At 35.9% G+C, this 206241-nt stretch overlaps 4 protein-coding genes across 38 annotated transcripts; all 4 read right to left on the reverse strand.

Annotated features, from left to right (window-relative positions):
- Positions 1–4905: 4905 nt before the first annotated feature.
- Positions 4906–29666, reverse strand: LOC135849109 (zinc finger protein 134-like). Of its 4 annotated transcripts, XM_065369356.1 has the most exons (9): positions 29455–29666; positions 29250–29378; positions 29063–29164; positions 28760–28974; positions 28370–28507; positions 28144–28275; positions 27922–28050; positions 27457–27686; positions 4906–9155 (listed from the first exon to the last, which is right to left on the reverse strand). In XM_065369356.1, exons 1-9 carry the CDS (start codon positions 29490–29492, stop codon positions 8382–8384), a joined length of 1887 nt encoding a protein of 628 aa, XP_065225428.1. In that variant the 5' UTR covers positions 29493–29666; the 3' UTR covers positions 4906–8381. The 4 variants fall into 4 exon arrangements, with proteins under 4 accessions (XP_065225428.1, XP_065225426.1, XP_065225430.1 ...); XM_065369354.1 differs by having other exon boundaries at positions 4908–9155; positions 29250–29661; XM_065369358.1 differs by lacking the exon at positions 4906–9155 and adding an exon at positions 19064–19757 and having other exon boundaries at positions 29250–29642.
- On the reverse strand, positions 11710–195183 carry LOC135849104 (zinc finger protein 34-like). Of its 18 annotated transcripts, none has more exons than XM_065369337.1 (10): positions 194871–195178; positions 194645–194746; positions 194255–194556; positions 193914–194168; positions 193660–193794; positions 193214–193345; positions 190508–190639; positions 190329–190415; positions 188650–188876; positions 11710–12375 (listed from the first exon to the last, which is right to left on the reverse strand). In XM_065369337.1, the coding sequence occupies exons 1-10, from the start codon at positions 195011–195013 to the stop codon at positions 11770–11772; spliced, it is 2121 nt and encodes a 706-aa protein (XP_065225409.1). In that variant the 5' UTR covers positions 195014–195178; the 3' UTR covers positions 11710–11769. The 18 variants fall into 18 exon arrangements, with proteins under 18 accessions (XP_065225409.1, XP_065225402.1, XP_065225401.1 ...); XM_065369330.1 differs by lacking the exon at positions 11710–12375 and adding an exon at positions 94408–95137 and having other exon boundaries at positions 194871–195180; XM_065369329.1 differs by lacking the exon at positions 11710–12375 and adding an exon at positions 99423–100262 and having other exon boundaries at positions 194871–195180.
- Positions 35829–59507, reverse strand: LOC135849110 (zinc finger protein 391-like). 6 transcript variants are annotated; one of them, XM_065369365.1, is made up of 7 exons: positions 59164–59505; positions 59018–59079; positions 58631–58768; positions 58400–58552; positions 56666–56794; positions 56201–56430; positions 35829–36565 (listed from the first exon to the last, which is right to left on the reverse strand). In XM_065369365.1, exons 1-7 carry the CDS (start codon positions 59376–59378, stop codon positions 36047–36049), a joined length of 1446 nt encoding a protein of 481 aa, XP_065225437.1. In that variant the 5' UTR covers positions 59379–59505; the 3' UTR covers positions 35829–36046. The 6 variants fall into 6 exon arrangements, with proteins under 6 accessions (XP_065225437.1, XP_065225436.1, XP_065225435.1 ...); XM_065369364.1 differs by lacking the exon at positions 35829–36565 and adding an exon at positions 40663–41484 and having other exon boundaries at positions 59164–59506; XM_065369363.1 differs by lacking the exon at positions 35829–36565 and adding an exon at positions 44986–45768.
- Positions 62138–90845, reverse strand: LOC135849103 (zinc finger protein 37-like). 10 transcript variants are annotated; one of them, XM_065369322.1, is made up of 11 exons: positions 90446–90818; positions 90223–90345; positions 89832–90133; positions 89498–89752; positions 89241–89375; positions 88809–88940; positions 85474–85605; positions 85251–85379; positions 84779–85005; positions 83745–83907; positions 83456–83654 (listed from the first exon to the last, which is right to left on the reverse strand). In XM_065369322.1, the coding sequence occupies exons 1-11, from the start codon at positions 90712–90714 to the stop codon at positions 83602–83604; spliced, it is 1920 nt and encodes a 639-aa protein (XP_065225394.1). In that variant the 5' UTR covers positions 90715–90818; the 3' UTR covers positions 83456–83601. The 10 variants fall into 10 exon arrangements, with proteins under 10 accessions (XP_065225388.1, XP_065225391.1, XP_065225390.1 ...); XM_065369316.1 differs by lacking the exons at positions 83456–83654; positions 83745–83907 and adding an exon at positions 62138–62980 and having other exon boundaries at positions 90446–90838; XM_065369319.1 differs by lacking the exons at positions 83456–83654; positions 83745–83907 and adding an exon at positions 69752–70459 and having other exon boundaries at positions 90446–90843.
- Positions 195184–206241: the final 11058 nt, after the last annotated feature.

Here is a 206241-nt window from a genome sequence, read left to right on the forward strand (position 1 = left end):
TGAAAAATCGCTCTGGAGGCTCCTGAATGGCTGGAAATGGCGAAATTCGTCCTCGTAGGGTTAGTTCATGAGAAAATACTGCGATCTGCGCAAATTTCAAAAATTTTCTCGCAAGCGGGAATTTTTTGATTTTTGAATATTTTTATTTTGAAAAACAGCTGGTCAAAAAACCACTCTTGAGGTGTCTCCTCCAGAATCGGCTCAAATGTAGTTAAATTCGTTAAACAGGTAGAGTATAACACACAACTTGATTTTAAGCTGCCCAACTTCATGTTAACGTCTTCTGGAGCAAATTAGAAATTCAGGAGAAATTGAAAAATCGCGCTGGAGTCTCCAGAATGGCTGGAGATGGCGAAATTTCGATTTGGGGAATTAATATCAGTTTTAGAATTTATTTTGATCAGTTTTACTGATCAATTAAAAAATAAAGTAGACTATAAATCACCAAAAACAGTCAATTTTGAATTTTCAAACATTCGCCAAATATCGAGATATGAATTGGTCTTTCAAGAAATCGCGATCCCGTTCAAATCGGAAGCGGACACCTCAAGAGGTTCCCTTGTGAGAGAAAAAAATTCTAATCAATAAAAACCTACTTATTGAAGTATCGAAAACGAAAAGAAACTTGAGAACTTGAAATAAAATATTAAAAATATGCTTTCACTTGTCTACTCATCTACTGGCAAGTGGCAACTCCTAAAAACGGTTTGAAACCGTTTTCAATCGATTTGGCAAGTCGAAAATAAGATATATCCCAAATTTCAGCTTTGTAGGTCAATTTTATAAAATTTTGATTTTCCTCTCATTTTTGGCTTACCTACGTAAATCGGATTTCAAAAATTCATCAAAAATCCAAAAATGAACCTAACCATTTGCAATTTTGGCTGGTAATAGAATTTGTGCATGCTTTTACCTTTTACGATCTAGCTGACTTGTGGCTTGTCTAGTTCAAAAAATTTTGTGCGAGTACTACATATCGCACCTCGGGAGTAATAAGGTCACATCTCAAAAAAAATTGATTTTGATGTTTTTGCATTTTTGGGGTTTGTATGACCCCCCCTCAACCAATAATTACACTTTGAGTTGGGTACATTATCTAGATCTTGTAAAAAACGCAAATGGCCTAACTCAAAATCTCAACAACATTGCAAGTTGTTTGGAGTTATAAGGGTACATCTCAAAAAACTCCACCTTTTTTGAGCAAATTTCGTACATACAAAGTGTTAACAAATAGTTATGATTGTTTTGAATGTTTGTCAGTTAGAAATAGTCACAAGGAGTGCAGTTTTTATTGGTTTGTACCAAATGGAAAAATTTTTCTAAATTGATCACTTTTCAGAAAAGTGAATTTGCACATATCATGAAATTTTAGTTTTTTGAGAAAAACTCAAAAACTAAGCACTCTAGAAAAAAACTAACGACATTTTGTCGATTGGAAATTTGATTCTCTACAACTTAGTCATCATGAAATTTTTTTTGGACGCTTCCTTTCGCCTCCACATCAACTATAATGAAAGGTTATAACTCAAAATGTTTTCCAAACATTGAAATACTTCCTCTTTAAGATTTTATTTTTCAAAGTGTTCTTATGCTAAATGAAGGTAGGATACCATATCTTTAAAATGAGGTGCTATTCATTCCTCACAATTAATTATAAGTTGATAAAAATAATGAATCAAGTTTTTAAAAAAAAGAAAATCACTCTCCTGTAAAATTTCACTTTTTTGAGATGTGACCTTATTACTCCCGAGGTGCGATATGTTGGAAAGACATGTCAATCAAAGTGGGCTCCATTTGATTAGTAGGGTCGGTTTTTTTTTTGGCAAGTTCGTTCAAGAAAAATTTGAAAAAAAAATCTACTATCGAATTGAGAGATTCTGTAATTCACTCTGATTTGCTTTTGGTAACTTCATTAATCGATACACTTCGAAAAAGAAAAGAAAAACACAAACACAAACTACATGTATGTACCATCATGTATTTTTTCCCACATGTAAGTTGAAGTACAAATACAAGTTGAGTGTCAGTAAGGAATTTAGGCACCAATCTCTAAGAATAAACTTGATCAAAGAAATCGCTCAAGTATCGAGTCAAATTTTTTCACGTTGATAAAAAAAAACAAAAAATACAAAGAAAAAACAAATTTGAATCTGTGCACATTCAGTTAGGTATTCAATTGAGTTAATGAAATTTAAGTACACATTCATATGACATGTGATTGGCAAAGGTGCGCTTATCTAGGAATTTGTTGCCGCAATGGGCACACTCAAAACGAGGGCCCTACACATGGATACGTTCGTTGCCTTACTACCTTGATGACTGAATTGTTGGTTGCATATGCGGCATTTGAAGGGTTTCTCATTACATATGTACTATGGATCCGTCGTTGGTGGTCAGTAAAATGGTGTTTTTGAGTAAACCTTCTGCTACACGTTTGACAAAGAAACGGTTTCACACCAAAATGTACGAGTTTCATGTGTCTAATGAGATTGAGTCTAGAGGAAACCTTTTTTCCGCAATCAGGGCACTCGAAAAGAGCTCCTCTCGCATGCATGCGTTCGTGCTCCAATCTACTGGAATTGTGCTTGAATCGTGCGTCACAAATGCGGCATTTGTAGTCTTTCTTTTCATCATGAGTCAATCCATGTGAAATTAAAGAGCTTTTATGAGCAAACTGTTTGTCACAGACTTGGCAGTGAAACGGCTTCGAATGTTCTCGCTGATGTCTTGACCAATCACGTTCACAGGAAAACAGTGTACCACAAATATCGCAGCAGTAGGGGAATGAATTCCGTATCAGTACCTTTACCTACAGGATAAAAGATCATATCGCTAATAACACGTCGTCTTCTTTTGAATAATTGTGTTTTTTGGAGGTACTCTGTATTTTTGGGTACCCTGTATGCTGTATTTTGGTATTTGTGGGGCATAACTAATACCCAATACTACAACGCATACAGGGTGCCCATGAAATACGAGGTACCCCCTAAAAAGTCTTATGTTTAATATCACCTACGCCCGCAGAGGAACAGGCTCAAAGAAGAATAGTTTTCAAGAAAATGGCGGATTTTTCGCTTTAGTCCCTATTTGACTAGTAGGTATCAAGAAAAATGGTCCAGTTCCAAAATGCAGCATTTGAAATTCTGCGTCGACCTAAGCCAACTTCACTAAAATCCAAGACTGTTTATATGTACCTACGAGTAGGTACCTAGTTCATCATAATTATGCTAAAAGGTATAGAATAGGTGCATCTCCCCTCCCTCGCCGATCCACTGGGACAACTTTTTTCTGAAAGGGGACATATCTATTAATAAGCATTCAAGTTTCAAAAATGTACTGCAGTTTCCAAGAATTTTCAATAAGCCCTGGAATGCTGCATGCTCCAAAATGACCTAAAATCACCAACAGTCGACGCAATGGCGTGTTTAAGTTGGAATGCAGCGTGAATTTCGTATTTCCAACCTCATTTGATGAAATTCTGTGGAAATTTCAAATTACAAAAACCTACTGCAGGCACAAGAACTGCTCAAAACGGTTGGAAACTGTTTCCTCTTGATTTGGTAGTCGAAAATAGGGTACAGGTATCTCAAATTTCAGCTTTCAAGGTCAATTTGTTGGGACTTTGATTTTTCTCCCTCCTTTTTGGTTTAAATTTGGTTTTCAAGAGAGCTTAAATCTCATCAAATGAAGTTGGAAAGCAGAAATTTATTCTGTATACTACGTAATTTCAATACACTATGAAGTCGATTGCACGTTCTGGAAATTACCTACTGGAGCCTTCAGCAGATTTTTAACGCTCGAAATTTCCATAACATTCCACCAAAAGAGCTGGAAATCCATAATTCACTCTGCACTTCAACTTTATCAATCATCATACACGCTTTTGGTTTTAAAATGTGATAAATTATTACTGTTTCGCCTCCGCTTGGGGTAAGACAACGAAATTTAGTTTACACCCTATCGTATTGCAGACATATCTGTTCCGTTTTAGAGCCTCCAACAGCTTTTCAGAATTTCCTGTTTTTCAAAAAATTCCATAAAACTTGTCCGAATTAACTTCGTTACATACTGTACGTAATTAGTCGTTGGATTGGGGTAATGACATTTCACCAATCGTATTTTTTGCCAAAAAAAAAAATTATTTGGGCTACTTGATTCATTTTCTGCGCATCCTGTAGACCATGGAATATCCTATTTAACGAGGAAGAAGCAATTCCTACACACTCGAAAAATGTTTGCTTCATCAAAAAATGAATGGTGAGCAAGTTGGCTCGACCATCGAGTCCGAGTGGCCCCCCAACATGTTTGTTTACTTTTCACTGTGTTAACTACCTTGACTGATACAGTTATGTGACAATTCCGAAGAGCCATTCACAGCAGTGCTAATCAACTGCCTAGGAAGCATGCTTCGTTTGTAGAGCTATACTTAATACACAGAACGTATCGCACCTCGGCAGTAATAAGGTTACATCTAAAAAAAAATGATTTTGACGTTTTTGCATTTTTGGGGTTTGTATGAGCCCAGCCCCCTCAACCAAAAATTACACTTTGAGTTGGGTACATTATCTAGATCTTGTAAAAAACGCAAATGGCCTAACTCAAAATCCCATTAGGAGTTATAAGGGTACATCTCAAAAAATGCCACCTTTTTTTTTTAGAAAATTTTGTACATACAAAGTGTTAACAAACAGTTTTGATTGTTTTGAATGTTTGTCAGTTAGAAATAGTCACAAGGAGTGCATTTTTTATTGGTTTGTACCAAATGGAAAAATTTTTTTAAATTGATCACTTTTCAGAAAAATGAATTTGCATATAAGTATACTTGATGAAATTTTAGTTTTTTGAGAAAAACTCAAAAACTAAGCACTCTAGCAAAAAACTAACGTCATTAAGTCGATTAAAAATTTAATTCTCTACACATCTGTTGTCTTGAAATTTTTTTTGGACGCTTCCTTTCGCCTCCACATCAACTTTAATGAAAGGTTATAAGTTATAACTCAAAATGTTTTCCAAACATTGAAAATTTCCTCTTTAAGATTTTATTTTTCAAAGTGTTCTTATGCTAAATGAAGGTAGGATACCAGATCTTTAAAATGAGGTGCTATTCATTCCTCACAATTAAATATAGGTAAGTTGATAAAAATAATGAATCAATTTTTTAAAAAAAAGAAAACAAGGCCATGCACTACAAAGTTTTTTTGTCAAAAAGAGATATTTTGTCAACAGAAATAAACTTTCAAAAAATATTAAAATGATACCAAAAAACGAAGTAGGTATGGTAAAAATTGCTGTTTATAGAAGTAATGTTTTGTGGACTTTGTTGGCCGATCCCTCTTCCTCATTTGACCTCAGGGACGAAAGGAAAGAGACCCAAGGGGTGACAGTTTGCCACTTCTGGTCCCGCGAAAGTAGGAGAAACTTGGGAAATTGTGAGAAATTCAAAAAAAATGGGAAAATACAAAAATTCCAACAACATTTTAGTTTTTACAATCATGTATTTAATTATTGCACATTTGCCGACAAAATTGCCGATCTATCCTCAAAATTCTCATTTTTTCCCAAGCTTTTGCCCTCCCTTCGCTTAGGCTAATTTGGTTCTCTTCTACTGAATTACAAATTTCACTCAAATTTTTTTGAAAGAGGCGATCCCACGCACAACCAGCTAACAGCTATGTACAGTGCCATTGTGAAACAAAATAAACTTCAACAAAAACAGTTGGAAGAACAGCAGAGGCAAATCAACCACTTACGGGAAGTAGTAGCTCACTATCAAGCTAAGTTGAAAGAGGATGAAAAGCATCTCAGCGAACAAGCATCATTAACAGATGAGTCAGAGGAAAATCATAGCAATATGACAATAGACAGCATTAAATCTATCCTGTCAAAAGAAACGCACAGTGAAAAACTCAAAAAGAAACGTATTCCACCTATTTACATTAGTGGAATTGAAAATATTACTGAATTTACTGCAATGTTGGAAAGCATGGAAGAGTGTGAAACCCCTATAATGCAAACCCTCTCTAATGGAGATGTTAAAACTGCATGCTCAAATGAGCAAAGCTTTAGAGCAGTGTATAGGGCACTGGAGGCTATAAGGAAGAATCCTAGTCACAAAATGTATGGAATTGGGCACCATACATATCAGTTGAAACAAGATAAACCCTATCAGGTAGTTATAAGAGGGCTACACCCCTCCACTTCACCCGAGGATATCAAATTAGAATTGATTAAAACCGGACATGATGCCATCAATGTCACCAATGTAATTATCAAAAAAACAGAGGTGAAAAAGGATGTATCTGGAGAAATTGCGAGTAAGAAATCATATAAGGTGGCATTACCACTCTTTTATGTACATATATCTTAGCCCAAAAGAAAACAACAAGACCATTTATGAAATGGGGTTCTTGTTGCACACTAAAGTGAAGGTAGAACCTCCAGCAAAAAAGAGGGAGCTACCTCGATGTAAAAACTGCCAGCAGGTTGGTCATACCAAAACATACTGTGCAAGGAAACCCAAATGCATTAAGTGTGGATTCGGGCCATGCGCAGGTGTGGCGCACTAGTGTGCTTCTACTGATAAGAAGCAGCAAGCAGTATACCGCTTGAATTTTAACATTGCTTCTTATGGAACATTATCGTTTCTGTTCGATTTTTAATAAAATGCTGAAGAATATTAGTTTTTCAGCCAATTTGAGTAGAAGTTTTGTATTCCTAGTGAAATTTACTACCAGCATATGTAAGTACTTACTTCTTTGCTTTGTTTGTTATGTGATGCATAATCGTTAATTATCGCTCGTGATTTGTGATATTATTAGACTTTTATCACCATTTTTTCATCACATTTATGATCAAAGAAACATTCAGAGCCCATTAAATTACAATTACAATACGTCATTTTAAAGGTAATTTCACGAGGAAAACAAAAATTCAGATGATTTTCTTCCAAAAATCAACACTTTTGAAGATTTTATCGAAAAATGTATGAAAACTAAGCTCCTTCCATAAGAGACAATGTTAAATTTTCAGCATCTATACCGCTTGTTGTAGTTCTCATCATTTCCACTACGTGGTGACTCTTGTCATGCATGGTCCGAATTAGACCATGAAACAAAGCAATGTAGGAAGAAGAAAGAAGACCCAGCCAAGTGTGCCAATTGTGATGGTGATCATAAAACCAACTGGAGAGGGTGTCCAGTATATCAAGCAAAAATTGCTGCTATATCTAAACCAAAGATGACAGTAATTGATTGTGTCAAGCAAAGGACCACTCAAAGCCAGGAGCAGATAACAACTTAGAAACCTGAACAAGCCAAAATTGTCAAAAGAAACCTTCCAAAGAATAACACGGATGAATCGGATGAACCAGAGGAACTAGAAGAGCAAGCAGGCGAGCTTAAAAGACATTTGGGAACTGCTTAAAAGATGGATAAAAGAATTTCTCAAGTTGAAAACTCACAAAACAAGATCAAAGCAAAGAAACATCCATCAGTTAAAACCTCACAACTTAGTCATAGATAATTTGTTAAGGAGGTTATCACTTTTAGTGTTTTGCATAATGACGAAATAAAGATCACTTTGAAGTATTCAAACATATCCAAAACAATTACAATGTTCTCAACGAAGTAGTAAAAGCTCCAACCAGCATCCAACGTAACCTACTGCACAGCTTTCCACCTACACAAACGAATGTACCTACCCCCCTCCCTAAATCCTAAGCACTACGCGTAACTTTTAAGCTCTCAACGAATATTATGTAATAATTTATCAGTCTGTTCTCATGCCTTGAAGATGGTACGTGTCGTACCGAAACGGCCGTCGCAGTTCTCATAATAAATATAGTGTTTTTATAGTAAAAGTGATCTTTATTTCGTCATTAGTCATAGATATTATAAAAAATAAATAGAGTACTCTCACCGGAGAGATACATCGTAAAATAGCAGAGTATACTCTCACTGCAGAGAACCCTGCACATGTCATGTAACTAACTTGTTTAAAGTCAGAAATATTACTTATTTAAGGTCTCCTTAAGATTGTAATAAAACTTGTTAAATATATATTATTATATATATAAAAAAAAGAAAACCTCAGTAGATCATTTGTCAAAATTTGTACAAAATATAAATAATATAATTGTAATTGAACTGATAATGTTCTGCCATGAATACTGCTCATCTCGTAATAAAATCGTAGTCATTCATAAATATTTTATTGTCAGGCGCCATCTGACTTGGAACTTCATCATTTTTTGTTGTTCATTCATCTTTTATGAACAAAAAAATGGTTGTCGTGATGATGCCCTTTTTCGTCATGCAAAAAATATTTCCCCAAACTTTTGCCACACATTTGGCAAGAAAATGGTTTCACGCCGAAATGTATTCTCAGGTGTGTAATGAGAGACACTTAGTAGGATAACTTTTTCCACATTCAGCGCACTCAAAACAAGCTTCATCCACGTGCACCCATTTATCAGCATGCGTCCCAAGGTGCCGAATCAGATGGATTTTCTGAGTAAAACTTTTGCTACACGTTTGGCAAAAAAACGGTTTCACACCAGAATGTATTCTCAGGTGTGTAGCGAGATGATGTTTATAGGAAAACTTTTTTCCGCAAACAGCGCACTCAAAACCACCTCCTTCCTCATGCACGCGTTCGTGCTTCCGTTTATAATAATTATGCTTGAATTGTTGTTTGCAATGGCGGCATTTGAAGGGTTTGTCTTCACTATGCGACCGTTGGTGCCTGCTAAGATGATGTTTTAGAGAAAAACTTTTGCCACACGTTTGACAAGAAAATGGTTTCACCCCGGAATGTACTCTCATGTGTGTAGTGAGATAACAATTATGAAGAAACTTTTTTCCGCATTCATCGCACTCAAAGCAAGCTCCTTCCACATGTATGCGTTCGTGCGCCACTTTATGGTGATAGTGCTTGAATCGTGCATCACAAGTGCGGCATTTGAAGGGTTTCTCTTCACTATGTTTCAATCCATGTCTAAGAAGGTGGTATTTATAAGCAAACTGTTTGTCACAGACTTGGCAATGGAATGGTTTCGTGTGTTGATGCTGGTGTCTTGTCCAATCACGTTTGCAGGAAAATGTTGTACCACAAATATCGCAGGGAAAGGGGGATAGATTCCGCAACCGTGCCGCTACCTACAGGAAAACAAGATCATATTGCAAATGATAAGTTCTTTTCTTTTGAATAATTGTGTTGCCAACATAGTCATGGTGTATAAATATCAAAATGAAGCATAACTATACCTGTTACGGAAAAAAAAGTTCATTTCATCAAAAAATAAATTATTGTACGCGGTGGCGCAATATTGGCCCTTTTTGTACCTACAAGTACTTCTGTATATACCGATAATACCATTTAGGTACAGAAGTTAAATGATCAATGGTGTAGGCCGAGTTATTCGGTAGTACATACCTACCGAAACTACCAGAGAAACAGACTACCAACCTGTCATACTATTATCATGGATTTTTACCAAAAATGAACGCAAAAAGTGTCTAAATTCTTAGAAGAAATGGACCAAGATTGATATAACTGGCTAATTAGTTCCTCTGCTAGTTTTTCAAAATCTCCAGTAGTTGTTTTCAGGGGTTTTCCTTCGGAGGAAAAAACTAGGAACCTGAAAGTGAAATCCACACCACGATGAATATTATATAGCACCTATTTAACTTGTTTTGAGAAAAATGGCCAGTTCCAAAATATAGCATTTGAGATTCTGGGTTGATCTAAGCCAACCTCACTAAAATCCAAGACCATCTTATAGTTCTTCATATCGCACCTCAGGAGTGATAAGGTGACATCTCAAAAAAAATTGATTTTGATGTTTTTGCATTTTTGGGGCTTGTATGACCCCCCTAAACCAAAAATAACACTTTGAGTTGGGTACATTATCTAGATCATGTAAAAAACCCAAATGGCCTAACTCGAAATCTCAACAACATTGCAAGTTGTTTGGAGTTATAAGGTGACATCTCAAAAAACTCCACATTTTTTGAGCAAATTTCGTACATACGAAGTGTTAACAAACAGTTTTGATTGTTTTGAATGTTTGTCAGTTAGAAATAGTCACAAGGAGTGCATTTTTTATTGGTTTGTACCAAATGGAAAAATTTTTTTAAATTGATCACTTTTCAGAAAAATGAATTTGCACATATCATGAAATTTTAGTTTTTTGAGAAAAACTCAAAAACTAAGCACTCTAGAAAAAAACTAACGACATTATGTCGATTGGAAATTTAATTCTCTACAACTTTGTTAATACGAAAATTTTTTTGGACGCTTCCTTTCGCCTCCACATCAATTTTAATGAAAGGTTCTAACTCAAAATGTTTTCCAAACATTGAAATATTTCCTCTTTAAGATTTTATTTTTCAAAGTGTTCTTATGCTAAATGAAGGTAGAATACCAGATCTTTAAAATGAGGTGCTATTCCTCACAATTAATTATAAGTTGATAAAAATAATGAATCAAGTTTTTAAAAAAAAGAGAATCACTCTCCTGTAAAATTTCACTTTTTTGAGATGTCACCTTATTACTCCCGAGGTGCGATATGCCAATAGGAATAGAAGTAGGTATCCCCAGTTGCCATCACAGATTCCCTGGGACAACTTCTTTCTTAAAAGGGACATCTTAAACAACATGTTAAAGTAAACTTGCCAAAAAAAAGTTGGCCTCACTAACAAAATGACAACCACTGTGATTGACAGATTGACAGGTCAGCCCAGATCGCAGATGTTGTTCGAAAAAACGTTATAATCACGTTTTCACGATTTCAACGAAGTAAAATCTCAGAATTTGGCTCAAAAAAGTTGAACTATGGAAGTTACAGGAAAAATCAATGAAAAATTATCGGACACTACCTAATGTGTGTCAAATGTAAATTCCCCAAGTTATTTGAAAAAATATGCATAAACGCCTTTGGTAGAGGTGTCCAAAGTAGGGGGCTCCAAAAAGAGGGTTCAAAATTACAAATGGAACGAATCGCAGGTCTCTGGTTTTTCAGGGGTTCAAAAAATGCGATAAAATCTGTCCAATTAACTTTGTCACGAATTGTGCAGAGTGAATTTCAAATTTCCAACTTCACACGCAGAAATTTCAAGGAAATTTTCAAATCTTGAAAATCTACTGGAGGCTTCAGAATTGCTTAAAAACGGTTTGAAACCATTTCCAATCGATTTGTCGGATAGAGAATAAGGAATATCCCAAATTTCAGCTTTCAAGGTCAATTTGGTAACTTTTTTTTTCATTTTTGGCTAAAACTTGATTCTCAAGAAATTCATCGAAAATCGATAAACAAAATTAGCGCTTGAAATTTTGGCTGGTGATAAATTTTTCCATACTCTTACTATTTAGCTTTGTCCAGGGAGGAACAAAAATTGCCCAAAAAATAAGTAGAAAGCTCGAGGAAAATTTGGGTGAAATTGGCATTTTGCCCCTGTAATCTTTGAAAACTTGACTGATTCGTCCAGAAAATCGCAAAAATTCGAAAAAAAACGAATTGACTATCAAATAGAGAGATTCTGTAATTCACTCTGATTTGATTTTGGTAATTTCATTATTCGATTGACATTGAAAAAGGAAAAAAACGCCAAACAAAAACCAATCTCTAAGAATAAACCGAATTTAAGAAATCGGTCAAGTATCAAGTCAAGTTCTTTTTAAAATAATAAAATAAAATAAAAAAAAAACAAAAAGAAGAAAAAACAGATTTGATTCAAAACATAAGATACTTAGGTAGTCAATTATTGAAATTTAAGTACATTTAGATAATATATGCTTGGCTAGGTGGTACTTATCGCGGACTTTTTTGCCGCACTGGGCACACTCAAAACGATGGCACTCCACATGGGCTCTTTCGTGCCTTGCCCAATTGCGATTATGCTTGAATTGTTGGTTGCATATGCGGCATTTGAAGGGTTTCTCTTCAGTATGCGTTCGTTGGTGCTGAGTAAGATGATGTTTGTGAGTAAAACTTTTGCTACACGTATGACAAGAAAACGGTTTCACACCGGAATGTACTCTCAAATGATCACTGAGAGAATGTTTATAGGCAAACTTTTTTCCGCAAATGGTGCACTCAAAACAAGCTCCTTTCAAATGCACCCGTTCGTGCCTCTCTTTAGTGTCATTGCGGTCGAATCGTGCATCACAAGTGCTGCATTGGTAGCGTTTCTTTTCACCATGTGTCAATCCATGTGCAATTAAAGTTTTTTTATGAGCAAACTGTTTGTTACAGACTTGGCACTGAAACGGCTTCGAATGTTCTTGCTGATGTGTTGACCAATCACGTTGACAGGAAACCATTGCACCACAAATATCGCAACAGTAGGGGAATGAATCCTGCGTCTGTACCTTTACCTACAGGATAAAAGATCACATCGCAAATGTCACATCTTCTTCTGAATAGGTAATTGTATTGCCAACAAGTCATGCAATATAAATACAAAAATGAAACCCATAAAAAGTTTCATGTTTAATATTATGCCCCCCGAAAAGTAGGCACAAAGAAGAACCAATTTCAAAAAAATTGTGGATTTTTCGCTTTAGCCACTACTCGACTTGTTTTGAGAAAATTAGTCCCCTTCTAAAATGTAGCATTTGAAATTCTGCGTCGATCGAAGCACGCCCCACTAAAATTCAAGGCCAATTACAGTTCGTCATATCGCACCTTGGGAGTGATAAGGTTACATCTCAAAAAAGTGAAATTTTACAGGAGAGTGATTTTCTTTTTTTAAAAAACTTGATGCATCATTTTTATCAACTTATAATTAATTGTGAGGAATGAATAGCACCTCATTTTAAAGATCTGGTATCCTACCTTCATTTAGCATAAGAACATTTTGAAAAATAAAATCTTAAAGAGGAAGTATTTCAATGTTTGGAAAACATTTTGAGTTATAACCTTTCATTAAAATTGATCTGGAGGCAAAAGGAAGCGTCCAAAAAAAATTTCTTGTAAACGAAGTTGTAGAGAATTAAATTTCCAATCGACTTAATGTCGTTAGTTTTTTTCTAGAGTGCTTAGTTTTTGAGTTTTTCTCAAAAAACTAAAATTTCATTAAGTATATATGCAAATTCATTTTTCTGAAAGGTGATCAATTTAAATTTTTTTTTTCCATTTGGTACAAACCAATAAAAAATGCACTCATTGTGACTATTTCTAATTGACAAACATTCAAAACAATCAGAACTGTTTGTTAACACTTTGTATGTACGAAATTTGCTCAAAAAAGGTCTAGTTTTTTGAGATGTTACCCTTATAACTCCAAACAACTTGCAATGTTGTTGGGATTTCGAGTTGAGTCATTTGCGTTTTTTACAAGATCTAGATAATGTACCCAACCCAAAGTGTTATTTTTGGTTGAGGGGGGGGGGGGGTCATACAAACCCCAAAAATGCAAAAACGTCAAAATCAATTTTTTTTTTTAGATGTAACCTTATTACTCCCGAGGTGCGATATGCATCCCCCCTCCCTCGCCAAATCCACAGTGCAACTTTTTTCTTAAAGGGGACATCTCAAGCAACATTTTAAATAAAAGCAAACTTGCCAAAAAAAAAAGTTGGTTCTACTAACGAAATGACCGGCATTTGAATGAATTTCTGTATAAATTAAATTTCAAGTTTCGAAAATCTACTGGAGCTGCAATAATATTTCAAATAGTTTCTGAAGGCTCCAAGATGACCCAAATACATCAGCAGTCGACGCAATAGCGGGTTTAAGTTTGGAGTGCAGCGCAAATTTCGAATTTCCAACTTCATTTGATGAAATTTTGTTTGAATTTCCAGTTATAAAAATCTACTGCTAGCTCGAGAACTGCTCAAAACTGTTTCAAACTCTTTCCAATCGATTTGACAGCTCGAAAAATAGAGAATATCCCAAATTTCAGCTTTTTAGATCGGTTTTGTAAATTTTGTAATATTTCGGTTTTTTCCCTCATTTTTGGCTTAAATTTGATTGCCCCTCACTCCTACGATCCATTGAAACAATTTTTTATTGAAGGGGACATCCTAAGAAATAATAACAAAAAAAAAAAAAAGTTGGCCCTAATACTAACAAAACTGCAACCATTTTGATCAACAGGTCTACCGAAATCGCAGATATTGCTTTCCAACATAAGATTCACACAAAATTCTATAAACTGGACAGAGTTAATACTATCAAGAGCATGCAAAAATTCATCAACCGACGAAATAAGTGCTGAAGTGAATTTTTGAAAATCAAATTTTAGCTAAAAATGAGGCAAAAATCAAAATTCAACCAAAATGAACCAGAACGCTGAAATTTGGAATAGGTACCTATAGCCCGTTTTGAGCAGTTCTGGAGCCTGCAGAAAATTTCATTGGGGTAATGTACCAGGGAACACCACATAATTCACTGTGAAACGCAATAACTTTTTCACCAACATTTTTTTGGAAGCTCCTGATTAACAATTCGAAACTATTGCTTATCGATTCCAGACTTCGAAAACACTATTTGAGGCTTTTAAATCTCAATTTCATCAAATTTTGAGTTTTTCATAAAAAAGTGGGTCAAATTTGAATTTTTGAAAGTTCAATAAAGTCAAAAAATGAAACTAATTTGTGCTGGTGGTAAATGTTCTGAAGCAATGTGTACCTATTTCCATTTTTTGATGCTTTACTTCGTGGTATAGCTGAAAAAAGTAGTAAAAAATGCAAAAAAATTGGTGTTCTGTAGTACATTAGGTCACTTTGTTCCAAGGTACAAGACCCCATGAAAATTTGGAAAAAAAATTATTTTGAAAAAAATTGATGTTTTCAAGCTTATCCAAGAACGCTAATTGGTAGCTGGTATAATGTACTAACTTGCAACAGTGAAACAATTTTGAAATATTTCAATCTCTTATTGTCAGTAGGTTTAACAAAACCATTAAAATAATTACTTTTACATGCATAAAATACATTTTATCAATTTTTGTCACAAAGATGGCCACTCACTACTTCACACGTGTGTTACACGTCAAATCGCCGCTAGGAGCGCTATGCGCTTCGCACCAGCAAAGTGTTCCCTGGTACATTATGGTCGGGGTACAACAGTCTCCCCTACATTTTGCCACTGAACACTTGTCCTTCAGTTTGTATGGTAAAAATACACAATGGTGTTTTATGTTACCTAAATTCAAATTCTTTATTTGAGATACATGCGGCAGCATTGCTGCCATCGTATCAAGTTAAGCATGTAAGTACATAGAATACAAATTTCAGCTTTAAAATATAGGGTAAAAAACTTGATTAAAACATAAAAGATGAAGATTTAAAATTATGGGTACATAAAATCTACTCCAGGTTATTTCAAAAAATTTGAACTCTTATTGATCCGGGGAGCTGAGATATTCTTCCAGGGTATAATAAGCCCTAGTTATCAGCCATTCTTTCAGGACATTTTTGAATTTTTTTGCAGTTGGCTGGTTTTTTACACTCCCTGGAATCCGATTATATACTTTTGCAGCAGATGATACAGTGCTACTCTGGAGAAGTTTTGTGCGGTGGTGGGGAGTTCTGAGGTTACCTCGTGATCTGGATGTCCAGAATATATTGTGATATTGTAGTGAGAATTTTATTATCAACAAAGGTGGGTCTGCATGTTTGTCTTAGAGGTAGTTTATAAATTGTTCTTATCGCACGTTTTTGTAGTGTGAGTATTTGCTTGACATAAGATGCATTACCACCCCAAAAAACTACCCCATAGGCCATTGTGGAGTGGAATAGTCCAAAATATGCAAGTCTGAGAGTTTTTTGATTTGTGATTTGGCATAGCTGAAAGAGTAAAAAGTTTATAGATGACAAACGACTGGTTAATTTAGTGATGTATACATCCCATTTTAAATTGCATCGAACATCAACCCCTAAGAACTTTGCAGCACGAGAGACATTAGGTAGAGTTGAGAGAGTTTCTGCTACCAGGTCTGCCTCCTTGGGGGTTACATTGAAAGGCACTGTTACTGTTTTTTCCAAGTTTAAGCTCATGTAATTTGCATTAAACCAGCAGATTAAGTTTTTGAGAACATGATCTGTTTTTTTAAGCAGTGTGTCCCAGCTACCACCTTTTAAAAACATAGTTGTATCATCTGCAAACTGGGTTAGAAGTGCATTAATGTAAGATGACAAATCGTTAACATAGAGAATAAATAATAAAGGTCCAAGTATGGAACCTTGGGGGACTCCTTTGTCTATTATTTTCTCTTCAGAAAAGGTGTAAGTCTCGCCATTTTGGATTTTGACTATTTGTACCCTATTTTCAAGGAAGGATTTCAGCCAACTGTGGATTGGACCCATTATTCCATATTTTTCCAACTTTCCCAGTAGAATTCTGTGGTTCATGGTATCAAAAGCTTTTGATAAATCACAGAATATTGCCAATGAATTTTCACCCTCTTAGCCAGCTTGGAGAATTTTGTTCAATAAATTAAATATTGCTTTGGTAGTGTTTTTTCCACAACGGAAGCCAAATTGTGTTTCACTTAGAATGCTGTTAGCTGAAGCTTCCTTTATAGTGATGATAAGCTGGCAATAGAAAATTTCTACAGAAAATCGTGGAATTTTTTCAAACTCAATTTTAAGCACTTTTGAACCTCTAAACTTGTAAAATAATAACATTTCTTATAAATTCTGATGATTATTCACTTTACTAAAAAGTTTTGAATCTTCATCTCATTCATCACTTTTCTATGGAAAAGTTGAAAAATTTTGACTTTTCCATAGAAAATTGATAAAATTCCACAGCCAGTATAAATGCTTCCATTTGAATGTACACATTTGTCTTTTCTGTAGAAAAATTCCACGGCCACTATAAAGGAAGCTTGATAGGAATCGTATCAGTTGATTATACAACAGATGGCCAAAAATCTTTGAGAATACTGGTGTTACAGAGATGGGCCTATAGTTGTTTAAATTTGATTTTTCTCCTTTTTTATGTACAGGGGTTACAATACTTGATTTCAAGCTTTCTGGAAATTTTCCCTGATCTATGGAGTCATTAAAAAGTTCAGCAAGTATATGTGACCCGCTCTGACAAAATCGACCATTTGGACAAAATTTCAAAAAATGTTTTTTTCTCAAAAATCTGATCTTTCAACCCATAAAACTCATTTTAAACGTCATTATTCTGGACACTTTTTTTGTCGAAATGGTCGATTTTGTCAGAGCGGGTCACATATGAGATATGTAGCGATCAGCTTGTTTGATAAGACCTACATCTAAACCATAACTATCCCTGGAGTTGAAATTTTCGAGACCTTGTATGACATTAGAGACTTCAGCTGCAGTAGCTGGTAACACAAATATTGAGGAATCATTAGCTACAATAAGGGATAATGGGTCCAATGTTTGAGAAGAATTAACTACGTTATTCGCAACAGTTGCAAAATGTTGGCTGAATAACCTAGCCATATCAGCTGAGTTGGTATATTTGGTATCTTGGAATGTAATATGATCAATGGTTTGCTGGTGCTTTTTTTTTCAAATTCCTTCGATTAATGAAGTTATCAAAATCTCATCAGAGTTAATTAAAGAACCTATCAACTCCATAGTCGATTTATTTTTTTGAATGTTCGCGCCTTTCACGAAATTTTTAAAACTGGGCAAAGTTAGATCGAAGGAACTGGCGTGAAAAAATTTGTTACCAACCGAAATTCCAAGTAAAAAGTTTGTTTTTATAATTTTTGGTAAAATTCTGAAAATCAAGCCAAAAATGATAAAAAAAAAATCAAAATTTTACCAAATTGGCCTGGAAAGCTGAAATTTTGGATATATCCTATTTCTGTCCTGCCAAATTGATAAAAAGAACTGTTTCCCAACCATTTTGATCAGTTCTTGAACCTACGGTAAACTTCCACAAAATTTCATCAAATGAAGTTGAAAATCTAAAAATCTATTCTGTAAACTAATTTCAATACGCCATGAAGTCCGCTGCAGCAAGTGGATTTTAAGTCATTTTGAAGCCTCCGGCGACCTTTTCGAAATTCTTGTAGCCTCCATCAGCCGTATTTGAAACTTGAATTTTCCACATCATTTCATCAAGAAGTGCTGTCTCCTAGAGCCTCCAGAACATTTTTGAAACTTCAAATTTCTAGAAAATTTCATCAAATGGAGTTAAATTGCCGAAATTCTTCCTGAACATTGAGTTCAATACGCTATGAAGTCGACTGCAGGTGGTTTCAAGTAGTTTTGAAGCTTCCAGGTACTTTTTGGACCTTTGTGGCCGATAAAGTTACCCGTTATTTTTTTCAAAATCAACATATTCCAGTCTGAAACATTGTATTTTTGTCCATCACTTTCGAACTTCTTTGAAAATTTGAAAAAATTGCTCTTCCACCTCGGTTAGAGGTACATAGAAAATTGAAATTCAGTTTTTACCCTATTAATTTTGACAATGATGAGAGCTTGTGGAACTTTCCAGTTTAAAAAAATTTTCTGCAGGCTCCAGAACTGCTCAAAACGGGCTATATTTAGCGTTCTGGTTCATTTTGGTTGAATTTTGATTTTTGCCTCATTTTTAGCTAAAATTTGATTTTCAAAAATTCACTTCAGCACTTATTTCGTCGGTTGATGAATTTTTGCATGCTCTTGATAGTATTAACTCTGTCCAGTTTATAGAATTTTGTGTGAATCTTATGTTGGAAAGCAATATCTGCGATTTCGGTAGACCTGTTGATCAAAATGGTTGCAGTTTTGTTAGTATTAGGGCCAACTTTTTTTTTTTTTTGTTATTATTTCTTAGGATGTCCCCTTCAATAAAAAAATTGTTTCAATGGATCGCAGGAGTGAGGGGCAATCAAATTTAAGCCAAAAATGAGGGGAAAAAATCGAAATATTACAAAATTTACAAAACCGATCTAAAAAGCTGAAATTTGGGATATTCTCTATTTTTCGAGCTGTCAAATCGATTGGAAAGAGTTTGAAACGGTTTTGAGCAGTTCTCGAGCTAGCAGTAGATTTTTATCATACCAAATGTCAAAGCTTTATCATAATTTGCCGCTTACTTACAGTTTGCCACTGAACTAAAACTGAATTTAAGAAATCGGTCAAGTATCGAGTCAAGTTTTTACTTTTTTTCACATTGAAAAACAAAACAAAACAAAGAAATACAAATTAGATAGATACTCAATTATTTATATTTATGTACATTTAGATGATAAGTGATTGGCTAGGTCGCGCTTATCGCGGTATTTGTTGCCGCAATGGGCGCACTCAAAACGAGGGCCCTCTACATGGAAACGTTCATGCTGCGCCCTATTGCTTTTACACTTGAATTGTCGGCTGCATATGCTGCATTTAAAGGGCTTCTCTTCAGTATGCGTCCGTTGGTGATCAGTAAGATGATCTGTTCGAGTAAAACGTTTGTAACACGTTTGGCAAGAAAACGGTTTTACGCCGGAATGTATTCTCTGGTGTCTAATGAGACTACCTTTATAGGAAAACTGTGTTCCGCAATCAGGGCACTCAAAACAAGCTCCTTTCGCATGCACACGTTCGTGCTCCAATCTATTGCGATTGTACTTGAATGGTGCGTCACAAACGCGGCATTTGTAGTCTTTCTTTTCATTATGTGTCAATCCGTGTGCAAATAAATATCTTTTAGCAGTAAACTGTTTGTCACAGACTTGGCAGTGAAACGGCTTCGTATGTTCATGGTGATGTCTTGTCCAGTCATGTTTATAGGAAAACTTCGTACTACAAATATCGCAGCAGTAAGGCAATGAGTCCTGCATCTGTTCCTCTTCCTACAAGAAAAAAAGATCATATCGCAAATGAAACGTTCTTTTCTTCTAAATAATTGAGTTTCCAACTAGTTATGCTCCATAAACACAAAAATAAAACATACACTGAGTGCCCATTAATACCGAGTACTCCCAAAAAAGTTTCATGTTTAATTTAGTTTGGTAACACGGTCACTACTTCACTAGTGAATAACCATCGATATGAATAACAGTAGTAATTGCTCACTATTGGTTGTTGGATTAGGGTGATGATAATGCATATATTTCACGTTGCCAACATGTAAGTATTTTTGACAAAAAGAAAAAGATGACCCTGCAGACCATGGAATATCTATCCTACTTTTAAGAGGGAAACACATAATTATCCTACACACTCGAAAAAATGTTCATTTCATCAAAAAGTAAGTTGTGTGGTGGCGCCATATTGGCTCTTTTTCTACCTATTTTTGTATTTATCTATTATCTACATCATCTTAAGAAACATTTTAAAGAAAACTTGCCAAAAAAAACAAATTTTGTAACACTAACAAAATGACGGCCATTTTGATCCACAGGTCGACCAAAATCGCAAAATTCTAATTTCCAAATTCCAAAATAAGATTCCCACAAAATTTGTGGAACTAGACAAAGCTCCAGAATTATGGGATGATGATTACGATGACATTTTGTACCTCTACCAAGAACAGGAAGATGTATTCATTCAATGCTTCGCGGATGATACATTTCTAATGGTCTTTGCCGATACAGTCCAATTCCTACTACAGAGAGTTCAACAAGTCACACAAAACGCTCGAGAATGGTTGGATTCACGAGGGTTGATACTCAGTGTTGGGAAAACACAATGTATGGTAGTGGATTCAAGAAGCAACCTTCAAAAACAGATTGACCAATTATCCGATCACCTAGTTATTGACAATGAAGAGGTTCCAATAACAGGAAACATCAAATACCTTGGTGTAATAATAAACAGCACGCTCACATGGGAGGATCATATCAATTACACCATTGAACGATCAACAAGGTATCTCCCTCTGATGGAAACTATTTGCCGAAATCTATACGGATACTCCTCATGGGCCAGGAGAATCATGTACTACTGTACTGTAGTCACAACACTGTTGTATTGTTCAAGCCTGTTTTACCAGGAACTACGTGACACACAACATATCAGATCACTGCAAAAAATAAGAAGAAGAATTGCTACCAACATTGGCAGGTTGTATTGCACAACTGGAGTTGAATCTGCTGGTGTGATATCAGGATTCCCTCCTATAGATCTTATAATAATCAAATGCAGCATTCTGTGGCTTATCAAAAAGCAGCTACCAGTACCAGATTACTATGGATACCCGCACCAAGTTGAGTTTGAGGGCAACAGCTTAGAACTTAGAACAAGTTACAGAGCTCACTCCCTGAATATCTGGCAAGCCTGCTGGAGATCTTACCAACATGGGAATTGGACCAAGAGGCTCATTCCATCAGTACACAGGCTTCTCCCAATAGAGGAACTGGACTTCTGGCTTGAACAAGCTGTGACAGGCCATGGCTGCTTTCGCAAATATCTACATACCATGAAGAAATGTAACTCCCCAACATGCTCCTGCGGCAAGGCACCAGAGAGCGTTGACCACGTAATACTTGCTTGTCACCGTAGTCAGGCAGCAAGACCATCAAACATCACGCCAACGAATCTACCAGATGTTCATGACCCCATTCATCAAAAGTACCTAGGACAAACAGTGAGGGAACTGTGGGCAGCCGAACAAGCTCGACAAATAAAACCTCCTCAATGCCGACTTTGAAAGGAGGCACTGGAAGCATAATCCTCCAGCAAGCCTCATTGGTCCCAGACAGGGGTGCCATGACAGGGAATGGCTCAAATTCAGTTGTCGTAGTGAAGCAAATATACTTATAAGCCTAAGGCATAGTGCATTGGCTTAAACACATTACAAGTAGACAACCAACAAACCCCCTCCCAAAAAAAAAAAGAAAAAAAAGATAGCAAGAGCATTGAAAAATTCATCATCAGCCAAAATTTCAAGTGTTAAATCAAAGGTTTTTTCTTCGATTTTTGGTGAATTTTTAAAAATCAAATTCGAGCCAAAAATGAGAAAAAAATTTCACCTACCTAATTGAGTTGGAAAGTTCAAAGGGATATGTACATCCCATTTTCGACCTATGTAATCGGTTGAAAACGGTTTCAAACCGTGTTGAGCAGTTCTGGAGCCTCCAGCAGATTTTTGAAACTTGAAAGGGTTGATATTCCCGGGTAAAATACAAGGTGAAACGCCCATGAGCTCGGATTTTTGAAATTTTGATGAAACATTGTTGGGTGCCTTTGAAAAAAAACGCTTTCTTTGTGGAAAATAATCATATACTCAACAAGTTTTGAATAAAAATTTCTGAATTCACTCAAAATATATGGAGGAGACATGAGTGTATCAACGTGAAGTTTTTCAAAATTTTTCGGCCTCTCAGGAGAAGAGATATTGACAAAAGAAAATTTGAAACCGCTGTATCTTCAAGCCTATAATTCGCGGTGCACAATTTTTTTTATTCTTTGGAATATATATCCGCATGAGTATACCATGATTGGTACTTTTTTTTAAATTTTTTCTCCAGGTAGGTAATCTTCAAAAACTTGAAAAACATTCAAAAAAAGTGTTTTTTGTGTCACGGTACCGCCAAAAAAAGCGATACTGCCAGTGATATAATTCTGAAATTTTGCATGCGGGCCGGCGGGCCTCTAAAAACAATAGAAAGCCAACCAACTTCTTGAAACTCCAATTTTGGGGCCATAGGCACCCCCTCCCCCTCAATTTAGGGGCAAAAGAAGATTGACAATATAGATATCGTTATCATATGAATTGTACTCGCTGAACACGAATTTCAAGTTGAATTTGCAGTTGGACCCTCCTGAGAGTCACATTAGGGGAGGGGTTACCCTAAAATTTGGGTGACTTGGTGTTTTGAAAATATTTTCTTCGCAAATGTTTCGCATAAATATCTAGTCTAGATATTATAATGACGAGAAAATATTGAAAAATATCATATCTGAAACTGAAGAAATATTTTGGAACGCAGTGGTAAGGTACCATATTTTAAAGTTCAAAAAAATCGAGAAAAATCACCAAAAATTTAGGAAATTTTTTTGTTTCCTTGATGTTAAAATTCAAAAAATATCAAATTCAAAATTTTTTCTGTTTTCAGAAATTAATATTAATGGCCAAAACTTGGCATATTCGGTATGTTGGCTAACTAATGTCAAATGTAAAATATTTCATGCTCCTTCAATCGAACTCTGGACTTTTCAATAAAAAAAAAAAAATCGCGAAGTCTGCAGAAATTCAAAACAATAAATCGACTATACAGTTGAGAGTTTCTTTAATTCACTCTGATTTTGATTCAATACTCGTATAACTTCATTAATCGAAGGAATTTGAAAAATATTTCAATTTTACACATTTAAATAAGCTCTTAACTATTGATATTCAAGTACATTTCGATGATATGTGCTTGGCTAGGGCGCTCTTACGGCGGAATTTGTGGCCGCAATGGGCACACTCAAAACGAGGGCCCTCCACATGGAAACGTTCGTGTTTTGTTTTCTCCCCTTGGTGACGGAATTTTTGGTTGCATATGCGGCATTTGAAGGGTTTCTCTTTTGAATGCGTCCGTTGGTGCTGAGTAAGATTGCCTTTGTCGGCAAATCTTTTGCCGCACGTTTGACAAGAAAACGGTTTCTCACCGGAATGTACTCTTCGGTGTCTGGTGAGAGAATTTTCATAGGAAAACTTTTTTCCGCAATCAGCGCACTCGAAATAAGCTCCTTTATGATGCGTGAGTTCGTGCCTCACTTTATGGCGATTGTGCTTGTACCGTGCGTCACAATAGCGGCATTTGTAGCATTTCTCTTCACTATGCATCCGTTGGTGCTGTCTAAGATGATCTTTTCGAGCAAAACTTTTGCTACACAATTGGCAAGAGAATGGCGAGGAATGTAGTCTCAGGTGTGTATAGAGAGACTCTCTATAAGAGTACTTTTTTCCGCAAATAGCGCACTCAAAAATATCTTCTTCCTTATGCAAGCGTTCATGCCTCAATTTATTGAAATTGTGCTTGAATTGTGCGTCACAAATTCGGCATTTGAAGGGTTTCTCTTCACCATGGGTCAATCCATCCCGCATCTGTATCTTTACCTACAGGAAAAAAAGATCATATCGAAAATGACACGTCCTTTTCTTTTGAATCATAAGCGTGTGCATCTATTTCATATCGCACCTTGGGAGCAATAAAGATATACAATATACATCTAAAGAATAATTGATTTTGACATTTTTGCATTTTTGGGGTTTGTATGACCCCCCTCCCTCTCAACCAAAAATAACACTTTGAGTTGGCTACATTATCTAGATCTTATAAAAATGCAAATGACTTAACTCAAAATCCCAACAACATTGCAAGTTGTTTTGAGTTATAAGGGTAAGTAAGTACATCTCAAAAAACTCCACATTTTTTGGGCAAATTTCATACATACAAAGTGTTAACAAACAGTTTTGATTGTTTTGAATGTTTGTCAGATGGAAATAGTCACAAGAGGTGCATTTTTTATTGGTTTGTACCAAATGGGATAATTTTTTTTAAATTGATCACTTTTCAGAAAAATGAATTTGCACATAATGAAATTTTAGTTTTTTGAGAAAAACTCAAAAACTAAGCACTCTAGAAAAAAACTAACGACAGTATGTCGATTGGAAATTTAATTCTCTACAACTTCATACAGATGAATTTTTTTTTGGACGCTTCCTTTCACCCCCAGATCAATTTTAATGAAAGGTTATAACTCAAAACGTTTTCCAAATATTGAAATATTTCCTCTTCAAGTTTTATTTTTCAAAGCGTTCTTATGCTGAATGAAGGTACGATATCAGAACTTTAAAAATAAGGTGCTATTCATTCCTCTCAATTAATTATAACTTGATGAAAATAATGAATCAAGTTTTAAAAAAAAACGAAAATCGCTCTCCTGTAAAATATAACTTTTTTGAGAGGTACAGAACCTTATTACTCCCAAGGTGGGATATAGTGCGGTTATAAAATATTTTGTGTGAGTCCAGACATGTTGGGAAGCAAAATCTGCTATTTCAGCAACTTTTGTTCTTTGCAGTGTTGCAAGAGTGGAGTAAGAGTAGGAGTAAGGAGTGCAAGGAGTGAGATTTTTAGAGGAGTATATGCTTGGAGTAAGAGCAATCTATGCTGTAATGTGGAGCCACACTCCTATGATGGAGTGCTCCCACTGTTTCAAAAAGGAGTAGGAGTGGAGTTGGAGTGTTGCCAAATCAAAACTCCTTACTCAGGGTGTCCACTCATTTCTGGAAATGATTTTCCCTGATTTATCAGGTTTTCCAGACCAATTTTTCCATTTTTCCAGACCATTTTTTAAAACTTTCTATGCTTACCCCACACTTAAATTGAAGATGATGGGGGCGGGGGTGATTTCATTTCATAAGCCTTTCTTCGAACTGGATAGGCCTACATCTTTGGATATAAAAAACAGTTTAACTTCGATTAATAACTTTTTAAATTAAAAATAAATAAATAAATAAAACATGCATCAATTTTGGCCAATTGATACAATATTCATAAGACTTATGAAAATTTTTCTTCTGTTTTTTGGATTTTTGGAGGCCTGAAAATGTGAAATTTGTTTTTTTTCAAAACGACTTTTGAAAATTTTCATTTTGAGATGCCTAAAAACGAGGTTTTTTAAAAGCAAAGAGTTTATTCTTTGGTTTCTTAAATTTTAATATTGGAATGATGTTTTTTTGAAAGAAGTTACTTTTGAAAAAAAAGAGAACAGGCTCGAGCGAAAGCTTCTGAAAATTTGCATTTTGAGAGGCATAAAAACGAGGTTTTTTCGTGTAAGGACAAGTAGTTTTTTTGGCTTTTAAAATTTTAGAATTTGAATGATATTTTTTTTGGAGGAAGTTGATTTTGACAAAAAAAAATAGAACAGGCCGAAGCAAGGACGAAAGCTCTTGTAAATTTAAAGCGGAATTAAGCTAAAAATCCCCTTATTTTGCCCCTATTTTCGGTTTTTTCCATCTTAAAAGGAGTGGGGATGACCTAGGAATCTAAAATTTGGATATGTTAATCACAGATAGGGTACTGTCCGATGGTATGATTTTGGACCCTTTTCATCCATTTGGGGTCATGTTATGCCCCTCCAAAAAAATGGCCTTTCTGTAATTTTCAACTTTGACCCTCCCCACTCTGGAGGTCAACTCTAGCTCTCAAAAGAATCTCATTCCCCAAGTTTGACTTCATTTTATCAATTAGAACAGGTTACAAGTCCCAAATCATAAAATGTAAAATTATTGAAATCAGATCACTTTGAGGGGTCGTAGCGCCACCGCCTTGAGGCTAGGGAGTTGGTCGATAGCTCATTTGATAGGTATTGGGGAGGAGATGAAATGATCACTGAGCTCATTTTACTCAAAATTCAATATTTCAGGAGTTATTGATGAAAAACTAATTTTGGGGGGCTTTGATCCACTGAGGCGGGGACTTTTAGTATGTTGTTCAGCACACCACCCTAGACAATATTCACCAAAAAAACCTTTGTTTGTAATTATGTTTGGGTCAAATTGCATATTGACTGCGCTAATAAATAATCAATCACTCAATATCTGTAGAGTCAAAATTCCTGAAAAATAAGGCAAATGACGAAAAATTATAGGAGTAAGGAGTGGAGTAGGAGTGGAGTAAGAGTGTTGACAGTTCCTTTGGAGTGAGTAAATTTCAAAACTAAGAGTGGAGAGTGGAGTTTGGAGTAGGTATGATGAAAATTCTTGGAGTAAAAAAAACTCCTTTGGAGTGCTGAAACCAGCACTCTTGCATCACAGTTTTTTTTTTTTTGCAATTTTGCAATTTTGCATTAAATTGTTCCTTAGGATGTCCCCTTCAAGAAAACTGTTGTTCCAATGGATCAGTCGGGGGGGGGGGGGTTGCAATTTTTTAATTTTTTGCTATGTATAGGGTTCTACTAAGCAGCTGAAAATTAGAGTCGTCTATTCTCCAATAAATTGGTGGCGTTTCTCAATGTTTTTTTCTCAATGTTTCGCAAGAATAAGTACAGATACCTACCACTGCTGAAACATCGAAATAATTATACCTACCTAATTATCGACTTATCACATTCAAAATTTGTTGGTTTCCACTTTTCAGAAATTATATACAAGCAATAATGGCCAAAAATTGGCATCACTGCGTTCCGAAATATCAACTTTGGTAGCTTGAAAATTGATATTCGGTGTTTTGGCTTAACTACGAATGTGAAAAATTTTCAAATCACGAATTCACTCGAAAATATGAGATTTGTAACTTCCATTATTACAATCACCCATTACAACCCTAAAAGTGGCGGAATCTTATAAATAATACATAAGTAATCTATTTTTACACTTTTAAAACTGGGCCATTCTTCTTTTAAAAAAAGGTTGGTAGGAACTAGAGCGAAAAAAATCGTGGAAACGTCCATTTTTTCGAGGATCCATATCTTTCCACCAAGAGCACCTCCAGTGCTAAAATTTTTTCCGAGCAACTTTCAACTTCAAATACACGTCTTTTTAAATTTTGATCGAAATCCTCTGACAATTTTTTTTCCACCATCTACCCTAATAAAGTATATTGACGTACTAACCGTGTTGGAAACATTGCTGGATTTTCGCGTTGGCTTTTTTACGCTTGGGAGAGGGTTTTTCTGTTTTGCAGACGGAGTAATCCGACCTTGACCGGAGTTTTCTTGATTTTTTGAGCATCCTGCTCGCGCCTCTGCTTTATTACGACTCTCATGCGACTTTTCTGAGGAAGGAATGGTAGAATTTGGAGATTGACTATCTTCGTCAGAATATTCCGGTTTCGGAAGTGTTACTGAAAAATAAAAATTGGAATTAAAACGGAGGTAGGTAACTAAATGGTAAGTATATTTTTGAAGAAATAAAAAAATAATTTATGTTTTATAGAATTCTGTTTACCTCTCAATTTAAAAATATTTGTATTCTTATACTCAGCAGGTGAGTAGTCAAATTCAAAAAATAAAAAAGGTACCGAAAAATTAAATTTAAAAAAAATGAAATCACCTGATGTACTCTTACTTCACACTCACCTTCTTCAAAATGTTGCTCAAGTGGATCCTCTGAACTGCAAAATTCGCTATTCGAATTTTCTAAAGAAAACGTAGTCAAACGGTGAAGATTATTTCCAGTTACAATTCTGGAAGTTTCTGCGTTCACAACTGAAAAAAAAATACACGTGTAAGCCCAACAGCGTGTTTCTTCTCATGACAGACAGCATAATAATCCTAAAATACGTATGATTTCTTACTCACCTCTCATGGGAACTTGTTTAAGGTTCGCCTTCGCATAATGAAGAAGGTCGATAGATATTTCTCGGGGAGAAATAGTCGAATCTACGAAGTGAATATCTTCGGCAACCTTTTCGGCAGCTTCATCGAGCATAACTGAAAATCCAGAAATACTTTTAGTTGGCAATTTTGCTTTAAAATATCCCGTAGGATGTCCCCACATTTTCCACAAACTAACATAATTACTGACCTTCTTCGGTAAATGGTTCTGATTTTACTTCTAACTTAATCTGAGGGTTGTTGATCGATATTTCTACGGAAGGCATACTCGAATCTGTAGTGTAAACATCGTCGGCCTTAACGTGTTCGGCAGATTGTAGGAGCTCATCTGAAAAACATAGTTTACAGTTGTTTACTTTTTCCAATCCCAACAATTAATTAATTATTATGTAAGTAAATAAAAAAATTTTAAAAAATAAAAACTTCAGGATTATCAGATTATGTTGAACACTACAAAAGTTGAGTATGAAAATGTTAGAAAACTACATGAACTCCATAAATTGCTAGTTTTTTGAACAAAACTTATTAAGTAGTGATATGTTCTGAATTAATATTAAATATCTATGTACATTGCAGTGACCTTTTACAGAACGTTGATCAGTTCGTGCCTCCCTTTTCACTTTCAGATCTAACGTTGGAACACATGTCGGCATCAATACTCTACGTTGCATCGAGATCTGGTAGTCTTCGGGTTTAAAATGCCCATCACAAAGGCGAAAATGTGGTTTTATTTCATCTAAATTTATATCACAAAACTTCGCCCACTGCTGTCGAATATCAGCATCGATCGGGAAACTAGAATTTAGAAATTGAAGCTAATTAGAATGACGAATCAATAGTTACATGTGCACTGTAGATAAGTAAGCAACTATTGTTTACTTACCTAAAAAATTCGTAGGCTGAGACATGTCCACATGCGACGCATAGGTCTTCATTTTTCGTAAATGGCTCTTCAGTATTGCTTTGAATTTCGTAAGGCTCGTTGCTATTAAAATAAAAGATGTATTGTTTCAACAACAAATTAGAGAAAAATGTAGAAAGGCGATGGTTTTTTAAACGAGTTGACTTACTTTTCTTGATCAGACGGATAATCATCATTTTCGAACTTACACAAGATATTATTTTGGAACTGGTTTGAGGTAACAATATGATCACTGGAAGTTCCAAGCATGCTCTGCTCGAAGTTCTCTTCAGAAAAACTATCAAATAAATCCATATTGTTGACACGTGTGTTAGTAACATTATTTAAGGAGGTTTCATCACAAATGTCATTACTTTGTCGCGACATTTCTTTCTAAATTACGATACACCATTCATCGGATTCTTCGTTTAAAAAGTACCAGTTGCATGAAAAATACTAAACTTTGAAGTTAGCTGGGTTAGTTTAGTTTTTAGTTTATGGACAAAAATTTATCATCATTATCAATAAAAAATTGTTATCACCAGTCCATTGTTGTTGTTATGAAAATTACGTTTTTAGCGTGTTACAGTTGGCAACATTGCAATAGATGTGTTACGGTTACGGTTACAGTTACGGCTTTCCACAAGAAATGGCTGCGGCCCAATAGAGAAAAACAAAATCAAAATGAAAAGAAAAACCGAAAAACGAAAAACGTGAAAACACTGAAAACATGAACTGAAAAAAAATTTAATTAAAAAATAAAAATCTATTAAAATATTGAAAAGAAACTTGTTAGTTGAGAGCAGTGATGCATGGAAACTTACCGCGGTAACTTACCCGAGAACTTACCGGTAAGTTACTGGTAAGTTACCATGACATAAATTACCATAAGTTACCGTGGTAATTTATAAATTTTCAACAGAAATGTTGACATGGGTAATTTTTGATGTTTGCATGTACTGCTGTAGCTGTCTAGATACAACAAATTACAATTTGTACTCTCTAAATTTAAAAGAGTCAAATTTTACTGTATAGCACTCAACAGTGGGGTATGACAACATTCTGGCTTCTTAAAAACTATAGTTTTTGACTGGATTTTCATTTTTCAGTAAATAATTTTCTGATCTGATCAGTCAAATCAAAATTCAAAAGTGAATTATTTACTGAACTGATCAGTCAAAAATGAATTATTATTTATTTAGGTAGGTACTGTGTTGATCAGTCAAAAACTACTGTGATCAGCATGGTCAGCAGTAAAAATTTTAAATAACTGACTTTTGCAGTACTTTTTCACTGTTTATTTCAGTGATGACATTGACATTTTGGATTTTGCCTTCTTAACAGTGTTTGACTGTTTCAAATTTAGAGAGTAGGTACATACCTACTTCTTGTGAGATGACCTATAAATGATAAATTGTAAAATCAAAAAAAAAAAAAAATGAATCGTGAGGTAAAATAAAGCTATAAATTTTAATTTTGTTGCACCTCTTGATACAAAGCACACTATTACTTGACTACTTCAATACCTAGATAGGTACCTATTACAAATCTTCAAAAGTGTTCGTTTTTTTTTTGTTTGATTTGAATGCTTTTATAGTTTGAACTTGAACTTGAGAAATGATTGGTGTTGAGATTGAGAAAACTTTTTTTTTTGCCTTAATTGGCTTAATTTCATTCTTGCAACTGGTTAATGCAGTTCTCTTCTCAGTTCTCTTTTTGTAATAGAAAATGCTGTTGCACTCTGACTCTGATTGGGAATTTTTTGGTAATTGAAAGCAAGGAACAGCAATTTTTGCATTGCCCAAGCCCAAACCCCAAAGGCGCATAAATGGGACATCTACACAAGTCCCTACCCATTTCTGTCAGTTGTTGGATGTTATGGATGATTTCAAGGTAACCTTCATCTCAATTCTGATGTTCAGAACCATTTCAGTGAAAATTTATAAGTTACTTAAATTACCGGTAACTTACCGGTAAGTTACTGGTAAGTTACCCAATTATAAATTACCGGTAACTAACCATCACTGGTTGAGAGACTGAGAGTTGAGAACTTGAAATCAAAAATAAAATGCTTTCACTTTCAAAGTGTGGGAGAGATTTTTAGGTTTATGTAAAGCAGCTTCATCGATATTACACTAAATGGATACCCAGCAAGTCCATTTACCCCGCGTCAATGAACAACGACGAAGCTTATGGGCTTATTTGGTTATTGATGCGACTTTTTTCTGCGCATGGTATCTGATTGGTTAATTTTGATTTTGAATTCAAATTTGGTGGCCGCGTAGATCTGCGTAAATTTGAAGTTGATCGCCTCTTCCCCCTTGCAAAACGTTTCGATGGGCATCACTTGCGCCGAACGGATGCGCCTCAATAACCTCACCTTTCCCCTGTGAACTTCTTGAGCACTGCATTTCCCACCCGCCTCTCTATACGCTGTGTATCCATTTAGTGTAATATCGATGAGCAGCTTATAGAGCGGGAAAATAACGTGAACAAGCAGGGGCAATTTTTTGCATACAACCCCTGAAAGCCCCTCTGTGCCCCAAAATGGGGGTCAAAATTTTGAAAAATCGTGAAAAATCGAGTGATATATCGAATGGTACGTTTTCCAAGTCGCGCTGAGCACGAATATGGCCTTGTTTTTTGGGCCCAACCCCGCACAGCTCCCAACTGCCCCAAAAAAGGTCAAAATTTTGAAAAAATGTGAAAAGTCGAGTAACATATTGAATGGTATGTTTTCGAAATCGCTGAGTACGAATATGAATTTATTTTTTGCATACAACCCCTCAAAGCCCCTCTATGCCCCAAAATGAGGGTCTGAAGTTGGTAATAATCATTCATTGAAACTTTGATGTGGAGAGAACTGAGAAGGAGAGAGGGATTCCAACCAGCAGGAAAATTTTTGAACAAAACTACGTGAACTAAAACTAAAGAGCATGCAAAAATACCCAACAGCAAAATTTCAATTCTAGGCATTTCAAGTCCATTTTTTGATTTTTGGTAAACTTTTTAAACCGTTGCAAAAAAATTATTTAAAAAAAATTAAAATTTCTCGTAACTAAGCAGACGTCTTAGAGTTATTTTGAGCACTTCTAGAGTCTCGTGCAGATTTCTAAAAGTTGAAATTTTCACAAAATGCTACCAAAAATTTTCAAAAATCTGCTGGAAGCTCTAGAACGACTCGAAATGGCTTGAAAGTGTTTCCAGTCGATTTAGGGAATCGAAAATAGAATGCATACCAAAACAGCTTTCTAGCTTTATTAAGTAATAATGTTATCCTATTTGGTGGGCGTAAGGGGATTTTGAGGAATCGTAAGCAGAGCAGGAAAAAAGTGCATATTCCAGTTCAGTGTCTCAAAAACATACAAGTCGATATATCACTCGACTTTTCACAATTTTTCAAAATTTGGACCCTCATTTTGGGGCACAGAGCGGCTTTGAGTGGTTGTAGGCAAAAAAAAAGTTCATATTCGTACTCAGCGATTTCGAAAACATACCATTCAATATGTCACTCGACTTTTCACATTTTTTCAAAATTTTGGCCTTTTTTTGGGGCAGTTGGGAGCTGTGAGGGATTGGGCCCAAAAAATATGGCCATATTCGTGCTCAGCGACTTTGAAAACATTCAAGTCGATATATCACTCGACTTTTCACGATTTTTCAAAATTTTCACCCTCATTTTGGAGCACAGAGAGACATTGGGGGGTGGGACCCAAAAAATAAGTTCATATTCGCACTCGGCGACCCCGAAAACGTACCATTCGATATATCACTCGATTTTTCACGATTTTTCAAAATTTTGACCCCCATTTTGGGGCACAGAGGGGCTTTCAGGGGTTGCATGCAAAAAATAAGTTCATATTCGAATTCAGCGACCTCGAAAAATACTATTCGATATATCGCACGTCCGGATTTGTTTTTCAAATGTATGATTCAGTAGTGTGTTACTTGAAAAATCAAGCAACCCTCACGAACCCCCGAGGAGGGTTGAAGACAAACCAATGGTAGTTTGATTAGTAGTTGGGTGAGTAGACTTTGTAAAAAAAATTTGAGCGAAAACGAATGATTTTAAGTGGTAATTTTGATCAATTTATTGGACTGACCTTTTTGAAACACCTACTCTTTCCACCCCTTTTTTTGGACACCCCCCTTGAGAAATGGGTATCGAGGGGAACATTATTTTTTTGTCGTGGTAGTTTTTCTCAAAAACCTAATATTTACGGAGTAAAACGCAAAAAACGTGAATTGGAACCGGTTTCAGCCCCCTAAAAAAATTTCCTCCAGGGGTAGGAGAGTCGGCTTTTTTTTGGTGGTTCAGAGGGTCCATCCGAACACATTCCCGAAGAAAAAATTTATGTGCCAATTTTTTCCTTTTTAAAACCGCTATTTGCCCGCTCTATTAGTAGTACTACGATTTGTAAAAAAGCTTAAAATTCTGTACCACGTATGTACTTACAATCGGAGCAATTTGCTACTGAAATTTTGCCATTTTCGGTCATTTCGGGAAGATCATTGAAGCCCCGCAGCTCCGTCAAAAAAAACGAAAAAATGTCCGGTTTGCGTCATTTGTCATAGTTTGATAACCTCCTCACATGATCTGGTTTTTTAAAAAAAAAATCGAAGACCTCCTCGTGCAAAAATCCGGCAAATTAGCATGGAATTACCCCATAAAATTTCACTGTACCTGGCCCTTTATTAGTTTATTTTATTACCTATATTTTTTCGATCCTGGTTACATGTCGGTGCTCACTAAAAGTCAGACAAATTATGACTTTCGAAGGAAGAGGAGAAGAAGAAAGGCGAGGTTTACGCCATGTCTCAAAAAATATTTTCCTCGTTATTTGTGAAGGTAGGCTTAAATAAGGAGGATAGAAATTAACGCGTAAACTTCGGAAAATTTGGGTAAAATTGGCATTTTGCATGAAGCCATTTTCGAAAACTTTCAACTATTTTGTCTAGAAGATGGCCAAAATTCAAAAAAACAAGTCGACTGTCAAGTTGAGAGATTCTGTAATTCACTCTGGTCTCTGATTTGAATGTGATAACTTCATTAAATTGATAGAATTTGAAAAAAATTAAACGTTATAGTCGGGGAGCTGGTGACAGTTTAATCAAACGGACAACATATAAAGCTAAATGAACCATTTTAAACGTTCGAAATATTGTCGGGGATGATAATTTTATGAACCTGCCGCTCTCCACCCTGTCTGGTTGGGGGTTACAGAATCACAAAATTGGGGAAAATTTTGAAAAAACGAACTGACAGATATATGCGGCAGACGTGTTCCAAACTTTTTGTATTGCTTAATAGGTCATAAAAATACTTACCTGTCACTCTGCAACTTGACGGTTCATGTAGTAGGGGGGGGGGGGGGGTTCAAAATTTCCGAAAAAAATTAATTTTTGAACCTGAAGAGCTTTTGGGTTGATATTCACCTGGTAGACGCGTACTATCGAGAAACTTCAGCGTGGAGAGTTTCAGACCCCCAGACCACCTCCTTTTTGAGAATCCCCCCTTTTTTGGAATTACAATAAAAATTATTTTCTCAGTCCCATGAGAACCGATTTTTTTTTAATTTTTGGTATGTTGTGAACATTCATGAGAGGTATCCCCACAAAAATTTTCAACCTCCTCCTCTCATATTTACCCCTTAAATGGCGTTTTCCAACTTTTTTAAATGCTTTTTAACAATGCAAATTGGGAGGTACCTACAATTTTAGAAACACGTTTTTTGGATGTGTTTTTTTGATTCCTAAACATTATGAATTTTTTTTGAAATTTTTGCGTTGGTGCGCTGGGGTGAAAAATTTGAAAAATGTGTTCTAGAGGGGCCCAGAGGGGGTAAAATGGAAATTTTGGGAGAACTAACTATTAACGAGTAAGGTGTCGTTTCCGCATGATTCGATGCCGCTGAGCACGAATATGACGTCAGATTTTCTGCTACACTCATCTACCCCCCCCCCATCCAGAGCCTTCAGTCCCCCATATCAATTTTTACCATTTTCGAAATAAAGTTACTTTTATGATATTGGTGTCATTTTCAAATGATTCGAACCTCCTGAAACCCGAATGTTAAGTCCGATTTTGTGCTACTTTCATCTAGCCCCTTCAAGTAGATCCATTCCCCCCTGTCTCAATTTCTACTATTTCTAGCAAATATTTTGCCGCCTCATTTTTTTGGGGTGTGGTGATTATACTTAATATGAAAATGAAGGTAAAATTACTGCTGGAGCAAAGCGAGAGCGAAACTTTTTAGAAAAAATGGGTCCGAACAACAAAAAAAAACGTTCACTTTTGCATGTTTTATTTCAAATTTTCGTTCGCAAAGGAGGACAATGGCCCCTTCACTCACTGGCCACGTCACTGAATAAATATGTCATTTATTTATTTAATTTTTAAAAGGGAGGGACCTCAGTGACTGAAATTTGCCTGCAAAGTATTATTCAAAGTAAATTGTGTACGAATATACCTATAATGTGGGCTTGAGAAGAAAAAAAGGCTTCTTCTTCTCAAAAAAGATGAAAAAAAAATGAACATCGGTTTGTAACCAGCATCCATCTCAGTGAAACAAGAGCGCAAAAATGCTTGGAAAATTCCCACTTCATAGCATCAAAATTTTTTTCCAAAAAAACTGGCCTCTTGGGGGGGGGATTATCACTCGAATCCTCCCCCTTAAAACCGGCACTGAGGAGATCCCAATACCCTACACATTAATCGATACACTTTGAAAAAGAAAAAAACGCCAAACATAAAAATATCATCATGTATTTTTTTACCATTATGTCAAGTAGGTATCAAGTCAAGTTTTTTCAAATTGAAAAAAAAAAAAAAAAAACAAAGACAGCACACAATATTGAACACATATTTTAGATAGATAGTCAATTATTGAAATTCAAGTACATTTAGATGATATGTGATTGGCTAAGTTGAGCTTACTGACGAATTTTTTGCCGCAATGGGCACACTCAAAACGAGGGCCCTCCACATGGATACCTACTGCGACTATGTTTGAATTGTTTGTTGCATATGCGGCATTTGAAGGGGTTTTCTTCACTATGCGACCGTTGGTGCCGAATAAGATAGCCTTTTTGAGCAAAACTTTTGCTACATGTTTGGCAAGAAAACTGTTTCACACCGGAATGTAGTTTCAGGTGTCTAATGAGATTACGTTTATGGGAAAACTTTTTTCCGCAATCAGCGCACTCAAAACAAGCTCCTTCCATATGCACGCGTTCGTGCGCTACTTTACTGTCATTGTACTTGAATTGTGCGTCACAAATGCTGCATTTGTAGCGTTTCTTTTCACTATGTGTCAATCCATGTCTAATAAGACGGAACTTATAAGCAAACCGTTTGTCACAGACTTGGCAGTGAAAGGGCTTCGAATGTTCTCGCTGATGTCTTGACCAATCACGTTTGCTGGAAAACTTCTTACTACAAATATCGCAGCAGTAAGGCAATGAATCCTGCGTCTGCACCTTTGCCTACAGGAAAAAAAGATCATAATATTATGAACGACAGGCTCTTTTCTTTTGAATAATGTGTTACCAAGTAGTTATGCCCCATAAATACCAAAACGAAGCATATATATATATATATACATACAAGATGCGTAAAAATACCGAGTACCGTACCCCAAAAAAGTTTCATGTTTAATATCATGTCCATAGAAGAGGAGGCTCAAAGAAGAATCATTTACATGAGTAGTTTTGAGAAAAATGGCCCAGTTCCAATAATAGGAATAAATGCAACCCTCCTCCCACGTCATCTCCGATCCTCTGGGACAACTTTTGTCTTGAAAAGGACATCGCGTTAATTAATGTTTTAAAGCAAACTTGCCGAAAAAAATTGTCCTAACTCACAAAATGACGACCACTTTGATTGACAGGTGAAGCAACGTCGCAGATTCTGCTTTCCGACATAAGATTCACACGAAATTTTCGGAACTGGAAACATCTAAATCTGAAGAGCATGCTAAAATTGGTCACATGCCAACATTTCATGCGCAAAATTGTGTACCTATTTTTTGTTTTCTGGTGGATTTTTAAAAATCAAGATTAGGCTTGAAATGAGAAAAAAAATTGAAATTTTACCCAAATGACCTGCCCTATTTTCGACTTGCCAAATCGATTGGAAATGGTATCAGATTTCAGCAGTTTTGGAGCTACCAGCAGATTTTTGAATTTTAAAATTTCCTCAAAATCGTACATTGGATGAAATTTTGTAGAAATTTCAAGTTTCAAAAATCTGCTGGAGGCTCCAGAACAGCTTAAAGTTTGCTTTAGCCACTACGTAACTAGTTTTGAGAAAAATGGCCAGCTTCAAAATGTAGCATTTGAGATTCTGCTTCGATTTCAGCGAACCCTAATGAAATCCAAGACCACTTACAGTTCACCATATGCCAATAAGAATAGATGCATCTCCCCCTCGCCGATCCGCTGGGACAACTTTTTTCTTAAAGGGGACATGTTAAGCAACATTTTAAGGCAAACTTGCCAAAAGAAAAGTTGATTCTACTTACAAAATGTCCGGCATTTGGATTAATTGACAGTGCAGCCGAAATCACAGATTTTGTTTTTCAACATAGGATTAGCAAGAAATTTTTAGAACTAGATAAAGCTTGAGGGCCATTCCATGCCAACTCAGATGAGAGTCACCTGTACTTGTACGATCCCGATTTGCCAACGATTGTGATGGCTGATGCGAGCCCAGTAGGCCTCGGTGCGGTGTTGTTGCAGAAAAAGGGGCGAAGAAACGCGAGTGATTTGTTACGTCAGTCCTTCCCTTACAGATGTCGAGCGAAGGTATTCCCAAACTGAGAAGGAAGCGCTAGCCTTAGTTTATGCTGTCGAGAGGCTAAAGTATTATCTCATTGGTCGTAAGTTAAGTTTGAGTTGATAACAGACCATAAGCCGTTGGAAGTCATTTTCAGTTCCAGATTGAAGCCATGTGCATGAATCGAGAGGTGGGTACTCCTGTTACAGGCGTTTGATTATGTTGTCAAGTACGTGCCACGCAAAAATAACATTGCCGACCCCCTTTCTCGCTTACTTCAAGTCGAACCTCCAGCGAGCAGTGTTAATCAGATGTAGGAGAAGAATCTGATTGGTTTTGTGGAGCATCTTGTTCCAAGAGCAGTGACGTTGCGTGATATTCACGAAGCAACGAAGAAAGATCCGGAGCTGTCGAGCATTTGCAATGATCTACTGTTGGGTCGAGAGCTGAAGGTCAAACCGTATTCAGCGATTGCTACAGAGCTCTGTGTTGTAAGAGGAGTTCTTCTATGTGGGAATCAAATCGTTGTCCCTTCTACTATTTGCAAACAAATTTTGAGTAACGCACATGAGGGTCATCCCGGTATTAGCAAGACGAAGGAGCGTTTACGAACCAAGGTCTGGTGTCCAGGAATCGATGCGTCAGCAGAAAAATATGTACGGAGTTGTGATTCGTGCCAGAAAGTTGATAAATCATTTACGATCGAGCAGATGGCAAGAAGAAAGCTGCCGGATGGGCCATGGCAAGATTTGGCTATCGATTTCAAGTAGTTACCTGCGTCGAAGCAACACTTGTGTGTTGTAGTTGATTATTTTAGCCGTTATGTCGAGGCTATAATCATGAACGAGATTTCTGCTGAGTCAACTGTCGAGTTTATCACCAATATTTTTACGAGACATGGAGTTCCCTATTTGATAACGTCCGATAACAGGGCTCAGTTTACGTCGGCTGTCTTCAAGAATTTCTGCTTGTCTTATGGTATTGTGTCTTATACCTCGCCTCCCTATTGGCCGCAAGCAAATGGTGAAATTGAAAGGCAGAATTGTTCCCTACAGAAGGTCCTGAAAATTGCGCAGTTGAAGAACAAGAGTATTAAAAGTGCTCTAGTTGATTATTTGTTGATGTACCGTTCCACGCCGCATTCAGTGACTGGTAAAAGCCCCGCCAAGTTGTTGTTCGGGAGAAAAATGCGCGATAAGTTGCTAATGGAGGGGAAGCACCACCATCGCCAATTTTGGGTGAAACTTTCAAAAGTAAATCTGGGGCATGTGATGTACATATTGAATTCTATGGTGTTGGTGACGTCATATTCGTGTTCAGCGTCACCAAAAACATACTATGCCATGGGTCGAACGAACAAATCACTTTTTCGAACTTTTACACCCTTTGGGGAGGTGCTGGAGGCCATGGATGGAGTCCTATCAAAAATCTAACGTCATATTCGTGTTCAGCGTCACCAACACCATAGAATTCGATACATCACATGCCCCAGATTTACTTTTGTAAGTTTCACCCAAAATTGGGGATGGGGGTGCTTCCCCACCATCAAGAGATCCCACCTCGAAACTTGAATATTTCGAAAAAACATCAAAAGGTACATCTAAGGAAATTTTATCAAAATTTTAAATGGTAGCTCCCACTTACAGCGCCATTTTGAAATTTGAACTTTCAATTTGAAAGTTCAACTTTCAACTTTTGAAAATTTCAAAATGCTTAAAAAGTTCTGAATGCAATGCTCTTTCGAACTGTGGAATCAGTTTTGATCAAAGTATCATCGTTTTGGAGGAATGGGCTGCTGAAGTTGAGTATCTCAAGACAAGTGAAAATAATGGAAGCCCCCCCCCGCTCCCTGAGGGGACTGGGACCAAACTAATTGCGGGGTTCTTACTTACTGGATGGGTACATACATTGTAAAAAAAAATTGAGCAAAATTGAAAGACATGACTTTCAAAATCGCCTTTATTTTTTGGTAGAGTTGACATGGAACCACCATTGATCTAATAAGCATGGAAAAATTTATCACCAGTCAAAATTTTAAGTATGTACCTACATACAAAATAGTGTAGTTATTATTCGTTTTCTGGTGAATTTTCGAAAATCAAATTAGGACAAAAAATGAGAAATAAAATAAAAAATTTACCAAATTGATCTAGAAAGCTGAAATTAAGAATATGTCCCATTTTCGAGCTGCCAAATCGATTGAAAATTGTAACAAAGCGTTTTGGGCAGTTTTCAAGACTTCAGCAGATTTTTGAAACTTGAAATTTACACAAAATCTCATCATATGAAGTTGGAAATCTGAAATTCATTCTGTAAACTTATTTCAATACGCTATGAAGTTGACTACAGGTAGATTTGAAGTAGTATTGGAGCCTCCCGCAAATTTTTGGAAATTACTAGGCCCTTCAGCAATTTTTCCAATGTTCGAAATTTCCAAAAAAAAATTACCAAAAGTGCTAAAAATAAATAATTCTTTCTGCACTCCAATGAAATTTCAAGTTTCAAAAATCTTCTGGAGGCTCCAGAACTGCTCAAAATGGTTGGAAATCGTTTTCCATCGATTTGGCGGATCGGAAATTGGACAAATCCCAAATTTCAGCTTTCCAGGTCAATTTGGTAAAATTTTGATTCTATGCTCCTTCGACCTATAGCTCTGTACAATTCAAAAAATATTGTACGGTTTACAAAAATTCAAAAAAACAGATCGACTACAGAGTTGAGAGATTCCTTGATCAACTCTGATTGGATTTTGATGATTTCATTAATCGATTTTTAGATTTTGAAAAAAGAAAAAAAACGCCAAACATAAAATACCATCGTGTATTTTTACCCATAAATGTCAGTTGTAACACAAGTCGGATGTCAATAAGGCATTTACGCGCCTATCTCTAAGAATAAACATAAATTTAAGAAATCGGTCAAGTTACAAGTCAAGTTTATTCCTCATTGAAAAAAAAAACATAACAAAGAAAAAACTTTGAATCTGTATTACACATTTGGATAGGTAGTCAATTACTGAAATTCAAGTACATTTAGATGATATGTGTTTGGCTAGGTCGCGCTTATAGCGGTATTTCTTGCCGCAATGGGCACACTCAAAACGAGGGCCCTCCACATGGAAACGTTCGTGCATATTCTTATATTCTTGCTGACGGAATTGTTGGTTGCATATGCGGCATTTGAAGGGTTTCTCTTCACTATGCGTCCATTGGTGCCTAATAAGATGATCTTTTCGAGTAAAACTTTTGCTACAAGTTTGGCAAGAAAATGGTTTCACACCGGAATGTACTCTCAGGTGTGTAATGAGAGCATGTTTATAGGAAAACATTTTTCCACAAACAGTGCACTCAAAACAAGCTCCTTCCTTATGCACCCGTTCGTGCTTCACTTTATGCGTATTTTGCTTGAATTGTGCGTCACAAATGCTGCATTTAAAACGTTTCTTTTCACTATGTGTCAATCCATGTGTAATAAGACGGAACTTATAAGCGAACCGTTTGTCACAGACTTGGCAGTGAAAGGGCTTCGTATGTTGACGCTGGTGTCTCGTCCAATCACGTTTGCTGGAAAACTTCTTACTACAAATATCGCAGCAGTAAGGTAATGAATCTCGCATCTGTACCTTCACCTACAGGAAAAAAAGATCATATCGCAAATGAGACGTTCTTTTCTTCTAAATAATTGAGTTGCCAACTAGTTATGCCCTATAAATACCCAAATTAAAACATACAAAATGCCCATTAATACAGAGTATGTACACCCAAAAAAGTGTTATGTTTAATATTTAGTTTGATAACACAGTCACCAGTGAATAACAGTAATGCTAGCTCATAATTGGTTGTTGGATTAGGGTGATGACAATTTACGAGGGAAAAACATATTTTACACACTCGAAAAAATGTTCATTTCATGAAAAAGTAAATTGTGTGGTAGCGTCATATTGGTTATTTTTCTACCTATTTCTGTATATCTACATCATCTTAGGAAACCTTTTGAAGCAAAATTGCAAAAAAAAAAATTTGGCCTCACTACCAAAATGACGGTCATTTCGATTCACAGGTCAACCAAAACCCAGATTTTGCTTTCCAAATTCCAAAATAAGATTCCCACAACATTTTTTGAACTGGACAAAGCTATAGATAGAAAGAGCATTGAAAAATTTATCATCAGAAAAACTTCAAGTGTTCAATCAATTGCTTTTCTCGATTTGTTGGCGAATTTAAAAAAATCAAATTTAAGCCAAAAATGAGAAAAAAATCATATTGACCTAGAAAGTTGAAATTTGGGATACATCCCATTTTCGACCAGTCTAATCGGTTGAAAACGGTTTGAAACCACCCTGTTGGGCAATTCTGGAGTCTCCAGCAGATTTTTGAAACTTGATATTTCGACAAAATCTCATCAAATGAAGTTGTAAAACAGAAATTCATTCTGTAAACTAATTTCAACACGATATGAAGTCGACTGCAGGTAGATTACAAGTCATTTTGAAGCCTCCAGTGAATTATTGGAAACGACTAGAGGCTTGAGCAGATTTTTAAATGCTCGAAATTTCCAGAAAATTTCGTCAAAACAGCTGGAAATCCATAATTCAATCTGCACTTCAATAAATTACCCTTCCGCCTCCGTTTGAGGTAGAAAGATGAAATTCAGTTTCCAGCCTATTTTTTACATTAATTTTGAGATGTATTGCAGGCAGTTTCAATCCGTTTTGTAGCCGCCAAAGGCTTTTAGTATCTTCTGTTTTTCAAAAAATACCACAAAATCTGCCCGAATTAACTTTATAGCACGCAATGTGCAGAGTAAATTTCGGCTTTCCAACTCTATTTTGCACCTTGGGAGTAATAAGGTTACCTACATCTCGAAAAAAAAATGATTTTTATGTTTTTGCATTTTTGGGGCTTGTATGACCCCCCTCAACCAAAAATAACACTTTGAGTTGGGTACATTATCTAGATCTTGTAAAAAACGCAAATGGCCTAACTCAAAATCCCAACAACATTGCAAGTTGTTTGGAGTTATAAGGGTACATCTCAAAAAACTCCACCTTTTTTGAGCAAATTTCGTACATGCAAAGTGTTAACAAACAGTTTTGATTGTTTTGAATGTTTGTCAGTTAGAAATAGTCACAACGAGAGCATTTTTTATTGGTTTGTACCAAATGGAAAATTTTTTTTAAATTGATCACTTTTCAGAAAAATGAATTTGCACAATATAATGAAATTTTAGTTTTTTGAGAAAAACTCAAAAACTGAGCACTATAGAAAAAAACTAACGACATACGCCGATTGGAAATTTAATTCTCTACAACTTTGTTGGCATGAAATTTTTTTTGGACGCTTCCTTTCGCCTCCAAATCAACTTTAATTAAAGGTTATAACTCAAAATGTTTTCCAAACATTGAAATACAGTATTTCCTCTTTAAGATTTTATTTTTCAAAGTGTTCTTATGCTAAATGATGGTACGATACCAGATCATTAAAATGAGGTGCTATTCATTCCTTTAAAAAAAGAAAATCAGTCTTCTGTAAAATGTCACTTTTTTGAGAAGTAACCTTATTACTCCCAAGGTGCGAAATAATGCAGACAGAAAGATCCAAAATTAGGATTTCTAGGCAATTTTTGAAATCATAAATGTTTGTAGTCCAATTAAGTATGTACAGTGATGTAAATTAGAGTGATATTTCGAAATATAATGTCATTTATCAAAAAAAATAATAATAATAATTTTTGACCTCCTTTTTCTTAATTTGAAAATTTCTTTCCCCCATAACCCCCCCCCCTAAAATGGGCGCCATTCTGTTATTAGGAAAACTTTTTTGGGGGGAGGGGGGCAAGTTCGCTTTAAAACTTCCCTACAATGCCCCTTTGAAGAAAGTACTTTTCCCAGAAAAACAGAGTGGTAGGGGCTTGGATGAAATTATTCCTATTGTCATGGGCTTGACTAAGAAAAAGAGCATTTTACAATCACCTATAATTAAATTTAATACCACTCTATAACTTGTATTTTTCGATGTTATTAATAAATGTCGCTGCTTACTAAAAAAGTCAGACAAATTATGAAACCCGATATTTTATGCGAAGATTGCAAAAATTCAAACTAATCAATCGCATTCAGAAATTCTGTAATTCACTCTGATTTGCATTGGGTAACTTCATTAATCGATACACTTTGAAAAAGGGGAAAAAACAGCTAACATGGAGTACCATCATGGGTCATTCCACGTCAATTGGACCAAGAAGGTGGTAGATGGGTTCGGCGATTTTTTTGAAATTTTTCCTGTGGAAAGACCTTCCGAAGGGATGACCAATGGCGCAAATCGCAGCCCTCTAGCCCATTTTTAATGGCAGCCAGGGGGTGTCAAACTGTCAAAGTTTTCAGCGAACCTCATCCATTTCTGCAGTGGGTTACTCGATAACCGCGATACGTACCAAAATGGAACTTTTTCCCACAGTTAGGGGTTTTGAAAAGCTTTTTGGGGATATCATAAAAATCAGTGTTGCCACTTTTTTTCGTACAAAAAATTAGCTCAAAAAGTTTCAAAACGTGGTTTTCATATCGTTTCGACTCTCAAAAATTCTGAAAAAAATATATTATGGACAACTGTTCATGCTGAACAACATATTAAAAAATTGGAATGGTAACTTGTCTCAAAGTCAATTTTAAAAAATTTAAAGTTTGCGAAAAAATGCGATTTTCTAAATTTAAAACATGAAAAAAAGTTCTGATTGGTAAAGTTGACCAATTTCAATTTGACCCCTATTTTTACGTATCTGTTGAAAAAGTTGAAAACCCCCTTTCACTCGATAAAATGAACTCATCACAAGATAATCAAAATTCGAAAAAATTCTATTTTCAATTCCAAACATCAAAAAAAGTTTAAATCTATTCAGTTGTTTTATTTTAACCTCTTTCTGACGTATTTCATGAAAAAATTGATAAAAATCACTTACAGCAAAAAAATTAAAATTTGTTTATTTTTTGAATTTTTTGTGACGAGTTAATTTTTCATCGAGTGAAGGGAAATCAATCGACTATCGAATTGAGAGATTCTGTAACTCATTCTGATTTGCTATTGGTAACTTCATTAATCGATACACTTTGAAAAAGAAAAAAAAACAGCAAACATAAACAACTACCATCGTGTATTTTTTCCTATAAATGTAAGTTAGGCATTTACGCGCCAATCTCTACGAATACATTGAATTTAAGAAATCGCTCATCAAGTCAAGTTTTTTTCACGTTGATAAAAAAAACACAAATTTGAATGTGTACACACTCAGATACGCAGTCAATCATTGAAATTTAAGAACATTTGGATGATATGTGATTGGCTAAGGCGATCTTACTGCGGAATTTGTTGCCGCAATGGGCACACTCAAAACGAGGGCCCTCTACATGGAAACGTTCGTGCTGTGCCCTATTCCCTTTCTGAGTGAATCGTTGGTTGCATATGCGGCATTGGAAGGGTTTCTCTTTGCTATGCGTGCGTTGGTGATCTGTAAGATGATGATGTTGAGTAAAACGTTTGCCACAAGTTTTACAAGAAAATGGTTTTACACCGGAATGTAGTCTCTGGTGTGTCATGACAGATTGTTTATGGGAAAACTTTTTTCCGCAATCAGGGCACTCGAAACAATCTCGTTTTGCATGCACGCGTTCGTGCTCCAATCTACTACGATTGTCCATGAATCGTGCGTCACAACTGCGGCATTTGTAGTCTTGCTCTTCATCATGTGCCAATCCATGTGCAAATAAATCTTCCTCATAAACAAACGGTTTGTCACAAACTTGGCAGTGAAACGGCTTCATATGTTCTTCCTGATGTCTTGCCCAATCACGTTTATAGGAAAACTTTGTACCACAAATATCGCAACAGTAAGGCAATGAATCCCGCATTTGTACCTTTACCTAAAGGAAAAGAAAATCATATAGCAAACGACACGTGCTTTTCTTATGGATAAGTGTGTTACCCTACTGAAACGTATGTATTATGTATATAAAAACTGACACACCGGGAATCTTGAGCTCAAAACGTCGAGAAGTAAGTATCAAAATTTTTGACCCTAGACCTTTCTTTCCAAAGTCGGGCCTATCGCAATAGCCATCATTTTTTACAAAAATCTGCCTAAAAAAATGCCAGTCCAATTTTTTGGTACCTAACTACATATGTTAATTTACATAATAAAGGAGTAAAACTGAGAATTTTTCAGAATTTTTACTGGCGGAAATCGTGGTTATATTTTTAAATCAGTTTTTTAGGTCATTGAAAGTGGAAACACTGATTTTGACATCTTTCGTCAATTATCCTCTCAAAGTACATACTTTTTTTTTTTTTTTTTTTTTTGGTTTGTTGGTTGTCTACTTGTAATGTGTTTAAGCCAATACACTATGCCTTAGGCTTTTAAGTATATTTGCTTCACTACGACAACTGAATTTGAGCCATTCCCTGTCATGGCACCCCTGTCTGGGACCATTGAGGCCTGCTGGAGGAAAACTATAAAGAGTGTTTCGCGATTATGCTTCCAGTGCCTCCTTTCAAAGTCGGCATTGAGGAGGTTTCATTTGTCGAGCTTGTTCGGCTGCCCACAGTTCCCTCACTGTTTGTCGTAGGTACTTTCGATGAATGGGGTCATGAACATCTGGTAGATTCGTTGGCGTGATGTTTGATGGTCTTGCTGCCTGACTACGGTGACAAGCTAGTATTACGTGGTCAACGCTCTCTGGTGCCTTGCCGCAGGAGCATGTTGGGGAGTCACATTTCTTCATGGTATGCAGATATTTGCGAAAGCAGCCATGGCCTGTCAAAGCTTGTCCGAGCCAGAAGTCCAGTTCCTGTATTGGGAGAAGCCTGTGTACTGATGGAATGAGCCTCTTAGTCCAATTCCCATGTTGGTAAGATCTCCAGCGGGCTTGCCAGATATTCAGGGAGTGAGCTCTGTAACTTGTTCTAAGTTCTAAGCTGTTGCCCTCAAACTCAACTTGGTGAGGGTATCCATAGTAATCTGGTACTGGTAGCTGCTTTTTGATAAGCCACAGAATGCTGCGTTCGATTATAATAAGATCTATAGGAGGGAATCCTGATATCACACCAGCAGATTCTACTCCAGTTGTACGGTACAACCTGCCAATGTTGGTAGCAATTCTTCTTCTTATTTTTTGCAGTGATCTGATATGTTGTGTGTCTCGTAGTTCCTGGTAAAACAGGCTTGAACAATACAACAGTGTTGTGACTACAGTACAGTAGTACATGATTCTCCTGGCCCATGAGGAGTATCCATATAGATTTCGGCAAATAGTTTCCATCAGAGGGAGATACCTTGTTGATCGTTCAATGGTGTAATTGATATGATCCTCCCATGTGAGCGTGCTGTTTATTATTACACCAAGGTATTTGATGTTTCCTGTTATTGGAACCTGTTCATTGTCAATAACTAGGTGATCAGATAATTGGTCAATCTGTTTTTGAAGGTTGCTTCTTGAATCCACTACCATACATTGTGTTTTCCCAACACTGAGTATCAACCCTCGTGAATCCAACCATTCTCGAGCGTTTTGTGTGACTTGTTGAACTCTCTGTAGTAGGAATTGGACTGTATTGGCAAAGACCATTAGAAATGTATCATCCGCGAAGCATTGAATGAATACATCTTCCTGTTCTTGGTAGAGGTACAAAATGTCATCGTAATCATCATCCCATAATTCTGGGCCTATGGAAGAACCCTGACGGCAACCTCGAGTGATCTTCTTACGTGTTGCCTCATATTCTACCCATCGTTCGTCAAAATATGACTTCAGGATTCTGATTATGTACGCAGGAACATTTCTTCAGTCAAGAACTTGGAGAATGTCCCGCCATCTGGCATGATCAAAAGCTCCTTTAATATCTAAGGATATCATGGCTATTAGTGAATTGCCAGTAGGGGGATTCCTTGCAGCATCCATTACTGAGTGGATGGCTTCCTCAGCTGATTTACCTTTACGAAAGCCAAATTGGAGAGGATGTAGTGGAGAGTATTCTTCCATGTATTGTTGCAGCTGTTTTTTAATACAACGTTCAAATACTTTGCCCATTGTTGGCAGTAAAGTCAGTGGTCTATATCCATCAAATGTGTCAAGATCTTTGCCAGGTTTTGGGATGAAAACTACTTTGCCAATTTTCCAAAAGGCTGGGAAGTAGCTGGACTGTAGGCAACTGTTGAATAGCTGTATCATGGAGTTTGGATGGGTCCTGTTGAATGCTTTCAGTGTTTTATATCCAACTTTGTCTGGACCTGGTGCACTTTTGTTGCTAGTGGATTTCAGAACATTGGCGACTTCAGAAGCACTGATTGGAGGAATAGGGCATTCGTTGAAGAATTGAAGGTGTAAGTCCTGCAATGGATCTGGCAGCAGATCATCTGGAAACTTGCTTGTTAATAGTTCTTCTCGTCTTTCATAGATGGACTCAGGCATTGCTAATCTGGACTTTTTATTTTTAACCAACAGGTTGTATGTTCTACCCCATAACTTCTCATTTGAGCAGAAGAATCTCCATGCTCGCTCTTTTTCCACTGCTATGGAGTTACGATAGATTCTTCTAATCGATTTTCTTAGTTCATTAGCCACTACTGCCTCCAATGGGGTCAGATTGCTTCTTCTGGCATAGTTAGAAGCCTTGTTATAAGCCTTTTTGAGTTTTTCAAGTTCAGTGGTCCACCAATTGATGACACATCTGTCTTGTATTGGAGTGGAGACTCTCATATGTACAATCATACAGGAATTCTGATAATAATCTGCAGTGTTGATCTATTTCTTCTATAGTGGGATTCTCAGGAAGGTCTGGTGGTTTGCTGTTCCTTAAGATGTTGAGTAGAGCTTTGTGATCTATCTTGTAACGGATAGGCTTTTGTGGGATAGGGTTGATGGTGGTGATATTGTACGTGATTAACCGGTGGTCTGAGAGGAAGTCTTCCAGTTGTACTTCCCAGTTTTCTACTTGGTTGTCTGTTGAAATTGAATAATCCAATATTGTGTAAAAGTATGTCCCTTGTATTTGACATATTCTTGTTGGGGTTTCTGAATTATGAATGGTGAGAAGGTTATCATCCACAAATTGTTCAAGAATACGTCCTCTTGGGTTGGTAATCTGGCCCTGTATACTTGCTGTGCGGGCATTCAGGTCACCAGCTATAACAGCTGGTAAGTTGTTGGCAGCTATAACCAGTGAAGTTGCTTCAAGACAACCTTCTAGATCACCTTTTGGAGGACTATATATACTAACAATGAGTTGGTTGTTTGTTTTTACTGCAACAGTCTCTGAGTGTGCTATAGGGACTTCATTGTAACGTAAACCATGTCGTAATAGTATACTAGTTCTACCTTTGTCTCAAAGTACATATGTACTATAATTTGAAAAAAAAGTTCAAAATTCTATACTACATACCTACAACAGGAGCAATTTGCAACTGAAAATTTTCAATTTCGACCATTTTGGAGAACTTTAAAATCCCACAGATCCGCCAAAAAAAATGAAAAAATGTCCGGTTTGCGTCATTCGTCATCATTTGATGACCTCTAGCTTACATATCGCACCTCGGGAGTAATAAGGTTACATCTAAAAAAAATTGATTTTGAGGTTTTTCGCATTTTTGGGGTTTGTATGACCCCCCCCCCCCTCAACCAAAAATAACACTTTGAGTTGGGTACATTATCTAGATCTTGTAAAAACCCCAAATGGCCTAACTCAAAATCCCAACAACATTGCAAGTTGTTTGGAGTTATAAAGGTACATCTCAAAAAATTCCACATTTTTAGCAAATTTCGTACATACAAAGTGTTAACAAACAGTAATGATTGTTTTGAATGTTTGTCAGTTTGAAATAGTCACAAGGAGTGCATTTTTTATTGGTTTGTACCAAATGGAAATTTTTTTAAAAAATTGATCACTTTTCAGAAAAATGAATTTGTACATATCTGTTGAAAAAATGAAAGTTTCACTTTTATTTTTGAGCAAAATTTAGTTAAAATTTGTTTTGTGTAAGAAGAAATTAATGGCTGCGCCAATTCGACAGGCGTTATAAGAATGAAATAGAAAATAGTTGGCTATTAATTTTTTGATATTTTTAAACGTTTTTCCAGTAGTTTTGTTTTGTTTTTGCGTTCATTCGCGTCATTAATCGTAATACGAGTACGTAGTTAAGAGCTTTACGCTCTCCGTTTTTATTTACAAAATAGTTCGTTGACCTCTTCGGTCGACATTTTTGTTTTTCAAGAATAAAGTTATTTAATTCTTCGATGTTCGTATTTTTGGAGTAAGCGATTCTCCGGTTTGTTTGGAGATTTCCTACAATATCATGAAATTTTAGTTTTTTGAGAAAAACTCAAAAACTAAGCACTCTAGAAAAAAACTAACGACATTACGTCGATTGTAAATTTAATTCTCTACAACTTTGTTATCATGAAATTTTTTTTGGACGCTTTCTTTCGCCTCCACATCAACTTTAATGAAAGGGTATAACTCAAAATGTTTTCCAAACATTGAAATATTTTCTCTTTAAGATTTTATTTTTCAAAGTGTTCTTATGCTAAATGAAGGTAGGATACCAGATCTTTAAAATGAGGTGCTATTCATTCCTCACAATTAATTATAAGTTGATAAAAATAATTAATCAAGTTTAAAAAAAAAAAGAAAATCCCTCTCCTGTAAAATTTCACTTTTTTGAGATGAAACCTTATTACTCCCGAGGTGCGAAATGATCTGATTTTGAAAAAAAATCGAAGACTCCTGTGCAAAAACAAAAATCTGCCGATTCGGCATGGAATGACGAAATTCCACCACACGCGACGTACGCATTCATTTCATATTGTCCAGTCCTATGTTGAAAAGCAAATGCATTAAAGGAGGAGTATCGATAAGGCCATGTACTCAAAAATTCAATTTTTCTATTTTTCGTAATTCGGATATTTTGGGAACCCCTGGGAAACTGGGAACCTGCGATTTGCGCCAAACGTACCGTTTTGAGGCATATATTCAATTATCTACGTGAAAAAGTTCAGTTAAGCTCCCTGTATATTCGTTTTTGAACCTTTTTTTTAGAGCCCCCCACTTTGGAAATTTTTTTTCCAATTTTTCGTAATTTCCATATCTTGGGAACCCCTGGAAAACTAGAAACCTGCGATTCGCTCCCTTCATAATTTTGAAGCCTCTTTTTAGAACCTACCCCCACTTTGGACATCCCTACCAAAGGCGTTTATGCATTATTTTTTCAAATAAATTGAAGAATTTACATTTGAAACACCCTAGCAAGTGTTCAATTATTTTTCATTTGATTTTTCCGGTAACTTCCAAAATGGAGCTACTTTGGGTCAAATTCTGAGATTTTACTATCCGGAAAAACGTTAAAATCACGTTTTCACGATTTCAACGAAGTAAAAATGCCAGAATTTGACCCAAAATAGCTCAATTTTGAAAGTTACCGGAAAAATCAAATGAAAAATTATCGAACACTTGCTAGGGTGTTTGAAATGTAAATTCTTCAATTTATTTGAAAAAATATGCATAAACGCCTTTTTCAGGTGTGCCCAAAGTGGGGGGGCCCTAAAAAAAGGGTTCAAAATTACGAATAGACAGGGAGCTTAAATTGAACTTTTTCATCTAGATAATTGAATATATGCCTCAAAACGGTACGTTTGGCGCAAATCGCAGGTTCCCAGTTTCCCAGGGGTTCCCAAAATATCCGAATTACGAAAAATAGAAAAATTGAATTTTTGAGTACCAGCGCAAAATTTTATTGAGCTCAAAATTTAGTAGGATGGAGGTCTTTCAGATACTAATAAACAGTAAAAAGCTTTTTAGCGGGGTTAAAAGGATTAAGTTCAAAATGGTGGTTCCAAAATTTTCCAAAAATCAAAACCCCCTCAGTTTTGCCCCCGAGGGTCGAAAATATAAAAATTGTCTCGTATAATGTTTAACGGGTTCAAACAGATATTTTACGCTAAAAAAGTTTTTGAAAATAATACTCAGTGGTTCGAAAAGTTATTTTTTTATTCGCAACTTTGGGGACCCCTGGAGCCCAAAAATTGGCCATTTTGGGTTAACTAACCACGGATTTGTATTTTGGGCATTTGTTACAACATTTTAAGAGTGGTTCAGTCGATAACTGTCTGGGGCCAAAAAATGGCCTTATATAGATACTCCTCCTTTGTTCCTTAGGATAATCGCTTTCAAGAAAAAAGTTGTTGCAATGGATCAATGGAGGGGAGGGGGTTTGCAATTTTTCCTATTGTCATACGCGGGATTGCTATTTCGAAACACAGTGGAGCCAATTTTTTTGGCAAATATTACCAATTTTAAAAATTAATACTTATCAAATTAAAAATTTTTCTGTTTTCAGAAATTAGCATAAATGGCCAAAAATTGGCATATTCGGTAATTCGGTATGTTGGCTCTTGACTGATGTGAAATATTTCATGCTCCCACAGTCAAACTCTGCACTTTTCAAAAAAAAAAATCGTGAAGTTTGCGAAAATTCAAAACAATAAATCGACTATAGAGTTGAGAGTTTCTTTAATTCACTCTGATTTTATTTTAATGAGTAATGACTTCATTAATCGAAAGAATTTGAAAAAAAACAACCATAAAATACCATTGTGTATTTTTTTCCATACGAAAATTGAAGCACAAGTCGGATATCAATAAGTGAGACATTTACACGCCAATCTCTAAGAATAAACTGAATTTAAGAAATCGGTCAAGTATCAAGTCAAGTTTTTGTCACATAGAAAAAAAAACAAATTTCAATTTTACACATTGAGATAAGCACTCAATTATTGATATTCAAGTACATTTTGATGATATGTGGTTGGCTAGGGACTTCTTATAGCAGAATTTGCGGCCACAATGGGCACACTCAAAACGATGAAAACGTTCATGTCTTGCTTTCTCCCCTTGGTGACTGAATTTTTGGTTGCATATGCGGCATTTGAGGGGTTTCTCTTTGGTATGTGTCCGTTGGTGCTGAGTAAGACTGCCTTTTCGTGTAAATTTTTTACCGCACTTTTGGCAAGAAAACGGCTTGACACCGAAATGTACTTTTACATGTTTAGTGAGATTATCTTTACAGGAAAACTTTTTTCCGCAATCAGCGCACTCGAAACAAGGTCCATCATGCGTGCGTTCGTGCCTCACTTTATGGCGATTGTGCTTGTATCGTGCGTCACAAATGCCGCATTTGTAGCATTTCTCTTCACTATGCATCCGTTGGTGCTGTCTAAGATGATCTTTTCGAGCAAAACTTTTGCTACATATTTGACAAGAAAATGGCGTGGAATGTAGTTTCAGGTGTGTAAAGAGGGACTCTTTATAAGAGTACTTTTTTCCGCAAACAGCGCATTCAAAACAAGCTTTTTCCACATGCATGCGTTGTTCGTGACTCAATTTATTCTGGTAGTTCTTGAATCGTGTGCCGCAAGTTCTGCATTTGTAGGGTTTCTCTTCACTATGTACCAATCCATGTGCACTTAAAGATCTTTTATAAGCAAACTGTTTGTTACACACTTGGCAGTGGAATGGTTTCGATGAATCCCGCATCTCTACAGTCACCTACAGGAAAAAAAGATCATATCGAAAATGACACGTCCTATTCTTTTGAATCATTGTGTTGCCACTAATTATGCCACATAAATACTTAACCCTTAAACACCCAAGCAAATCCTGAGATGTTATGAAAAAATGGTTTCAATTTCCTGAATAAGATCATCACAAGTATCACTTTTACTCACAGTTCACCCCTCAGCCCCTTGAAGCCACCTCGATAATGATAGACTTATTTATTTGATTATTGTCAAAAATCGAGGAAGCAAAAACCTGATTGGTTGGGATAAAATACAGGGACCCATGTCCCATTTTTGGATGAGCATATTGATGGTAGAGCTTTCACAAAATGAAATCATGAAAGGTGTGTGCAGGGTGGACCAGAGCGATTTTTTGAAAATTTGATACACTTGTCTCGATAAAAACCCAAAAAAACAGAGCATGCATACGCAGAGTACATAATATGAAGAGTCCAGGGAAAGAACCAGGTAAGTCACTTTTTCAAACTTCTGAGTTACGGCGTTTTGAAGTATCAGAAGGCTCCAATTTTGTAGCGAATTTGAATTTCATCAAGGTAATGACTTTAAATACATCACACAACATCCCACAAACACAACTTGAGGCATTGTAGGAAAAAAATGAAGAGATGAGCCAGTCACGACTTGAAAAGTCACTGTTTTCGTGAAAAACTCAAGCAAAAAATCGAAAAATCAGTGTTTCGCAACAACTTGAATTCGATGAAAATCGATTATTATGATGACATAATGAAAAATTTTTGTGTTCTAAATAGTTGACGATGTTGAAATTTTCTTCCTGTCGCCTCACATTTCGTCTCGGCTCATTTTTCTCTTCTCCTCTTTTTTTTAAAGGCCATTTTAACCACGAAAAATCGACTTTTTTCAAAATGTAAATGGACTACATTTTTCTACTCCTCAGTGTGAATTTAATTCAACCCTAAACTCATTTTTGAAAAAAAGTGACTTACCTGGTTCTTTCCCTGGACTCTTCATATGGGAAATATTCTCAAGTAGGCTTGAAATGACAGAAACAAGAATTGAAAGGAACACAAATGCTCTTAATGGCACATAAGTTCAGAAAATCTACAATCCACCCTTCAAATCTGTTTATCACTCCGTGGATATTCTTTCTCGATATTTGTCACCAAATAGTTACATCCTACAAAGGTTAGCAGTACGATTGTTTTTCTGCAGAAATATCGAAATAGGTCTATCTACCACTTTGAAAAGCTTTACACAGTCAAATTGCAGCACTCCCTGGCATTTCATAATGTTCAAGCATTCATGAAGAGGTCACTATCCCTCCTCGATCATAGATATTGTAGTTCTACATCATGAAAATTGCATGAGCAGAAGTCGTCGTTCACAATCATGAGATTGTGTCTAGCTTATGACTACTGGATTCAGGGGATTTGAGATCCAGTAAAAAGCTTTCAACTGCTGTTCAACCACAACTCTGAGCTTTTGAAAGTTTTGAGAAATTTCTGCTGAAGTTGATATTCTTTCTTGATATTTGTCAACAAATAGTTACATCCCGCAAAGGTTAGTGGTACAATTGTTTTTCTGCAGAAATATCGAAATAGGCTTATCTACCACTTTGAAAAGCTTTACACTGTCAAATTGCAGCTGTCTCTGGCATTTCATAATGTTGAAGCATTCATGAAGACGTCACTATCCCTCCTCGATCATAGATAGTGTAGTCCAACATCATGAAATATGATGATTGGAAACAACAACTTCTGCTCATGCAATTTTCATGATGTAGAACTACACTATCTATAATCGAGGAGGGATAGTGAAGGAGATACCAGTAAAAAAATGGTTCATCTTCCCGGGATACCAATACCATGTACCAAGTTCTATAATGAGGGTACCAATACCAATACCAATCCCAAATACCACAATTCAACAATACCAATACCATATACTGATCCCAATACCACAATTAAATTTTACCTATACCATGTACCAATTCCAGTACCACAATTTTTTTTTGGTATACCAGGTTACTGCGGTACATACTGTGGTACAGTATAACAACCCTGGGGGAGGGGTTTCATTTTTTTTTTGCTAGATACAGGGTTCTACTGAGCAGCTGAAAATTAGAAAGTAGTCTATTCTCCAATAGATAGAATAAGTACCTAACACTGCTAATACCCAACTAACTATCGACTTCTCACATTCAAAATTTTTTTGGTTTTCAGAAATTATATGTATACAAATATACAAGCAACAATGACCAAAAATTGGCATCACTGCGTTTCGAAATATTGACTTACTTGTTAGGTAGCTTGAAAATGACTCAACTATAATGTGAAATATTTTAAAAGAAAAAATTTTCAAAACAGGAACAGGAACTCATTCAAAATACAAGATTTGTGAATTTCCAATTCCAATCCCTCATTAGGACTCTAAAAGTGGTCTGGAATATTTAATGGGAATGGCTTATAATATGTAGATTTATGCGGAATCTTGACTAATACAAAACTAAGCCATCTTTAGGTATAGGTACTTTTGTAACTGGGCCGTTTTTCTAAAAAAGATTGGTAGGAGCTACAGCGAAAAAAATCGAGGTCACGTCCCCTTTTCGAGAATCCATACATCTCTCCTTTAGGAACACCTTCAGAACTAAATTTTTTTCGAGCAACTTTCAACTTCAAATACACGCCTTTCCTAATTTTGATCGAAATCCTCTTACATATTTTTTTCAGCATCTACCCTAATAATATGGTAAGTATATAAATGTACCAACCTTGTTTGAACCATTGCCGGAGTTTCGCGTTGGCCTTTTTACAGTTGAGAGATGTTTTTTCTGTTTTGCAGATCGAGTAATCCGACCTTGATCGGCGTTTTCTTGATCTTTTGAGTATCCTGGTTGCGCCTCTGCGTTATAACGACTCTCTAACGACTTTTTTGAGGAAGGAATGGTAGAATTCGGAGATTGACTATCTTCGTCAGAATATTCCCGTTTCAAAGGTGTAACTGAAAAATAAAAAATGGAATTAAAAATTGGGAAGGTAACTAATGGTACATCTTCTTTGGAGAAATGAAAAAAATCATTCATTTTTTATAGAATTTTTTTTACCTCTCAATCTAAAAATATTCGTACTCTCATACACAGCAGGTGAGTAGTCAAATTCAAAAAATAAAAAAGGTACCGAAAAATTAAATTTAAAAAAAAATGAAATCACCCGATGTACTCTTACTTTACACTCACCTTCTTCAAAATGTTGCTCAAGTGGATCCTCTGTACTGCAACGTCTGCTATTCGAATTTTCTGCAGAAGACGTAGTCAAAGAGTAACGATTATTTTTAGTCACATTTCTGCAAGTGTCTGCGTCCACTACTGAAAAAAATTCACGTATAAGCCCAACAGTGTTTCTTCTCATGACAGACAGCATAATAATTCTAAAATACATAAGGTGCACCGGGGGAAGTTGGAATTCGGGGTAAGTTAGAAAACTCGCTCTAGCGCCTAGAGGTTTATATCTGGCGAAGTGCCACTAAAGGTGACTTGAGGGTACTACCCCTACTTCATCACGGCATAAAAATTTTCGCGATTCAGTTTCATTTTAGATGTCTTTGGTTCAATTGTATTTTGTTGTTGTTTTGAACTTGTTTTGAATTTGTTCTAAAATACAGACTTTCTATTTCTTAGTTTTTCGCATATAGTGGACGAACCGTGCGTCCTAGTGAAAATCTGATGAGAGTGATCTCAAAGAGAATTAAATTCTCTACAATTTTGGTGTTATGCAATTTTTCTAGGACGCTCCATTTGTGATCTACACCTCTGCAAAGTTTAGCCCCTTCTGACTTCCCCCAATTGGGGTAAGTCAATACCACCTATAGTAAAAGGCCTGAGCGCTGAATCGTTATCACCTTCTGACGTCACCACTAGTAGATGGCTCGATTGTGTTTACCATTTGAATTTTAACGTACATTTAAATGGCGAGTTCGTGAAATAGAGTAAAACTTTCGTTAAAAACGTTATTAAAATGATGACATTTTAATTAATATTCGTTCTAAAATGTGGTGTAGTGATGAGATATTGTTGTTTTCAACTACTGGTGGTGTTGGATTACTTTATTTTTGTACAAAAGTGAATTTTTCGCGATCTGTTTGTGTTGTGACATTGTGTGATTCGGATGTGTAGATATCTTGTGAAGTGAATAAAAATGAAAACTGATGTGTACTAGTGCCTGTGTTTTACTGGAATAACATCGCAGTGAAATGAATAGTGAACCATATAATCTAAAATGCGTTTTAAATCTGCATTGTGAATACAACCATCCAACTACAATGGATGGATAAGGTTATCTAATCAAGAATCAAGAAACCATCAACATCTCAAACCAATTAGATGATTTTAGTGGGATTTTGACAAGATTCGACGATTATTTAATTATATTTCACCAGTGAGTGTTGTATTATCCGCCAAAAGGTATAATTTTGTCAAGTTTATGTATAACTTTCATCTTTAATGTTGAAAAACAGTGTTGTTTATAACCTAATTTCTTCATTATTTTTCATTAAAATCATTCCTACATGATCATAAATTCATTATTCATGTAGATAAAATATGAAAAATAAAATTTTCGCAGGATTTAATTCGTTTGAGTGCATTTTTCATTCAATTCTATAGTGTATTATGATATGTTAGATACGTAAGTACTACCAAGTAGCGATGACGTCACAAAACAGCGCTCAGGCCTTTTACTATAGGTGGTATTGGGTAAGTCAGAACAGTTTACATTTTATTCCACTGACCGAAATCTACTGCGTCAATCACGCTCAAATTTTCACCATAGGTTAAGAACCCTTATGGAAACCTACATAATAAATTTGATCCATATTGGTTCATTAGAAGGGGAGTAACAGCTGGTCAAAGTTGAAATTGCGAAAAATCGTTCTGACTTGCCCCGGTGCACCTTACATATGATTTCTTACTCACCTCTTATGGAAAATTGTTTAAGGTTTGCCTTCGCACTATGAAGAAGGTCGGTAGATATTTCTTGGGGAGAAATTGTCGAATTTACAAAGTGATTATCTTCGGCAATCATTTCGGCTGGTTCATCGAGCATAACTGAAAATCCAGAAATACATACTTTTAGTTGGCAATTTTGCTTTAAAGTATCCCTTAGGATGTCCCTCACATTTTCCACAAACTAACGTAATTACCAACCTTCTTCGGTAAATGGTTCTGATTTTACTTCTATCTTAATCTCAGGGTTGTCGATCGATATTTCTACGGAAGGCATACTCGAATCCGTAGTGTAAACATCTTCGGCTTTAACGTGTTCGGCAGATTGTAGGAGCTCATCTGAAAAACATAGTTTACAGTTGTTTACTTCTCCAATCCCAACAATTAATGATTATGTAAGTAAATAAAAAAATTTAAAAAAAAAACTTCAGGATTATTAGATTATGTTCGGCACTACAAAAGTTGAATATGAAAATGGTAGAAAACTACAATAACATGAACCCCATAAATTGCCAGTTTTTGGAACAAAACTCATTCTAAGTACCTAGTGATATGTTCTGAACTAATACTAAATATCTATGTACTGACCTTTTACAAAACGTTGATCAGTTCGTGCCTCCTGTTTCACTTTTAGTTCTAACGTTGGAACACTATTGAAATAAAAGATATATTGTTTCAACAACAAATTAGAGAAAAATGTAGAAAGACGATGGTTCTTAAACGAGCTGACTTACTTTTCTTGATCAGACGGATAAGAATCATTTTCGATCTTACACAAGATATTATTTTGGAACTGGTTTGAGGTAACATGATCACTGGAAGTTCCAAGCATGCTCTGCTCGGATTTCTCTTCAGAAAAACCATCAAATAAATCCATATTGTTCACACGTGCGTTAGTAAAATTATTTAAGGAGGTTTCATTACAAACGTCGTTACTTTGTCGCGACATTTCTTTCTAAATTACAATACACCATTCATCGGATTCTTCGTTTAAAAAGTACCTGTTGCATGAAAAATACTAAACTTTGAAGTTAGCTGGGTTTTAGTTTATGGATAAATTTTTATCAGTACTTATCAGTAAATTTGTTATCAGTCGATTGTTGTTGTTAAGAAAATGAAAATTATCATGTTTTGGCGTGTTACAGTTGGCAACATTGCAATCGATGTGTTATGGTTACGGTTACACTTACAGGTACGGTTCTGCACAAGAAATGGCTACGGGCATGGAATAAAGAAAAACAAAAATTTAAATTTAATTACATAATTACCTAAAAAACAAAATCGAATGAATAGAGAAACTAAAAACGTGAAAACACTGAAAACATGAACTGAGAAAAAAAATTAATTAAAAAATAAAAATGAAAATCTATTGAAATAGTAAAAAGAAACTTGAGAGTTGAGATTGAGAACTTGAAATTGAAAATGAAATGCAATCACTTGTGAGTGTGACTTGTGGGAGAGATTTTTAGGTTTACGATTTGAACGGAACCGCGATTTTTGGAAAGAGGATACTTAGTCTAAAACCCCTAAAACCAAATTTTCAGCTGCCCAAGTTCATTTTTCAATTTTTGGCGAATTTTTGAAAATTCAACATTGACTGTTTTTGCCTTTTGGTGATTTATGCTTTTTTTTTGAAAAGTACGCACTTGATCTATAAAAATGGTCAAAATAACTCTCAAAAGTAAAACTAATATTAATTACCTAAATCCAAATTTCACCATTCCCAGCCATTCTGGAGCCTCCAGCGCAATTTTTCAATTTCTCCAGAAGGCGTGAATATGAAGTTGGGCAGCTAAAAATCGAGTTTTGTATCATACTCGACCTGTTTAGCGAGTGTATCTACATTTGAGCCGATTTTGGAAGTGACATCTCAGCTTTTTTCAAAATTAAAAAATCCAAAAAATCAAAAGATAACCGTTTGTGAGGAAATTTTTGAAATTTGCGCGAATCGAAGTATTTTTTCAAGAACTAACCCCCGGAGTGCAAATCCTAACATTTCCAGCCGTTTTGGAGTGAGAGTGACACCTCAAAAAACCACTCTTGAGATGTCACTCTCAAAATCGGCTCAAATGTGGATAAACTCGTTGAACAGGTCGAGTATAATACACAACACGATTTTTAGCTGCCCAACTGCATATTCAAGCCTTCTGGAGCAAATTCGAAATTCTGGAGAAATTGAAAAATCGTGCTGGAGGCTCCAGAATGGCTGGAAATCGTAAAATTCTGATTTGGGGGATTAGTTTCGAACAATACAGCGATTCGCGTGAATTTCAAAAATTTCCTCACAAACAGTTAGGTATCTTTTGATTTTTTTGGCTTTTTTAATTTTGAAAAAAGCTGGTCATTGGTCAAATAAACCACTCTTGAGGTGTCACTCCCAAAATCGGTTCAAATGTAGATAAATTCGTTAAACCGGTCGAGTGTGCAAATTCAAAATTCTGGAGAAATTGAAAAATCGCGCTGGAGGCTCCAGATTTGCTGGAATTTGTGAAATTTGGATTTAGGGGGTTAGTTACGGACAAAATACAGCGATTCGCGTGAATTTCAAAAATTTCCTCACAAACGGTTATCTTTTGATTTTTTGGATTTTTTTTTTTGAAAAAAGCTGGTCAAAAAACCACTTTTGAGGTGTCACTCAAAATCGGCTCAAATGTGGATAAACTCGTTAAACAGGTCGAGTAGAATACACAACTCGATTTTTAGCTGCCCAACTGCATATTAACGCCTTCTGGAGCAAATTCAAAATTCTGGAGAAATTGAAAAATCGCGCTGGAGGCTCCAGAATGGCTGGAAACGGTAAAATTTGGATTTGGGTAATTAATATGAGTTTTGGGACTCATTTTGACCATTTTTACTGATTAAGTACGTATGTACTTTTAAAACAAAAAGCATAAATCGCCAAAAACAGTCAATTTTGAATTTTCAAAAATTCGCCAAAAATCGAAAAATGAACTTGGGCAGCTGAAAATTTGGTTTTGGGGGTTTTAGACTATGCTCTTTCCAAAAATCGCGGTCCCGTTCAAATCGGAGTGTGATACCTCAAGAGGTTCATTTGTTAGTACTATAGTACAATTTGAAAAAAAGTTTAAAATTCTGTACCACGTACTTACAACCGGGGCAATTTGCGACTGACATTTAAATTTTACATTTTCGGCCATTTTGGAAATCATTGAAGCCCCACAGCTCCGTCAAAAAAAAATCGAAAAAATGTCCGGTTTGCATCAATTGTCATAGTTTGATGACCTCTGCACATGATCTGATTTTGAAAAAAAATCAAAGACCACCCTCGTGCAAAAATCCGCCAAATTAGCATGGAATGACCCCATAAAATTTCACTAGATATACCTGACCCTTTATTACCTATATTTTTTCGATCCTGGTTACATGTCGGTGCTCACTAAAAGTCAAACAAACTATGACTTTTGAAGGAAGAGGTGAAGAAGAAAGGCGAGGGTTACGCCATGTCGCAAAAAATATTTTCCTCGTTATTTGTGGAGGTAGGCTTTAAGGGGGGATAGAAATTAACGCGTAAACTTCGAAAAATTTGGGTAAAATTGGCATTTTGCATTTCAACTATTTTGTCCAGAAGATGGCAAAAATCCAAAAAAACGAGTCGACTATCAAGTTGTGAGATTCTGTAATTCACTCTAATTTGAATGCGATAAATTCATTACATTGATAGAATTTGAAAAAAATTAAACGTTAAACATACCATACTGTATTTTTTCATATTCCCATATAAATTGTAGCACAAGACGTCTGGTATCAATAAGTAAAGTATTTACACGCCAATCTCTAAGAATAAACTGAAGTTAGAAGTCAATAATGTTTGAAGTCAAGTTTTTTCAAATTGAAAAAAAAACACAAAACAAATATAGGTAAAACTTTGAATCTGTAGGTACACATTTAGATAGGTAGTAGCCAGTACAATTATTGAAATTTAAGTACACATATATATGATATGTGATCCGCTAGAGTGCTCTTACAGGTGAATTTCTTGCCGCAATGGGCACACTCAAAACGAGGACCTTCAGCATGGATACGTTCGTGCTTTGACCAACTTTGACTATACTTGAACTGTTGGTTGCATATGCGGCATTTGAAGGGTTTATCTTCACTATGCGTCTTTTGGTGCTGAGTTAGCTGATCTTTTTTAGCAAAACTTTTGCTACATATTTGACAAGAAAACGGTTTCTCACCGGAATGTAGTTTCAGGTGCGTAAAGAGATTACTTTTAGAGGATAGCTTTTTCCTGCATATGGAACACTCAAAATAAACTTTTTCCATATGCATGCGTTCGTGCGCCAATTTACCGTGATTGTGCTTGAATCGTACGTCGCAAATTCGGCATTTGTAACGTTTCTTTTTACTATATTTCAATTCATGTCTAATAAGATCACTTTTATAGGCGAACTGTTTGTCACAGACTCGGCAGTGAAACGGCTTCGTATGTTCTCGCTGCTGGTGTCTTGTCCAATCACGTTTGTTGATAAACATTGTACCACAAATATTGCAGCGGTAGGAGAACGAATTCCGAATCTGTACCTTTACCTACAGGAAAACAAGATCATATCGCAAAATTACAATTCGTTTTCTATTGAATAATTGTGTTGTCAACTAGTTATGCACCATAAATACCAAAATTTAGCATACACAGAGTGCGTAAAAATACTGAGACACCCCCCTTCCCCCCCCCAAAAGTTACATGTATAGTACAGTACATATTTCGATTATTCGCATTGAGCGATTGGTCGGTGCCTTGGTGTATTGAGATGATAACATGTCACCAATAGTATTCATCTATTTCACGTTTCCGACCGTAAGTATTGACTTTTTTGAGTTATCTAAATTAAAAAGTTGTAATAGATAGATTATAAATGACCGCCAATATGTAATAGGTAGATGGGACTACTAGGATAGTGAATCCTTAACTAACTACCTTACTGGGGGAAATCACACACATACTATACTAGCCCTGTGGGTATGAGTGTGAATCATTTAGTGAGTCTATCGAACACAGAAATACACAATAAACGACATATAACATTTTACTGTGTACAAAACTTTATTCAAATGTAACCTTTCTCGTCCTATTTACATTTATCTTAACATATCGATCATATGTTACGATTATTATAAATATAGTATGGTTACACTGATTATAATTAACACCAATAAGAATTACTATTAATTACAGAAGATCATGACAATGACATATGGCATTGAAACCAGGAGTATACCTATTTTCGCTAGGTATGCTCCAGAAGATAGGAATTACATTGGTAGATTACATGCTTATGTATGCAATCTACGACAAAAGGCATCATCAGTAAATTAAGGTGTAATAATAATTTACTTAATGGAGGCACCACCATGTAAGTCTTTACTTACCGACTGCTGACCGTCTCACCATGTCTTCCCTAAAAGCCGACCCCAATAATAGTGGCTATACCATGGCTGCTGAACTAAACGAGGCTACCGATCATTGCGGCTATTACACTGAATTGTCAACCGAACCAGTTAGTGATACACACGATGCGGATCATCATCCCTTGCATTGCGAGGATTGGAACAGATTAAACCCAAAGTGTAATTGGGCAGAGTTGCATAAAAAACGTTTTTTTTTTTAAAAAAAAAACAAAAAAAACGTTTTTTTTTGTTTTAAACAAATGTTAAAAACGGTTCTATCGATTCGTTGTTTAAAACAGTGTTTAAAACATGTTTAAAACACGTTTTAAACAAAATTTTGAATTAATAAGCAAAATGAGTAGGTAGTTAGTGTTGGCCTGAGAATATTCTCAATGCGCATAATCTGAGAATATTCGCGAATATTCTCAAATGCTTGGAGAATATTCTCTCAAAAAAATAAAAATCATGACTTTTTTCAAAAAATTTAAAGATTTTTCTTCAATTTCCACAATTTACGAGTTTTACCACTACTTTTCTTTACAAATTACCAATTTTCCTTGATAATTTGAAACCTTTTCATGGAAAGTTTCCTATTATCTCTAAACTAAGCAAAATGTCCTAATTTTTTGAAAAGAATCTGCGGAATATGCGCATATTCTTGCGCATAATCCGCAGATTCTTTTCAAAAAATTAGAAAATTATTGCTTAGTTCAGAGATAATAGGGAAAAGGTTTTGGTAACTTTCAAATTATTAAGGAAAATTGGAAATTTATAAAGAAAAGTAGTTGTAAAACTTGTAAATTGTGGAAAATTGTAGAAAAATCTTCAAATTTTTTGAAAAAAGTCCTGATTTTTATTTTTTTGAGAGAATATTCTCCAAGCGTTTGAGAATATTCGCGAATATTCGCGAATATTCTCAGATTATGCGCATTGAGAATATTCTCAGGCCAACACTAGGGGTAAAACGACAAATACAAATTACACCTTTTTTTTTTTTTTGGTTTGTTGGTTGTCTACTTTTAATGTGTTTAAGCCAATACACTATGCCTTAGGCTTTTAAGTATATTTGCTTCAGTACGACAACTGAATTTGAGCCATTCCCTGTCATGGCACCCCTGTCTGGGACCATTGAGGCCTGCTGGAGGAAAACTATAAAGAGTGTTTCGCGATTATGCTTCCAGTGCCTCCTTTCAAAGTCTGCATTGAGGAGGTTTTATTTGTACAGCTTGTTCGGCTGCCCACAGTTCCCTCACTGTTTGTTGTAGGTACTTTCGAGTTTCGATGAATGGGGTCATGAACATCTGGTAGATTCGTTGGTGTGATGTTTGATGGTCTTGCTGCCTGACTACGGTGACAAACAAGTATTATGTGGTCAACGCTCTCTGGTGCCTTGCTGCAGGAGCATGTTGGGGAGTCACATTTCTTCATGGTATGTAGATATTTGCGAAAGCAGCCATGGCCTGTCACAGCCTGTCCGAGCCAGAAGTCCAGTTCCTGTATTGGGAGAAGCCTGTGTACTGATGGAATGAGCCTCTTAGTCCAATTCCCATGTTGGTAAGATCTCCAGCGGGCTTGCCAGATATTCAGGGAGTGAGCTCTGTAACTTGTTCTAAGTTCTAAGCTGTTGCCCTCAAACTCGACTTGGTGCGGGTAGCTGCTTTTTGATAAGCCACAGAATGCTGCGTTCGATTAGGAATAAGATCTATAGGAGGGAATCCTGATATCACACCAGCAGATTCAACTCCAGTTGTGCGATACAACCTGCCAATGTTGGTAGCAATTCTTCTTCTTATTTTTTGCAGTGATCTGATATGTTGTGTGTCTCGTAGTTCCTGGTAAAACAGGCTTGAACAATACAACAGTGTTGTGACTACAGTACAGTAGTACATGATTCTCCTGGCCCATGAGGAGTATCCGTATAGATTTCGGCAAATAGTTACTACATCGAATTGACGAGACTCCTGCTACGGCCACTAACACGAATCAAGTGAAGCTGGGTTCTCGAGGATGTTAGCGCATAGCCACCATCCTCCAGCGACCTTCAAGAGTGACTTTCTCCTACTCCTACTCCCTAACAGACTAATTTACCACGTTACTGCGCACCTTTACGTCATGTGCTATTAATATCACAACGTAAAGGATCACTATTGGAATGACCACCTAAATGGTGAAGGCATATTGCACCATATCAAAGTCACACAGAAAATTTTTTGGCTTCAAAAGTGCTGTCCCTGGAAAGGAAGACTCAAAAAGAACCATTTTTGAAAAATTGTGGTTTTCTCGCTATAGCCCCCCATTCAACTTGTTTTGAGAAAAGTGGTCCAGTTCCAAAATGTAGCATTTGAGATTCTGCATCGATCCAAGCCAACCTCATTAAAATCTGAGACCACTTATAGTTTGTCATATGCCAATAGGAATGGCGATGTAAGTATCCCCAGTTGCCGTCGCAGATTACCTTAACAACTTTTTTCTTAAAGGGGACATCTTAAGCAACATTTTAAAGTAAACTTGCCAAAAAATGGCCTTATCGGGACTCATCCTTTCAACAAAATTTCATTAAAATGAAGTAGGTAGGTATGAAATTTGAAATTCATATTCTGTGAACTAATTTCAATACGCTATGAAGTACATACATAGATCGCACGTAGATTTAAAGTATGTAGTTTTAGAGCCTCCGACGAATTTTTGGAAATTACTGAAGCCTTAAGAAGAGATTCCAAAGCTCGAATTTTTCAAAAAAAAAAAAAAATATCAAAGTGCTAAAAATCAATCATTATTTCTGCACTCTAATTTCATCATATCTTTGAATATTCGATATAATACCCTTCCTCCTCCATTTGTGGTAGAAAGATGAAATTCAGACAGTTTCAATATACGTTTTGGAGCCTGCAATGGCTTTTTATAAACTCTTGTTTTTCAAAAAATGCCATAAAATCTGTCCGAATTGACTTTGTCACGCATTGTGCAGAATGAATTACGAATTTCCAACTTCATTTGCTGAAATTTTGAAGAAATTTTCAAGTCTTGAAAATCTGCTGAAGGCTTCAAAATTGCTTAAGACGGATTGAAACCTTTTCCAATCGATTTATCAGCTCGAAAATAGGGAATACTCCAAATTTCAGCTTTCAAGGTCAATTTGGTGGAGTTTTTTTCCATTTTTGGCTGAAATTTGATTCTTAAAAATTTATCGAAAATCAAAATTAGCACTTGAAATTTTGGCTGGTGATAAATTTTTCCATACTCTATCTATCTAGCTTTGTCCAGAGAGAAACAAAAATTGTCCAAAAAATAATGAGTAAGCTCCAGAAAATTTGGGTGAAATTGGCATTTCGCCACTGTAATCTTTGAAAACTCAACTGATTCGTCCAGAAAATCGCAAAAATTCAAAAAAACGAATCGATTTGATTGAGAGATTTTGTAATTCACTCCGATTTGATTTTGGTAATTTCATTAATCGATTGACATTGAAAAAGAAAAAAACGCCAAACAAAAAATACCATCCTGTATTTTTTCCCATAGTAGAAGTACAAGTCGAATGTTGGACATTTAATACGCGCCAATATCTAAGAAAAAAAACAACGAAAATACAATTTAGATTTTAAACACATTTAGTTAGGTCATCAATTATTGAAATTTAAGTACACTTAGATGATATGTGCATGGCTAGGCAGTACTTATCGCGGAATTTGTTGCCGCAATGGGCACACTCAAAACGATGGCCCTCCACATGGGCTCTTTCGTGCCTCGTCCAATTGCAATTATGCTTGAATTTTTGGTTGCATATGCGGCATTTGAAGGGTTTCTCTTGACTATGCGTTTGTTGGTGCTGAGTAAGATAATGTTTGTGAGTAAAACTTTTGCTACACAATTTGCAAGAAAACGGTTTCACACCGAGTATACCTTTACCTACAGGATAAAAGATCATATCGCAAATGTCACGTCTTCTTTTGAATAATTGTGTTGTCAACTAGTTAGTAGTTATGCCCCATAAATACCAAAATGCAATGAAGTCCATAAAAAGTTTCATGTTTAATATTATGAACTCCGAAGAGGAGGCTCAAAGAAGAACCATTTTCAAAGAAATGACGGATTTTTCGCTTTATCCACTACTCAACTTGTTTTGAGAAAATTGGTCCCGTTTCAAAATTTAGCATTTGAGATTCTGCGTCGATCGAAGACAATTCCACTAAAATCAGTGGCGTAGCCAGGATTTTCTCAAGGAGGGGGCAAAACCAGATTTTTAGGCATGAAAAATCGAAATGAGGGATAATTTTCTGGAAATCTATTGTGATGTGTGGTGATTTTATGAAAATGAAGGCAAAATTACTGCTCGAGCGAAGTGAGAGCGAAATTTTTTAGAAAAAATGGGTCCGAACAACGAAAAACCGTCCATTTTTGCATGTTTTCTTTCAAATTTTTGCTCGCAAGGGGGGCATGGCCCCCTTCGCCCCCCCCTTGGCTACGCCATTGACTAAAATCCAAGGCCACTATAGTTCTTCATGCCAATAGGAATAGATGCATCCATCCTCCCACGCCATTATCGATGCTCTGAGACAACTTTTCTCTGAAAGTGTACATCTTATCTTAATTAATGGCCTGGCCTCGCTAACAAAATGATCGGTATTTTGATTGGCAGGTCAGCCGAAGTCACAGATTTTGCTTTCCAATATTACATTCACACAAAATTTTTGGAACTGGAAAAATCTAAATCTGAAGAGCATGCTAAAATTGGCCACCTGCCAACATTTCAATTGCAAAATTGTGTATAGGTACCTATTTTTCGTTTTCTGTTGGATTTTTGAACAACATAATTGGGTTAGAAATGATAAAAAAAATCAAAATGTTGCCAAATTGACCTGTCCCATTTTTGACTTGCCAAATGGAGCTTCCAGAAGATTTTCAAACATTAAAATTTTCACGAAATTGTACATTTGGTAAAATTTTGTAGAAATTGCAAGTTTCAAAAACGTACTGAAGTCACCAAGAATTTTCAAAACGTCGCTGGAGGCTTCAAAATGACTTAAACTCGCCAGCAGTTGACTTAATAACGTGTTTAAATTGGAGTGAATGGTGAATTTCCAATGTCCAACTTCATTTGATGAAATTTTGTGAAAATTTCAAGTTTCAAAAATCTACTAGAGGCTCCAAAACTGCTGAAAACAGTTGAACACCATTTCTAATCGATTTGATCGGTCGAAAATAGGATTTATTCAAAATTTCAGCTTTCTAGGTCAATGTGGCCGTGGTAAAATTTTATTTTTTTTTAAATTTTTGGCTAAAATTTGATTCTCAAAAATTAATCGGAAATTGAAAAATGAAAATAATTTTCCTAGGATGCCCTTTCTTACTTTTCTCAGGATAAACGGAGTGGTAGGGGGTTGGATGCAATTATTTCTATTGTCATTGGCTTGACAAAGAAAGAGCATTTTACAATCACCTATAATTAAATTTAATACTATCCTATACCTTGTATTTTTCGATTTCAGTAAATGTCGCTGCTCACCAATAGTCCGACCAATTATGAAACTTCATACTTTTGAAGGAAGAGTAGTAGGGGTAAGTGGAGATTTGCGTCAGCGTCACGTCACATTATATATGTATGTAGATTGAACTTATTAGCGGAGATGCCAATGAAGGGACAAAAGTCGTTCAAAAACTAATGCGTATTGCGCGAGGATTGCAAAAATTCAAACAAATCAATCGACTATCGAATTGAGAGATTCTGTCATTCACTCTGATTTGCTTATGGTAACTTCATTAATCGATACACTTTGAAAAAGGAAAAAAGAAGCAAACATAAACTGACATACTGTATTTATTCCCCTATGTAAGTTAAAGTACATACAAGTTGGGTGTCAATGAGGCATTTAAGCGCCAATCTCCAAACATGAGTTGAATATTATAAGAAATCGCTCAAGTAACAAGTCACGTTTTTTTTCACGTTGATAAAAAAAACAAAGAAAAAACAAATTTGAATCAGTACACATTCAGATGAGTATTCAATTATTGAAATTTGAGTACACATTTAGATGCTATGTGATTGGCTAAGGTGGGCTTGGTGAGGAATTTGAGGCCGCAATGGGCACACTCAAAACGAAGGCCCTCCACATGGATACGTTCGTGCGATACCCTATAGCGATTTTGCTTGAATTGTTTGTTGCATATGCGGCATTTGAAGCGTTTATCTTCACTATGCGTCCATTGGTGATCAGTGAGATGATGTTTATGAGTAAAACTTCGGCTACACGTTTGACAAGAAAATGGTTTCACACCGGAATGTAGTTTCAGGTGTGAAATGAGAGAACATCTATAAGAAAACTTTTTTCCGCAATCAGCGCACTCGAAACAAGCTCTTTTCGCATGCACGCGTTCGTGCTCCAATCTACTGAGATTGTCCATGAATTGTGCGTCACAACTGCGGCATTTGTAGTCTTTCTTTTCACTATGTGTCAATCCATGTGCAATAAAATCGTTTTTATAGGCGAACTGTTTGTCACAGACTCGGCAGTGCAACAGCTTCGAATGTTCTTCCTGATGACTTGCCCAATCACGTTTATAGGAAAACTTTGTACCACAAATATCGCAACAGTAAGGCAATGAATCCCGAATTTGTACCTTTACCTACAGGAAAAAAGATTATACATCGCAAATGTTACGTGCTTTTCTTTGGAATAATTTGTGTTGTCGACTGTAGTTATTGCCTCATAAATACTAAAATGAAACATTTGCAATATGCATGGTGCGCAAAAATACTGAGTATACCACCATAAAAAGTTTCATGTTTAATATTATGCCCCTAGAAGAGAATGCTCAAAGAAGACTTATTTTCGAAAAAATTTGGCGGATTTTTCGCTTTAGCCGCTACACAACTAGTTTTGAGAAAAATGGTCAGTTCCAAAATGTATGTAGCATTTGAGATTCTGCTTCGATTTCAGCGAAGCCCACTAAAATCCAAGACCACTTATAGTTCGCCATATGTTGATAAGAATAGATGCATCTCCCCCTCGCTGGTCCTCCGAACAACTTTTCTCTCAAAGGGTACATCAGACGGACATCTAGAGCAACATTTTAAAGCAAATTATCAAAAAAAGTTCGTGACAATTCAGCCGAAATTGTCACATATGTACGGTGCAGGGTGAATTTCGGATATCCAACTGCATTACGATGAAATTCCGAATAAATTAAACTTCAAGATTCGAAAATCTACTGAAGGCTCCAAGAATTTTCAAAAAGTTACAGGAGGCTCCAAAATGAATTGAAATCCACTTGCAGCCAATTTCATGGCGTATTGAAATCAGTTTACAGAATGGATTTTAGATTTTCAACTTCATTTGATCAAATTTTGTGGAAATTTCTAGTTTCAAAAATCTGCTACAGGCTCCAAAACTGCTCAAAATGGTTGGAAACCGTTTTCTATCCATTTGGCGGCAGGTCGTAAATTGGACCTATCCTAAATTTCAGCTTTCCAGGTCAATTTGGTAAGATTTTAATTTTTCTCTTATTTTTCGATTGATTTTCAAAAATTTACCAGAACTCAAAAAATGCACTTTGTGACTTGGAATTTTGGCTAGTGACAAATTTTTGCATGCTCCTTCGATCCAGCTCTGGACAGTTCAAAAAATACTGTGTGGTTTGACTTGTAAAACTCAGAAAAATAGATCGACTACACAGTTGAGAGATTCTTTAATCAACTCTGATTAGATTTTGATAACTCCATTAATCGATACTTAAGCTAAAAAGAAAAAGAAAAAAATCCAACATAAAATACCATCGTGTATTTTTTCCCACATGTAAGTTGTAACACAAGTCGGATATCAATAAGGCATTTACGCACCAATCTCGAAGAATAAATTGAATTTGAAAATCGCTCAAGTATCAAGTCAAGTTTTCTTCACGTTGATGAAAAAAAAAAAAAAACAAATAAAAAACAAATTTGAATCTGTACACATTCAGATAGCTATTCAATTATTGAAATTTATGTACACATTTAGATGCTATGTGATTGGCCAAGGCGATCTTTCTGCTGAATTTGTTGCCGCAATGGGCGCACTCAAATTGAAAGCCATCCACATGGATACGTTCGTGCGATGCCCTATAGCGATCTCCCTTGAATTGTTGGTTGCATATGCGGCATTTGAAGGGTTTCTCTTTACTATGCGTCCGTTGATGTTCAGTAAGATTTACTTTTTGAGCAAAACTTTTGCTACACGTTTGGCAAGAAAATGGTTTCACACCAGAATGTGCTGTCCGGTGTCTAATGAGATGATGTTTATAGGAAAACTTTTTCCCGCAAACATCGCATTCAAAACGAGCTCCTTCCACATGTACGCGTTCGTGCGCCAATTTATGTTTATTGTGCATGAATCGTGCATCACAAATGCGGCATTTGTGGAGTTTATTTTCACTATGAGTCAATCCATGTGCAATTAGATCGCTCTCATATGCAAACTGTTTGTCACAGGCTTGGCTGTGAAACGGCTTCGAATGTTCTCGCTGCTGATGTCTTGCCCAATCATGTGTGTAGGAAAACTTTGTACCACAAATACCGCAGCAGTAAGGGAATGAATCCTGCATCTGTTCCTCTGCCTACAAGAAAAAAAGATCATATCGCAAATCACACATGCCTTTCTTTTGTGTACATATTTGTGTTGCCAACTAGTTAGGCCCAATAAAATAAATAGGCTATTAAATACCAAAATGAATCGTATGTAAGATGCGCAAAAATACGGTGTAGGTACCCCAAAGAAGTGTTAAATTTAATAGCCGGTCATATGACAATAGGAATAATTTCTCGTTCCCTCCTGCAATCTATATGGAACAACTTTTTTCTCAAACGGGGCATCTTAAGGAATAACTTGATGCAAATTTTCCCCCACCGCCCACAAAAAAATTGGCTCTACTAACAAAACTGCAGCCATTTTGATTAACAGGTCAGCCGAAATTGGATTCACAGATAATTTTTTGAACTGGACTGAGTTAGATCAAAAGAGCATGCAAAAATTTATCACCGGACCATATTTCAAGTCCTAATGCGCGTTTTTCGATTTTTGATGAATTTTTGAGAATAACAACTCGCACCTCGGGAGTAGGTAATAAGGTTACATCTCAAAAAAATTGATTTTGACATTTTTGCATTTTTGGGGTTTGTATGACCCCACTCAACTAAAACTAACACTGAGTTGGGTACATTATCTAGATCTTGTAAAAAACGCAAATGGCCTAACTCAAAATCCCAACAACATTGCAAGTTGTTTGGAGTTATAAGGGTACATCTCAAAAAACTCCACCTTTTTTGAGCGAATTTCGCACATACAAAGTGTTGACAAACAGTTTTGATTCTTTTGAATGTTTGTCAGATAGAAATAGTCACAAGAAGTGTATTTTTTATTGGTTTGTACCAAATGGAAAAATTTTTTGAGTTGATCACTTTTCAGAAAAATGAATTTGCACATATGTATAATAAAATTTTAGTTTTTTGAAAAAAAACTCAAAAACTAAGCACTCTAGAATAAAACTAACGACATTACGTCGATTGGAAATTTAATTCTCTACAACTATGATAACATGAAATTTTTTTTGGACGCTTCCATTCGCCTCCACATCAACTTTAATGAACATTGAAATGTTTCCTCTTTAAGATTTTATTTTTCAAAGTGTTTTTATGCTAAACAATGGTAGGATACCAGATCTTTAAAATGAGGTGCTATTCATTACGACCTTCGTACCTTTCCGAAGGAGGAGACCAGATCTGGTTTCAACCTGTAATGGGATGGCTCGTTTTGGTGTGCCTTGTTTGGTGTGCGTTGAGCTGGACCATTGGTGTGTCTACATTCCTTCCTTTTATTCCTTTCCCCCTCCGGGCAACAGGCCCATTCCCTTTGGCTTCTGGTCGTTTGGGGTTACACATCGTCAAACCAATGTGTCAGTTGACGGGTACGTATCACCTTGAAAAAGCGTTCACCCCCGTCTTCGGGTTTCGCATTGTTTGCCGTTCGCGTCCTGATCTGGCATGCGGGTGCGTAACAGAGGTCACTGCGGATTGGGACTCGTCGCTGTCCAAGGCTACTAGGCGGCCATTGCGGGGTTTAGGGAAGTCTCTCGTTCTTGAAGCCTCTCGTTGTTTCAGGTGAAGCCTCTCTGCCTCTCTTTGTTTTTGAAGTCTCTAGTTGTCTTTGAAGTTTGTTGTTGTTTTCGAAGTGTCTCGTTGTTTTTGTAAATAAGTTTATACCTTATGTTTATGTGTTATTTACTTAATTATATGTTATCTGCTGTTGAACTGTTCCAGGTAGAACCACACTCTGCTGCAAACCTTGCTGTCTGGAGGCAAGACACCGTTCGTCAGTGGCCACCGAGTTTGGCCCGCTGCTGGGTGCCTCTACCAAGGGGCAGAAGTGAAATAAACCAAAAATAAATAAATTCAAATTCTCGGCATCTTCTCCCGGGGCCGAGGATCCCTTGTGTGAGTTGTCCCCGCGTGAGTTGTGGGTTTCAGGTTTTTGGGCTTGGGACTTTTCGGCCATGTCGGGTGAAGTAAGCGCAAGGTGGTCTGAGCGGCTGGTGAGGTTGGTGTTTAGGAGAAACGAGCAGTTTCGGAGTGCGGTATGATGGGAAAATTCAAAAAAAAAAAAAAAAAAAGTGCTATTCATTCCTCACAATTAATTATAATTTATGTTGATGAAAATAATGAATCAACGTTTTTTAAAAAAAAGAAAATCATTCTCCTGTAAAATTTAACTTTTTTGAGATGTAACCTTATTACTCCCAAGGTGCGAATTAAGCCAAAAATGAGAAAAAAAAATCAAAATTTCACTAAATTGACCTAGAAAAACTGAAATTTGGGATGTTCCTTATTTTCGAGTTGTCAAATCGATTGGAAATGATTTTAAATCGTTTTGAGCAGTTCTGGAGCCTGCAGCGGGTTTCTTAAATTTAAAATTTACACAGTAGCTCATCAAATGAAGTTGGCAACATCCGAAATTCACGCTGCACTCCAACTATGTATATATCAGACTAAGAAAAAAAAAAAATTCCAATCTAGATGCTGACTAAAAGTAAGACAAATTTTGGAATCTAGTACCCTTAAAGGAAGAGGAGGAGAGAGGAGGGGATATTTGCGCCATAATTATAACGTGCCTCAGAAAATCTTTTCACCATTATTTGCGGATACATGGTAGGTTGAAAGGGGGCAAAAATTGTCAATAAAATAATGTGTAAACTCCAGAAAATTTGGGTAAAACTGGAATTTTGCGCGAAGTCATGGTTGAAAAACTAAATAATTTGTCTAGAATATCGTAAAAACCCAAAAAAATTAATCGACTATCAAATTGAGAGATTCAGTAATTCACTCTGATTTGGTTTTGGTAACTTCATTAATCGATAAGGGGCTATATATTGAAAAACAAAAAAAAAAAAACACAAGCATAAACTGCCATCATGTATTTTTTCCCATTTATGTAAGTTGAAGTACAAGTTGGGTGTCAATAAGGCATTTACGCGCCAATCTCTAAGAATAAACTGAATTCAAGAAATTGCTCAAGTATCAAGTGAAGTTTTTTTCACGTGGATAAGAAAAAACAAATTTGAATCTGTACACATTCAGATAACTATTCAATTATTGAAATTTATGTACACATTTAGATGCTATGTGATTGGCCAAGGTGATCTTTCTGCTGAATTTGTTGCCGCAATGGGCACACTCCAAACGAGGGCCCTCCACATGGAAACGTTCGTGCATATTCTTTTTCCCTAGCTGACTGAATTGTTGGTTGCATATGCGGCATTTGAAGGGTTTCTCTCCAGTATGTGTCCGTTGGTGATGAGTGAGAACGCATTTTTGAGTAAAACTTTTGCCACACGTTTGGCAAGAAAACGGTTTCACGCCGGAATGTAGTTTCTGGTGTGTAAAGAGATTACTTTTAGAGGAAAACATTTTTCCGCAATCAGTGCACTCAAAACAAGCTCCTTTTGCATGCACGCGTTCGTGCCTCAATTTATGATGATCGTGCATGAATCGTGCGTCACAAGTGCTGCATTTGTAGGATTTCTTTTTACTATGTGTTAATCCATGTTCAATTAAGGATCTTTTATAAGCAAACTGTTTGTCACAGACTTGGCAGTGAAACGGCTTCGAATGTTCTTGCTGCTGGTGCATTCTCCAATCACGTTCGTAGGAAAACTTTGTACCACAAATATCGCAGCAGTAAGGCAATAAATCCCGCATTTGTACCTTCACCTACAGGAAAAAAGATCATATCACAAATGACAGGTGTGTTTCTTTTGAATAATTTGTGTTGCCAACTAGTTATGCACCATAAATACCAAAATGAAACATATGCAGGGTGCGCAAAAATACCGAGTAGGTAGAGGTACCCTCAAAACAGGAATAATTTCCCTTCCTTTCTGCGATCCATCGGAACAACTTTTTTCTTAAGGGAGGCATCTTAAGGAATAATTTAATGATTAATGACAATGTGTCCACAAAAAAAATTGGCACCACTAACAAAACTGCAGCCATTTTGATCAACAGGTCAGCCGAAATTGTAGAGTTTGCTGTCCAACATAGGATTCATAGAGAAATTTTTTGAACTGCACAGAGTTACATCAGAAGAGCATGCACAAATTTATCACCATTCACCAGACAAAATTTCAAATGCTAATGCGCATTTTTCGATTTTCAATGAACTTTTGAGATTTAAGACAAAAATGAGAAAAAAATCAAAATTTCAGTAAATTGGCATAAAGAGCTGAAATTCGGAATATTCCCTACGAGTATTTTCGATTTATCAAATCGATTGGAAACGGTTTAAAATCATTTTGAGCAGTTCTGGAGCCGGGAGCAGATTTTTGAAACTTAAAATTTACACAAAATCTCAACAAATGGACTTGACGAAATTCGAAATTCACGCTGCTCTTTGTCATTTTGGAGCCTCCAGCGACTTTTTGAAAATACTTGGAACCTGAAAGTTCCACAAAATTTTGTCAAATGGAGTTAATTCATTGTCAAAAATAGGGTGTAAACTGAATTTCATTTTTCTATAGTACCTCAAACCGAGGCGAAAGGGCCTATTTTCACATTATTTTTCAAAGAAGTATGAAACCGATAGCCAAAAATAGGTTTCAGACTGGGATATGCTGATTTTGAAAAAAAATAACGGGTATCTTATTGACCACAAAGGTCCCAAAAGTACCTGGAAACTTCAAAACTACTTGAAACCAACTGCAGTCGACTTCATATCAGATTTCAGGAAGAATTTCGACAGTTCAACTCCTTTGATGAAATTTTGTGGAACTTCAAAGCTTCGAATATTTTCTAGAGGCTCTAGGAGTTTTCAAAAAGCCGCTTGAGACAGCACTTGATGAAATTTTATGGAAAATTCAAGTTTCAAATACCTACTGGAGGGTCCAAGGATTTTCAAAACGGTCGCCGGAGACTCCAAAATGACTTAAACGACACCTGCAGCCGACTTCATGGTATTGAAATTAGTTTACAGAATCGACTTTACATTTTCAACTTCATTTTGATGAAATTTTGTGGAAATTTCGAGTTTCAAAAATCTGCTGTAGGTTCAAGAACTGCTCAAAATGGTTGGGAAACTTAATTAACTCTGCATAGATTTTGATAACTTCATTAATCGATTGGATTTGAAAAAAAAACAACACACCAAGTATAAAATACCATTGTATATTAATTTTTTCTCATAGGTATAAACTAGTAAGGCATTTACGCGCCTATCTATGAAAATAAACTGAATTCAAGAAATCAGTCAAGTCACAAGTCAAGTTTTTTTCACATTGAAAAAATAGGTACTAAATTATTGAAATTCAAGTACATTCAGATGATGTGTGATTGGCCAAGGTGCGCTTACTGGGGAATTTCTTGCCGCAATGGGCACACTCAAAACGAGGGCATTCCTCATGGATACTTTCGTGCAGTGCCCTACTGCGGGTATACTTGAATTGTTTGTTGCATATGCGGCATTGGAAGGGTTTCTCTTTGCTATGCGTCCGTTCGTGATCAGTAAGATTGTGTTTTAGAGCAAAACTTTTGCTACAGATTTGGCATGAAAACGGTTTCACACCGGAATGTAGTCTCTGGTGTGAAATGAGATGATGTTTATAGAAACACTTTTTTCCGCAATCAGCGCACTCGAAACGAGGTTCTTCCACGTGCAGGCGTTCGTGCGCCAATTTACTGCTATTGTGCTTGAATCGTGCGTCACAACTGCGGCATTTGTAGTTTTTCTTTTCACTATGTATCGATCCATGAGCAATTAAATTGCTTTTATAGGCGAACTGTTTGTCACAGAATTGGCAGTGAAACAGCTTCGTATGTTCATGCTGATGTTTTGTCCAATCACTTTTATAGGAAAACTTTGTACCACAAGTACCGCAGCAGTACGGCAATGAATCCAGCATCTCTGCAGTCACCTACAGGAAAAAATATATGTACATAATATATCGAAAATAACACATCGTTTTCTTTTGAATAATTGTGTTGCCAACTAGTTATGCTTCATAAACATACCAAAATTAAGTACATATATACACAGAGTGCGCAAAAATACTGGGTGTAAGTATTACATACTCCTTTTTAAAGTTTCATGTTCAATATGTATTTCGGTTGGTCACAGTGAATAACAATGGGCCATTCCACGCCAAATCGGCGGATTTTTGCACGAGGGGTCTTAGATTTTTTTAAAAATCAGATCATGTTTAGAGGTCACCGAACGATGACGAATGACGCAAACCGGACATATTTTCGATTTTTTTTGGCGGAGCTGTGGGACTTCAAAGTTCTCCAAAATGGTCGAAAATGAAAAATTTCAGTTGCAAATTGCTCCGGTTGTATGTAGAATAGAATTTTGAACTTTTTTTCCAAATTGTAGTACATTGAGACGGTATAATTGTCAAAATCAGTGTTGCCACTTTCGAAAACCTAAAAAAATCTAATTAAAAACTTATTATTTAAATATAACCACGATGTAGTACAGTCATTTTAGATGAAATGAGAGGATTTATTCGGACTAATTCCTACAAAAGGTTTTTTTAAGGGATACTGTAGTGGAAGGGGTCCTATTCAACATACTAAAAGTCCCACCCCGTACCCCGCGTGCGTCGCGTGCTAGAGCGTGAAAAGTGTCCCGCCGCGGCGTTTTTTGCGATTTTCTCGCGAGGAGTTGATTTTACGTCGAAAATAGTTTTATTTTTGTGTTCTACGTCAAATTTCCGATCTAGTGATATATCAACTGTCCTTCTTCCCCCAAGGGGGGTGGAGCTAGAACTATTCAAAAAAGGGGGGTTTCCTGAAAAATACATAAAGGTTATAGGCGCCTAAGAGGGGTGAAATGGTCCCCGAAAGCGTTCGAGTTGATATTAGCATGGAAGATGGGTACCATTGAGAAACTTCCGCGTGAAAAATTTCAGATCCACATCCCCTCCCCTTTTTGAGGAACCCCCTTTTCTGAAATTTCAATACCACTTTTCTCAGCCCCATTTTAACCGATTTTGAAAATTTTTCAGTATGTTATGTATATCCCTAGTAGGTATCCCCACAAAAATTTTCAACACCCTCCCCTCATATTTACCCCTCAAAATGGTGTAAAAATGTGTCTGAGGGAGGGTTGGGGTAAAATGGGAATTTTGGGGAAAATAACTAAATATTAATGAACAGGGTGTCGTTTTCTTATGATTCGATACCGCTGAGCACGAATATGACATCAGATTTTTTGCTACACTCATCTAGACCTCTCCAGAGCACTTGGCCCTCTCAAGTTTTACTATTGTTGAAAAGCATAGAATAAGTTGAAAAACGCTATTTTGAGGGGTAAATATGAGGGGAGGGGGTTGAAAATTTTTGTGGAGATACCTACTAGGGATATACATAACATACTGAAAAATTTTCAAAATCGGTTAAAATGGGGCTGAGAAAAGTGGTATTGAAATTTCAGAAAAGGGGGTTCCTCAAAAAGGGGAGGGGATGTGGATCTGAAATTTTTCACGCGGAAGTTTCTCAATGGTACCCATCTTCCATGCTAATATCAACTCGAACGCTTTCGGGGACCATTTCACCCCTCTTAGGCGCCTATAACCTTTATGTATTTTTCAGGAAACCCCCCTTTTTTGAATAGTTCTAGCTCCACCCCCCTTGGGGGAAGAAGGACAGTTGATATATCACTAGATCGGAAATTTGACGTAGAACACAAAAATAAAACTATTTTCGACGTAAAATCAACTCCTCGCGAGAAAATCGCAAAAAACGCCGCGGCGGGACACTTTTCACGCTCTAGCACGCGACGCACGCGGGGTACGGGGTGGGACTTTTAGTATGTTGAATAGGACCCCTTCCACTACAGTATCCCGCAAAAAAACCTTTTGTAGGAATTAGTCCGAATAAAAAACTTAAAATGACTGGACTAATGTCCGCCAGTAAAAATTCAGAAAAAAGTCTCAGTTTTAGTCCTTTTCATGTAGAATAACGTTATCAAAAAATTGGGCTGGCATTTTTTTCATTTTTGAGAAAAAAATTACAAGTTCGTCACTTATTGCAAAAATACCATCAGAAACCTAAAAAAGTCGTAGCAGTCTGCCGCTACGTAAGAGCCAAATTTTTGTGCCAGAAACATTGAGGGCTCTTGAATTACTCGCACCCTCGCTTCGCTCCTGTGCTTCGCCTGCATTTGGGGTGGACTTTGTCCCCCCTGAACCCCCTTGAGCTTCGCCCAACTTTCTCTTTCCGCGGTTTCCTTCTTGTATTCGCAAGAGGACTCCGTCCCCCCTGCACCCCCCTCGGGCTTCACCCAACTTTCTTCTTCTTCCTACAAAAAGTATGGTAACAAACCTGTCTTGACCCTGAAACAGGTTAAATGGGGTTGGAAGGTTGAAACCGGCAAAAGGGCCTTCGGGTACATCCTCCCGTTGTACTGTGAAAATTTGAACCCTCTAGCCTCTAGGTCAATTTGAAGGTGCTGTAGACTTTCTTAAACATTGAAAAACACATTTGACCCTGGAAATGGGTCAAATAGGGTTGGAAGGTTGAAACATGCAAAAGTTACTTCGGGTACATCCTCCCAATGTACTGTGAAAATTTGGACCCTCTAGGTCAATTTGAAGGAACTACAGGCTGTCTGAAAAATTGGAAAACACGTAAAATAGCAAAAAAAATCCACTCTTTTGACCCGGGAGAAAGGTAAAATAAGGTTCACCCGGTTGGAAGGTTGAAACCAGCAAAAGGCACTTGGGATACATCCTCCCAATGTACTGTGAAAATTTGGACCCTTTAGGTTAATTTGGAGGGGCTACAGGCTGTCTGAAAAATTGAAAAACACATTAATTAGCAAAAAAATCCACTTTTTGACCCTAGAGAGAGGTCAAATAGGGTTGGAAGGTTGAAACCTGCAATAATCACTCATGGGGCACCCTCCCATTGTATGCTGAAAATTTGGACCTTTTAGATCAATTTTGGGGGTGAGGGGGTCGAAAATTGGGGTCAAATGTGGTTTTTCCCACCTTAATCGGGGTGGGGATGACCAAGGAAGCTGAAATTTGGATATGTTGATCACAATGAGGGTGCTGATCAGTGGTATGATTTTGGACCCTTTTCATTCATTTGGGTCATATTAGGCCCCTTGAAAAAAATGACCTTTCTGTAAAAATGGTGTTGGAAGGTTGAAACATGCAAAAGGCACTTCAGGTACATCCTCCCATTGTACTGTGAGAATTTGGACCCTCTAGGTCAATTTGGAAGGGCTGTAGGCTGTCTGAAAAATTGAAAAACATGTAAAATAGACCAAAAATCCACCTTTTGACCCTGGAGAGAGGTCAAATAGAGTTGGAAGGTTGAAACCGGCAATAATCATTAATCACTCATGGGGCACCCTCCCATTGTATGCTGAAAATTTGGACCTTCTAGATCAATTTTAGGGGTGAGGGGGTCAAAAATTGGGGTCAAATGTGGTTTTTCCCACCTTAAACGGGGTGGGGGTGACCTAGGAAGCTGAAATTCGGATATGCTGATCACAATGGGAGTACTGACCAATGGTATGATTTTGGACTTTTTTCATCTATTTGGGGTCATATTATGCCCCTCCAAAAAAATGACCTTTCTGTAATTTTCAACTTTGACCCGTCAAACTGCGGGGGTCAATTTTAGGTCCTAAAAGAACCCTTTTCCCTAAGTTTGAGTTGATTTGATCAATTAATTACCAATTTCAAAAAATATCAAATTCAAAATTTTTCCTGTTTTCAGAAATTAGCAATAATGGCCAAAAATTGGCACATTCGGTATGTTGGCTCTTGACTGATATGAAATATTTCATGCTCCTTCAATCGAACTCTGTACTTTTCAGAACAAAAAATCGTGAAGTTTGCAAAAATTCAAAACAATGAATCGACTATAGAGTTGAGAGTTTTTTAAATTCACTCTTGTTTTTTTTAATTACTTCATTAATCGAAGGAATTTGAAGAAGAAAAAAAAACAAACATAAAATACCATTGTGTATTTTTTTCCATATAAAAATTGAAACACAAGTCGGATATCAACAAGTGAGGCATTTACACGTCAATCTCTAAGAATAAACTGAATTTAAAAAATCGCTCAAGTATCAAGTAAACTTTTTGTCACATTAAAAAAACACAGATTTCAATTTTACACATTTAGATGGCACTCAATTATTGATATTCAAGTGAAGCATGTGTTTCCAAAATGCACTAGTTTCAAAAAAATATTGATAAGAAATTCATGGTACTTAGTACTCATACAATTTGGAAACGTAGAAATGGCCCAAATTGTCTGATTTTTTGATATGTTGTAGCCAAGACCCTTGGGCACAACATATCAAAAAATCAGCCATTTTGGGGCGCAACTTTATGCTAGATGGCATTGCAACCTAATAATCTTTGAAAATGGACTTGGTGCGTTTTGGAAACACATGCTTCAAGTACATTTCGATGATATGTGCTTGGCTAGGTTTCGCTTAGCGCGGAATTTGCGGCCGCAATGAGCACACTCAAAACGAGGTCCCTCCACATGGATACTTTCGTGCACTGCCCTATTGCGATGATGCTTGAATCGTTGGTCGCATATGCGGCATTTGAAGGGCTTCTTTTTGCTATGCGTCCGTTGGTGATCAGTAAGATCGCCTTTTCGAGCAAAACTTTTGCTACACGTTCGGCAAGAAAACGGTTTCACACCAGAATGTATTCTCAGGTGCTCAACAAGACGCTGTCTACGGGCCAACTTTTTTCCGCAATCAGCGCACTCAAAATGAACTCTTTCCCGAGAAGACAACGGTTTCACACCGGAATGTACTCTTAGGTGTTTAGTGAGATCATCTTTATAGGGAAACTGTTTTCCGCAATCAGGGCACTCGAAAAAACCTCCATCATGCGTGCGTTCGTGCCTCACTTTATGGCGATAGTGCTTGTATCGTGCGTCACAAATGCCGCATTTGTAGCTTTTCTCTTCACTATGCATTCGTTCGTGCTGTCTAAGATGATCTTTTCGAGCAAAACTTTTGCCACATATTTGGCAAGCAAATGGCGTGGAATGTAGTTTCAGGTGTGTAAAGAGAGACTCTTTATAAGAGTACTTTTTTCCGCAAACAGCGCATTCAAAACAAGCTCTTTCCACATGCCCGCGTTGTTCGTGAATCCATTTACTCTGGTAGCTCTTGAATCGTGTGCCACAAGTTCTGCATTTGTAGGGTTTCTCTTCACTGTGTATCAATTCATGTGCTTTGAAAGATCTTCTATAAGTAAACTGTTTGTTACACACTTGGCAGTGAAACGGCTTCGATGAATCCCGCATCTCTACAGTCACCTACAGGAAAAAAAGATCATATCGAAAATGACACGTGCTTTTCTTTTGAATCATTGTATTGCCAACTAGTTATGCCACATAAATACTTACCAAAATAAAACATCATGCAGGGTGCGCAAAAATACCGAGTAAGTACCCCTTCAACAAGTTTCATATTTAATATGTATTTCAGTTGATCACGGTGAATAACAATAAAGATAGCCCATGATTGAACGTTTGATTGGGGTAAAAACATTCCACCAATCGTCTGCATCTATATTTCATATACACATAGTCCGGTTCAAAAAAATCTCGTGCGAGTCTTATGTTGGGAAACAGAATCTGCGATTTCAGCAACTTTTGTTTTTTTTGCAATTTTGCATTAAATTGTTCCTTAGGATGTCACCTTCAAGAAAAAAGTTGTTCCAATGTATCAAGTGAGGGGAGAAGGGGTTGCAATTCTTTTTGCTAGGTATAGGGTTCTACTGAGCAGCTGAAAATTAGAAAGTAGTCTATTCTCCGATAAATAGAATAAGTACCTACGACTCCTATAACTATGGACTTATCACATTCAATTTTTTTTTCGGTTTTCAGAAATTGTATACTTACAAGCAATAATGGTCAAAAATTGGCATCACTGCGTTCCGAAATATTGACTTAGGTAGCTTGAAAATTGATATTCGGTGTTTTGACTTGACTATACGTAATGTGAAATAATTATTTTGAAATAAAAAATTTTCAAAAACAAGAATTCATTCGAAATACAAGATTTGTAAATTTCCAATTCCAAAATCCCTCATTAGGACTCTAAAAGTGGTCTGGAATATTCAATGGGAATGGCTTATATGTAGATTTATGCGGAATCTTAACTAATACACAACTAAGCTATCTTTACACTTTTGTAACTGGGCCATTTCTCTTTTTTAAAAAAAGGTTGGTAGGAGCTAGAGCGAAAAAAATCGAGGTCACGTCCCCTTTTTGAGAATCCATATCTTTCCTTTAGGATGTGCAACTCCAGAGCTGAAACTTTTTTCGAGCAACTTTCAACTTCGAATACACGTCTTTACTGATTTTGATCGAAATCCTCTCACATATTTTTTTCACCACCTACCCTAATAATATGGTAGGTATATAAATGTACCAACCTTGTTTGAACCATTGCCGGAGTTTCGCGTTGGCTTTTTTACGCTTGGGAGATGTTTGTTCTGTTTTGCAGATCGAGTAATCCGACCTTGATCGGAGTTTTCTTGATCTTTTGAGCATCCTGGTTGCGCCTCTGCTTTACGACGACTCTTTAACGACTTTTCTGAGGAAGGAATGGTAGACTTAGGAGATTTACTACCTTCGTCAGAATATTCCGGTTCCGGAGGTGCTACAGAAAAATAAAAATTGGAATTGAAACGGAGGTAGGTAACTAAATGGTAGGTACATCTTTGAAGAAATGAAGAAATAATTTATTTTTTATAGAATTTTGATTACCTCTCAATTTAAAAATATTCTTACTCTTATACTCAGGCAGGTGAGTAGTCAAATTCAAAAAATAAAAAAGGTAAGTACCGAAAAATTGAATTAAAAAAAAAAATGAAATCACCCGATGTACTCTTACTTCACACTCACCTTCTTCGAAATGTTGCTCAAGTGGATCCTCTGTACTGCAACGTCTGGTATTCGAATTTTCCGCAGAAGACGTAGTCAAAGGGTAACGATTATTTTCAGTCACATTTCTGGAAGTTTCTGCGTCCACTACTGAAAAAAAATACACGTATAAGCCCAACAGCATTTTTCTTCTCGTGACAGATAGCATAATAATATTCTAAAATACGTATGATTTCTTACTCACCTCTTATGGAAAATTGTTTAAGGTTTGCCTTCGCATTATGAAGAAGCTCGGTAGATATTTCTCGGGGAGAAATAGTCGAATTTACAAAGTGATTCTCTTCGGCAACCATTTCGGCAGGTTCATCGAGCATAACTAAAAGTACAGAAATACTGACATTTATCAACTGAGAGTTGTTTATTCTTCTCTTATAGTACGGCATATGCCAATAGAGATAATTACTCCTCGCCTTTCAGTTCTCTGAGACAACTTTTCTCTTGAAAGGGGACCATCCTAAAGAACATTTTAAAGCATACTTATGTACTCGCAAAACAAAAAAGTTGACCGATTGACAGGTAAGCCGAAAGCGGGGATTTTACTTCCAAATACTTAAAAGACTCGCAAGAGAGCCACCTGCCAAACTTTCAAGTGGTGCAACACATTTTTCGATTCTTGATGAATTTTTAAAGATCAATTTAAGCCAGAAATGAAGAAAAAAATCAAAAATTTTACCAAATTGATCTAGAGAGCTGAAATTTGAGATATAGGTACTCTATTTTAGACCTGTCAAATCGATTGGAAACTGTTTCAACCCGTTTTGAGCAGTTTTGGAGCCTTCCAGCAGATTTCTCAAACTTTTAAATTTCGACAAAATTTCATTAAATGATATTTGAATTCTGAAATTCACGCACTCTAACTTAAACACGCTATCAAGTCGACTGCTGGTGAGTTTGAGTCAATTTTTTGCCTCCAGCGGTTTTTTAAAATTTTATGGAGCCTCCTGCAGATTTTTGAGACTTGGAATTTCCACAAAAGGAGGAGTATTAATAAGGCCATTTTTTGGCCCCAGACAGTTATCGATTAAACCACTCTTAAATTGTTGTAATAAATGCCCCAAATACGAATCCGTGGTTAGTTGACCCAAAATGACCATTTTTTGGGCTCCGGGGGTTCCCAAAGTTGCGAATAAAAAAAAATTTTGGAACCACTGAGCATTATTTTAGAAAACTTTTTTAGCGTAAAATATCTGCTTGAACCCGTTAAACATGATACGGGGTATTTTTCCATTTTCGACCCTCGGGGGAGAAATTGGGGGGGGGTTGATTTTTGGAAAATTTTGGAACCACCATTTTGAACCCACACCTTTGAACCCCGCTAAAAAGCTTTTTACAGTTCATTAGTATTTGAAAGACCTCCATCCTACCAAGTTTTCAGCTCAATAAAAATTTTCGCTGGAACTCAAAAATCCAATTTTCCAATTTTTCGTAATTTGGATTTTTTGGGAACCCCTGGATAGCTAGAAACCTGCGATTTGCGCCAAACGTAACGTTTTGAGGCATATATTCAATTAGCTAGGTGAAAAAGTGTAATTAAGCTCCCTGTATATTCGTAATTTTGAACCCTTTTTTAGAGCCCCTCACTTTGGGCACCCCTGAAAAAGACGATTATGCATATTTTTTTTAATAAATTGAAGAATTTACATTTGGAACACACTAGCAAGAGCTCGATAATTTTTCACTCGATTTTACCAGTAACTTTCAAAATTGAGCTTTTTTGGACCAAATTCTGAGATTTTACTTTGTCGAAATCATGAAAACGTGATTATAACGTTTTTTCGAAGAGTAAAATCTCAGAATTTGGCCCAAAAAAGCTCAATTTTGAAAGTTACTGGTAAAATCGAGTGAAAAATTATCGAGCTCTTGCTGGTGTGTTCCAAATGTAAATTCTTCAATTTATTTGAAAACATATGCATAATCGCCTTTTTCAGGGGTTCCTTAAATGGGGAGCTCTGAAAACAGGGTTCAAAATTACAAATGTACAAGGAGCTTAATTAAACTTTTTCATCTGGTTAATTGAATATATAGCTCAAACATTACGTTTGGCGCAAATCGCAAGTTTCTAGTTTTACAGGGGTTCCCAAAATATCGAAATTACAAAAAATTGGAAAACTGGATTTTTGAGTACCAGCGAAAATTTTTATTGAGCTGAAAATTTGGTAGGATGGAGGTCTTTCAAATACTAATGAACTGTAAAAAGCTTTTTAGCGGGGTTCAAAGGGGTGGGTTCAAAATGGTGGTTCCAAAATTTTCCAAAAATTAAAACCCTCCCAATTTCTGCCTCCGAGGGTCGAAAATGGAAAAATACCCCGTATCATGTTTAACGGGTTCAAGCAGATATTTTACGCTAAAAAAGTTTTCTAAAATAATGCTCAGTGGTTCCAAAAATTTTTTTTTATTCGCAACTTTGGGAACCCCTGGAGCCCAAAAAATGGTCATTTTGGGTCAACTAACCACGGATTCGTATTTGGGACATTTATTACAACAATTTAAGAGTGGTTTAGTCGATAACTGTCTGGGGCCAAAAAATGGCCTTATCGATACTCCTCCTTATTTCATCAAAATGCAGTTTGAAAGCTGAAACTTTTTTGAATTTCCAACTCCATTTGATAAAAATTCTATAGAAATTTCCGGTTTCAAAAATGTACTGGAGGCTCCAGTAGTTTTCGAAAAGTCACCGGAGGCTCCAAAACGACTTGAAATCCACCTGCAGTCAACTTCATAGTATACTAAAAAAAGTTTACAGAATGAATTTCTTTTTTCCAACTGCTTGTAACAAAATTTTATGAACATTGCAATTTTCAAAATTCCGCTGGAGGCTCCAGAACTACTAAAAAATAATTTAAACCCGTTTCCAATCGATTCGGCAGGTCAGAAATAGGATTTCCAGCTCTTTTTAATAAAATTTTATGGAAATTTTGAGCATAGAAAAATCTGCTAGAGGCACTAGTAATTTCCAAAAAGTCGCTGGAGGCGCCAAAACCACTCAAAATATACCTGTAGTCGACTCCATAGTGTATTGAAATTAGTTTATTACAGAGAGAATTTCAGCCTTCCGACCGCTTGTGATAGATAAACATTTTGTAGAAATTTCAAGTTTGAAAAATCCGCTGGAGACTCCAGAACTGTTCAAAATAGTTGGAAATCGTTTTTAATCGATTCAACAGGACGAAAATAGAGTATTTGACAAATTTTAACTTTCTAGGTCAATTTGGTAAAATTTTAATTTTTTTCTCTCATTTTTGGCTTTTTGATTTTTTTAAATTCACCAAAAATCGAACTTTAGCACATGAAATTTTAGCTGGTGATGAATTTTTGCATGCTCTTTCAATTTATATTTATCCAGCTCAAAAAATTTCGTGCGAGTCCTATGTTGACAAAAAATCTGCAATTTCGGCTGATTTATTAATCAAAATGGCCATGATTTTGTTAATAAGGCCAACGTTTTTCTGGAAGTTTTACTTTAAAATATCCCTTAGGATGTGCCCACATTTTTCACAAACTAACGTAATGACTACTAACCTTCTTCGGTAAATAGTTCTTGTTTTACTTCTACTTTCTGAGGATGGCCGATCGATATTTTTAAGGAAGACATGTTTGAATCTGTAGTGTAACCATTTTCGGTAACCTGTTCGGCAGATCCTACGAGCGTTTCTGAAAAACAGAGTTCAATGTTATTTATTTTTCGAATAAGAAAGTATTTATTGATCCTAATTTTCCCAGTCAGTTAAAAATGATTGAATCAAATAGCGAATGAGCTATCTCTTTTCGCTTTTCATTTTCCAACAATTAGGTAATTGAAAAAAAATGTCTGATTATAAGATTACGTTGAACACTACAAGTGGAAGACTACAATAACATGCACCCCATAAATTCATAGTTTTGGGAAAAAAACTTATTTTAAGTACTACATGATATGCTCTGAACTAATACTAATTGTAAATATCTACTGACCTCTCACGGAACGTTGATCTGTTCGTGCCTCCGTATTACAAAGATTGTGCCTCGAAATTTCTGAGGAAGCGTTAATCGATGAAGTCAAGTTTTGAATATCTCTCGTAACATTTCCGGAAGTATTTGCTCGTGTAACTGAAAAATGAACAAAGAAACAGAAAATTGAGGTAAAAATAATCGAATATTTTTTTTACTGAAAATAACGAGACATTTTAAAGATAAATATATGCAATAAGAACTACGACGATGGTACTAACCTAAACACTCTTCAACCTGTTGCTTGATTTTATTTTCAAAGTTGGCAACAGTATCTTCGAGACGAGAACATCGTATTTTCAATCTGAAAATTTCTGATCGTAAATTTTTCTCTAATAGGTGACATTTTTCGTGTTTCAAGTTTTTCTTCGTTGTCGATTTCGCTGTCTTTGGAGGAATGGTGTCCTGATTATTCGTAATATCTTTAAAATTCCCGCACAATCGTTTATTAGGAGCATCTGCGACGGTAGTGTTTTCTAAACCAAAACCAAAATTTTCAAATTATATCGTGGTTATCGAAGACGACCAATATGATAATAAATTAATGTATTTTACTTTCAAAGTCCAAGCTGCTGATCGTATCTTGCGATGTGTTTATATTCGACTTTGGCATTGAAAAACTAATTACATTTGCACCGAATTGAAAGCTCTGACTAATCGAAGGCGTGAAGTTGTGTTTCACTTTTGGTCGTAACGTTGGAACACTTGTCGCCATCAATACTCTACGTTGCATCGAGATTTGGTAGTCTTCGGGTTTAAAATGTGCATCACAAAGGCGAAAATGTGGTTTTATTTTATCTAAATTTATATCACAAAACTTTGCCCACTGCTGTCGAATATCAACATTAATCGGGAAACTGTAATTTAAAAATTGAAGCTAATTAGAATGACGAATCAATAGTTACATGTGCACTGTACATGGGTATGCAAATTACTATTTACTTACCTAAAAAATTCGTACGCTGAGACATGTCCACATGCGACACACAGATCTTCATTTTTCGTAAGCTGCTCATCAGTTTCATCTTGAATTTCGTAAGGCTCGTTGCTATTAAAATAAAAGATGTACCTATTGTTTCAACAACAAATCAGAAACACATGTTGAAAGGCGATGGTTTTTTAAACGAGTTGACTGTAGACACTGGGTTTAGTGTCTAAGAGTGACTTACTTTTCTTGATCAGAAGGATAAGCATCATTTTCGATCTTACACGAGATATTATTTTGGAACTGGTTTGAGCTAAGAGGATCACTGGAAGTTTCAAGCATGCCCTGCTCGGATTTTTTTTCAGATAAACTATCAAATAAATCCATATTGTTCACACGTGCGTCAGTAAAATTATTTAAGGAGTTTTCATCACAAACAGTCGCGACATTTCTTTCTAATAACAATTCACCATTTAAGTGTCGAATTCCTCGTTTAAAAAGTACCTGTTGCATGAATAATACAGAACTTTGTAGTTATGCCGGGTTGGTATGGTAAACAAAATTGTTATCATTAAATTGTTATCATCAGTGTTGAATGTTGCGAACATAAAACGAATGGTGTTTTTTGTGTGACATAGTTGGCAACATTGCAATCGATGTGGTATGGTTACGGTTACTGTTACGGCTTTCTCGCTTTCTACAAACTCAAGGAAAAACAAAAAATGAATACGAAAAGAAAGAAACACTAAACAGGAACATGAACTGAAAAAAAATTTAATTAAAAAGTTGAAAACCAAAAACCTATTGAAATTTCAATTTGAAATGAAAAATTGAACTTGCATTGAAAAGTCTCAATAACACTTGAGAACTTGAAAATGAAAATAATATGCTTTCAAGTTTCACTTGTCTAGAGATTTTTATAGTCTCTAAATCTAAAATGAATTAGGCTGAAATTTTGGATACATATGCACTATTTTCGACTTGCGAAATCGATTGGAAATGGTATCAAACCGTTTTCAGCAGTTTTGGCTTTTGGCGCATACAGCAGATTTTTGAAACCAATTTCATCACATGAAATTGGAAATCCGAAATTCACGCTGCACTCCAATCCAACTTAAGCACGCTATCAAGTCGACTGGTGGCGAGTTTTAAGCCATTTTGGAGCCTCTAGCGATTTTTTGAAAATTCTTGAGGTCTCCACTTCTCCAGTATAATAGAAATAGACTTTTGAAACTGGAAATTTCCACAAAACGAGGAGTCCCGATAAGGCCACTTTTTGGCCCCAGGCCAGTTATCGACTCGACCACTCTTAAAATGTTGTAATAAATGTCCCAAATACAAATCCTTGGTTAGTTAACCCAAAATCACCATTTTTTGGGCTCCAGCGGTTCCCAAAGTTGTGATTACACAAATAATTTTAGGAACCCCCCGAGTATTATTTTCAAAAACTTTTTTAGCGTAAAATATCTGTTTGAACTCGATAATCGTTATGCGAGGTAATTTTCCTATTTTCGACCCTCGGGGGAGAAATGGGGGGGGGGGGTCGATTTTTGGAAAATTTTTGAACCACCATTCTGAACCTACCCTTTTGAGCCCCGCTAAAAAGCTTTTAACAGTTCATTAGTATCTGAAAGACCACCTTCATCCTAACAAATTTTGAGCTCAATAAAATTTTCCGCTGGTACTCAAAAATCCAGTTTTCCATTTTTTCGCAATTTCGAAATTTTGGGAACCCCTGGAAAACTAGAAACCTACGATTTGCGCCAAACGTAACGTTTTGAGGTTGTATATTCAATTATCTTGATGAAAAAGTGTAATTAAGCTCCCTGTATATTCGTAATTTTGAGCCTTTTTTTTAGAACCCCCCACTTTGGACACCCCTGAAAAAAAATGATTATGCATATTTTCTCAAATAAATTGAAGAATTTACATTTGGAACACACTAGCAAGAGCTCGATAATTTTTCACTCGATTTCACCAGTAACTTTCAAAATTGAGCTTTTTTGGGCCAAATTCTGAGATTTTACTCTTCGAAAAAAATAAATGTTAAAATCACGTTTTCATGATTTCAAATTTGAGAAAATATGCATAATCGCCTTTTTCAGGGGTGTCCAAAGTGGGGGGTTCTAAAAAAAAGGCTCAAAATTACGAATATACAGGGAGCTTAATTACACTTTTTCATCAAGATAATTGAATATACATATACCTCAAAGCGTTACGTTTGGCACAAATCGTAGGTTTCCAGTTTTCCAGGGGTTTCCAAAATTTCGAAATTGCAAAAAAATGGAAAACTGGATTTTTGAGTACCAGCGGAAAATTTTATTGAGCTCAAAATTTGGTAGGATGAATCAGATACTAATAAACTGTAAAAAGCTTTTTAGCGGGGCTCAAAGGGGTAGGTTCAGAATGGTGGTTCAAAAATTTTCCAAAAATCACCCCCCCCCCATTTCTGCCCTCGAGGGTCTAAAATAGGAAAATTACCTCGCATAACGTTTATCGATTTTACGCTAAAAAAGTTTTTGAAAATAATACTCAGTGGTTCCAAACATTATTTTTTTATTCACAACTTTGGGAACCCCTGGAGCCCAAAAAATGGCCATTTTGGGTTAACTAACCACGGATTTGTATTTGGGTCATTTATTACAACATTTTAAGAGTGGTCGAGTCGATAACTGGCCTGGGGCCAAAAAGTGGCCTTATTGGGACTCCTCCTTTCATAAAATGCTGTTGGAAAGACAAACTTCATTCTGTGAACTAATTTCAATACACTAATGAAGTCAACTACAGGTAGATTAAAAGTCGTTTCGGAGCCACCGACGACTTTTCAAGAATTACTTGACCCTCCAGCAGATTTTTCAATGTCTGAAAGTTTCGTAAAATTTTACAAACACAGCTGGAAATCCAAAATTCACTCTACACTCCAATTTCAACTCGCTATCAAGTCGACTGCGGATGGGTTCAAGGTCATTTTGGAGCATCCAGTAAATGTTTTAAAATTTGAAATTTCTAACTTTACTCTCTAAATTTAAAGCAGTCAAATTTCACTGCTTAGCAGTCACGACATTTTGCCTTTTTAAAGCAGTAGTTTTTTCACTGTTTTGCAGTAAAAAAACTACTGCTTTAAAAAAGCAAAATGTCGTGACTGCTAAGCAGTGAAATTGACTGTTTCAAATTTAGAGAGTACTTTATGAAATTTTATAGACATTTCAAGCTTTAAATATCTGCTAGAGGATTTAAGAATTTTCAAAAAGTCGCTTGAAGATCAAGAATGACATAAACTCGCCAGCAGTCGACTTAATAGCTTGTTTAAGTTGGAGTGCAACGTAAAAATTCAAAAAAACGAGTCGACTATCATGTTGTGAGATTTTGTAATTGAATCGGTCAGTGCAGAAAGGTAACAAGTCACATTTTTGAAAAAAATTTTTTTTGCGGAAATGGGGGTTTCAAAGTATGGCGGATCGACTGGTGATGTCAGATTTCCGCAAAACTGCCGGGAAAGTGGTATTTGGGCGCAGAAAAAGGGCGGATCCGCATTTATGACTTTTTTGTAAAATGTTTTAAATTCCTTGAAAAATAACTAACATTTTTGAGAAGACCATTTTTTGAAATTTAAGTTAATCTCTGAACTGAAAAATGATGAAAAAATTAACAACTTCGGCAAAAAGTCTTAGAACTCAAGGGGTTTTTGGTCAATTTATACGAGATAGCAGTCTAAATGATGTACTTAGATGTAGAATCAAGCCCCATTCGTGCCCGAGAAATTTCAAAAGAAATTTTGTCGATTGAGTGCAGAAAGGGTCTAAGTCCCATTTGTTTAGGCAGCAACAGCACCGGCGCACGTGAATATTTTTTTTTTGGAAACTGCGCTAAAAGTTGTGTCTTGGGGTCCTCGGGTCCTCTTTCAATGACCTTAAGCATGTTTACTAAAATTTTTTGATTTTTGAATGAATCAGTTTTTTGTTATTCCTGAAAAACGCAAAAATGGACTTATCCCCTTTCCGTACTGACCGATTCAATTCATTCTGATTTGAATGTGATAACTTCCTTAAATTGATAGAATTTGAAAAAAATTAAACGCCAAACATGAAATACCATACTGTATTTTTTCCCATATACATACGTAAATTGTAGCACAAGTCGGGTATCAAATAAGTAAAGTATTTGCACGCCAATCTCTAAGAGTGAACTGAATTACCAAGAAATCAATAAAGTTTGAAGCTGAGTCTTTTCAAATTGAAAAAAATGTATACATAAAACTTTGAATCTGTACAATCATATACATTTAGATAGGTGTAGGTAGCTAGGAACCCAGTCAATAATTGAAATTTACGTAGGTACATTTATATGATATATGATAGAGTAAGGTGCTCTTTTCGAGGAATTTGTTGCCGCAATGGGCACACTCAAAACGAGGACCCTCCACATGGATACGTTCGTGCCTTGCCTTATGCCCTTGATGAATGAACTGTTTGCTGCACATGCGGCATTTGAAGAGTTTCTCTTTAGTATGCGTTCGTTGGTGCTTAGTAAGATATTTTTTTACAGCAAAACTTTTTCTACACGTTTGGCAAGAAAACGGTTTCACACCAGAATGTATTCTCAGGTGCTCAATGAGAGATGCTTTACAGGAAAACTTTTTTCTGCAAACAGCGCACTCAAAAGAAGCTCCTTCCACATGCAAACGTTCGTGCCTCAATTTATGGTGATTTTGCTTGAATCGTGTGTCACAAAGGCGGCATTTGTAGGGTTTCTTTTCACTATGTGTCGATGCATGTCTAATGAAATTGCTTTTGAAATCAAACTGTTTGTCACAGACTTGGCAGTGAAACGGTTTTGAATGTTCTTTCTGATGTCTTGTCCAATCACGTTTGTAGGAAAACTTTTTACCACAAATATCGCAGCAGTAAGGATATGAATCCCACTTCTGTACCTTTACCTACAGGAAAACAAAATTAGGTACTTATACAAAAGTTGACTGATACGGTTAGTAAATAAGGAGCTAAACCTAATACACAATAATATCATCTGCGTATAACCTTGATATTAGGGTAAATCTTGAAAAAAATCAAGAGGATTTTACATTGACTTTCAAGTTACCTAAATTGAAAATTACTCAGAAATTTGTGTACGTCTGAGAGTGCCAGTAGATTTTTTTCCCTTCATTTTTGGCGTGAATTTGATTTGCAAAAAGTCACCAAAAATCAAAAAATGCTCATTAGCACTCGAAATTTTGATCGTGTGGTGTCTTTAGAGAATAAAATTTGGATAAAATTTTGGGACAAGGAATAATGATTTCACACAGGAAAGATAATGAGTGGATTTAACGAATATGTAAAATAAGTATAGAAGATAGGTAGATGAAATAGGAAGAGACTAGGGAGATAGGAAACGTACAGTAGGAAACAAAACCTTTAAGACATCACATACCTATACGACTAATTATATCAGAAGTCATCTAAATAAAAAATCTTCTACACATAAAAGAAAAGAGAATTTGGTGGGTATATAACCAAGAAGGTACGAGTTAAACTCGTAAGCAATTTAGAATCTCGAAAATATCATACAACGTATAATTCATTACAATTCTCATGTAGTTCCAAATGGGTGTCTAGAGATCTCATAATTGAGATATATCATTCAAATTTAGAAGGTAGGTAAACCTACCTGAGATTTGTAATCAACTCATATTGAGAAAAATATTCAAAATTAAGTCATAAATTAGACTATCTCATTATTTACATAAATAGGTATATCTTGTCGCATATTAATAAATGCATATCTAACCTAGTGAAGGGATTTGGGTTCTCAACTACATATCGAATACCATTGGCACCTCTGTGCTAGGCTTCAGACGACCATCATGACTATAGACACTGGACCTGCGTATAAGACAACCAACTGGCAGCCATCTTGGCAAAATATCCTGTGTAACGCCAATTTATCCCGCTGGGTGCTCTTTGCAGCGTTGTAGTCAATTTTGCAGGCAACAGGGAAAATGGAGGGTTGTGTAGTCCGCGAGGAACTGCTGGCTGCGCGCGCAGTCAGGAGTTCCTCGCAAACTACACAACCCTCCCTTTTCCCTGTTGCCTGCAAAATCGACTACAACGCTGCAAAGAGCACCCAGCGGGATAAATTGGCGTTACACAAGTTTTCTTTACCGTTTCCGTTCCCCTCGGCCTGCAGTTGGTTGTCTTATACGCAGGTCCAGTGTCTATAATCATGACATTCATATCGAAGATGAATAATTTCCACAAATCACTTCGCGGTATATGGAGGAAATAATGAGTTAATTCAGTTTAAATCATTGTAATATTTCATTTCACTTTACAATGAACATAATTAATAAATCAAACATAATAAAGAAAATTAGTACGCGAAAAAGGAACGCACATACACACGTTATATCTATTCAACGAAAAATCATAAGTTAGTTGATCCGTTCTATGACGTAGAGGAAATTCAAAATTTATTCAAACAGAATCAACTAACGAACTCTAGTATCATTTTTCTTTACCTACTTTTTTTGCGTCCAGGTTTCAATACTCAGCTAAACACTTTTAGTAATAAATTTCACTTTGTCAAAAAACTAAGTACATTTTTTCTTTTTAGCCTCATACTCCTGTGTTTCGGCACCGAACATGTCCAGGGAGTGCAAAACATTTGTTACAGTGTAAGCAAGTAAACGAAACCTTAAAACAGCCGTTAGAACTTTTGTGGTGGGAACAGTGAGAGGTAAATAAGCATTTCCCGAATAGCCCCTAGATTCCCGAATAGCCCCCGTTTACGGTACTTAGTATGTTAACTATAGGCAGAACGAATTTCTATCACTTACACGACTGAAAATACTGCATGATCTGTCTCTACAACTTAAAATTTTAACAAAATGATATTAAATGAAGCATGAAATCCAAAATTCACCCTGCACTCTAACAAAAACACGCTAATTCTTGACTGCTATAGTTAAGGCACTAAAGCTATGGTGCCTTACTATAGAGAGTGTAAGTCATTTTGGAGACCCCCAGCAACGAATTTCATCAAATTGAGTTAGAAAGCAGAAATTCATTCTGTAAGCTAATTTCACTATGATGTGAAGTCGATTGCAGGTAGATTACAAGTCGTTTTGGAATCTTCAGTCACTTTTTGGAAATAACAGAATGCAACTACTTGCAATCCATCTCAGAATTAATGTAAAAAAAAGAGTGTAGGGGAGAGGGAGGATGTTTTGGATTTTTTTCTTTGATTTGAAATTGCGAGCAATAGGAAACACCTAGAAAGATGGAGTTGGTCTTATTTGAAAGAGGACCTCAATGCGCACATTTTCACCTACTTGAAATATTTTTAAGTTGCAAATTGAACAAACCATTGGACTTTGAAAAAACACCATTTTGGCTGGATGTGTTGGACAGTAGTGGGATGTTTTGGACACGACAGGTGGATGTTTTGGACATGCTGAGAAATTACATTTTTTTTAATGCTTATTTTTGGAAATCCCAAATTTCAATCCATTAGGAATCGATTGTCAGTACCTATCTGTCCACAATTTCAGCTGACTAGGATTGTTTTTAATATTAGTGAGGCAATATTGAAGAGTCGACTTTTTTATGCCATATTTTTCAGCCAGTAGGTACTGGCCTGCTCGAATTGACATATTTTTAGGAGGCAACTTTAAACGTTCTTGATTAGCATTTATTATTCCAGACTCATTAAAAGTCTTTTCTGGATTTTTCTGATAAAACTGAAGCATTCTTACACCAAAACATAACAATGAACACGAATTTATCACATTTTTAATTTCAAATATCAAAAAAAGTTTAAATTTATTCAGTTGTCTTATTTTGACCTCTTTCTGACATGTTTCATGAAAAAGTTGATAAAAATTACACTCACTAGAAGAAAATAAAAATTTGTTCACTTTTTGAATCTTTTCAAATTTTGATTTTTTTGTGAGGAGTTCATTTCATCAAGTAAAAGGGTTTTTTCAACTTTTTCAACAGATACGTAAAAATAGGGGTCGAATGGGTCAACTTCACCCATAAAAACTTTTTTTCATGTTTTAAATAAAAAAATCGTATTTTTTTTTGCAAACTTTAAATTTTTTAAATCAACTATGCAACATGTTACCATCCCAATTTTTTGATACGTTGTTCAGCATGAAAAGTTGTCCATAATATATTTTTTTCAGAATTTTTGAGAGTCGGAACGATATGAAAACTACGTTTTGAAACTTTTTGAGCTAATTTTTTGTACGAAAAAAAGTGGCAACACTGATTTTCATGATATCACCAAAAAGCCTTTCAAAATCCCTAACTATGAGAAAAGGTTCCATTTTGGTAGGTATCGCGATTATCGAGTAATTCACTGCTGAAATGGATGATGTTTTAGGTTCACTGAAAACTTTGACATCCCTTGGCTGCTGTTAACAATGGGCTAGAGGGCTGCGATTTGCGCCATTGATCATCGCTTCGGAAAGTTTTTCCACAGGAAAGATTTCAAAAAAATCGCCGAACCCAACTACCACTTCTTGGTCCAATTGACGTGGAATGACCCTACAGGTTTTTATGTTTATATGGACGATGGACTATAAGCTCATTTCGAAGAAATAAGGGGCGTCGTGAAAAAGGGGCCTTAGTCAATTTTTTTTCATTCATTTTTACAAGTAGTTCAAATAGACTTGAAATTTTTTTCTACAAGCAAACATTTTCCAATTTGTTTTTTTTTTCATGGGAGAACACTTCAATATCACTGAATATGGTGAAATTAATTTTAAAAAATGTTTTAATACAGGCATTCAAAATTGTAAAAGAAAAACAAAACAAAAAATGACTAAGGCCCCTTTTCCATGGAACCCCTCAAATATGAATATCCAGTCACAGAAGTAAGACAAATTATGAAATCTAATACATGCTTACTTTTGAAAGAAGAGGAGAGAATGCGAGGCGAGGTTTACGCCCTGTCTCAAAAAATATTTTCCTCTTCATTTGTGGAGGCTTAAAAGGGGACAGAAATTAACGCGTCAACTTCAGAAAATTTGGGTGAAATTGGCATTTTGCACGAAGTCATTTTCGAAGATTTCAACCAATTTGTCCAGAAGATGGAAAAAATTCAAAAAAACGAGTCAAACTATCAAGTTATTGGGAGATTCTGTAATTCACTCTGATTTGAATGTGATGATAACTTCATTAAATTCATAGAATTTGAAAAAAATTAAACCGTTAAACATACCATTGTGTATTTTTTCACGTTCCCATTTATAAATTGTAGTACAAGTCTGGTATCAATAAGTAAAGTATTTACACGTCTGTCTCTAAGAATAAACTGAAGTTAAGAAGTCAATAATGTTTGAAGTCAAGTTTTTTCAAATTGAAAAAAAAACAACAAAACAAAAAATACATATAAACTTTTGAATTTTTGTAGGTACACATTCAGATAGGTACCTAGTCAATTATTGAAATTGAAGTAGGTACACATTTAGATAGATGATTGGTTAGGGTGCTCTTATAACGGTGCTTGTTGCCGCAATGGGCACACTCAAAACGAGGGCCCTCCACATGAAAACGTTCGTGTTGTGCCATATTCCCTTTTCGATTGAATCGTTGGTTGCATATGCTGCATTTAAAGGGCTTCTCTTCAGTATGCGTCCGTAGGTGAGCAATAAGATAAGGTTTTCGAGCAAAACTTTTGCCACACGTTTGACAAGAAAACGGTTTCACACCGGAATGCAGTCTCTGGTGTGAAATAAGATGCTGTTTATATGAAAACTTTTTTCCGCAATCAGCGCACTCGAAACAAGCTCCTTTATCATGCACGCGTTCGTGCACCAGTTTACTGTCATTACGCGTGAATTGTGCGTCACAAATGCTGCATTTGTAGTGTTTCTTTTCACTATGTGTCAATCCATGTCTATTAAGACGGAATTTATAAGCAAACCGTTTGTCACAGACTTGGCAGTGAAACGGCTTCGAATGTTCTTGCTGATGTCTTGTCCAATCACGTTTGTTGGGAAACTTTTTACCACAAATATCGCAGCAGTAAGGAAATGAATCTCGCTTCTGTACCTTTACCTACAGGAAAACAAAATCATATTGCAAATGAAACTTCCTTTTCTTTTAAATAATTGGGTTGACAACTACAGTCATGCCTCAATTGCCCCATAAGTACGAAGCATTATACATATATAAGCAATGAAATATACCCACTATTCTTATGAGGAAAAAACATTTTCTACACATTAAAAAAAAATTCATTTCATCAAAAAATAAATTGTAGAGTACATACTTATGGTAGCGCAGTATTAGCCATTTTGTATCTACATATTTCTGAATACCTATCTACTTACACTGCAATTAGGTACAGAAAAGTTGAATGATATTTATTTTGTAAAAATTCCGAGGAGTCATTCACAACAGCGTTAATTTACTGTTTATGAAACGTGTTTCCTTTGAGGAGCCCGAGCCCAACCCAAAACACTTAGGTCGGAACTCAAAAGAAAAAAACAATTCCAGAGGATTTTATTAAGGTAAGTATTGACAAGAGTTATCTAAACTGAAAAGTTACTCTGAAAGTTTTTTAGCTTAGCCATTGTACGAGTAAGTCTAGAAATGCCTTGTATATTTGCCAGGCTAGACTTATGACATGGGTAATTCAATGATCATTCAAGGTTAAAGTCGGGAGTGTGGGAAAAATGATAGGGTTCAATATGTATCTACTTATTGTATTCGAATAGAGAGTAAGTTGATGATTTGAGTTCAATTCAATTCAATTCAATTTATTTGGTACGTTTATGCCTTTTGGCTTTGTACAAGTTATACTTATAATATAGGTAGATAGGTATTGTAGATATTATAGGTATAGTATAAATAAACTTAGAATTGGTTACAAAGTTGGGGGGTTTAGAAGTTCCTGCACTGTGTAGAAAGCCTTTACCTCTAACCATCTTTTTAAATATTTTTTAAAGGTTTTTACTGAAGTTATGTTTTTTAGATCTGGGGATAAAGCATTGTAGATTTTTACTGCCATAGTATCGATATTGGATTGTAAAGTTGTTGTTTTAAAGTAGTTTACTGCAAGGTTGTTTCTATTTCGTGTGGGGTACTGATGGCTTATTGTGGATGTTTTTATTGTTTTTTTCTTCACCATAACTCCAATTTCAAGAATGTATAACGAAGGAAGGGTTAATATTTTCTCTGACACAAATAGATCTTTACATGATTCGGTACAAGTTAGGCCATAAATTTTACGCAGAATTCTTTTTTGTATTAGGAAAATCCTGTTTAACAGAGTTGGGTTACCCCCCCAAAAAGCTAAATTATAAGTTACAATGGATTGGAATAGTCCAAAATAAGCAATTTTCCTTGTCTGAGTTGAAGTGATATGGCGTAGTTGTGTCATGATATACACTGTTGTAGAGAGTCGACTTGCAAGTTTGTCAGTTTGTACTGTCCACTTTAGGTTATTGGAAACCACAGTGCCGAGGAATGTGGTATTTTCACAAGTTTGGGCAAGACCAAGAGAAGAAATTAAAGATGAGGGATGGGTGGTAGATATACAAAATGGCATAATTGTTGTTTTATCAAGGTTTAGTTCCATGCCATTCACTATGAACCAAGTCTGCATTTGTAGGAGGGTTTTTTCAGTTTCCTCAACTGCTAGGGTCCAGTTGAATCCTTTTGTAATTGCTGTGGTGTCATCTGCAAATTGTATAGTTTTATTTTTGGTGCAGTGGGGAAAATCATTTACATACATAAGAAAAAAGTATGGCCCTAGGTTTGAACCTTGTGGTACTCCCATGGTAATGTCTTCTGGGTCGGATATAGCAATCCCTTTTTTAGAAACTAGTTTTACTCTTTGTGTCCTATTGGTTAGATAGGATTTTATAAGTTTTTTTGCGATACCTCTAATGCCATAATGTTCTAATTTAGCCACAAGGATATTATGCTTTATTCTGTCAAAAGCTTTAGAGAGGTCACAAAATATACCAATAGGTTTTTCATTGTTTTGTAGCATATCAGAGATTGTATTGACTAGTTCATAAGAGTTGTGTGCGTTCGCGTTTATTAATCTTGTTTATTTTTTCTGGTAATTTTTCGAATGTGTTTTTCGAATAAAACATGACTTACATTTCGAGTAAATTGAATTTTTATTTCGATCATGATTTCGCATTTTTATTCGAATGAATCGAGTGTAATTCTCATGGAATAATAAACCTAATTCAAGTATGCCCGAATTGGCCAGGGAGAATCATGTATGTACTTCTGTACAGTAGTTACAACACTACTGTATTGTTCCAGCCTGTTTTACCAGTGTTGGTACATGTCGCTGCTCATTAAAAGTTCGACTAATTATGGAATCTGGTAATTCTGAAGGAAGAGGAGGGTAGGAAAACGGAGATTTTCGCCATAATTATATTGAGGGCCATTCCACGTCAATTGGACCAAGAAGTGGTAGGGGGGTTCGGCGATTTTTTTGAAATTTTTCCTGTAGAAAGACCTTCCGAAGGGATGACCTAAAACATCATCCATTTCAGCAGTGGATTACTCGATAATCGCAATACCTACCAAAATGGAACATTTTCCCATAGTTATGGGTTTTGAAAGGCTTTTTGGTGATATTAAAGAGCTTTAAATGATATCATAAAAACCAGTGTTGTCACTTTTTCTCATACAAAAAATTAGCTCAAAAAGTTTCAAAACGTAGTTTTCATATCGTTCCGACTCTCAGAAATTCTGAAAAAAATATATTATGGACAACTTTTCATGCTGAACAACGTATTAAACAATTGGGATGGTAACATGTTGCAAACGTGATTTTAAAAAATTTTAAGTTTGCAAAAAAATGTGGTTTTTTGATTTAAAACATAAAACTAGACAGCTAAGCACAGCTTAGCTGCAAAGTGTGCGTAGCTGTATACAGTTGTACAGTTTTAACTGATAGTTTACAAAAAATAATCATATAGGTACTTGTAAATACTGAATAAGATGTGAAAATTGACTTTAATTTTGCCTCCACATTGCCACTACTTATTGGCTTCAATTAGGTATGCCACTACTTGTTGGCTTCATTTGTCCCTATGTATTGACTTTAATTTTGCCTCAACATTGCCACTACTTATTGGCTTCAATTAGGTATGCCACTACTTGTTGGCTTCATTTGTCCCTATGTATTGACTTTAATTTTGCCTCAACATTGCCACTACTTATTGGCTTCAATTAGGTATGCCACTACTTGTTGGCTTCATTTGTCCCTATGTATTGACTTTAATTTTGCCTCAACATTGCCACTACTTATTGGCTTCAATTAGGTATGCCACTACTTGTTGGCTTCATTTGTCCCTATGTATTGACTTTAATTTTGCCTCAACATTGCCACTACTTATTGGCTTCAATTAGGTATGCCACTACTTGTTGGCTTCATTTGTCCCTATGTATTGACTTTAATTTTGCCTCAACATTGCCACTACTTATTGGCTTCAATTAGGTATGCCACTACTTGTTGGCTTCATTTGTCCCTATGTATTGACTTTAATTTTGCCTCAACATTGTCACTACTTATTGGCTTCAATTAGGTATGCCACTACTTGTTGGCTTCATTTGTCCCTATGTATTGACTTTAATTTTGCCTCAACATTGCCACTACTTATTGGCTTCAATTAGGTATGCCACTACTTGTTGGCTTCATTTGTCCCTATGTATTAAAAAAAAGCACCAGATTAGAAACTCAATTTGAACTAGTCTAAAAAAAAAACAAAAACAAAAATTAAAAAAAAATAAATAAATAATAACACCAGATTAGATTAGAAACTCAATTTAAACTAGCCTGAAAAAAACAAAAATTAAAATTTCAAAAAAAAAAAATTATAGATTTGAATTAAAAAAGCACCAGATTAGAAACTCAATTTGAACTAGTCTGAAAAAAAACAAAAATTGAAATTTCAAAAAAAAAATAATAGATTTGAATTTAAAAAGCACCAAATTAGAAAGTCAATTTGAACTAGTCTAAACAAAAACAAAAACAAAAAAATTACAAAAAAAAATAAATAATAACACCAGATTAGATTAGAAACTTAATTTACTTAACCCATCTGGTACCTTCTCGATTCATTTTTTTTTGCCTTAAATACCGCATGAATTTTCTGTTGATTGAATATTTTATGGAGGTTTTGGAAAAAAATTCATAAATAACCATTGGCTCATTCAAAATTGATGATTTTATACTTTTTGAAAAACCGAAAGTTCAAAGAATTCAAAAATTGAGGTACATTGAAGAATAACCGAAGCTATCAACCCTTTTTGGGGCCTTGAAAGGGGGGTTGGAAAAAATGGAAATTCTAGTCGAAACTTTCGGGGCGAATAGCAGGTTTTTGAGAACATACGTATTTTTGTTTTCTTACAGATTCCGAATCTCCACTCTCTCCCCTGTCTAACAATGCCTCACACTTTATGTCCCGGGGTGTTTGAAGCTCCAAAATATCAATTTTGGAAAATTCAATAGGTAGGTAGCATGCCAATAATTTCGAAATATTTCCCTTTGGTACTTATTTATGGTAATCTTCGCCGTTATGAAACTTGGCTCGAAACTAATTTCACAGTTTGAAAGGGCATCCAAAGCTGATTCAAAAACGTTCATAAAATTTTTCAAAAGTCCAAAGTTGAACTTTCATTGAAAGTTCAAATTTCAAAATGGCGTCGAAGGTGCGAGCTATGATTCAAAATTGCGCAAAAAATCACCACAGATGTAACTTTTTATGCTGTTTCGGAATATATTGTTTTCAAAATGGGCACTTTCAACTGGGGGGAAAATTGCTCCCCTCAAATTTGGGTCCAAAATTCAAAAAAAAAGTATGGGCGTGTACTATATCAACTGTTATGTTTTCGGAGGTGCTAAACACGAATATGACCTTGGTTTTTCGATTGCGCTTCATCTGAAGCCCCCGCACCCCCTCCCCCTGAAAGGGTCAAATTCCAAAAAAATGGTTTGTGTAATGCGATACATGAAATGGCACGTTTTTGGAGGTGCTGAACACGAATATGACCTTGGTTTTTCGATTGCGCTTCATCTGAAGCCCCCGCACCCCCTCCCCCTGAAAGGGTCAAATTCCAAAAAAATGGTTTGGGTAACGCGATATATGAAATGGCACGTTTTTGGAGGTGCTGAACACGAATATCAGATTTGTTTTTAGATTGAACGTCATCTAAAGCCCCCAAGTGTCCCATTTTATTTTTATTCAAAATTTGACTCAAGGGGTGGGGGGAGCATGGGACCTCAAATGAGTCCTAATCAAAAAACGAAGGTCATATTCGTGTTCAGCACTTCCAAAAACGTAATATTTCATGTGCGTAACACAGCCCATTTTTTTGGAATTTGACCCTTACGAGGGGAGGGGGCGCTGGGGGCTTCAAATGAAGCTCAATCGAAAAACCAAGGTCATATTCGTGTTCAACACTTCTGAAAACATGACAGTTGATATACTACACGATCATACTTTCTTTGAATTTTGGACCCAAATTTGAGGGGGGCAATCCCCCCCAGTTGAAAGTGCCCATTTTGAAAACAATATATTCCGAAACATCACAAAAAGTTACATCTATGGTGATTTTTTGAGTAACTTTGAATCATAGCTCGCACTTACGGCGCCATTTTGAAATTTGAACTTTCACTGAAAGTTCAACTTTGAACTTTTATAAAAATTTTATGAACTTTTACATGAACGTTTTTGAATCAAATTTGGATGTCATTTTGAACTGTGAAATTATTTTCGAGTCAATAAGTTTTCTAGCGGAAAAGTTATGAGCCCTCGAAGTGGAATACTTCGGGAAATTGCTAAAGCAAAATAAAACCTCCCCACTGGGCCCTCGAGAGGGCTTGGGGGATTATTGGCGTTTTTTTTTTCAAGTAGTTGGGTGGGTAGGTTATGTGAAAAAAATTTGAACAAAATCGAAAGACATGGGGTCAAAATATGGGTCAAATTGAAATGGAATAGCCCCTGGACGAGTATACTCGTCATTGGTACAAAGGGCCATGTACTAGTTGGACGAGTATACTCGTCTGTGGTACCGAATGGGTTAAACTAGCCTGAAAAAAACAAAAATTAAAATTTCAAAAAAAAAATTATAGATTTAAAATAGAAAAGCACCAGATTAGAAACTCAATTTAAACTAGTCTGAAAAAAACAAAAATTGAAATTAAAAAAAAAATAATAGATTTGAATTAAAAAAGCACCAAATTAGAAAGTCAATTTGAACTAGTCTAAACAAAAACAAAAACAAAAAAATTACAAAAAAAAAATAAATAATAACACCAGATTAGATTAGAAACTTAATTTAAACTAGCCTGAAAAAAACAAAAATTAAAATTTCAAAAAAAAAATTATAGATTCACCAAATTAGAAAGTCAATTTGAACTAGTCTAAACAAAAACAAAAACAAAAAAATTACAAAAAAAAAATAATAGATTTGAATTAAAAAAGCACCAAATTAGAAAGTCAATTTGAACTAGTCTAAACAAAAACAAAAACAAAAAAATTACAAAAAAAAATAAATAATAACACCAGATTAGATTAGAAACTTAATTTAAACTAGCCTGAAAAAAAAATTGAAATTTCAAAAAAAAAATTATAGATTTAAAATAGAAAAGCACCAGATTAGAAACTCAATTTAAACTAGTCTGAAAAAAACAAAAATTGAAATTTAATAAAAAAATAATAGATTTGAATTTAAAAAACACCAAATTAGAAACTCAACTTAAACTAGTCTAAAAAAAACAAAAATCAAAAATTTCAAAAAAAAAAAAATAATAACACCAGATTAGGAATTTGAACTAGCCTAAAAAAACAGAAATTAAAAAAATGATAATAATAAAAACAATAATGATGATGTAATAATTACCTGTTTATTTTAACTGCAAAGCTGCAACCATTAAATCAACACAAGAACAATATAGGTAACACTATTCTTAACAGAAGCAAACCATAAACTAGAATGATGTATACTTCACAAGAGTTTCACATAAAATGAACTGCCAATTTGTTTTACTGCCAGAGGTAACCAAATACATTGGAGGGAAACGCCCCACCAAGCCACTCCCACTTGAAATACACAGCTGGCAGACTGGGGGTGTAACAGGGTACAATGCAACGCAGCTGTTTATAAAGTGATGATGGCTGGGGGTATAGCAGGGTACAATGAGCGGCAGGTGGTTTATAAGTCCCCTTTACCATTTTTTAGGAATTTATGCATTAAAATAATGAACTAAAATTGCAATTACTCAGCAATTACCCATCCGAATTGAATGAAAATACATCTATACCCTCCGTCTTAATGATTCTCAAATGGTGTCCAATAGGTACAAAAAATGGTTGGATAGCTTAAGAGAACATTCAGTTACAATGAAATTTCATTTCTCAAAGCGAAACCAATAGTGTGCTACGCACACTAAAAAGTTTTTTAGGTGAAGTTGACCCATTTGACCCCTATTTTTACATCTGTTGAAAAAATTGAAAAAACCCTTTTACTCAATTAAATGAACTCCTCACAAAAAAAATCAAAATTAGGAAAAATTCAATTTTCAAATCCAAACATCAAAAAAAAGTTTAAATTTATTCAGTTGCCTTATTTTGACCTCCTTCTGACGTATTTAATAAAAAAGTTGATAAAAATCACACCCGTTGTCGTTTCCTTATAAGCGGTAGGCCTATTGGCCTGTCTGCTGTGGTGTGGAACCTGTTGAGGATGAGCCTGAGGTATCAGTGAGTTTCCTCCTTGGTCTCCCTCTGCTTCTTTTCCCCGTTGGTGTATATTGGAGGACCTGTTTTGGTGATCTTGTTTCCTCCAACCTTTTGACGTGATTTCTCCAATCTTTCCTATACTTTTTTATCTTTTTCATGACTGGCATCACTCCGAGATCTGCTGTTATTTTCTCAGATGGGACTCTGTCTCTGAGAGTCACCCCTGCCGTTCTCCTCATGAACTTCATCTCAGCTGCCGTTATTCTTCTTTTATCAAATTTCTTCAGTGCCCAAACCTCGCTTCCATAAGTCATCATTGGTACTGCTAGGGTATTGTACACCTTCAATCTTGTTTCTTTTCGCACCTTACTGCTTCTCAGGGTCCTATTTATCAGTCCTGTGACTCTCAGGAACTTTGCAATCATTCCACCAACATCTACTTCTCCCTGGTATGATATCGTGTTTCCCAGGTATTTGAAATTATTGACCTGTTCAATGATTTTCCCGTTTATTACAATCTTGCTTCTTACTGGTTCCTTTCCTTTGAAGGCCATTGTTTTTGTTTTCTCTGATGATATTCTCATATCGCACTTTGGGAGTAATAAGGTCACATCTCAAAACAGTGAAATACAGGAGAGTGATTTTCTTTTTTTTAAAACTTGATTCATTATTTTTATCAACTTATAATTAATTGTGAGGAATGAATAGCACCTCATTTTAAAGATCTGGTATCCTACCTTCATTTAGCATAAGAACACTTTGAAAAATAAAATCTTAAGGAGGAAATATTTCAATGTTTGGAAAACATTTTGAGTTATAACCTTTCATTAAAGTTGATGTGGAGGCGAAAGGAATCGTCCAAAAAAATTTCATGTTAGCAAAGTTGTAGAGAATTAAATTTCCAATCGACACAATGTCGTTAGTTTTTTTCTAGAGTGCTTAGTTTTTGAGTTTTTCTCAAAAAACTAAAATTTCATGATTTATGTGCAAATTCATTTTTCTGAAAAGTGATCAATTTAAAAATTTTTTTCCATTTGGTACAAACCAATAAAAAATGCACTCCTTGTGACTATTTCTAACAGACAAACATTCAAAACAATCAAAACTATTTGTTAACACTTTGTATGTACGAAATTTGCTCAAAAAAGGTGGAGTTTTTTGAGATGTACCCTTATAACTCCAAACAACTTGCAATGTTGTTGAGATTTTGAGTTGGGCCATTTGCGTTTTTTACAAGATCTAGATAATGTACCCAACTCAAAGTGTAATTTTTGGTTGAGGAGGGTCATACAAACCCCAAAAATGCAAAAACATCAAAATCAATTTTTTTGAGATGTGACCTTATTACTCCCGAGGTGCGATATCATACTTTTCTGATGTCTTTGTTAGATTGTACATTGATCTCTGTAGGTCATCTTCTGTTTCGGCTAGTACTGCTTGATCATCTGCGAAAAGTACTGTTGATATTTCCTGCCTTCTGTCTGTCTTGATTCCTTTTGGCTTCATTTTCTGCCATTCTTTCACCATGTGATCCATGTACATGTTGAATAAAACACAAGACAGTGGGCATCCCTGGCAAACTCCCCTCCCCTGTTTATTTCTGCTTGTTCTGAGAGTTTATTTCCAATTCGTACTCTTATTCTGGTGTTCTTATTTGTATATGTAAATGCTGTTTATTACCTTTTGCATTTTATATGTTATCTCTTCATCGTTTAGCACTTCAAACAGTTTTTTTCTATTGACCCTATCATATGCTTTTTCCAGGTCTATAAAGCACATGTGTGTTTCTAGGTTGTATTTGATCCTTTTTTCCATCAGTAGTTTTACTGTAAAACTTGCATCAGTGCATGATCTTCTTTTTCTGAATCCGTTTTGACTTTCTGACATCTTTTCTTCTGCATGGTCTGCCAGTTGTTTTGCCAGTATTTTTGCATATTTATCTTGTAGCAGGTGTTGAGTAGACTTATTCCTCGGTAGTTTTTCAGGTTTGACATATCACCTTTCTTGAACAGTGATATTACAATTGCTGTTTTGAATTCTTCAGGTACCTTTTCTTCTTGGTACAACCTATTTAGGAATTCCAGCAGTCTTCTTTTGAATTCACCACTTGCGTATTTGTACAATTCTGTTGGTATGCCATCTTCTCCTGGAGCTTTTGCATTTTTTGCTGTTTTCAAAGCTTCTTGTAGCTCTTTAAATGAAATTTGGTCTTCTGGTTCTCCAATTTCCTCTTCTATCTTTATGTCTTGTGCGTTTTCATCACTCCAGAGTTCTTCAAAATATTTCTTTGCATCATTGATTTTTATTTTTGGCAAACCCACTCTTTCATTAAAATTTGTGTCAATTCTCCTTATGATCTTATACACCTTTGGCTGTAACTTGTATGTGTCATGCTCCAGGAATGTGATGAAATTTTCCCAGCTCTCTCTCTGTAATTTCCTGGACTTTCTCTTGACTTTTGCCGACTGTTTTCGATATTCTTCACCATCAACCTCACTTTTTGACCTCATGAATTTTCTAAATGCCTGCCTTTTCTTTTGAATGAGTTCTTGGACTTTGTTGTCCCAATTCTTTATTCGCTTTGCCCCAATTCTGCATGGAACCATTCCTAAGCTTTCCTTTGCCGCTTTTGTAACAATGGATTTGATGTTTTTCCATTCTTCTTCTATGTCCTGGCTTTTTGGTATTTCATCACTTATGATGTTCATCTGTCTTTGGTACAGCCATTGGTTGGTTGGGTCATCCAGGGCTCTTGTGTTGATTTTCTTTTCATTTTTCTTGGCTGGTATTCTTGTTGTTTCCATTCTCATTACTCCTTGAACAAAATGATGGTCAGTGCCTATTTCTAGACCCCTATATGTTCTTACATCCATGAATTTCTTTGCGGCGTTTTCGTTGGCTATAAAATGGTGGATCATTGAGCTTTGTCCTCTTGTATTGCTCCATGTCATCTTGTGATCTTTAAAATCACACCCATTGCAAACAAATAAAAATTTGTTTATTTTTTGAATCTTTTCGAATTTTGATTTTTTTTGTGATGAGTTCATTTTATTGAGGGAAAGGGTTTTTTCAACTTTTTCAACAGATACGTAAAAATAGGGGTCGAATGGGTCAAATTCGCCTATAAAAACTTTTTTTTCATGTTTTAAATCAAAAAATCGCATTTTTTCGCAAACTTTAAATTTTTTTAAATCAACTTTGCAACATGTTACCATCCCAATTTTTTAATACGTTGTTCAGAATGAAAAGTTGTCCATAGTATATTTTTTTCAGAATTTTTGAGAGTCGGAACAATACAAAAACTACGTTTTGAAACTTTTCGAGCTAATTTTTTGTACGAAAAAAAGTGGCAACACTGATTTTCATGATATCACCAAAAAGTCTTTCAAAATCCCCAACTATGAGAAAAGGTTCCATTTTGGTAGGTATCGCGATTATCGAGTAATCCACTGCTGAAATGGATGATATTTCAAGTTCACTGAAAATTTTGACACCTCCTGGCTGCCATTAAAAATGGGCTAAAGGGCTGCGATTCGCGCTATTGGTCATCCCTTCGGAAGGTCTTTCCACAGGAAAAATTTCAAAAAAATCGGCAAACCCCCAACCACTTCTTGGTCCAATTGACATGGAATGACCCTTGATTGAAATTGTCTCAGAAAAAAATCTTTTCCGCATTACCTATTTGCGGATACATAGTAGGTTAATAGAGGGACAAAAATAGCCCAAAAAATAATGCGCAAACTCCAGAAAATTTGAGTGAAATTGGAATTTCGCGCGAATTAATTTTTGAAAACGTAATTAATTTTTCAAGAAAATTGCAAAAATTCAAAAAAATTAATGGACTATTGAATCGAAAGATTCTGTAATTCATTAGCTCTATTTTGATTTTGGTAACTTCATTAATTGATAGACTTTGAAAACGAAAAAAAAAACACGCCAAATCAGAAAATACATTGTATATTTTTTCCCATGTTATGTAAGTTGAAGCACAAGCCAGGTGTCAATAAGGCATTCAGACGCCAATATCTAAGAATAAATAAATATTGAGAAATTGGTCCCGTTTTTTAGGTCAAGTTTTTCTCACGTTGAAAAGAAAAACGAAACAAAAACAAATTTGAATCTGTACACTTTTATATAGGTAGGCCTAGTCAATTATTGAAATTCGAATAAGTATTTAGATGATATGTGATTTGCTAAGGTGCGCTTGCGTTTGTTTGTGCCGAATAAAATGGTGTTTTTGACTGAAACGTTTCCTACAAGTCTGGCAAGAAAACGGTTTCACTCCAGAATGTACGAGTTTCTTGTGTCTATTGAGATTATCTTTATAGGAAAACATTTTTCCGCAAACAGCGCACTCGAAACCAGCTCCTTTCGCATGCGCGCGTTCGTGCCTACATTTATGGGTTAGGCTGTTGAATCGTGCGTCACAAGTGCGGCATTTGTAGCATTTCTTTGAATGTTCTCGCTGCTGGTGCATTGTCCAATCACGCTTGAAGGAAAACATTGTACCACAAATATCGCAGCTGTAGGGGAATGAACTCCGTATCTGTACTATCACCTACAGAAAAAAAGATCATATCGCAAATGAAACGTATGTACCAAAATGAAGCATATACAGGATGCGCAAAAATACCAAGCACCCCTAAAAAAGTTTTATGTTTAATGTGATGCCCCTAGAGGAAGAGGCTTGAAGAAGAATCATTTTCGAAAAAATCTTGGGTTTTTCGCTCTAGCCACTACATGACTTGTTTTGAAAAAAATGGTCCAGTTCCAATAATTATGTTTTTTCTTTTTTCCTATTTACTTTTGTAAGGGCTGGCCATATATAGACACTTTCTGGCCCACTGCATGTTTATGTGCTCTGTATACTATAGGGTTTCACCTCAAATAGTATGTATACGATTGTAATTAGATATATGCTTTCCATTTCCTTTCTATCTATTCTATAACATGCTACATTCAATGATGTTGTAAAAACAGCCAATCTACTCGAGTCAGCTCAACTAAAATGCTTATCAATCATCACCTCATCAGCTGAAACAGAAACATCAACTCTACACAAAGTACTCCCCTCCATACAGAACGATGCAGTGATAATAATTGACGCTTCAAAATACATGTAGGTACTGTATTAATTGTGGTTGTGAATGTCACAAATTCGATGTAAAATGCCCAGCTGCCCAAAACACATGTCAATGCTGTGGCAAAAATTGTCATTATAAGCAGTGCTGCCTGAGCTCAGATAAAGTTAAACTCAAAAACTTCAAATCAAAACGGTCCACTACAGAGTCAAAACTGCATCGATAAACACGTTACCAGTGGCAGAGGACAGTGACAATGATGACACGGAGTATGCTACACTTAAGACGTGAAGATGTCCTCGACAATTTTTTTAAATTGTTTTTTTGGGGGAATATAATATATTGGCACAACAGAAAAAGTGATTCAAATGACAGGACATTTGAAGGACGACAACATAGGCTATTTCAACGACAATTGTTAACGACGGTTCAACACCACAATTTAGGTAATAAATGAATGACAATTTGATTTCATACAAAGGACAAAAGAAATGCAATCCACATCCAAATAAACCATTCCCTGTCAAAAGAAGTGGTTGCCCAGAAAAATTAATTGTCCCCAGGCCAAGTAAACTTTTTCAAAAAATTTACTCTTTTGAAAAGAAAAAAAAGTAAGTTGAAAAAATTCCCAAAATATTCATTTTTGTTCGAAAATGGAAAGTTGATTTTTATTTACATTTTTAATTATCGGTCTTAGAAATACCTAAACCTGAATATAAATTTTAAAAGTTGAAAGAGTTGAATTCCAAAATGATTCAATTTCTAAACATTTTTTTCATGATTTTTTTGTGTTTCAAGATCACATTTCTGAAAATTTCAAAAAAATACACGGACAATCAAATTGAGAGATTCTCAAATTTCCAACTTCATTTTGTTAGAATAATTTGTGGAAATTTCAACTTACAAAAATCTGCTGCAGACTCAACAACTGCTCAAAACGGATTGAAATCGTTTTTAATCTATTTGACAACATCAAAATAGGGAATATCCCCAATTTCTGCATTCAAGGTCAATTTGGTAATGTTTTGAATTTTTTCTCATTTCTCATTGAAAAAAAAAACATAAAGAAAAAACAAATTTGAATCTGTATTACACATTTAGATAGGTAGTCAATTACTGAACTTTAAGTACATCTAGCTAATATGTGATAGGCTAGGTCCCGCTTATAGCGGTATTTGTTGCCGCAATGGGCACATTCAAAACGAGAGCTCTCCAAATGGGAACGTTCATGTACTGTCTTCCTCCCTTGGTGATTGAATTGCCGGTTGCATATGCGGCATTTGAAGGACCTCTCTTCACTATGCGTCCGTTGGTGCCTAGTAAGAGTATGTTTTCGAGCAAAATTTTTGCCACACGTTTGGCAAGAAAATGGTTTCACACCGGAATGTACTTTCAGGTGTCTAATGAGATAACGTTTATGGGAAAACTTTTTTCCGCAATCAGCGCACTCAAAAGAAGCTCCTTCCACATGCACACGTTCGTGCGCCAATCTACTGTGATAGTTCTGGAATTGTGCGTCACAAGTGCTGCATTTGTGGGGTTTCTTTTCACCATGTGTCCGTTGGTGCTGAGTAAGATGCTGTTTTAGAGCAAAACTTTTGCCACAAGTTTGGCAAGAAAACAGTTTCACACCGGAATGAACTCTCAGGTGACGAATGAGATTATATTTATAGAAAAACGTTTTCTCGCAATCAGCGCACTGAAAACCAGCTCCTTCCACGTGGGCGCTTTCGTGCGCCAATTTACTGTAATAGTTCTTGAATCGTGCATCACAAGTACTGCATTTGTAGCGTTTCTTTTCACTATGTGTCACTCCGTGTTCAATTACAGATCTTCTAGAAGCAAACTGTTTGTCACAGACTTGGCAGTGAAACGGCTTCGTATCTTGATGCTTGTGCCTTGTCCAATCTTTTTTGTGGGAAAACTTTGCACCACAAATATCGCAGCGGTAAGGAAATGAATCCCACGTCTGTACCTTCACCTACAGGAAAAAAGATCATATCGCAAATGACTCATTATTTTCTTTTGCATAATTGTGTTGTCAACTAGTCATTCCCAATAAATATCAAAATGAAGCAGAAGGTATGCATAACAAGATGCGCAAAAATACCAAGCACACTAAAAAAAAGTTTCATGTTTGATATTATGTCCCTGGAAGGGAATGGCTCGAAGAAGAATCATTTTCGAAAAAATGGCGCATTTTTTGCTCAAGTCACTAATGACTTTTTTGAGAAAAATGGTCCAGTTCCGAAATGTAGCATTTGACATTCTGTGTCAATCCAACCAACCTCACTAAAATCCAAGACCACTTACAGTTCATTATATGCCACTGGGAATAGATGCATCCTCCTCATCTCACCGATTCTCCGGGACAACCTTCTTCTTGTTGGGGACATCCCCTAAGGAACAATTTAATGCAAAATTGACCAAAAAAAGTTTGGCCCTACCAACAAATATGTAATTCCTGCCATTTTTGATTGGTCGATCAGCTGAAGTTGCAGGTTTTGCCTTCCAATGCAGGACTCAAACAAAATTCTTGGAACTGGACAAAGCTAGATCAAAAAAGCGGGCAAAAATTCATCACCAGCCAAAATTTCAAGTGTACAATTGTGTATTTTCCGTTTTCTGGTGAATTTTTGAAAATCAAGTCGGGGCTAAAAATGTGAAAAATAAATAAAAATTTCTCCAGATTTACTCAATAATCAGCTAAAATTTAGGATATGTCCCATTTTTGACCCCCTGTGTAGGGACGGGCTAAGAATGTCCATATGGTACCCTCTGCCTGTTGTAAAAGGAGACTAAAAGAGGACCAGGCAAGCATGGAGGCCTAGATAGCAGCCCTATCACCACGTGACATATCTGACATGGCTGGTAACCAAGTCAGATGGGAATCAACCTCACTCAAAATCCGCAAACAACAGGAAACAGATGGAACTATGGTATCCCTGGTGGAGGTGAACCCCTGGTTAAAATGAAAACACACGCAAACAACAGAAAACCTACAGAGACCAATGTACGATCCTAACAAAGACATCGGAAAAGTATGATATTATGAGAATATCATCAGAGAAAACATAAACAATGGCTTTCAAAGGAAAAGAACCAGTAAGAAGCAAGATTGTAATAAATGGAAAAATCATTGAACAAGTCAATAATTTCAAATGAGAGAAGCAGATGTTGGTGGAAGATTGCAAAGTTCCTGAGAGTCACGGGACTGATAAATAGGACCCTGAGAAGCAGTAAGGTGCGAAAAGAAACAAGATTGAAGGTGTATAATACCCTCGCAATACAGATGATGACTTATGGAAGGGAGGTATGGGCACTGAAGAAATCTGATAAAAGAAGAATAACGGCAGTGCATGATGAAATTCATGAGGAGAACGGCAGGGATGACTCTCAGAGATGAGTCCCATCTGAGAAAATAACAGCAGATCTCGGAGTGCAGCCAGTCATGGAGAAGATAAAAAAGTATAGGAAAGATTGGAGAAAGCATGTCGGCAGGATGGGTGAAAGGAGATCGCCAAAACAGGTCCTCCAATATACACCGAAGGGGAAAAAATGCAGAGGGAGACCAAGGAGAAAACTCACCTATACCTCAGACTTATCCTCAAGAAGTTCCACACCATAGCAGACAGGCCAACAGGCCTGCCGCTTATAAGGAAACGACGACGACCCATTTTTGACTTGCCAAATTGATTGGAAATGGTATAAAACCGTATTCAGCAGTTTTGGAGCCTCTAGCAGATTTTTGAAACTTGCAATTTCGACAAAATCTCATCAAATGAAGTTGGAAAGCAGAAATTCATTCTGTGAACTAATTTCAATGCGCTATGAAGTCGACTGCAGGTAGATTTCAAGTAGTTTTGGAACCTCCGGTTAATTTTTGGAAAGTATGGCAGCATTCAGCAGATTTTGCAATCCAACATAAGATTCACACAACATTTTTGGAACTGGAAACAGCTATATCGGATGAGCATGCAAAAATTCATCACCAGCCAACATTTCAAGCGCCAAATTGTAACCTTTTTGTTTTCTGGGGAATTTTCGAAAATGAGACTTGGGCAAAAATGAAAAAAATCAAAACTTTACCAAATTGAGCTAGAAAGTTTAAAATAGGATATCCCATTTTCGACCTGCCAAATCGATTGAAAATCGTTTTAAAGCGTTGTGGCCAGTTTTGGAGCCTTCAGCAGATTTTTGAAACTTTAAATTTCCACAAAATCTCATCAAATGAAGTTGGAAATCCAAAATGTATTCTGTAAACTCATTTCAATACGCTATGAATTGACTTCAGGTAGATTTCAAGTAATATTACTGGAGCCTTCTACAGATTTTCCAATGCTCGAAATTTCCAAAAAAAAATTACCGAAAGTGCTAAAAATCAATACCTAATTCTTTCTGCACTCCAATTTCATCGTATGAATTAAATTTCAAGTTTCAAAAGTCTACCGAAGGCTCCAAGAATTTTCAAAAAGTTGCTGGGGGCCCCAAAATGACCTAAACTCACCAGCAGTCGATGCAATAGCGGGTTTAAGTAAGAGTGCAGCGGGAATTTCGAATTTCCAACTTCATTTGATGAAATTTTGTTTAAATTTCGAGTTATGAAAATCTGCTGTACGCTCAAGAACTGCTCAAAACAGTTTGAAATCGTTTTCAATCTATTTGACAACTCCAAAATAGGGAATATCGCAAATTTCACCTTTCAAGGACAATTTGGTAATATTTTGAATTTTGAAAATTAACAAAAAATTGAAAAATACACTTCAGCGCTTGAAATTTTGACTGGTGATGAATTTTCTCATGCTCTTTCGATCTAGCTTTGTCCAGTTCAAATAATTTCGTTCGAAAACTTGAATAATTTGTCCAGAAAATCGCAAAAAATTCAAAAAATGAATCGACTAACTATCGAAGTGAGAGATTCTGTAATTCACTGTGACTTGCTTATGGTAATTTCAATAATACACAGACGTTGAAAAAAGAAAAAAACGCCAAGTTTCCAGTCAAGTTTTTTTCTCATTGAAAAATAAAACATAACAAAGAAAAAACAAATTTGAATCTGTATTACACATTTAGATAGGTAGGCAATTCCTGAAATTTAAGTACATCTAGCTAATATGTGATAGGCTAGGTCGCGTTTATAGCGGTATTTAATGCCGCAATGGGCACACTCAAAACGAGGGCCCTCCACATGGGAACGTTCGTGTTTTGCCTTATTCCCTTTCGTACTGAATCGTTGGTTGCATATGCGGCATTTGAAGGGTTTCTCTTTACTATGCGTCCGTTGGTGCCGAGATAGATCGATTTTTTGTGTGAAACTTTTGCTACACGTTTGGCAAGGAAACGGTTTCACACCGGAATGTAGACTCTGGTGTACAGTGAGAGAATTTTTGTAGGAAAACTTTTTCCCACATTCAGCGCACTCGAAACAAGCTCCTTCCACGTGCACGCGCTCGTGTCTCATTTTACTGTAATAGTGATTGAATCGTGCGTCACAAATGCAGCATTTGTAGCGTTTCTTTTCATTATGTGTCAATCCATGTGCAATCAAATCGCTTTTAGAAGCAAATTGTTTTTCACAGGCTTGGCAGTAAAACGACTTCGAATGCTTCCGCTGATGTCTTTTCCAGTCACGTTGACAGGAAAACATTGTACCACAAATATCGCAGCGATAAGGGAAAGAATTCCGCATCCGTACCTCCACCTACAGGAAAACAAGATCGTATTGCAAATGACAGGTCTTTTTTTTAAATAATTGTGTTGGCAACAAAGTCATGCCACATAAATACAAATCAAAATGAAGCATATTATACTATGTACAAGGAAAAAAACATTTCCAACACACTCAAAAAAAAGTTCATTTCATCAAAAAATGAATTGTATATTGGCCCATTCGTACCTACGAGTATTTCTGTATATTTTCAGAGGATTTTATATGACTAATGAACATTTTACTTTGCTTTTTTGGATTATTGGTGGCCTTAAATGTGAAATATGTTCATTTTAAAAAGAGAAACAAATTAGCCCAAGCGAAGCGAGGGATTTTAAAAATTCTTATTTCGAGTTGCCTGAAAACAAGGTTTTTACAATACGAGTTTATTTTTTGGTTTTTCATGTTTTTTTGAAGGAATTTAATTTTGAAAAAGAAAAAAGAACAGGTTCCAGAGAAACGAGTACTAAAGCTTCGTATTCTGAGAGGCATAAAAACGAGGTTTTTTTAAATGCAAGGACGAGTAGGTTATTTTTGGGCTTTTGAAATTTTAGAATATTTGAAAGATGTTTTTTTAAAAAGAAAGTTGAACAGAACAAACCCTAGCGAGGGTGAAAGCTCTTGTCAAAGTTTTTTTTTGTGAGGAGTTCATTTTTTGGCTTCAAAACTTGATTTTTATCATCTAGAAATTTCATCTTGCTCGCGAAAAAGAAAAAAAATGCAAAAGCTTTCGAAAAATTGTGTTTCCAGAAGTAAAAAATAATGTTTTCCTTTCATCTCAGGCCCTTATCTGAAATTTGCAATTGATCGTTTTTTTTTAAAATTCGAGGGATTTTGCGTAAAAATTACGAAACACTGACCAAATTCCCTAACTTTTCCTGGAGAATGGACAACCTGTAGAAGTTTTCAAGAAGCCGCTTGAGACTGCAGTCGATGAAACATTATGGAAAATTCAAGTTTCAAAAATCTACTGGAGGCGCCAAGAATTATCAAAGAGTCGCTGGAGGCTCCAAAATAACTTGAATTGCCCTTGCAGCCGACTTCATGGCGTATTGAAACTAGTTTACGGAATAGATTTTGAATTTTCAACTTCATATTTTGATGAGAGGTTTTGTGGAAATTTCAAGTTTCAAAAATCTTTTAGAGGCTCCAGAATTGCTCAAAATGGTTGCAAATCGTTTTCCATCGATTTGGCGGATCGGAAATTGGACAAAACCCAAATTTCAGATTTCCAGGTCAATTTGGTAAAATTTTGATTTTTTTTCTCATTTTTGGTTTGATTTTCAAAAGTTTACCGCCAAACATGAAAAACTACACTTAATCACTTATAATTTATTTTGGCTGGTTATAAATTTTTGCATGCTCCTTCGACCTAGTTCTGCGCAACTCAAAAAATATTGTACGGTTTACAAAAATTTAAAAAAAAAATAGATCGACTACAAAGTTGAGAGATTCCTTGATCAACTCTGATTAGATTTTGATGATTTCATTAATCGATTTTTAGATTTCGAAAAAAGAGAAAAAAAACGCAAAACGTAAAATACCATCGTGTATTTTTACCCATAAGTATGTAAGTTGTAACACAAGTCTGGTGGCAATAAGGCATTTACGTGCCAATCACTAAGAATAAACTGAACATGGGAAATTGGTCAAGTTCTAAGTCAAGTTTTTTTCACATTGAAAAAAAGAACAAAACAAAGAAATAACAAATTCGAACTGTACACATTCAGATAGCTATTCAATTATTGAAATTCATGTACACATTAAGATGCTATGTGACGGGCTAAGCTGCGCTTGCTGGTGAATTTGTTGCCGCAATGGGCACACTCAAAACGAGAGCCCTCCACATGGATACGTTCGTGCCTTGTCTTACTACTATGCTGACTGAATTGTTGGTTGCATATGCGGCATTTGAAGGGTTTCTCTTTACTATGCGTCCGTTGGTGCTTAGTAAGATCGCTTTTAGCAGTGAAACTTCGGCTACACTTTTGGCAAGGAAATGGTTTCACAGCTGAATGTTGTTTCAGGTGTCTAATGAGATGATGTTTATAGGAAAACTTTTTTCCGCAAACAGTGCACTCAAGACAAGCTCCTTCCTTATGCACGCGTTCGTGCTTCAGTTTATAGTGATAGTGCTTGAATCGTGCGTCACAAATGCGGCATTTGTAGAGTTTTTCTTCACTATGTGCCAACCCATGTGTAATAAGTTGGCATTTATAAGCAAACTGCTTGTCACAGACTTTGCAGCAAAACGGCTTCGACTTCGAGTGTTCTTTCTGATGTCTTGCCCAATCACGTTTGTAGGAAAACTTTGTACCACAAATATCGCAGCTGTAAGGTAATGAATCTCGCATCTGTACCTTTACCTACAGGAAAAAAAGATCATATCGCAAATGAGACGTTTTTTTCTTCTAAATAATTGAGTTGCCAACTAGTTATGCCCTATAAATACCAAAATGAAACATATACAGAGTGCCCATTAATACAGAGTACTCCCAAAAAAGCGTCATGTTTAATATTTAGTTTGGTAACACAGTCACCAGTGAATAACAGTAATGCTAGCTCACAATTGGTCGTTGGATTAGGGTGATGACAATTTACAAGGGAAAAACATATTTTGACACACTCGAAAAAATGTTCATTTCATGAAAAAGTAAATTGTGTGGTGGCGTCATATTGGTCCTTTTTCTACCTATTTCTGTATATCTACAGGGTGCCCGAAATATCGAGCACCCCTAAAAAAGTTTTCTACCAAAATACTTTGGTTGGTCACAATGAATGATAATAATGATATGCATCTATTTCACGTTGCCAACCTACTTATATTTTTAATGAAAAACTTTGTTTGGGGTGCTCGATATTTTTGGGCACCCTGTACAAATCATCTTACAAGGGAACCCTCCCACGTGATAATCTCCGATTTCAATGAAACTTGGACTGCTGGAAAGAGGACCTCAAAAAACCCCCATCCCCCAATTTTCAGCTGCTGAAGTTGATTTTTCGATTTTTGACGAGCGTTTGAAGTTTTGAGTACACAGGTAAAGTTGTTCTGTAAATTTGAAAAATGGTCGTTTCTCCTCACCACATGAACTTCAGCAGCTGAAATTTTGGCCAAAGGGTCTATGCTTGATACCTAATCGACTAAAACTACCGCCGGCCGGATCTGGAATTATCATCAGAAATCGAATTTTTTGTTCATCTGGTGGTCAAACAGTCTGTGCCGAATACCAAATCGACTCATACCATCATTGGCCGGATCCGGCCGTCCGTCCAGAAAACAGGATTTTTTACAGTTTTTTTCTCATTATGTGTGAATTTAAAAAATGACCGTTTCTCCCCACCACATGAACTTCAGCAGCTGAAATTTTGGCCAAAGGGTCTATGCTTGATTCCTAATCGATAAGTACTACCGTCAGTCAAATCTGGAATTATCATCAGAAATCAAATTTTTTGACATGACTTGAGAAAAAGTATAAAAAATGCACAAAATTTCAAACGCTCGCCAAAAATCGAAAAATCAACTTCAGCAGTTAAAAATTGGGGGATGGGGGTTTTTTGAGGTTCTCTTTCCAGCAGTCCAAGTTTCATTCAAATCGGAGATTATCACGTGGGAGGGTTCCCTTGTTAGGAAACATTTTAAAGCGTACCTACTTGCCAAAAAAAAAAGTTGGCTTCACTACCAAAATGATGGCCATCTTGATTCACAGGTCAACCGAAACCCAGTTTTTGCTTTCCAAATTCCAAAATAAGATTCCCACAACATTTTTTGAACTGGACAAAGCTAGATAGAAGAGCATTGAAAAATTTATCATCAGCCAAAACTTCAAGTGTTAAATCAATGGCTTTTCTCGATTTGTTGGTGAATTTAAAAAAATCAAATTTAAGCCACAAAAGAGAAAAACTCATATTGACCTAGAAATTTGAAATTTGGGATACCTACATCCCATTTTCGACCAGTCTAATCAGTTGGAAACGGTTTGAAACCACCTTGTTGGGCAGTTCTGGAGCCTCCAGCTGATTTTTGAAACTTGAAATTTCGTTTCGACAAAAATTCAAATCAAATCAAATAATTTATCGCTGTGAGGGACCGCAAGCGGCATTTCACGAGAAATTGAATAGTGCAATCAGATTTCGCCTATCTCATTAACTTCTCGTTTTAAAAATTACTTGAACATGAATACTCAAAAACTCATATTTTTGGGAAATCGAAAAACAAAGTTTTTTTTGTTTTTGATTTAAAAAAAAAAAAAAAGGTCGACCGAGAAAAATTATTTTATTGTTGTTACCAGAGCTCGAACCAGGATGGAGTAGTACCCGGGTATACTTACTCATATTCATATTCGGTTGAAGCGAATACTGAGTACTCCCAGGTACCTGGTTGGATAAAGACGAACCCGGGACTGGGACTAACCTGTCCCGGGTTGGCCTTTGACGACGCACGCATCAGCTATGACTCATTTCAATTTAGAATCGAATGATGAGAATTTGTATACGTGTGTGTGTTGTGTAAGTGTTAGTGTGATGTACATGATAAGAAATGAATGAATTAATGCATTGAGTGACGTAATACACTAGCGAGTTGACACTTGACAATAACCCAGTACCCGGGACTACTCGGTTACTGACTGTATCTGTCAGCAAAAATCAAACCGAATACAAGTATAGTATTGTACTCAGTTAAAGCGAATACCCGGGTAGTACTCAGTCCGGATTTTGCCTGACCCAGGACCGGGTATATTTGGTATTTGGACCGGTTCGAGCTCTGGTTGTTACCTATGTAAAATTTCATGGTGAATCCGAATTTCTCGGTATTTTTTTGCAGGGTAGTCTGTAAAGTTGTATAAATTTAGCTGTTCACCACAAGGTCCCTTTTCTAAATCACGGATATCAGGCGATGATGAACGAATTTCGTCAAAATTTCCCATCCAACCAATGCACAAGACAACACTGCACCCGAAAATCGAAAAAAATTTAATTGAAAAAATTGAAGCGTTTTGATGGTTTTTCTCTCCTGAAAAATTGAAATATCACCACAAGTGCCCTTATCGCAAAACCCCTCTCATATAAATAATTAAATAGGGTTAGAGTTTAGGAACTCATCTACATCATAAAACGCCCATTTTAGTAGCCATTTATGAAGAGCTTTTTTAAATAGCTTAGCGTTATGAACATCTCTGATTTGTGGAGGGAGACACTATTAAAGATTTTGACTGCCATAGTATCTATTCCTTCCCTGTCCACTTTAGTACTCATTTGATCAGCAAAGATTGAGTTTACCCCTCTATGTAGTATTATAAGTATGGGTCAGTACTGAAGGCTGAATAATATTCTTTTTTATCATTATTGATACCTGTAGTACATATAATATTATATAGGGATGGTGTTGTAACAATTTTTTCATCAATGAAGGTTTGTCTACAGGATTGGGTAGGGGCTAAATTAAACATTGTCCTAATAATTCTTTTTTGGATAAGGAACATCCTATCTAGAAGGGGTTTGTTTCCTCCCCAGAATGCAAGTCTATATGCCATATTAGAGTAAAACAATCCATAGTAGGCTACTTTTAGTGTGGAAATGGATGCTGATTTCTTCAATTGATATAGATGGTAGTTGTAAGATGATAGTTTGTTTGAAAGCTTATTTACATGGTTAGTCCACTTCAAGTTAGTTTCTACAGTAATGCCCAAAAAATTTTGCAGTTTCCCTGAATTCTGGTAAAAAGGAATAATTTCTAGAATTGTCCAATGTGTGCTGTATGCCAGAGGTGAAGGGGACTACTACAGTTTTCTTTAGGTTCAAGGCCATTTTATTCATTTCAAACCATGAGGTGAGATCAGTTAGTGCCTCTTTAAGGATAGACATTTGGTTATTTTTATCTACTTTCAGGAGAACAGTGGAATCATCTGCAAATAACGTTGAAGGGTAAGAGATACAATTGGGTAGATCATTTATGTATGTTATGAAAAAAAATGGACCTAATATCATTCCTTGGGGAATACCCTGCTTTGTTTCCAACTCATCTGAATAAATAACTCCATTATCATCATTAATTTCAACTATTTGTAACCTATTAGCCAAGAAAGATTCTATCCATGAGAGTGCTACTCCTCCTCCGCCTCCGTTTGAGGTAGAAAGATGAAATTCAGTTTACACCCAACTTTTGACACTAATTCCGAAATGGATTCAAAGACAGTTTCAATATACGTTTTGGAGCCTCAAATGGATTTTTAGAAACTCCTGTTTTTCAAAAAATGCCGTAAAATCTGTCAAATTAACTTTATCACGAATTGTGCAGAGTGAATTTCAAATTTCCAACTCCATTTGCTGACATTTTGAGGAAATTTTCAAGTCTTGAAAATCTGCTGGAGGCTTCAGAATTGTTTAAAACGTTTTGAAACCGTTTCCAATCGATTTGTCTGCTCAACAACGGAGAATATCCCAAATGTCAGCTTTCAAGATCAATTTGGTAATTTTTTTTTTCATTTTTGGCTAAAATTTGATTTTTAAAAATTCATCGAGAAATCAAAATTAGCACTCGAAGTTTTGGCTGGTGATAAATATTTCCATACTCTGTCCAAGGAGGAACAAAAATTGTCCAAAAAATAATGAGTAAACTGCAGAAAATTTGGGTGAAATTGGCATTTTGCCCCAGTATTTTTTGAAAACTCAACTGATTCGTCCAAAAAATCGCAAAAATTCAAAATAATGAATCGACTATGGAATTAAGAGATTCTATAATTCACTTCGATTTGATTTTGGTAATTTCATTAATCGACTGACATTGAAAAAGGAATAAAACGCCAAACAAAAAATACCATTCTGTATTTTTTCCCATTTAAGTAAAGTACAGTCAAGTCAAATGTTGATACATTTAGATAATACGTGCCTGGCTAGGGAGTACTTATCCCGTAATTTGATACCGCAATGAGCACACTCAAAACGATTGCCCTCTGCATGGGCTCTTTCGTGTCTGACACGATTTCGATTATGCTTGAATTGTTGGTTACATATGCGGCATTTGAAGGACCTCTCTTCACTATGCGTTCGTTTGTGGAGAGTAAGATTATGTTTGTGAGTAAAACTTTTGCCACACATATGGCAAGAAAACGGTTTCACACCGGAATGTGTTTTCAGGTGCTCAGTGAAAGAGAATCTATGGGATAACTTTTTTCCGCACACAGCGCACTCAAAATAAACTCTGTCCTCTTTCCTACGTCCGTGCATAATATGCGTCCGTTGGTGATTAGTTAGATAATCTTTTCGAGTAAAACTTTCGCTACACGTATGGCAAGAAAACGGTTTCACATCGGTATGTATTCTCAGGTGCTGAATTAAAGAGCGTCTATAAGATAACTTTTTTCCGCAAACAGCGCACTCAAAATAAACTTCTTCCACGTGCCTGCGTTCATGCTCCCATTTATTGCGATTGCACTTGAATCGTGCGTCACAAATGCCGCATTTGTAGCTTTTCTTTTCACATTTTGTCAATCCGTGTGCAATTAAATCGCTTTTGGAAGCAAACTGTTTGTCACAGCTTTGGCAGTGAAACGGCTTTGAATGTTCTTGCTGCTGGTGCCTTCTCCAATCACGTTTGTAGGAAAACAATGCACCACAAATATCGCAACAATAGGGAAATAAATTCCGAATCTGCACCTTTACCTACAGGAAAACAAGATCATATCGCAAATGTCACGTCTTCTTTTGAATAATTGTGTTGCCAACAAGTTATGCCACATAAATACAAAAATGAGGTCCATGAAAAGTTTCATGTGTAATATTAGGTATGTCCCCCGAAGAGGAGGCTCAAAGAAGAACCATTTTCAAAAAATGGTGGATTTTTCGCTTTAGCCACTACTCAATGTATTTTGAGAAAATTGGTCCCATTCCAAAATGTAGCATTTCAGATTCTGCATCTATCGAAGCCAGCTCCACAAAAATCCCAGACCACTTATAGTTCATCATGTGCCACTGGGAATAGATGCAGCCCCTCCTCTCACGCCATCCCATCATCGATGCTCTGGGACAATTTTTTTCTTAAAGAGTACATACGTCTTTTAATCAATCAATCAATCAATAATTAACATCTTTAGCCAACTTGCCAAAAAAAAAAGTTGGCCTCACTAACAAAGTGATAGTCATTTTGATTGGTGGGCCATTCCACGTCAATTGGACCAAGAAGTGGTGGAGGGGGGGGGGGGTTCGTCGATTTTTTTTGAAATTTTTCCTGTTGATAGACCTTACGAAAGGATCACCAATGGCGCAAATCGCAGCCCTCTAGCCCATTTTTAAAGGCAGCCATGGGGTGTCAAAGTTTTCAGTGAACCTAAAATATCATCCATTTCAGCAGTGGGTTACTCGATAACCGCAGTATCTACCATAATGGAACATTTTCCCATAGTTAGGAATTTTGAAAGGCTTTTTGGTGATATCATAAAAATCAGTGTTGCCACTTTTTTTCGTACAAAAAATTAGCTCAAAAAGTTTCGGAATGTAGTTTTCATATCGTTCCGACTCTCAAAAATTCTGAAAAAAATATATTATGGACAACTTTTCATGCTGAACAACATATTAAAAAATTGGGATGATAACATGTTGCAAAGTTGATTTTAAAAAATTTAAAGTTTGCGAAAAAAATGCGATTTTTTGATTTAAAACCTGAAAAAAAGTGTTGATAGGTGAAGTTGACCCCTTTGACCCCTATTTGTACGTAGGTATATGTTGAAAAATTTGAAAAAACCCTTCCATTTGGTGAAATGAACTCCACACAAGAAAATCAAAACTCGAAAAAATTCAATTTTCAATTTCAAACACCAAAAAAAGTTTAAATTTATTCAGTTGTCTTATTTTGACCTCTTTCTGACGTAATTCATGAAAAAGTTGATAAAAATTACCACCACAACAAAAAAATAAAAATTCATTTATTTTTTTAATCTTTTCGAATTTTGATTTTTTTGCGAGGTGTTCATTTCATCGAGTAAAAGGGGTTTTTCAACTTTCTCAACAGATATATAAAAATAGGGGCCAAAGGGGTCAACTTCACCTAACAACACCTTTTTTCAGGTTTTAAATCAAAAAATCGAATTTTTTCGCAAACTTTAAATTTTTTAAAATCAACTTTGCAACATGGTACCATCTCAACTTTTTAATATGTTGTTTAGCATGAAAAGTTGTCCATAATATATTTTTATCACCAGAATTTTGAAAAAAATCATTTAATAACCAAGTTTTAGTATTTACAGAAGAGTATAAAAAAACAAAAAATTACACATTATAACTTGATTTGATAAGTTTTATTTTACGTTAGAATGCACGAGAACACAACGTTTCGGCACACAGTGCCTTCATCGGGTGTATGAATAAAGCTGGCTACGAGTGAAATTACGAGTACGTAGAATGGCAAGAACGCGATAACAATTTTTAACCTATTAATGATTTGTACATATCGAAACCAGCAACATCCGTCTTTTTATTGATGCAGTTTCAATTACCTATAATGTGCAGAACTTCGGTGGTTTTTCTTTTTTGTAGATTATTACAGCCTTTATTGATAATTTTTACATTTTCAAAATTGAACTTATGGTTGTATTTAATAGAGTGTTCCAATAGGGCAGTACAAGTGCTACCATTTCTAACATCTAGATTATGCCTATACATTCTGTCTTTGAGGTGTTGTTTAGTTTCCCCCTATATACTCAACATTACAATTCATACATTTTACCTTATAAACGACATTACTTTGATATTTTTTTGGTCTAATATCAGAATTGGAAAGGTCAGATTACCCTTTTAATATGATAACATCCCAAATTAAACTTTTCTTTAACCGAAACAACTCTTCTACTGACCTTTCCAATTCTGATATTAGACCAAAAAAATTCCATTGTATCAATTATGTAGGTAAAGCTTCAAAAAGAATCCAAAAACTTTGTCAGCAAGAGGATTCGGCCATCACTTTTGCTTATAAAAATCCGAGTAATCTTTTCAAAAAAAATTTTCTTCAATACGAAAAATAAGATCTCTACTATGTATCAAAGTAATGTCGTTTATAAGGTAAAATGTATGAATTGTAATGTTGAGTATACAGGGTGTCTACCAAAATTTAATTTTCAAAAATAGCGACTTTTCGCGACCTATAGCGACTTTTCGCGACTTTTTTTCAGTACCCCCCCCCATTTTCTAACGAAAAAAATTGGGTTCCAATAAAATTTGCACTTATTGGGTGGTGGGAGGGAATAGTTTCCATGTGACATAAATAGTCATCCAAATTTTCGAGCTTTTCTTTTTCCTTTTCCATCTACTTAACTTTCTTCAGTTCTAAAATTTCAATTTCTTCGATTGTTCTTTTTCTAGTCATTTCAACCACTAATTATTTTTCTTTTTGTTTAAGCGAGAAGTTCATTCTTTCACTTTAAAACTTTGAAAGTTGAATGATATTTTTTCAGAAATTTCAATGTGTAGAAAGGAAAGAAAACAAGCTCGAGCGAAGCGAGGGCAAAAGCTTTTGAAAATTTGACTTTTGAAAAGTAAAAAAACACGTTTTTCTTCCATCACGGGCCCTTTCTTTATTGTCGGACCCTCCAGAATGAGCGAGTCCTAGGTAAACTCTCCTCTTTTCCCCCTCTCGACGGTCCTGCTCCTCCAGCAATCTAACAATAATTTCCAAAATATTACAATAGGTATTTCTAAAAATACACCTACATGGCCCGTACGAACTGAGCCAACTGAGGGCAAAAACACTGGTAACACGAAAATTCACAATTCTCCAGAAGTGAAAAAATATCATTTTTAATGTGAGAAGTCAATTTTTCTATCATCAAGACTTAACGTTTGGCTAAAGAAAACGAAATAATATGCCCGAGCGAAACGAGGGCAAAAGCTTTTGAAATTTTGAATTTTTATGATTATTTAAAATGCTAATTTGGCAGTAGCATTAACATTGAATAATAATACGAAAAGTTTTTAAAATTTGAAGTTTGGACAATTTATAGTGACTTTTTGGTATTTTTGGCGAAAATCGCGACCTTTTCGCGACTTTAGCGACCTATTTTCAAAATCGCGACTTTTCGCGACTTTTAGCGCTATAGCGACCTGGTAGACACCCTGATCGAAAACTACGTTTCGAAACTTTTTGAGCTAATTTTTTGTACGAAAGAAAGTGGCAACACTGATTTTGATGACATCACCAAAAAGCTTTTCAAAACACCCAACTATGGGAAAATGGTGCATTTTGGTAGGTATCGCGGTTATCGAGTAATCCACTGCTGAAATGGATGATATTTTAGGTTCACTGAAAACTTTGACACCCCCTGGCTGCCTTTAAAAATCGGCTAAAGGGCTGCAATTTGCGCCATTGTTCATCCCTTCAAAAGGCCTTTCCACAGGAAAAATGTCAAAAAAATCGCCGCACACCCCACTCCTCCCCCCACCACTTCTTGGTCCAATTAACGTGAAATGATCCTTTGGTAAAGTTTTTTTATTTTCATTTTTGGCTAAAATTTGATTCTCAAAAATTCATCGGAAAACGAAAAATTAAAATTAGCACTCGAAGTTTTGGCTGGTGATAAATATTTCCATACTCTTTCTATTTAGCTTTGTCCAGGGAGGAACAAAAATTGTCCAAAAAATGGATGAAATTGGCATTTTGTCTCTGTTATCTTTGAAAACTAAACTGATTTGTCTAGAAAATCGCAAAGATTCAAAATAATGAATCGACTACGGAATTGAGAGATTCTGTAATTCACTCCGATTTGATTTTGGTAATATCATTAATCGATTGACATTGAAAAAGGAATAAAACGCCAAACAAAAAATACCATTCTGTATTTTTTCCCATTAAGTATAGTACAAATTAAATGGTAATACATTTAGATAATATGTGCTTGGCTAGGGAGTACTTATCGCGTAATTTGATGCCGCAATGGGCACACTCAAAGCGATTGCCCTCCACATGGGCTCTTTCGTGCCTGACACGATTTCGATTATGCTTGAATTGTTGGTTACATATGCGGCATTTGAAGGACCTCTCTTCACTATGCGTTCGTTGGTGGTGAGTAAGATTATGTTTGTGAGTAAAACTTTTGCTACACATATGGCAAGAAAACGGTTTCACTCCGGAATGTGTTCTCAGGTGCTCAGTGAAAGAGCGTCTATGGGATAACTTTTTTCCGCAAGCGGCGCACTCAAAATAAGCTCTGTCCTCTTTCCTACGTCCGTGCATAATATGCGTCCGTTGGTGCCGAGTAAGACTGAGCTTTTGAGCAAAACTTTTGCTACACGTTTGGCAAGAAAACTGTTTCACATCGGAATGTATTCTCAGGTGATCAATGAAAGAGCGTCTATAGCCTAACTTTTTTCCGCAAATAGCGCACTCAAAATAAACTTCTTCCACGTGCCTGCGTTCGTGCTCCAATTTATAGCGTTTGCACTTAAATCGTGCGTCACAAATGCCGCATTTGTAGTTTTTCTTTTCACATTTTGTCAATCCATGTGCAATTAAATCGCTTTTGGAAGCAAATTGTTTGCCACAGTTTTGGCAGCGAAACGGCTTCGAATGTTCTTGCTGATGTCTTGACCAATCACGTTGACAGGAAATCATTTTACCACAAGTATCGCAACAGTAGGGGAATGAATCCTTCGTCTGTACCTTTACCTACAGGATAAAATATCATATCGCAAATGTCACGTCTTCTTTTGAATAATTGTGTTGCCAACAAGTTATGCCACATACAAATAAATACAAAAATGAAGTCCATAAAAAGTATCATGTACAATATTATGCCCCCCGAAGGGTGGCTCAAAGAAGAATCATTTTCAAAAAAAGGCGAATTTTCCGCTTTAGCCACTACTCGACTTGTTTTGAGAAAATTGTTCCTGTTCCAAAATGTAGCATTTAAGATTCTGCGTCGATCGAAGCCAACTCCACAAAAATCCCAGACCACTTATAGTTCCTCATATGCCCCTGCGAATAGATGCACCCCTCCTCCCACACCATCATCGATGCTCTGGGACAACTTTTTTCTTAAAGGGTACATCATAATTAATATTTTTAAGCTAACTTGCCAAAAAAAAAAAAAAAAAAAGGTGGCCTCACTAACAAAATGACAGCCATTTTGATTGGTAGGTCAGCCGAAGTCGCAGTTTTATTTGCTTTCCACCACATAACATTCACACAAAATTTTTGCAACTGAAAAAATCCAGATCGGAAGAGCATGCTAAAATTTATCACCTGCCAACATGTCAAGTGCAAAATTGTGTACCTATTTTTCATTTTTTGGTGGATCTGTGAAAATCAAAATTGGGCTAGAAATGAGAAAAAAATCAGAATTTTACCCAATTGTGACCTGCCCTATTTTTGACTCTTGTCAAATTGATTAGAAATGGTATCAAACAGTTTTCACCAGTTTAAGAGCTTTCAGCGATTTTTAGTTTTAAAAACGTGCTAGAGGCTCCAGAACAGCTCAAAACGGTTGGAAACCGTTTCTAATCGATTTGATCAGTCGAAAATATGTAGGATTCATCCAAAATTTCAGCTTTCTAGATTAATTTGGCAACATTTTAATTATTTTTTTTTCATTTTTGGGTATTTGATTCTCAAAAATTTATTGAAAAATAAAAAATGAGAAAAACTTTCCTAGGATGCCCCTTTTAAGGAAGTACTTTTCCGAGAGCAACTGAGTGATAGGGTGGTTCAGGGCTGTACGGCGGTACAATATGGTAAATTATGGTATTTTACCATATTTTACCAATTTGGATATGAAGAATTATTTGTAGTTTGACTTCTAAGTTCTGAACTTCTGACCTGCCCCTGAAGTGAATTTTCATCAGTTCCCCTACAACAATGAACATGCTAATTTTGATGTGAATGTTGACCCATCCACATACGCCACTTTTGGATGACACATGTCGATGTGAATTTCGACCCTGTGTCGAGCTAATTGTCGATGTAATTGTTGACTGATGTTGATCTGCATTTGTGTCGACAATTGCAGAGTCGAAATTCACATCGACATGGGGCATCCAAAAATGACGGATGTGGATGGATCAACATTCACATCAAAATTTATGTCGACCTCCTGCTTCAATAAGTTATAAAATTTTAGTTTAAGAATTTTAAATTTTTTTTCCAAAAAATGTTTTTTTTTCTGATGTGGCTATTGCTCATGCTGAAAACAGCATCGATGCAAAGTCCACTTCCAAAGAATTACAGACGGAAAGTCTGTATAATCAAAAAGTCAAACAGAAATTCCTTATATCAAAATGGTGCATACTTTATCTAAGAGTACTAAACTAATCCATTTTCGTGTCGACATGTCGATGTTAATGTTGATGTGAAATTCGACATCAACAAATACATCCACAATATCAACATCATATCATCTACAACTCCAAACGGTGGAAAAGTGAATAATTTCATCAATGCCCTAAAAAATTTGTTTTCCTCATTGAACAAGATCATATTTTTGAATGTTAACTGAACTTATAAACACTAAAACAGAAATTTTAATTCTGAAAAATTGGTCGACATAGTTGTGGAGGTAAATTTCAAGCATCAAATTTTACATCTACATGTCGATCTGGCATGTCAAGGTATCAGAAATAATGAGAAAATTTTGAAAATTTTCATTTACCTGGCTTTTGTACAGCCAGAAGATTCCTACTAAATCATTAATTGATCACTTTCCCATCATTATGCTGGAAAAAAACGTAGTCGATGTAAATGTCAAAGTCGACAATTGTTGTGCGGGTTTAAATTGTGAAATTCAGTTTTGGTCCATAATTGGTTTGATCCGTAATTGGTAGATGATTTTTTTTTTTTTTTTCAATAAATTTTTCAATTTCAAAAGGGTTTCAGGTACCAACTGCGGATCGTTCCACAATTGGTAGTTTTTCAACTTCAATAGGTATTTGTGAACTTTGATGATGAAAATTTTCTAATGCGGTTCTCAGGGTACTATAACTGGTCTCAGAGTGCAAAAAAATTAAACACTTCCGTTCATACTTGCATGATCCGTAATTGGTACTTCTTCCAAAACTGCCTTTTTTTAGACCTTAATATTATTTCAAATAGGAATTAGGGAAATTAAAATTATTTTTTTTCAAAATTGAACACTTTGAAGTGAAAGAGGAAGCTTCAAGGATTATTTTTAAAAAAAATCAAAATTGGGTCATAAATGATGTCTTGGCGATTAATTGTAAGAAAACGGTTCATAACTGGTAGTTTACCTTACACTTTTTGGGACATTGGCAGTCATTTCGCATTGGACATTCGGATACAGTTTTTACCCTCTGTGGTTCTATTGTATTCTACTACTTGGTACATTCGGTTATGCAGCCTTTTGCGTGACGATTGCAAAAATTCAAACAAATCAATCGACTATCGAATTTATAGACTCTGTTATTCACTATGATTTTTTTTTTAGTAACTTCATTTTTATCGATACACTTTGAAAAAGGAAAAAAAACAGCAAACATGAACTACCTTCGTGTATTTTTTCCCATATTAATGTAAGTTGAAGTACAAGTTGGGTGTCAATAAGGCATTTACGCGCCAATCTCCAAGAATAAAAATCGCTCAAGTATCAAGTCAGGGTTTCTTCACGTCGCGTCGATAAAAAAAAACAAAACATAGAAAAAACAAGATAGCTATTCAATAATTGAAATTAAAGCACATTTAGATGATATGTGATTAGCTAGTACGTCCTTACGGGGGAATTTGTTGCCACAATGGGCACACTCGAAACGAAGACCCTCTGCATGGATACGTTCGTGCCTTGCCTTACTACCTGGGTGACTGAATTGTTTGTTGCATATGCGGCATTTGAAGGGTTTCACTTTACTATGCGTCCGTTGGTGCGAAATAAGATTTTGTTTGCGAGCAAAACTTTGGCTACACGTTTGACAAGAAAACGGTTTCACACCAGAATGCACTCTCAGGTGTCTAATGAGATTAGATTTATAGGTAAACTTTTTCCCGCAAACACCACACTCCGAACAAGCTCCTTCTATGTGCACGCGTTCGTGCTCCAATTTACTGCCGTTGTACTTGAATTGTGCGTCACAAATGCGGCATTTGTAGCGTTTCTTTTCACTATGTGTCAATCCATGTGCAAATAAATCTTCCTCAGAAGCAAACTGCTCGTCACAGACTTGGCAGTGAAATGGTTTCGAATATTCTCGCTGATGTACCGCCCAATCACGTATATAGGAAAACTTTGTACCACAAATATCGCTGCAGTAAGGAAATGAATCCTGCATCTGTTCCTCTGCCTACAGGAAAACAAGATCATATCTCAAATGACAGGTGCTTTTCTTTTGAATAATTTGTGTTGCCAACTAGTTATGGTATGGCCCATAAATACCAAAATGAAACACATGCAATATGCATGGTGGGCAAAAATACTGAGTCAGTACCACCATACAAAGTTCCATGTTTAATATGTATTATGCCCCTAGAAGGGGAGGCTCAAAGAAGACTCATTTTAGAAAACAATTGGCGGATTTTTCACTTTAGCCACTACACGACTTTATTTGGGAAAAAAGGCCCAGTTCCAAAATGTAGCATTTGAGACTCTGCATTGATCTAAGCAAACCTCACTAAAATCCAAGACAACTTACAGTTCGTCATATACCAATAGGAATATATGCACCCCCTCCCTCATCGATCCACTGGGACAAAGGGGACATCTTAGGCAACATTTTAAAGCAAACTTGCCAAAAAAAAAATGGTTTTACCAGCGAAATGGCCGGCATTTGGATTAATTGACAGTTCGGCCGAAATTGTCACATACTGTGCAGGGTGAATTTCGGCTTTCCAACTACATTTTGCACCTCGGGAGTAATAAGGTTACATGTAAAAAAAAAATGATTTTGACGTTTTTGCATTTTTGGGGGTTGTATGACCCCCCCCACCCCCCCCCCCCCCCCCATCAACCAAAAATTACACTTTGAGTTGGATACATTATCTAGATCTTGTAAAAAACGCAAATGGCCTAACTCAAAATCCCAACAACATTGCAAGTTGTTTGGAGTTATAAGGGTACATCTCAAAAACCTCCACCTTTTTTGAGCAAATTTCGTGCATACAAAGTGTTAACAAACAGTTTTGATTGTTTGTCAGTTAGAAATAGTCACAAGGAGTGCATTTTTTATTGGTTTGTACCAAATGGAAAAAAATGTTAAATTGATCATTTTTCAGAAAAATGAATTTGCACATAATGAAATTTTAGTTTTTTGAGAAAAACTCAAAAACTAAGCACTCTACAAAAAAACTAAAGGCATTATGTCGATTGGAAATTTAATTCTCTACAACTTTGCTCACATGAAATTTTTTTGGAGGCTTCCTTTCGCCTCCACATCAACTTTAATGAAAGGTTATAACTCAAAATGTTTTCCAAACATTGAAATATTTCCTCTTTAAGATTTTATTTTTCAAAGTGTTCTTATGCTAAATGTAGTTAGGACCCTTAAAGGCCCAGACCAAACTGGAAGTGATTCAAAAAAATGGTTTTGATTTATTGAATAGGACTTACATGAATATCACTTTAATGTGTAGTATGCCCCCCTGCCCCTCAAAACTATTTCGTAAATGAGGGGTCAATTTTTTCATTTTTTTGTAAATTACGAAAAAGCAAAATACTCAATTGGCCCAAATTTGAGATAATCTTATATAATCGCATTCCACACACCTGATTATTGAAAGCAAATCCTTGATGAGTCCCATCCCATTTTTAGTGGGGCATAAATAGGAAAAAGTTGAGGTAAAATACGCCCCAATATGCTCCATTTTCAATTTTAAGAATTTGTTAATATACTTTCATAAAATAAAATCACAAAGGGTATACGCAGGGGGGTACAGAGCGATTTTTTCATTTTTTGATTAACTGGTTTCGTCCAAGTGGCTAAAACATGAGACATGAGTACATCAAGTACCACATATGAGAATACGCTGTACTTGAAGTAAAAAGTATGAAAATTATAAAATGTGTATACAAGCATGCCTCAGATTTTTCAGGACTTTTTACTTTCAGTTGCACAAATATCTAAAGCTCATCAGAATAAATTTCACACATCATTCGTAATTTGGGTGAAGTGAAATTTTTGTACGATGATGCAGGTTACTCGACTGGAATCATGATGAGTTACGAAAAATAATAACTATATATACAAGAATGCCTGAGCTTTTTCAGAACTTTAAGCTGTCAGCTTCTCATACCTCTAAAGTACAAATGAATAAATTTCACACTTCATTCGTAATTGATTTGGCTAGCGACTAGCGTGTAATTTTAAAGTTCTGAAGAAACTCAGGCATTCTTGTATATACAGTTATTATTTTTCGTAACTAATCATGATTCCCTTAGGATTGGCCCAATGTCTTCATCGAGAAAATGGCATCATTACACCAAAATTACACGCTAGTCGCTAGCCAAATCAATTACGAATGAAGTGTGAAATTTATTCATTTGTACTTTAGAGGTATGAGAAGCTGACAGCTTAAAGTTCTGAAAAAGCTCAGGCATTCTTGTATATATAGTTATTATTTTTTGTAACTCATCATGATTCCAGTCGAGTAACCTGCATCATCGTACAAAAATTTCACTTCACCCAAATTACGAATGATGTGTGAAATTTATTCTGATGAGCTTTAGATATTTGTGCAACTGAAAGTAAAAAGTCCTGAAAAATCTGAGGCATGCTTGTATACACATTTTATAATTTTCGTACTTTTTACTTCAAGTACAGCGTATTCTCATATGTGGTACTTGATGTACTCATGTCTCATGTTTTAGCCACTTGGACGAAACCAGTTAATCAAAAAATGAAAAAATCGCTCTGTACCCCCCTGCGTATACCCTTTGTGATTTTATTTTATGAAAGTATATTAACAAATTCTTAAAATTGAAAATGGAGCATATTGGGGCGTATTTTACCTCAACTTTTTCCTATTTATGCCCCACTAAAAATGGGATGGGACTCATCAAGGATTTGCTTTCAATAATCAGGTGTGTGGAATGCGATTATATAAGATTACCTCAAATTTGGGCCAATTGAGTATTTTGCTTTTTCGTAATTTACAAAAAAATGAAAAAATTGACCCCTCATTTACGAAATAGTTTTGAGGGGCAGGGGGGCATACTACACATTAAAGTGATATTCATGTAAGTCCTATTCAATAAATCAAAAGCATTTTTTTGAATCACTTCCAGTTTGGTCTGGGCCTTTAAGGGTTAGGATACCAGATCTTTAATATGAGGTGCTATTCATTCCTCACAATTAATTATAAGTTGATAAAAATAATGAATCATGTTTTAAAAAAATAGGAAATCACTCTCCTGTAAAATTTCACTTTTTTGAGATGTAACCTTACTCCCGAGGTGCAATTTGATGAAACTCCGAATAAGTTTTAAAAATATACTGGAGGCTCCAAAATGACTTGATATCCACCTGCAGCCGACTTTATGACTTATTGACATTAGTTAACAGAATGGATTTCGGATTTTCAACTTCATTTGATGAAATTTTCTGGAAATATCAAGTTTCAAAAATCTGCAGCAGGCTCCAGAACTGCTCAGAATGGTTGGAAACCGTTTTCTATCGATTTGTCAGATCGGAAATGGAACTTATTCCAAATTTCAGCTTTCCAGGTGAATCTGGTAAAATTTTGACTTTTTTAAAATCATTTTTGGCTTGATTTTCACTAATTTACCAAAAATCAAAAAACACACTTTATCACTTGAAATTTTAGCTGGTAATAAATTTTTGCATTCTATTTCGATCCAACTCTGTACAGTTCACAGTTCAAAAAATATCGTGTGGTTTGCAAAACTTCAAAAAAATAAACCGACTACCGAACTGAGAGATTCCGTAATTCACTCTGATGTGATTTTGATAACGTCATCAGATAATCAACAGACTTTGAAAAAAGAAAAAAACGCCAAAACATGAAATACCATCGTGTATTTTTCCCATACAAGTAAAAGAACAAGTCGGATGTCAATTGTACATTTAATAAGTGCAAATCTCTGAGAATAAACTGAATTTGAAAAATCGGTCAAGTTTTAAAACCAGGTTTTTCTCACGTTGAAATAAACAACAAAACAAATTTGAATCTGTACACATTTAGATAGGTAGTCATCTATTCAATCATTGAAATTCAAGTACATTTAGATGATACGAGTTTGTGCCTGGCTAGGTTGTACTTATCGCGGAATTTTTTGCTGCAATGGGCACACTTGAAACGATGGCCCTCCAGATGGAAACTCTCGTGCCTCGCTTTACTACCTACCTGACTGAATCGTTCGTTGCACATGCGGCATTTGAAGGGTTTCTCTTTAGTATGCGTCCGTATGTGCCGAGTAAGATGGTATTTTTCAGCAAAACTTTTGCTACACGTTTGGCAAGAAAATGGTTTCACACCGGAATGTACAACTTTCAGGTGCCTGATGAGAGACTCTTTATAGGAAAACTTTCTCCCGCAAATACCGCACTGGAAACAATCTCCTTCCACATGCACGTGTTCGTGCTTCAATTTACTGTTACAGTTCATGAATCGTGCGTCACAATAACGGCATTTGTAGCGTTTCTTTTCACTATGTGACAGTTCATGTGCAATCAAACGGCATTTATAAGCAAACTGTTTGTTACAGACTTGGCAGTGAAACGGCTTCGAATGTTCTTGCTGATGTCTTGTCCAATCACGTTTGTTGGAAAACTTTGTACCACAAATATCGCAGCAGTAAGGCAATGAACCCTGCATCTGTTCCTCTGCCTATGGGAAAAAAGATCATATCGCAAATGACACGTCGTTTTCTTTGGAATAATATGAGTTATTGCCAACTAGTTATGCTTATAAAATACTAACACGAAACATGAATGCATGCATGATGCGCTAAGTTACTGAGTAATTATGTACCACACCATAAAAAGTTTTATGCTTAAAATGATGCCCCTATAAGGGGAGGCTCAAAGACCAATAATTTTTGAAAAAAATTGGCGGATTTTTCGCTTTAGCCACTACACCACTTGTTTTGAGAAAAATGGCCTGTTCAAAAATGTAGCATTTGAGATTGTGCGTCGATCCAAGCCAACCCCACTTAAATCCAAGTCCACTTATGGTTCGTCATATTATCACCAGTCAAAAATTTCAAATGCAAAAAAGTGTGGTTATTTTTCGTTTTCTGGCGAATTTTTATAAATCAAATTTGGGCAAATATCGCACCTCGGGAGTAATAAGGTTACCAACATCTCAAAAAAATTGATTTTGGCATTTTTGTATTTTTTGGGTTTGTATGACACCCCCTCAACCAAAAATTACACTTTGAGTTGGGTTCATTATCTAGATCTTGTAAAAACCGCAAATGGCCTAACTCAAAATCCCAACAACATTGCATGTTGTTTGGAGTTATAAGGGGGTCATTCCACGTCAATGGGACCAAGAAGTGATAGGTGGGTTCGCCGATTTTTTTGAAATTGTTCCTGTGGAAAGACCTTCCGAAAGGACCAATGGCGCAAATCGCAGCCCTCTAGCCCATTTTTAAGGGCAGCCAGGGGGTGTCAAAGTTTTCAGTGAACCTAAAATACCATCCATTTCAGCAGTGGATTACTCAATAACCGCGGTACCTACCAAAATGGAACATTTTCCAATAGTTTGGGATTTTGAAAGGCTTTTTGGTGATATCATAAAAATCAGTGTTGCCACTTTTTTTCGTACAAAAAATTAGCTCAAAAAGTTTCAAAACGTAGTTTTCATATCGTTCCGATTCTAAAAAATTCTGAAAAAAATATATTATGGACAACTTATCATGCTGAACAACATAGTAAAAAATTGGAATGGTAACTTGGCGCAAAGTCGATTTAATGAAATTTAAAGTTTGCGAAAAAATGCGATTTTTTGAGTTAAAACATGAAAACAAGTTTCGATAGGTAAAGTTGACCCATTTGACCCCTATTTTTACGTATCTGTTGAAAAAGTTGAAAAACCCCTTTCACTCGATAAAATAAACTCTTCACAAAAAAATCAAATTTTGAAAAAATTCAATTTTCAATTTCAAGCAACATAAAAAGTTTGAATTTATTCAGTTCTGTTATTTTGACCTTTTTCTGACGTATTTCATGAAAAAGTTGATGAAAATTACACTCACAACAAAAAAATAAAAATTCGTACATTTTTTAAATCTTTTATTCGAATTTTGATTTTTTTTGTGAGGAGTTCATTTCATCAAGTGGAAGAGGTTTTTCAACTTTTTCAACAGATACGTAAAAATAGGGGTTAAATGGGTCAACTTTACCTATCAAAACTTGTTTTCATGTTTTAAATCAAAAAATCGCATTTTTTCGCGCACTTTAAATTTTATTAAATCGACTTTGCACCAAGTTACCATCCGAATTTTTTAATATGTTGTTCAGCATGAAAAGTTGTCCATAATATATTTTTTTCAGAATTTTTGAGAGTCGGAACGATATGAAAACTACGTTTTGCAACTTTTTGAGCTAATTTTTTGTACGAAAAAAAGTGGCAACACTGATTTTTATGATATCACCAAAAAGCCTTTCAAAATCCCAAACTATTGGAAAATGTTCCATTTTGGTAGGTACCGCGGTTATTGAGTAATCCACTGCTGAAATGGATGGTATTTTAGGTTCACTGAAAACTTTGACACCCCCTGGCTGCCCTTAAAAATGGGCTAGAGGGCTGCGATTGCGCCATTGGTCAATTGGTCATCCCTTCGAAGTTCGGAAGGTCTTTCCACAGGAAAAATTTCAACAAAATCGGCGAACCCACCTACCACTTCTTGGTCCGATTGACGTGGAATGACCCAAGGGTACATCTCAAAAAACTCCACCTTTTTTGAGCAAATTTCGTACATACAAAGTGTTAACAAACAGTTTTTATTGTTTTGAATGTTTGTCAGTTGGAAATAGTCACAAGGAGTTCATTTTTTATTGGTTTGTACCAAATGGAAAACAATTTTTAAATTGATCACTTTTCAGAAAAATGAATTTGCACATAATGAAATTTTAGTTTTTTGACAAAAACCCAAAAACTAAGCACTCTAGAAAAAAACTAATAACATTACGTGGATTGGAAATTTAATTCTCTACAACTTTGTTAACATGACATTTTTTTTGGACGCTTCCTTTCGCCTCCACATCAACTTTAATGAAAGGTTATAACTCAAAATGTTTTCCAAACATTGAAATATTTCCTCTTTAAGATTTTATTTTTCAAAGTGTTCTAATGCTAAATGTAGGTAGGATACCAGATCTTTAAAATGAGGTGCTATTCATTGCTCACAATTAATTATAAGTTGATAAAAATAATGAATCAAGTTTTTAAAATTTTGGTACCTTCATTGGTAGACCTTGAAAAATAGAAAAAACACCAAACGTAAAATAGGTATGTACCATCATGTATTTTTTCCCTTATAAATGGGAACACTAATCGTGTGCAAATGGCATTTACACGCCAATCTGTAGGATTATAAACTGAATTTAAGAAATTGACCACGTTTCAAGTCCAGTTTTTTTTATTCGTTGAAAAAAAAGAAACATAACACAGAAAAAACAAATTTGAATCTGTACACATTTAGATAGGTAGTCAATTACTGAAATTTAAGTACATTTAGATATGTGATTGGCTAGGTCGCTCTTATGGCGGTATTTGTTTCCGCAATGGGCACACTCAAATCGAACACCCTCCACATGGATACGTTCGTGCCTTGCCCTATGGCGATTATGCTTGAATTGCTGGTTGCATATGCGGCATTTGAAGGGTTTCTCTTCACTATGCGTCTGTTGGTGCTGAGTAAGATAGCTTTTTCGAGTAAAACTTTTGCTACACGTTTGGCATGAAAATGGTCTCACACCGGAATGTACTCTCAGGTGTGTAATGAGAGACTCTTTATAGGAAAACTTTTTTCCGCAAACAGCACACTCAAAAGAAGCTCCTTCCACATGGACGCGTTCGTGCACCAGTCTATTGTCATTGCGCTTGAATCGCGCATCACAAATGCGGCATTTGAAGGGTTTCTCTTTACTATGCGTCCGCTGGTGCTGAGTAAGATCGCCTTTGTGAACAAACTGTTTGCTACACGTTTGACAACAAAACGGTTTCACACCGGAATGTACTTTCAGGTGTCTTCTGAGAGTTTGTTTATAGGAAAACTTTTTCCCGCAATCAGGGCACTCAAAACAAGCTCCTTCCATATGCACACGTTCGTGCCTCCATTTACCATGATAGTTCTTGAATCGTGCGTCACAACTGCGGCATTTGTAGTTTTTCTTTTCACTGTGTGTCATTCGATGTTGAATTAGGTATCTTTTATAAGCAAACTGTTTGTCACAGACTTGGCAGTGAAACGGCTTCGAATGTTCTCGCTGCTGATGTCTTGTCCAATCACGTTTGTTGGAAAACTTTGTACCACAAATATCGCAGCAGTGAAGGAATGATTCCTGCATCTGTACCTCTGCCTATAGGGAAAAAAAGATCATTATCACAAATGAGCCGTTCTTTTCTTCTAAATAATTGAGTTGCACACTAGTTAAGCCCTATAAATACCACAATAAAACATATACAGAGTGTCCATTAATACAGAGTACCCCCAAAAAAGTTTCATGTTCAATGTTTAGTTTGATAACGCATTCACTACCTACTTTACTAACTAGTGAATAACAGTAATGATAGCTCACGATAGAGCTGGAAATCTATAATTCACTCTGCACTCTAATAAATTACACTTCCGCCTCCGTTTTCGGTAGAAAGATGAAATACAGTTTCCACCCCATTTCTGACATTAATTTCGAGATGTAATTGCAGGCAGTTTCAAACCGTTTTGTTGCCTCCAACTGCTTCCTAGAATCTTCTGTTTTTCAAAAAATACCTGATAATCTGCTCGGATTTACTTTAACACGTAATGTGCAAAGCGAATTTCGGTTTTCCAACTCAATTTGATGAAATTTTATGTAAATTTCAAGTTATAAAAATCTGTTGCAGTCTCGAGAACTGCTCAAATCGGTTCGAAACAGTTTCCAATCGATTTGACAGCTCGAAAATAGCGAATATCCCAAACTTCAGCTTAAAAGGTCAATTTGGTAAAATTTTGATTTTTTTTCTCATTTTTGGCTTGATTTTCAAAATTTTACCAAAAATTGAAAAAAAACAAGCTTTGTGACATGAAATTTTGGTTGATGATGAATTTTTGCACGCAAACTCCTTCGATCTAACTAATTGTGCTTGAGTCACAATCACGGCACTTGTAGAGCTTTTTTTCATTATGGTTCAATCCATGGGTAGTAAAAACGTTTTTATTGATGAACTGTTTTGTCACAGACATGGCAGTAAAACGGCTTCGAATGTTCTTGCTGCTAGTGTCTTGTCCAATCACGTTAGTAGGAAAACTTTGTACCACAACTATCGCAGCAGTAAGAGAATGAACCCTGCATCTCCACCAAAGAAAAAAACATCATTAATTATCGTAAATGCCAAACTTTTCTCCTTTTGAATAATTGTGTTGCCAACTGGCTAGACGTGCTCCATAAATACCCAAATGAACCAAATGTGTAGGGGATGGAAATACAATATGTGTATTTAAGCTGTTTAGGTCCATTTAAGTAGTGAAATTTTGATTTTTTCCCCTCATTTTTGGCGTGTAAGTAAATTTGATTTTTATAAATATCGCAAAAATGCAAACAAATAAATAGACTATTGAATTGGAAGATTCTGTAATTAACCCTTTGGAGGTTCTCTAGGTTTTTGGGTTAGAAAATTGAAGTGCCTTAATGAGTGTGATAGGGTACCTCGCCCAATTGGCCAAACCACAAAAAAGTCGAGCTTTTGATGAAAAGTTTTATAGGAAAATGAAAGTTTCCAAAAAACACAAATGTGACATTTCCTAAAAAAAAATTGAATGTATGCAGAATTTTTTTTGAAAAAATGAACCAAAAACATGTGTCAAAAACATTGAACAAAAGCACTCTTTCAAAAAATGAAATAAAAATTGAATTGGAAAAAAATAAAAAAACAAGGTTGAAAAAAAGTCATCTGGCAGTTCACAAATTCAGCGAGAATCAAATCTTGTTGGCAAAAATGCCTTTGTTTAAAGCATGAAGAGAAGAAAAATCTATGTCGCTAAGAGAGGATTTTTTATCAAGTCATAAAATCTTTTAGGAAATCGAGCCGAAATATGGGACAAAATTTAGCGAAATTGCGAGCTTTCTGGCAGGAGGTAACTAATTATAAAAACATTTTCGCCTTTATTCACGAGATGTAGCATAGAATTTTCTTTCATTTTGGGAAAAAATGAGTATTTTATCACTTATTGGAGTATAGGAATATGAAGATAAAGATGAAAAGAAATAGTGAACAAAAACACAAATCCACAGCGTAAACGAAATGAAAGACTGAACTCGTAGATGAATTTGGATTTTTATTTACTATTTTTACTATTTCTCTTCATCTTCATCTTCATATTCCTATACTCCAATAAGTGATAAAATACTCATTTTTTCCCAAAATGAAAGAAAATTCTATGCTACATCTCGTGAATAAAGGCGAAAATGTTTTTATAATTAGTTACCTCCTGCCAGAAAGCTCGCAATTTCGCTAAATTTTGTCCCATATTTCGGCTCGATTTCCTAAAAGATTTTATGACTTGATAAAAAATCCTCTCTTAGCGACATAGATTTTTCTTCTCTTCATGCTTTAAACAAAGGCATTTTTGCCAACAAGATTTGATTCTCGCTGAATTTGTGAACTGCCAGATGACTTTTTTTCAACCTTGTTTTTTTATTTTTTTCCAATTCAATTTTTATTTCATTTTTTGAAAGAGTGCTTTTGTTCAATGTTTTTGACACATGTTTTTGGTTCATTTTTTCAAAAAAAATTCTGCATACATTCAATTTTTTTTTAGGAAATGTCACATTTGTGTTTTTTGGAAACTTTCATTTTCCTATAAAACTTTTCATCAAAAGCTCGACTTTTTTGTGGTTTGGCCAATTGGGCGAGGTACCCTATCACACTCATTAAGGCACTTCAATTTTCTAACCCGAAAACCTAGAGAACCTCCAAAGGGTAACACTGATTTGCATTTGGTAACTTCATTAATTGGTAGACCTTGCAATAGAGAAAAAACGCCAAACATAAAATATGTATCATCTTGTATTTTTTCCCATATAACAAATGGAAACACTAGTTGGGTGTGAATAGTATTTACACTCCAATCTGTAGGATTATAAACTGAATTTAAGAGGTTGGTCAAGTTTTAAGTCCAGTTCAAAGAAAAAACAAATTTGAATCTGTACACATTTAGATAGGCAGCCAATTACCGAAATTTAAGTACATTTAGATGATATGTGATTGGCTAGGGTGCTCTTATAGCGGAATTTGTGGCCGCAATGGGCACACTCAAAACGAGGGCCCTCCAAATGGATACGTTCGTGCTTTGGTATATACCTTTTGTGACTGAATTGTTTGTTGCATATGCGGCATTTGAAGGGTTTCTCTTTAGTATGCGTCCGTTGGTGATCAGTAAGATGATGTTTTAGAGTAAAACTTTTGCTACACGTTTGACAAGAAAACGGTTTCACACCAGAATGTATTTTCAGGTGTGAATTGAGATTACTTTTAGAGGAAAACTTTTTCCCGCAATCAGTGCACTCAAAAACAGGTCTTTCCACATGCAAGCTTTCAAGGTTCCATCTACTGTTACAGTTCTTGAATTGTTCGTCACAAAAGCGGTATTTGCAGCGTTTCTTTTCACTATGAGCCAATCCATGTTCAATGAATGAACTTTTACAATCAAACTGTTTGTCGCAGACTTGGCAGTGAAACGGCTTCGAATGTTCTTGGTGCTGATGTCTTGTCCAATCACGTTCGTAGGAAAACTTTGCACCACAAATAGCGCAGCAGTAAGGGAATGAATCCTGCATCTGTTCCTCTGCCTACAGGACAAAAGATCATATTGCAAATGAGACGTGCTATTCTTCCAAATAATTGAGTTGCCAACTAGTTATGCCCCATAAATACCAAAATAAAACATACACCGAGTACTCCCAAAAAAGGTTCATGTTTAATATTTAGTTTGGTGACATAGTCACTAGTAAATAACAGTAATGATAGCTCACGACTGGTCATTGGATTAGGGTGATGGCAATGCATATATTTCACGTTGCCAACATGTATTTTTGACCAAAAAAAAAACGATGGCCCAAGTCCTGCCTATTTTTACAAGAAAAAAAAACATATCCTACACACTCAAAAAAATGTTAATTTCATCAAAAAGTAAATTGTGTGGTGGCGCCATATTGGCCCGTTTTTCTACCTATTTCTGTATATCTACCTACACCATCTTTAAAAACATTTCAAAGCAAACTTGCCCAAAAAAAAATCGAAATCGCAGATTTTGCTTTCCAAATTCCAAAATAAGATTCCCACAATATTTTTTGAACTGGACAAAGCTAGATAGAAAGAGCATTGAAAAGTTTATCATCAACCAAAATTTCAAGTGTTAAAGTAATGGCTTTTCTCGATTTGTTGGTGAATTTAAAAAAAATCAAATTTAAATGAGAAAAAAATCAAATTGACCTAGAAAGTTGAAATTTGGGATATATTCCATTTTCGACCAGTCTAATCGGTTGAAAACGGTTTGAAACCACCCTGTTGGGCAACTTGAAATTTCGACAAAATCTCATCAAATAAAGTTGGAAAGCAGACATTCATTCTGTAAACTAATTTCAACACGCTATGAAGTCGACTGCAGGTAGATTTCAGGTCATTTTGAAGCCTCCGGTGAATTTTTGGAAATTACTAGAACCTCGAGCAGACTTTTAAATGCTCGAAATTTCCATAAAATTTTATCGAAAGAGCTGGAAATCCATAATTCACTCTGTACTCCAATAAATTACCTTTCCGCCTCCGTTCGAGGCAGAAAGATGAAATTCACTTTCGGAAATTTCAAGTTACAAAAATCTGTTGCAGGCTCAAGAACTGCTCAAATCGGTTCGAAACAGGTACATTATTTCTATTGTCATATATCATTATCGTACTGTGCTATAGACGAGCCTGAATAGAAATAGTTAGGCAAAACTTGGTACATAAATTCAATGAGCCCAACTCAAGGTTAAAATCTATGGTGGGAAACTCGAGTGATTATGACAATAGGTAATACCTACCTATTCTTCAGTATGTTTTTTCCACTCGATTAAGAACGTGCGTTCGTATTTTTTCTGTAATTTTTTATCTTTAAATTTACCAGTCATTATATGGCTGAATTCGAGTATTTTGTTTAAAATTGAACTTATTAAAATGATATAATTTCTCCGGTAACGCGAGTGTTATTTTGTGTTGCTATGAATTTATTTCACTAATTAATTGGACATCAATTCTAATGGAGTAAGTTTCCTGGTCGAGTTACCGGCAGGGCTGAGGGAAATCCTCTAGCCAATATGTTGGTCAGCATTTAGGTTCTTATTTCAAAGTATAGGGCTACGATATAATCTATGAATAGATTCAGTCCAACTACGATTGATATGGTCAAGGTAATGATTAGGTTAATGGTAAAGTAGTTAGAATTCATCTGAATAATCTAGGTAAGGATTTAAAACAGTGATTCAATCTGAATAATCTAGGTATAGATTTAGTAGATTTCCAACTATTTCGACTTGCTTGCAATGTCTAGAAATGTATGTAAATTCAATTTACTTTTCGAGTTTATTTTCACACTGGGATACGTTCCAACTAAGATTGTGTATGATGTAGGTTCTACCTACCTTGTAAATAAAATCCCTGTCTTTCGATTGAGTATTGGTTGAAACATATCTTCGTGTATTTGAATTAAAATAGAGCATTTTTGTATTATGTGGTTAGGTAGGTTTGTCTTATCCTAATCCAAACCCATCCCAATATTTCATAATCGTAAAATTTCCTAATACCTATCTTCTCATTATTTGTTCCTAGTTCTAAAATTCTCTCTTATTCCTAATTCCTACACCACAGTACTAAGAAAACACACTTTGCATTCATCTCGCTGCTGACCAGAAGTGAGACAAATTTTGAAATCTGGTACTTTTAACGGAAGAGGAGGATAGGAGAAGGGTTATTCGCGCCATAATTATCTATAACGATTGAAACTGTCTCAGAGAATCTTTTCCCCATTATTCGTCGGGATTTGATAGGTTGAAAGAAGGACAAAAATTGTACAAAAAATAATGCGTAAACTTCAGAAAAGGGTAAAATTTTAATTTTTTGAAAACCTAAATAATTTGTCTAGAAAATCGCAAAAATTAAAAAAAAATTAATCGACTATCGAATTGAGAGATTCTGTAATTTACTCTGATTTGCTTTTGGTAACCTAATTAATCGATACACTTCGAAAAGGAAAAAACAACACAAACATAAACTACCATCGTGGATTTCTTCCCACATGTAAGTTGAAGTACGAGTTGGGTGTCAACAAGGCATTTATGCGCCAATCTCTAAGAATAAACTGAATTAAATAAATCGTTCAAGTATCAAGTCAAATTTTTTTCACATTGATAAAAAAAAAGCAAAACAAAGAAAAAACAAACTTGAATCTGTACACATTTAGATACCTACGTAGTCAATTACTGAAATTCAGATATACATTTAGATGATATGTGTTTGGCTAGTTCGGGCTTCTGGCGGTATTTGTTGCCGCAAAGGGCACACTCAAAACGAGGACCCTCCACATGGATACGTTCGTGCCTTGCCCTACTACCTTGTTCACTGAATTGTCGGTTGCATATGCGGCATTTGAAGGGTTTCTCTTTAGTATGCGTCCGATAGTGCTTAGTAAGACTGTCTTTTACAGCAAAACTTTTGCCACACATTTGGCAAGAAAATGGTTTCACACCGGAATGTAGTCTCAGGTGTCTAATCAGATTACTTTTAGAGGAAAACTTTTTTCCGCAAACACCGCACTCGGAACAAGTTCCTTCCAAGTGCACACGTTCGTGCCTCAATTGAGTTTGTTTGTGCTTGAATCGTGCGTCACAAATGCGGCATTTGTAGTCTTTCTTTTCACTATGTGTCAATCCATGTACAATAAAATCGCTTTCATAGGCGAACTGTTTGTCACAAACTTTGCAGTGAAACGGCTTCGAATGTTCTCCCTGGTGTCTTGTCCAATCAATTTTATAAGAAAACTTTGTACCGCAAACATCGCTGCAGTAAGGCAATGAATCCTGCATCTGTTCCTCTGCCTACATAAAAAACAAAAAAGGTCATATCACAAATGACACGTGCGTTTCTTTTAAATAATTTGTGTTGCCAACTAATTATGCGCCGTAAATACCAAAATGATACATAAATACAGGGCGCGCAAAAATACCGAGTAGGTAGTAGGTACCCCCAAAAAAGTTTTAAAATTTAATAGCCGGGCATATGACTATAGGAATGATTTCCCCTTCCCTCCTGAGATCCATTGGAATAACTTTTTTCTCAAAGGGGACATCTTGAAGAATACTGCAGCTATTTTGACTAACAGTCAGCTGAAATCGCAGATTTTACATTCCAACATACAAATAGGATTCACAGAAAATTTTTTGAACGGGACAGAGTTAGATCAAAAGAGCATGCACAAATTTATTACCAGACAAAATTTCAAGTGCTAATGCGCATTTTTCGATTTGCAATGAATTTTTGAGAATTAAATTTAAGCCAAAAATGTGAAAAAAAATCAAAATTTCACTAAATTATCCTAGAAATCTGAAATTTAGGATATTCCCTACTTTCGAGTGGTCATTTCGATTGGAAACGGTTTCAAACCGTTTTGAACAGTTTTACACAAAATTTCATGAAGTGAAGTTGGCGAAATCCGAAATTTATGCTGCACTCCAACATAAACACTATAATATTAAGTCGACTGCTGGCGAGTTTGTCATTTTGGAGCATCCAGACATTTTTGAAAATTCTTGGAACCTGAAAGTTCCACAAAATTTTGTCAAATGGAGTTGAAATTAATGTCAAAAACAGGGTGTGAACTAAATTTCATTTTCAACGTACCTCAAACCGAGGCGGAAGGGAAATTTTTCAAATTTTCAAAGTAGTCTGATACCAATAGACAAAAATATGTTTCTGACTGGGATATGCTGATTTTGAAAAAAAAAATAACGGGTATCTTATCCACCACAAACGAAGGTTCCAAAAGTAGATACCAGAAAGCTTCAAAAGTAATTGAAACCACCTGCAGTATAGACTTCATAGCAGTTTTCAAGAATAATTTCGGCAGTTTAACTCCATTTGATGAAATTTTATAGAAATTTAAAGTTTTGAAAATGTTCTGGAGGCCCTAGGAGTTTTCAAAAGCCCGCTTGAGACAACACTTGATGTAATTAATGTGGAAAATTCAAGTTTCAAATACCTCCTGGAGGCTCCAAGAATTTCTAAAAAGTCGCTAGAGCCTCCCAAATGACTGAAAATCCACCTGCTGCCGACTTCATGGCGTATTGAAATTAGTTTACAGAATAGATTTTAGATTTTCAACTTCATTTGATGAAATTTTGTAAAAAGTTGAAGATTCAAAAATCTGCTGTAGGCTCCAAAACTGCTCAATATAAAATGGTTGGAAACAGTTTTTTTTTTTTAAATCGATTTGGCAGGTCGGAAATGGGACATATCCCAAATTTCAGCTTTCCAGGTAACTTTGGTAAAATTTTGATTTTTTTTCTCGTTTTTAGCTTGATTTTCAAAATTTTACCAAAAATCATAAAAACAAACTACTTTATCATTTGGAATTTTGGTTGATGATGAATTATTGCACACTAGCTCCTTCGTTCTAAAAATTTCGTGCAAGGTGCAAACATTCCATAAAAATAAATCGACTATGGAGTTGATAGATTCTTTAATTAACTCAGATTAGATTTTGATAACTTCATTAATCGAAGCAATTTGGAAAAAAAATCAAACATAAATTACCATTGTGTATTTCTCCCATTCAAACTGGACGACAAGTTGGGTGTCAGTAAGGCATTTACACGCCTAATCGCTAAAAATAATCTGAATTTAAGAAATCAGTCAAGCATCAAGTCAAGTTTTCTCACATTGAAAAGAAAAAACAAAACAAATGAAAACAAATTAGGTACCTACATACCAAAGATAGATACTCAATTTTATTAGTGATACATTTAAGAACATTTAGATAAAATGTGTATGGTCAGGGTGGTCTTATGGCGGAATTTTTTGCCACAATGGGCACACTCAAATTGAGGGCCCTCCACATGGATACGTTCGTGCTTTGCCTTATTCCCTTGCTGACTGAATTGTCGGTTGCATATGCTGCATTTAAAGGGTTTATCTTCACTATGCGTCCGTTGGTGGTTTTTAAGATCGCCTTTTCGAGCAAAACTTTTGCTACACATTTGACAAGAAAACGGTTTCAAACCAGAATGTACTCTCTGGTGTGTAATGAGATGATGTTTATAGGAAAACTTTTTTCCGCAATCGGGGCACTTGAAACAAGCTCCTCGCACATGCACGCGTTCGTGCCTCAATCTATGGTGATGGTGCTTGAATCGTGCGTCACAAATGCGGCATTTGTAGCGTTTCTCTTCACTATGTGTCAATCCATGTTCAATTAAAGAGCTTTTATAAGCAAACTGTCTGTCACAGGCTTGGCACTGAAACGGCTTCAAATGTTTCCGCTGCTGGTGTCTTGTCCAATCACGTTTGTAGGAAAACTTTGTACCACAAATATCGCAGCAGTAAGGGAATGAATCCTGCATCTGCACCTTTGCCTACAAGACAAAAACATCATTTATCGTAAATGCCACATCATCTTCTTTTGAATAATTGTGTTGCCAACTGCTTACACGTGATACATAAATATCCAAATGAACCAAATTTGTAGACGATGGAAATATATACATGTATTTCAAATTTCATCTGTCTAGGTCCATTCAAGTGGTGAAATTTTGATTTTTCCCCCTCATTTTTGGTGCTTAGGTAAATTTAATTTTTATAAATATCGCAAAAATGCAAACAAATAAAATAGACTATCGATTTGGAAGATTCTGTAATTCACACTGATTTGCTTTTGGTACCTGGGTCATTCCACGTCAATTGGACCAAGAAGTGGTAGGTGGGTTCGGCGATTTTTTTGAAATTTTTCCTGTGGAAAGACCTTCCGAAGGGATGACCAATGGCGTAAATCGCAGCCCTCTAGCCCATTTTCAACGGCAGCCAGGGTGTGTCAATGTTTTCAGTGAACCTAAAATATCATCCATTTCAGCAGTGGATTACTCGATAACCACGATACCTACCAAAATGGAACTTCTTCCCCTTAGTTGGGGGGTTTAAAAAGCTTTTGGTGATATCATAAAAATCAGTGTTGCCACTTTTTTTCGTACAAAAAATTAGCTCAAAAAGTTTCGAAACGTAGTTTTCATATCGTTCCGACTCTCAAAAATTCTGAAAAAATATATTATGGACAACTGTTCATACTGAACAACATATTAAAAAATTGGGATGGTGACTTGTCGCAAAGTCGATTTAAAAAAATTTTAATTTTGCAAAAAAATGAGATTTTTTGATTTAAAACACGAAACGAAGATTTGATTGGTAAAGTTGACCCATTTGACCCATATTTTTACATATCCGTTGAAAAAGCTGAAAAAACACTTCACTCGGTAAAATTAAGTAACTCATCACAAAAAAATCAAAAGTCGAAAAAATCAAAAAATAAACAAATTTCAAGTTTTTTGCTGTGAGTGTGATTTTTATAAGCTTTTTCATGAAATTCCTCAGAAAGAGGTCAAAATAAGACAAATGCATAAATTTAAACTTTTTTAGATGTTCGGAATTAAAAATTGAATTTTTTTGAATTTTGATTTTTTTTGTGATGAGTTAATTTTATTGAATGAAAGAGGGTTTTAAACTTTTTCAACAGATACGTAAGAATAGGGGTCAAATGGGTCAACTTTACCAATCAAAACTTTTTTTCATGTTTTAAATCAAAAAATCGCATTTTTTCGCAAACTTAAATTTTTTAAAAATCGACTTTGCGACAAGTTACCATCCCAATTTTTCAATGTGTTGTTCAGCATGAACAGTTGTCCATAATATATTTTTTTCAGAATTTTTGAGAGTCGGAACGATATGAAAACTTCGTTTTGAAACTTTTTTAGCTAATTTTTTGTACGAAAAAAAGTGGCAACACTGATTTTTATGATATCATCAAAAAGCTTTTTAAACCCCCTAACTAAGGGGAAGAAGTTCCATTTTGGTAGGTATCGCGGTTATCGAGTAATCCACTGCTGAAATGGATGATATTTTAGGTTCACTGAAAGTCATTGGTCATCCCTTCGGAAGGTCTTTCCACAGGAAAAATTTCAAAAAAATCGCCGAACCCACCTACCACTTCTTGGTCCAATTGACGTGGAATGACCCACCTTCCTTAATTGGTAGACCTTGTAAAATAGAAAAAACACCAAACATAAAATGAGGAGCTTGGAATCAAAACTCCCTTTTGCCACCAAAAATCGATATGCGTTTTTTTGCGGATTCTGATACTTCTTCAATTTCTCTATCACCCTACAGAATCCATTTTTCCGAATTTGGCCCCAGTTCTTCACAATTTCGTGTTAAAAAGTGCCCTTGGAGTCAAAACTGGCAAAAGTGAGTTTTGACTCCAAGCTATAAAAAAAAAACTGTATTTTCAAGGTCGCATGGCAGTCTACAAAGCCAAAATAATTCAATTGCAACTTCGGAAGCATTTTCTGATAGTGAAAATACCGAAAATGGTAGTTTTGAATTTGGAAGTGATGCAACTGAGGAGGTAAAAAATTGGATGTATTGAGTGCTCAAAACTTTTAAAGCTCTCTGGAGGTGGAACAAAATACTGTACAGAAAAATGAAGTCGAAGAAAATTGTAGAAAATTAAATTTCCAATCGACATAATGTCGTTAGTTTTTTTCTAGAGTGCTTAGTTTTCGATATATTTGCAAAAGAAAGTATAATTTTTGGAAAAATTCAGCGCTCAAAACTTTTAAAGCTGTCTGGAGACGGAACGAAGCATTCTACGGAAAAATCAGATCGAGGAGAATTGTAGAGAATTAAATTTCCAATCCACCTAATGTCGTTAGTTTTCTTCTAGGAGGCTTATTTTTCGATATATTCGCAAAAGAAAGTAAAATTACCCCACCTTGGAATCAAAACTCACTTTTGCCAAACTTGATAGCCACACTGCAACGATATGGCAACTTGAAAAAAAAAAATTTCTCATGGAATCCTATTTAGTAGTCTTACTCAAGAGTTTGACACATTTTGCGGCGTTTTTTTTCATCAACGCACTAGGCGAAATCAGTTATTGTCGATTTTCTCGAAACTTTGTCTGATGGCAAAAGTGAGTTTTGATTCCAAGCTCCTCAAATATGCATCATCGTGTATTTTTTCACTTATGAATAGAAACACTAGTCGGGTGTGAATGGCATTTACACGCCAACCTGTAGGATTATAAAGTGAATTTAAGAAATTGGTCAAGTTTCAAGTCCAGTTATTTTTTTCGTTGAAAAAAACACATAACAAAGAAGAAACAAATTTCAATCTGTACACATTTAGATAGGTAGTCAATTACTGAAATTTAAGTATGTAGATTTAGATATATGTGATTGGCTAGGTCGCTCTTATAGCGGTATTTATTGCCGCAATGGGCGCACTCAAAACGAGCACCCTCCACATGGATACGTTCGTGCGTCGTCTTATGACGATTATGCTTGAATTGTCGGTTGCATATGCGGCATTTGAAGGGTTTCTCTTCACTATGCGTCTGTTGGTGCTGAGTAAGACCACTTTTTTGAGCAAAACTTTTTCCACACGTTTGGTATGAAAACGGTTTCACACCGGAATGTAGTCTCTGGTGTAGAGTGAGAGAATATTTGTAGGAAAAGTTTTTTCCGCAAACAGCGCACTCAAAGGAAGCTCCTTCCGCATGCACGCGTTCATGCCTCCATCTACTGTGATTGATCTTGAATCGTGCATCGCAAATGCGGCATTTGTAGCGTTTCTTTTCACTATGTGTCAATCCATGTGCAATAAAATCGCTTTCATTGACGAACTGTTTGTCACAGACTTTGCAGTGAAACGGCTTCGAATGTTCTTGCTGATGTCTTGCCCAATCATGTTTATAGGAAAACTTTGCACCACAAATATCGCAGCAGTAAGGTAATGAATCCTGCATCTGTTCCTCTGCCTACAGGAAAAAAAGACCATATCACAAATTTAGACGTTCTTTTCTTTTAAATAATCGAGTCACCTACTACTTATGCCCTATAAATACCACGATAAAACATATACAGAGTGCCCATTAATACAGAGTACTCCCAAAAAAGTTACATGTTTAATATTTAGTTTGGTTATTATACAGTAACTAAGTAGTGAATAACAGTGATGATAGCTCACGATTGGTCGTTGGATTACGGGGGATGTCAATGCTAGTACAGATTCACGTTGCCAACATGTATTTTTGGCAAAAAAAAAGTATGACCCTGTAGATCGACCATGGAATACCTGTCCTACTTTCAAGAGTAAAACACGTATCCTACACACTCGAAAAAATGTTCATTTCATCAAAAAGTAAATTGTGTGGTGGCCCCATATTGGTCCTTTTTCTACCGATTTCTGTATATCTCCACATGCAGTCGACTTCATAGCAGTTTTCAAGAAGAATTGCGGCAGTTGAACTCCATTTGATGAAATTCAAAGTTTCAAAAATGTTCTGGAGGCTTATAGGAGTTTTCAAAAAGCCGCTGGAGACTGCACTTGATGAAATTTTGTGAAAAAGTCAACTTCCAAAAATTTACTGGAGACTCAAAGAATTCTCAAAAAGTCGCTGGAGGCTCCAAAATGACTTGAAACACACCTGCAATCGACCACATGACGTATTGAAATTAGTTTACAGAATGGATTTCGAATTTTCAACTTCATTCGATGAAATTTCAAGTTTCAAAAATCTTCTGTATATGCTCCAGAACTGCTCAAAATGGTCGGAAACAGTGTTTTATCGATTTAGCAGGTCGCGAATAGGACATATGCAAAATTTCAGCATTCCAGGTCAATTTGGTAAAATTTTGATTTTTTCCTCATTTTTGGCTTGATTTTCAAAAATTCACCAAAAAACAAAAAATACAGCTTCTACATAACTTGGTATTTCGGCTGGTGATGAATTTTTGAATGCTACTTCGATCTAACTCTGTCCAGTTCTGAAAGTTTCGTGCAAAGCGAAAACATTCGAAAAAATGAATCGACTATGGAATTAAATTGACAGATTCTTTAATTAACTCTGATTAGGGGGGAAAACATTGTATAACGTAAAATACCATCGTGTATTTTTCCCCATATAAACTGAAGGAAAAGTTGGGTGTCAGTAAGGCATTTACGCGCCTATCTCTAAAAATAAAATGAATTTATGAAATCGGTCAAGTGTCAAGTCAAGTTTTTTTTCACATTGCAAACAAAACCAAAAAAATTTGAATGTTTACACATTTAGATGGTAGGTACTAGGTGCTAAATTATTGATATTTTAGTACATTTAGATATGTGCTTTGCTAGGACGTCCTTACGGCGGAATTTATTGCCACAATGGGCACACTCAAAACGAAAGCCCTCCACATGGATACGTTCGTGCACTGCCCTATTTTGATCATACTTGAATTGTTGGTTGCATATGCGGCATTTGAAGGGTTTCTCTTCAGTATGCGTCCGTTGATGATCAGTAAGATAGTGTTTTAGAGCAAAACTTTTATCACACATTTGACAAGAATACGGTTTCACATCGGAATGTAGTCTCCGGTGCTGAGTGAGAGATTTTTTACCGGAAAACTTTTTTCCGCAATCAGGGCACTCGAAACTATCTCGTTTTGTATGCATTCGTTCGTGCTTCAATTTACTGCTTGCGTAGTTGAATCGTGTGTCACAAGTGCTGCATTTGTAGCGTTTCTTTTCGCCATGTGTGAATCCATGTCCAATTAAAGATTTTTTATGAGCAAACTGTTTGTTACAGACTTGGCAGTGAAATGGCTTCGAATGTTCTCGCTGCTGATGTCTTGTCCAATCACGTTTGTAGGAAAACTTTGCACCACAAATAGCGCAGCAGTAAGGGAATGAATCCTGCATCTGTACCTCTGCCTACAGGACAAAAGATCATATCGCAAATGAGACGTTCTCTTCTTCTAAATAATTGAGATGCCAACTAGTTATGCGCTACAAATACCGAAATAAAAGATAAAACATTTATACAGAGTGAAAATTGGGGGATGGGGGTTTTTTGAGATCCTCTTTCCAACAGTCCAAGTTTCATTCAAATCGGAGATTATCATGTGGTTGGGGGGGGGGCTTCCCTTGTCAGTTGCATAACTTCTAAATTCAAAACTACAATTTTTGCTATTTTCACTATCAAAAAATGCTTCCGAAGTTGCAATTGAATTATTTTGGCTTTGTAGACTGCCATGCGACCTTGAAAAATACAGTTTTTTTATAGCTTGGAGTCAAAACTCACTTCTGCCACTGTGAAAAGTGAGTTTTGATTCCAAGGGCACTTTTTAACACGAAATTGTGAAGAACTGGGGCCGAATTCGGAAAAATGGATTCTGTAGGTGTAAGAGTAGGAAGTATATGTCTTTAAGCCACTGCCAATATTCGTCAATATAAGTATACTTGTATGTCAACCCTTTACCAATCTGGTAACAATAGGCGTGGTCAAGGTGCTATTAGCTACCTAAACTCGTCGCAGTTGTACAACGACAAGAGTCGCAAAATTGACAAGTTAATATTCCCTTAGAATACAGGAGAGCTCAGGCCCTCGGTTAAAGGTTTTGTACAGTTATTTAAGTTTATTATTTCGATTAAGTTTTTAGTTGTTTCAAGTCTTTTTCCATTTGTAATACTCGTGATTGCAATTGTATTTATTTGTGTAATACAAGTTCGAGTAATAATCGCGTATTTATTCCTTGCACTTATTCATGATAAATAATTGTGGTAAAATCTCTATTCGCGCACCTAGCTGGGGTAAGTATTGTTAATCTAGCAGTGGCTGATAGCATTATGTGTTTAGGGAACACATTAAGTACATAACTCTCTGTGTCAATCCCAATTGTTGTGTACTTAGTGTGGCTAGCTAGCATCACACCAGTCTGAATACTTAGTCTATTCACATATGTACAACTAAAAAGAGTATTTAGACTCTATATTATTTATCATAGGGTGATAGAGAAATTGAAGAAGTATCCGAATCCGCAAAAAAGCGCATATCGATTTTTGGTGTCAAAAGTGAGTTTTGATTCCAAGCTCCTCAGTATCGACATTGGTGTCGATAAATGTTGTGTCGAGAACTGACGGATTAAGTAGAGATCTCATCTTTTTCATCTACTTTGGCATCGCTTGTGCTACGCTGGTAGGTACAACTCTTCCCACTGAAAAAAATTGTGTATCTGACTTGCTGGGCACCCCTCGTCAAAATTCTGAGAAACTGTTCTCTGCAGTGTTGATCAACTGCCAATGAAACGTGCTTCATTTTTGAAGCTTAACCCAATACACATATTGACATGAATTATACGTAGGTTCATTCGAGCGCTTTCAATTTTCGGCAAAACTGAAATTTTGCTGATCGTGAGTATTTTCAGTGAATGGTGCCTACAGACAGTAGAGTGCAGAGGTATTTGTTTAGAAATTCACCAATTGACAGCCATTAAATAATGTTACCAGCGCAAAGCTTGTTTGCAGGCGTAAAGACATTTTTGAAAACTTGTCTGATTCGTCTGGAAAATCGCTAAAATTAAAAAAAATGAACCGACTTCATTAGTCGACAGACTTTGAAAAAGGAAATAAAAGCCGAACATGAAATACCATAGTGTATTTTTCCCCATATAAGTAGAAGCACAAAGTGGATGTTAATTAGACATTTAATATGTACTCAGGTACGCGGCAATCTCTAAGAATAAAATGAATTTACGAAATTGGTCAAGTATCAAATCAAGTTTGTATCAAATTGAAAAAAAAAATGAAAAAAAAAAAGGAGAAAAACAATTAGAATCTTTACACATTGAGAAAGGTAGGTACTCAAGTATTGCTATTTATGCACATTTAAATGATATGTGTTCAAGTAGGGTGCTCTTATGGCGGAATTTGTGGCCACAATGAGCACACTCAAAACGAGGGCCCTTCGCATGGGAACGTTCCTGCTTTGTCTTACTCCCTTGCTGACTGAATTGTTACTTGCATATGCGGAATTTGAAGGGGTTCTCTTTACTATGCGTCTGTTGGTCATCAGTAAGATCGCCTTTTAGAGCAAAACTAAGAAAACGGTCTCACACCGGAATGTACTAGTCTCAGGTGTCTAATGCGAGAATCTTTATAGGAAAACTTTTTTCCGCAACCAGCGCACTCAAAACAAGCTCCTTCCACATGCCTGCGTTCGTGGCGCCATCTACCGTGATAGTGCTTGAATGGTGCGTCACAAATGCGGCATTTGTAGCGTTTCTCTTGACTATGCGTCTGTTGGTGATTAGTAAAATGATCTTTTCGAGTAAAACTTATGCTACATGTTTGACAAGAAAACGGTTTCACATCAGAATGTAGTTCCAGGTGTCTAATGAGAGATTGTTTATATGAAAACATTTTTCCGCAAACAGGGCACTTGAAAGAAGCTCCTTCCACATGCACACGTTCGTGCTCCAATTTACTGAGATTTTGCTTAAATCGTACATCACAAATGCGACATTTGTAGCGTTTCTTTTCATTATGAGTCGATCCATGTGCAATTAAACTTCTTTTATAAGCAAACTGTTTGTCGCAGACTTGGCAGTGAAACGGCTTCGAATGTTCTCGCTGCTGATGGCTTGTCCAATCACGTTTACAGGAAAACTTTGTACCACAAATATCGCAGCAGTAAGGCGATGAATCCTGCATCTGTACCTCCGCCTACAGGACAAAAGATCATATCGCAAATGAGACGTCCTCTTCTTCTAAATAATTGAGAAGCCAACTAGTTATGCGCTACAAATACCGAAATAAAAGATGAAACATTTAAACAGAGTTGTCATTAATATAGAGTACTCTCAAAAAAGGTTCATGTTTGTGTACTTAGCCAGTCACAAGTGAATAACAGTAATGATAGCTCCACGATTGGTCGTTGGATTAGGGTGATGACAATGCATATATTTCACGTTGCCAACATATTGTATTTTTGACAAAAAAAAAACTATGACTAGTGTTATCACGCCTATTTTTACGAGGAAAAAATAATATACAATATATATCCTACACACACGAAAAAATGTTCATTTCATCAAAAAGTAAATTGTGTGGTGTCGCCATATTGGTCCTTTTTCTACCTATTTCTGTATATCTACATCATCTTAAGGAACATTTTAAAGCAAACTTGCGAACAAAAAAAAAAGTTGGCCTCACTCACAAGATGACAGCCATTTTGATTCACAGGTCAACCGAAATTGCAGATTTTGCTTTCCAAATTCCAAAATAATATTCCCATAAAATTTTTGAAACTGGACACAGCTAGATAGAAAGAGCATTGAAAAATTTACCATCAACCAAAATTTCAAGTGTTACATCAATGGTTTATATCGATTTTTGGTGAATTTTTAAAAATGAGAAAAAAATCAAAATTTTACCGAATTGACCTAGAAAGTTGAAATTTGGGATATCTCCCATTTTCGACCTGTGTAATCGGGGGGGAAACGGTTTCAAACCTCGTTGGGCAGAACTGGAGCCTCCAGCAGATTTTTGAAACTTGAAATACATAGTTCAGTGGCAAAATGTATTTTTTGGGCAATAAGCGGCAAATTATGATGAAGCTTTGAAATTTGGTATGATGAACAAGGACACCAAAAGAAAATTTTTAAGCCCGGGAGGCAATCGCCAAGTCCCATAGGAGGTGATTGGGGGGGGGGGTGATTTGGGGGGGAGGGTTCAACCCCCCATTTTTCCAAATGGGCCTAACGGGGCGATATTGGTGTCAATTCTACATGATTAAACCCCACTGAGTTCGTAAATACCATTAGGTACTTTCAAAATCTGAGGAAGAAGCATGCCTCAAATTTGAGATTTTCTGAGTGAAGTTTTTGAAAAAACAATTTTAGAGGATTTTACATCGAATCTTGAAGTACCTAAATTGAAAGTTGATAGAGTGAGAATAAGCATAACTGGGATAGAGGGAAATTATCATACTTCCTATTTATGTAGTTGAGTCAATACATATTCCTTAGAGAAGGAATATTTACCTTGCCATGGATAGCTCAGTTCATAGGAGAGGTTCCAATCAATACTAGTTCACCCTTCACATTAATCATTCGAATTACCAAATCGATACACACATTTGACACAGAGATGTTACAATGTGATTTATTGATAAAAAGAATAATATGTAAGTACACTTGAAGGGTTATAGATAATATGAAATACCTATGAGAAATATTTTATAATGGGTACACACTCTGGTGTATACCACACAACTCGCGTTAGTTGAGATAATTATTTCCATAATAACAAAATGTTAGTACACTAATTACTACTAAATACCTTTATGAGTACCAAGATCAAGGGCGAGATATTCACATATCTCTAACACTGTACGCATTTTCTGTCTCTTTCGCGGGAGCTCACTAATACTAGGCTCGACGACAGAAATGGATTACTATAAGTACCCTTTCTTACGAGAAGCAATTCCAATGGCCGGCAGGATCGGAGATTTGCCCAATAAGTACCACGATAATTTGACTTACAAAAAACTATCGCGTTAAATGCGCACTTTAACCACTTAATGAAGTGGGAACAACGTAGAGCCAAAGGAGAGGATACTAGACCCATCATCCTCTTCGTCTATAGATTGACAGAGAACCAGCATTTGCAATTTGCCGAAACCAAGTAAAGTTGCTGGTCAGAGATCCGATCCACGGAGCCTCCAGCTACGTGTCGCGGATGAATACATACGTATGCTTTTCTACCAGACATGCGTATTGTTTCTAAAACATAGTTCTCACGTTGACCTACTTTCAGTATTGGCGGGAGATAAGGTAAAGTACCAGTTGTGGATAGGGGTCCCGGTTGTGGATAATCGTTCCTATGGGCTAAAAAAAAAAATTATCGCTCGTATCTTTTTCTGTAACATTTAATCATTTCCTTGCATTCATGACAACATGAAAATTCACCCATGAAGTCTATGTACAAAAGCATTGAAGTTTCAAAATGATAAAAATGCAGATTTTAAAATTTTTTAGAAGGAAAATTTCAATGATGGAGAAAAGCGAGTCAAATATGTAATTTTTCATAACTGCGGAAGTTTTTGGATAGTAATAAGATGAAATAACCACCTCTGCATATTTTTGAGAATTTTTGATTTCATTTAGTACTATTTAGAGCAGTCTTTGTCCGCAACCGGGCCAGGGGGCCCGGTTAGCGGATAATTGGAAGTTTTTAAGATTCTCTACTAAGAAATGAAATATTCTTGATTTTTTTTTTCCTCCCAAGTATTATGTAGTTCAACAGTTACACTACACAACAAAATCAAAAAAATTTGAAAAAAGTTGAAATTTGGGCTTCTCAGAGCATGTTGAAAAAAGTATAACCACAACTGGTACTTTACCTTATTCTTATAAGCATCGCTTAGGCGATGAAGGCATATTTCCTCATATCATAGTTACTCAGAAATTTTGCGCCAGTATTGCAAACACACCCCCCCCTCCAGACACCCCGAAAAAATTATTTTTTTGCTCGCTATGGCCGCATCATGACGTAAAAATACACTTTTTTTGTATGATACGTTGTATCTTGATTTAAAATCCCCCACACCCTCTAAGGGATGTCAAGTTACGCTACTGTTTTGCGCGAAGCCATTTTTGAAAACTTGACTGATTCGTCCTGAAAATCGCAAAAATTCAAAAAAATTAATCGACTACTTCTGTAAACTGCTCTGATTTAATTTTGGTAACTTCATTAATGTTCATCTCTAGTATTGATATTTATTGGCTAAAGTGCGCTTATCAAGGAATTTGTTGCTGCTATGGGCATACTCAAAACGAGGGTACCTATTTTTACGCGCCAATCTCTAAGAATAAACTGAAGTTAAAAAATCACTCAAGTATCAAGTCAAGTGTTTTTCACGTTGAAAATAAAAACAAAATCAAAACAAAAACAAATTCAAACGTGTACACATTCAGATAGGTACCTGTTCAATTATTGATATTTAAGTAGGTACATTTAGATATGTGATTGGCTAAGGTGAGCTTCATACGGTATTTGTTGCCGCAATGGGCACACTCAAAACGAGGGCCCTCCACATGGGAACGTTCGTGCCTTGCCCTACTACCATGCTGACTGAATTGTTTGTTGCATATGCGGCATTTGAAGGGTTTCTCTTTGGTATGCGTCCGTTGATGCCGAGTAAGAGCGCTTCGTTGAGCAAAACTTTTGCTACACGTTTGGCAAGAAAAAGGTTTCACACCGGAATGTACTCTCAGGTGTCTAATGAGATGATGTTTATAGGAAAACTTTTTACCGCAATCAGCGCACTCGAAACAAGCTCCTTTTGCATGCACGCGTTCGTGCCTCAATTTACCGCGTTTGTGCTTGAATCGTGCCTCACAAAAGCGGCATTTGAATAGTTTCTTTTCACTATGTGACAATCCATGTTTAATTAAACTGCTTTTATTAGGAAACTGTTTGTCACAGACTTGGCAGTGAAACGGCTTCAAATGTTTCCGCTGCTGGTGTCTTGTCCAATCACGTTTGTAGGAAAACTTTGTACCACAAATATCGCAGCAGTAAGGCAATGAATCCGGCATCTGTTCCTCTGCCTACAGGAAAAAAAGACCATTATCGCAAATTGAGAGGTTCTTTTCTTCTAAGTAAATAATTGAGTTACCAACTAATCATGTTGCATGAATACGAAAATGAAGCATTTTTATACAGAATGCGCAAAAATACCAAGCACCCCGAAAAATGGTTTAGGGTTAATATTTAGTTTGGTAACACAGTCACTAATGAATAACAGTATAATGATAGCTCCAGATTGGTAGTTGGATTAGGGTGATGACAATCCATATACAGATTCTCAAGTTGCCAACATGTATTTTTGACAAAAAAAAAAAACGATGACCCTGTAGACCACGGAATACCTATCCCATTTTTACGAGGAAAAACCATATCCTACAAACTCGAAAAAATGTTCATTTCATCAAGAAGTAAATTGTGTGGTGGCGACATTCCAAAATGGAATCCCATAAAATTTTTGGAACTGGACAAAGCTATGTACATAGTAGGGTGCTCCTTATTTGTATGGTGAAAAAAAAATTTTTGATTTTTTTCGCTCCCACCCCTCAAAACATGACCTCGGGTGAGAAAATAATACCCTGAAAATTTCAGCCCCCTAGGTGAAAAAAAAGTCGTGCCGGTGGGCCCCCCAATTTTCCCATATAGGCACACATATGTACATATGAAAAAATTGAAGTATCAGGCACAATTTTTTAAAATGGGAACTTTCTAGTTCTAACACCTCAGTTAAGTCCCTACTTACGTAAAATCAACCTAAATACTAATTTTAGCCCCCTATCTCCACCCAAAATTAACCAGTGGATTAGAGGGGAGAGCTCATATTTTTATGCCTATGAGTACAATCAGTACATACCTACTAGTGAAAAAATATTTAATGACGCCCTAAATTGTTATCTGGTTTCACGAGAAAAAGTTCTTCAGTCATGTTGGTAAAAATGAGTCGTGCTAGGGAGCACACCTCTCCTGTGGTATCTAGGGAGTAGTAAATATAAGAATTTTTGGGACAAGGAATGACAGTTTCAACTTGAGTGGAAAAATTTCAATTAGGAGAAAAGATAGGTAGATGAAATAGGATGAGACAAGAAGGGTAAATAGGAATCGAGGTATAGGAAATAAAACCTACTAGAAACCACATATCTGACTAAGTATATCAGTTTCCATCTGACTAAAAACTATCTTCTTCACATGGTAAAAATAAAATGATTTTGGATATGCCAAGAGGGACGAGTATACACTCGTGAATAATTTATTTTATCTCAACAACGTATGACATAATTACAAGTACAAGTAGTTCCGAGAAGGGTATCTATTGATCTCATAATCGAGATATATCATTTGAATTTGTTAGGTAGGTAAAACCTACTTAGACTTGTAATCAAGCCATATCATTTAAACTAAATCTAGAAAGAATCCATGATAGGATTATATCATATTTACATATAAATCAGGGCATTTCACTAATTAATCATAGTATATCGTACCTAATTAAGGGGCTTGTTCTCTCACCACATATCTCAACCACCCGCACCTATAATGCTCTTTAGGCAGCCATCCTCATTGGACACATCTTGTAGATCGATAATAACAAGCCACTTCACGGTATATCGGAAAAGAATAATTCAGTTCATTTAAATCATTATAATATCTCGATATTTCATATTACAAAACACATCATTTTAAATCAGAAAAACATAAGGAAAATTATACACGCGAATAACGCACATAAAAAATGTCTGGTTAATTCAATAGATTTCATACAAGTTATATTCTCGTCATAAAACGTATTCATACTTCATAAAGCTCAAAAACGACGAGACCTATAACAAACTCTAGTTTCCATTTTCTTAACCTAACAGAATCCTATCTATCTGGTAGATACGATAGGTATCTATACCATACTCCCCCTCCCTGATCTCAAAATATAAAAGAAATTTAAAAAAATGAAATTTTTACTTTTTTTCACAACATAATCCTTGGATTTGGTCTATATTCATTAGAAATATTTTATGACCTGTCTTCACATTCAGATAGGTATTCAATTAATGAAATTCAACTACACATTCATATGATATGTGATTGGCAAAGGTGCGCTCATCTAAGAATTTGTTGCCGCAATGGGCACATTCGAAATAAGGTTTATAGGAGAACCTTGTACCACAAATATCGCAGCAGTAAGGCAATGAATCCGGCATCTGTTCCTCTGCCTACAGGAAAAAAAGACCATTATCGCAAATTGAGAGGTTCTTTTCTTCTAAGTAAATAATTGAGTTACCAACTAATCATGTTGCATGAATACGAAAATGAAGCATTTTTATACAGAATGCGCAAAAATACCAAGCACCCCGAAAAATGGTTTAGGGTTAATATTTAGTTTGGTAACACAGTCACTAATGAATAACAGTATAATGATAGCTCCAGATTGGTAGTTGGATTAGGGTGATGACAATCCATATACAGATTCTCAAGTTGCCAACATGTATTTTTGACAAAAAAAAAAAACGATGACCCTGTAGACCACGGAATACCTATCCCATTTTTACGAGGAAAAACCATATCCTACAAACTCGAAAAAATGTTCATTTCATCAAGAAGTAAATTGTGTGGTGGCGACATTCCAAAATGGAATCCCATAAAATTTTTGGAACTGGACAAAGCTATGTACATAGTAGGGTGCTCCTTATTTGTATGGTGAAAAAAAAATTTTTGATTTTTTTCGCTCCCACCCCTCAAAACATGACCTCGGGTGAGAAAATAATACCCTGAAAATTTCAGCCCCCTAGGTGAAAAAAAAGTCGTGCCGGTGGGCCCCCCAATTTTCCCATATAGGCACACATATGTACATATGAAAAAATTGAAGTATCAGGCACAATTTTTTAAAATGGGAACTTTCTAGTTCTAACACCTCAGTTAAGTCCCTACTTACGTAAAATCAACCTAAATACTAATTTTAGCCCCCTATCTCCACCCAAAATTAACCAGTGGATTAGAGGGGAGAGCTCATATTTTTATGCCTATGAGTACAATCAGTACATACCTACTAGTGAAAAAATATTTAATGACGCCCTAAATTGTTATCTGGTTTCACGAGAAAAAGTTCTTCAGTCATGTTGGTAAAAATGAGTCGTGCTAGGGAGCACACCTCTCCTGTGGTATCTAGGGAGTAGTAAATATAAGAATTTTTGGGACAAGGAATGACAGTTTCAACTTGAGTGGAAAAATTTCAATTAGGAGAAAAGATAGGTAGATGAAATAGGATGAGACAAGAAGGGTAAATAGGAATCGAGGTATAGGAAATAAAACCTACTAGAAACCACATATCTGACTAAGTATATCAGTTTCCATCTGACTAAAAACTATCTTCTTCACATGGTAAAAATAAAATGATTTTGGATATGCCAAGAGGGACGAGTATACACTCGTGAATAATTTATTTTATCTCAACAACGTATGACATAATTACAAGTACAAGTAGTTCCGAGAAGGGTATCTATTGATCTCATAATCGAGATATATCATTTGAATTTGTTAGGTAGGTAAAACCTACTTAGACTTGTAATCAAGCCATATCATTTAAACTAAATCTAGAAAGAATCCATGATAGGATTATATCATATTTACATATAAATCAGGGCATTTCACTAATTAATCATAGTATATCGTACCTAATTAAGGGGCTTGTTCTCTCACCACATATCTCAACCACCCGCACCTATAATGCTCTTTAGGCAGCCATCCTCATTGGACACATCTTGTAGATCGATAATAACAAGCCACTTCACGGTATATCGGAAAAGAATAATTCAGTTCATTTAAATCATTATAATATCTCGATATTTCATATTACAAAACACATCATTTTAAATCAGAAAAACATAAGGAAAATTATACACGCGAATAACGCACATAAAAAATGTCTGGTTAATTCAATAGATTTCATACAAGTTATATTCTCGTCATAAAACGTATTCATACTTCATAAAGCTCAAAAACGACGAGACCTATAACAAACTCTAGTTTCCATTTTCTTAACCTAACAGAATCCTATCTATCTGGTAGATACGATAGGTATCTATACCATACTCCCCCTCCCTGATCTCAAAATATAAAAGAAATTTAAAAAAATGAAATTTTTACTTTTTTTCACAACATAATCCTTGGATTTGGTCTATATTCATTAGAAATATTTTATGACCTGTCTTCACATTCAGATAGGTATTCAATTAATGAAATTCAACTACACATTCATATGATATGTGATTGGCAAAGGTGCGCTCATCTAAGAATTTGTTGCCGCAATGGGCACATTCGAAATAAGGTTTATAGGAGAACCTTGTACCACAAATATCGCAGCAGTAAGGCAATGAATCCGGCATCTGTTCCTCTGCCTACAGGAAAAAAAGACCATTATCGCAAATTGAGAGGTTCTTTTCTTCTAAGTAAATAATTGAGTTACCAACTAATCATGTTGCATGAATACGAAAATGAAGCATTTTTATACAGAATGCGCAAAAATACCAAGCACCCCGAAAAATGGTTTAGGGTTAATATTTAGTTTGGTAACACAGTCACTAATGAATAACAGTATAATGATAGCTCCAGATTGGTAGTTGGATTAGGGTGATGACAATCCATATACAGATTCTCAAGTTGCCAACATGTATTTTTGACAAAAAAAAAAAACGATGACCCTGTAGACCACGGAATACCTATCCCATTTTTACGAGGAAAAACCATATCCTACAAACTCGAAAAAATGTTCATTTCATCAAGAAGTAAATTGTGTGGTGGCGACATTCCAAAATGGAATCCCATAAAATTTTTGGAACTGGACAAAGCTATGTACATAGTAGGGTGCTCCTTATTTGTATGGTGAAAAAAAAATTTTTGATTTTTTTCGCTCCCACCCCTCAAAACATGACCTCGGGTGAGAAAATAATACCCTGAAAATTTCAGCCCCCTAGGTGAAAAAAAAGTCGTGCCGGTGGGCCCCCCAATTTTCCCATATAGGCACACATATGTACATATGAAAAAATTGAAGTATCAGGCACAATTTTTTAAAATGGGAACTTTCTAGTTCTAACACCTCAGTTAAGTCCCTACTTACGTAAAATCAACCTAAATACTAATTTTAGCCCCCTATCTCCACCCAAAATTAACCAGTGGATTAGAGGGGAGAGCTCATATTTTTATGCCTATGAGTACAATCAGTACATACCTACTAGTGAAAAAATATTTAATGACGCCCTAAATTGTTATCTGGTTTCACGAGAAAAAGTTCTTCAGTCATGTTGGTAAAAATGAGTCGTGCTAGGGAGCACACCTCTCCTGTGGTATCTAGGGAGTAGTAAATATAAGAATTTTTGGGACAAGGAATGACAGTTTCAACTTGAGTGGAAAAATTTCAATTAGGAGAAAAGATAGGTAGATGAAATAGGATGAGACAAGAAGGGTAAATAGGAATCGAGGTATAGGAAATAAAACCTACTAGAAACCACATATCTGACTAAGTATATCAGTTTCCATCTGACTAAAAACTATCTTCTTCACATGGTAAAAATAAAATGATTTTGGATATGCCAAGAGGGACGAGTATACACTCGTGAATAATTTATTTTATCTCAACAACGTATGACATAATTACAAGTACAAGTAGTTCCGAGAAGGGTATCTATTGATCTCATAATCGAGATATATCATTTGAATTTGTTAGGTAGGTAAAACCTACTTAGACTTGTAATCAAGCCATATCATTTAAACTAAATCTAGAAAGAATCCATGATAGGATTATATCATATTTACATATAAATCAGGGCATTTCACTAATTAATCATAGTATATCGTACCTAATTAAGGGGCTTGTTCTCTCACCACATATCTCAACCACCCGCACCTATAATGCTCTTTAGGCAGCCATCCTCATTGGACACATCTTGTAGATCGATAATAACAAGCCACTTCACGGTATATCGGAAAAGAATAATTCAGTTCATTTAAATCATTATAATATCTCGATATTTCATATTACAAAACACATCATTTTAAATCAGAAAAACATAAGGAAAATTATACACGCGAATAACGCACATAAAAAATGTCTGGTTAATTCAATAGATTTCATACAAGTTATATTCTCGTCATAAAACGTATTCATACTTCATAAAGCTCAAAAACGACGAGACCTATAACAAACTCTAGTTTCCATTTTCTTAACCTAACAGAATCCTATCTATCTGGTAGATACGATAGGTATCTATACCATACTCCCCCTCCCTGATCTCAAAATATAAAAGAAATTTAAAAAAATGAAATTTTTACTTTTTTTCACAACATAATCCTTGGATTTGGTCTATATTCATTAGAAATATTTTATGACCTGTCTTCACATTCAGATAGGTATTCAATTAATGAAATTCAACTACACATTCATATGATATGTGATTGGCAAAGGTGCGCTCATCTAAGAATTTGTTGCCGCAATGGGCACATTCGAAATAAGGTTTATAGGAGAACCTTGTACCACAAATATCGCAGCAGTAAGGCAATGAATCCGGCATCTGTTCCTCTGCCTACAGGAAAAAAAGACCATTATCGCAAATTGAGAGGTTCTTTTCTTCTAAGTAAATAATTGAGTTACCAACTAATCATGTTGCATGAATACGAAAATGAAGCATTTTTATACAGAATGCGCAAAAATACCAAGCACCCCGAAAAATGGTTTAGGGTTAATATTTAGTTTGGTAACACAGTCACTAATGAATAACAGTATAATGATAGCTCCAGATTGGTAGTTGGATTAGGGTGATGACAATCCATATACAGATTCTCAAGTTGCCAACATGTATTTTTGACAAAAAAAAAAAACGATGACCCTGTAGACCACGGAATACCTATCCCATTTTTACGAGGAAAAACCATATCCTACAAACTCGAAAAAATGTTCATTTCATCAAGAAGTAAATTGTGTGGTGGCGACATTCCAAAATGGAATCCCATAAAATTTTTGGAACTGGACAAAGCTATGTACATAGTAGGGTGCTCCTTATTTGTATGGTGAAAAAAAAATTTTTGATTTTTTTCGCTCCCACCCCTCAAAACATGACCTCGGGTGAGAAAATAATACCCTGAAAATTTCAGCCCCCTAGGTGAAAAAAAAGTCGTGCCGGTGGGCCCCCCAATTTTCCCATATAGGCACACATATGTACATATGAAAAAATTGAAGTATCAGGCACAATTTTTTAAAATGGGAACTTTCTAGTTCTAACACCTCAGTTAAGTCCCTACTTACGTAAAATCAACCTAAATACTAATTTTAGCCCCCTATCTCCACCCAAAATTAACCAGTGGATTAGAGGGGAGAGCTCATATTTTTATGCCTATGAGTACAATCAGTACATACCTACTAGTGAAAAAATATTTAATGACGCCCTAAATTGTTATCTGGTTTCACGAGAAAAAGTTCTTCAGTCATGTTGGTAAAAATGAGTCGTGCTAGGGAGCACACCTCTCCTGTGGTATCTAGGGAGTAGTAAATATAAGAATTTTTGGGACAAGGAATGACAGTTTCAACTTGAGTGGAAAAATTTCAATTAGGAGAAAAGATAGGTAGATGAAATAGGATGAGACAAGAAGGGTAAATAGGAATCGAGGTATAGGAAATAAAACCTACTAGAAACCACATATCTGACTAAGTATATCAGTTTCCATCTGACTAAAAACTATCTTCTTCACATGGTAAAAATAAAATGATTTTGGATATGCCAAGAGGGACGAGTATACACTCGTGAATAATTTATTTTATCTCAACAACGTATGACATAATTACAAGTACAAGTAGTTCCGAGAAGGGTATCTATTGATCTCATAATCGAGATATATCATTTGAATTTGTTAGGTAGGTAAAACCTACTTAGACTTGTAATCAAGCCATATCATTTAAACTAAATCTAGAAAGAATCCATGATAGGATTATATCATATTTACATATAAATCAGGGCATTTCACTAATTAATCATAGTATATCGTACCTAATTAAGGGGCTTGTTCTCTCACCACATATCTCAACCACCCGCACCTATAATGCTCTTTAGGCAGCCATCCTCATTGGACACATCTTGTAGATCGATAATAACAAGCCACTTCACGGTATATCGGAAAAGAATAATTCAGTTCATTTAAATCATTATAATATCTCGATATTTCATATTACAAAACACATCATTTTAAATCAGAAAAACATAAGGAAAATTATACACGCGAATAACGCACATAAAAAATGTCTGGTTAATTCAATAGATTTCATACAAGTTATATTCTCGTCATAAAACGTATTCATACTTCATAAAGCTCAAAAACGACGAGACCTATAACAAACTCTAGTTTCCATTTTCTTAACCTAACAGAATCCTATCTATCTGGTAGATACGATAGGTATCTATACCATACTCCCCCTCCCTGATCTCAAAATATAAAAGAAATTTAAAAAAATGAAATTTTTACTTTTTTTCACAACATAATCCTTGGATTTGGTCTATATTCATTAGAAATATTTTATGACCTGTCTTCACATTCAGATAGGTATTCAATTAATGAAATTCAACTACACATTCATATGATATGTGATTGGCAAAGGTGCGCTCATCTAAGAATTTGTTGCCGCAATGGGCACATTCGAAATAAGGACTGTCACCATGGGAACGTTCGTGCTTTGCTATACTGGTGCTATACTTGAATTGTTGGTTGCATATGCGGCATTTGAAGGGTTTCTCTTCACTATGCGACCGTTGGTGCGAAGTAAGCAGAAATTTTGAAGTAAAACTTTTGCTACACGTTTGGCAAGAAAACGGTTTCACACCAGAATGTAGTTTCAGGTGTGTACCGAGATTACCTTTAGAGGAAAACTTTTTTCCGCATATGGCACACTCAAAACAAGCTCCTTCCTCATGCCTGCGTTCATGCGCCAATTTACTGTGATTGCGCTTGAATCCTGCATCACAAATGCAGCATTTGAAGGGTTTCTCTTCAGTATGTTTCAATCCATGACTAATAAAACGGTGTTTATCAGTAAACTGTTTGTCACAAAATTGGCAATGATACGGTATCGAATGTTCTTGCTGATGTCTTGACCATTCACGTTTATGGGAGAACTTCGTACCACAAATATCGCAGCAGTAAGGCAATGAATCCTGCATCTGTTCTTCTGCCTACAGGGAAAAAAGACCATATCGCAAATTGAGACGTTCTTTTCTTCTAAATACTCGTAATTGAGTTGCGAACTAATCATGTTGCATGAATACGAAAATGAAGCATATACAGAATGCGCAAAACTACCAAGCACCCCAAAAATGGTTTAGGGTTGATATTTAGTTTGGTAACACAGTCACTAATGAATAACAGTAATGATAGCTCCAAATAGGTAGTTGGATTAGGGTGATGACAATGCATGTATAGATTCCCAAGTTGCCAACATGTATTTTTGACAACAAAAAAAACTATGACCCTGTAGACCACGGAATACTTATCCTATTTTTACAAGGAAAAAACATATCCTGCACACTCGAAAAAATGTTCATTTCATCAAAAAGTAAATTGTGTGGTGGCGACATTCCAAAATGGATTCCCACAAAATTTTTGGAACTGGACAAAGCTATGTAGATAGAAAAAGAATTGAAAAATTTATCATCAGCCAAAATTTCAAGTGTTAAATCAATGGCTTTTTTCGATTTTTTGTGAAAATTTTTAAATAGGTATTTAAGAGGCAAAAATTAGGAAAAAAAATCAAAATTTTGCCGAATTGACCTAGAAAGTTGAAATTTGGGATATCTCCCATTTTCAACCTGTGTAATCGGTTGAGAACGGTTTCAAACTGGAGCCTCTAGCAGATTTTTTAAACTTGAAATTTCCACAAAATCTCATCAGATAAAGTTGGAAAGCAGATATTTCAAGTTATTTTGAAGCCTCCAGTGAATTTTTGGAAATTACTAGAGCCTTTAGCAGACTTTTAAATGCTCGAAATTTCCTGCGATTTCGGCTGACCTGTCAAGCAAAATGGCCGCCATCTTGTTATTAGGGCCATCTCTTATTTTGGCAAGTTTGCTTTGAAATGTTCCTTAGGATGTACCATTTAGGAAAAAATTGTCTCAGAGGATCAGTGGGGGGGGGGGGGGGGTGAATTATCCCTATTGTCAAATACTGGACTATGAAAAAACATGTCACGATTTTACTACCTACCTATCATCCATATTTTTCGATGCTAGTAAACGTCGCTGCTCATTAAAAGTCTGACAAATTATGAGCTTTGATACTCTTGAAGGAAGAGTAGGACTGGTGAGGGAATATTCCCGCCATAATAATATCGATTGACATTATTCCAAAAAATATTTTCTTCATTATTTACAGAGATGGGCTAAGGGTGGGACAAAAATTGTCCAAAAAATAATGCGTCAACTCCAGAAAATTTATGTGAAATTGGCAGTTTGCGCGAAGCCATTTTTGAAAACTTGACTGATTCGTTCAGAAAATCACAAAAAATTCCACAAAAAATAAATCGACTCCATATTGAATTGAGAGATGCTGCAATTCACTCTGATTTGATTTCCGTACCTTCATTAATCGGCAGACATTGATAAAAGAAAAAAACGCCAAACATTAAAATACCATCGTGTATTTCTTCCCAAATAAGTAGAAGCACATCGCCAATCTCTAAGAATAAACTGAATTAAAGATATCGTTCAAGTATGAAGCCAAGTTTTTTTCACGTTGACAAAAAAAAAACACACATAGAAAAAACAAAGGAGATAAGGTTATGTTTCGGCACCAGACAGTTATCGACTTAACCCAAAATGACCATTTTTTGTGCTCCAGGGGTCCCCAAAGTTGCGAATAAAAAAATAATGTTTGGTACCACTGAGTATTATTTTCAAAAACGTTTTCAACGTAAAATATCTGTTTGAACCCGTTAAACATTATACGAGGCAATTTTTCCATTTTCGACACTCGGGGGCAGAAATTGGGGGGGGGGTTAATTTTTGAAAAATTTTGGAATCACTATGACTTTCGAACAATCTGGGCCGCAACAACAGTTTCATTTTGAAATTTTTGCAGTTTTAATTTTTAAAGAGTAAAAAAAAACTTTTAAGGCGAAATTTTGCCAAAAAATCTGTTTTTTAACTTTTAACAGTTTCAGTTACTCAACACAAACAAGTAAAATTATTTTTGATTTGGGCCAAAAAAAAAGATTTTTTTGATAAGTATAAAACTTTAATAAGATATCTACAGTTTTTACAAAAGAGTTGAGAAGAAAACTGAAAGTAAAATTTTTCATAATTAATATCTAATTATGAAAAATTTTACTTTTCAGTTTAGTAATTTCTTATGTACATAATTATTAATTATGTATTGAGAAATAAATGGACTTCCTCAAACTGTTTTTGATCATCTCAATGCAACTGAAGCAGCTATTTACTGTTACGTACAGTCGTACAGCAGACCAAAAACTCAGAATTCCTTTCAGATTTTTTTACAACTAAATAATAAGTACATAAGTACTAATACAGCTGGTTGCTCAAAATTCAAAATAAAATGAGTATTTTTTCCCATATGTAAGTTGAAGCACCAGTCAGGCGTCAATCTCTAATAATAAAACTGAAGTTAAGAAAAACAAAACAAAAACCAATTTAAATCTGTGCAAATTTAGATAGGTAGTCAATGATTCAAATTCAAGTACATTTAGATGATATGTGATTGGTTAGGGTGCTCTTCCAGCGGTATTTGTTGCCGCAATGGGCACACTCGAAACGAGGACCCTAACCGTGGATACGTTCGTGCTTCGACCAATTTTGACTATGTTTAAATTGTTGGTTGCATATGCGGCCTTTGTAGGGTTTCTCTTTACTATGCGCCCGTTGTTGGTGCGAAGTAAGATAATCTTTTCGAAAAAAACTTTTTCTACACGTTTGGCAAGAAAACGGTTTCACGTTGGAATGTAGTCTCACGTGATTCATAAGAGACCCTTTAGAGGATAACTTTTTTCCGCATACGGCACACTCAAAAACAGGTCTTTCCACATGCAAGCGTTCGTGCGCCAATCTATTGCAATTGTGCTTGAATCGGGCGCCACAAATGCGGCATTTGAAGCGTCTCTTTTCACTATGTGTCAATCCATGTCTAATTAGGGTGCTTTTATTAGAAAACTGTTTGTCACAGACTTTGCAGCAAAGTGGCTTCGTATGTTCATGCTGATGTCTGGTCCAGTCACTTTTATAAGAAAACGTTGCATCACAAATATCGCAGCAGTAAGGCAATGAATCCTGCATCTGTTCCTCTGCCTACAGGAAAAAAAGACCATATCGCAAATTGAGACATTCTTTTCTTCTAAATAATTGAGTTGCCAACTAATCATGTTGCATAAATATGAAAATGTAGCATATACAGCATGCGCAAAAATACCAAGCACCCCAAATAAAGGTTTAGGGTTACGTATTTAGTTTGATAACACAGTCACTAATGAATAACAGTAATGATAGCTCCAAATTGGTAGTTGGATTAGGGTGATGACAATGCATGTACAGATTCTCACGTTGCCAACATTTGTGTTCTTGACCAAAAACAAAAAAACTACGACACTGTAGACCACGGAATACCTATCCTATTTTTACGAGGAAAACACATATCCAAACATATCCTACACACTCGAAAAAATGTTCATTTCATCAAAAATTAAATTGTGTGGTGGCATATTGGTCCCTTTTCATCCGATTTCTGTACACCTCTTGAGAAACATTTTGAAGGGAACTTGCCAAAAAAAAAAAAGTTGACCTCACTAACAAAATGACTGCCATTTTGATTCGCAGGTCAATCGAAATCGCAGATTTTGCTTTCCAAATTTGAAAGACTGGGATATGCTGATTTTGAAAAAACATAACGGGTATCTTATCGACCAAAAAGGTCCAAAAAGTAGATACCAGAAATCTTCAAAGCTAATTGAAACCACCTGCAGTTGACTTCATAGCAGTTTTCAAGAAGAATTTCGGCAGTTCAACTCCATTTTATGGAATTTTGTGGAAATTCAAAGTTTCGAAAATATTCTGTAGGCTCTAGGAGTTTTCAAAAAAAAAAAAACCTCCTGAGACTGCATTTTTTGATGAAATTTTGTGGAAAATTCAAGTTTCAAATACATAGAATACCTACTGCAGGCTCCAGGAATTTTCAAAAAAGTCGCTGGAGGCTCCAAAACGACTTGAAATCCACCAGCAGCCGGCTTCATGAAGTATTGAAAATAATTCAGAGATAGATTTTGGATTTTCAACTTCATTTCATGTTGTTTTGTGGAAATTTCAAGTTACAAAAATCTGCCGGAGGCTCCAAAACTGCTCAACACAGTAAAATGGGATATATCCCAAATTTTAACTTCCTAGGTCAATTCGATAAAATTTAGATTTTCTTTTCTCATTTTTGGCCTGATTTTCAAACATTCACCCAAAATGAAAAAATGCAATTTAGCTCTTGAAATTTTGTCTGGTGATGAATTTTGGCAAGGTTATTCAATCTAGCTTTGTTCAGTTCCAAAAATTTTTTTGCAAATCCAATTTTGGTGATAAAAATTTGTAATTTCGCCTGACCTTGCAATCCAAATAGTCGCCATTTTGTTAGTGAGGCTAATTCTTTTTGGAAAGATTCTGCTGTAGGATCCAGAACTGCTCAAAATGATTGGAAACAATTTTTTTTATCGATTTGGCAGGTCGGAAATAGGACATAACCCAAGTTTCAGATTTCCAGGTAAATTTGGTAAAATTTTGATTTTTTTCCTCATTTTTGGCTTGATTTTCAAAAATTTGCAAAAAATCAAAACATACACTTTGTAACTTGGAATTTTGGCTACTGATCAATTTTTGCATGCTACTTCGATCTAACTCTGCCCAGTTCTAAAAATTTCGTGTAAGAGGTAAACAATCCAAATACATAATTCGACTATATGGAGTTGACAGATTCTTTAATTAACTCTGATCAGATTTTGATAACTTCATTAATCGAAGGAATATGGAAAAAAAAACACCAAACATAAAATACCATTGTGTATTTTTTCCCATATAAACTGAAGGACAAGTGGGTATCAGTAAAGCATTTACGCGCCTATCTATAAAAATGAACTGAATTTAAGAAATCGGTCAAGTATGTATCAAGTCAAGTTTTTTTCACATTGAAAACAACACAAAAAAAATGTTTACACATTTACAAATTTAGATGGTAGGTTCTAGGTACTCAATTATTAACATTTAAGTACCTACATTTAGATGCTGTACTCAAAACGAGGGCCCTCCAAATGCATACGTTTGTGCTTTGCTATATAACTTTTGCGACTGAATTGTTTGTTGCATATGCGGCATTTGAAGGGTTTCTCTTCACTATGCGTCCACTGGTGCTGAGTAAGATTGTCTTTTCGAACAAAACATTTGCCACACGTTTGACAACAAAACGGTTTCACACCGGAATGTAGTTTCAGGTGTGTAAAGAGATTACTTTTACTGGAAAATTTTTTTCCGCAATCAGCGCATTCAAAAACAGCTCCTTCCACATGATGCACGCGTTCATGGCTCCATCTACTGCTTTTGTGATTGAATCGTGCGTCACAACTGCGGCATTTGTAGCGTTTCTCTTCACTATGTGTCGATCCATGTCTTATAAAATCGCTTTTTTTATTAAACTGTTTGTCACAGGTTTGGCACTGAAACGGTTTCGAATGTTCTCGCTGCTGGTGTCTTGTCCAATCACGTTCATAGGAAAACTTTGTACCACAAATATCGCAGCAGTAAGGCAATGAATCCTGCATCTGTACTTCTGCCTACAGGACAAAAGATCATATCGCAAATTGAAACGTTCTTTTCTTCAAAATAATTGAGTTGCCAACTAGTTATGTCCTACGAATACCGAAATGAAACATTTATACAGAGTGTCCATTAATACAGGGTACTCCCAAAAAAGTTCATGTTTAATATTTAGTTTGGTGACACAGTCACTAGTGAATAACAGTAGTGATAGCTTACAATTGGCCGTTAGATTAGTGAGATGACAATGCATATATTTCACGTTACCAACATGTATATTTTTGACAAAAAAACTATGACCCTGTAGACCATGGAATCACCTGCCTATTTTTACGAGGAAAAAATAAATGTTCATTTTATCAAAAAGTAAATTGTGCGGTGGTGCCATATTACCCCTTTTAGTACGAATCATTTTAAAACAAACATGCAACAAAAAAAAAAAAAAAAGTTGGCCTCACTAACAAAATGAAGACCATTGTGATTCACAGGTCAGATTTTGCTTTCCAAATTCCAAAATAAGATAATAAGATTCAGTTACAAAAATTTGCTGCAGGCTCAAGAACTTCTCAAAATGGTTCGAAACAGTTTCTAATCGCCAAAAATCGAAAAATCCAATTCAGCGCTTGAAATTTCGGCTGGTGATAAACTTTTCAAAAAATTTCGAGCGAAGTTCTATGTTGGAAAGAAAAATCTGCGAAATGACCGCCATTTTGTTAGCAGTGCCAACTTTTTTTTTTAACAAGCTTGCTTTGAAATGTTCTTTAGGATGTACCATTTAGGAAAAAAATGCTGTCAGAAGATTGGTGGGTGGGGGGAATTCTTCCTATTGTCATATACTGGACTACGAAAAATCATTTCACGATCTTACTACCTACTTATCATCTATATTTTTCGATGTTAGTAAACGTCGCTGCTCACTAAAAGTCTGACAAATCATGAAACTTGGTACTTTTGAAGGAAGAGTAGGAGTGGTAAGGGGATATTTGCGCTATAATAATACTGATTGACGTTGTTTCAAAAAAATATTTTCATCATTATTTGCGGAGATGGGCTAAAGGTGGGACAAAAATTGTCCAAAAAATGTCGCGTCAACTCCAGAATATTCATGAGAAATTGGCATTTAGCGCGAAGCCATCTTTGAAAACTTGACTGATTCGTTCAGAAAATCGCAAAAATTCCAACCAAAAAAAATAAAACGACTACATATTGAATTGAGAGATGCTGTAATTTATTCTGATTTGTTCGGTACCTTCATTAATCGACAGACTTTGAAAAAGGAGAAAAACACCAAACATTAAAATACCAAGGTGTGTTTCTTCCCAAATGAGTAGAAGCACAAGTCGGATGTCAATTAGGCATGTAATATGCGCCATACTCTAAGAATAAACTGAATTAAAGAAATACGTTTTTTTCACGCTGCTTGATAAAAAAACAAATTTGAATCTGTACACATTCAAATAGGCAGAGAGGCGCCCATTCAATTATTGATATTTATTGTACACATTTATGTGATATGTGATTGGCCAAGGTGCGCTTTTCGAGGAATTTGTTGCCGCAATGGGCACACACGAAACGAGGGCCTTCCACATGGAAACGTTCGTGCAGTGCCTTATTCCCTTTCTGACTGAATCGTTGGTTGCATATGCGGCATTGGAAGGGTTTCTCTTTACTATGCGACCTTAGGTGCCTGGTAAGATGTTCTTTTTGAGCAAAACTTTTGCTACACGTTTGGCAAGAAAACGGTTTCACACCAGAATGTAGTCTTTGGTGTCTAATGAGATGATGTTTATAGGAAAACTTTTTCCCGCAATCAGGGCACTCAAAACGGGCTCCTTCCACATGTACGCGTTCGTGTTCCAATTTACTATAATTGTGCTTGAATCGTGCGTCACAAATGCGACATTTGTAGCGTTTTTTTTCACTATGTGACAATCCATGTTCAATTAAGGAGCTTTTATAAGCAAACTGTTTGTCACAGACTTGGCAGTGAAACGGCTTCGTATGTTCTCGCTGCTGATGTCTTGTCCAATCACCTTTATAGGAAAACTTTGCACCACAAATATCGCAGCAGTAAGGCAATGAATCCCGCATCTGTACCTCTGCCTACAGGAAAAAAAGATCACATCGCAAATGAGACGTTCTTTCTTCTAAATAATTGAGTTGCCAACTAGTTATGCCTTTTAAATACCGAAATATAACATAGGTATATAGAGTTACTATTAATACTGAGTACTCCCAATTTAGAGCTGAAAACGGTTTGAAACCGCGTTGGGAAATTCTGCAGCCTTCAGCAGATTTTTGAAAGTTGAAATTTCGACGAAATCTCATCAAATAAAGTTTCATTCTGTAAACTAATTTCAACATGCCATGAAGTCGACTACCATTTCTAATCGAGTTGGAATATCCCAAATTTCAGCTCGAGAGGTCAATTAAAATTTTGATTTTTTTCTCATTTTCAGCCTAAATTTGATTTTTAAAAATTCGCCAAAAATCGAAAAATGCAATTTAGCATTTTGAATTTTGGCTGGTGATAAATTTTTGCATGCTCTTTCAATCTAGCTTTGTCCAGTTCAAAAAATTTCGCGCGAGTCCTATGTTGGAGAAGAAGAATCTGCGATTTCGGCTGACCTGTCAACCAAAATAGACGCCATTTTGTTCACAGGGTCAACCTTTTTTTTGACAAGCTTGCTTTGAAATGTTCCTTAGGATGTACCCTAGAGAAAAACTGTGTGCCAGCGGATCGGAGTGGGGAGAGGGTTGCATTATTCCTATTGCCATATAGCGGACTAAGAAAGAACATTTTACAGTAGGTATCAACAAAAGTCTGACAAATCATGAAATCTGATACTTTTGAAGTAAGAGTAGGAGTGATAAGGGAATATTTGCGCTATAATAATATCGATTGACATTGTTTCAAAAAAAATATTTTCATCATTATTTGCGGAGATGGGCTAAAGGTGGGACAAAAATTGTCCAAAAAATAATGCGTCAACTCCAGAAAATTTAAGGGGAGTTGGCATTTTGCGCCAGTAGCGTAAATACGGAAAGGACCCCCCCCCCCCAACCGAGAAACCTTAAAAAAATTGACTTTTCACTCGCAACGGCCGCGCCGCGCCGTGGCCTAAAAATACGTTTTTTTTCGTATGATATATTGCATCTTGATTTCAAGCACACACACCCCCCCCCCCCCCACCGAAGGGTTGTCAAGTTACACTACTGTTTTGCTCGAAGACAGTTTTGAAAACTTGGCTGATTCGTCCGGAAAATTGCAAAGATTAAAAAAAAAATAGGTAAATCGACTATCGAATTGAGAAATTCTGTAATTCACTCTGATTTGATTTTGGTAACTTCATTATTCGATGAACTTTGAAAAAGGAAAAAAACACCAAACATAAAATATCGCCTTGTTTTTTTTTCCTATACAATATGTAAGTTGAAGCACAAGTCAGGTGTCAACAAGGCATTTAATACGCGGCAATCACTAAGATAAACTGAATTTAAGAAATCGGTCAATTATCAAGTCAAGTATTTTCAAACTGAAAAATAGGACGAAAAACAGAGAGAGAACAATTTGAATCTTTACTCGATTACAAAGGTAGGTAGCTAGGTACTCAGGTATTGATATTTATGTATGTACATACATTTAGATGATATATGATTGGCTAAGGTGCGCTTTTCGAGGTATTTGTTGCCGCAATGGGCACACTCAAAACGAGGGCCCTCCACATGCATACGTTCGTGTCTTCCTTTATCCCCTTGGTATCTGAATTGTTGGTTGCATATGCGGCATTTGAAGGGCATCACTTTTGTATGCGTTCGTTGGTGCTGAGTAAGATGATGTTTTTGAGTAAAACGTTTGCTACACGTTTGGCATGAAAATGCTCTGACACCGGAATGTAGTCTCAGGTGTCCAATCAGATTATATTTATAGGAGAAGTTTTTTCCGCAAACACCGCACTCGGAACAAGCTCCTTCTAAGTGCACACGTTCGTGCCTCAATTTACTGTCATTACACTTGAATCGTGCGTCACAAGTGCTGCATTTGTAGCGTTTCTTTTCATCATGTGTCAATCCATGTGCAATTAAATCGTTTTGATAAGCAAACTGTTTGTCACAAAACTGACAGTGAAACGGCTTCGTATGTTCATGCTGATGTCTTGACCATTCACGTTTATGGGAGAACTTCGTACCACAAATATCGCAGCAGTAAAGCAATGAATCCTGCATCTGTTCTTCTGCCTAAAGGGAAAACAGACCATATCGCAAATTGAGACGTTCTTTTCTTCTAAATACTCGTAATTGAGTTGCCAACTAATCATGTTGCATGAATACGAAAATGAAGCATATACAGAATGCGCAAAAATATCAAGCATCCCCGAAAAAGGTTTAAGTTTAATACATATTTAGTTTGGTAACACAGTCACTAGTGAATAACAGTAATGACAGCTCAAGATTGGTCGTTGGATTAGGGTGATGACAATGCAATATGCATGTACAGATTCTCACGTTGCCAACATGTATTTCTGATTAAAAAAAAAAACTATGACCCTGTAGACTACGGAATACCTATCCTATTTTTACGAGGAAAAAACATATCCTACACACTCGCAAAAATGCTGATTCCATCAAAAAGTAAATTGTGTGGTGGCGCCTTTCCAAGATTCCCACAAAATTTTTGGATTGGACAAAGCTAGATAGAAAGAGGATTGAAAAATTTATCATTAGCCAAAATTTCAAATGTTAAATCAATGGCTTTTTTCGATTTTTGATGAATTTCTAAATATTAAAATTCCAAAAATGAAGAAAAAAAATCAAAATTTTACCGAATATACCTAGAACGTTGACTATTGGGATATGCCCATTTTTGACCTGTCTAATTAGTTGAAAACGGTTTGAAACCGTGTTGGGGAATTCTGGAGACTCCAGCAGATTTTTGAAACTTGAAATTTCGACAAAATCTCATCAGATGAAGTTGGAAAGCAGAAATTCATTCTGTAAACTAATTTCAACACGCTATGAAGTCGACTATCGTTTCTAATCGATAGGGAATAACCCTAAATTTCAGCTTAAAAGGCCAATTTGGTAAAATTTCAATTTTTTTCTCATTTTCAGCCTAAATTTGATTTTCAAAAATTCACCAATAATCGAATAATACAATTCTGCACTTGAAATTTTGACTGGTGATAAATTTCTGCATGCGCTTTCAATCTAGCATTGTCTAGTTCAAAAAATTTCGCGAGAGTCCTATGTTGGAAAGAAAAAACTGCGATTTCGGCTGACCTATCAACCAAAAATGGACGCCATTTTGTTAACAGGGTCAACTTTTTTTTTGGCAAGCTTGGTTTTGGAATGTTCCTGGCTTAGGATGTACCCCTGAGAAAAAATGTGTGCCAGTGGATCGTAGCAGGGGAGCCGGGGAGGGTTGCATTATTCCTATATCGCCATATACCGGACTAAGCAAGAACAAACCGACCTTACTCAGTTTACATAAAGCACTACAAGTTTTATCCGTCAGTTTGTCTCGTAGCCGAAGGGGTTTCAGGGGGCATCTTGAGGAATAATTTAATGAAAAATTGTCCACAAAAGAAGTAGTTAGATCAAAAGAGCATGCACAAATTTATCACTATGAAGAAATTTCAAGTGCTAATGCGCATTTTTCGATTTGTGATGAATTTTTGAGAATCAAATTCAAGCCAAAAATGAGAAAAAAATCAAAATTTCACCAAATTGACCTATAGAAAGCTGAACTTTTGGAATATTCTCAATTTTCGATTTGTCAAATCCAAATTGAAGTTTGGAAAAATTTTCTGGAGCTTCTAGGAGATTTCAAAAAGCCGCTTCAGACTGCACTTGATGAAATTTTGTGGAAAATTCAAGTTTCAAAAATCTACTGGAGGCAACAAGAATTTTCAAAAAGTTGCCGGAGGTTCCAAAATAATCTGAAATTGCCTTGCAGCCGACTTCATGGCGAATTGAAACTAGTTTACACTGTTTACAGAATAGATTTTGGATTTTCAACTTCATTTCGCACCTCGGGAGTAATAAGGTTACATCTAAAAAAAATTGATTTTGACGTTTTTGCATTTTTGGGGTTTGTATGACCCCCCTCAACCAAAAATAACACTTTGAGTTGGGTACATTATCTAGATCTTGTAAAAAACGCAAATGGCCCAACTCAAAATCCAAACAACATTGCAAGTTGTTTGGAGTTATAAGGGTACATCTCAAAAAACTCCACTTTTTTTTAGCAAATTTCGTACATACAAAGTGTTAACAAATAGTTTTGATGGTTTTGAATGTTTGTCAGTTAGAAATAGTCACAAGGAGTGCATTTTTTATTGGTTTGTACCAAATGGAAAACATTTTTTAAATTGATCACTTTTCAGAAAAATGAATTTGCACATATCATGAAATTTTAGTTTTTTGAGAAAAACTCAAAAACTAAGCACTCTAGAAAAAAACTAACGACATTAGATCGATTGGAAATTTAATTCTCTACAACTTTGCTATCATGGAATTTTTTTTGGACGCTTCCTTTCGCCTCCACATCAACTTTAATGAAAGGTTATAACTCAAAATGTTTTCCAAACATTGAAATATTTCCTCTTTAAGATTTTATTTTTCAAATTATTCTTATGCTAAATGAAGGTAAGATACCCAATCTTTAAAATGAGATGCTATTCATTCCTCACAATTAATTATAAGTTGATGAAAATAATGTAAGTATCAAGTTTTTAAAAAAAAGAAAATCGCTCTCCTGTAAAATTTCACTTCTTGACCTTATTACTCCCGAGGTGCGATTTGATGAGGTTTTGTGGAAATTTCAAGCTTCAAAAATCTGCTGTTGGCTCCAGAGTTGCTCACAATGGTTGGAAACAGTTTTTTTTTTTATTATTATTAATTTGGCAGGTAGAGTATAAGAGACATATCCCAAATTTCAGCTTTCCACGTCAAATTGGTAAAATTTTGATTTTTTTCTCATTTTTGGATTGATATTCAAAAATTTAACAAAGATCAAAAAATACACCATGTAACTTGGAATTTCGGCTAGTGATAAGTTTTTGAATGTTATGTACTTACTTCGATCTAACTCTGATCAGTTCTAGAAGTTTCGCGCAAAGCACGAACATTCAAAAAAACAAATAGACTATGGATTTGACAGATTCTGTAATTAACTCCGATTAGATTTTGATAACTTCATTAATCGAAGGAATTTGAAAAAACAAACACCAACATAAAATACCATTGTGTATTTTTTCCCATATACACTGAAGGTCGACAAGTTTGGTGTCAGTAAGGCATTTATGCGGGTATCTATAAAAATACGAGTAAGAAATCGGTCAAGTTTTTTCACATTGGAAAAAAAACAAAACAAAGAAAAACAAATTAGATAGGTACTCAATTATTGATTATTCAAGTACATTTAGATGATAAGTGATTAGCTAGGGTGCTCTTCAAGCGGAATTTGTTGCCGCAATGGGCACACTCAAAACGAGGACCCTCCACATGGGAACGTTCGTGTATATTCTTATATCCTTGCTGTCTGAATTGTTTTTTGCATATGCGGCATTTGAAGGGTTTCTCTTTAGTATGCGTACGTTGGTGCTCAGTAAGATGATGTTTTAAAGCAAAACTTTTGTTACAAGTTTGACAAGAGAATGGTTTCACACCGGAATGTAGTCTCATGTGATTAATGAGAGACCCTGTAGAGGATAACTTTTTTCCGCAAACAGCGCACTCAGAACGAGCCCCTTCCTCGTGGACGCGTTCGTGCCTCAATTTGCTGTGATTGTGCTCGAATCGTGAGTCACAAAAGCGGCATTTGTAGCGTTTCTTTTTGCTATGTATCAATCCATGTCTAATTAGGTTGTTTTCATTAGAAAACTGTTTGTCACAGACTTGGCAGTGAAACGGCTTCGGATGTTCTCGCTGCTGGTGTCTCGTCCAATCACGTTAATAGGAAAACTTTGTACCACAAATATCGCTGCAGTAAGGCAATGAATTCTGCATCTGTACCTCAGCCTACAGGAAAAAAAGATCATATCGCAAATGACACGTCCTTTTTTTAAAATAATGGTGTTGCCAACTAGTTATGCTCCATGAATAGGTACCACAATGCAGTATGTACACTGTACAGAGTGCGCAAAAATACTTAGTATATATTAGTACCCCCTTAAAAAGTCTTATGTCTAATATGTGTTTCGGTTGGTCACCGTGAATAACGATAAAGATAGCACATGATTGGTCGTTGGATTGGGGTAAGGACATTCCACCAATCGTATGCATCTATTTCGTATTGTCCAGTTCAAAAAATTTCTTGCGAGTTCTATGTAAAAAAGCAAAATCTGCGACGTCGGCGATTTTTTTTCGCCATTCTGCATTAAATTGTTCCTTAGAATGATCGTTTTCAAGAAAAAAGTTGTTCCAGCCGATCCGGGGGGAGGGGGTGGCAATTTACCCTATTGTCACACGCGGAATTGCTATGTATAGTGCTCTACCATGATCAGCTGAAAATTTGAAAATCGCCTATTCTCAAATAAATTGGTGTTTTAAAACGTTTTTTCCTCAAATGTTTCGCATAGAATAGGTAAGTACCTATCTAAGCTAAAACATCGAAAGATACTTAAATATGTATTATAGTTTCTGAAACTGAGAAAATATTTCGAAACACAGTGGGGCCAATTTTTTGGCACCAATTACAAAAAATCGAGATAAGCAACTAAAAATTTTTTTCTGTTTTCAGAAATAAGCAATAACAGCCAAAAAACTGGCATCACTGCGACTCCGAAATATTGACTTACAATGGGCCCTTCAACTTGAAAATTTTTCGAGCTGCATATTTTTTCTATATCGTAGAAACGTTGTTAGCTTGAAAAGTTGATGATATTCGGTATGCTGTATGTTGGCTTGAATGATGTGAAATATTTCAAAAAACAATTTTTTCAAAACACAAACTCACTCGAAAATACGATATTTGTCCATTATTCCAATCCCTCATTAGAACCCTAAAAAGTGGTCTGGAATATTCAATGGAAATGGTAGCTTATAGATTTACGCGGAAGCTTAAATAATACACAACTAAACTATCTTTACACTTTTGTAACTGGGCCATTAATCTTCTTTTAAAAAAAGGTCGGTAGGAGCTAGAGCGAAAAAAATCGTGGAAACGTCTCCTTTTCGAGGATCCATATCTTTCCTCCAGGAGCACCTCCAGAAGTAAATGATTTTCAACTTCAAACACACGTCTTCTTCACTAATTTTGATCGAAATCTTCTTACATTTTTTTTTTTCACCATCTACCCTAATGCATGTATGTAGTATATTGACGCACTAACCTTGTTTGAAACATTGCCGGAGTTTCGCGTTGTTGATTTTTTTTCGCTTGGGAGAGGTTTTTTCTGTTTTGCAGATCGAGGCATCGGACGGCGACCGGAGTTTTCTTGATTTTTTGAGCATCCTGCTCGCGCCTCTGCGTTATTACGACTCTCAAACGACTTTTCGGAGGAAGGAATGGTAGAATTTGGAGATTGAATATCTTCGTAAGAATGTTCCGCTGGTGATACTGAAAAATAAAAATTGGAATTAAAAAAGAGATATCTAGCAACGGGGTCATTCCATGTCAATTGGACCAAGAAGTGGTAGGTGGGTTCGGCGATTTTTTTGACATTTTCCCTGTGGAAAGACTTTCCGAAGGGATGACCAATGGCGCAAATCGCAGCCCTGTAGCCCATTTTTAACGACAGCCAGGGGGTGTCAAAGTTTTAAAATATCATCCATTACAGCAGTGGATTACTCGATAACCACGATACCTACCAAAATGGAACTTTTCCCCATAGTTAGAGGTTTTGAAAGGCTTTTTGGTGATATCATAAAAATCAGTGTTGCCACTTTTTTTCATACAAAAAATTGGCTCAAAAAGTTTCAAAACGTAGTTTTCATATCGTTCCGACTCGAAAAAATTCAAAAAATAAACAAATTTCAATTTTTTTTTGTGAGTGTGATTTTTATCAGCTTTTTCATTAAATACGTCAGAAAGAGGTCAAAATAAGACAACAGAATAAATTTAAACAAAAATAAACAAATTTTAATTTTTTTTGTGAGTGTGATTTTTATCAGCTTTTTCATTAAATACGTCAGAAAGAGGTCAAAATAAGACAACAGAATAAATTTAAACTTTTTTTGATGTTTGGAATTGAAAATTGAATTTTTTCGAATTTTGATTTTTTTGTGATCGAGTTAATTTTACCGATTGAAGGGAGTTTTTCAACTTTTTCAACGGATACGTAATAATAGGGATCAAATGGGTCAACTTTACCAATCAAAACTTTTTTTCACGTTTTAAATCAAAAAATCGCATTTTTTTCGCAAAGTTTAAATTTTTTAAAATTGACTTTACGACAAGTTACCATCCCAATTTTTTAATATGTTGTTCAGCATAAGCAGTTGTCCATAATATATTTTTTTCAGAATTTTTGAGAGTCGGAACGATATGAAAACTACGTTTTGAAACTTTTTGAGCCAATTTTTTGTACGAAAAAAAGTGGCAACACTGATTTTTATGATATCACCAAAAAGCCTTTCAAAACCTCTAACTATGGGAAAAAGTTCCATTTTGGTAGGTATCGCGGTTATCGAGTAATCCACTACTGAAATGGATGACATTTTAGGTTCACTGAAAACTTTGACACCCCCTGGCTGCCGTTAAAAATGGGCTAGAGGGCTGCGATTTGCGCCATTGGTCATCCCTTCGGAAAGTCTTTCCACGGGATAAATTTCAAAAAAATCGCCGAACCCACCTACCACTTTTTGCCCCAATTGACGTGGAATGACCCAACGTTTTCTTTTGGGAATGAAAAAATAATTTATTTATAGAATTTTGTTTATTCCTCAATTGGAAAATATCCGCACTCTTATACTCAGTAGGTGTGTAGTCAAATTCAAAAAATGAAAAAAAAACGACCAAAAAATGCCAAAAATTTGAATTTAAAAAAATGACTACCAGGTATGTACTAACCTTTTTCGAAATCTTGCGCAAGTGGATCCTCTGTACTGCCAGGACTGCTATTCGAAGTTACATTTATGGAAGTTTCTGCGTTCGTTACTAAAAAAAAAATACACGTAGGTATAAGTCCAACAGTGTGTTTCTACTTATGACAGCATAATAATTCTAAATACGTATAATTTCTTACTCACCTCTTATGGAAAATGGTTTAAGGATTGCCTTCGCATTTAGAAGACGGTCTGTAGATATTTCTCGGGGAGGAATGGTCGAACTTACAGAGTGATTATCTTCGGCAACCTGTTCGGTAGGTTCATCGAGCATAACTAAAAATACAGAAATACTGACATTTATCCACTCAGCATTGTTTATTCTTCTCTTATAGTACGGAATATTAAAATAGGAATAATTCCAGACCCCCTCAACCCCTCTCCTCGATCATCTGGTGCAACTTTTTTCTTAAATGGGATATCCTGAGGAAAATTTTAAAGCATGCTTGCCAAAAAAGAAGTTGGCCTTGCCCTTATCAACAAAATGGCGGCCATTTTGATTAAAAGGTCAGCCGAAATCGCGGGTTTTGGTTTCCAATATTTGACTCGGAAGAAAACCACCAGCCAAATTTTCAAGAATTGAAGCGCACTTTTCGATTTATGATGCATTTTTGAAACTCACAATCAGAAAGCCAAAAATGAGGGGGAAAAATCAAAATTTTACCAAATTGACGTAGAGAGCTGAAATTTGGTATATACTCTACTTCCAACCTGTCAAATTGATTGGAAAATGTTTCAAACCGTTTTGAGCAGTTTTGGAGCCTCCAGCAGATTTCTAAAATTTTGAAATTTCCTCAAAATTTCATTAAATGAAATTCGAAATCCGAAATTCACGATGCATTCCAACTTAAACACGATATTAAGTGGACTACTGGTGAGTTCAAGTCATTTTGGAGCCTCCAGCGACTGTATGAAAACTCTTGACACTTCCAGAAGGTTTTTGAAACTTGAAGAAATTTCAATAAAATTTCATCGAAAGCAGTTTAAAAGCCGAAATTCATTCTGTACACTATTCCAATACGCTATCAAGGCAGCTGCAGGTATATTTCAAGCCGTTTTGGAGCCTCCAGCCAGTTTTTGGAAATTACTGGAGTCTCCAGTAAATTTTTCAATGCTCGAAATTTTCAAATTTTACCAAATAGAGCTGAAAATTTCATTTTTGACCTGTCGAATCGATTGGAAACGGTTTCAAACAATTTTTAGCAGTTCTGGAGCCTCCAGCGGAAATTTCATCACCAGCAGTTGGAAAGCTGAAATTTGTTCTGTAAACTTTACAATAAATTCATATCTAAAATATGTACTATGAAGTCCACTTCTGGTGGATTTCAAGTCGGGTAGGAGTCTCCATCGACTTTTTGGAAATTACTAGAGCCTCCAGCAAATTTTTCAATTCTCGAAATTTCGATAAAATTTTACCAAACAGAATTGGAAATCCAAAATTCATTCTGCACTCCTATTTTAACAAGTTGTCGAAACGACTGCAGGTGGGCTCAAGTCATTTTGGAACCTCCAGTGACTTTTTGTGAAATTCTTAGACCTTCCAGTAGATTTTTGAGATTTGAAATTTCTGGAAACTTCATCAAATGGAGTTAGAAGCACGTACAATGCAGAGTGAGTTTCGTCCTTCCAATTCCATTCGATGAAATTTTGTAGAAATGTCAAGTTTCTAAAATCTCCTGGAGGCTCCAGTAATTTCTAAAAAGTTGCTGGAGGCTCCAAAATGACTTGAAATCTACCTGCAATCGAATTCATAATGAAGTGAAATTAGTTTACAGAATTAATTTCGGCTTCCCAACTACTTGTCAGAGACCGCTGGAGGCTCCAGGACTGCTAAAAACAGTTTGCAACAGTTTTCAGTAGATTCGACAGGTCAAAAATAAAATTCCCAACTCTATTTGGTACAATTTGATGAGAATTTCGAGCACTGAAAAATTTGCTGGAGGCTCCAGTAATTTTCAAAAAGTCGTGGAGGCTCAAAAACGACTTGAAATACACCTGCAGCCGACTTCATAGCGTATTAGAATTAATTTACAAAATGAATTTCAGCTTTCAAACTGCTTTTGATGAAATTTTGTTGAAATTTAAAGTTTCAAAAACCGCTCTGGAAGCCTGGAAGCGCCAAGGGTTTTCCAAAAGTCGCTGGAGGCTCCAAAATGACATAAAATCACCAGCAGCCGACTTCAAAGCGTGTTTAAGTTTGAATGCATCGTGAATTTCGAATTTCAAATTTCATGTAACGAATCTTGTGAAAATTTCAAGTTTCAAAAATCCGCTGGAGGCTCCAAAACTGCTAAAAATAATTTGAAACAGTTTCCAAACGATTCGGCAGATTAAAAATATAATTCACAGCTCTGCTTGGTAAAATTTTATGGACATTTCGAGCATTGAAAATTCTTCTGAAGGCACCAGTATTTTCCAAAAAGTCGCTGGAGGCTCCAAAACTGTCCAAAACGCTTCAAAATCATTTTTAATCGATTTGGCACGTTGAAAATGTGGCATTTCCCAAATTTCAGCTTACTAGGTCAATTTGGAAAAATTTTGATTTTTTTCTCATTTTTAACCCGAATTTGATTTTTTAAAATTCATCGAAAATCGAACAAAACATTTTAGCTCTTGACATTTGAGTTGGTGATAAATTTTTGCATGCACTTTCGATCTATCTTTGTTCAGCTCAAAAAATTTCATCCGAGTCTTATGATGAACAACAAAATCTGTGATTTTGGCTGATTTGCCAATCAAAATGACCGCAATTTTGTTAATAAGACCAACCTTTTTTTTTTTTTTGAAATTTTGATTTAAAATGTCCTTAGGATGTCCCTATATTTTCCACAAACTAACATAATTACCAACCTTCTTCGGTAAATATTTCTTGTTTTACTTCTACTTTCTGAGGACCGTCGATCGACATTTCTACGGAAGGCATACTCGAATCCGTAATGTAACCATCTTCGGTAACCTGTTCAGCAGATCCTACGAGCACTTCTGAAAAACAGAGTTCAAAGTTATTTATCTATTTCTCGAATAAGAAAGTATTTATTTTACTGAATCTTATTTTCCCAGTCAGTTAAAAATGATTGAATCAAATAGCAAACGAGCTATCTCTTTTCTCTCCTCATTTTCCAACAATTAAGTAATTAAAAAAAAAAAAAAGTAAAAATTTCAGGATTATTAGATTATGTTGAACACTACAAAAGTTGAATTCGAATGCACCCCATAAATTGATGTTTTTGGAGCAAAACTTATTGTAATTGTAAGTAGTGATAAATGTTTTGAGCTAATACTAAATATCTACTGACCTTTTACAGAACGTTGATCAGTTCGTGCCTCCTTATTACAATGATCGTTCCTCGAATTTTCTGAGGAAGCGTTAATCGATGAAGTCGAGTTTTGAATATCTTTCGCAACATTTCCGGCAGTATTTGTTCGTGTAACTGAAAAATGAACAAAGAAACATAAAATTGATGTAAAAATAATCGAATATTTTTTTCCTGAAAATAACGAGACATTTCAAAGATGAATATGCAACAAGAACTACGACGATGGTACTAACCGAAGCACTCTTCCACCTGTTGCTTGATTTTATTTTCAAAGTTGGCAACAGTATCTTCGAGACGAGAACATCGTATTTTCAATCTGAAAATTTCGGTTCGAAGATGTTTCTCTGATAGTTGGCACTTTTCATGTTTCAAGTTTTTCTTCGATGTCGATTTCGCTGCTTTAGGAGGAATGGTGTCCTGATTATTCGTAATATCTTTAAAATTCTCGCTCAATCGTTTATTAGGAGCATCTGCGGTGGTAGTGTTTTCTAAACCAAAACCAAAATTATCACATTATATCGTGGTTACCTATCGAAGACGATTAGTATGATAATAAATAATGTAGATATTTTACTTTCGAAGTCCGAGCTGCACGTGGTATTTCGCGATGTGTTTATATTCGACTTTGGCATTGAAAAACTAATTACATCTGCACCGAATTGAAAGCTCTGAGTAATCGAAGGCGTGAAGTTGTGTTTCACTTTTGGTCTTAACGTTGGAACACTTGTCGGTTTCAATACTTTACGTTGCATCGAGATTTCGTAGTCTTCGGGTTTAAAATGTCCATCACAAAGTCGAAAATGTAGTTTTATTTTATCTACATTTATATCACAAAACTTGGCCCACTGCTGTCGAATATCAACATTAAACGGGAAACTGGAATTTAAAAATTCAAGCTGATGAAATGACGAATCAATGGTCACACGTGCACTGTACATATGTACGCAAATTACTGTTTACTCACACGAAAAATTCGTTCGCTGAGATATACCCACATGCGACGCACATGTCCTCATTTTTCGTACGCTGATCATCAGTTTCATCTTGAATTTCGTAAGGCTCTTCACTATTTAAATAAAAGATGTATTGTGTTAACAACAAATTAGGAAAAAATGTTGAAAGGTGATGGTTTTTTAAATGAGTTGACTATATAGACACATGGGTTTAGTGCCTATATGGAGTTGACTTACTTTTCTTGATCAGACGGATAACCATCATTTTCTATCTTAAACGAGATATCATTTTGGAGCTGGTTTGAGCTAAGAGGATCACTGGAAGTTCTAAGCATGCCTTGCTCGGATTTCTCTGCAGAAAAACTATCAAATGAATCCATATTGTTCACACGTGCGTCAGTAAAATTTATTTAAGGAGTTTTTATCACAAACGTATTTTCATAGTCGCGACATTTCTTTCAAATTACAATTCACCATTGACCATTTATCAAATAAAAATAATCGAATTCCTCATTTAAAAATTGTAGATACTTGTTGCATCATAAAGAATTTTAATTTTTAAAGTTCGCCGGCAAATTTATCAATCACAATAAATTGTTATCATCAGTGTTGAATGTTGCAAGATAGTTGCAAATGTTGCGAAAATTCCCTGTTTTTAGCGTGACATAGTTGGCAACATTGCAATCGATGTGGTATGGTTACGGTTACAGTTACGGCCTTCTACATACAAGAAAAAATAATTAATCAAAATTATTTTCTAATTCGACTGCGCAGCTGCGGGCATGAAAAAAAGTAAAACAAAAAATGAATACACATGAAAAGAAAAAAAAACGAGAAAAGTAAAAACTGAAAACATAAACTACTGTAACTGTAACTGAAAAAAAAAAAAAAAAAAATATTAAAACTAAAAGACAAAAGTTGAAAATTGAAATTGAAAACCAAATTAAAACTTATTGAAATGAATTGAAAAATATTGAAACATAAAAAGTAACTTGAGAACTTGAAAATTTGACATGCTTTCAAGTTTCACTTCACTTCACAGTTCACTTGTTTAGAGGTTTTTAATGTTTATATGGACAAATGGACAATGGACTACGTTCATCAGTGATGGCAAAACTTTTTCATTTTAGTTCAAGTTTTTAGTTCTTTGTTTCAGTTTTATTTTTTTCAGTTCAAGTTTTCAGTTTTTAGTTTCAGTTTCATTTTTTTCAGTTCAAGTTTTCAGTTTTTAGTTTCAGTTTTCTTTTTTTCAGTTCAAGTTTTTAGTTTCAGTTTTTCATTTCAGTTTCAGTTTTCATCATTTATTAAAGTTCAATACAAAATGAAAAAAAAATTCTTTTCTTTATTTCATTATTTCTTTCATGAATTTTTTCATACTCATACATTAATTTAATAGTCGGGGAGCCCACTTAAGGATAAATTGCACCCCCTCGTCGATCCTCCGGGACAACTTTTTTCTTGAAGGGGAAGTCCTGAGGAACATTTCTGGGAAAGATCAAGCAAAAATTTATCACCTGTCAAAATTTTAAGTGCTAAAGTACGTTTTTCGATTTTTGGCGAATTTTTGAAAATCAAATTTAGGCCAAAAATGAGGGGAAAAATCAAAATTTTACCAAATAGACCAAGAAAGTGTTGGCAAAATTGGAATCGTAACCGTAACGAACTATGTTCGGTAACTTTTAAGTTTTTATTTTTTATTAAAAAATGAATTTCAGTTTCGCGATATATATATTGTTGGTTACGTATAAAATGGTTTTTTGTTCTTTTCGTAAAATCGCGTAAACTGTTGGCTGTTAAATTATCGTTGTTTTTTCGTTGTTTTCGTTAGTTACTAAGTTAGTTCGCGTTAATATTATTCTTGTCGTCGTAAAGTAAAGTCATCGAGCTTTTTGCTCAGTCTCATTTGTCTGGTTTATTGATCGTTAGGTCAATGACCGTTAACAATAAATATTTATTTATTTTTGTTGAAGTTTGTTTTCGTTTTGTCGAATGTTAGGCAAGTTTAATATTGTTGTGAGTCAGATTTATCGATTGAGTATCGATTTATCGTTCATGGTAGCGTGAGCGTAGTTGGTGAAACGCTCTGTAATTCGATGACGTTTTGGTATCCTGTGTGGATTTGCTCATTCAAGTATCCGGCTTGTGTAGCTGTTGAATTTTTGGTTCGTGGTGTTCGACAAAGTAAATGTCGACAGTCCTGTCCTACTTGCGGTCAGGAAAATCGGTCAACGTAGACGACGACGATAGTAGTTCAGATAAGCGTAAATCGAGCGCTGAGTTTCGTGGTTTTTCTGAAAAGGAAAAACCAGAACAAAGTATACCGAAATCGAAAGGTAAAAGTAAAGTAAACGTAAACGTATCTGAGTCAGCAGGTGATACCGAAGCTGGTACGAGTTCCGCGGGTTCCGGTGATATTTCCAACGATCCGTTGATCCCTGTTGATCCCGTTCCTCCTCCGTCTAATCCGTCATCCGGTCCTCCACCTCCTCCACCTCCTGGTCCATCCGACGACGAGTCCGAAGGTAGTGAAAGTAGCGACGACGAGTCCGACGACGCAGCTGTAGAATCCGATTCGAGTAGTTCGTCGAGTGAAAATATGTTCGGTGCCGGTGATAATCGTGTAATGGAGTCGATGGTCTTTCGCGGTACGGGCTTCGTGTCCTGGAAAAGAAAAATCAAAGTTATTTTGGCGGCCAAAGGACTTCAAACCGCGATTCTCGAAGTAAATATGTTATCGTCGCGTAAAAAAGCGAAAGCTTTAGAAATTTTAATTAGGCACGTAGCTGAGAACGTTTTCCGACTGGTCAAGGAGACAGAGGACCCGTACGTATTCTGGACGGAGCTCAACTCCTTGTACCAGGCGGAAAACCAAGCAGCAATTATCGACTGTCGAACTCGTATTTCGAAGATTGTCATCGATATGTACAAAGGTCCGAAAGAGTTCTTGGAGGCATTTTATACGCTAGTCAACGATATGGAGAGTTTGGACGTGATATTGACTCCATCGGAAATCTATACGTATCTGATCAACGCGTTAGGCAACTCGCCTAAGTACGAGTCAGTGCGTATGACTGCTCGAGGACTAGTTCACGTCACAGCTGGAGATCCAAATCCAAAAGTGATTTCATCGTTGCTTTTGAGTTTGGAAGATGCCTCGAAGAACTCCTCGACTTCGAAGAGTTCGACAAGTACCGGTTCAGCGATGGCCGCATCCGATCAATCCGGTAATAAAAATAATCGTAATCGTAATCGTAATAAGTCGCGTAATCGTAGTTCGAACTCGTCCGGTAATTCGTCGAACGGTAACGGTGATCGTAGTGGTAGTAATGGCTTCGTACAAGCCAAAGATCGTACCTGCTATAAGTGTCATAAACGGGGCCACATGGCCAAGTCTTGTCGATCCGCCGGAGGGAATTATAGAAACGATACCAACCCTCGGGGAAGTATCGTTTGCTATCGTTGCAACTTGACAGGGCATATCGGTCGTAATTGCCCTCAGAACGGTGATTCGTCGCGTAATAACGGTGGTAACGGTTCGTCGAGTGGTACGTCGGGTACGTCTGGTACTGCAGGTTCGTCCGGTTCGTCAGGTCCTCGTCCGTCTATCGCGTTAGGTCTTTTTCCGTCGACATCTGGAAAAAAAGAAAATTTCTCGTTAGATGAAGGTCGTAGTCGTAATATCGTAGATGAATTCGTTAAAAATAGTGTCGGTCGTAGTAATTTCGGTGACAGTGCTGCGATTTCTAATTTCGGAAATTCGCGTAACGTAAATATCGGGTCGAACTATTTTTTAGGTGACTCGACTGCTTTAAATCTCGGTGAAGAAAATGCGTATGTCGAGACAAACGACGACGACGGCGTCGATTTTATCACGTTTGTCGTCGACAGTGGTGCGACTTCGCATTTTCTGAAACATCGAGGAGTCTTACACGATGAGAGGAAAATAAACGAAAGTTTACAATCCGCTCATTGTGAAGTTTCTTTGATTAAAGAAGGAGTAGGTCGATTGAGAGTTCTAGCCGATGACGGAAACATCTATTGGTTGAACGAAGTATTTTTCGTACCTAGCCTTTCGTTTAGTCTTCTGTCCGTGTCGAAAATCGTAGCGAACGGTTATCGTTTCTTCTTCGATGAAGATCCTCGTTTGGTCGATCCTGCGGGAAATATAGTTTCTAGATTAGTACTTAACGATAATGGATTGTATACGATTCAATTTATGATCAATATACCTCCTCTTTTGTATTCTTGTTCAAATTATTCATCTGCGTTGGTCTCTAGTGAAGATAGCGACTCTACAAATGTAGGTAATGACTCGACGACGATAGGTAACGATTCTGGTATTGGAAATTCGAATGTTTCAAGTGTAGGTATAGGAAATACCAGTACGAGCAGCGACAGTGATGTAAATCTGAAAAATAAAAAACAGAAAAATAAATTAAAAGGTGAAGGTGACATCTGGCATCGTAGGTTGGCTCATACGAGCAAGACGGTACTAGATAAGATTCCTGAGTTATGTGGATGTGATTGCCCACCTTTTAATCAATGTCAAATTTGCTGTAAAGCAAAACAAAAGAAACATACCTACGATTCAAGTAGGTATAGGTATCCGAATCCACTCGATCTCGTTCATATAGACGTAATGGGTCCTATTACTGAAGGACTAGAGGGCGAGCGATATTTGATTGGCTTCGTAGATGACTGTACAAGATGGGGAGTAACGTTCGGAATGAGAAGTAAAGCCGAAGTAGGTACCTACCTAAAAAAATATGTTAGTATCAGTGAAACGATATGGAGTACGAAGGTAAAGCGTATCAGGTGCGATAACGCTAGTGAGTTTATCGGAGGTACCTTTAAAGAGTTTGTCGATGAAAAAGGCATATCGATGCAGAACAGTGAGCCTTATGAAAAGCAGCATAATGGCACCGTCGAACGTTTCTTCCGAACCATCCAAGAAAAAATGCGAGCTCTACTGTACGAAGGAGGTTTAACGAATAAATTCTGGCTTTACGCTGCATACACGGCAAACTACGTGTACAATCGTTTACCGCATTCTGCCTTGAACGATCTGTCACCGTACGCGCTGTGGAATCGCCGAAAGCCAGATTTATCAAGAGTGAGATTGTTTGGAAGCGTTGCACGAGTTCTGGTACCGCCTGAAAAGAGAAAGAAAACCGATGAGAAGTCGATAGATATGGTATTGTTAGGTTTTACTGAAACCGGTTACGTGTTATACGATGTTTTACGAAATAAATTTACGAATTCGAGTTGTGTAGAAATAGACGAAACGCGTAAGATACACGATGTTATTAACGATCATTTGTTAAAAACATCGCTATCAGTAAGTGTAAGCGATGTGAATATCGTACCTACGGTTACACCGGTATGTAACGCTGATCCAGCTCCTGGTTGCTCCAATTGGATAAACCCAGATGAGCTGACTGAAGCCGAACGTAGCGGTGATAATTTAGTAGATCGTAGTTTAATCGATACATCATCTTCGGATGAACGTAGCGACGATTTTGCTTGCTTTGCACTCGTTGGGGTCGATGACCTTACGTATGAAGAAGCGTTAAACGGTCCTGAATCGAAATTTTGGCGTGTAGCGATAGATGAAGAGTTAAAGGCGATGGAGATCAAGGACGTTTGGTATTCAGCATCTGAAAAAAGTGTAAATAAAGAGAATTATTCGAAAGTAGACAGTAAGTGGGTTCTAAAGAAAAAAATCAACTCGAATGGTGGGGTGAAATTTAAGGCGAGATTGGTGTTGCGTGGTTTCAAAGACAATCATTTCTATGAATTGGATGAAATATACGCGCCAACACCTAATCAACCGATAATACGCTCGATGCTCAATCTAGCTGTGGTCAACAAGTGGCAGTTGAGACAGCTAGATGTGAGTACAGCATTTCTCAATGGAGATATAAATCGAGGTATTATGTTCAGCCCACCGAAAGGGACTAACGAAGAAAAAGGTGTCGTATATATTCTCAAACGTTCGTTATATGGGTTAAAAACGAGTCCCAAGTCGTGGAACGCAAAATTGAATGAGTATTTACTTTCGCTCGGTTTCGTAAGGAGCAAAGTTGATCCGTGTGTCTACTTCGATGCCGAAAATCCTCTACGTTGCGTGTTTGTCGTTTACGTAGACGATTTTCTAATTACAGGTTGCGATGATCGTCTAATTGAGTGGTTGGTCAAGCGTTTGAATGAGCGTTTTGGAATCAGAGACCTGGAACAATGCAAGAAGTTCATTGGAATGGAAATTAATCGTAGTAAAGAAAAGTTAGAAATACATCAAAATTCATATATCGAGCAGTTAGTTAATGATTACGGTTTATCTAATTCGAATAGTATCTCAACTCCAATCGAACCGGGCTTGAAGATTACCAATCTCAAGCTCGATAAAAGTTATGAAACCAAAGTGCGTGGTCTCTTAGGAAGTTTAAGTTACATAGCAAGGGGAACACGTCCCGATATCGCTTTTGCTGTAAACTTTCTAAGCAGATACCAGCACTTGGCAAACAAGGAGCTATTCGAATATAGTAAGCGTATTCTCAGGTATTTACGTAGTACGTTGAACGTGAAACTTACCTACATAATACCTGAAGTCGTTGATAAATACTCTGTTAGAGTATACGTAGATTCGGACTTCGCTGGTGATTGTTTAGACAGAAAATCAACGTCTGGAATTTTTGTATTGCACTATGGCAACGTAATTGACTGGGTAGTCAAGAAACAAAATTGTGTAAGTCTTTCGTCGTGTGAAGCTGAATACGTTGCGTTAAGTACGTCTGGAAAGGAAGTTTTGGCTTGGCGAAATCTGTTTGTCGAATTAGAAGTTCGTATTGACACCGTACCGGTGTATTGCGATTCTAATGCAGCGATTGCCGTTGCGAATACGGTCGAATCGAAACGTACCAGACATATAGATGTCTGTTATCATCATATACGCGATTTAGTCACAAAACAGATCATTTACTTGCAAAAGATATCTTCGGCGGATCAACTTGCCGATATTTTAACCAAAGCCACGACACATACCGTTTTCGATAGACTCTGTGAGTCATTGTTTAATGCTTAAATTAAGTTTTCGAGTTGTTTTTTATGTAATTTAAGTATAATTTAATTGAAATTTTGCTGTAAAAATATTTTGTTTCAAAGTGTTTACTAACACCGGTATTGATAAGAAGCAACAAGTTTTACGTTTATTTAAGTGGTACGCGTGTTAGGGAAAATATTTTTATGGTGGGGTGTTGGCAAAATTGGAATCGTAACCGTAACGAACTATGTTCGGTAACTTTTAAGTTTTTATTTTTTATTAAAAAATGAATTTCAGTTTCGCGATATATATATTGTTGGTTACGTATAAAATGGTTTTTTGTTCTTTTCGTAAAATCGCGTAAACTGTTGGCTGTTAAATTATCGTTGTTTTTTCGTTGTTTTCGTTAGTTACTAAGTTAGTTCGCGTTAATATTATTCTTGTCGTCGTAAAGTAAAGTCATCGAGCTTTTTGCTCAGTCTCATTTGTCTGGTTTATTGATCGTTAGGTCAATGACCGTTAACAATAAATATTTATTTATTTTTGTTGAAGTTTGTTTTCGTTTTGTCGAATGTTAGGCAAGTTTAATATTGTTGTGAGTCAGATTTATCGATTGAGTATCGATTTATCGTTCAGAAAGCTGAAATTTGGGACACACCCTATTTTCTACATGACAAATCGATTGGAAACTGTTTCAAACCGGTTCGAGCAGTTCTGGAGCCTCCAGCAGATTTTCGAAACTCGAAATTCCCACAAAATTTCACCAACATGGAGTTGGAAAGCTGAAATTTATTCTGTAAACTAATTTCAATTCGCTACGAAGTACTGCAGGTGAATTTCAAGTCGTTTTGGAGCCTCCGGCGACTTTTTGATTATTCCTGGAGCCTCCATCAGATTTTTGAAATTTTAAATTTTTACAAAATTTCATCTTAATGGCGATGGAAAGCTTAAATTTACTCTACACTCCAATTTTAACATCCTCTGAAGACGACTTCAAGTGGGTCCAAATCATTTTGGAGCCTCCCAACGACTTTTTGAAAATTACTGGAGCCTCCAGTAGATTTTTGAAACTTGAAAATCCCGAAACATTTTATCAAATGGAGTTGGCAAGCTGAAATTTACTTCGCAAACTAATTTCAATACGATATGAAGTCGACTACATGGTGGTTTCAAATGGTTTTAAATGATTTTGAAGCTTCCAGCTACTTTTTGGAAATTTCAATTTTCCAAAAAAAAACCACATGACCTCTCAAAAAGTCGCGGAAGGCTCCAAAACGTCTTGAAATCCACCAGCAGACGACTTCGTAGCGTATTGAAATTAGTTTGCAGAATAAATTTTGACTTTCCATCTCCGTTTGATGAAATTTTTAGGAAATTTATAAAGTTTCAAAAATCTGATGGAGGCTCCAGTAATTTACAGAAAGTCGCCGGAGGCTCCAAAACTACTTAAAATTCCCCTGCAGTTGACTTCGTAGCGTATTGAAATTAGTTTGCAGAGTAAATTTCGGCTATCCAACTCCATTTGATGAAATTTTGTGGGAATTTCGAGTTTCAAAAATCTGCTGGAGGCTCCAGAACTGCTCGAAACGGGTTGAAACAGTTTCCAACCGATTTGGCATGTCGAAAATAGGGTGTATCCCAAATTTCAGCTTTCTTGGTCTATTTGGCGAAATTTTGATTTTTCCTCTCATTTTTGGCCTAAATTTGATTTTCAAAAATTCGCCAAAAATCGAAAAACGTACTTTAACACTTGAAATGTTGACAGGTAATAAATTTTTGCTTGATCTTTCGATCTACCTTTGTACAGTTTGAAAAATTTTGTGCAAGCCCTATGTTGGAACGCAAAATCTGCGATTTTGACTGACCTGTCAATCAAAATGGCCGCCATTTTGTAAGTAGGGCCACGTTTTTTGAGTACAAGGGCTAGAAATGTTCCTTAGGACTCCCCCTTTAAGAAAAAAGTTGCCCCGGAGGATCGACCGGGGGGGTGCAATTTATCCTTAAGTGGGCTCTCCTACTATAATCTAATTTGCTACTTTGCAACAGAAACTTCAGATTTCAAATTCAAACATTTCAAACTCAAAAATTGAGTATGAATAAATAAAATCTTGGCCTGGGGGCTGAAAAAAAGACAAGTTAATAGTATGCTACTTGAAAGGAGGATTGCATCGTCCTTTTGCCGACAATAAATTGTTATTTTGCCACAATAATCAAAATTTTATAATTAACGTGCTGAGCAGTGAGCACTGTAGTATCAACAAACTTTGAAAATCCAGTAGTTCAGTTCATCAGTTCTGTTCAGAAAAAGTGAAAAATTTGCATTTTTTGTATATGTACTTACAAGTAGCATCTTGAATGGCCCCAGCAAAGCGAGGCCAAAAGTTTTCAGTTTTGGAAAATTTGTGATTTAAAAAGTGGAACAATATCAACTTTAATGAAAATATTAGGTTTTTCTGATCTCAACATTTTTCAAATTCAATAGGTTTCTTGAAATTGTAACCCTGAGAAGAGAATCAAATTGACAATGACAATTGACATTTGACCCAGGCCGGCAACTCAACGAGGGCAAAAGATTGGATAATTTGTTGTTCAAAAATTAGAACAATATCAATTTTATTGAGAGAATTCGCCATTCGGTTTTTCTGAAAATCTGAATTCAACTTCTTCTAAATTTCATCAATGGTTTTTTCAAACTCTGACTTCTGACTCTTAGCGGAAAGAAGGGGTTCAATTGCTTTTGAAAAAAATGAAAATTTTGAAAATAGATTGATGATTTTGTCGACAAAATTCAGTGAATGGCAAAACTTCTACATTTCAGTTCAAGTTTTTAGTTTTCAGTTTCAGTTTTATTTTTTTCAGTTCAAGTTTTCAGTTTTCAGTTCAAGTTTTTCTCATTTCAGTTTCAGTTCTAGTTTCAGTTTTAGTTTCAGTTTCTCCATTTCAGTTCAAGTTTTCAACCAGTTTCAGTTTCAGTTTCAGTTTTCCATCACTGACGTTCATTTCGAAAAAATGAGGGGCTTTGGGCTGCATGGAAAAGGGGCCTTAGTCAATTTTTTTCACTGATTTTTACAATTTCAAATGGACATAATGACATGAAAATTTTTTCTACAAGCAAACATTTTCCAATTTGTATTTTTTTTTTTTCATGGAAGAACACCTCAATATCACTGAATACGGTGAAATTATTTTTGAAATTTTTTTTTTGAAATATTCAAATATTTGTAAAAGAAAAAAAACAAAAAAATGACTAAGGCTACTTTTCCATGGAACCTCTCAAATAATGAATTATCCAGTAACTATCTGGAAAGTTTCTTAAATTAAGTTTCTAGAAATTTATCATCTCTAGAAATGATTAACGACAATAAAATGTTACCAAACAATCGAATTTGCTTTTTTTTTTTTTTTCATTTCACCAAAGATACACTTTTTTTTTTATCAAGGATCTACGAGTACCTCAGTGGCGTAGCCAAGCGGGGGCGAAGGGGGTCATGGCCCCCCCTTGCGAGCGAAAATTTGAAAGAAAACATGCAAAAATGGACGTTTTTTCGTTGTTTGGACACATTTTTTCTAAAAATTTTCGCTCTCGCTTCGCTCGAGCAGTAATTTTGCCTTCGTTTCCATGAAATCACCACACATCACAATAGATTTCCAGAAAATTACCCCTCATTTAGATTTTTCATGCCTAAAAATCTGGTTTTGCCCCCTCCTAGAGAAAATCCTGGCTACGCCACTGGAGTACCTGGACCTTGAAGATGAGGAATAAGATTTAGAGAAATTTTCGAGAAAGAATTATAATCTCAAACTTATCACTTGAAGGGTTGAAAAATTATAAAATAAAAATCATGAATGAAATGAACAGCAAATTTCTCATCTTGGAACTGGGCAACGGATACAACGTTCACGGTAGGTCTAATATGTACTATAATGATCCGAAAGACGAAATGTAAATGAGACCTTTCAATTGCCTACATAAACTACATATAACTAAAAAATTAATGTAAATTAGAGAATTACCTTGCTTCGTATAATGACTGTTCCTCGATTTATACCCCAGGAAAATCTACTGGCATTCTGGATTCCGACACTCGAAGGTACCTACCTACCGGCTTCCCATCGCTGAGTCTCTGAATGAATATTAAGCTGAAATTTAGGATATACCCCATTTTCTACCTGCAAAATCGATTGGAAATTGTATCAAAACGTTTTCAGCAGTTTTGGTGTATTCAGCAGATTTTTGAAACTTGAATTTCCTCAAAATCTCATCACATGAAATTGGAAATCCGAAATTCATGCTGCACTCCAACTTAAGCACGCTATTAAATCGACTGCTGGCGAGTTTAAGTCATCTTGGAGCCTCTAGCAACTCAATTTTTGAAAATTCTTGAAGCCTCCAGTAAATTTTTCAAACTTGAAATTTCCGCTAAATTTCATCAAATGCAGTTGGAAAGCCGAAATTCATTCTGTAAACTAATTTCAATACACTATGAAGTCGACTGTAGGTAGATTTCAAGTCGTTTCGGAGCCTCCAGCGATTTTTTGGGAATTACTTGACCCTTCAGAAGATTTTGC

This window comes from Planococcus citri, chromosome 5, assembly GCF_950023065.1.
Source record: "Planococcus citri chromosome 5, ihPlaCitr1.1, whole genome shotgun sequence".
Classification (NCBI taxonomy): Eukaryota; Metazoa; Arthropoda; class Insecta; order Hemiptera; family Pseudococcidae; genus Planococcus; species Planococcus citri.

Bases quoted from the DNA above. Each gene is read 5' to 3' on its own strand.
- LOC135849109 (XM_065369354.1), bottom strand. From the start codon at position 29,467: ATGTCGCGACAAAGTAATGACATTTGTGATGAAACCTCCTTAAATAAT. The intron at 28,276-28,369 runs GTCAGTAATTAT...CTGGATTTTCAG, and splicing joins AGAACCATTTACCGAAGAAG to TTATGCTCGATGAAGCTGCC. The intron at 28,051-28,143 runs GTGAGTAAGAAA...TTTTTTTTTCAG, and splicing joins TAAACAAGTTCCCATGAGAG to TTGTGAACGCAGAAACTTCC.
- LOC135849110 (XM_065369359.1), bottom strand. From the start codon at position 59,378: ATGTCGCGACAAAGTAACGACGTTTGTAATGAAACCTCCTTAAATAAT. The intron at 58,769-59,017 runs GTCAGTACATAG...TATGTTTTTCAG, and splicing joins TGATCAACGTTTTGTAAAAG to ATGAGCTCCTACAATCTGCC. The intron at 56,431-56,665 runs GTGAGTGTAAAG...TTTATTTTTCAG, and splicing joins TGAGCAACATTTTGAAGAAG to TTACACCTTTGAAACGGGAA.
- LOC135849103 (XM_065369313.1), bottom strand. From the start codon at position 90,714: ATGCAACAGGTACTTTTTAAACGAGGAATTCGACACTTAAATGGTGAA. The intron at 89,376-89,497 runs GTTAGTACCATC...TTCATTTTTCAG, and splicing joins ACAGGTTGAAGAGTGTTTAG to TTACACGAGCAAATACTTCC. The intron at 85,380-85,473 runs GTGAGTAAGAAA...ATTTTTTTTCAG, and splicing joins TAAACAATTTTCCATAAGAG to TAGTGGACGCAGAAACTTCC.
- LOC135849104 (XM_065369324.1), bottom strand. From the start codon at position 195,013: ATGGATTCATTTGATAGTTTTTCTGCAGAGAAATCCGAGCAAGGCATG. The intron at 193,346-193,659 runs GTCAGTAGATAT...TCTGTTTTTCAG, and splicing joins TGATCAACGTTCTGTAAAAG to AAGTGCTCGTAGGATCTGCT. The intron at 188,877-190,328 runs GTTAGTACATAC...TTTATTTTTCAG, and splicing joins TGCGCAAGATTTCGAAAAAG to TATCACCAGCGGAACATTCT.